Source organism: Geotrypetes seraphini, chromosome 3, assembly GCF_902459505.1.
Source record: "Geotrypetes seraphini chromosome 3, aGeoSer1.1, whole genome shotgun sequence".
Lineage (NCBI taxonomy): Eukaryota > Metazoa > Chordata > Amphibia > Gymnophiona > Dermophiidae > Geotrypetes > Geotrypetes seraphini.
In genome coordinates this window covers 380,342,813-380,580,797 of record NC_047086.1, presented here as the reverse complement: position 1 = coordinate 380,580,797, position 237,985 = coordinate 380,342,813, and the positions used below count along the sequence as shown (strand labels likewise).

Sequence of the window (237,985 nt, the reverse complement as noted above, 5' to 3'; positions counted from 1 at the left end):
TAAGCTGAATTGCTTAAACAGTGTATCGCAAACTGTGTTCTGTGGCACACTAGTGTGCCACGGTGAAATTCAGGGTGTGTTGCGAGAGATAGGTTGTGTATGTGTCTGGCACTGCCGGCACCTCTCCTCTCTGCTTTCCCCCTTGGGAATTTTAGGATTACCCAATGGAGGGATTTCCAAAACTTGGCAGTTTTTTTCCAAGTTTTGGAAGGCCCCCGAGCTCAGGGCCGCGTCTGGAGGTCCTCTGAGTATGCGTGGACGATGACGTCGCAGACATGCATGTGATGTTATTGGTCAACGTCCGAGCATGATTGGATTCCGTCTAGACAGGGCCCCAAGTTTAGTGTGCCACAGTAAAAAAAAAAATAAAATAAAAAAGTTTGCAAGATATTGCACTTAAAAATAGGACTGCTATTTATGAGGCTCGGTTTAAGCAGTTATCTTATGCAGTTAAGGGCTGAATATCGGCACGTAACCGCAGAAATACCGATTCTACCCCCCTCAAAAAAAAAAAACCATCCACAAGTTTGCTGATTTCAGCTCAGGCTCTAACCACAAATATTCAGTAGTAACAGCCAGTTAAATGCCGCTGAACATTTGGGGTTAACCATAGACAAATGATTTAAGTGCTTAAATCATTTTCAATATTGGCTGGAAAGTTCTTTATCTCAGGACAAGCAGGCAGCATATTCTCATGTATGGGTGACATCACCAACGGTGTCGCGGTACGGACCACTTCAAAAGTGCATCGCCACTTTAAGTATATAGAAAGTTCGCGATAACTCGAACCGCGCATACACGAGTGCTTTCCCGTCCAACGTAGAGCGTGCGGTCCCTCAGTTTCTTAGTTTCCGCAGAGCTAAGAAGATATGTTTTTTCAACGGCCGTTGAAACTTTTTCTTCCGCTGTCTTCCCGCTCTCAAGGACTTTTGACTTTTCAGTCATCTTCTTTTTTCTTTTGTATGTTTTCAGTAAAAAAAGAAAAAAGTAACAATTTTCGTTTTTTCCCTTTTGTGGGTTTGACCCAGCGGGGCCTGTTCGACCAACTTAGCCTCGAATTTTGATTTAGCCGAGGCTGTGTTTCATTCGATGTCCCAGCCACAGACGGGCTTCAGAAAGTGTGGATGTTGTGCTCACCCCATCTCTGTGACTGACCTGCATCGCTGGTGTCTCCAGTGTTTAGGGCCCAAGCACCATCCTGACAACTGTTCTGCTGCTTTCTGCAGAAAAGAACCTTAAAGAACCATTTGATTCAACAGCGTCTTAATTTCAGTGTCGCAATGGAAGGAGAATCGACACCACTTTCGAGTCGGTGGCACTGGATAAATCGACCCCGCAACTTTTGACACCGATGGAACCATCTTCGGTGTCGCATCCTTCAATGGGTAAGCTGGCTAAGAAGCCTTCCCCCACCCCCTCTGGGCCTTAGGTCAAAGTAGCAGTGAGCCAAGTCCTGCCGACCTCGAAGAGGCCCAAGAAGCGCTCTGCTCCAATCTCGGTGAGTGCCTCGACAACAGCCCCCTTGTCGCCAGAGCGTAGAGCCACACCGAAGGTACTGGCAAAAAAGCCCACAATACCGGTGCTTACTCTCAAGCAACAGATACACGATTTGCTAAGAGAGGAATTGCATGAGCATTTCCAAATGCTGGTGCTGACCCAACTTTTGCCTACGTCGACACCGACTCCCCAAGTGCCAGTCCGGTCTGAGCCCTTGACACCGGTTACACCTTCAGTGGAGTCTACATCGGTGCCACTGCTTCTTATAAAGGAATCGATACCTACGACTCGCAGGCACCAGTTGTTCTCAACACACACATCACCCGAATTGACGCCGGTGTGGTCTGGTAAGGTATTACGGAAATTGAAACATCTCGAGCCTTCGGCACCAAGTGCTTGGCACTGATCTAGACAGGATTCAGACCTCTGGGGAGATTCTGAACAACATCCTATCCTGTCTGAAGGTGAGCGTTCTTCTCAAGAGGCTCCTATAGTGTCTGAGAAATCTTCTTTCTCCAAGTTTCTTCGGGAGATGTAAGAGACTTTGTCCATCCCTCTGGAAGCTGATTCTAAAAGATCTAAACAGTTCCTGGATGCCTTGGATTACGATCAACCACCCAAGGAACTCCTCAAGCTTCCACTCCATGTTATCTTACAAGAAACTTTTTACAAAAATTTTGAGACGCCACTTACTATTCCTGTGGCCTTTCGTAAGTTTCTTTGTATTCTTTGTATATGGTGGTACCTATTCCTGACTTTGATAAGCCCCAACTTCCACACGAGTCTCTCCTTTTAGAATGTACCTTGAAGAAATCCTCGGGGGCTAGTGTATATGCCCCTATACCTCCTGGTAGCAAGGCCATGGATCGGTTTGGTAAACAACTATACCAAAATGCTATGTTAGCCAACCTGTCTGGCAATTACAATTTTCACTTCTCCTTCTACCTTAAACATTTAGTCAAACAAGTTGCTACTTTCCAGAAATATCTTCCTGAACATAAGTTGACCTTTTCCAACTTCGAAAGTATATGGTTCGTTCCACATACAATACCTTTGAATTCGCTTCACGTACTTCAGCAATGTCAGTGGTCATGAGACGCGTGGCCTGACTTTGGGTCTCTGAGCTAGATGTAAACCAGGGTGTCCAACCTGTGGCCCCGTGAAGTATTTTGTGCGGCCCCAGTCAAGGGCGATGCAGTGTTTTCCTCTGCTTCCCCCGGGTGTTTACCATCTTGCCGGCTCTCTCCTCTGTCTTGCTGCAGCGTTGTGCATTTATGCGGCCCCAGAAACATTTTTTACGGCCAATGCGGCCCAGGGAAGCCAAAAGGTTGGACACCCCTGATGTAAACCATCAAGACAGGCTAGCAAATGCACCTTGTCTAGGAGACGAGCTTTTTGGTCCCTCCATGGACACGGCTACCCAGAAGTTGTCTGCTCATGAGACCAAATGGGACACACTGGTCAAGCCCAAAAAGAAACCTCTACCTTCTCGTCCCTTCAGACCAGCTTCTTCCTATCAGAGAAGGTTTGTTGCTAAACCTGCGCCTCTTGCTCATTCTCATCCCAGAAGACAGAAACAACAGCAACCACATCAGCAACAAAAACCACAGGCTGTCCCCCAAAAGCCTTCACAGTCTTTTTGACGTGTATTTTCAGAGCATAGCCAACATCACCATTCTGCACACTTTGCCTCATCCCATCGGAGGTCATCTTCAACTTTTCATCGCTTGCTAGGAGCTCATATCAGACCTCTAGGTCCTTGCCATCAAACGTCAGGGTTACATTCTCAATTTTCACACCCTGCCACCAGACCATCCTCAAAGAGTCTATTTTGGACCCTGCACAGTCTTCCCTCCTTCTCCAGAAGGTTCAATCCCTTCTCCTGCTGAATGCCATCGAGGAAGTTCATCTTAATCAGCAGGAGCAGGGATTCTACTCCTGTTACTTCTTAGTTCCAAAGAAGACAGGAGGACTGAGACCCATTCTGGATCTCAGAGCTCTCAACAATTTCTAGTCAAGGAGAAATTCCAGATGCTATCCCTCGCCCTGCTTTATCCTCTCCTCAATCAGAATGACTGGCTATGCTCTCTGGATCTCAAGGAAGCCTACATGCATATCCCAATTCATCCGGCTTCCAGGAAGTACCTCCGTTTTCAAATCAATCGATGTCACTACCAGTACAAGGTCCTTCCCTTCGGTCTGGCATTTTCTCCCAGAATCTTCACGAAATGCCTGATTGTAGTAGTAGCTACATCTCTCCGATCACACGGTCTCCAAGTCTTTCCTTATCTGGACGACTGGTTGATCAAGGCTGTATTCTCTCAGGAAGTAGTCCAAGCAACATCTCAGACCATTTATTTTTGTCAGGTTCTAGGATTCGAAGTCAACTTCCCCAAATCACATCTTCTTCCAACTCAACATCTGCAGTTCAATGGGGAAATTCTAGACACAACTCTCATGAGAGCTTTTCTCCCTCCAGATCGCCTTCAGGCTCTCATCCGCCTTTGTCAGTAGCTGCTTCCTCTTCAATCCATCTCGGCAAGGCACATGATGGTTCTTCTTGGACACATGGCTTTCACTGTGCATGTCACTCCACTGGCACGACTACACCTTCACACTCCTCAGTGGACCCTTGCATCTCAGTGGTCTCAAGCGACAGATCATCTTTCACAACATATATCTGTAACATCATCTCTTCTGCAGTCGCTTCAGTGGTGGATGACCTCTTCCAATCTATCCAGAGGTCTCCTTTTTCATTTACCCCCTCATCATAAGGTCATCACGACAGACATGGAATCCACCGAAGGGTTCTGACATCTCCCCAACTGTTCATCTCTTTTGATCCAAACAAGTTGGGGCACCCTGTTTCCAAGAGAACTATTTCTAACTGGTGGCTGCCTGTATCTCGTTCTATTATGCTCAAACTGGACTGGCACTGGAGAGTCGTGTCATAGCCCACAAAATTAGAGCTATGGCAGCTTCTGTTGCTTTCTCAGATCTACTCCCATTGAGGAAATCTGTAAAGCTGCCACCTGGTCCTCAGTTCATACCTTCACTTCTCACTACTATCTGTAGTCTTTCTCTAGACAGTATAGACACTTCGGCCAATCTGTATTACAAAATTTATTTTCCTAACACTCCCACCATCCCATTTCTGTTAGCTTGAAGGTCACCCATACATGAGAATATGCTGCCTGCTTGTCCTGGGATAAAGCACAGTTACTTACCGTAACAGGTGTTATCCAGGGACAGCAGGCAGCTATTCTCACAACCCACCCACCTTCCCGGGTTGGCTTCTTAGCTGGCTTATGTTAACTGAGGGACCACATGCCCTACATTGGACGGGAAGGCACTGGTGCATGCGCGGTTCGGACTATCGCAAACTTACTAAACACTTAAAGCGGCGATGCACTTTTTGAAGTGGTCTGTACTGAGGCTCCGTCGGTGACATCACCCATACATGAGAATATCTGCCTGCTGTCCCTGTATAACACCTGTTACAGTAACTGTGCTTTACTGTTAACTATCCCAATGGAGTCGGGGGGGGGGGGGCAGGATTCTGAGACAAATTTGTGATTTGTCGGTATAATAAAGAAAAATGTTCCTTATTAACACATTGCACCACTGCTGCTGTACGTAATGTTTCAGCTCAGAGGGCTTAGAATAAAAATATAATTTTGAGTGTTTGTGCAAAAAGACTTAAGATTTACAAAACAACTTCATCTTGTTCTCCCTTTCATTTTTTTAAGAATCTTTGGGGGTTTTTTCAGGATAATAATAATTTATTTCTTATATACCGCTATACCGTGAAGTTCGAAGCGGTTTATTAATGGTATATTAAAGGATTCTCTCTCTGAGGATATTTTACCCCTTTGTTCTCCTTATAAATCTCCCCATTTTTGATTTGTAGGTGTTTTGGGGCTGGGCCACACTCTGTTAGGTTTCGCAGTTCGGTGTATTTGCGTACCATTCATTTCTATCATCTCCACTCCAGGGGAGGCTGAAGAGAGACAGCGCTGGAGATTTACTGAGCTGCCAAGTTACCAGCTCCAGGAGGGAGACTTTATAGGCTGTCCTGGTTTTTAGGCTTATGCCCCAAGGAAGAGTGGCATTTGCAGTTTCTGATTCTACCCATGTAAATCAGAGCTGAAGATCCTATAATGCATCAGGATAATGTCAACAGAAATCTAGAACTGGTCTAAAATCTCCCTCCTGGAACTGGGCAGTTTGAAAGCTCTGGATTTACGATGGTGTCTGGCAGCAAACTAATCCCCTCATAGGATGCAATTTACTAATGGTCAGCACGTGTTATCTGCCACAGGGCCCATAAGAATGAAAAGAGCCCTGGGGCTGATTTGGTGCACTGGATTTTAGAAAAGTGCAAGTCCAAAAATCCAGAAGACGGAAATCTGGACTACCCGAGAATCTGGACTCGCCAACCCAAATTTCTTTTCTTTAAATATAGGTGCAACTCTCTCTCTGGCTTCCTTCCCCCATCCAGCATCTCTTGTCTCCCTGCCTCCCTCCTTCTTGTTGCTGTCCTCAGCTTCCTAAGTACAGCTGTAGGGATGCCGACTCTATCGTGTTGCTGCATGCATCGCTCCTAGGACTTCGAATCCCACTTTCTCTGATGCAAGAAGTCTACTTCATAGGGGGTGGGACCGGTAAACCTAGCAGCAAGGCACATGGAGGATCATGATCCCGCACCAGCGTTTTCACAGCTATGCTTAGGAAGCCAATGACAGCAGCAAGAAGAGGGTAAGTGGGAGGCACTGGATGGTGAGAAGGAAGCCACAGTGAGAGAGAGAGATGCTAGGTGGGAAAGCAGAGAGAGAGAAAGACACTGGATGGTGGGAAGGAAGTCACAGAGATGCTGGATGGGGCAAAAGAGACTACAGAGAGACAAGATGGGAAAAAAAGAGAGTCTGGTTATGAATTTTAAAAATACTTCCTGAGAATCCAGAAAATCCGTACTGACAGAATCCTCGAGCAGTCCGGATTTTGGACTTGTTCTGTAAATGAGCTCTGTAGTGGTTTAGCTGTGCTCTTGATTTCTGTCATGATTTTTAGGTATGACGGGGTAAAGGATGCATCTCAAAATATATGTGTGTAGGAGGAAGAAAGTTGTATGTCATATTTTGTTTTTGTTGGGGGGGGAGGGGAGGTTAACAGTACTACATTACTCCTAATCGGTTCTCTAGCATTACAAGATGTATGCATTAGTCTACACAGACACATAACGGGCACTTCCTGCTTGACAGAGCCTTCAATTTATTCTATAATCTAGTTTGTCTATTCTAGACAAAAAAGACAAATAAGGGATTAGGAAGTGATTATAATGTGGGTATTGAGCAGGTGGATAAGGGGTGAAGAATTAAAAGCAGCCTCATAAAAGTGGGCTTTTAGCCTGGATTTGAATAGGGTTAGGGTCAGAATACTCTTTATGGAAGACCTGAATGGTTTCATGTTTTAAGGGAAAGGGATTGGGACTTGTATACCGCCTTTTTGTAGTTTTACAAAGTGGTTTTATATATAGGTACTTCAAGCATTTTCTGATTCGGTGGATCAGAGGAGTAGTTGCGGAGATGCGGATGAGGGCGTGATGGCACAGGGAGGGAGTATCTTAAAGATGGGAGTACCTTGACATGTCACAGAGGGTATGTAGAGACTGGCCTAGGACTATTCATCGTCACCGTTTCATTATGGCCAGGTCAGCGTGATGAATTGTCCAATTTCAGCATTTGGGGGGGGGAGTGATACATCCCCCATAATTTCAACATGTTTGGGGGGCAATACCCCCACAACCCTCCAAATTAAACCCTACCCTTCTCCCTGTTCATGATCTGGTACCTCTGTGGTGGCTGGCAGGGAGCACAGGCCTTGGGAGGAAGAAGCTGCCACCAGAGCTGCTGTGTCGCCATGCCCACCCACTGCCACCAGAGTTGCTGCATCACATCTTTCAAGCCCGGGCTCTGGGGGAGGGGGGGGGGTTAAGCAGCCTCCAGTGCTGCTGCGTCAGTCGCCCTTTGTAGGTACCTTGAAGCCCAGCCTCCCTGTAATGGGGCGATTCGTCACAGCAGTTTCATCGTAGCCACAATGAATCGGCCCTTTCCAGCAGAGACGGAAGCATTACTGCTGCCCACTTAGGGAAGAAGAGGCTCTTCCTCTGTTTCAGCGCTGGATGTTGTTTTCTCTAACTAGTGCCTTGACTTGGATGCAGGGTCTTAACATTTCAGTATTCTCTTGGCATTGAATCATTTTCTGACACAATGCCTGAAGAGCTTTCTTTTTCTATCATTTCTTGCTTCCACCTGGAGATAAGAGAATAAATATTTTCCTCTACCTTATAAGAGTCTCTAAACTTAGGGTTACCATATGGCTCCAGAAATTAATGGAAGTAAAACCTTGATGTCTCAATCCGTTCTCCTCTTTCTGGAGCCAAATGATAACCCTATCCAAACTTAACCAAAAAATCAGATTGCACTTAATACCATAATTGAAAAAAAAATATATAAACACTATCTCGTCAGCCTGTTTCACCACTACTTTATGGAAAAGTCACTGGCTTTAAACATAAGTCTTTCTGCCTAGAACTGTGCATATGCCATGCTGTTTGAGTCTCCATTCTATTTCCATTAATGTTGTTTGGTTCATCTGATAACATTAAAAAAAAAAAAAAAATCTACCGACTGAAAGGTTCTTGATTATAGTTTTATGTTGCCAACAATCTCATTTAATTTTTGTAAATGAGAACATCGTAGCTCTCGCATCCCTGAAAATCTGACTCGTCAATTAGGGTGTTGAAGTGCAAGCTGGCATTGGTGCCTGTTCATATGGCCACTTGTTTGTATCATAAACCTAGTAATACATGGATGATAACATTAAAGTGAATCATTTTTATAATCTGAGAGCCATTGAAGCAAATTTCATCTCCCATCCACCCACAAGGGCAGTGACTTAAGCTGAGTGAAAACAGATAACTTAAATTATGAAAGTTGTGTTCCTTATTGATTCTCACACTGTTAAGCCTGGTTCTAGGATTGGATTATTTTTTTTTTCATATCTTATCCATCCCAGTTTTTCCTCTGCTCTTAATACACTCCATATACAGACTTGGTTAGTGTATGTTTTAAGATAAGTACAGATAAAGGCACATCAAAAGATGGTTAGTTGGATGAAAATATCACCTATTCCCCCTCACTGTCTTCAACATTACCATGCCTTTTGTCCCCATAACTAGCACAATTCCCTAAACTGTAGATGTGATCTTCTATGTATGTGTGTATATATAGACATATATATATTTCTAGTACAGCAGTTGTCATTCTGGACAGAAGGGTAATATCACCTTGTTTGCAAGCTGTGCAGAAGGAATCCACTCCAGCTTTAGAATCCCTCCTCCACTTAAGTTTTTCCTTGTGCACACAAGCCAGAAGGAGTGTTTTTGATCTGCTCTGTATATTTTCTTTATTTTTTGTGGTCTTTTTCACAAATTTTAGATGGCTTTCAGTGCTCGGAGCTTTCCTTGTAGAGGGTTCAGCTCTGCCTGTGTAGAGAAGAATCAGACCACCCTCTGTGGTACCCGTTGGCCAGCCTGCAGAAACGTTTTGGAGCTTGGGGTCCGTTCCCCTTTTAGCATTGTTCACCTACTGCGTTGCAGGGGCTTGGCGCAGGCTGTCAAGCATCCGTAGGGGTGCCAGCTGCGCTTTGCCTTCCCCCCCCTTGCAGGTCCACGGAGGTTTGAGGCTCAGTCAGACACCAGTCCAACTGGCAGCCTGAAGATTCAGCGTTGGAGGAGCATTCCTTATGAGGCAGTGATTTCCAGCTACTTTTGGAGCTGAGGCAGGCTGCAGCACATTTCCATAACATGGCACAGTGAGTAAGGCTATTACAGCCTATGGGAAAAATTGGAGGGGTCTTGAAAACCTTTTTTTTTTCTTTCAGATTTCTGCTCCTTCCCTTAAGTTCCCCCACCTCCAAAATCACCGTTTTTAAAAAAAATGTAATAATATGTAGAAATAAAACAAAAACATAAAGGAAATAAAATACCTTTGTTATTGGACTAACTTAATGTAGTTTATGATTAGCTTTCGAAGGTAACCCCTTCCTCAGATCAGAAAAATATTTAAATTTTAGTCACAGCGTTTTTGAGCCATTTTGTGGTGCTAAAATGTTGCCTTGGTGGCCATCTTGGATTTCCCCAATTTTTTTTCCCCAGAGTTCTCCAGAACCTTTAAATCACCTCATTTTGCCTGAAAACTAGCAGGGATAGAGTCCTCAGCCTCCTTACCCCTAATTCATGCCAGGTTTGCACTCACCCTTGTGCTACTTGCTTCACAGCACATGAAGGGGAGCAGTTAGCTTAGCCTCCCCTTTGCTCTCTAGGGATCAGGAATGGTCAGAATATCCATTGGTTAGGAGTAAATCCCTTCCAGTGCCCCAGAATGATGGTCCTTCCCTGTGCAGGAATGTGGAGACCACGGAACCCAATTGATGCAAGCTGGAGTCTTGACAGGCATGGTCCCTTGGGTGAAAACCCACATGTGGTCTCTCCAGAGTGCATTACTGTTGAGGTGGTCACCTTCAATCAGACTCCCTGCGGATGTCTCTGCTGTGGACTTTGGAGGCCCAGGCCAGTATGAGCTAGTGGCTCCATGCATAGGCATTATCAAGGGGTTTACCTCGCAGAATAGCCTTGTGAGTAATTGTGACAACTGATGCCAGCCTGTTTGGCTGATGGGATCACTGCAATGGATGTTGGTCATCCTCCCAAAAGAAGTGGTCAATCAACAGATTGGTACTTGTGCCATTCGATTGTTGTTGCAGAGGCTAGAGAAGAATCTGGAGGGGCAAGCTATCCGACTCTCTTCAGATAATGGTACTGTGGTGGAGTATGTCAGGAGGCATCAAGAGTGTACAGCTGTGTCTGAAGGCCTGCTTACTGCAGGTGTATGGAGTTTCTTCAGATATTTTCAGTGGCACATGTAGCAGGGACAGTGTCCAGGCTGATTTTCCCCAGCAGAGAGACACTGGTTCTAGGAGAATGGATGCTGTCTAAAGCAGCTTTCCAATCCTTTGTTCGGCACTGGGATTGCCCAGTGTTTGATTTGAGGGTGACAGTAGGAGACAAGAAGGTGGTCCGATTCTTCAGTCAAAGATCCAAGTCCAGAAACGCTGGTCTAGATGCTCTGGTCCATCCATGGCCGAAGAGCGAGCTCTTGTATGTGTTTCCTCTGTGGCCCATAATAGACCGTGACAAGATCTATCCAAACATCAAGAACACTGTTTTTTCTTTATAGCAGACTTGTAAGCGTTTTTTCTTATTAACAATCTTTTTGCATGTATAGTATGATTACCAGGCCCTCTACATCCAATTTTAACAACTTTTAAGGATCTAGTATTACAGGATGTGAATCAATTAGACTCATCGCTTCAAGGAACATCTAAACATTTCAATTTATCACATTCTGAAAGGGTAGCATTGCGAGAACTTCGTTCAGATTCATCTTTGATCATTACCTGTGCTGACAAGGGGGGAACCATTGTTGTGCAAGCCAGACAGGATTATATGGCTGAGGCACACCGCCAACTTGATGAAAATCATTTCTATAAATGATTAGTGGCTGATCCCATTATGGAAATTAAACAAGGAAAAACGTTGACAAAGAAGCAAATTTTCTAAGAACCTCACTTCCTGTAACTCCAAGAATATTTTTTTTTTTGCCCAAGTTACACAAAAAACTTGTTCAACCCCCTGAGGTTGTGCCAATTAAAAATTCTGTACTGGACCTATAGTCAAAATTTCTGGATTTTTTTTACAACAAGAGGTAGTAAACCTTAAATCTCATGTGAAAGATACTACACATATGCTTCAAATGTTATCATTACAGAATGTCAAATCCCATTGGTTATTAGTGACTTTAAATGTGACAGTCCTATATACTATGGGGCTCATAATCGAAAGAGAAAAACATCCAAGAACTGGCCTAAGTCGGCACTTGGACGAACATTTCTCAAAAACGTCCAAGGTCCGAAAATAAAAACGGGTTTTGGACGTATTTCTAAACGACCTAAGCCTTCATAGTGCCGCTCAACGTCCAAAGCTAAACGGGGCGTTTTGATAGGCGTGATGAGGGCAGGAGTTGGGTGGGATGTGGGCTACCTTAGACTTAGTCGTACAGCATGTATAACCGAAAGTTATACAGCCCAGGATCAACGGAACTTGGACGTTATGACTTAGACAATCTAAAACATGGTCTTAAGTCACAAAAACCCACCTAAAGTTACCAGATAAGCACTGCAAACACATAACACAGACCCCCACACACTACCCAAGTGATCACTAACCCCCCCCCCACCTCCATAAAAATTTTATTCACAACTTTATATTTCAGCCTCCAGACCATCATCGCCTGGCATAGGAAAGCCTAGTCATCCAGCCCAGAGGCAGCTTAAGTCGTCTTGGGGGTGGGTTAGGGACCCATAGAGAGGAGGACCCATGCCCATAAGCCCCTGTAATCACTGCATTGATACTGAAACATGTGCACTGCCCTATACACCCCCCAAACCCTTTTGCACTGGCATATAAGTGGCTCCTGCAGCCATAAGGGCTATTGGAGTGGTAGATAAGTGGGTCTAGGGGATTCTGGAGGTGGTTTGGGGGGGCTCCCCGCCACCTATAAGGGAGCTGTAGTGAGGAGAAGCCATGGCACTCTTTTTGTGAAGTTCACAGCAGTGCCCTGTAAAGTATCCCACTATTTAGGTGGCATGTCTGGGTGTGCAGTCCATCACTTTGCAGACCCCTCCCACATCCAACAGGGCTTGTTCTAGACGTTTTGGACTTGGATGGAAAGTTGGACGGAAATGTGGTATAAAGATGGACGATTTAGTGGCTTGGACGATCAGATCGGCAGGACATATAATTAGACAATTTTCGAAAGTAAAAAAAAGTTGGACGTCTCTTTTGAAAATGTGTCTTAGGCACTTTTTAACTTTGGACGACTTGCGAGATGGACGTAAACAGACTGAGACGTCCCTTTCGATTATGCCCCTCCACAATTCCAGCAGACAAAACCCTAAACCTTTTGCAGGGAATATTTGACAAAAAACATGTACAAGAATTGCCACATCATTTTTTATGAAATTAGCCACATCGGTACTAACTAAGAATTACTTTTGGTTTAATGGGGAGTTTTACCAAAAGACACATGGGGATAGCCATGGGAATTCTCTTGCTCCGGCATTAGCAACTTTATACATGGCTAACCTAGAAGAGCAGGAACAGACAATGAACACTCAACAGAGGATCACTGATGTAAAAAGGTCTTGTTTATTCCAATAAAGGACATACACAAACTGTGGACCTGACACAGCACTGTGTTTCGGCGACTAAAAACGCCTGCATCAGAGGTCACTAAACATAAAAAACATAATAAAAACATTAAATCATGCAATATAACTAAATCAATACAAGTAAATGAGAATAAAAATTGATAAAATGGATGAGATACCAGATAGACAAACAAGATAAATAAGTAAAAAACATATAACTAGTTTTTTTGTGCAATTTTGAACCCTTGGGGCTTTTTTGTCCTGTTGGACTTTTGGTGTTTGTCTAACCTTTCTCTAACCAAGCTCAACAAGTGGCTGATATCATCAGGAGGCATTGGCATCTATTGGATTGCCACGCAGCTTTTAAGGATTTACCGTGTATTGCGTTTTCTTGCCCTAGGAACCTGAGAAATTTATTAACATCCTCCACATCTCGGGTGAATGTTCTAGGTAGCCACAAAGCATGTGGCCACTGCCACATATGTAGCAACACATTATCTATCTCATGTTGGCAGCATCCTCAGACACATCGGAGTTGCAAGCTAAGACATCATACAACATGTGAATCCCAATGGGTCATTTATGTCATTATGTGCCCATGTAGGCTGATTTACGTGGACTGCACCAGCAGGAGAATTAGGACAAGACTGTCTGAACATAAGAGCAGGATTCATACTGCTACCAGATCTGCTCCTCTTGTGCCCCATTGTCTGGAGAAGAACTACGATTTTTATGACCTATCGTGCTTTGTTCTTGAACAATTACCGAGAGACTTTAGGGGTGATAAAGTGATATATATTAATCTCAGAGAACATTTTTGGATTTTCCAACTACAGGCAGTACATCCACATGGTTTGAACAACAGTATTGAATGGCACACTATTGTATATCAGTATTATCGCTCCTCCTTTTTTTCCCTTAATTGGTGGCTCTGTGCTTAACGTCACTGATGATGGCTTTTAAGCGTGGTCTGAGCCCCGCTCTGTTAGCTCCGCCCTCTCTCCAGCTGGCTCGGACTCGCGTCAGTGATTCCTTTATTCATGGGTTCCTGAGGAAGGGATGTTGTGTTCCCGAAACCACGCTTGGTTGGACCTGGTATCCAGTGGTGCATCATCGCTTGGTCCCTGTGCTTTCTGGTTGATCTGAAAAGACCTTCAAGCTAAGTCCACTGCCTATTGATTTTTGTTTTTGGGAGTTGGCTGGGGGGGAGAGATTTGCATATAATGGAAGTGACAGGTATGCAAATCTCTCTGAAAGAAACCAACAATAAGGCAGAACTAGTCAAACGGTTCAAAGAGTGGTAACTCAATGATAGAAATCCTATGTAAGCACAACGCAAATATAGCGTAAAGATTATAAAGTAATAATAAATGTGAATGTTTTAGGGTGCCCTCAGTGTGAAGGGACAGCGAAGGGAGCAATGCTCCAGCGCTTCACATTAACAGACAGAGGCAGCTCCCTTCGCTGTCCCTTCACACTGAGGACACCCTAACACATTCACATTTATTATTACTTTATAATCTTTACGCTATATTTGCGTTGTGCTTACAGAGGATTTCTGTCATTGAGTTACCACTCTTTGAACCGTTTGACTAGTTCTGCCTTATTGTTGGTTTCTTTCAGAGAGATTTGCATACCTGTCACTTCCATTATATGCAAATCTCTCTCATGCATATTCATTAGGGATATCTTGAAAACCTGACTGGCTGGGGGGTCCCCCCAGGACAGGGTTGAGAACCACTGGTTTAATGACAACGTTTAACATGTTTATTATGATTTCAGAGCAGAACAGAGTTGTAGTTTGGGGAGTTTCATTGTACCCCTCCTTCACATGTTTCTGTGTTGGGCTATTGCCTGCTTTGGTTCAAACTGAAAGGGGAAGCAGAGCTCTCTAGTGAAGGAGGAGGGATTCAAAAGCTGTAGTGGATTCCTTCTGCACGGCTTGTGAGCATGGAGATATTGCCCATCCATCCAGAATTACACACCTATCTACTGGAAAAGATATTAGCAAGATAAGAACCTAATCTCTTTATATAGTATAAAGATATTGTAATTAAGACATGGTTCAGTTTGTTTTTAGTGACGTGTGTAAGGGGTTAACACAACATAGCCTCTTATGTATTTTATAGCCTGTGTCATTTTGACTATAATTAAGAAATCTAATCTGTGTAAAATAAAGCATATCCCAGTCCATATATGATGGTTTTGCAGGTTGCATCGAATTACTTAGTCATGTGATATTTCTAAATTATTGAATCTGCAATGATCTCAAGTGTTGAATTTTAAAGATTAGGTTGTATGTTTTGCAGGTTTGAGTTGAAAACTGGATAACATGGTTCTCACTCCTGTTACTAATGATGAAGTCCAAATATTTATTGAAAGGGAAAGTATTTAAAATGTTCCATCTGCCATTATTGCATAATGCACATTTACTTGCCAGTGCCATTATCAGAATCTTTTATTATTATTATTATTTTGACCTGAACATTTCTTCAGCCTAAAAGAAATGTTTAAAAACAAAGTATTATGTTGCCATTATATAGTGATAATAAACCATTTGTTATTGCCAATTCCTTGTAATTGTTATTTATTTAAACATTAAGGTGTAAGAATGCTTTCTGGACATAGCTATGTAAACTGTTAAAATATTCTCTCTCGGCTTATGTTTTTTAATATAGATTCAGAAGAGTCCTTAGATTTATTTTGGGTAACTGCCAGTAAAAGTCTAGTAATGTTCCTTTTTCAGGTTTAAAAAAAAAAAGGAAAATTAAAAAAAAAAATCTCCCATTTTGCCCATTTACAAACAGATGTTTAGTTTTTGTATGCTAACTTCTGTTAATTGAAATGTTTATAAAGTTTATTTTTACCAAAGATATGCAATTCTGTATGATAAATATTGCAGAATAAACTGTTTTATAGCATCTGTGATTGTTTGTTTTGTTTGCATATATCCATCAAGTAATCCATGGATCCCATGACAACAAGGAATGGCATCCAGATTTGAACCCTGGTTGGCCTGATGTTGGCCAACTGCTCCAACCACTAGGCTACTCTTCCTAATGCCTAAACCTTTCATAGGGAAACTTGCATTAGAGGTATCATACGTTATTCACTGCTTTTAGTAGATTTACTCTTTGTATTCTCTTAAACAATTGTGTTATAAGGACTGTCGCCCTTTTCTGGTACCACCTGTATAATTTCTAGGAAAAAGAACTACCAATCATGGAGCAGATTTCCAGTGACAAAGGAGTCATCTGCTAATGTCCCATTTTTGGAGATGAGTGGCTAGAATAATAGATTATGAACCAGAAGACCTAGATTCAAATTCTGTTTCAGACTTTGAGTTTAGGAAAGTCATTTTCTCGCCCACTACATCAAGTATCCATTTACATGGTTAGCTAAATGGGACAAAAGCATAGCCATATGTAATTTTTCTGTAATGCACTTTTGGTTTCGTACAGTGCCACAATGAATAGAGAAGGGGGGGGGAGTTGAAATATTCCAGGTCTGTCGCTCTCTTCCCTTCCCTCCCCAAGGTCTATTTCCTCTCTTCTTTCTCCCTTCCAATCTCTCACAGGTCTCTGCACCTCTCATTCCTCTCTCCCTCCCCCCAACCATAGCCAAGTCTCTTTCTCCTCTTCAGGCCCCGACCCTTTGATTTTTCCAACACCACGATTTCCCTTCTCCCCAAGGACCTACCTAGGTACTGGATCCAGAGGGAGGGTCTTCGGGACAGGGGCAGGAGCATGGCCCTCTCATAGCAGCTCAACTCCACAATGCCCCTGCCTCCCTCCACTCTGCCATTTATAGAGGTAGCACCCCCCAGGCCTACTGAGATACCTTGTGGTCCAGTGGGAGTCTTTGTGGCAGGAGCGCTACCCTTTCACTCCTGCCTTCTCACAGCTGCTCTTGGCATTTCCTGTAGTACTGCAAGAGGTTGTGGCAGCCATTTTAGAAGGCAGCTGTGAAGGAGACAGGAGCAAGAGAGTCATGCTCCTGCCCTGAAGACTCCCGCTGGGCCACCAGGTACCTCGGTAGGTACCTGGTATAAATGGGAGCCTATATATAAATGGGAGCCTATATATAGGTGGAAGAAGAGCCGCAGGTTGCTGACCCTTGGTTTAGGACAAGAAGTTCTCAGCCCAGTCCTTGGGATACACCTAGCCAGTTTGGCTTTCAGGATATCTACAATGAATATGCATGAGATATTTGCTTGCATTGTCTCCATTGTCTGCAAATCTATCTCATATATATTTGCTGTGAATATCTTGAAAACCTGACTGTCTGGATGATCCTGAGGACTGAGTTGAGAACCACTGGTTTATGATGGTAAAGAAATACCAAAAATAGCAAGTAATACAAAAAATACAAAAAAAAAATCAAAAAGTCCATTTGAGCCAGCTCAGTGCTAGTACGTGAGACCTGTGTGTGATACTCAAGCTTCAGCCCTTGGTCCAAGCCAGTTTACTAAACAATACTGAAAAATAGAGGAATGAATTACAAATCTTGGCCTCTCAAAGGGAGGCATTCCAACCAATGCACAAATGTTGACAGCTGTAGACAGCTCAGAGATAAGTACACATTGCATTTCTGAGTCTGGGGTAAGTACACACATTGCAAATAGTACTAAAGGAGACAAATTAGCTCAAGCGGGAATATCTCCACAGAGTCACAGTAAACATAAGGTATGGAGGGCTATGTACGTCAATGCCCACAGTTTGGGCAACAAGATTCTGGAACTAGAGGCGGAAATGAGGAACACTGACCTAGATGTGGTAGCGATATCCGAGACATGTTTCACAGACTCCCACGGGTGGGATATGGCTATACTGGGTTACAACTTACTTCGTCAAGACAGAGAAGCAAAATGGGAGGAGGGGTAGCACTATACACTAAAGAGGACATCAAAGTTACCAAAATCGCAGATGTCAAGTACACCGGGGAATCCCTCTGGGTGAATTTGGCCAGGGGGAAGGACAAATGCCTGTATCTTGGCGTAGTATACAGACCTCCAAGACAACAGGATGACCTGGATATAGAATTAGTTGAAGACATAGAGAATATAACTGCGTGGAGACACAGTATTGTTAGGTGACTTCAATATGCCTGATGTGGATTGGAACAAACTTTTCTCTATGACCAGCAGCAGCAGAAAGCTATTAACCTCTATAAAGGACGCAAGACTCAGACAAATGGTATTAAAGCCCACTAGGGATCAGGCGATACTGGACCTGATACTCACCAACGAAGAAAGCGTCACAGAGGTCTCGGTGGGCGATACGTTGGCCTCCAGTGATCACAACATGATATGGTTCAACCTCAGGAAAGGTTTCACTAAATCAAGCACATTAACCAAGGTCCTCAACTTTAAGGGCACAAACTTTGAAAGCATGGGAGACTTCATCAGGCACTGCAAAACCAAGCTGAAACAGATAATGTAGAGATAATGTGGTCAACTCTGAAAACAACCATACACGAAGCAACCAACCGCTATATAAAATCAGTAAGTAAACGGCGAAGAAGCAATAAACCACAGTGGTTCTCTGCGGAGATTTCAGACCTCATAAAAAAGAAGAAAAGAGCATTCATCTCCTACAAACAATCAGGGATGCAGGAATCTAGGGAGGACTATCTGGCTAAGTCAAAAGCAATCAAAACAGCAATCAAAGAGGCCAAATTCCGAATGGAGGAGAATAGCAAAGAACATCAAGAAGGGCGATAAATCCTTCTTCAGGTATATTAGCGACAGAAAAAGAAACAGATGGGATAGTACGCCTTAGGAAACCCGACGGGAACTATGTAGAATCAGACTCCGATAAAGCCAAACTCTTAAATGAATACTTCAGCTCAGTCTTCACTTACGAGGCATCAAGATCCGGCCCTCAGCTGCAGACAAGGGAAAGCTTGGAAGACCCGTTTTGAAATTTCGAGTTTACGCCCAGCAGTGTCTACTATGAGCTATCAAGACTCAAGGTGAACAAAGCTATGGGACCAGACAAACCACACCTCAGGGTGCTCAGGGAGTTAAATGACGTCTTGGCAGAACTGTTATCTGCGCTCTTCAATCTTTCCCTAAGTATAGGAAAAGTTCAGTTGGACTGGAAAATGGCTAACGTCATTCCACTCCACAAAAAAGGATGCAGGACGGAGGCTGCGAATTACAGATCGGTGAGTCTCACATAGATAGTGAGTAAACTTATGGAAACTCTAATCAAACACCAATTAGATATGATCCTGAAAGAGGAGAATCTATGAGATCCCCATCAACATGGATTTACAAAGGGAAGGTCCTGCCAATCCAACCTAATCAGCTTCTTTGACTGGGTAACAAGAAAGCTGGACATAGGGGAGTCCCTGGATGTCATGTACTTGGACTTCAGCAAAGCGTTTGATAGCGTCCCACACCGCAGGTTATTGAGCAAGATGAGTTTGATGGGATTAGGTGAAACATTAACTGCAAGGGTTAAAGACTGGCTTGGAGGTAGACTTCAGAGGGTGGTGGTAAATGGCACCCCCTCCAAAACGACGGAGGTGATCAGCGGAGTGAGCAGGGCTCGGTCTTGGGCCCGATCCTATTCAACATCTTCGTAAGAGACTTGGCTAAGGGGCTTTGAGGCAAAATTACGTTATTCGCCGATGACGCCAAACTATGCAACATAGTAGGCAAAAGCACAATAGATAAAAGCACAGTGCCCGACAAAAGCTCAATGCCCGATAGTATGACGCATGACCTACTCCTACTGGAGCATTGGTCAAAGACTCGGCAACTAAGTTTCAATGCCAAAAAATGCAAGGTCATGCACCTTGGCAGCAAAAATCCATGCAGGACTTACACCCTAAATGGTGAAACCCTAGCAAGGACTGTAGCAGAACGAGACTTGGGGGTGATCATTAGTGAAGACATGAAGACTGCCATTCAAGTGGAGAAAGCTTCATCCAAGGCTAGACAAATCATAGGTTGTATCCGTAGAAGTTTCGTCAGCCGTATGCCTAAGGTCATAATGCCGTTGTACAGATCCATGGTGAGACCCCATCTGGAATATTGTGTACAATTCTGGAGGCCACATTACCAAAAAGATGTGCTGAGAGTTGAATCGGTTCAGCGAATGGCCACCAGGATGGTCTCAGGACTCAAGGATCTCCCGTATGAGTAACGGCTGGATAAGTTGCAGCTATACTCACTCAAGGAATGCAGAGAAAGAAGAGACATGATCGAGACGTTCAAATATGTCATGGGCCATATCAAGGTGGAAGAAAATATATTTTTTCTTAAAGGACCCACGGCAACAAGAGGGCATCCGTTGAAAATCAGGGGTGGGAAATTTCATGGCGACACCAGGAAATATTTCTTCACCGAAAGGGTGGTTGATCGCTGGAATAATCTTCCACTACAGGTAATTGAGGCCAGCAGCGTGCCAGATTTTAAGGAAAAAATGGGATCGGCATGTGGGATCTCTTCACGGAGGAAGTTAGGGGTGGGTCATTAGTGTGGGCAGACTAGATGGGCCGTGGCCCTTTTCTGCCGTCATTTTCTATGTTTCTATACTTGCTGATCAGCCTTGGAGTGAAATATATGCCTCATCCACATCCTGTCACTACAGTGGCTGGACTAGATGGGCAAGGTGGGGAAGTGATGGAATTCATGGCTAGCTGAAGTCTGGTGGATATTGTCATACATTGCTAGCTATCAGCATTTTCAGTTGACCTAACCAATGTCAGCAAAGGCCTATGGGAAATTATATCGGTCATATCTGATCTTGGGGGATGTCAGCACAGATGGACCATCAGCCTCAGAATGCCTAAATTACATGTAAATTAACAAAAGAACTGGTTCTGAAGATGTGCTAAGGTCTAGTGCTTAAGATGGACAGTAGCCCCAGCTGCATGTTCTGGCACAGATAGTTATGGTTAATCAGAAGCCATTGACAGAATGATACTGGAAATTAACAGTAACTCCAGTCTATGAGGGATAATTTCTCTCTCTTCTTTTCCAGTCTCTCATGCCCCACACACCTTATTTACCATTGTTTCAAACAGTTTACAAAAGATAGGCAACAATCTTGGTTAGGTAAATGTATTCAGCAAGCTATGTTATCCTATTGCAGTTTTTGGAAATTAATTAAGACCACTTTGTTCGATAAGTTTATTACTTAGTGAGTTTTATTATTGAAATTCTATTTTACAAATATTTGCATTTTTTACTTTATTATTGTTTTTCGCTGATTGTCCAGCTCTTTTTAGTGTAAACCGCCTAGAAATTTTGGTTATAGCGGTATAAAAGAATAAAGTTATTATTAACAACAATAGATTCTATTTTTTAGAATAAATCTCAAACTTATAAATGTAAGAGATTAAAATCCTTAACATCTCTCTGGAGCCTTGACCACCCTTTCTCTCTCTCTCTCTCTTTTCTGTGGACCCTTGCTCATCACACACACTCTCTTACACTCACACTCACACACACTTGTAAAGCTAATTTCTATCTCTTTCTGTACATTTGTAACCCAGCATATGCTTGCCTTTCTGTAATATTAAGCCTATTTCTGCACAATATACGTATTCTTTATGCAATCACTCTCGGCTGTCATTAATTTCACTTCCTACTGAACCTTCTATGAGGGCATTGAACCCGGGACCTGGTGGATTGTCATATATAGGGGGGTCTTGCCTGCTCCAACATCTTACAGATACCAGTTCTGATTATGGCAAAAGCCCACAGGAAAATATGGCCCCAAAATACATACAATCTAGAACAGCTAATGAAAAAAACATAAGTAAACAGATGAAATAACTTATCAAAGTCCAGTATATGTGCAACAAAATGTCTTGCATATGTAATACATAAATTTCAATTTAACTACTGCTTATGTGTGTGATGCAGCTTTGTAATAAATGTCCATCTACCTTTTCTGTTCTCTCACAAGAGAGAGAGGATAATTCTGTGCCTTCCAATTATTGCCAAAATGTGAGGGATCTCTTCCTCTTATCAAGGACAACAAATTAAATATGTATGTATGGACTTGTCTTCCAGGAAATTATCCAAACCTTTCCTAAAACCAGCTACGCTATCTGCTCTTACCACAACCTCTGGCAATGCGTTCTACATCTTAACTATTAGTTTTAAAAGTATTTCCCTGTAACTTTGAGTGTTCCCTAGTCTTTGTAATTTTTGCTGGAGTGAAAAATCAATCCACTTGTACTCATTATACTCTACTCAGGATTTTGTAGACTTCAATCCTATCTTCCTTCAGCCGTCTCTTTTCCAAGCTGAAGAGCCCTAACCTTTTTAGTCTTTCCTCATACGAGAGGAGTTCCATTCTCTTTATCATCTTGGTCGCTCTTCTTTGAACCTTTTCTAATGCTGCTATATCTTTCTTGAGATGAGAAGACCAGAATTGAACACAATACTCCAGGTGAAGACGCACCATGGAGCGATACAGGGGCATCATAACATTCTTCGTCTTGTTGACATCCCTGTTTTAAATAATTCCTAGCATTCTGTTTGCTTTTTTGGCCACCGCTGCACATTGGGCGGAAGGTTTCATCATATTGTTTACAATGACACCCAGATCCTTTTCTTGGGCGCTAACCCCCAAGGTGGACCCTAGCATCCAGTAACTGTGATTTGGATTATTCTTCCCAATGTGCATCACTTTACACTTGTCCACATTAAATTTCATCTGCTACTTGGATGCCCAGTGTTCCAATTTCCTAAGGTCAGCCTGCAATTTTTCACAATCCATATGTGTTTTAACAATTTTGAACAGTTTAGTGTTATCTGCAAATTTAATCACCTCACTCATTGTTCCAATTTCCAGATCATTTATAAATAAGTTAAATAGCACCGGTCCCAGTACAGATCCTTGTGGCACTCCACTGCTTACTCTCCTCCACTGAGAAAAATAACCATTTAACCCTACCCTCTGTTTTCTATCCGATAACCAATTCCTAATCCACAACTGAACTTTACCACCTATCCCATGCTCTTTAATTTTCTCAGGAGCCTCTCATGAGGAACTTTATCAAAAGCTTTCTGAAAATCTAGATACACTACATCAGTGTTCTTCAACCTTTTTACACCCGTGGACCGGCAGAAATAAAATAATTATTTTGTGGACCGGCAAACTAATAGGACTAAAATTTAAAACCCCCGTTTACGCTCCATCTCCACGAGCTCGGTCCCCGCAAACCATCTGATCCCATCTGCACAAGCCGCTATTATGATTTTATATTGAACGTATTTTATTAAAGTATAAAAAGAAACAATATTCTGAACAATTGTGATTTTATAAATACAAATATACAGAGCACGGACCAACAAAACCCCTGTCTCCCCTCCCCTTCACATATATCCCTCTACTATCAAGAAAACTGAACAAGCCAAGTTCATAGAAATATCATGCTAACAGAATACTGCAGTCCCCAGTTATGTCTCTAGCAGGATATATATTTCAAATCTGATATATTCTAATCACAAAATAGAAATAAAATTATTTGTTTCTACCTTTTGTTGTCTCTGGTTTCTGCTTTCATCTTCTTTTCACTCTCTTCCTTCCAGCATCTGCCCTCTCTGTCTCTTCAATCCAGCATCTGCCCCTTCCATCTACTGTCTGACCTCTTCCCCTTCCATATGGTATTTGTCTTCTTTCTATGCCCTCTTCCCTTTCCATCCAACCTATGCTCCTCTCTCCTTTTTACACGATTCACTCCAGCTTCACTGCTCTCTTCATTTTTATCTCTCCTACACCAGATCTAGCATCTTTGTCCCTCTCAATTTCTCTGCTGACCCCCCTTCCCATCTCATTCCTATCTCTCCCCTTCCCCATTCTCTAATCTCCCTGCAAGCTGTTTCCTTCCTTTTTTCTTCTCCCTTCCCTCCTCCCCCTGTCCAGCAGTAACTCTCTTCCTTTTCCTTTCCCTCCTCCCCTCCCAGCAGCATCTCTCCTTCTCCCTCCCTCCAGGTCCAGTAGCAGCTGTCCCTTTTCCCCCCTTGCCCAGCAGCTTCCCAGACTCCTTTCCCTCCTTCCCTCCCAGCAGCATCTCTCCTCCCTCTCCAGGTCCAGTACCAGCTGTCCCTTTTTCCCCCTTACCCAGCAGCTTCCCAGACTCCTTTCTCTCCCCCCTCCCAGCAGCATCTCTCCTTCTCCCTCTCCAGGTCCAGTAGCAGCTGTCCCTTTTTCCCCCTTACCCAGCAGCTTCCCAGACTCCTTTCCCTCCCCCCTCCCAGCAGCATCTCTCCTTCTCTCTCTCCAGGTCCAGTAGCAGTTGTCCCTATTTTTTTCACCATGCCAGCAGCTTTCTCACCTCCCAGCGCTGCGATTCAGTAAGGCAGCCTCGGGTCCTTTGTTGGGTCGCACCGCCTCTGAGGAAAGCGGAAGTTGCATCATCAGAGGCGGCCTGACTCAGCAAAAACTCCAAGGCTTCCTTCCTGAATCGCTGCGCTTGTAAGGAGAGCCGCTGGGAGGGAAGAATGCACAGTCTGAGGCTCCCCATTATCTCTCCGGCCCTGCGCTCCTCGATCTTGCCGGTCCTGTGCGGACCGGCAGGAAATTGAAGAAGTTGATCTCGCCGGTCCTGCGTGGACCGGCAGGAATTTTCTGCGGACCGGCACCGGTCCGCGGACCGGCGCTTGAAGAACTGTGCACTACATCAACCGTCTCACCTTTATCCACATGTTTATTCGCACCTTCAAAGAAGTCAAGCAAACTGGTGAAGCAAGATCTCCCTCGGCTGAACCCATGCTTTTATATAATTAAATCTCATTAAACCATGGAAAGTAGCTTTGCTCCTTGCCTTTAGAATTGTGTTTACCTAAAATTGACCTTAATGTATGCGAGTATTACACACAGATCAGGTTTTCTCAGAATTTCTCTTTGTATAAGATTCACAGCCCTTAATGAATTGCCTGCAATCTGAAACATTTGGGAAATTAGAAATCAAAGATGGGTCTGAGCTGCCAAGTTACTCTGTGGTATTGGTACAAAGCATTAGAATAGGATTGTGAGCAGAATGCAATATTAGCTAAGAAATCTAGATATCTCAGCAAATTTCACAAAATGTGGAAATCTGTAGAAATTTTTTGTTCTGAAACCAATTAGCTAATTTTGATTAACTGTCAATGATAGGATGTTATATTACTATCGTCTTCAACTTTATATTCTATACAGCAAATCTGATTGCATCAATGTTGGGTATTCACCCCCTGCCAGACAGTTGACCTGCCTATTCCTTCTCTTCACTTTCGGGAGATTAGAATCAGATTTTTAATTGTACAGGATGTTGTTTATTTTCAAAGTAATTATTGTCCATCTAAGTGTATCTGGGTCCCTATGCTTAAAGGTAGAGCCCTCTAGTGGTCCTAATGATTATATAACCTTTTTATGTCACCAGAATTGGTAGGGTTCTCCACAGTAGTAATATGGTAGTAGGGAGACTACCTGAAACTTCAGAGAACATTGAATGGTATAAATATTCAGTTTATGGGCAGGTTCCTGTCTTTGGCTGTCTAAGCCAGCATTCTAATGCTACCTAAGTACATTAAAGGAGTAAGCACGGTTTTAGCAAAGGCAGATCATGTTTGATGAACTTGCTGCACTTATTTGAGGGAGTAAACAGATAGATAGACAAGGGCAACCAGGTCGACATTGTATATATGAATTTTCAGAAGGCGTTTGACAAGGCTCCACATGAACGACTACTTCGGAAAATTGCGAGCCACGGAATCAAGGGTGAAATACTCATGTGGATTAAAAACTGGCTGGAGCATAGGAAACAGAGAGTGGGGGTAAATGGACAATACTCGGACTGGAAGAGCGTCACCAGTGGGGTGCCGCAGGGCTCGGTGCTTGGACCCGTGCTCTTCAACATCTTTATAAACGATCTGGACATTCGTACGACAAGTGAGATGATTAAATTTGCGGACGATACGAAGTTATTCAGAGTAGTGAAGACACAGGGGAATTGCGAAGATCTACACCGTGACATAATCGGGCTTGAGGAATGGGCATCAACATGGCAGATGAGGTTCAACGTGGATAAGTGTAAAGTGATGCATGTAGGCTACAAAAATCTCATGCATGAATACAGGATGTCCGGAGCGGTACTTAAAGAGACCTCCCAGGAAAGAGACTTGGGAGTTATGATTAACAAGTCAATGAAGCCGTCCACGCAATGTGCGGTGGCGGCGAAAAGGGCAAACAGAATGCTAGGAATGATAAAGAAGGGAATCACGAACAGATCGGAGAAGGTTATCATGCCACTGTACCGGGCCATGGTGCACCCTCACCTGGAGTACTGTGTCCAGCACTGGTCGCCGTACATGAAGAAGGACACGGTACTACTCAAAAGGGTCCAGAGAAGAGCGACTAAGATGGTTAAGGGGCTGGAGGAGTTGACGTACAGTGAACGATTAGAGAAACTTTCTCCCTCGAACAGAGGAGATTGAGAGGGGGGCATGATCAAAACATTCAAGGTACTGAAGGGAATAGACTTAGTAGATAAGGATAGGTTGTTCACCCTCTCCAAGGTAGGGGAGAACGAGAGGGCACTCTCTAAAATTGAAAAGGGATAGATTCCGTACGAACATAAGGAAGTTCTTCTTCACCCAGGGAGTGGTAGAAAACTGGAACGCTCTTCCGGAGTATGTCTTAGGGGAAAACACCCTCCAGGGATTCAAGACAGAGTTGGACAAGTTCATAATGGATAAGGACATATGCTGGTAGGACTAGTCTCAGTTAGGGTGCTGGTATTTGACCAGAGGGCCGCCACGTGAGCGGACTGCTGGGCATGATGGACCCCACTGGTCTGACCCAGCAACAGCAATTCTTAAGTTCTTATGTAAGCGATAGAAGGAAACCTCTGAAACAGGGAAAATCAAGGCCTATCACTGATCCTTAGAAAGAAGGCAAGGATTTAGAGGACTATCCAAATCCTTGTTGCCATGTGTGTTTGATGTGTCGAGTAGTTCTTAGATTTCAGCTCTGGTATGAAGAACTAAGGCTAGTAGTGGGCAGACTTGCATGGTCTATGTCCCAAATATGGCAGTTCTGTGTAGGATGAGCTGGAGAGGGCTTTGACGGAAACTCCAGTATTTGGAGTGTGAGGACAGTGCCGGGCAGACTTTTATGGTGTGTTACAGACCCTATAATACCACAAAGGGCAAGATGGGCTTGGACGGCAACTCCTGTAGTTGAAACGTAATGACAGTCTTATGTCCTAGGAATGCCAAAAACAGACAATTTAATCAAAAATTAATAATGAGTGCAATTGTTGGGCATACTGGATGGACAATTCGGGTTGTTATCTGCTTTCTTTTACTATATTACCCTAGCAGCAGGATCAAGGAGGGCCTGTAGCCTGTGACAGTGTTCTATCAAAAATAAAGTAGAAGACAGTGTAAGGAGGAGATGAAAAATTTATTTCCTTTCTATGGAGGTGAATCCCAATAAGTGAAGAAGAGAAGATCTCAACAAAGGATGGAGAAGTAGGAGAAGTGAATTGTCACTTTTACTATTTTACACTCTGCATCTTTATTTACTTTTTTTTGTCTTGACTCTATGTAGACTCGATAAACTTTAAATAATACAGAAGAAAACTTGGACTGGCCTATGAGTTTGTGGACGTGGATATTCTAGTTATTGTCTGTAGAGATCCAGGAGTAATAAGTGGCTAAGGTGCACAGATAGGTTGCCCACAGGGCGTGAACTTGGGTTCAGGGAAAAATAAGAGTGGAGACTTTGGCCTGTAGCAACCACCAACTCTTCAAGCTGAGCTTTCATGCAAGAACTGGGACGGGATCAAGAAGCATCCAATGACAAATAGGATCCATCAAGAATTAGGCACCACTCTGTCTATGAAACAAGCTTGTGACTTGGTATATATAGGAGTTAAGACAGAAACAAGATGGACTCTTGCAGAAAACGGCACCCATGCTGTGAACAGATATGGTCAACCTGCCTGGTGAGACATGCTGACATCAGCTGGCAGGAGTTCAGAAGTTCGCCCTAACAAAATTCTCCCAGGAGCTAAGCCCCCTTTAGGCTGGTGGTGGAACCTCACAGTGAAAGTAAGTGGCAGAATGAATAATCCCAGAGGCTGGTGGCCTCCCAGCATTAGCTGATCCCATCTCAGAGCACTGAAAAGGACAGTGCTGATTCCCATGAAGTAGATACTCAGTCCTACTGAGAATCCACACCCATTGAGAGACCACAAATCACAGGTGCGCCTTCAGTATTTGAAATGCTTTTGTTACCAATATGGAATACAGAATACCGTTTTTTAAAATTACTAGTGAATGTTTATTTCAGGTTTCAAGATAGTAACTGAAGCACTGGCTCAGGTGAAAGCAGGGCTATATATATAATTAATTAGCAATATCTCTCTTAATTGCCTTTCAGTGGAATTACAGAAAAGGGCCATCTTCCCTGTTAAATTACCCAAGGGTATTTTCTTTGTTATGGCTTCAACTATGTTCTTCGTATAGTTGCAGCTTTTGAAAAAAAATGTATTAATTAAAAGCAATTATGCAATTAACACCAGCTGTGGCTGTGGTGCACACTGGCTGTTTACTACAAAAAGAAAACGTTCAACAGATGACTCATCAGTTTCTTATATGGCATAATAGAGCTGAAAGTGACACTACAGTTCAGTCAATTTATGGTAAGTAGCCATTAAAATTTGTGTATGCAATCAAATGTTAACCATATTTCTAAATGCAAAAAGTTGTTTCTCTCCTTTTGTATTGAGAGAAAATTTTTATCAGATCAAGCACCTAGAGTTGAAAAGAGCACACAAATATTGCATTATTTCATGCAAAAGATAGTAGAATATTGATTTTTTGCTCTAAAAGCTTTTAATTAACTTCTGCTATGCAACTTCTCTCCCCAGTATGATTTTCCCATATGACTGTAAGTTTCCAAGTTTATTTAAAATTTGTTATACCGCTTATCATAATTCTAAGTGGTGTACAGACTTCATAACAGAATAGGGTCATACATACAATTGTAATTAGTTGGACATACAAGAGACTAACTAACGTACAGGAAATAAGAGGTTAGGGGGAGAGAACACCATTAAATCAATTTGACAGCAAGACGGTTAGGGATAGAACAGTAGGAAATGGGAACCCTGTCTGAAATAGTCCTTAAGAGAAAAAGTTTCATATTTCAAAGGCGTCTTTGAATAGAAAGGTCTTCCATTTCGACTTGAAGCATTCGAGTAGTGGTTCTTCTCTTTTGTGGATTGGGATAGAATTCCAGAGTGAGGGGGTAGTTACAGAGACTATAGCAGATCGGATATAATCATAATTCATATGGCGTAATGAGGGAATCGCTAAAAGATGTTGGGATTGTGATCAAAGTGATCTTAAAGGAGGGTAAAGGATCAAGTGTCTATTAATTCTGGGGCATTGGTTGTTAAAGACAAAAGTGAGCAGTAATATTTTATAGGTGATGTGGTGAGAATGCTACCAAGTAAAATTAATGAACTGGAAACACAGACAAGCATAGAGGCTATGTTTGTACAAAGCAATTCTTGTCTCCCTATTGAGCAGTGGAAGAGGGACATCTTTAAATGCTATGTTGTTGTCAACATGTATTGTCAGAACTGTGCAATTGTTCTTATGGACTAAACAGATATCTGCACTCAGATTTGGTGATTCTTTCAGATATAGAAATATATTAAAAATAATAAGTACAGATGTTTGTAGTCTAGGTTCAAAAGTAGAAGACCAGAGGGGGGTCAGTGGCTCAACGGCAGTGATTGGATTCCTGAGTTAAGAATGGGAAATGCTTTGGAGGCAGGATCCAGACCTGTGGAGGGCATTTTCAATGTGACATCAAAATCTGAGTTTAGACATTTTACATAAGAACATAAGCATTGCCTCCGCTGGGTCAGACCCGAGGTCCATCGCGCCCAGCAGTCCGCAGAAAGCGTCCAAAAATCAAGTAGGAAAAATGACCATTGTCAAAACGGAAAAACATCTCTCTCTTTTTCTGTAGTCATTTCCTAGACATTTATCTTCATTGTGTGTATATCCTTATTGAACCTTTTTTTTTTTTTTTTTTTGCAACAAAAAATTTTAAAAAGAAAAAACGCACAAAAATTAGCCATTGGGACATAGGAGCCAGCATTTTTAGTAGACTGGCCACACAGACATTCCAGGAGAGCAGCGGGGCACTCTAGGGGGCGCTGCAGTAAACTTTACATCTCACCATAACCCCCCTCCAAAGATCACCCAAAACTTACCGTGCCCATCTGTATACCACTCCCAATAGCCCTTATGCCTGTAGGTATCACCTATGTTTCAGTTAGGTTTTGGATGGATTTTGGAAGGCTTGCATTTTCCACCACAAGTGTATTAGAGTGGGATATGGGCCTGGGTCTCCTTCTCTGCAGTCCACAGCACCGACCACTAGGCTACTCCAGACACCTGCTTGTTGCTCTAATAGGACTGGCCAACTGATCTCCTCCCTGTAGTGTCAGATTGACTAACCTCAGCAATAGTTGCCTGGTTGCAAGTGGCCTGTACCTTACATTCAGTGGGGTGGGGGAGGGGGAGAGTACAATGAGGATGCAGCCACATCTAGTTTTAGTCTCTAGTAGCTGCTTACGCAAAACTGCCCTCTCTAGTCTGATTAACTTCTAAATGTGTACCTTCCCAACTTGCTGACATCAGTGGGTTTTGTTAGTCTTTCTTTTTCCGTGCTGCTGCTCAGATGCATTGATCTCTCTGTCTCTCACTCTCAGCAACTTTTTGAGACTTTACCCCCCTATATGGCCAAAATTATTTGCCCAAAATGGGGGCAGGGTTTGGGACATTCCAGGGTCTGTGCCATGTAGATGTATAATTTAAATTATTTTATTCTTAGCCTTGGCAGTGGGTCGCTGTGGGCCACAGGGGTTTTGACCCCACCAATATGCCCAAAACAGTATCAGCAACTACAGAACTTGGGAGTGGTGCTGAGGATTGGTTTGTTTGGCTTCTCCAACCAAAAAGATGTTCTGCTACCCCTGATTCTTAGACTACCATAAATGGATCTGGGAGGTATCATTCTTAATTGGGTCACTTCTTATTTGAAAAACTGAATATTCCCTGTACTGCAGAATAATAAGTGCTCATCCTGTTATCCCTTGCCTAGCAGACTGCCACAAAGATTGATTTTCATTTCCATCTTTTTTAACATATTTTTAGCTACTTTAATATAGTTGCTAGGCTAGTAGTGTGGTGTGGGGGAAGGGACATCATGACTCCTCCAGGTGCTGCAAGTCCATGAATATTGAAATGGAGGGAACCAGATGGCCCCAGCAGGTCTGTCCCTCCTTCTCTTCCTCCTGCCATGGGTCCTTCAGTTGGCTGGTGGCAACAAAAGTACACTCCTCCCTCCGTATTCGTGGTGGTTACGGGCAGAACATAGCCGTGAATACGGAAAAACCGCAAATAACTTTCTCATGTTATTTGCGATTTTCTGTTAAAAAACCTCAATAAAACCGCAAATAACATGAGAAAGTTATTTGCCTCCTTCCCCTGCCTGCCCGGGTCTCTCCATAACCCTGGCCCCATCTACAGAGCAGGGGAGAGAGAGAAGCCCACCGCCATCTCCCGTCGCTCCAAGCCGCCGCTCTTACCTCCGGGTCCCCCTTGCGCCCAGCCTGTCTCCTCTCCTCAGAGCCATGGACCAAATTCCAGCAGCACTCACGTGAAGGTCTCGGCCAATGGCTGGGCAGCACTCCTGTCTGGGTCATGGCAACAGGAGCTTGAGAAGGGTTGTGGTGGCCGCCGCCAGGCGTACGATGGTCCCAGCGGAGATGAGCGCTGGTTGCATTTGGCTAGGTGGAAATGAGACTTTAGCCCACCCCTTTGCAATGGCAGGTATGCACACCTTTACTTGATTTGGAATAGGTGTTGGTAGCATGGATGATGTAATTTTGGGGGAGGAGCCAGCATGCTAAAAACCGCGAATAGTCAAAACCGCAAATAAGGAGGGAGGAGTGTTGTATAAGCAAAGGCAGTTTTTATAGGAAGCACATGAGTACCAAAGAATGTTGGCATTCCCATACTCTCAAGGGCTGAGCTTCACTCTGCCCCCTCTGATGCATCCTACTTATTACTGTGGGGGCAGAACAAGTATAGGCCTTTGAGAGTGCAGGAGCATAAATGCTTTACAGAACTCATTTTTTTTTCTAGTATTGCTGTCTCTGCTTCTTTTGCTGCTGCAACCTCAACAGTCAAAGTGGAAGGTTAGAATTAAAATCTTGAAATGCAGCAGATGTTGCAGTTGAATCACAAAGGGTTAAGGGAAAAAAAGGGAGGAGATGCTGTACCATAGTGGTGTGTGCAAAAGAGAACAGGGAGATGCTGGACCATGGCACAAAATTGGAGTGAGGGAAGAGGGATTAGAACAGGGAGCTGCTGGACCACAGAGTAGAATGGAAAGAGAGAGTAGAGGGCAATGCTGGACCACAGAGTGGGGCAGGGGTGAGAGAAGATAATGGGAAGATGCTACTTCGCAGGGGATGGACCGTTCAGAAAAGGGAGCCAAAGATGTTCTGCATGGGGCGGGGGGGGGGAGTGCAGAATTGGTAGACATAAGGCAGGTGCTGTACAAGGAAAGAAACAGAGTAGAGAAGGGAATTAATCCTAGAAAATGATGGGGATGGAGGTGGGAGAATAGTCTAGGGAAGGGTGAGTTTGGAAAAGAGGTGAGAGTAGCAGATGGAAAGCTAATATGTGAGTGAATTGTTAAAAGGAGATTGTGAACTGGAGAGTGAAAAGAAGGGGTGAAATTTTGAATTTATAGAGAGACAAAAGAAAGATCATTGTCAGAGATAGATGTAGGGGAGGAATGCCAAGAACACAGGAAGAAAAATGGGCAGAGTATCCTGAAAAATATTAAGAGAAGACTAACCAACGAAAGCAGTAATCAGACTGAGACCAGGAAAATAACATGTCCAGCCAACAAAGGTAGAAAAATGATGTTTATTTTGATTTTAGTTAATTGGAATATGTTTCCTTTTGGAAATGCGTAGCTGATGTCTCTGAGCTTGGTGTAATCAATCCAGCTAAAAGTAAAGGCTGCAAATCTCATAATTGCTTAACTTGAAGAAAAAAATGTGAAAATTTTTAAAATTATTTACACTTTGTATTTTGAAATTTTGTGTGAAATAATTGAACCACCAGGAGAGATGTGGAGAAGGGGGTGTAAATGTACACTGGTCTCTGCCTCCTAGACTCATACTAGATCACTTTTCTGGGCTTTATTTAAACAAATGATTACACAGGTCAACACATCATTTTCATCAGACTTAATGGGTGGGTTTTGTAGTATTTTTCATGCTGATTTCAAATCTGTGTTTAGTTTTCACTAGCACGTCACATTTTTGTAATGAGACTCATTATATATAATTATAAACGTTAATTGGGTGATATATCATGCGTTTATAGGATAAACATTTAAGGAGGGTTAACAACAGTTATCTTTGTTTTTCTATGCTACAGACGGTGATTAATATCAGTCTTTATCATGCCAAGACATTGTACTAATCATCCAGATTGTTTTTGTTATATCTGTGGTTCATTCACGATGAAAGTACAACATCACCCAATTACTGTAGATCTGAAGAAGATATACAAATTGTACTTTGGCTGTCCACTGGGTGACCAGGATAAGTCTTGGGCTCCACATATCATCTGTGCCAGTTGTTCAAACGGACTTCGTGACTGGCTCAATCGACGAAAGGCAGCAATGTCATTTGCAATCCCAATGATATGGAGGGAACCGCGAGACCATATTAAAGATTGCTACTTTTGCCTTGTGAACGAACATAAGTGGATTCTCAGCTAAAACTAAGCACAAAATTATATAGCCTACTCTGGATTCTGTTATTAGGCCTGTTCCTCTTGATGAATTACTGCCTGTCCCTGTACCTCCACAAGATGGACTTGCTTCTGTGGAACATGATGAGGAATGTGATGAAGATGCAGCAGCTGGTGACAATCCAAAATTATCCGATTCTGATTATGTGAATAATGAAGATTCAGAACCAGAGATCTTTACACAAGCTGAGCTCAATGATCTTATTCATGATCTAAATCTTTCAAAAGAAAAAACAGAACTTCTTGCTTTAAGGCTTAAGCAAAAGCATTTGCTTGCAAAAGATGCTAATATAACTCATTACAGAAAAAGGAATCATAACAACATTCTTCACTTTAAATGGCTCGTGCTTTTGCCATTACATCAATGGGCTCTTCAACAGTTTGTCACAAGTGCATTGTCCAGATGAATGGGACAAATGCAAAAAAAAAAATAAAAAAATTGCTCCATTAAATTTAAAGCCAAAAAGAGCCTAATAGAATGCACTAATTAGCGAAAGAAAAAGCTTGTTTATAGGAGAGGTGTACCCATACTCTTCCGCCCTGACATCATCGGCAAAAAACTCTGGAAACTAAAGACTGACTTAGGCTGGTTTTTGGACATATTTTTGTTTTATGAGCCCCATAATTTATAGGATAAATTTGACATAGTTACAGTGCAAGATTTATCAATATAAGTTTTTATCCTAATGTGACACATCAACATACATTAATATTTCTTTGTAATCTATCAGCTTTAGGCAGGGGAGTTAGATGAAGAGGTGTGTTTTTATTGCTTTTCCTTTAAAGCAGTGTTCTCAACCTTTTCAAGCCAAAAAATTTGCTTCATTTAGTGTGCTGGAGCTAAAAAAGTTTGAGACACTGCTCTAATCACATCAAACTGATTCTTACATTTTCACCAATAAAATATTGGACCAGTAGAAGCAGCAAAGAGAGCAGGCATTTGAAGATGTGGTCTCTTCAACGTAAGCACTGGATGAAAATAAAGCAGATTGGGTGAATACATCAGGACAATTAGAGAAAATAAGTACAGGAAAACAATAGATTTTTCTGTCTAGACTATTATTCAGTCCTCCTCCCTCACTTCGTTGCTTTCATGGGCATCAATTCACCACACTTCTACTAACACAGGGAGTTGATCAAACTCTATTCAGTCACACATTCACTCATTACACCCTTCTTACTCAAGCCAGGGATCTATCACTCCTCATTCAGGTTCAAATGTTGTGTGCCAATGCATTTACTTGCAGTCACAAATATCCCAATTTACTCATGGCCATAGTCTTGTGTGCAAATAATTCACATTCATTTATGTTCTTTCGCCCAACAAAAGCTCTTAGCACTGGATTTTGGCCTGTGCCAAGCTAAATTAACAAGAGGTTGACAGTGTTTTTTTCCAGTTATAACAAGAAGGTCATTTTCAGCAGTCTGCTAGTTTCAGCAACCTGCTTATTTACTCCCCTAACATCTAATGGATAAAGTGCAATAGCTAGCAAACACTTCAGGGGCTTTTTGTAAACAGCTGTTTCCGAGATCTGGCTGAGCACAGACAAAGGTTTACAGAATTATAACAATTTCAGTTCTTCCCCCATTTTTCTCTACAGGCCTTAAATGTGAAGCCAGCTATCAGTAAGGTCTGAAAGCCGGATAAAAGGCTCCCTCTAGTGTGGTAAGTGGTCTATCTAATTGAGCAAGAGGAATAAAAGACCTTTTATCAAGATCAGTTTTCTAAGCTCTGTTTTGCCTGAACACTAGGGATCAGTTAGGCAATATTATCCCTATAGCAAGGGCAATTTTTATGTGAAGTTGGGGAAAGAACTGAACTATAGCAAATAAAAAAAAATATATATATATATACTGTATATATATTCTACCATTTTCAGAAATGATGCTATTCGGTGTCTCACACTTTGAGCCACTAGTCTAAAGCAATAAGATAAAGGCCCAATGTTCTAAACTTACCATGCCTTTAATGATCAACGCTAAATCGGTTCTAACTGGTTTAGCATCAAAGTATTTTAGATCCTGATGCACATAATGGCTCTGCATGGTCTCTTCCGTACTTCGTATCATCCTCCAATAATACCATGTACATGTAGTACAACGGTCATTAATATTAAAATGAGCACTCTGGGCGATGTCTAGACATTGCCTGGTGATGCACGAAATGATGTGCTGACCTTTAATGCTCCAAAATTACTAGCAGGTCTGGAGGTGCCAGTAGTGTGTTAAAAGTGTACAATGGCAGGTCGGGATTCCAGAAAGTATGATAAATGAAGATACATTTATCAAACTTGATGGGGGGATGCCATACACATGCATGTTAAAAGTGTGTCATGCATATTTGTTAAAAGTTAAAACCAAAAAATATAGGGTAAGGACACCATGTCCTACTGAAGCTGTGTAGAAAAAAATGCATTTGTATCACTTGCTTGTAGGCAGTTCTCCACCCCTTCCAATGGGATCGAGGGATGCCTATTGCATGCGCCTCAGGTCAGTGAGAACATGAAGACTGCCAATCAAGTGGAGCAAGCTTCATCCAAGGCAAGGCAAATCATAGGTTGCATATGCAGGAGTTTCGTCAGCCGTAAGCCTGAAGTCATTATGCCATTGTATAGATCCATGGTGAGGCCCCACCTGGAGTACTGTGTGCAATTCTGGAGGCCGCTTTACCGTAAGGATGTGCTGAGACTTAAATCGGTCCAGAGAATGGCCACTAGGATGGTCTCAGGACTCAAGGATCTCCCGTACGAGGAACGGCTGGATAAATTAAAGCTATACTCACTCGAGGAACGCAGAGAGAGGGGTGACATGATCGAGACATTCAAGTATCTCACGGGCCGCATCGAGGTGGAAGAAGATATCTTCTTTTTCAAGGGTCCAGCGGCAACAAGGGGGCATCTGTGGAAAATCAGGGGCAGGAAACTGCACGGTGACACCAGGAAATTTTTTTTTCACTGAAAGGGTGGTTGATCGCTGGAATAGTCTTCCACTTCAGGTGATTGAGGCCAGCAGCATGCCTGATTTTAAGGCCAAATGGGACAGACACGTGGGATCTATTCACAGAGAAAGGTAGGGGAGGGTCTTTGGGGTGGGCAGACTAGATGGGCCGTGGCCCTTATCTGCCATCTATTTCTATGTTTCTATGATTCACGCTTATGCATGTTAATTTATATGAATTTTCTTTGTGTACTGGTTTTGTTTTATAGGGTGCCTTAGTATTATTTTGCATACTTTATTTAGCATTCTTTTATTTTCTTTATTAGTAATATTTTTTTAATTATTTAATTCATTTTTAGTTTAACTAACTATGGTCTGATATTGATATTTAATTGATGTTATTTATTTTAACTTTAATTTTGTTTTAGTAAGTTCACAATGCATATGAAACTAAACGAGTCCAAAACAAAACTCCTTTGGCTCGGCCAAAAATTAGACCATCTACCTTCCTCCATCCCATTGTCCACCGGCCCCCCATTACAGCTCGAGTTCTCAAGCAAAGTTCTGGGTGTCACCTTAGACTCTTCTCGATCCTTCAACGAACATCTCCAATCCCTGGTGAAGAAATGCTTCTTCAGCCTTCACATGCTAAGGAAAGTCAGACCCTATTTTCACCAAAAACACTTCGCAGTCCTAGTACAATCCATCATCCTCTCCAGATTGGATTATTGCAATTCTATCTACCTCAGCCTAACCAAGAAAAGCCTCCACAGACTTCAGCGGATTCAGAATGCCGCAGCTAAGCTTGTTTTTGTGAAAAGCAAATTTGATCACGTCTCACCACTCTTGTCTAAGCTCCATTGGCTCCCAGTAATCCCCAGGATCCACTTCAAATGTGCGTGTCTGGCCTACAAGATCCTACATGGCATCCTTCCTGCCGTTATCCCTCTATCCTGGAACTCCCCAACCCCTACTTCCTCCAGATCCTCCCAAATTTTTAAACTATCCTTCCCTTCCATAAAAGGTATTTCCCATGTAGGCAAACTTGGGTCATCCCTCCCCTTTAGAATCACTGAGATCTGGAATAACCTCACCTCCCCTCTCCGAACCTCAAGCTCCCTCCAACTCTTCCGCAAACACCTAAAAACCTGGCTATTCTCAAAACTGTAACACTTCCCCCCTCTTAGGCCTCTCACCTTCCCCCTTTACACCTAACTCTTTAATCTCTCCACTGTAGTTCCTCTCTCATCTTTCTTCCTGTAAACCGTGCCGAGCTCCGCATTCGTGGAGATGGTGCGGTATATAAACCCAAGGTTTAGTTTAGTTTAGTTTATTCTAATTTGCTATTTATGAGGTAGACACTATGGGCTCCTTTTACAAAGGCGCACTAGCAGTTTTACAACGCGCTAAAATGCCACGTGCACTAGCCGTTAAGCAGGCGGTAATTTTTCGGCTAGCGTGCGCTAAAAATGCTAGCGCACTTTAATAAAAGGAGCCCTATATATACCATAGTTAAAGGGAAATTTCTTTTTAGGTTTAGGTATAGTTCATTCCCTCTCTTGCTGCAAAGGGAGTGGATAAAGAAAGAGAGAGGGATCCTCTCTCATCCCCTGGCCCTTGTGCAGTATCTTTGCTCCTCTCCACTAGCCCCATGCTTAACATTTCTCCTCCCAATGCATGCAGTATCTCATTCCCTTCCTTTCCACCCACCCTGAGCCTGTGCAGTCTTACCAGCCTTTCTCTTCAGGCCGACAGCAGTGTTCTTTCGCTCCTCCACGCTATCGGCAGCTGACCCAGAAGCCTTCCCTCTGATGCAAAGGAATGCTGCCATCAGCCTGAAAAGAGCAAATGAGTGTGCCTACATAGGACCTGACACCAGAAGAAGGTTCCATCTCCATGTGATCCCCCGAACAAAGACAACCCATCCCCATGGGATCCCCACAAGTGTGGAGGAGATCCCTGAGGACCTGGAGGGGATCTCCATGGACTCCATGGGATTCCTGTTGCCCCCCGTTCCTATACGGCTCTCTAATGGTTACATAACCACCTTCTGTTTCATAACCTACGTGGAGTAAATGCCGTTTCTCTGTGTCCCCCAACAGTCACAACTGTTCCCAATCAGATTCAGTGTAAAACAGATAAATACTGGTAAGCCTCACTTCGGTTATTGGAAAAATAATGGAAATGTTGCTGAAAGAAAGGATAGTGAAATTCTTAGAATCTAATGGGCTATAAGATCTGAGGCAACATGGGTTTACTAAAGGTAAATCGTGCCGTAAAAAATCTGATTGAATTGATTGCCTGGGTGATCATCTCATGTTTATTTTAAGCAATGCAACTCCACCCAGTTCCCTTTTTGTATCATGTCTAGTCTATTAAGATGTTTAACATGTGTGTCTTTACCCCTTTTTAAAAAAGTTTTATTAGATCTTGTATAGTATAAACTGCTTTGGAAATTAAGGCAGAATATCAAGCCATAATAAAACTTGAAACTTGATCAAAGACATTCACTAGATGTAATTTACTTGGATTTCAGCAAAGCCTTTAACAAACTTCCCCCATAGGTAGCTCTTAAATAAACTTAATGGGCTGAATTAGGGCCCAAAGTCGTGAACTGGATTAGAAACTGGTTGACAGATGCCAAAGGATGGTGGTTAATGAAATTAACTTGGAGGAGGGAACGATGAGTAGTGGAGTTCATCAAAGTTCAGTGTTGGGATCGATTCTGTTCAATATGTTTGTGAGTGGCATTGCCGAAGGGTTAGAAGGTAAGGTTTGCCTTTTGGTGGATGATACCAAGATTTTGTAACAGAGTGGATACCCCAGTGGGAGTGGAAAACATGAAACAGGATCTGCAAAATTTAGAAGAATGGTATAATATCTGGCAACTAAAATTTGATGCGAAGAAATACTGAGTGATGATACATATGGGGGTAGAAATCCAAGGGAACCGTATGTGCTGGGTGAGAAGCTGATATGCACGGAAGGGGAGAGGGACCTTGGGATGATTGTGTCTGAGGATATGAAGGTATCAAAACAGTGTGCCAGAACAATGTTAGGTTGTATAGAAAGAGGAGTAACCAGCAGAAGGGACAGTACCAGGTGGCCTTTACAGTGTGTAGCTCAGAAATATCAAAGAAAAATACAAGATAATCATAAATTTATAATGTCTATAATTAATGGGCAGACCTGGATGGACCGTTCAGGTCTTTATCTGCTGTCATTTACTATGTTACTATGTAAAAATCAAACTAAGCATGAAGACATCCCCTTTTCAGTTCTGTTAGAAACCTGGCGGGTGGTATTCATAAGAACATAAGAATTGCCGCTGCTGGGTCAGACCAGTGATCCATCATGCCCAGCAGAAAGATCACGCGGCAGCCTTTAGGTCAAAGACCAGTGCCCTAACTGAAACTAGCCTTACCTGCATATGTTCTGGTTCAGCAGGAACTTGTCTACATTTGTCTTGAATCCCTAGAGGGTATTTTCCCCTATAACAGACTCCGGAAGAGCGTTCCAGTTCTCTACCACTCTCTGGGTGAAGAAGAACTTCCTTATGTTTGTACAGAATCTATCCCCTTTTAACTTTAGAGAGTGCCCTCTCGTTCTCCCCTACCTTGGAGAGGGTGAACAACCTGTCCTTATCTACTAAGTCTATTCCCTTCAGTACCTTGAATGTTTTGATCATGTCCCCTCTCAATCTCCTCTGTTCGAGGGAGAAAAGTCTCAGTTTCTCTAATCGTTCACTGTACAGCAACTCCTCCAGCCCCTTAACCATCTTAGTCGCTCTTCTCTGTACCCTTTCGAGTAGTACCATGTCCTTCTTCATGTACGGCGACCAGTGCTGGACGCAGTACTCCAGGCGAGGGTGCACCATGGCCCGGTACAGCGGCATGATAACCTTCTCTGATCTGATCTTGATCCCCTTTTTAATCATTCCTAGCATTCTGTTTGCCCTTTTTGCTGCCGTGGCATATTGCGCGGATGACTTCATTGACTTGTCGACCAGTACTCCCAAGTCTCTTTCCTGGGGGGGTCTCTCCAAGTACCGCACCAGACATCCTGTATTCGTGTATAGCATCACCTTACACTTATCCTTGTTAAACCTCATTTGCCATGTCGCGGCCCATTTCTCAAGCATGTTTGTCACGTTGCAGGTCTTCACAATCCTCCTACATCTTCACTACTCTGAATAACTTTGTATCATCTGCAAATTTAATCACCTCACTTGTCGTACCAATTTATAAATATGTTGAAGAGCATGGGTCCAAGCACTGAACCCTGTGGCACGCCACTCGTGATGCTTTTCCAGTCCGAGTATTGTCCATTTACCCCATTTACCAATTATATTTTAGTGACAATAAATCCTAGGCATCCAGATGGTCAAGGGGATGAAGGAAGGTATCATGGAAGAGTAAACTAATCTATAATAATGAATCTATTTTTATGTAATATAATTAATCTATTTTTATGTAACAATCAAAAGATTAATTGACCTGTGGGAACTTTGCCCGCTTCTTTTGGTGTTGTCATCTCTTTAACAAATTCATAGGCAATTAGATTTCTTCATTCAGATTATTTCTGTATCGTTATTACTCTTGTGAACCTCATATATGGTTATATGGTCTAGAAATTGATTTATTTTTAAGATGCCAAATTCCCTATATAAAGGACTGACTCCAGCCCATAATTACCTTTTCTGCCTTTAACACTTGTATGTCCTTATTATTAATGTACTATATTAATAAAAAATTGTTAATTTTGAGCACAGACTATGGAACGCCCTAAGATTTTCGCAGCTCTCTCAAAACCTTCCTGTTCGTCGCTTTCCCTATAGCCAATGTTATGCCCATCTTTAAAAAGGGATCAAGAGGTGACCCAGGAAACTACAGACCGGTGAGTCTGACCTTGGTTCCGGGGAAAATGGTGGAAGCGCTGATAAAAGACAACATCGATGAACATTTTGAAAGAAACAAACTTTTGATAACCAGCCAACATGGATTCTGCAAGGGGAGATCATGCCTAACGAACTTATTACACTTCTTCGAAGGAGTTAACAGACGGATGGACAGAGGAGACCCCATAGACATCATATATCTAGATTTCCAAAAGGCCTTTGACAAGGTACCCCATGAACGCTTACTTCGGAAACTGAATAACCATGGGGTGGAAGGAGACGTACATAGATGGATCAGGAATTGGTTGGCGGGTAGGAGTGAAGGGCCACTACTCAGACTGGAGGAGGGTCACGAGCGGTGTTCCGCAGGGCTCGGTGCTCGGACCGCTGCTATTTAATATATTTATAAATGATCTAGAAACAGGGACGAAGTGCGAGATAATAAAATTCGCAGACGACACCAAACTATTTAGTAGAGCTCAGACTAAAGAGGACTGCGAAGAATTACAAAGGGACTTGAACAAACTGGGGGAATGGGCATCGAGATGGCAGATGAAGTTCAACGTTGAAAAATGTAAAATACTACATGTGGGAAGCAGAAATCTGAGGTACAGCTATACGATGGGAGGGATGTTATTGAATGAGAGTACCCAAGAAAGGGACTTGGGGGGTAATGGTGGACATGACAATGAAGCCGACGGCACAGTGTGCAGCGGCCGCTAAGAGAGCGAATAGAATGCTAGATATAATCAAGAAGGGTATTACAACCAGAACGAAAGAAGTTATCCTGCCTTTGTATTGGGCGATGGTGCGTCCGCATATGGAGTACTGAGTACAATATTAGTCGCCGTACCTTAAGAAGGATATGGCAATACTCGAGAGGGTTCAGAGGAGAGCGACACGTTTGATAAAAGGTATGGAAACCTTTCATACGCTGAGAGATTGGAGAAACTGGGACTCTTTTCCCTGGAGAAGAGGAGACTTAGAGGGGATATGATAGAGACTTACAAGATCATGAAGGGCATAAAGAGAGTAGAGAGGGACAGATTCTTCAAACTTTCAGAAAATAAAAGAACAAGAGGGCATTCAGAAAAGTTGAAAGGGGACAGATTCAAAACGAATGCTAAGAAGTTTTTCTTCACTCAACGTGTGGTGGACACCTGGAATGCGCTTCCAGAGGACGTAATAGGGCAGAGTACGGTATTGGGGTTCAAGAAAGGATTGGACAATTTTCTGTTGGAAAAGGGGATAGAGGGGTATAGATAGAGGATTACTGCACAGGTCCTGGACCTGTTGGGCCCCCACGTGAGCGGACTGCTGGGCACGATGGACCTCAGGTCTGACCCAGCTGAGGCATTGCTTATGTTCTTATGACTCAGCAGTTCCAGCACACTGACATTGGCACCTACCTTATAACTGACCCTTCCCACTTTAGCTATTTTTTCGTATGAACAATGAAGTTCCTTTTCTGCTTATATTCCTCTTTCCATTTTACAACCTCTACTTCTCTTAAACTTTAACCTACCTGATGGGGTGCTGCTATTCTTGTACACCACTTCGATGGCTTTTTTCCCCTTGAGCTGTATATCAAATCTTTAATAAAACTTGGATTTCCTGGTCTGGGTAAAACCAGGATTTCCAAAATCCTTAGGATCTAATGCAGAACACCTTAAGAATGGAATCCTCTTTTATGATTTCCTACTGCTATCCTTCAGAGGGGAATTCCCATGCACTTTCATCCTTCTCTGCAAGGTCCTACCCTCTATCATGCATTTTTTTCTTGGGTAGGTGGGATTGGCAGAGAAGGACCAATAATGTCAGCATGGGGGGGAGGGGAAGAGGAATGACAGCTAGAGGGACTGTCAAAACAGTTGCTGGAAGAGGTGAAGAGTAGAGGGTGATAGTGGAAGCTGCTGTACCGGGTGTGGGGGATTGAAAGAGGCACAAAGTAGGAACAATACTTTTCAGAAAGGAGGAAAAAATTGAAGACAAAGTGGGGTGAAAGGGAGACAGTGGAAGGAGAGAGAGCATGTAGAAAATGGCTATAAGAGAATAGACACATTCTGGCTAGGATCTGTCAGGATCCTGCAATTCTAACCCTAGAAAGGGCTGTATCCACCTGGATTCATCACCCTTCACTACAAATAAGGCAGGAAACATCCGTATCCTGCACTCCTTGCCATCACAGTTGCAGGATCTGCCAGGATCCTGCAATTCTGATCCCAGGAAGGGCTGTATTAGAGAATGACACGGGGAAAAAAATCTGTCCCCATCACCGGACCACCGTCCCCTTCACTGCCCTGTCCCCGCAGCATCCACCCTTCCCTCTCGCCACCTCACTGCCCTTCGGCACCCCTCGCGCGTTCCGTGCATCGCCCTCCCTCCCCCTTGCCTTCTCGGCATGTTTTAAGTTTTCAGAGTACTTGTTGAAAGCCGCTGGAGCCTATGCATCGCTTGCGTGTGTGGGCAGAAGCTTCTCCTCTGATGCAACCAGAAGTTACGTCGGAGGAGAAGCTTCTGCCTACACACGTACGTGATGCACGTAGGCTCCGGTGGCTTTCAACAAGTACTCTGAAACCTTAAAACGTGCCGTAAGGGGGAGGGAGATGGATTCATAGGAAGGAGAGAGAGGGCCGCGCGCGATCGGTGACTGCACACATTCTCTCCCTTAACTGCAGGGACAAGGCCGTTCACCGCTCCACAGGGTGGTGGATGGCCTTGTCCCCGTACTTGCGGTGAGCACCTTTCCCCCCTCCACCGTTTTGGTGGGTTACCCGCGGCTACTCACGGCTAGCTGTGGGTAACATCTACCGTGTCATTCTCTAGGCTGTATCCCCCTGGATTCAACCCCTTTCACCACCTATAAGCGAGGAAACATCCATAACTTGCACACCTTCCCCATCAAAAGCACATGATCTGCCAGGAATGGCAGGATCATGCAATTCTGATCCCAGGAGGGCTGTATCTCACTGGATTCATCACCCTTCACCACCTGTAAGGTTGGAAATACCTATAGCCAGCACTCCTTCCCAAACAAAAGCACAGGATCTACAGGGATCCACTCGGATGTGCTAGGATCCTGCAGACCTTACCCCGAGAAGGGCTGTATCCTTCTATGTTTTCACAGATTTTCCGCTCAGTGGAGCGGTGAATGGCCTTGTCTCCGCAGTTAAGGGAGGGAAAGCATGCAGCCACCAATCATGCACAGCTCCCTCCCTCCTTCCTAACGATCGCTGCCGTCCATCCGGGCATCTCCCTCCCTTCCTCTTACCTTCATGGGGATTTTAAATTTTCTTTCAACAAGCAGCCAGAGCCTTGAAGTCGTGTGTGGCTGCCAGAAAGTTCTCCTTTGATGAAACAGGAAGTTGCATCAGAGGAGAAGTTTCCGGCAGCCACATGCTACTTCAAGGCTCCAGCTGGGAGATGGGGAAGAGAGAGTCTGGAGAAGACGCTGAAGGGAAATGGGGAAGAGAGAGGGGAGAAGATGCTGAAGGAAAGTGGATAGGAGAGAGTGGAGCAGACACTGAAGGGAACTGGATGGAAGGAGGGGATAAAGAAAAAAAGGCACATGCTGCATTGGGGAGACAGATACCAGGTCTGAGGAGAGATGCTAAAAATCACCTGGGGGAGGGAAGGAAAGATGGAAGGGAAGAAGACAGAGAAACCAGACTATTGGGGGGGGGGAAGAGATGGAAGGGAGAGGCACAGTAACAGAGCATATGGAAAAGGCAGAGAGAAGACAGTCAGGCTAAAGTAGTATATTAGTTGTGTTGATAAACATTGATAAACAAAGCCCTGCCAGCTGAAGATCTCTTTCTCTAGGTCGGCAGCCAGAACTTTGATTTATAAAATGACAATTGTACAGAATATTGTTTTTTTATATTTTAATAAAATAAATTCAGTATAAAACTATTTGAGGTTTGGGTGGATGGGATCAGATGGTTTGTAGGGACAGGCATGGGACCAAGCTTGTGGGGAAGGGGAAGGGGCAGGGCCACATTTTTCCCTGTGTTATTCTTCAGTGCTGATCTCTTCCTGATGCAGGTTTAGAAACGGCAGAGGAAGGAGGGAGGCACAGCAGCACTGTTTAGAAAACAGTAACATTCACTTGCCTAGTAATCAGTTTAAATAAGTTTGACCAGTTTACTATAAATCACCTTTGAAAGCCAAAAAGTTGATGAATTATTTTTTTTTTCACTGCTATAGCAAGGATACCAAAACATAAAATTAATTAAATGTTTAATTTATTAATTTCTTTCATTCAATTCATATCCTAAAAACTAACAAAATTTATTTCATCTACATTTTTTTTTACTGCCTGGATAAGCTACACCTTCAATATACACAGTCTGGATATTATTTGAAGAATGTAATCTTATGTTGGTGTACAAGACGCCTCAGCCCCACCACTAAAATAATTTTTATCTCGCGGGAAGCATAGTGTGGTGCTTCATCATTGGCTGTCTTTTCATACTATAGTGGTGTTACTAACATTAGTTTGCTTTAGCCTTTTTTTCCTTTTCCTGCAGTGCCTCAGCTTTCTGCTATATTAGTAGATAGTAATCAAAAGTGCAAATGGTACTTATCTCAGCCAACCAGGGGAGCCAGACCCGACATGTTTCGCACGTGAATCGTGCTTTCTCAAGGGTCTCCCGAGGTCGCCGCCGTCATCCGACTCCAGAAATTTAGTGAGCAAAATTTCTGGAGTCGGATGACGGCGGCGACCTCGGGAGACCCTTGAGAAAGCACGATTCACGTGCGAAACATGTCGGGTCTGGCTCCCCTGGTTGGCTGAGATAAGTACTGCAGAAAAAGGCTAAAGCAAACTAATGTTAGTAACACCACTATAGTATGAAAAGACAGCCAATGATGAAGCACCACACTATGCTTCCCGCGAGATAAAAATTATTTTTGCGGTGGAGTGGTGGGGCTGAGGCGTCTTGTACACCAACATAAGATTACATTCTTCAAATAATATCCAGACTGTGTATATTGAAGGGGAAGCTATTGTTTATTCATGAGGCTGGATTAATATAAGTAATAACAAGTGGTCATCATAGTAGTGGCTTAAAGTGGATAAGCTACACAGCATGTTTTATCTGCCCCTCTGGCTGTCATTGTGCAGGGAGTCCCCGCACTGACGTTTTCTCCTTCTGTGCTGGACCGCCCACACAGGAACAGAAGGGCACATTATTATTGGGGGAGGGGGGGGGGCTGCATGAACATGTCAGCAGGGGACTCCATGTAAACGGCTATCAGCTGTGGCCATAAAAAAAAAAGATGTCAAGGTAGTCCGGGATCCTGGCCAATCCTGCCTTTTTAACCAGGATTTCAATACTGTTAAATGAGAATCCTGGTTTTTTTACAATTCTACACCCCTTAGCAATCCCGTTTTTATTCCTCTCCCTCACTTCGGAGAGGCAACCTTTGCTTTCCACCCACAGCGAAGCCGGATCTGGACAGCCCGCAGACGTTTCTTCCATGGAGAAGAGCCTAAGGCGGAAGACAGTCGATAACTTTTTTTGTTGTTGTTCCTTCCTCAGCCCGTTTTCAACCGCCTCCCCTCGGCGACCAACCCCCCCTCCGCCCGCGAGCCGCCAGCACAGAGCATGCGCAGTGCTCGCGCCCGCGGAACCGGAAACAGGCATTCGGTTTACGAAGCCGCGAGAATGGCGTGCTTGTGCGCATGTGCGGAAGAGTATGCCTCTGCTCTCTCTTCCCTGAGCTGCCGTTCTCCGCTAGTGTAGTCCTGTGAGCTGGATAGAGGTGCAAGAAGAGAAACAGAGGAGGGGAGTTATAGTTCATTGTCGGTGGTAGTGTGGTGAAAAAAAAAATAGTCTTCATTGGGTTGGACGAAAGTTCACATGATAAACGTTGCTGTAGTCTCAGGTAGTTCTGCTGGTCTCATTCTTTAAAATAGTGATTTTTAGCGCGCAGATTATCACTGCCGTGTCTCATCTGCTCAGTGGCCTTTCAGAACCGTGCAGTGGAGAGCGGCGGAAAAGTTAGTCGGGCTAGGGCCCGAGCCTGTCACTCTTTTCCCACGCCTATGTCAAAGCTGAGCTTGCACCGACAATTGGGGACCCAGCCGAGGGAAGGATGGCAGCAGAATTGCAGGGGAAGTACCAGAAACTGGCCCAGGAGTACTCCAAGGTAAGGTCGAGACCATCCCGCACCGTGGAGCCTACTGCCTTGGCTGTGATGATACGTTATTGACAAGCTCCTTATTCAGTCCCAGCTACTAGCCAGACGTGGGGGTATCCGAGAACACAAGACATTGTCACGGTGGCGATACTTTCAATCATTCCTTTAGCCCTTATGATGGTTTATAGTAACCTCAGGCATGGACGTGCATATATGTCTGTTTCACACAAAAGGAGCAACTTTTCAAAGTGGTTGGGGGTGCTAAGCCCAATGGAAATCAGCCCCCCCTAGACACAGTTTGCTCAATATTGGGGGTGCTCAAGCACCCACAGAGCTGCCCCCATGGTTGCACATGCGTATAAGCCACTACATCTTCCGGCAGACTAAAATAACTTAAGAAATTTTATGCTAAGTCAGGCTGGGGGCTGGGCACGCTGTCTCTGATAGTGGTCAATCTCAGTCTGATTCCTTGGGGAAAGTGCCCATTAGATCATAATAGGAAATCTACCTTCCTAAGCCAGATTATGTGGAGCCTTGGCAGTAAGAAGTAGCTGATCGTTCTTGAGGGATCTGTTCTGCAGAAACTAGTACAAATAAACATGGATAGCATAGTACTCGCCTTGATCATATACTTTAGTAAAACATTCTACAGTTTAACTGTGAGTTAATTAGCAGATTTGCTTTTAAAATTATTTTGTTTACAGCTAGTTTCATGGAGCATCCTCTATTTCTAATATTGACCAGGCTAATTAACAGTTCTCTATTTTTTGTGTTTTGTTTTGCACTATTAATGATTTAATAAACTTATATTCCTTTCTTAACTGAAAATGTAATGCGTTATGCATTTTTTTTCCTGAAAAAAAAACACTCCATACCCCTTGTCTGTCAGTTGTCCTCTGTATTTTTCTGGTTCACATTATTTTTTTTTTAAATATGGTGACCAGAACAGCAGGAGTTTCGTCAGCCGTAAGCCTGAAGTCATTATGCCATTGTATAGATCCATGGTGAGGCCCCACCTGGAGTACTGTGTGCAATTCTGGAGGCCGCATTACCGTAAGAATGTGCTGAGACTTGCACTGACATAGAATACTCAATTTGTGGTTTCCATCATGCATTGATTTAATCCAATCTGATCTATATTGAGGCATTATGCCATTCTCAGTTTTATTCTCCATTCATTTCCAAGCAGTTTGTTATGGCATGGCTTAATGGGAATAAATCAGTATAGATTTAACAAAGGAAAGTCTTGGCTTACCATTTTATTCAATTTTTTTAAATAAGCCAGTTGATTTGGTGTATAAAGAAAACATTTGACAAAGTTCTTCGTGAAAGACTCCTCAGAAAATTACAAAATCATGGGATATTAGGTAGTGCCCTTTTGTGGATTGGAAACTAGCTAAAATGATTAGTTTTGCCATTAGAAAAGGATCAGATGGAGTGCCTCCAAAGGATCTGGTTGTTTTTTTAACATATTCAAAAATAATCTGGTGAAAGAAACAGTAGTTGAAGTGATTATATTTGCAGATAACATTATAAAAAAATTGAAGATTTGCAGGATTTTATGAGATTAGGGGACCAGGCATCTAAATGGCAGATGGTGCTTGCCATGAACAAGTGCAAACACGGAAGAATAAGCCCTACTATAAGGCATGATCACTCATAGAAACATCTTTGAGTCAGTTCATTGTGCAGCAGCTGCTAATAAAGCAAGACTGTCCCAGGCCCATCCCCATCATATTAGTACCTTCTTTCACCACCCCCACAGTTTTCTTTCCCATTCCTGTACCCAACTCATATTTAAAAGATCTTGTAAATTCAAGCAAAACACACATTTTAACAAGTTATAGGATGCATTTTAACATAAAACAATAGATATAACTTTGTGAAATATGCAATAAAAAATGATTTATTAATATAGACTGTAATCATTTCAAGCTATATAAGAAGAATAATCTACAGAGCTAGAGTTTAGTTTCATTTTATGTCCCTTGATTGTTTGTCCTGAAACTGAAAAGAACCTTCTGATGATGTTCTAGAAACGAGTTCCAAGCAGGGTGTCATTTTTGGACACGCATAGGACCTCTTTTGCCAGTAGGTAGTGTGAGAAATGGATCAGCAGCATACAAAGAAACTCTGGAAAGTGTTTGGTAAAGTATATGTTTATTTATTTATTTATTTAGGTATTTATATACTGCCTATCAGGTTATCTACGCAGTTTACAATTGGGCATTTTCCCTATCTGACCCGGTGGGCTCACAACTTATCTAATGTACCTGGGGCAGTGGAGGATTGAGTGACTTGCCCAGGGTCACAAGAAGCAGTGTGGGATATGAACCCACAACCTCAGGAGCTGAGGCTCTAGCTCTAACCACTAGACCACTCCTGGCCAGAAAGTGTGTCAGATTTGCACAAAAATGGCAAGGTATGCACACTTAGTTCAGTACATTCATTAGTTTTATAGTTAGTATAAACTTTTCAGTCCCTCCTGCCTGTCTGCTCATTGGTTTGAGCAAGGACAGTTCACTACCTGCCAGATACTTCCTGTGCCTCTTCCAGTCTCTCCACCCCTAATTACTTTTCCCATCACCCTTATTCCTTAGAACTCCTATCATATTTGCAGTTGCTCATATTTGGACACTTACTCCTCCCCTCATGTGCTCACCCCTCATGTAACGTGCTCAGATCAGCTTTTTGAACAATTGCTCTTATGCTGATCCATTAGATTCTGTACTTTCCTTGCCTCTGTCCTTTTAAGCAATAAACCTCACAGAATCCTTAAACGATTCAACACATTCAGACTCACATGCATTAGAAGCACACATTCCATACACCCCCCCTCTGGGACACCGTTGTGACATTGAGTAAAAAAGGGCAAGGAGCACACAGATGGACTCCGCCTTGCTCCAGAATGCCAAACACCCCAAAGTGAACAAGGTGAAATATGTATACTTCAGAACATTGCAATGAAAATGATACAGAACAATACAAGAAGCAATAGATACAGAGGATTGGGTACACGAACTAGCGCCCCCATATTCTCTCAACTGCCAAATTCAGACATTTGGTATTCAAGAACCCCTGTAGATGTTCTGAGAGATGATTTATTATTTGCTCTTCACAATAAAAATACAAATAAAAGTCTGAATTTGTAATACACGTATGATTGTCCTGCTGGACCCTACACAGTCCGTGTTTCAGCGAGACCGCCTTCCTCAGGGGTCCTAAAGGGGATTAGATATAATGAAATAAAAAAAGAAAGATAAATGAAAAGTAAAAACAGCGTGAAGATGACTGTGGTGTTTTTATCTTTGGGGTGTTTTTACTGTGAAACATTGGGTCTTCCTTTTTTGTTTTGTTGTATTCAAGAACCCCTCCCACAGTCCACAATAAGATATCCATATGGTACAGTGATAGCTGGGGAGGTGAGGAGAAGGAATGAGAAGTTAATGTTTTGCATGCAGGAGAAGATTTTAGGGATAGACAGAATTATTGGTCATGTTGAGATTAAGAGGGAGACAGAATTGCAGTTGGAGTGAGAGAGGAACCTGAGGAAGCTGGAGCCTAAGAGGGAAAAAAAATGGGAAGAGATTTCAGGCCTTATGATGAGGGAATTCTATGTAAAACACTACAAATAAACTTTGTAGAATTTTCAAAAATTTTGTGCTGGATTCCGATAGGAGTAAACCTTTGGTAAAACATCTCTTTAATTATATACAGTACTCCCCTGAAATTCACAGGGGTTCCATTCCAGGAGCACCCGTGAATTTCAAAAAACTGCAAATGCGGTTTAGAAGCGGATCAGAGGCATGAGAGGGCTGCAGGGGCAGCGGCAGGTGTGGGATTGTTCTTAGTATTTTCTGACCACCTCTTCCGGGTACTAAAGTCAGGCTACACCAGTCAGGAGCTGCTTTGACACGCTATCTGGCGAGTCAGAGCAGCTCCTGATTGGTGTAGCCTAACTTTAGTTCCCGGAAAAGGCGGTCAGAAAATACCATGAAAGACTTGAGTCTGCGAATCGGACTTTGTGGGGGTATACTGTAGTCGCAACAGAGAGAGGATTTTCTGAGAGTGATTTTCTGAGATTGAGGGGTAGGTAAGAATGATGGGGTGGAATGGTACCGGGGTCTTGCTTTTTGGAGTCATCAAGGGACAGAGATAGTAACATCATGTTTTCAGGTTCCTTATATTCAAGTGCTTTTTTCGTTATGCAAGGAAAGGCTTATTTTTCATATTGTAATGGATGGGGGTGGCAAGGGGGACTTGGAGGCTGGAACAATTAATTCCCTCTTCCTTGTTTTCTGCCTTATCTATAGAGTATTTCTGTTGGTACGCTTTTCATAGATTGAATGATGGTACTGCAAGTGTTAAATAGACAGAAGAGTGGGGATAGGGTTGCTGTCTATCTATAGCAGGGGTCTCAAAGTCCCTCCTTGAGGGCCGCAATCCAGTCGGGTTTTCAGGATTTCCCCAATGAATATGCATGAGATCTATGTGCATGCACTGCTTTCAGTGCATATTCATTGGGGAAATCCTGAAAACCCGACTGGATTGCGGCCCTCAAGGAGGGACTTTGAGATCTCTGATCTGTACTGAGTAGATTGTGATAGGCCATAAGGGCTACATTCTGTAAACTGTGCCAAAATCGGCAGACACCTTGAAAAAAAATGCTGACATGTCAATCATACTTGGGCATATTTTATCCGTGTTATTTACACCAGTCACACTTAGGCGCCATTTACTGAATCGCACCTTATAGCACCTATCACAAAACCTAGGCACCGGTAATGTAGACATAGCAATGCCTGTCTGTTTCCGCACCCCCCCTCCCCCCAAACATGCACATTTAAGCATTAGGTGCCGCTAGGCATCTACCTTTTATAGAATCAGGCAGGCACCTATCGCCAATTAATTTTTTTTTCATTTGATGTTCATTTAGGTAATTAAGATAGATGCCGATTTTAAGTGCCTTGTATCGAATTTGGCCTTCAGAATCTGAGTCTGTCCCACCTGTTTCTAATCGGATGAATGTTAGGTGGAGAGTGTTTTTTGTTATGAGGGGGTCCATGGTAATCTCCTTTGATAAAATCTGTTGTGCTGGGAGGGGGCTTGTGAGGGAGGTAGTTAGAGAGGTAGTTCATTATTCCCCCCCTTTACAAAGCCGTGCGGTTAAAGCTGGTAAAGAAGTTTTGGGAAAAGAGCTATGTGTGACCTATCCTTAATGAGGGAAAAGCGCACCAATTTATAGGTTGCAGGGGGTACCAAAAGCCCTTGCACTGACTCTGGCTGGGGGATCATAATTGAATATTAAATCCTTGTAAGTGCAAAGCTGTGTGGATTTTGAGGAATTCTTGTTCACCATATCAATCTAAAATTCAACTTCAATCAATTGTTATGAGAGATTCCCTTCTATCTTTTGCTTCAAAGCTTTTTATTTTTGGTTCCTGTATTTCAAAAAGAATTAAGGCTTCTTTATTTTATTTAAGGCAAATTTGTTCAGTAAGGCATCTTTTAGAAACTACTGCATTCAAGATTTTGCTTCATAGCCTAGTGATAAATAGACTGGATTACTGTAACTTTGATAATGGAACAACCTTTCCTCCCCTCTTCGGAACCTGAATGCTCTTCAACCCTTCTGTAAACATCTGAAAACCTGGCTTTTCTCAAAAATATAACACTCCCTCCTCATCTGACATCCTAGCCCTCTAACTTCCTTCTCTCCTCCGACCTTCATCTAGCCCTTTCCTGGAGTTCCTTTCTCATTACAATTCCTGTAAACCGTACCGAGCTCCACGACCATGGAGATGGTGCGATATACAAACCTAAGGTTTAGTTTAGTTTAGTTTAGTTTATAATGGGCTATCCAAATTTTTAGTTTGATTACAGTTAATACGAAATACAGCAATCCAATATTTATGTTACTCCCTTGCTGCCAGTGTGCAAAGTTCAGGATATTAGCGCTAGCTCATCAGGCCTATTATACTGGGATTTCACATTACCCTCTCTTATCCCCTCTTTTACAAAACCACGGAAGCAAATATAATTATGGGAGGGGGGTGGTATAAAGACCAAGAGGGCATTCAGAAAAGTTGAACGGGGACAGATTCAATACAAATGCCAGGAAGTTCTTCTTTACCCAACGTGTGGTGGACACCTGGAATGCGCTTCCAGAGGACGTTATAAGGCAGAGTACGGTACTGGGATTTAAGAAAGGATTGGACAATTTCCTGCTGGAAAAGGGAATAGAAGGGTATAAATAGAGGATTACTGCACAGGTCCTGGAACTGTTGGGCCACCGCATGAGCAGACTACTGGGCAAGATGGACCTCAGGCCTGACCCAGCAGAGGCATTGTTTATGTTCTTATGTTCTATAGCAGGGATCTCAAAGTCCCTCCTTGAGGGCCACAATCCAGTCGGGTTTTCTTGATTTCCCCAATGAATATGTGTGAGATCTATTTGCATGCACTGCCTTCAATGCATATTCATTGGGGAAATCCTGAAAACCCGACTGGATTGTGGCCCTCTAGGAGGGACTTTGAGACCCCTGTTCTATAGTTATAATATAGGTTGAATCAATATCTATGAATATAGCACATGTATGTTGCTTTTTTTTTTTATTGCAATATTTGTGAAAAGGGTGGGTGGGGGAGGGAGATAATTTATGTATTTAAGATGACAATAGAAAGAATTTCAAGTAATGTGTTTGATTCAATTGATGTAATATTGTGTACTTGATGGAAGATGAAAAATGAATAAAGAATTGGAAAAAAACCTCAAACCAAACCACGGAAGCAGCCTTTACTGCAGGCTGGTGTGCTGAGTGCTCTGTCAGGAGCAGCGCAGAGCATTTAGGGCTCCTTTTACGAAGGTGCGTTATGGGTTTTACCGCACGCACCGGATTAGCGCGTGCTAGCCAAAAATCTACCGCCTGCTCTAAAGGAGGCGGTAGCGGCTAGCGCACGTGGCATTTTAGCGCGCACTATTCCGCGCGTTAAGGCCCTAGCGCGCCTTTGTAAAAGGAGCCCTTAGTGTACCAGCCTGCGCTAAAAAACACTTGTGGTTTTGTAAAAAGGGGGGAGGGGGCTAGTCTTGATTCCTTATCAACTATCTCAAGGACTTCACTCCGTTCAGGCTATCTTGTTGATTCCTTTGTTTACAAAGTTATGGTTCGATAGATCTCGTCATACTGCTTTTAATTATATTGCTTCTCTGTTCTTTCCTTTCAGTACTTAGATTTGTGGTCTTGAAAATGAAATTTTAAGGTGGGCTTTAAGGGCTCCTTTTACTAAGGTGCGCTAGCGTTTTTAGTGCACGCACAAGATTAGCGTGTGCTAGCCGAAAAATTACCGCCTGCTTAAAAGGAGGCGGTAGCGGCTAGTGCGCGTGGCATTTTTAGCGCACGCTAACCGCGCGCTAAAACCGCTAGCGCGCCTTTGTAGAAGGAGCTTTAAGAGATGACTGCAAGTTTCAGTGTTACGGATTAAAACAGAGAACAGATAATGGACTTAGAACCTGTTTTAGACTCTTTATTTTATATATTTTTAAAATTATAATTTTAAAATAAGATTTATTTTCTTTTTACTTATCCATGTGTGTCCATGGTACTTATTTGATATTTATTGTTGTGCTATTCAAATGTCCCTCATTTGTTTTTGTACTTTAATATTTTGTATATTGAACAGATTGTCTTTCTGAGTTATTTGGATTATTGTAAACCACCTTGATGTTAAATTGAAAAGTGGTAAAACAAATATGACAAATTTGTATGTATGACTGCTTTTAAAATTGCTTACAAAAAGTACATTTTGTTAAATATTTTAAAATTACTCCTTGTGATGAACTAAATTTTTTTACAACTTTTTTTTCCAGCTTCGAGCTCAAAACCAAGTGTTAAAAAAGGCTGTCGTCGATGAACAGACAAATTCTACAGCTTTGAAGGTAGCAGCTAGTCTTTCTTTGGTTGTTTGAATTTTTCTTTTACAGTAACTGACTCAGACTGGTAGACTGCTACTTAATCAAATTGGTTTATCCAGAAGCCTCCGTTACAAACAGAATATTTTAAAGCTGCATCCTTGTTTACTTGTCATATAATAGTCCTATTATAATTCTCTTCACTGGAGACTAGCACGCCAATGAAACCTTAACTGGAGACCTTTGTATTCTTTTAGGTTGGAGAGAATAATACAGTACTCCCCTGTGAATTTGTGATTCAGAGTTCGCGGCCTCAGTCATTCGTAGGGATTTTTTTTTTTCTTATTCCTCCTGCTGCTTTCGATCCACGCCATCACCTCATCCTGTCGATTATTATTAGCGAGGCTGCTACGAGGGAGATTGGGGAGGGGGGAGAGAGAAAGAGATCAGATCAGTGGCAGCTGCAGCAGTAGAGCGCGCACACACGGAGCTTTCCAGCCGCCGGCGGTGACCAATGGCAGCTGAGAATGATATGCTGTCACCATGGCAACGAGAAGCCAAAAACAAGCGGGGAGGTGGGCCCTAAAAGAAATTAGGCATTTTTGTACCACATCCATTTTTTGCGGTTTTCCACAATTCGCGGTCACTCCTGGAACATAACCTCCGTGAATTTGGGGGGAGTACTGTACAGTTAAACCAAGATTGTTGCAGTGTCTGGGTCTTGTTGCATCTGGGTAGGTAGCACTAACATTTCAGCCCTCCTGTGGTTTTCTTCAGGGTAAGCTGTGAGGTCTGCAGTTTCTTTATATATAGTGGGTCCTCAAACTTGATTGGCTGGGGCTTGAGGTGACTGAGGCAGGAAAACCCATTGGTCAGGAGTTTGAATCTTTGTAGGAAATTGCAGACCTCACATCTCACCTTGAAGAAAGCCACAGCATGACGGCTGAAACGTTGGTTCTACCTACCCAGATGCGGCAAGATCTGGACAACTGCAACAATTATGACTTAAACCAAATTTTTAATTACACTTCTGAAAAGCCATTTTATTGGAGAGAGGGAAGGAACTTCCCAGAAGACAAAAGTGTTGACTGAATATTGGCCTTATGAGTGACTGATGGTAGGTGAGCTAATTGGCTCATCTGTTCTACCCAGTTGTTGTCCCCCATATTTTTTTTTTATCCAGTCTCTTAATCTTGGTTATAAATATTTAAATTCTCTTGTAGTGCTTTGCTTATAAGACATTTTTAGGCCTTGTCACTTCCTTTCTGGTTCTTACATGCATAACGGAACATCCAAGTGTTCTCCTTTGCCTTTCCACTAGATTTTGTATGAAGCCAAATAGCCACCAAAAACAGGCTGTTTTCCTAAAACATCAGCCCATCCCATGTTTGCTCATGGTAGTTTTATAACCATGGCCATTCTACGTAGGCTACTTCAGTTATTTTTCAAGGTCTGATGCATAGGTTCTGAAGAAATAAGTATGGATTATGCAAACATTAATTTTTTAGCCTGTTACATTAACAGGTGCTAGAATAGATGTGTAGACATGCATTTATTTATTTATTACTGTCTTTCTGTCTGTCTCTCTCCCAGGACCCCTGTCTGTCTCTCTCCCTGGACCCCCTGTCTGTCTGTCTCTCTCCCTGGACCCACTGTCTGTCTGTCTGTCTGTCTCTCTCCCTGGACCCCCTGTCTGTCTGTCTGTCTGTCTGTCTGTCTCTCTCCCTGGACCCCCTGTCTGTCTGTCTGTCTGTCTCTCTCCCTGGACCCCCTGTCTGTCTGTCTGTCTGTCTCTCTCCCTGGACCCCCTGTCTGTCTGTCTGTCTGTCTCTCTCTCTCCCTGGACCCCCTGTCTGTCTGTCTGTCTGACTCTCTCCCTGACCCCCTGTCTTTCTTTCTGTCTCTCTCCCTGGCCCCTTGTCTGTCTGTCTTTCTTTCTGTCTCTCTCCCTGGCCCCTTGTCTGTCTGTCTGTGTGTCTCTCTCCCTGGCCCCTTGTCTGTCTGTCTGTCTTTCTGTCTCTCTCCCTGGCACCTTGTCTGTCTGTCTGTTCAATTCCTATCTCCACACCCTTTCTAAAATTGGGCTCCACATTTTGTTCTGTTCTTTAGCAACTGTCATGAACAAATTCAAGGTTTGTGGTTAATTAGCACGAAGGAAAATAGATGTTTTGATGCCTCATTCTTCAGAATAAATACCTTTATTTGGATTTTGTTGAGCAGTTTCTTTTTTGGACAAGCAGATATTGAGAGAGGATGCATTTTCTCTTCACCCAGGAACAGCTGAAGATGAAGGACCAGTCTCTGAGGAAACTGCAGCAAGAAATGGACAGCCTGACATTCCGAAATCAGCAGCTTGCAAAGAGGGTAGAGCTACTGCAGGAGGAACTCGCAGCCACGGAAATGCGAGGCAAGAAGAACAAGGTAATAATAATTATTATTTTATTTTTATATACCGCCCTACCACATAGTTCTAGGCGGTTCACATACAATACTAAAAATGTACAATCGATGATTAAAATACAATATTCTAAAAAGTTGAACTAGAATTTTCTTTTCCACGTGAGGATTTTCTCCCTTCTCTCTCGCTTTCTTTAGAGGATATTTTATTCTCACACCCTGTTTTTAGTCTCTATCACCTCATCTCTCCCAGGATCTTTCACTTTTCTACCATCCTTTTTCCTTTCATTCACTTTTAGCACTGAGTCTGAGCATGACTTGTATGTACTTGGCTTCCCGATGCTCCTTTTCTCCCCTGGGCTTTGCAAAAGGAAATGCTTTAAATCACATGTCATTTCTTACTGTGATGGTATGATGTGCAATTAAATATTTCTCCTGCTGAACTGGGGGGAGGGGTGGAAGGAGATGATCTGTAGGACAGGATTGCACTCCATTAGATTGGATGGTAATTTAAGGTATCTTCGGCTTGATTTGTTGCCTAAAACAGGGGTGACAAGCCATATGTTTGGAGGGGAGGGACCTGCTATACAGTGGCAACACTTAGTTCCTAATATGAGTTACAATACTTCTCAATCAAATATCAAACACATTGTTTACTCACCTGATGAACTGTTCTGTTAGAGGAGTGGCGAGTCGTCCTCTCAGATGAGCCAAGAGCAGAAGACTGTCTTTGATGAAGACCTTCAAAAGAAGATAGAAGAAAATGAGCGACTTCATATACAGGTATGTAGATGGCAGTGTTCTGATTTCTCTCTCTCAATCTCGGCCCAGTCCTTGGGATATACCTAGCTGATCAGATTTTCAGGATACCCACAATGAATATGCATGAGATAGAGGAAGGTACTACATGCAAATTTCTTATGAGTATTCATTCTGGGTATCCTGAAAAATGTGACTGGCTAGGTATATCATGATGTCTGATTTCAGATCCATAGCTCTAAATTCAAAACAGATTCATGTTGGGGGGGGGGGGGGATAGGTAGAGAGGGACGAAGAGCAACTCTGAAGATTTGCTGAACAAAACTTTTAATCTCCAGCTTAAGTCTAAAAGGTTCAGCCTGTGACATAAGAACATAAGAATTGCTGCTGCTGGGTCAGACCAGTGGTCCATCGTGTCCAGCAGTCCGCTTCCGCGGTGGCCCTTAGGTCAAAGACCAGTGCCCTAACTGAATCTAGCCTTACCTGCGTACGTTTTGGTTCAGCTGGAACTTGTCTAACTTTGTCTTGAATCCCTGGAAGGTGTTTTCCCCTATAACAGCCTCCGGAAGAGTGTTCCAGTTTTCTACCAGCTACAGCTGTCTTGTGTCTGATAGTTACACACTTTGAGGCTACTAAATGTCAAAAGTCTTCGCAGTAGTAAATTACCTCTGTGCTGGGTTTTTTTTTTTTCTATGCTGGACAACATGAACATGGAACAAACTGTAGCTGCTGCTTTTTTATTTTTTTTAAGCAAAGAAATTTATGTATTTACTTTGTCTTTCTATCTATACTTTCTTTGTGGATTCCCAGACAAGATAGAAACATAGGGCTAGATTCACTAAGCAAACCGATTGTGTACCGATCGGTTGGCAAGCCCTTTGCAACCCGATTTCCCTTCGACTCAATTCACTAACCTCTGTCCTGATCATCCTCCGATCCGTGCATGAAAATGAAGGGGAATGGCATTCAAATGCAGGCAGGAAGCGATTCACTAAAATAAAAAAGCAACACCGATTAGGCTGGCCGATTCAAAATAAGTGACTTCTGAGGTCCTTTCCGACTACCCTGCCTTCTGCTGCCCTGCTCTCTGCCCCGATCTCCTGCTCTGGCCGCCCTGCTCTTGCCCTGACTTGCCACCCTGCTGCCGCCCCGAATCTCTCCTGCAGCACCGACTCTCCTGCACTTCCCCACATTATACTAGAGATACATTGCAATGATCCAATGAGCTATAACGGTCATTGATTGTATTAAATAAGTCAGGTTCCAGTAAGGCCATAACTTTTTACCAGCTTCAACTTAAAATTTACCCAACATAAAACCTCAAGAGGGGCAGATTAGCCTAATGGTTAAAACAGGCTGGTGACCAGAGGAACCAAGTTCAAATCCCATGGTGGCCCCTTGTGGGCCCATCTAGAAACCTATGTTTGAATCTTTTGCACAAATGGTTTAATCCACAAATTGACAGCCAACTATATATAACATGCCACATCTTATAAGCAAGGTTTCCATTTCTGCCATGTGAAAGGCAGCACTGATATAAAAAATACCTTTTTTCTTTATCTCATCCAACACTGCTATCAACATGGATTCAGAACTAGACATCCCCCCTTAAAACCTGCTAATCACATATTAAAAAAATAATGTTCGTCCAAAAGAGAAAATTGATTTGAGCCACTATCTCTTTCTCTAAATATTAAATTAATTTTTACTTATTAAATTGTTTCCCCCAGTTTGTAGAGTGGTTGATGCTGTGTTGTTATTAACAAGTTTTTAAAACATAGTACTTACTGTGTTTAACCAGATATCTGATAAATCCATATCTGCTTTATGATAAATATATAATCTACTCCCATAATAACTGGTTTCATTCATATTCTTTTCTTGTGAATGACACTGTATTAATCTGCCGTCAAGACAGCCAGAGCTTTTGTTCATCTCTATAAAAGTGATCTTGCTGAGCTCCTTTTGAATATTAATAATTACAGTGGTACCTCGGAATCCGAACGCCCCAGAACTTGAACGATTTTGAATCCAAACTTTTTTTTTTTCTTCATTTTTGCCCTGGAATCCGAATGCTGCTTTGGAATCTGAACTGCAAGCAATGCTCAGCCCAAAGCTTCTCCTCTGATGCAGCTTCCTGTTTCTGCCTGGGAGGGAAGCTTTGGGCTGAACACTACTTGCAGCTGCCATTGCCGATCTTGCTGTCTTGCCGCTGGGGATCCCGATCTTGCTGCCTCTGCTGCTGGGGGTCCCGATCTTGCTGTTTCTGCCAGGTAGGCCTGATCTTGCAGAGTTTGTGGGACCAGGGAACGGATTAATCCAGTTTATGTTCTTTTCAATGGGAAAAATTGTCTTGGAACTCAAACGTTTTGGAACTCAAACGAGGTTCTGAAACGGATTAAGTTCAGATTCCAAGGTAACACTGTAGAAGGAAATACTGAAAGTGGGCTAAATATAGTTGAATGCAAAAGCTTTTGTTATTTTTCTCCTGATAGCTATGTCAGAAATATAAGGTTCTGATGCAGTGTGATCTCTGTGATTGTCTTAAAATTATATACAAACTAAAAGCATTGACCTTAAAATTATATACAAAGTAAAAGCATTGTTGATCAATAGTGTTGATCAGTAGGCTGAAAGTGGAATTTTTAGGGCCTTTTTTGTAAAAATTATCAGGAATATACAAACCAAATTTGAAAAAAAAATTTTTCATGATTTTTGTTTAAATATAGTTTTAGTGCTTATTACACTAAAAAATTTTTTTATTAATGTTAACATGGACTAATGCACATGAAAGTGGTTTTATTATAGGTTAAACCATATGGGAGCAACTTTAAACTTTTTCCACATGTAAACCTGTTTTTTTCAAAGGACAAGCAGGGAGTAAAGCCAGAAAGTTGCAATTTGAGAAACTTTACAGTTAACCTTCAACTGCATCGACTATGGCTGGAGACTCTGATGCTAACGCCAAACATTGCTTGATGCTGGCATCGACTTGGGGACTGATGGCTGTGATGATACACTCTACCTCCTCTTCATCAATTCCACTGTCATCAGGGAAGCCTTGTAAGAAAGCTAAGAAGCATAAACATCTCTTCTACTCAGGGCAGGCATCAGAATCTTCTCAAGCATCATCGCCATCGATGCATTCTGAGCATCAACGCACTAATGCCAAATCACCGTCTTTGTGGTTGGTACCTCGACATCGAGGTCCCCAATGCTTCAACACCCAACGCAACCAGTACCTAATGAACACTTGTCAATATCGGTACTAGCGCCATCTCTGCAGGAATAGCTTTGCATGCTGTTGCAGAAGGAGCTTGCTGGGCCACTGCAGATGAACTCTGTGCCATTTCTTGCTTCCACGCTCCCACCTTTAACTCAGTCTGAGCAACACCCAAAAATCCCATCGAGGCATCGAGCATCCAACCTTGACGTTGAGTATCTACATTGAGGCCTGCATCGTCATTGAGAGAGCGTAGTTCACATCTCATTCTTGATGTTTATCTGAACACTCACATCGACGATCATTCCAGCGCTAACCCCGACGGTCCTCATGACAATCTCCTCGATGCAATCCTCAATGTTCCCCTCGTTGATCTCAATCTGGAAGGCCTGTTGTCAAGGGGTATGACTCTGACCTATTTCTACGCTCTCCTAGCTACTATCCAGAGTTGTCAGCAGATGAGTCTTATAGTATACCTTTGGATCCATCTCCCCCACTGCCTCATCAAAGGTCACCCTCCAGAGAAGTCTGTTCTTTACAAAGTTCATTAGGCAGGTGGGGCAAGCACTCCCAATAAATATGGAGTCTGAAACAGAACCTTGAGCAGAACTCATGGATACACTTGACTACAAAAAAGTGGCCTAAAGAGTGCATAAAGAAGTAGGGAGATTGTAGATGCCTTTCAAGAGGCTCTGCTCAGACAAATGGTGACGGAACCCACAAGGGAAAAAGCGATATTGGATCTGATCCTCACAAATGGAGCGAGTATCTCTAATGTTCGAGTGGGTGCTCACCTGGGAAGTAGCGATCATCAAACGGTTTGGTTTGATATAACGACTAAAGTGGAGAGCGGCCGCACGATACTTAAAGTCCTAGATTTCAAATGTACGGACTTTAATGCAATGGGAGAGTACCTGAAGAAAGAGCTGTTAGGATGGGAGGACATAAGAGAAGTGGAAAGACAGTGGTCTAAGCTGAAAGGAGCGCTAAAAATGGCTACGGACCTTTTTGTGAAGAAAATCAATAAAAACAAGAGAAAAAGGAAGCCAATATGGTTCTCCAACATAGTGGCTGAGAAAATAAAGGCGAAAGAGTTGGCGTTCGTGAAATATAAGAAAACCCAAGAAGAGGAGAGCAGAAAGGATTACAGGGTGAAACTGAAAGAAGCCAAGAGAGAGATACGTCTGGCAAAAGCACAGGCGGAAGAACAAATGGCTAAAAATGTAAAAAAGGGAGACAAAAATTTTTTCTGATATATTAGTGAAAGGAGGAAGATGAAAAATGGAATTGCTAGGCTAAAAGATGCTGGGAACCAATATGTGGAGAATGATGAGGAGAAAGCAAATGTGCTAAACAAATACTTCTGTTCTGTGTATATATATCACTGGAGCATCTCCTTTTTTGCCAACATCTAATGAATGATCTCCTAGAGACTAGAAAGTACATGGTACACTGTACATTTAACACTTTTGATGTTAACTTCTCAAACCTCTGCAGTCTCAATTGCTATCTGAAGACAGGCGTGGCTAAGAATCTCAGATCTAGACACCAACATTTAAGACAGTTTTTCTAACATATCTATAGAGGATGATTTGTTCGGAGACCATATAGAAGAGACCACACAGAAAATCAAAAGTCTGCCTTGTCCTCTTCAAAATCTCATCAGTCTCAGCCATCACGGAGATACTTACTCCTCCAAGCACTCCACTTACTACTCAAAACATAGATATCACCAGCCTTCTACATTCACTTGGCCAACGACTCAAAGATGCCCCAGACAACAGAAATCAGGAAACTTCTGCACCGCTTCAGTCCAAACAGCAGTCTTTTTGACTTCCTCCTAGAGAGCATGGCCCGTGTTTCTCAACCTTTGCCTCAGACTCTACCCATAGGAGTTGATTCACCCATTACCATCAACGCTGGTCCCTAATAACATCAGATCATTGGAATATAGATGAGTTACTGAAGTTGTCATTGCTCAAACTTTATGTGCTGGGATACGGCCTTCAAGCTTCAGCCCATTCCAAGCATAGTAAAAAGAGATACAATCTGCCAGCCATGTTGAGATAGTGACAGGAGCTCCAAGTTTGTTTGGATCAAAAGACAGGAACAATTGAGTGGAAATTCTGTGAGATTTGGGTTCTAGAGTGTGTGGTGCAGTGGTTGGAGCTACAGCCTTAGCACTCTGAGGTTGTGGGTTCAAATCCCTTGCTGCTTTTTGTGACCCTAGGCAGGTCACTTAATCCCTTCATTGCCTCATGTACACTAGATAGAGTTTGATCCCACCAGGACAGATAGGGAAATATGATAAAGTACCTGAATGATAAAGCACTTAGGATATAAGTGGTGTGTGTGTGTATATATATAATGTTATCATTCCAGGCAGCTAGGCTGAACACATGGCTTGGAAAGCCCATACTTGAGGCCACTACATACGCAGACTTTAGAAAATCCCTGAAAACTCGACTGTTTAACAAATTCTAAATTCCCATACCAACTCTCCCTCGCCATGACCCTTCCACCTCGCCCCCTAATTCCAAGGCCCGAAACTAATTATACTTTCCACCTTGAATCTCATGTACTGACATAATGTATCTTTATTGTAACCCACCTGCACCCCATGTACTGACAAAACGTATCTTTATTGTAACCCATGTACTGACTAAATGTATCTTTATGGTAACCCACCTGTATCCCTTACACTGACAAAATGCACCTTGATAGTAAACCACTTGTATTGTAACCCACTTGCATCCCATGTACTGACAAAATATATCTTTATTGTAACCCACTTGTATCCCATGTACTGACAAAATGAATCTTTAATGTAAACCACTTGCATCCCATGTACTGACTAAATGTATCTTTATTGTAAACTGTTTCTATCCCATGCACTGTCAAATGTATCTTTATTGTAAACAGCTTTGAACTTCACGCTATAGCGGTATATAAGAAATAAATTATTATATATATATATATAGTTATACACACACACCACTAGATGGGGTTTCTCTTAGTTGATTGCAAATCCCAGCAGCTCCTGTAGATTGTGGCATACTGGGTAGAGCTACAGCCTTAGCACCCTGAAGTTGTGGGTTCAAATCTCACGCTGCTTCTTGTGACCCTGGGCAAGTCATTTAATACTCCCAGGTACATTAAATTGTGAATTCTCTGGGTGAGGACATCTATAAAGCAGCAACCTGGTCCTCAGTTCATACCTTGATATCCCAGTATTGTTTGGAGAATCATTCCAGATGGGATAGTCATTTCGGCCAAGCAGTTCTACAAAATTTATTCTCCACTTAGATGCCAACATCCCTTCAACATATTTGGGTTTTCCAGGCTGATGGTAGTTGTCAATAACCCTCTTCTCAGCGGCATGATCTGCCTGATTGTCCTTGGATAAAACATAGTTACTCACCTGTAGCAGGTATTATCCGAGGACAGCAGGCAAATATTCTCATAACTCTCCCTCCTCCCCTAGGAATAAAAATTGCATGAGCACATAACAGGCATGGAAAGTGAGTGCATAATGTTGCACAATCTGTTTGAAACTGGTTTTTCAGGAGTGCAGTTTGAGCTGTCAGGGTTTTAATATTCATGTGTAGTTTTTTTTTTAATGCTTTAAATATCTTTGTTATTGAAAACAAACAAAAACATACAGTTCAAATGTCACCAATAATATTCTATCCAATAAAATGCTTATGGTTAACGATATAAGCAATGACCAATTTCCTGTAAACCCTCCTGCACAATTTTTAAATACCTTTGTACATGTGCATTTGCTGTACCTTCTTTGGATCAGGTATAAATCTGTACATCAGCATTTGTGTTCCCTGTATCCTGTATCTGGAAGCCTGTTTTATATAGAAACATAGGTGCTAATGTTGCCTTTATAAAATTCTGAGGTTAGAAGAATTATTATGTCACAGGCAAAGTCCACAAAACACCTGACAAAGTCAATTATAAGTAGGAGAGAGTAAATTCACAAATCAACACAACATTCTTACCCCTTTATATGGTAATATTTCCTATTATATCAGACCTTCAGAGGTGCAGCTTAGGTTTAAGCAACTTTCAAAATCTTGCAAATGACATCATCAGTCCAAAATTTTAATAAAAAAATTATTCGGTTTCTTTTTTCAAATTATTTAACATTTAATAAGTTGTACTCGATAAGGCTAGGCGATCCAAGATGGTGGCCGCATAAGCTCGACGAGAGGACACCAGGGAATTTGTCAATAATTTATCTTTGTTACCTTTTCGATGAGAATTATATTTCCTGGGCAGATGCCGAAGAGAAGAGGCAGGAGCGCGACTGGTGCCTCGCGGCGCTCTGGGCCTGCTGCAATCGGCAACATTGACAAACTCCTACAGCGGATGCAGGACATGATGGTGTCGTCGGTAGTTTCCCCACTGGGGCGCGGCAATGAGACGAGATGCAGGCGGTCTCCTTGGGGCTAGAAACAACGCTAAGTCCTGATGCCAGAGCACCGCCCCTACAGCCTCACACCACTAGCTCTCCGTGGGAGGGGGTGTGGCCGGGATACTCTACCCCAGAGGCCAGAGAAATCGATCCGGAGAGCAGAAGTTTGGGCTCTCAATCTTTTCAAGAGAACCTGAACTTGGAGAGTGAAGATTTAACATCAATTGGAGTAAGATCATCCCAGATGGAACAGAGACAGGAAGGAACCAGCAGTTGGTGAGCAGTCTGAATTAAATTTACAACTTTTCTTGCCTCAAAAACCCCATGAAGTCACTTTAGAATCCCTTTGGGACTCGATTTCTAACCTGGGAAAAACCTTTAATTCTCAGTTCCAACAAATAGAAGGGAAAATTAAGAATCATGATAATGAAATTGGGAATTTGAAAAAAGACATGGATGTTTCTAAATCCTTAACAAATAATTTACAAGAAGATACAGGATCATCAAAGAAACTCCAAGAGACATTGATTAAAGATAATATAAGTTTAAGAAGGAAAATTGAATCACTGGAGAACTTCTCTAGGAGCAATAACTTGAGATTGATCAATTTTCCAAAAGTTCCCATGATAACAACTAGAGAAATGCTGAAACGATATCTTCAAGAAATATTGGAAATTCCCGAGTCTTCATTACCACCTTTTACGCAAGTTTACTATTTTCCAACTAGGACTCGAGATACTCAATAAGTAATAAACCAAGAACCTATGAACATTTCAGCTGTATTAGAATTATCAGATAGAGAAATGTCTGTCTCAGCTACTTTATTGTTGACGCTTGCACTTATCCCCGATAAGAGTTGGCTCATGAGGATGTTCTATAAGCATAAGCAAAAAGAATTTCTAGGTTATAAGATACAAATGTTTCCAGATTTAGCAAGGGAGACTCAAAAGCGTAGAGGAGAATTTCTTTTGTTAAAACCCGGTGTTTTGGCTTTAGGGGCAACTTTTTTTCTTAGATTTAGACACCCTTGTAAATGTGTAATTCATTATAAAACTCAGAAGTATGTTTTCTTTGAACCTCTCCAACTGACAACTTTCTTGTCCCTGTCCCGATGGAGAAGGAGAGTGCTTAATAGAATAAATGTCCTTACTCTCTGATAGCTAATGATTTCATAAAGATTATTTTTCTTTGGTTAACTCGCATTTGAATCGCATTTTGGATCTATTTGAGGACTTGAGAAGATTTATGTTAGCTAATCATTGCTTATTTTAGTTTTTGGTGTGATAAGTTAATTTTCCTTATCATGAATCCTCTTTCTGTACAAGTTCATCTTGATTGTATAATTTGAAAACTTATAAATAAATAAGAAAAAAGTTGTACTCATCTTAAACTGTAAAAAGTCATTTTCACTTAGGAGCACTCCTGAAGGCTGTCATCTGATATGAATTCACATTTTCCCCTTAGGCTTTATCAAGGGGTTAGTTTCTTAGGAAACAATATATAAAAAAGCATAAGCAAAATAGATCATTCAAAATCTATAAGAGATTTAAAATTTCTTCCAGATGATTAAAAATAAAAATTATGCCTTTCATAACTCAGTCTCTCAAACCATGTTGCATCATTGTTCATTTACCAAAGCAAATATAATGGCAGTGTAAGTCACGTGATCTGCAAAAAACAATCGTAAAGTTCTGATCATACCAGTCATCCATTCTTTTCATCATTCAAATCATATGGAGTAACAATTCAAAATTTAAACCCAGTATTGCTCCTTTCACCACTAAATACGATGCATACAAGATAAAACAAAAGAAACGACAGTACATCCCAGATCATTATCTCCTGATAAACATATTGCACTGCTTGGACTATGGTAACTCATTGTACCATGGAATTACAAAAAAAGAGATTAGATGTCTTCAGATAATCCAAAATACTGCGGTCAAGATCATATTTAAGGCCAAGAAATTCAACCATGTCACTCCCTTCTTGATCAAAGCCTATTGGCTCCCCATCGCCCACTGTATCACTTATAAAACATTACTGCTGGCATTTAAAACAAGAAAAACCGGACATCCGGAATTTATTAACAAACTTTTGATTCTAAATTCTTCTTCATGTACCCTCTGATCGTCAGATCAAAATTTTAGTAGTTCCATCACTCAGACACCATCAATATGAGGAGAAATTCCATCTTTTCGGTTGTTGTTCCCTCCCTTTGGAATTCAGTGCCTAACCATTTGAGAGAGACAACATCCATGGAGAAATTCAAATCTTTTCTTAAAACATTCCTTTTTAAAGACGCATTCCAAGTTTGATTGTCCTTTTAGTCCACTTAAGTTGGACTGCTATGTGCTACCCTTGCCTTTTGTATTTGCCTCTACCTCTTTCTTTCCTTTATTTATATTGTGGTTCTCCCTTTTTCCATTCATTTCAGTATGCCCTTTTGTCTTATTTGTCCACTATTTTAATTGATGATGTCTTTGTTATTATTTGTCCGCCCCATGATTTTATTGTATAAGCACCTTGAAACTATTGATAAGGCGGTATAGCAAATTTTAAATAAACTTGGAAACTTCATGACTATGCAACTTCTGAATTTTCTTGTTAATTTGAAAAAGTAGGTTATGCAGACGAGGGCATCCTTTTAAATAGCCAGCTTAGCCAGATTCTGAATCATTGAAGCCTCTGGGCCTTTCTGGCAGACAAGAGGCAGCTAATTTCTTCTGAGGTGGATGGAGCCTACAAAATTCCTCTTGCTTTTTTATATGATAGTTAGAAACTTTTGCAGTCTGAAAGATTTAGGGAATGTAGATTGTCAGGAAACAAAAATATCTGATGTCCAGCATTGGTTTTTTGTTTTTTTTGTGTGTGTGTTTAGTTCTTTGAAGCGGATGAGAAACATAAAGAAATAGAAGCAGAGCTAAAAAGTAGATTAGGAATTTTGGAAACCAATGCAGCACAACATCAAGCTGTGGTGGATGGTTTAACCCAGAAGTACGTGGAAACAGTTGAAAAACTACAGAATGACAAAGCAAAGCTAGAAGTAAGTTTTTAAACCCTCTTTTCCTCATGCCTTCTTAGGTTTCTAAGTACTGTGACATGGTTTACAAAATGAATGATGATATGTATATTCAAAATGATTTTGTCTTGTGAATATCATTTGTCTAGACCAGAGTAACATCGCTAAGCAAAATTTTTCAGTTCCAGGAATCTTTTTAATAAAAATAAATTTGTTTACAGAAATTAGATAGCTCTAAGTCTAATAGATGCTGGCACTGTCATCTCGAAGCTGGGACATTAGATCATTTAATATTCTATTGTCCATTGATACTTAGTTTTTGGAAATCCATTTGGGGCCAAGTGAATAATCTACTGGAAAATACGGTGGCATTATCATATGACACTGTGTTATTTGGTACTTCCATGGGAGCTAAGAGTCAAATCTCTTTTAATAATAATAAATTATTGCTCATCATGACAGGCTTGCCATACAGCAAATTATGAAAAATTGGGATCGGCTGAATTATAATTTTGGGTGGAATTCAGTGTGCCAAATCTTTAAAATGGAGCGGGCAATAGCCATACAACAGGGGCATTTTAAGAAATTTAGGGATGTTTGGGAGCCATTAACAAAATACTGTACAGAATGAATATTACTTTTTCCTTTTTTGTTCATACATGTCCAGGGTGGGGAGGGGGGGTGAGAATACTTTATGATTTCTAATGTTTAAGAACAATTGTTGAGTATAAGGGAGGGGGGATATTTGATGTGAGTTAGAATTTGAGGTATATTAAGTGATGTTAAAGTATAAAATGATTGTATCTTATGTTACACTCATTGGAAGTTTTAAAAATGAATAAAGATTTAAAAAAGAATAAATAAAAAGAAACTCATAAGATATCGATCATTTTCCATGAAAAGTCAAAATCTACAGAGGCTTTACTTGCAGTCACTAGTCTTCTGGGCAAGAAGCCATATTTTTTTGAAGTAGTACTTTGACCAATGTATTTCAACTGAGTTTCCAAGGAGCCCTAGAAGGTTTTGCACGGTCACTAAGGCATTCAGAAGATGATAATAATTGCATCTAAAACAAAAAGTCAATAGAAACAGTAGGAACACCTTAGGTATGGTGTTGACAGGGTTGATGAGGGATGTATATTTGCAGTCCATGAGCCATAGCCTATGTAGTCTATAGCTAAAAATTCTTACATTTATATCTGTAATGAAGGGTGAAGGGGGTTAATACAAGTATGCCCAAACTGTCTGTGAGCCAGGTCTTTGGGCTCATTTTAAACTATAAATTAGAGGAATCGGCGTTGTGCTCTGGATGAGTGGCACTCCATAAGGCTGGGGGTAACTGAAGATGGTGCTCTGTGTAAACATAGTCAAAAAGAAGAAGAAGAAGTTATCAGCAAATTAAGTTGAGATAATTTGAGGGAGAGAGGGAAGAGTATGGAATCGGGTCTTTGATCAGCTGTGGACAAAGCTTGTAAAGTCAGAACTAAAATCTAAAACTTGATCACGAACATTATAGGAAGTCGGTGGAGTACTGAGAAGTGTGAGGTGCTCAAATTTCTTTGCCGTTTGTGAATCCCCCCATAGTCTTGTTCCAATGCATCCTACTAGAACAAACCCTGGAACAGCTCTTGTTTTTCAGTTCATTGTGGCTCTTAATGATTTGTGTGGGATTTTGGTTTTGAGTACTTATTTCTGAAACATCCTCTCAAATAGAATAGAATATGTTGTGATTACAAATTTTAAAAAAGTCAATTTGTACAGTTTATAGTCTGCCAGGAAAGTTAGGTACTGATTGTTCACTGTTGTTGGAGAGGTTAGTGAAATTACAGATTGATATGGAAACTCTTTGCATAGTAGGTGACTTCAATGTTCCACTAAGGCAGAACGGGAAGGGGAAGATAAGATTGATTGTGATTTTATTCATAAGTTAGAAGCATGTGCTTTTGATCAGACAGTACAAGCAGCGACTTATAAGGCTGCTCATATCTTGGATTTGGTATTTATACCTACAGGGATGATAGAAAAATGAATAGCGCTCCCAGAACTACAACCTATGACATGATCAGATCACTCATTAGTATGATTCATATTGTAAATATCGGAAAATCCTATATAACCTTTGAAACAAACTGTACAACAGTTAGTATGTCTGAAATTTGATATTGATATTGTTAAAAATAATTTCATTTTGGAACTAGAGCAATTGAATGAAAATGATGACCAACGATTGGTATAGGTTGTTAAGTTTCAAGTTTATTTAAAAATTTGATTAAATCCCTTTTTCGTAGTTCCAAAGCGATGTACAATAAAATGGGGGAAGACAGACAAAATTTTAGTTTTTTGGGGGGGCCATAGCCTGAACACAGGCACTAGTTGATAGTGAAACATAAGGAGAATGGGAAGAGCTACAATCAATATAGGAAAGAGAACCATGAAGGGTTAAACATTTCAGTAAGCGAAAGACACTGGTTGATATTGCTCCTGAACAGATAGTTAAAGTTTCCTCAGATAGTACACCTCATCTATGGCACACAGAAATTTTACAGGAGTTGAGATAAGAAGTAAGAAAGTATGAACGATTGTGGAGGAAAACAAAAGATGTGAATGATTATGATAATTATTTATTTCGATTGATTGAATATCGGGTTTGTTATGATCTAGAACACAGGTGTCAAACACAAGGCCCACAAGCCGAATCTGACCTGCCTGGCCGTTTTATGCAGCCTGTGGTGTGATGCAGCGTTTTCATTTCCACCCCTGGGTGTGTTATCTTCTGGCTGGATCCCTCCTCCTCATTTCCACAGTGTGCACAAAGCTGTGGGCAGCGGCTCCTCATGCATCCTGCACCTCATCTGGAAGAATTCCCTCTGACGTTGCGATGTCAGAGAGAAGGCTTCCGATTCAGGTGCAGGACGCACATAGGAGCTGCCACTCGCAGCTTTGTGCACACTGTGGAAATGAGGAGGAGGGATCCGACCAGAAGATAACACACCCAGGGGCGGCAATGAAAATGTAAGACATCCGCCAGAGGGAGAGGGGCATGTTGGGACTTAAGAAAGAGGGAGCACAAACTTCGGACAAATGATAGAAGGGAGGGAGGAAGGAAGGTGCCATGAACTTGGGACATAGAATGAAGGGAAGGAGAAAGCCATAGAATGGAAGGCGGGAGAGAGTGAGGGAATGAGATGCTGAGGTGAGGGAGGGAATAGAAAGGAAGAATTGGGTGTCTGAGAGAGAGAAAGAGAGATGGTTCACATGAGGAGATGAAGAAAAAGGAGAATTTTGGGCAGAGGGAGGGAGAATTATTGGACATGGTGGTGGGAGAGGAGTGAGGTAGACAGATGCATGGGGAAGAGAGAAATGTCAGACCACTGGAATGGGAAGGAGAGAGAGAGAGAGAGATGCCAGACCACAGAAAGCAGAGGAGAGAAGGAGAGAGATGTTAGACCTCGGGAAGAGGGAGGGAAGGAGAGGAGAGAGATTCCAGGCTATGGGAAGGATAGGAGAAGAATGCCAGACCATATGAGGGTGGAAGGGGAAAGACAGAGTTGTCTGACCATGGGAGAGGCATGAGATTTTGCACAGGAGAGAGACAGAGGGAGGAGATGGTGCACAGCAATGGGTGCGGCAGGGAAGAGATAAGAAGAAATGGTTCTTATGGATAGATGGGAATAGAGGAAAAGAAAGAGGGAGGAGATGGTACACATGGATAGATGGGAAGTGAAGATATGGAAAAGAAGATAGATTGTGAGAAGAAAGTTGAACGTTAAAAGTTAATGCTAAAGATGGATGGAGACCCCTAACCCTTCATAAAGCTAAGTCATTATATCATAACTTATTCATTTCAAAGTGATGTTCGTTTGAAAATATAAGAAAGAAAGAAAGAACCTTCACACAAGTATTTGAAAGACTGTAACAATCTTTATTTATTTATTTTTGTAACCACCCTTGGAGCGTGACCAGCATTGAAACAGTTGCAATGACTGGAAGGCAAACTCTGGTTCATCACTAGGAGGGTGCGGCCCCCCCTTGAAGAGTTTCACGTTTCTGAGTGACTTAGAAATTGTTGGTCATGGTCCATGGTTAGGTTACTATTTTGAATGTGAGGTCAGTTTACTTTTTTGGAAAGATGGATGTACGGCAGAAAGCGGAGAGAAAAACAGCAAATGGATAAGGTGGCCCTGGATACACAGTTAAGACAGAAGGAAGTGCAGCCAGAGACTGGGAAAAGAAGGTTTGAAACCCAAAATCACCAGACAACAAAGGTAGGGGAAATGATTTCATTTTCAATTTAGTGATTGAATTGTGCTGTCTATATTTTGCACTGTTCATGAAGAAATGCATTTGTTTCTTTTTCTCTGGAGTTCTACTGCATGCAGAGTCTTGAATCTTAGGGTTTTGTTTGTAGTACTTTTAGATTTGGGTCTCATATTTGCTTAGGGGTTATCTGTGTTCTGGTAGAAATGAATGTTGAGAAGCATACGATGTGCTTTGTGTGGTTTAATTTTGTGGTTAACCATTATGTTTTGTTAATAAGATTATATTGTGTGTAGATATGAAAAATGAATGGAAAACAATGGTGTTACAATTACTACTATTATGGGGGCGGGGTCTGGCCTGCGACAGTCTGTGTTTTAGATTTTGGTCCCTTAATGTGATTGAGTTTGACACCCCTGTGCTAGAGCCTTGCTAGGTTAACTATACGCCCCAGTAAAAAAAAAAAAAAAGATATAAAGCGACCCCTTGCTGCAGTTTAAACATGTATATGATAGATGCCCATTAGTGCAGAAGGCAATAATAATAATAACAGTTTCTATACCGCAGGACCGTGAAGTTCTATGCGGTTTACAATGATTAAAAGGTATTACAGATTGAGTGGAATAAACAGAGTTCAGAGTTAGTGAATAAGAGTTCAAAGATCATTTGTTGAGGACTAAGATTGTATAGGTCAGTTACCTAAGTACTTTAGGAACAGATGTGTTTTTAGGCGTTTCCTGAATTCTCTCTAAGTAATAGGCACGAGCAGTTGTTCCAGATCTTTAGCCCATATTGCTGCTTGATGTGAGAAAAGATGGTAAAACAAAGCGTGACGATCGGAGTTAAAGCAGATACCAAGTGGGAATATGATCCTTATTTGCCAAATGTGCTCGTTAATTGAGATGTGTTTGTTTACTTATTACTGTGATTGTTTTAGGTAAAATCTCATGCACTGGAAAGAGAAGCCAAAGATTGCAGGCTTTTAATGGAAGAATGGTACGTTTTTACCTACTGTGATAAACACGATACTTTTATCTGTTTGTTAGAAATGTGCAAGAATATTGTCTGAAAGATTGCATTCATATATTTTGCTTTTGGCTTCATTTGTTGCCAAACACAGAATTTAAAAATAAAAAAAACTCATTATTCAAAAGTACATTCCTGGATAAATGCCCTATCCTGACCGGTTCATAGACAACCCCGCGAAAGACAAAGGCGCGCGCCGACAACTGAGCGCAAGATGGAGGCGCGCGCCGAAGAAAATTACAGTTTTTAGGGGCTCCGACGGGGGGCTTTGTTGGGGAGTCCCCCCAGTTTACTTAATAGAGATCGCGCCGGCGTTGTGGGGGGGGTTTGGGGGGGTTGTAACCCTCCACATTTTACTGTAAACTTAACTTTTTCCCTAAAAACAGGGAAAAAGTTAAGTTTTCAGTAAAATGTGGGGGGTTACAACCCGCCAACCCCCCCACAACGCCTCCACAACGCGGCGCAATCTCTATTAAGTAAAGTGGGGGGGTTCCCCCCCACGCCCCCCCCCCCGTCAGAGCCCTAAAAACAGTAATTTTCTGCGGCGCGCGCCTCCACGCTGCGCTCAATTGTCTGCGCGCACCTTTGTCCCGGCGCGCTTTTGACCTGACACCATCCTGACCTATCTGTGAATTTTCAGTGATTTAATACAGGTTGAGCATGGGCATTCTGCCTAACTCTATGGCTAGTCCGCGATATTCCACAACTATTCTGATAGCTATACTGAAAAGATAGGACAGCAAAAAGGGCATTTGTGTATGCTGGCCCCAGTTTATTGAATCAGGTTACCTTTAGAGCAGTGTATCACAAGCTATGTGCTGCGGCAGATCCCAGGAGTGTCCCGATGAGACACCGGTAAGGAGGAGAGGTGCCAGCTGACTGCTTATAGGATGTGCCTCTCGCGGCGAGAGGCATGTCCGGTGCCAATGACTCTCCTCCTCTTCTCACACCTCTCCTTCTCCAGGATCCCCCACCAAAGTGACAGCTTTAGGGTCACAGTCTTAAACTGCGCAGACATCGACGTGATGATGTCACGCTTCTACATCCGCCCACTTCCAGGTGCCTTCTCGCTTGGGCACTGGGTTTACTGTGCTGCTGGACGAAAAATTTGCGGGACACTGCTTTAGAGTAGAGAATGACACGGTGACTATTAGCTGTGGCTAGCCGCGGGTAACCCACTGAAACGGGGATGAAAAAAAACCTGGTCACTGCAGGTAAGGGGACAAGGCCATTCACTGCCCTGTAGAGTGGTGAATGGCCTTGTCCCCGCAGTTAATTGGGGGAATGTGCACAAAATACTTTAAAATTTGATCGTGCGGTCCGAGCATCTCACTCCCTCCCTTGCCTTTATCTTCGTTGGCGATTTTCCTCTTAACAAGCAGCCGGAGCATTTCCTGAAATCGCGTGCAGCTGACTGGCTGGCTGAAACTTCTCTAACGCAACCGGAAACAGGAAGTTGCCTCAGAGCAAAGGAGAAATTTCAGGCAGTCAGCTAGCACGAGACTTCAGGAAATGCTCCGGCTGCTAGTAAATGGACAATACTCGGATTGGCAAAGCGTCACGAGTGGAATGCTGCAGGGTTCGATGCTCAGGCCCGTGCTCTTCAACATATTTATAAATGACCTGGAAATTGGTATGACGAGTGAGGTGATTAAATTTGCAGACGATACAAAGTTATTCAGAATAGTGAGGACACAGAAGGATTGCGAAGACCTACAACGAGACATAAACACATTCGAGGAATGGGCCGTGAAATGGCAAATGAGGTTCAACGTAGATAAGTGCCAGATGATGCATGTCGGTAACAAAAATCATATGCACGAATACAGGATGTCCGGTGCTGTACTCGGAGAGAGCCCACAGGAAAGGGACTTGGGAGTACTTATAGACAAGTCAATGAAGCCGTCCATGCAAGGCGCAGCAGCGCGAAAAGGGCGAACAGAATGCTAGGAAATGATTAAAAAGGGGATCACAAACAGATCTGAGAAGGTTATCATGCTGCTGTACCGGGCCATGGTACGCCCTCACCTGGAATACTGCGTCCAGCACTGGTCGCCGTACATGAAAAAGGACATTGTACTACTCGAAAGGGTCCAGAGAAGAGCGACAAACATGGTTAAGGGACTGGAGGAGTTGCCGTACAATGAGAGGCTAGAGAAACTGGGCCTCTTCTCCCTCGAACAGAGGAGATTGAGAGGGGACATGATCGAAACATTCAAGATACTGAAGGGGATAGACTTAGTAGATAAGGACAGGTTGTTCACCCTCTCCGAGGTAGGGAGAACGAGAGGGCACTCTCTAAAGTTAAAAAGGGACAGGTTCCGTACAAATGTAAGGAAGTTCTTCTTCACCCAGAGAGTGGTAGAAATCTGGAACGCTCTTCCAGAGGCTGTTATAGGGGGAAACACTCTCCAGGGATTCAAGAAAAGGTTAGATAAGTTCCTGCGGAACCAGAACGTATGCAGGTAAGGCTAGACTCAAATAGGGCACTGGTCTTTGACCTAATGGCCACCACGCAAGCGGACTGCTGGGTACGATGGACCACTGGTTTGATCCAGCAGTGGCAATTCTTATGTTAAAAGCAATAGACAATTTCAGCAGTAAAAATATTCAAATTACAATACAGAGTATGGAATAAAACATTTTAATGGACAGCATAGAGGGTGTAAGCAAAGATGGAGAATATAGATAGAGTAACAGGAGTCAGAAAATAAGGGGACTAGTTTTAAAGAAAGTTGCACATTAGGTCAGAAAAATATTTGAATATTATCTCAACTAGAGTAGGAATAGCGGGTAAGCAAGTCATGCTACGGATGCCCCAACTGTTTTGCAGAGGTTTTGCAGTCATCCCATGTTAATTTTGGCAGTAAAAGCCTGGTAACTCTAAACCCTTACATGGCTTGGTAAATAGGCCGCTTAATGTATTACTTTGGTAGGACGTGTAAAATTATGCCAGCAAAGTTATGTGGATCAGGTATCTTGGCATTAGGTCTGTCTGTGATGTGGCATGTTGGTTTCCTTCCTCTGCATTTAATGCACTTCTTTATTATTTTTCCCCAGCCAGCAACAACTAAAAACACTTCATGCAGATCTGAGTGGCAGATTAGATGAATCCCTATGTATAATCAATGAAAAAGTTCCTTTCAATGACACAAGTAAGCAAATTTTTATTTATTCAATTTTCTATACCGTTCTCCTAGGGGAGCTCAGAACGGTTTTCATGAATTTATTCAGGTACTCAAGCATTTTTCTCTGTCTTTCCCAGTGGGCTCACAATCTGTAGCTTTAACCACTGCACCACTCTAGAAATCAAACTGTAATAGAAGTGAGCCAAGTATAGGACAGTGAAGTCACTGTGACATCACTGATGAGGTTGGCTCTTAGGCATTGGTGGAATGAGGCATTATGACGTCACACTACCAGCTCTGGTTATCAGAGGCCAAAACTTTTCACACTATTATTTATTCAGTTTACTATACTGTTCTCCCAGGGGAGCTCAGAACAGTTTACATGAATTTATTCAGGTATTCAAGTCCTTTTCCCTGTCTGTCCCAGTGGGCTCACAATCTATCTAATGTACCTGGGGCAATGGGGGGATTAAGTGACTTGCCCAGGGTCACAAGGAGCAACGTGGGTTTGAACCCACAACCTCAGGGTGCTGAGGCTGTAGCTTTTAACCACTGCACCACATTCTGTTGCACGTGTAGAATGATGTAAAAGCAACCAATATTCCCAATAATTGGCCATTCAAGCAGCGGTGCTTCTTATACTTGGCAAAATGTCGACTTTGCTTCGGGCTGTATGATCATCTTACTGGGTCTCATTCCTCTATGTTCTTTTTTGTGTTTCATAATATTTTGTTGCATGTTTGCATTTTATGAGAGTCCTGGGCTGGGACACCTCCCCCTCTGCCAGCTTGCACCCCTTGTGTACATCAGACATGCACAGGCACCCACATCACTAATACGTTAATCTATTTCAAACATTTTGCTTGTAATACTACTATCACTGAATGTGCACATAAAGGCTATACCTATCATATGTGTGCAGGTCCCCGGGGGGGAGGGGACAATACCTCCACTTATATTTGCTTCGATCCTCAAGCCCGACCCTCCTATCAGTTGTATATGCGTTCCTGTGATAATCATAGACGCATAGGGGGGTTTCGTTGCTGGAATACAAAAACCAGCTCTATAAAACTCCCTTCCCTCAATACCCCTATAGGTTTCTCCATGGATGTTTGCACTGTCATCAACTACCAGAAATTTTCACATCATAACTGTGATAAACTTAATCCTTTTAAATATTTCCCCCTTAGGAAATATCTCTGTCCACAATGGGACTGGTACACCTATGATACTAACGATGGGTATTATTGGTGCAGCTCCTGGTCTCTGGTAATAGCAGACACCCAAAACCCTGCTTTTGGAGGAGATCCTTTAGTAAAAATAACACAAAACTCCTCACTCCCAGATAAACAATGCGTTCGCCACAACAACTGTTCCTTAATCTATTTTCATATCCAGAACCCTAAAGCTTTCCTAACTCCTCAACGATATCAGATAGCTATTGAGATGGGAGGAAGAGCCCCTTATGGGTTCATGGAGATAGGCTTTAGACTCACCCAGCCTGTCTCCTCCCATAAGACCTATCATATTGAAGAAATAGAACATTCAGTTGAATATGGCACCTCCGCAAACAACCTGTTCCTCACCTTAGCTGAAACTATAGCGAGCAGCTTAAATATTACTAACTGTTATGTTTGTGGAGGTACTCATATGGGGGAACACTGGCTGTGGGAAGCACAGGAAGTTGATCTTACTAAAACATCGCCATTTATTGTGAATCTCACTAGGCCTCCCCCGACAATAATAGGCTCCCCTTGGGTTCTAAAATCACTTTTTGTCCCTCGATATTGTCTGGTAAGACCTCAGGCATCCCAGACCGCTGGGGCTTTCCAAGCAGGATGGTCTGCCTGCACCCACACCTATACCTGGAATCATTCCTGATGGGTCACTTGGCCCACTGATACACCACCTTTCACGGATACTTACTATCAGCTATTGCATCATTCCCGTTATTCTAAGCTCCAGAAAGGTCCCCATGCATTAGTTAATTGGCCAGCTCCAGATGGTCTGTATTGGATATGTGAGAACAAAGCATATATTTGGTTGCCCAAGAACTGGGAAGGATCCTGTGCCTTAGGTATAATTCGTCCCAGCTTCTTTCTACTCCCTCTTGCACATGCAGACCACCTAAAATTCCAAGTGTACCAATCCCTCAGCCGATCTAAGCGGGCTGTAGATATTAGTAATAACTTGCAAATTGGTACCTGGACAGATAAAGAATGGCCCCCTGCTCGCATTATCAGTTATTATGGGCCTGCCACGTGGGCAGCTGATGGCATGTGGGGATATCGTACCCCAATTTACATGTTGAATAGGCTTATTCGACTCCAGGCAGTGGTAGAAACCATTACAAATGCTACCTCCCTTGCCCTAAATCTTCTGGCAGCCCATGATGATCAACTCAGAAATGCCATTTACCAAAATCGCTTAGCTCTGGATTATTTACTGGCCACCGAAGGAGGCGTATGTGGTAAATTTAATTTGCCTAATTGCTGTTTGCACATTGATGAAATAGGCCAAGTTGTGAAGGATATTACTGATAGTATGAGGGAGGTCGCGCATGTCCCTGTACAATCATGGAGTGGAGTTGCACCTGATTGGTTCACTTCCTGGTTCCCTGACATAGGTGTCTTACGCCCTATTTTGATCTTCTTAGGTATCCTGTGTCTCTTTTTTTTGCTTGTACCTTGCTGTGTCCCCTGCTGCATCAGCCTTGTACGTAGTACTACCACATCGGTGTCCCAACAAATGCTAGTTGCCCAGATATCCTGCCTCTTAACCCCCTCACGATTGAAGGTGAATACTTGCCTATGTTACCAATACACAATCGTTTTAACGACTGTGCTCGGTTTAATGAATGTGACTCTGCTAATAGTGACGCCCCTCCCTCTGAAACCACATCACCTGAGGTTCTTTCTCAAGAGCCGTTACCTCCTCCTCCTCCTCCGATATCGGCAATTTATGCTGATGTTTCTATCACGGCCTGACAGGTATAAGGCTTTGTAGCATTCAAATGCTTGCATGATTTCTGCTTTGCATAAATATCTGAATTATTAACAGCTTAGCTTATTATTTTATGTAATATGTACACTACGACATGTTATACTGCTCTGTCCTTGATAGCATAGCAAGGGTGGGTACTTGTCTCTTTCCTTTTCCATGGGTGATTCCTAGCACATAGCCCCGGCCCATAATGAACAGTTTCTGATACAAACTAACTCCTCACCGAATGAACAGGGGTCAAAGCCACCTGGAGGGGCTTTGAAGAGGGGATGAGAGAGAATAAAGCATGGAGGCTCTGGTCCCTGTAAGTCCTGACATTAGCAAGCCAGGTGAAGTGGGATACATCCCGGAAAGTCCTGACATTAGCAAGCCAGGTGAAGGGGGATGGGATAAGGACAAAGATCACTTTACTCTTTACAGAAAAACTGCCCTCAACCCCTGCAACTGACATCTACCTTATCTATCTCTGCAGATGATAGAAACAGTAGATTAACTATGGAAAGATATTTCACCATTAACTGAAGAGCATGCAAAGATGGAGAAATACGCTGTTTTATGAGTTCAATTAGCTACTAAAACTAGAGAAAAAGCAACAGGTCCTGAGGCTGTGGGCTAGCTGTGGTTTTACACCAAGGCCCACCCAGCCAGATACCATAAAGAGATAAACAGACCGTGGTCAGAAGACAGAATTCTCAGAAGGAAGAATTCATAAGAAAAATCATCTAATAGAAAGTATCGGAGATGTTTAAAGTTGGGAGGGGGGCATGTGCTTGGAAATACTAATATGGTGGGGAAACAGGCATTTCGGGGAAAAGGTAGGCTTTACGGAAAACAGAGTAAAACATATAACATGACGTAGAGGAGAATAGCCAATAAATGAATGTAGCCAGGCAGTAATGCATAAGTAAATAACCAATAAGGATGTATCATGTGATGTGAACCAACGTGGTGTTGGCCACTAAGAAATGTATAAAAAACAGGCCTTTAGAAGGGAGAGGTCAGAACAGACATCAGAGGACCTCTAGGCCTAGAGGTCACCTTCTGAGCCACCTTCTGTTACGCTATATACTAAATGATTTATTCCTGTAAGCTGTTATTGATTGGATAAATAAATATATACTTATTGAAACCAGTATATAGTGTTCGAGGTCTCATTACCGAGGTAGGCCTAGACAGTGGCCTATCTACCTCACAGGTGAAATTCGTTATGCAGCTCAGCACCAGCTGTCCCTTCCCATACTCTTTTCCTACCACTGTCTTCATGTCTATTCCAAGCATGTCCAAAATCTGTCAAAATGCTGGCCTCTACCACTTTTCAGGCCTTGCACCTTCAGCTTTGGTTCTAACAAACCCATCACGTGAGCAATAATCTGCCTAGCTTCAAAGTTAGAAATTCTTTGTGAACAGGTTTTGGTTTCCCCAAGCTTATTGAAAGTTAGGGTTTTAACTATGGTCTGTTCAATTGGCAGGCGAAGCTGAGCACGAGGAACTTTTAAAGATGCTTATTTCCTTGGGAATGAAATCTAACCGCACTGTTTAGAAATAGTTTGCTGCTGCTGCTGCTGTTTTTTTACCAGATTTTATTGGTTTTGCAGGGTCCTGTGAGCTTAATGCCCTTAATGTCCCATCCCATAATAGGCGACATCAGGTAATTAGTAATGTAATGTAAAAGTCACATTGAAAAAAATGTGTGTTTTGAATAAGTCTTTAAATTTTTATTTTTGAATAAACGTGATTTGGGCTGTTTCTTTTCAATTTTTTTCTGGGGTTTTTTTTTTTCTATTGTTACTTTTTCCCTTTACTGCTTCATTTCTATTGTTCTTAGTGTTCAGTTGTATAAGCAAGAACAGAGGGATTACATATGTTATTTGTACAAAAGAATAAACTGAAAACTTACCATAGTGTGAAGAAGAATTGCCCTACAATGAATCGGGGAAAAAAACGGGAGCTAGAGCACTTAAATGACCAAAAATGCAACATTTCAGAAAAGGTTCTCATTAAACCTGTTTATTGTATACAGTGTATATGAACACCAAATGTACATATGAAAGCACTCTTTTTGGAGCTGGAGAATGACACGGGGACAAAGTTTGTCCCCACCTCTAATCTGTCCCCGCGGATTCTGTCTTTATTTGCACAAACTCGAACACTTATGATTTTATATTTAATTTCAAAAAGTTTTTATTGAGGACAGCACAAAAAACAACAGTAAACAAACTAATACAGACCATTGCTTGTCACTTGTTTTTTGGTTTGCGCCCCAGAACCCCTAGACCACCTCCCAACAGCAAACAATGGCAAATACCCAAAAAGGAAGAAACAAGAGGCCAGCAAGAAAACAAACCCCGTTCAACACCAGAACAGCAAAATGCAGTTATAAGCCGCTCCAGTCTCCCCCTCCTCCTACCGTGTACATATCCAGCATCCCAAATACCTTTGACCAACCCAACCTTCCAAACCAAAATGCCATGACAAGAGATCCCCAATTAAGGAAACAAAAAGAAGGCAAGCAGCAACCCCCAAAATCCCCTCCAGAATCTCCCCTCCCCTTCGATCAATGAACCAAGAAGCAGGGAAGTAAATATAAAAGGCAGAAGAAAAGAGAGGAAAAAAGAAAAGTGGGGAGGATGAGACTCGCCCGTGAACACCCAAAAACAGAAAACCATAAAGGCCCCTCCTACAATCCATTCAAAATAATGATTTTATATTTAAATAAGATAACAATTGCCATACTGGGACAGACTGAAGGTCCATCAAGCCCAATATCCTGTTTCCAACAGTGGCCAACCCAACTACCTAGTACCTAGCTAGATCCCAAGTAGTAAACAGATTTTTATTAAAGTATAAAAAGGGACAATATTCTGTACAAATGTTTTGTAAATCACAAATAGAGCCTTTCATTTTGATTTAGTTTTGGTACAACCTTCCCAAAGATTCAATTGCCTATGTTTCCACACCATCTAGGAAGACAATTTGATTGACTTTCAGACATGGGCGTAGAAGAGAACCTAAACTGTATAATGGATGACCAGGAAAATAATAATAATAATCGAATATAATAAAACCCTAGACGGGCATGCGCACTCTTACCTGCGTGTTCCATGATCTCTGATCCATGATCAGTAGGTCTGTGGCGGCAGGAGTGCACCTACCTACACTCGCCGGCAGGACTGGCTGCCAGCGCTGAACTCCCTGCTCTCCACAAGATTGCGGTGTCGGCTCCTCTCACGAGCCGCACCAGCGTCGGAGAAGGCTTCCGATGCTATTGGGGATCGAGAGGAGCCGCTGCAACACTTTTAAACTTAAAAAAAAAATTCGCCTGGAGCAGGCCAGACTGCGGGGTGGGCAGGGAAGCGCCGCCAAAAAAGACTCCAGCCGCGAACCGCTCAATGAGACCAGGCAGGCAGGCAGCCACGCGAGGGAGGCAACAGAATGAAAAAAAAAAAGGTAACATGCAGGGAGAAGCTGGGCTTGCCTGCCAGGAACGCAATAAGGGAAGAGGGGCCCCTGGAGCAGGCTAGACCGCAGGAAGGAGGAGGGGCCAAAAGGAGCAGGCCACATCGTGGTAAGAGTAGGGAAGGGGGGTGGGGGAAAATACTGCTACTGCTGCACAGGGACCTGGAGGGGAAGGGAAATACCACTGCTGCTGCAGCTGCACGGGGAAGTGGGGGGGGGGAGGGAAATGCTGTTGCTGCTGCACAAGGAAATGCAGGGAAAAAATGACAGACAGCAGGATGGAGGAAGACAGAAAGAAAGGAAGAAAGACACAGGGGCAGGTAGAGGGATAGAGAAAGGGGGCCAGGGAGAGAGAAAGACAGTGGGAGGGAGTGAGACAGAAAGAAAGAAACACAGACAGACATATATTCTAGCACCTGTTAATGTAACGGGCTTCAAGACTAGTTTATTTATAACCCGCTATACCTTAACAGTTCAGAGCAGTTTACAACAAAGAGAATCTGCCAGATGCAGATGAAATACAAATGGAATTATATAACTAATAGCCAAAATTGTCATACGAAAGAGATGTGTGTCTATTAAATGTTGGAAATATTCCTTGATGCCAGCCACGATGGATGAATCTGTTGCCATAACAGATGTTTGAGCAGCTGGACACATGATGGAAGAATGTTGTAGATGGTAGGAGTCTGATCAGCAGACAAGACTCTTGTTGCCACATCAAAGATTTGTTTGGGGTTTTTTTAATCATTGAATTCAGTTACCAGTTGTCTAAGATAGAGCAGCTGTAATCTCCTATATTACCGTATATACTCAAATATAAACCGGGATTTTTAGGCCCAAAAATTGGCCCAAAAATGAGGGTCTCGGTTTATGTTCGGGCCAGCGCCCCCCTCCCAGACTTATTGCAGGCTGCCACCAGGCTCTGCTGATCCCTGGTGGTCCAGAGGTACAGCGGGCAATAGCAAGCGTTCCATGCTCCTGCCCTGCTTCTAACCCGGTCAGTCAGTGGCTGCCTTGAGTTCTGGTTTCTTCAGCCGCTGAGCAGCACCAAGCAGGAGCACGCTTTGGCGCTGCTGTTCAGTGCTGAGCGGCTGCCTGACTGGATTCCGCGAATTCTCCCACTGAATTCTGGTTTTTCCTTTGACAAGTGAACAGTAATTTTAAAAAGCCTACATAATGATTGCTCATTAAAGGTATCTTTCTTTATGTATGTAATGCATATCATATCTTCAATGTCATGATTGAAGGGACAGTAAAATCTTGGTCTCTATTAAAGCTAAAGGTGCGAGACATTGCTGGCCAGGCGTTGGCTTTCGTTCAGGATATTGTTACAGCTCTCCTGAACTTCCATACTTACACGGAGCAGAGAGTCCAGATTTTCCCCATTGATTCGGCCATCGACATCATCTCACCATTAAATCAGAAGGTAAGTTTTATTATGGGGATTAGCTATTCGTCTTAGGGAACCAGTGGCATAGAAAGGGGAGAGGGCGATCCACCCCAGGTGCTCTCTTGGTGAGGGCGCAGGCACCCATCCTCTCCGCGCCCCCCCCCCCCCCCGCGTGCGTGCAGCTTCCCTTCCCCCATACCTCTGTAACGTTCCTAGCGAGCAGCAACATCCAAGCTGCTGTCCTGTCAGCATTAGCTCTTCCTCTAACATCGCTTCCTGGACCCGCGCCTTGGAAGCGACAGCAGCTTGGGGGATTGTTCGTGCCAGGAATGTTACAGAGGTACGGGGGAAGGGAAACGGCGCATGTGCAGCAGGAGGGGGCAGGGAAGGAGCGTTGGGGGGGGAAGGGAGCATCACCGCCCTGGGCACCTCTCTTGCTACGTCACTGGAGGGAACCATTAAGAAAATCTAAACTATTCTGTTAGGCCGTTCTATACCTCTCACTCCGGCGGGGTTTCTGTTAGACAAATATGAGGCTTTTCGCTTTCCCCCAGAGGTAGGTCGGTTATTTTTGAGGAAGGCTGGCTTAGTGGCTAAGAAAATTATTTGGGGGGGACTGGGTTTCGGATCGTGCTCCTTCTTATTGGGCTTGGTGTAACCGTTTGCATACATTGATGTTGCTTGAGAGGAGTCGGGCGTGTCATTCTTTGAGGCAGTTGAAGTTTTTTTTGCAGGTGTGGGGTCCTTATATTTACTCTTTGTCTCCTAAACTGCAGTTTGATTCTTAATACTTTGCCTATTTGATTTCTACTGAGTGGTGAGGGGTTCGCGGCCTTGGGGTGGCCTCTTCCCAGCTTATCTCCCCTTCCTGGGTGGTGGTGGGGGGACTCTGGGGATTGGGGGTATATTTGATGTATGGCTTTTGGTGCACCCTTGTGTTCTCTGTTGTAGTCATTTTCTCTGTTTCTGCTGTGCTCAATAAAAAATTGTTACAAGTAAGAAAATCTAAACTACCGTATTTTTATGCATATAACGCGTGCGTTCTACACGATTTTACAAACCGAGTATAACCCTGCGCGTTATATTCGTGAGCGCGTTGTACACATTTTTTTTACATAGTTCCCCCCCCCCGACGTCCGATTCACCCCGCAGGACCGCTCGCACTTCCATCCCGAAGGACCACTCGCACCCGCATCCCCACCCCGAAGGACTGCTCGCATCCCCACCCCACCCATCATGGAGAAGCTGCCTACCGTTGTCCTGCTGCTTCCTCTGCCGGCGGTCCCGCCCCTTCTCTGAGCCCTTCGTCTGCGCTGCTTCCTCTTCTCTGACGTCAGAGAAAGGGTGGGACCGCCGGAAGAGGAAGCAGCGCAGACGCAGGGCTCAGAGAAAGGGCGGAACCGCCGGCAGAGGAAGCAGCAGGACAACGGTAGGCAGCTTCTCCATGATGGGGGAGGGGTGGGGAGGCTGTGGGGGTGCGAGCGGTCCTTCGGGGTGCGGGTGAGGGTGCGAGTGGTCCTTTGGGGTGGGGGTGCGAGCAGTCCTGCGGGGGGGTGAATCGGACGTTGGGGGGGGCATCAGGCTTTCAGGGTGGGGACAGGACTTCAAGGGGGAGAGGAGAGTCGGGGCGGGCGAAAGGAGAGTCGGGGCGGCCAGAGGAGAGTTGGGGTGGGCGAAAGGAGAGTCGGGCGGCGACGGGAGAGTCGGGGCGGCATGCGCGGTATACGGGTGTGCGCGGTATATAAAAATTTCTTTACATAAATTACAGTTTCCCGCGCACTATACCCGTGTGCGCGTTTTACACGGGTGCGCGGTATATGAGTGAAAATACGGTAGATGTCTTATGCATAGTCAATCTTTTGCTTTTTCATCAAGCATTCTTTACTAAGTAAAGAACAGTAGGGATAAGATAGAATTGTATGGAAGGGAAAAAAGCAAAGTGAGAGACCTCTGTCCCTCAAGATGATCATGGGATAAAATGCCTTTTAGAAGGAAATGCAGATGTAGTATTGTCATACCATTGCAAATAAATATGCTAATTTTCCTTGTACAGAAATAATGTGGAGGAGTGGCCTAGTGGTTAGAGCTGTTACCTCAGCATCCTGAGGTTGCAAGTTTGATCCCAGTCTGCTCCTTGTGACTCTGGATAAGTCTCTTAACCCACCAATACCCCAGGTACCATAGTCGGATTGTGAGCCTGCCAGGACAGATAGAGAAAATACTTAAGAATGCCTGATTACAATTCAATAGATTGTAAACTGTTCTGGGTGAATCTCTTCATGAAAAGGTTAAACTTCAATAAATAAAATGTCCTGGCTTAAAGCTATGTTCGGTCTAAGCTTGAAAACAGGAAAGTTAAGTGATTTGCTGAAAGTCGTATGTTGCTGATATAATTGCAGTCTAAACTGTTGTGTCCTTATCCAGTATATGATACTCAACTTTTGTAAAATGTTAAGGGTTTTATGCTGTAGATTGAAGTGGCTTTTAACCAGTTTCTAATAGGACATTGTTGGGCCTGTTTACTAAGCTGCGTTAGCTATTAAAGTTGTAGGTAATGTGCACTGACAGTTAATGTGACACTTATTAAAGCTCTTATTATTCAGCACTTTCTTTCACTTGGATTCTTCTTCTAGCTTGCTTCAATAAATAACTTCGTCATCAGTCAAACCTCGGTTTGCGAGTAACACTGTTTGCAAGTGTTTTGCAAGTCGAGCAAAACATTCTCGCAAATCTTGTCTCGCAAACCGAGCGTGACTCGATTTGCGAGCATCCCCCCCCCCCCGAGAACCATCATCATCCCCCCCCCACCGTGTGAACCAGCACCCCTCCCCCCAACAGCACTCAGCCTTACCCCATCTGACACCGGTACACGGTGTCAGGTCAAAAGCGCGCCGGGACAAAAGCGTGCCCAGACAATTGAGCGCAGCGCGGAGGCACGCGCCGCTCAAAATTACTGTTTTTAGGGCTCCGACGGGGGGGGGGCGTGGAGGGGGGGATCCCCCCCACTTTACTTAATAGACATCGTGCCGCGTTGTGGGGGCATTGTGGGGGGTTTGGGGGGTTGTAACCCCCCACATTTTACTGAAAACTTCACTTTTTCCCTGTTTTTAGGGAAAAAGTTAAGTTTACAGTAAAATGTGGAGGTTACAACCCCCCAAACCCCCCACAATGCCCCCACAACGCGGCACGATGTCTATTAAGTAAAGTGGGGGGGGGTTCCCCAACAAAACCCCCCGTCGGAGCCCCTAAAAACAGTAATTTTGAGCGGCGCGCACCTCCGCACTGCACTCAATTGTCCAGGCACGCCTTTGTCTTTTGCGCCGTTGTCTATGAACCCCGGTACAAAGCCCACAGGACGTGCCGGTGAAAGAAGTTCCTGCCTGGGCCTTGAGCATCTGCGCATGCTCAAGGCCTTCTGGTTCTCGCTCTCTCTGAGATTCTCGGAGATCTCTGAGAATCTCGGAGATAGCAAGATCCAGAAGGCCTTGAGCATGCGCAAATGCTCAAGGCCCAGGCAAGAAGCAGGAACTTCTTGCACTGGCACATCCTGTGGTTTGCGTGCTGATGCCAGATGGGGTAAGGCTGAGTGCTGTTCAGGCGGAGGGAGCCGGTTCGCACAGGGGGGGGGGGGCGATGCCAGTTCTCAGAGGGGGTGGAGCAGTGCTGCTGGCCTCGGGAAGTGGGGGTTGGTGGGAACGTATCAAGCGAGTTTCCCTTACTTCATATGGGGAAATTCGCTTTGATATACGAGTAATTTGGTTTACGAGCATGCTTCTGGAACGAATTATGCTCATAAACCAAAGTTCCACTGTATTAGAAATATTTCTCACAATCTTCCATTCTTCAATTGACCTCAGGGCTACACTTGGATGATCTATTTCATGTACAATTCAAGTATTTTGTAACAAGCCTCCTCATCGGTCAGACTTAGTCAAGCACTTTATAAGATTAATATTAAGCCGATAGCACTTATCTTAATTAGCAGCAAGGAGGGACTCTGACGTGAATTTGCGTTTCACTATTAGCTGTTTCAAGGAAAGTCCCCATTTAGATCAGACCACCACACTCTCCGTGCTGTTCTAATTAGTAGGCTTGCTACAAAATACTTGAATTGTACATGAAATAGATAATTCAAGTGTAGCCCTGAGGTCAATTAAAGAATGGAAGATTGTGAGAAATATTTCTAATATATGAATGAATGATGAAGTTATTTATTGAAGCAAGCTAGAAGAAGAAGAATACAAGTGAAAGAAAGTGCTGAATAATAAGAGCTTTGACGAGTGTCGCTTTGTTTGGAGTATTTAGTTACTAGCTTCATTCGAAGTTGTCTTTTTATGTAATAGGCTAAGTATTTGGTGACTGACAGTTAATGTCCAAGACTGAGCTGCTCCTCTTTCCTCCTCAACCCTCTGCTCCTCTCCCTCCAATCTCCATCTCTGCAAATAATACTGTCATCCTTCCAGTCTCCTCTGCTTGCAACCTCGGAGTTGTCTTCGATTCCAACCTCTCATTTTCTATTCACATCCAACAAACTGCTGAGGCCTGTCGCTTCTGTCTCTACAACATCACTGAAATTCCCCCATTCCTCTCTGAGCACACTACCCGGACCCTTGTCCACACTCGTAATCTCAGGCTTAGATTACTGCAATCTACTTCTAACTGGTCTCCCACTGTGCTGCCTCTCCCCCCTGCAATCGGTGCAAGACTCCGCTGCACGATTCATCTTCTACCAACCTTGCTACACTCATATCACCCCTCTCCTTAAATCACTTCACTAGCTCCCTATCTACCTTCACATACAGTTCAAGCTCCTATTGCTGACCTACAAGTGTGTTCATTCTTCTGCCCCTCAATATCTCTCCTCTCTCCTTATACCCCTCAATATCTCTCCTCTCTCCTTATACACCTCCAAGAGAACTCCGTTCCTCAGATAAGCCACTCTTAGCTGTACCCTTCTCCTCCATTGACAATTCAAGGCTTCATTCCTTTCATCTAGCTCACCCCTATGCCTAGAGTAAACTACTTGAGCTTGTTCGCTATGCCCCTTCCCTTACCTTGTTTAAAACCAGAATGAAAACCTATCTTGTTGATATAGCCTTCAATCCATAACCCCATTCCTCACTGCCCACTAACCTAACCAGCAATTAACCATTCTCCTTAACTGTATCCATGGCATCCTATTTGTTTGTCTTGTATGTTTAGACTGTAAGCTCATTCGAGCAGGGTCTGCCTTCTTCGTGACTCTGTACAGCGCTGTGTACATATGGTAACGCTATAAAAATAAGTAGTATTACTTAAGTTTCCAAGTAGTGATGTGTTAATGATGGGGTTAACTAGATGGTGGTAGACAGGTAGTCAAGTGGGTAAAAGATAGATATTTTGCCTCTTTAGTTGGATCCGATTGGCGTTTGGGAGGGCTAGAATTCTCTCTTCCACCAACTAGTGGTATGTAGAGGTTCTTTGGTCTTATTCACTATATTGGAGGACAATGATGTACACTTCTCCCTCCGGATTCGCGGGGGATAGGGGCAGAGCTGGACCGCGAATGGCGAAAAACCATGAATATCCGGCTCTGACCCACCCCCGCCTCCCTTCCGCCTTCCCGGCCTTACCTGGTGGTCTAGCAGGCTTTCGGGGCAGGAGTGATCTTCCTACGTTCCTGCCCCATGCAGATCGCCATTAGGAAATGGCTGCTGTGAGTTCCCGTAGTCTCTCGAGACTACGACGGGAACTCCCTACAGCTATTTCCTAATGGCGATCTGCACGGGGCAGGAGCGTAGGAAGATCGCTCCTGCCCCGAAAGCCCGCTAGACCATCAGGTAAGGCCGGGATGCCGGGGGGAAGACTTAAGGATGTTTTTTTTTTTCTTTTTCCCCCTCCCCCCAAAAATCGCGAATATGTGAAATTGCGATTACTGAAACCGTGAATGGGGAGGGGGAAGTGTACTACCTTATTGTTTAAGTAAGAGATCATAGAGCTTTCTATCTGTGCAGTATAACAGATAGCCAGTGTGTCGTTGGCACCAATAATAGTGAAGTGTTAATGATGCAAATACTACCGGTACTGGATCAGAGCTAAAGTTTCTCTGGAATGCCTGCTTCCTGTAAGGTTGACGTTTCTGTAAAGTTGCTTATTCTTCCATGACAAAAGAATATCTATATTTTGTGCTTTTAATCTTGAAAACTGTTTTGGAGTAAACTTTTGTTTTGGTTTCCTGATCCCTCATTGTAAACCAACTAAGATTCTGATCCCTTCTGTTCTGAATTCCTGTTTCTTTGGAGAGCTTTATGCGCAAGAACTATCATCCAAACATGGGAAACTCTCACTTATATCTCCATCTCATGTCCATAATCTTAGGACTCCAGTTGTTATCAAAGTGTATTTAGCTTAAAGAAGACTTCCGTGACAATGGCGGTATTTAGAGATATAGCAAGGCTTATAAAAGGTGATTGATCAAAGAAGAAGTGTATAAGAATAGCCTTACTGGGTCAGACCAGTTGGCCATCAAGCCCAGTAGCCTGTTCTCACTGTGTCCAATCCAGGTACCTAGTACCTGGCCAAAACCCAAGGAGTAGCAACATTCAATTATACCGATCCAGGAAGGTGGTGGAATCTGGCATTGGAAGTTTTAGTTTTATACATGGTGGGTCCTATGTGGAGGCACCCTTTAGATCCTTCACAGGTGTTATGTTTTCTGATTTAAATCTGATTTTTTAGCATGTCATTGAGAGCCTAAGAAATACAAGGCTTCCTTCAGAGGCTGTAGCAGAAGACTGAAGCACTTCAAAAGAGGAACCTTGCAGTTATTAGCCTTTGCTCAGAAATGATTGTATGTAGCTAAGAAGATCATGCGAATCTAGTTGGCATATATGATGAGGTTAAAATGCTAAGTTAAGTATCCTTTGTAATTATTAACTTCAACAAGACTTTTACTGTGTAGTAAAGAACCCTGGGTCAGTTTATTTTAAGGTGTTCTATCCCAAATTTGTTTGCAGACTTCATAAAATGAAGGTTTTTCCCCTATTAAGTTTTCACAGTACCTTCATGAAAATGCTTCATATGTGCGCCCTCTGGAGGAAGGAATGGTTCGCTTGTTTGAAAGCATCACAGAGGACACTGTGACTGTACTAGTAAGTTGACTTCTGGCTTTAATCATTTCTTTCCTAGTCGGGAAAGAAAAATAAATAGTTGTTTACAAGTAGCCCTATCAAATTGGTTCTCTTTCTTTTTTTAGGAAACCGCTGTGCAACTGAAAACATTCTCAGAACATTTATCATCCTATGTATGTTTTCTTGGGAAGATTCTTCCGTACCAGTTAAAAAGGTACTAAAAAAAGAGACGTAGGTGATGGGATTACAAATTTACTTTCCAGTTTAGGGAAAACATATGTCTCTTTTTTTTTTTTTTCTTCTTTTTAAATTTATCACTTTTAAACATACAATATCAAGAATTAATCTTGTACAGAAAAGAAAATATTAGCTAAGAGCAAGTAATACATAATCTATACCCAAAGAAAATACTTAAGCTAATCCATCTCAAATCCACATAATGATTGAAATCCTTGATTACTAGAATGAAGAAAAACAAGCATATAATAATCTAGGAAAACTATTAGGACTCCTTTTACAAAGGCGCGCTAGTGGTTTTAGCGCGCGCACTAGCCGCTACCGCCTCCTCTTGAGCAGGCGGTAGTTTTTCGGGTAGCGTGCGCGCTAAAAACGCTAGCGCACTTTTGTAAAAAGATTTCTAAGTTCCAACATCCTGAACCAGAATCTGATTTCTAAGAGTTCAAAAACTTCAAACCCCTCTGTGGCGCTTTAAGGACAGAAATGCAGTTAAGTGTGAGAGTTCAAAAAAATACGGATTTCAGGGATTTATAAAACATGTCTGTTTTTGGATCCAACGTTCACTCGTTGATGTACACTGTCTTAATATCGGCTTTCTAAAGCTAAATTCTTGGGAAACTCTTATGGGCAAAGAAAAAGTGGAGAGGGACAGATTCTTCACACTTTAGAAAACTACAAGAACGAGAGGGCATTTGGAAAAATTAAGAGGGGACAGATTCAGAACCAATGCTAGGAAATTCTTCTTCACGCAAAGGGTGGTGGATGCCTGGAATGCGCTTCCAGAGGGTGTGATAGGACAGGGTACGGTTTTGGGGTTCAAAAAGGAATTAGATAATTTCCTGAAGGAAAAGGGGATAGAAGGGTATAGATCAGTACAGGTCCTGGACTTGATGGGCCACCGCGTGAGCGGACTGCTGGGCGTGATGGACCTCTGGTCTGACCCAGCAGAGGCACTGCTTATGTTCTTTTAAATTACAATTGCTTAGTACACAAAGGGCTCCTTTTACGAAGGCACGTTAGCGGTTTAACGTGCGCTAAACCACCACTACCGCCTCCTCTTGAGCAGGCAGTAGTTTTCCGGCTAGCGCGGGGGTTAGCGTGTGATGAAAAGTCGGGCGCGTTAAACCCGCTAACACGCCTTCGTAAAAGCAGCCCAAAATGTTCAGATGGGACCAGTCAATACTGTGTTACCGGATACCAGTTGTTAACGGTTCACATAACACCCGATGAAACAAAACACAAATTGGTTAAACCTAATTGTAGATGACTGAGGTAAACGATGCATGGAAAGGCGTGTGGATTGGAGGTTTTTGGTAGAATTGATCATTTTTGCTTAACAGGATCGTGTTTCTGTGATTGAACGTAATACAACTTTTAATTCCCAGAAGTATTAGCAAGCATGGCAAATCATCCATTATGTAACTTTTTTCAGTCTCATGGGGCTATAAGCAATGATAAAGATGTTTTAAAATCCAGAGGTGCTGAAAGCTTTTTGGGGAAATGGACCAGTAGGTAATGGTGATGGGTATTAATTAGTGCACAGTTGGCTTATTAGCATGCCTTAAATTTAATGTTCGCAAATATTTAACCTGTTGATTCACTACTACTAATCATTTCTTTAGCGCTGCTAGACGTACGCAGTACCGTACATTAAAACATTCAAGAGACAGTCCCTGCTCATTAGAGCTTACAATCTAATCAAAAAGGCAAACAGGACAAGTAGGGGGTTAGGTACTTTACAAGTGAGTAGGGGTTAAGAGCTAAAAGCAACCTTGAAAGAGGAGGCTTTTAACCTGGATTTGAATACTGCCAGGGATGGAGCTTGACATACTGATTCAGGCAGTTTATTCCGGGCATATGGTGCAGCAAGAGAGGAGTTTAGGTCCTGATGCTCGAAACTTACCGTGCCTTTAACATTTGTCCCTAAACCAGTTCTAGCATATAAGTGTTCTAGCTTCCAATGCACAAAATGACTCTGCGTGGTCTTTTTTGTGTCTCATAGCAGCCTTCGAGAATAGTATGGGAATAGAGTACAACAAGCTCATTAATATTAAAATGAGCACACCGGGCAATTGCTAGACATTGCTGGGTGATGCGCAAAATGAAAACACTGAACTTTAATGCTCCAAAATTACCGACAGGCCTGGAGGTGCTGATATTGTTGAACTGCAAATGTTAAAAGCATATACTAGCAGGTGTGGAGCTCATGATTACATGGTGTAAGTTAAAATAAAAAAAAAAAATAAATTTGCATGGTTTGCTGGTAGTTCTCTGCCCCCCCCCAGTGACACTTATGACATGCACCTATGATGCGCTACCGTAAAACTTGCCTTATGATCTGCATGTCTACAACGTAGCTTTTCCTGGCACAAGCACACATTTCCGGTAACTATTCTGCGCAAGGGTCAGTTGCTTTCTCCATTGATTGATCAGATGGTATTTCCGAAGACCTCATTTGCATGCAAAGTTTTTGGATCATTTGCCATTGTTTTGAAATCGGAAAATTTACCACCAATACAATGGCTCACAGGATTTTTATGGTGACTTTAGAGCATCGGAACCATAGTCTGGAGTTGGCAGTAGAGAAGAAGGGTACAGATAAGAAAGACTTGCCCAATGAACGGAGTTCCCAGGGAGGAGTATAAGGAGAGATAAGAGAGGAGAGATACTGAGGATCTGCAATGAATACACTTGTAAGTCAATAAGAGGAGTTTGAACTGTATGTTGAAATGGATGGGAGCCAGTGAAGTGACTTGAGGAGAGGGGTGATGTGAATATAGTGACTCTGGAAGAATATAATGTATGCAGCAGAATTGTAAACAGATTGAAGGGGAGAGAGATGGTTACGTGGAAGACCTATGAGAAGCAAGTTGCAGTAGTCGAGGTGATAAGGGTTTTAGTAGTATGTTCACAGAGGAAGAGTTGGATTTTGGTGATATTATAGAGAAAGAAATGACAGGTTTTGGCAGTCGGATTTGTACAGAGAAAAAGAGAGGAGTCCAAGATGATCCTGAGGTTGTGAGCTGACGAGACAGGGAGGATGAGAGTGTTACCCACTGAGATAAAGAGTAGGGGGAGAGAAGAGGTATGTTTAGGTGGAAAGATGATCTACAAATTAACACATGTAAATTGATTAAGATGTTAAAATGTAACAAACATTAAAACTTTTTATTGACACACGTGAAATGAACTGAAAAACTGTTTAATGGGGAAAAATGACCTGATACTGAACCAAACTCCTCTTCATTTACTAGTAGACAAATATTCAAAAAAGCTTACACACCAATACCCATTCTGAATGTTATATTTTATTATGATCCAATATTGACAGCTAATTGGGTGGAGCTACGGAAGTAGGAGACTGGAGGCTTCTAAATGATTTCACATTCATTCCTTAGCTTATAATTGTTATCCTAGGACAAGGTGGCAGACCTACTTACATGTGGGTGGTCGTTTAGTGGAGCCCCAATATGGACGTCCAAAGTACATTTTAAGAGCTCCGGGAATTCCAGTGCTATGCGTGCATCTGTGCTTATGTGTGCCTCTGCTTCACAGTATCTGCAGTTCTTTTCATTCCACAGAGCTAACAAGAACCACCTGCATTTTTTTTTTTACTATTGGATTTTTATTTCCTCTTACCGAGCTATCAGCTGCTCCTTCTTGCCCTGTCAGCCCAGTCTTTCAGCTTGGTGTGGGAAACCTGCTCTTAATGTGGTCTCCCTGGACTTTTCAATTCTACACCTGCAAGTCATAGACTTCTCTAGAGTTCTGTGGCCTGCAGTGGCCCAAATTGGCAGAGATGCCCACACAACTTGTGTATTGCCTACCCGCGTTGCTCTTCACTCTCCACAGAGGCCACTTGCCAGCCAGGAAGTTCTACCTAAACAACAGTCTGACACCTGAAGAGATAATATGCCAGGTGACTCTGTCGCCGTTCCACACCGACACTGTTGACATTGCCCTCCCTCAGGGAGCCTTGGAAGCAGACCAGCAAGCAGAAACATGGCTCGCCCTCCAGGGCATCATCTCCTTCATCCTCTCCTCCTGCACACACTTAAGCACCGGCATGCTGATATCAGATCACCATACTGTCTATCGGATTCATCTCTAAGGCAAGCCTCCTCTGTGGGGACACCTGATGCAATCTGTGCACATGGCACCTGTGCAAGTACTGGTGTCTGTGCCATCTCTGCTGGAACAGCTCCTTATTCTGTTGCAGAATGAGCTTCCTGGGCTCCTGCTTGTGCACGCTGTACTAACTCCTGCCATACAGCCCTCAGCCTCAGCTCAGTCCGAGCGCTGTCTGGACTCTCCATTAAGGCACCCATCTCGGACTTCTGGGAGTCAAACCTTATTGTCTGCATGACATTGGTAAACCCCATGGGCATAGATGCGCATGGATGTCGACCATCATCAGCGTCTGCTACTGACACACATGTAGGCCACTCAGCCTCATGATTAAACCATGTAATCTCATCAACAGAGCACAGCTCCTCTTCTCGTTCCTTCCAACAGTGATCATCTTACCATTCTCTCAGATTATCTGCTAAGTTGATCCCCTCTGCTAGTCAAGTCATTTTGTATCGCCTAATAAATTGATCCAACTATCATCCATTAGTGTTCGTCTCCTTCACTGTGACATTGCTTGACTACTGGATGGAAAGTCGTTGTCTAGGCATCCTTACTTTCCAAATTCATGAAAGGATTGCTCCATACCAGACCGTCAATCAAACCTCCAGCTGTCCCGTAGGATTATAATGTAGTTCTTTCTGCCCTGAAGAAGCACCTTTTTGAGCCTCTTTTGACTTCTCTCAAATACCTTACCTGGAAAGTGTCCTTCCTTATATCTTTTACATCTACAAGATGGGTTAGTAAACTGCAAGCTCGTATGTTGGATCCTCCTTATACGACCTGCTACAATAAAGTCATCCTCTAGACTCATCCAGAATTCCTCCCAAAGATTGTCTCAGACTTCCATCTTAATCAGGCCGTTGTGCTTGCAGTCTTTTTTTTCCTAAGCCTCACTGTTGCCCAGGGGATGTGGCACTTCATACCTAGAACTGCAGACGAGCTCTTGCCTACTATCTAGTTTACACCAAACCTCACAGAACCTCCACTCGGCTGTTCATCTCATTTGACTCAAACAGACTTGGAGCCCTGGTCACCAAAAGGACCATCTTCACATGGCTTGCAGACTGTATCTCCTTTGCCTATGCCTATGCCCAGTCTGGCCTGCCCTTGGAAGGCCTTGTCACAGCACATAAAACTTGGGCCATGGCTGCCATTGTGACTCATCTATGTTCAACCCCCCCATTGAAGACATTTGCAAGGCAGCCACATGGGCCTGAGTCCATACATTGACATTGCATTACTGTTGTCATGCCAACCAAGAAAGTAGATTCAACCAGGCTGTCCATTCTCTATTTAGAAGCCACTCTCCCTCCAGGCCTCTGTGTTTTGCTGGGCTCACGGTGCTTCTCCATCACTCTCAGAGACATGACCCTGGCAGCTAGGGAGTCCCACAAGTGAAAAGGTCTGCCTGCTTGTCCTAGGATAACAGGTGTTAAATAAGAGCAGGCAAATATTCTCATGACCCACCTACCTCCCCTTGGTGACTTCTTTGCTTGGGACTGACCTGAAGATGCTGCGAAGCAAGGGTGAATATGAGCACCAAAGCACACATGGCGCGAGTTGTCCCAGAGTTCTTAAAAATCACTGTGCACTTTGGATCATCTGCATCGGGGCTTCCCTAAATGATGTCACCCACATGTAAGAATAACTGCCTGCTGTCCTCGAATAACGCCTGTTATAGAAAAGCAACTGTGCTTTCTCTGCCCACTCTGATACCTTATTAATCCTTGTTTTGATGCAGAGTTGTACAATTCTGTTCCTCAGGGCTGCAAATTTGCCTGCTTTCCAGCCCAAAAGCATGCAGATATGTTTGATAAATATTCATTCTTTCATTCTGAGCGGTTCTTCAGCTTTTGTTGTGGGGTGTTTTTTTTTAAATTTTTGTATGATAAAATATTCATTGCAGGTATTCTGGAACTAGACCAGTTTGCAACCCACAAGAACTAGCATTGTGTATCTCTTTTCTCGTGCCACCTGCATTTGATCAACATATCTTTTTTTTTTTTAATGCTTTGTTTCCAGCATATTTCCAGTTTTTTTGTGATATTGGCAAAGGAAGAATGCGGCTTGATTCTGTGATCCAAGCTTTTTCATTATGAGTTAAAACGAGCAAACTCCCTGGCCAGAGTTGTTGTGTGTTACACAGGGACACTTTTTATGAGGGTTTCTGTAAAATTAAGAGAAATTAAAACAGGAGAACTCATTCAGTGTATAAACATTTTGTGCCTTTGTTTGGGAAGGCTGACATTTTACACATGCTTTTGACCATTTAGCTTAGAGGAAGAGTGCGCATTCTCACTTTGCACATCTGCCTTGAGAACCAGAAACCTGGAACTCCATAATGATATGAAAAGGATGGCGACTACTTTTGAAAAACTAAGGACCTACATCGAACTTCTTGCCTTACCAAGTAAGCATCCAGGGGGTGGTTTTTCTTTATTCAGTTTTGCATATTACAACAAGTGTATCAGAAAAAGTCATATGATCTTATAAATACACACTTGATTTTCCTTCATGTAACACTTTAAGTATAACATATCATTCTTATATTCATATTCTATAATATCTTGGATATTATGTAATACATCTAATATGTAAAACAATTATAATTAAAATAGAAAACCCTCCCAATCCCTCCCTACCCGTTTCAGAAAATCCAACTGTAAGGTTTGTTAGTGGCCCCCACAATATATGGTTGGTGGGGTCACTTGAGAGGCGCCCTTACACACGCCAGGTCCCAGGTTCAGTTCCCTCACTGAATATTCACCAGGAAGTAGAATCAAAAAGGCACAGCCAGAGATGATTGCATAAAGAATATATTATAGAAATAGGCTTACAGAAAAGCAATATTTATAAGCATTACAATTAAGCATTACAATTAATGAGAGAGCAACGCAGTTTCCCTGCCTTACAGAGTTCAGAGGAAAAGAGAGACATAGAAGCCTGAAGTTCCAGGGAAAGGCAGAGAGAGAGAAAAGGGGGATGGGGTGATGGTCCAAGCTTCGTGTTCTATAGATAAAGAGAAGGATAGACAGAGAAAGAGAGAGCGAGAGCGATAGATAGATTTTTGTGCGTTGCAGAGAGGAGGCTTTTATAGCTTGGAATCTTATTCTGGATATAGAAAACTATTGAGCTTCAATAGAAGTTAAATCTCCCCCTCCTTAGTAAACTTGTGCTAGACAGCCGAAGAATAGGCTATGGTCAAATGTAATTTCCAGTATGCCTCTGACAATAGTTTCTGATTAACTTTAGTTATCTGTGCACCTGGACCCATTGTCCTAAGCACCCTCTTAATCAGACATTAACACCTTTTAGCTAATCATGTTTCAATCAGGGCTACTTAAAACAGTCTTTTTGGGTTATAAGAAACAGTCTACCTACACTCAGGGTCTATCTACATTCACATGCCAAAGTCAGATTGATATCATTTCCCATAGGCCTTTGCTGACATAAGTTATGCCAACTGAAAATGCTGATTGCTAGCGATAGCTATGCTGACACCAACCTAATACATCAAAAATATTAATTAATTCATACATATTATGAGATGAATAAAATAATACCCACGCACATCCCCTCTTAATAAACATTTTATATTTAAATCATTTTTATTAGAAGCAAGACAAAGCAAAGAACAAGATAACATAGAATGAACATCTTATCTCAAACCAACTCCAAACCCACCTCCCCAACCACCCTCCCACCCCCTAATAGCAGCAGCGGCAACCAAAACTAAAATACATAGGCAGACATATTGGGGATAGAAAGAAATGAATAAAGGAACAACTTTAGGAATCCCAAATTTGACGTTGAACATAAGAGGTAAAAGTAAAGCTAAAGGACTGCCAACATTGGCGGAACAACCGTCCCGCTCTAGAAGTCAAATCAACAATGTCTCTCCTCTCCAGCAACATTTGTTGTAGCATCAACTAGACATTTTAATGTTCTTCCAAATCTAGGTAGCAGCCAGTGAAAAAGAATTGTTACTGAATATTTGTATAGAACAAAAGATGCTAAATAAAAGTGTTTGAATTGGTGTTATACCACAAGATCCTCCCACAAATTAAAACTATCCTTCCCCTCGCTAAAAGGCATTTCCCACACAGGAAAGCTAGGGACCTCCCTCCACTTCAAAATCACTGAGCTCTGGAACAACCTTACCTCCCCTCTTCGGAACTTGAGCTCTCTCCAAGTTTTCCGCAAACATCTGAAAACCTGGCTTTTTTCAAAAAATGTAAGTCTCCCTCCAACTTAGGAATCAAGGAAACTCTTATATCTTGGCATCCCAAGTCCTCTAAATTTTCTTCACACTTCTACCTCTAACCCTCTGTTGTAGTTCCTTCCTATTTCTCCTACTGTAAACCGCGTCGAGCTCTACGAACGTGGAGATGATGCGGTATACAAACCTAAGGATTAGATTAGATTATGTAGATAATGCTTGTACATATTCTTCACTGTTCTCTAATTAACGTGCAGCTGTGTGGGCATGGAAGAATGTTCTACAGTATAATGGTGTTTTAGCAATAAATTTAAGCATTTCTATTTTGATTCCCAGATTATGGACAAAATGGCTCAAGAAAATTTCAGCTACATTATGTAAATTTCCCAAACCTAATTCTGGCTTTGTTCCTTCTTATTTGATATCCTTAAAATCTTTGTCGCTCGTAATTATTTTTGTTGAACCGACATAAGATTTGCTTGTTGATGATGGGCTCTGATGTTGACTGAAATGAAGTTTCATCATTTAAAAGAGTAAAATGAGGGCCAAGTGGGTGACGGCTGGCGTAGCAGATTTGCATTTTGCCAGTTAAAACATTATTGGGTATCACTGGACAAATCGCTTTTGGGTGCACACATGGGTGAAACATTGCCCCAGAGGATGGAATTTTTTACTCTTGTCTCTGGTCTCTATAAAGCCCTGAGCGGTTTGCTACCTTGCAAAGATCTTACAGTTTATCACCAACGTTGGGGGGATAATTTAGCCATTGATCTGTCGCAGTGAGATATGCATGCTAATTTGAGGGGGTTCCCTGCCTTGACAAAATGTGCTTGGTTGCATGAATGTTATTATCGGGTGCTTTTGCTGGGATATTATACCCAATGTCAATTACGTTATAGAGGGGGAATTGCTACTGATATCTGTGTGAAGTGTGGGAGGGATCGCAATAGTTTAGAACATGCTTTTTGGAAGTGTCCTTGTATTCGCATTTATTGGAAACGTATTGTGGGATTTATGCGGCGAATTCTCCGTCATCTTATTGAGGCCCCTTATCCACAGTTTTTGTTTTCATCGGTGGATTGTTTTCACTGTGGATCATTGGGTCTCCCCATTTTTCTTTGTTGTGCTGTCCAGAAACATTTGGACATTTGTCTGCTGGTCAGACTCAGTTATGTCGGAAGATGAGTCTGGTGGTGCGTAAGTGCATTTTGCAATACTGGACTTTAAACCCGCGGATTAAAACCACGGACTCACACTGCGGGGAAGGGGAGGCGAGTTGGAGCTGAGCAGGGCAAGATTAGTCGGCAGAGAGCAGGAAAGTTTGTGAGCGACTGGTCCCCACCAGTCGCTTCTTTTTGGATCGGCCAGGCCAATCGGTGTTGCTGAAAAAGTCTAGTGAATTGCGTCCTTCCTGCTTTGCATGCCACTTACCCTCATTTGCATGTGCGGATCGGAATCGGATCGGCCACGAAGTTAGTGAATCGTGTCGGGGTCGCAAACCGATCGGTACACGATCGGTTTGCTTAGTGAATCTAGCCCATAATCTGTGTCCGTGTTTGGATAGTGAGGTGTAAGGGCTGCACTTTTAGTGCATTAGAATGAATAAGACCATTTTGTATTAGGACAGATTAGAAAGAGTTTAAAATAAGTTAACCAAATGCAATAACTACAGTATCAGACTGCAGTTATGGTCTTTCCCCTTTCTTGCTGTAATGCACTCTGTTTCTAGAGACTGACTGACAAGCACCACAGCTATGACGAGGATTTGGTCATTTTCTTTGAATGTTCATTTCTTTTCAGAGATTAATTGCTAGCCTGAATTCATTAATAGAAAATGTTTGGGGAGAAAGTTTATTTCTTTTTTTTTTTTTTTTAATTTCTTTATTCTTTTTCAAACTTACATCAAGTGCACAAAAAGAACAACATGAAATACTATCGTATAACACTTGAACATCATACATTATATTCTTAATATGTAAATTAATTAAAAACCCTCCCCCTCCCATCTTTCTATACAATCATTAAAACTATCATATTCCTTCAAAATTTCAATTTTGCTACATCTTATCTTCCAATCTCCCCACCCCCCTATGTATATTATCAAAGAAAAATGATGCCTATTCACTACAAAAATCAACCATCGGTCTCCATATCTTTAAAAATTTTTTATAACTTCCTTTCAATTTAATTAAGAGTACCATATTACTATTCAGTGTATGGTAAACTGCTTTTGGTGAATTTCTTCATGAAAGAGGTGGTTAATAAATCCCAGTAAATAAATAAATTTAACAACTATTATATTTGTAAACATTTTGGATTATTTAATATTTTTAGCTTATATGTTGCTTTATGGGTATTTTAGGTATAAAACCTGAGGGATTGCTTCGGGCAAATTATGCGACTATACTTAGCCAGATTTCTGCTGCTCTTCAAGGACTTCATGGCATTATGAAAGGTAAGAAGCTAATGGTTAATAGGAAATAATGAATAGTATCCAGTTATATTTCTCAGCTAAACATGTTTCAGACTCAGGATTTCAGCTGAATATTGACCTACGGAGGTATTTTGGGGGGGAGGTATTTTAAATTGCTTATTCTAGATTAGTGTTTTAGGTTTGTATTTCAGAGCATTATTTATTTAAAATTATTTATAATCCACCTATCCACAAATCTAAGTGGGGAAAATGGATGCTGAAGAAACAAGTTTGGCTTATCCTGTGCTACCAATTACTTCTGCATGTTTTTGCTTCAGCAGCGTGCTTATATACTGAAATGTCAGTCATTAGCAATCATGTTGCTGTCCCTTCAATCATAATGGCTTCTTTGATAGGGATATGCATAGGAAAGCCTTTCAGTATTGGCTTTTTTCCTGATTTTTGGGCATTTTTATTTTAGTTCACTTCATAAGAACATTGGGATGACTCAGTATGGCTGTTCTTATGATCCATCTAGCCCAGTATCCTGTTCCACAATGGCCAAAGCAGGTCACAAGTACCTGGCAGAAACCCAGATATAGCAAGATTCTATGTTTCTTATCCCAGGGCAAGCAGTGGCTTCCCCATGTCTGTCTGAATAGCAGACTCTGGACTTTTTCTCCAAGAACTTGCTCATATCTCTTTAGATTCCTGATTGGCTGCCATTGTGAAAACTGACGGCAGCCAATCAGGAAGGGCGCGGGGCGAGGCTTGAGATCGCAAGCGTCGCTCCTGCCCTGCACAGCGTGTTTGGAAGAGGCAGGCGCGGCCATCCAGGAGGTATTTATTGGTGAGGAGGTATTTAAGGGGAGGGAGGATGATGTATTGCTCCATGTATAGACCGCCCCATCTAAGCAAACCGTCCAGGAAGTATTTAAGGGGGGGATGATGTATAGACCACCCCATTGTATAGGCCGATGTAGATTTTAAACCTCTTAGATAAGCTGCAGCTAGTAACATGGGGTGGCTAAGAGTTTTAAAACCTACATCGGCATTTCTTGCGGCCTATACAAAGGGGCGGCCTATACATGGGGAAATATGGTATAGCTCTAAAACATAGTGCTGGGGAAGACTAAGCCAACAACCATCTCCTGAACTCCTTTCAGGCAATGCCTAGATATTTCTGTTTCATTTGTAGTTTGGATTAATTTGTTTTCAGATCAGTTGTTAATAATAATAATAATTTATTTCTTATATACCGCTATACTGTGAAGTTCAAAGCGGTTTACAGTAAAGATACATTTTGACAGTACATGGGATACAAACGGTTAATGATAAAGATACATTTTGTCAGTAAGTGAGATACAAACGGTTAACGATAAAGATACATTTTGTCAGGACATGGGATACAAGGGGAGAGAGGGTAAGGGTTAGTCTCAAATCTAGAGTTGGGGTAGTGGCGAGGTAGAGAGGAGTGCCGTAGCGAGGAAGAGGTGGGTTGGGAGTTTAGAATTTGTTAAACAATCGAGTTTTAATTCACAGGCTTGTTGTTTTCTGACAACTGTACAAGACTAGAATGGATGTAAATCATATGGATTTGTGTGTCGATATGTTTTTTTTGATTTAATGAGAACACTGTTAAGATTATTCACTAGAAATTTAGGAGGAAATGACTAGTTATCTATATTTTCACAAAATTCTTTATTTTGGTAGAAACTACAAACAATAGGCTGGCCATCTGGTTCAGGTGATCTAGATTTGTATCCCATGGCCAGTGAGATAAGTTAATCCTTGGGCGTATCTGAGTTAAAACATTCAGGCTAGGGGGGGAGGGAATATAGCTACCGCTCCATGGGCAGCCCCAGCTTGCCAATCGGTGGAGCTTCTTTTGAGCCAGCAAAGGACTCCCGTCTGCCTAGTCCTGACTCTGGGGGAAGGGCCAGTGCAGCCAAGAACCAAATGCCAAGAGGTAAAATGTAATTTTGGATAAAAGGCAAAAAATCATTACTCCAGCCACATAAAAGTCTTGGACTGAATTCTCATGATATTTGAAAAAGGAGTGTGTCTTAGGGGGGAATTCATTGAGCAGTGTTAAGGGAAGTAATGCATGCTAAATTCTAGGAAGTCCATAGGTATAAAATAGGCTTCTTAGCATTTGTCATGCGTTAAACCCTATCGTTGCTTGATAAATTCTCCCTTTTTCTCCCGGGGACCCTTTTACTAAAGTGTGTTAGATGCTAATGCACGCCAAATGCAGCAAAAAATGGAATATTGCAGGATGCACTACAGCATCGCATGATAATTCTTAGTATGTGCGCTTGCTAACCACACACTGAGAGACTGTTTTGGAGGCATGTAGGGGGCAAAGAGTGGGCATTCCTCCACTAACCAGTTTGCACTCCTATATTTATTGTGCACAGATTAGTTAGCAAACAGATAAAGCAGGAGCTTTTACTGTTTAAAAAATAGGTGGTTTAAAAAATAGTGCTACTGCAATAATTTTGAAAAATAGCCAAGTTTTAGTCGACTTTGATGAATCGCTTATTTAGTTTTACTAAACAAGATTCAAAAATTAATCCTATATAATAAAAGGCTAACTCGCGCATGCACAGTCCTATTTTCGTGTTCCGTGCGCTGTAGGTCTGTGGCCGAAGGAGTGCGCATGCGCACGAATACGTCACCACCCGATCGCCTCCACAAGCCGGACCGCAGCCAGACGACGTTATCCGTTTCTCCTGTCGCCGCCGCCGATCTCCGTTTCTCCTTTGCCGCCCACCCCCTTCTCTTCCCGCGGGTCCGAATGGCGATTCAAGCAGCGTGTACATCAGTCTCCACACGCTGCTTCGGGCCCTTCTACTGCCCTGATTTGCTCTGCCGCGTCTCTGATGATGTCATCAGGGACGTGCCAGAGTAAATCAGGGCAGAAGGGCCCGAAGCAGCGTGTGGAGACTGATAAAAGCGCTGCTGGAATCACCACCTTTGTAGTCCGGCCCGCGGGAAGGGACAGGGGCGGGTAGAGGAAACGCTAATGCTGCTGCACAGGGAACTGGTGGGGGGGGGGAGGGGAAGGGAATGCTGCTTTGGACGGACAGACAGACAGAGAGAGGAAGGGAAACACAAAGAAAATAAGAAATACACAGGGGCAGGTGCTCAGGGAACTGGTGTGGGGGGAGGGAAATGGAGGGGGATGGAATGCTGCTTTGGACAGACAGAAAGAGGAAGGGAAACACAAAGAAAATAAGAAAGACACAGGGGCAGGTGCACAGGGAACTGGTGTGGGGGGAGGGGGATGGAATGCTGCTTTGGACAGACAGACAGAGGGAGGAAGGGAGACAGAAAGGAAAGAAGAAAGACACAGGGTCAGGGAGATACACAGAAAGACAGACAGGCAAAGGGGGCCAGGGACAGAGACAGACAGAAAGGACAGCGGGAGCCGCGTCAGGAGGGGTGTGGGATGCGGCAGTGGGAACTTTTCCAATGGGTGCAACTGGGCAGCTGTCGGGAACCTCTGATCAGGGGCAGAGCAAGGTAAGAGTATCATAGGGATAAGAAGGAGGAGGGAGGATAAAAAAGGAAGGGATGCCTACTGCTGGACAGGGGGAGAAGGAAAGAGATGCTGATGGACAGGGGAGGTGAAGAAAAAATAACGGAGGACTAATGTTGGACAGGGGGAGAAGGAAAGAGGTGCTGCTGGACAGGGGGGAGGTAAAACAAAGGGAGAAGGGCTGCTGCTGCATAAGGAGAGCAGTGAAGGGGTGGTGGTGGACACAGTGGAGGTAAAAGGAAGGGAAAATGGACAGGGGGAGCAGGCAAGGGGTGGTGATGGACAGCCAAGGAAAAAGAAAGGCAGAAAGAAAGAAAGCGGCTAAGGAGAGAGAGAGAAAAAAAGACAGACACACACACATATGTTCTAGCACCCGTTAATCTAACGGGCTTAAAGACTAGTAAAATATAAACATATATTTTTACACATTTAAAATTTAAAATAATGGGGTAGATAATTAGACAAACAGACCAACTAATACAAAAGGGGAGAGGGGATAGAACTACAATTAAGTATTTTTAAAGTTCAGAGGAGAGACATATATGATAAAAACAATAGGACGGGGAATCTAAAAAAAGAAAGAAAAAAAAAAAGTGCAATTAGAAAAGGAATTTTATATAAAAACCGAATGTATTTTAAAGATTAAAAGCATCTTTAAAAAGGAAGCTTTTTAAATTACTTTTAAAATGGGCTATTAATGTAAAAAAAATAAAAAAAAATAAATAAATAATAGAAAATAGCCTTAGGATGTAAGAGAGACCCATGTAAGAGCACACTAAGGAATATTTTTACTGCAGCTTTAGTAAAATGGCCCCTTAACTGAGGGTTGTTTTTTTTGTTTTTGTTTTTTTAACTAAAGCTTAGCACATGCTAAATGCTGCATGTCCTATTTTATACCTATGGGCCATGCGGCATTTAGTGTAGCTTAAGCTTTAATAAAGGGGTCCTTTTGTAAGTAAGTAATTTAAAAAAATATACAATATATAGACAGATAAATACAGTGGTACCTTGGATTACGAGCATAATCCGTTCCAGGAGCATGCTCGTAATCCAAAATGCTTGTTTATCAAAGCGAGTTTCCCCATAGGAAATAATGGAAACTCGCTTTGATACGTTCTCCCCCTCATGAGAACTGGCATTTCTCCCCCCGAAGGCCCCCTCTGCGATCCGGCACCCCTCCGTTGCAATTGGGCACCCCCCTCCCCGCCGCTTCTTATAGTCATCTGGGCACCGGCATGTCCTGAGCTTGGTGCCGGTGCCTGAAGATCAAGGCCCAGAAGAGGAGGATGATCTTCGGGCTCCGGCACCAAGCACAGGACATGCCGGTGCCCAGATGACTGTAAGAAGCGGCGAGGGGGGGGGTGCCCAATCGCGGGGGGAGGATGCCGGATTGGGGGGGTAGGGTGCCAGATCACGGGTGGCGCTCGTAAATCGAGCCATGCTTGGTTTCCGAGGTGCCGATTTTGCAAATGTTTTGCTCGTCTTGCAAAACACTCGCAAACCGGTGCATTCGTAAACCGAGGTACCACTGTATAGATGGATATACAAGTATATAGATATAATTTTAACCTCTGAACTTGTTGAAATTTGTTGTCTTTAGATATTTCCATGCACTACAGTCAGAAGGCTTCCCTTGAACAGGAACTTCCGACAGCCACGGAGAAGCTTAGAACAACTAATGACTGCATCTTGTCCTCTGTAGTTGCCTTAACAAATGGAACAGGCAAGGTAACTTAACATTTGTTGCATATGGTTACAAAACTGACTTGTGCTGTAATGTTAGTGTCTACAGGGGATCATTTTATAAATAATTCCAGTATGGAACGCAGCATTTTATGTGCTCAGGTAAGCATTAATAAAATTGCCCCACTATAAGCACACTTGGTTTGAGGAAAGTATAGCATCTCTGGTTTTTTAATGATATTTGCATAGGCACTGCTAGAACTGGAGAAAAATGAGGCCCGTTCTTATGCACTTAATTTATAACATACATGAATAATGTTGTCAATTCTTACCAACACATCCAGTCAAAGTTTCTCTTGTGCAGGAGCTTTTGGGGAGACAGTTTTATAATGAGACACAGTATGTTGCTTTTATAAAACAGGCTCAATATACGAGTATCCTGTGTAACTTCATAGCCTGGATGTCACATTATAAAATTTACCTTTTGTTTAAATAGAAAGCAGTTCTGATAAAATTGCATGGCTAAATACCTGTGTAAAGTATATATGTTGCCAAGATGGCTATATACTTGTGCATGGTGTGTGGGCATTCCAAGGATAGAAGGAATCAGGGCAAAGGTAGGGGAGGGACATTAAGGTGGGCAGACTAGATGGGCCATGGGCCCTTATCTGCCGTCTATTTCTATGTTTCTATGTTTCTATATATATTTTTTAACAGAATGTACGAGTGTCACTTTAGAGCAGGTGTCAATTTGTGTGTGAGGATTTGTGTGCTATTGGGGATAGTTAAATAAAGGCACATAATTACCCTCTGTAGGTATATTGTATAACTCCTAAAAACTGCATGTGGCTATGGTATATCTCTAGGTCAGCTGTGGTGGTCTGTTGTGGCCTGATTTTCTTTCACAGGAATTGTTTTTTGGCTAAATGGCTGCAGATACTCACAATGTATAGGCACTCGTATATTAATATACAGTACAGGTTGTCAGAACTTGTGACCTTGGCAATGACTTGGAAACCTAATCTCTGTATATGCGCTGCTGCGTCTAAAACTCTTCCAACCGGGTTAATAAAACTTTAATTTTATGGTGAATAGTTAGACTTTTTTTTTTCTCTCTCTTTTTTTGGCCAGCAGTGTTTACTTCTGGAGGCTTCAGTTCAATGGCAGGCAGGTGTGATCAAAAAAATGCAGTAAATGTTTAAATAAAAACATTTTTACAGTAAAAGACACATTGCCATTAGCCCCCCTCGCTTCAAACACACTTATCCCATCGTTGTTGCCACTTTCTGAAGCAGTTCTGGAAGTCCTCTTTCGTGAGTGTCTTTAATTGTGCTGTCGTGGCTGCCTCGATGTCCTGAATCAATTCAAAACGTTTACTTTTCATGGTCATTTTGACTTTGGGGAAGGGCCAGAAGTCATACGGTGGCAGATCCTATGAATAAGGTGGATGGGGACACATCGTAATGTTTTTATTTGACAGAAATTGCTGTACCAAAAGCGATTACAACAATTTTTGGTTGCAAGAGAACAGAAATGAAAAATGAGATTTGTTTCATTTAGCTGAGAATATGAGGAGAAATTAGATTAACAATATCCCAAAGAAATGTTCTGATCCACAGAAATTTCCCTAATAGTCAATTGCCTGGTTCAATCATTTTGCTTATTCTTTCAACATTCTCTTGGGATTTTGATGTTGAAGGACGTCTCCTCGTCTTCAGCCGATTCACAACCGTTATGAAATCGCTTGAACCACTTTCAAACTGTCTTCATGGTCACTGCAGAATCACCATAAACTAATTTTAACATTTCATGTGTTTCTCTAGCATTTTTTTGCAGTTTGAAACAAGATTTCACGTGGTGTTTGATCCATGATTTATGGTGCACTGTAGAACACACCTCCTCTCAACCTTAACTCACAACTGACTGACTGCACTGAACAAGTTGAAACTTGTCACATATTGTTTCTAAGGTTTGATGCGCTGCTTTCCATACTGAAGATCCCTTCCTTTCCTTTGGATGGTGCTTGACAGCAACATTCACCTTTGATCACACCTCACATAGAAGAAGTGGTACCAATTAAGGAGCCCAGCCTCAAAAAGTGATTTCTAACATTTTTAAAGCTAAAAAAAAAAGCCTCCTCCCTTCTTCCCTCAAGTCACTCCTAGCCAAAGTGAGCATGTTGATAAAATGTGTGACTTGGAGCTGGTGGAAATATTTTTTTAAAAGGCACATATTCCCATTATAAAATAGAACCTACATATGTAATCTTTTCAGACTGCCCAAACCACATCCCCTTCATCTGCCCCAAACCACATAGTTGCCAGCTCCCAGTTTAGTCCTGTGGCCTATATAAAGAGCAGATCCAGAAGCTGTAATCCCCCCACCCCCATGTCCACACTCCAATTCTTTTACCAGAGATCCCTTAGTTTCTAGTAAGGGGCAGGAGTGATACCCAGGTATGCCTACCCAGTTAAGCACCCAGATTCAAAATGTTACCTCTGAGCACCTACCTCCCACCCAACATCTGGGCACTCCTGCTCCCACCGGAACCAGGGCAGCTATTGATGATGGCATTGGGGGTGTGGGGGTAAGGAGTGATCTTGTGCTCTGAGGGTTGGGGCAGAGGGTTATCTATCCCATCATTGGGACCCTTTGAATTTTGAAGTCCAGTATCTGGATGCTGCAGCCAGGAACTCACAACATTTCTGGCAATAGCAACCCTCAGCAAAGGGATTGCAGTAAATACACATGCATGTCTTCATCCTTAGACATATTTTGAGAGCTTCTGTGTTTGATAAAGCCTTTTGTAAAATACAGTGGCAAATGAGCATATCTTGACCTTAATGTTTAATTTCCCTTCTCCACAATGTGTATAAAATGGGCTTGACAGTATCACAAGCTCACACCAATTCAACCAGTTTCATGTGTATGTGAGTACTTACCGTATTTTTTGCTCCATAAGATGCACTTTTTCCACCCCCAAAAAGGAGGTGGAAATAAGGGTGCGTCTTATGGAGCGATTACCCTCCATAGGTAGCCCCCCCCCCGTGTACCTTGTTTTAAAGTCCTATTTCCACACTCCTGCCCGTCTCCCTCGCCGGATGGCTCCTCTTCAGTTCGGGCAGAGCGGCGCAGGACCAGGCAGGAACACAGATAGCATGCACCTGCCTTCTGTGCCGCTCTGCCCGAACTGAAGAGGAGCCGTCCAGCGAGGGAGACGGGCAGGAGTGTGGAAAGGGGACTTTTATAAATGGTATCGGGGAGGTAGGTGCCTATGCTGCCTACGGATTTTTCACTCTATAAGACTCTGTTCCGGCCTACCACTAGACCTCCAGAGGCAGGGTGGTGGGAATTTTTTCCTCCTCTATAGGTGGTGCTTCTTATGGTTGGGTGCATCTTATAGAGCGAAAAATACGGTAATTAACAAAGAACTTCTGTATTTGCAGCTTAATCTATTTAGTGGTTAGCATTGTTTCATCTGCAGTAATTATTTATAATTGCATTAATATTTTGATTTTCTGCTAGTTCACAAAATTCTGCTAGCAAAATAGGTATGTACAAGATAATTCTCATAGCATAATCGCTGAATAATATGAGCAAATGAAAAATAAGGCAATTGCATCAAATAACAGCAGAAAATAAACCATATAAGCAAGAGAACCACATTATATACTAGCTTGTTGTCACATAAAGGTACAATATAAAGTGATTTAATGCCATGAAATCTTTTATAATAAAAACACTCTAGTGCAGATCTTATAATTGGCCTTCCTTTTTACTGCTGGTTTTGTTGATCAATGTCCTTTGTATTTGGTTTGGCTTAACACCTTTAGATTGCAACTTTCTTCAGCAACAATCTTGACTACTTCACAGCTTCTTTGAGCTATGGTCCCAAAGGAGGAGCAGGGTTCGTACACCCCCTAACAGCTGCTTGCATGCTCCAGAACAAGAGAAAAGCAGTCACATACATGAAAGCACTGAAGAAGGTACGTAAAACTATGGAAAAAGTATGTGATGAAGAGCTGTTGTAAGGGACTTAGGCCTAGATTCACTAACTGACCGATCGTGTCTCGACCACTTTGCAACCCCGACCCGATTCACTAACCTTCCTCCTGATCTGATCCGCACATGCAAATGAGGGGAAATGGCATGCAAAAGTAGGAAGGCAGCGATTCACTAAACAAATTCCGGAACACCAACTGGGTTGGCCGATCAAAAAAGAAGCGACTGCTGAGGATTGGTTGCTCACGTCCTTTCTGACTGTCCTGCTCTCTGCTGCCATGAAATCCCAGTATTGCAGCCCTGAAATAAAACATCTCCCTTGTGCGAAAACCCTGCTCTCTGCCACCTCTGCTTTCTGCTGCTCTGCTCTCTGTTCCCTGCCTCTCTACGAGCCTTCCCCATCTCTCCTGCCTGCTCCTGCGCTTCCCCGCACTGCGAGCCCGCGGTTAAAAAGCAGGTTAAAAACACGGGCTCGCAGGGCTAAAAGTTATTAAAAAAAAAATGATTGCGGCTCTGACGGGCATGCGCAGACCATCTACAGATGGGGATCACAGAAAAGCAATCCGTGCCGGCAGATGGGGACGTTCCTCTGATCGCCCCATCTGCATATATTTCTTTTCTGAATTCGTAGGACCTGCCCGGATCGGGCCCGATCGGGCAGTTTGGTGAATCTGGCCCAAGGTCAGTTGTATGCATAAATTTATGTAATAATGAGCTGATAATTGGTGTTAAACAATAAGCTTCAATTGGCCTTGGCGCTAATTGTGACTAATTAGCAGTTTTGCACGTAACCACCCTTTAGTTGATATTCTATAAATTATAGGAGATGTGGCCACTTGGGCATGGGCGGGTCAGGGATGTGCCTAGCAGTTACACGCACAGGTTATAGAATTCTAGCACTTGTGTGCCTAACTGGCTACAGTTAGGCATCAGCCTATGGCATGGCACTTAAAGGCCCCCCTGTTTTCAAGCTGTGTAAGGGTCTTTTTATCACAGACCACTTCAGTAAAAGGAATTCTATGAGCGTCGGAGCTTTTACCGCAGCAATCTGCGATTAAAAAAAACCCCGTACCTAGCTTGATAAAAGGGGGTCAAAAAGTTAGGTGCATATATCGGACTTACGCTAGCATTTTATAAAGGCAGTTGTTGTTATACAATCTGCACTTAGTGCACTGTGTCCTGGTGCCCAATGTTGGGCACTTTTTTTTTAAAATTTACCCCCATATGTACAAGGAAAAGAAATTATGCAGGACATCATCTAGTTATTTAGCACCGATCTAAGAGCTGGGAAGGAAACTATCAGGAGCTCACTAGAAAGAGAAGATGCACAGTTCTAGCACAGATACATTTTCCCTTTTTCCATTTGGCCAAAGAGATACCTGGGAACACATTCAGCTTTATAAAGGCTTATCTGGGGGAAGGGGAATTGTTGGGGGGGGGATGGGTAGTTGGATGTTTTGGGATCTTTCATATACCTTGAGCTTGTTTTGCTGTCTTGTGTGCCTATTTTCTGGTTTTTCTATTGAGCTCAATAAAATATATTTGAACATAAAGGCTTTTCTGGTAAGAAGACATGAACATGAACTCAAATGGCTGGAATAAGTTTTGAAAAAAGCTCTGTTGTTTTCCTTATAGCCCTGTCCCGATTCAGTGCCTTATGAAGAGGCCTTGGCACATCAGAGGATTCTTTTAAGTTCTACTGAAAGCAGAGAAGGTCTCGCGCAGCAGGTATGACGAGTTCCTTTCTCTGTAGCACGTCCATCAATTAGCATGCGTTGGGAGCTTGTGAGCCAAAGCCCCAGTAGTCAAGGCCTCAACCCTCTCACAACATTTACAGTTCAACTGACGCCTTGGATAATTGACACTGCTGTTCATATGTTTCAAATGTCTTCTCATTCATTCCATCTGTGTATATGTCACAGTATGTAAAATGCATGGGAAGCGCTGACCTAGAATTTATTTAATTTAGGACTAGTGATTATAGAGTAGGCTTAACTGACCTTTTACTGATGTTGACTGCTGTAAATTGAAGAATGCTAGGCATCATGGTAAATGTAAGAACAGCTGCTGTTCAATTGTTAAATGGCTTATCTTTTTATGTGAATTATGTACTTATTAAAATGGATGAAGAAATACAATATATTTCTGTAATATACTCGTATAAATTTAAATTGTGCATGAATTGGCAGTTGGGGAAAAGGTTACCAAGAAAGTAGCCCTAATTGAAATTGTATCTTAGAGCATTTTCCAGGAAACTGTCAAGTCAAAACTACCCTGAGATGCTAAAACATCCATATCTCCTGATATTTCTACAGTACTCCGAAGGGGCTCCAAAGATCTGTTTTGAGCAGACCCCTTCAGGTATGCCCCTGCAGTTAAGCACAGTTAAAAGTCCTGCTTCACATCAAATCCCATCCCCCCCTTTCCAGGGCTTCCTCTGGTGTTTGTACAGTCCTTCTTTCAAATTTGTTCTCCCAGGACTCTGGAGCTCTACTTGCTGCCAGCACTGACCCAAGTTCACACTCTTGCCCCATTAAAGTTGATATCACATTGTTAGACTTTAATTTCTAGCTTTTTTATTCAATAAATCTTTGCAATTTCTTTGTTCTCCATACGTCTTTTTGTCTTCATCCCTTTTCTTACTTTCCTCAAGATATAATGCAGAATGTGAGGACAAGCAGAATATGAAACCCTCACTGCTGAATAATATTTTTCCATACTGGTTTCATCATGCTGCACCACCCAATTCTTTTTTTTCCCCCTCCTGTCTTATGATATGGCCAAGCCGCACTCTATTCACTTTTTGCCTGATGAGAAACTTTTTCACAATTTTTATTATTTGTCTCAATCATTTTTTCCTGCTTCTAGTTTCCCTAGATGGATTTGAATGGTTCCTAAGTTTTCTCCATTTTTTTTGTATCAGTCAGCACTCCATTCAATTGTATCACTCAGCACTGGTTGAATTTTGAACATAATTTTGCTTTGACCATTTTCCTGGGAATATTCCAGAAAAATGTAGCCCCTCTAGTTTCAAGAATTTGAACAGTGCATCAGGACTATATTAGTTACTGATCCACATTACTGGTGACTGACTTGCCTTAGACTCAGTTGTGATTTCTTAAACGGTTATCTGTGTCAGCGTGTCAACTAGAGGGCTTCATTGTTAAATCTGTTCTGGAGACATCAAAGTACATGGATTCAGTAGTTTTGCTTGGATGCAGGGGATATATTGACATTAAGTAAACATTAGTCAATGTCTAAGTCAAGTGTCAGTAGAAGCCATTATATTGACCACTCTCCAATTTTCAGGTACTATGAATGATTTTAACGGCAGGTTAGGATAAACAATTTTCATGTTTGAATTCTTTCAGTACGCTAAGGTGTATCATCTGGTCCAGGTGATTTATAACTCTTTTTAACTTGTTAATTTGATTCGGTATGTCTTCCGGGTTCACCGAGATTTCTTTCAGTTTCTCCACATTGTCGCCTTTGACACCTCCGCATTATCACCATTTCTGGTATAGTTAGATCTCTTACATCATCTGCCGTAAAAACCAAAGCAAAGAATTCATTCAGTCTCTCTGCTATGGCATTATCTTCCCTAATAGCCCCTTTTGCTCCTTGATGATCCAACAGTCTCACGGATTCCCTCGCAAGCTTTCGACTTCTGTTGAACCTGAAAATATTATTACTATGAGTTTTTGCTTCTGTGGCAAGTTTCTCTTTATATTCTGTCTTAACTGCCTTTATCAATGTTTTGCTACTAACTTGCCAGTGTTTGTTGCTTCTTATTTTCTTCATCCTTTTTCCATTCTTTGAAAGATGTTCTTTTAGCTTTAATAGCCTCTCTCATTTTACCTGGTTGTCATTTGCTCTTTCCAATTTTGTTAATACGTGGAATCCATCTGATCTGGGCTTCCATGATGGTATGTTTTAAACAATGATTTAAAGTCCTAGCCTTTGCAGCCGATCCTTTTAACTTCTTTTTAATCATTTTCCTCATTTTATCATAGTAGCCTTTTTAAAAATTAAATGGTGCTGCAATAAGTTTCCTTAATGACTTCACTTCAGATATTGGCTCAAATTTGATCATGTTATGATCACTGTTTCCCAGTGAACCCACTCATAGTATGCCCTGCATTCCACTATGGACTAAACCTAAAATGGCTGCCCCCTCTTATTGTTGTCCAAATAATGGGGTTGAAAATATGGATATTTTTTGACTGCTGCAGTAGCTGAATATTGACCTGTATGTTTTTAGATGTTTTATATAGCATACTTGATATGAACAGAAATTTTACTGTATTACTGTTAAGGTGAGAGAACCAGAGTGTGGAGCTATTTGAAGGCACATTGGCAAGTTGTAAAATCATTTTGAAGTCGGAGTATTTCCACCTGGGACCACCTTAGTTTTCTGATTTATTAAAGACCATTTTCAGCCTATATTTTTTTTATTTTCTGGTTTATTACACCGTGCACCCTAAACAATTGGATATCCTTATTGGGAGTTTAAAGTCTCTGCCAATTGTTTAAGGTGTAGTTACATAGTAACATAGTAGATGACGGCAGATAAAGACCCGAATGGTCCATCCAGTCTGCCCAACCTGATTCAATTTAAATTTTTAAATTTTTTCTTCTTAGCTTTACCCAGTACTGTGCTTGGGTTCCAACTGCCGAAATCTCTGTTAAGACTTACTCCAGCCCATCTACACCCTCCCAGCCATTGAAGCTCTCCCCAGCCCATCCTCCACCAAACAGCCATATACAGACACAGACCATGCAAGTCTGCCCAGTACTGGCCTTAGTTCAATATTTAATCTTATTTTCTGATTCTAGATCCTTTGTGTTCATCCCACGCTTCTTTGAACTCAGTCAGTTAATTTTCTATTGGTTGGTGTTTTGGTTTTTCACAGCCTTATTACATTTTGAACATAACCAGAGATTCAGAATGAGGCCATCATTGAAAAATATCAGATCCTTCAATCTATTGATCCTTACATAAATTTCAAATGCTAATGAGACATTTAAGATTATAGTTTGGGTTCATTCTTCTTTTAACCAGGCACCAGACTGGGAATAAATGTCAATAGATAACTGACATTCCAGTACAATATTTTTTTTTTTAATTTAATTTGGTAGTGTTATTATTTTTAGAAACTCAAGTTTGACATTTTCATGCTTTTCTATTGTACAAAGAAAGTGTTGGTAAAGATTGACCAAAATGATTAAGCCATAGTTTATTTTGAACTTAAGAATCCTGACCTCTAGGCATGAGCTTGCTGAACCAATCAGTCTGCAGGAGACAGTCAGTCTGGTTTTCAAGATATCCACAATGAAGATGCATGGCATAGAATTGCATACACTGCATTTTTTTGTATTCAGATCGGTTCCATGTGTCTTCATTGTGGATATCTTGAAATCCCAACTGGCTGAGTCTATCCAAGGACTGGGTTGAGAACCCACTCACTGTCTTACCATGTTTCTTTTGATTATTATTTACCAGTAGAGGCCAGAATAATTTTCAAATTTGGTTGCTATGCTTCAAAACACTATTCGGTACTGCACCCACCTACCTTCTGAAACACTTTGTTCTCCAAAACAAACTCTGCCTCTCACGCAGAACACTATTATTCGCCTTTCCGAATCCCAAAGGAGGCCAATTCAAAAGATTCCTTGACAAAACAATTTCCTTCCAAGCAGGAAGATGGAAAAATACTCTTAAGTGACTTACTCCTTGACTCATCGTCATACCAATCATTCAGAAGATCACTGAAAACCCATTTATTTGGTAAATTCGTTTAAACTTCCTAAACGTCTACTTACATGCTCCTGCCTTCTGATATATATAATTATGTTACACGCCAATTTGTTTACTCCTACTTCATGCTCTTGATGTAACTTTGCTGCATTCCTGCAGCCTTTCTCGTTGTAAACAGTCTTGAACTGAAAGGTAAGACAGGATATAAATAAAGCTATTATGATTATTAAGGTTTAATAGCAACATTGTTTGCCTTCCACTTAAAGGTACAACAGAGTTTGGAAAAGATTGCAAAGCTTGAGCAAGAAAAAGAACACTGGATGTTGGAGGCTCAACTGGCCAAGGTTAAGCTGGAAAAAGAAAACCGAAGGATGGCAGATCTGTTGAAGAACTCTGGCAGTGCTCAATTAGTTGAGCTCGCACAGGAAAATGCTTTTTCAAGTCAGCAAGACAAGGAAGGATCTACAGGAGAATGCAAAGAGCCTGTCAACACAAGCTTGGTAAAAGTTTCTTTTGTGCCTGCCATTTGTTACTGTATTTCTTCTAGCGATGTATAATAAACCTGCAGATGGTTCAGAAAGCCGCCGTTGTAGCTTTGAAAATGAATTTGAAAACAGTATCACTGTTGATCAGACTCTTGGGAGCCTACAGGAAAATCCCAGGTTTATCGTTTGACAGGCTCTTGAATATAGCCATGTCAGTTTAATTAATGTTGTTTATCATAAATGATTATTCTAGATCCTTTGCTAAAACTTTTGGGAGATATGAATAGTATGAAAAAAAAATGGGTTTGATCACTGCATCAGTCAGCGAAGTGAGCAGTGGCTCTTGTTTTGCACCTTAGAATGACAGGTGATGATATAGAGAAGGGGTGCCCACACTTTTTGGGCATGCGAGCTACTTTTAAAATGACCAAGTCAAAATGATCTACCAACAATAAAATTTTAAAAAAAACCCACAAAGCACACTGTACGCATAGAAAATGTTAATTATCATTCCTATTCCGGGATTTTTTCAAAGAGGTCAAAGCAGATGACTCTATGCACTGTCACCTCAGTAACAACCATACAAAAACAGACAAATATACCCCCCTCCCTTTTTACTAAACCACGATAGCAGTTTTTAGTGCAGGGAGCTGCGCTGAATGTGCTGCTCTCGAAGCTCATAGGCTCCCTGCACTAAAAACCACTATTGTGGTTTAGTAAAAGGGGACCATAGTGTAAAATATAGACAACAGATATAAATTCAGACACATTTTGATCACTAAATTTAAAATAAAATAATTTTTCCTACCTTTGTTGTCTGGTGATTTCATGAGTCTCTGGTTGGACTTTCTTCTTCTGACTGTGCATCCAATCTTTCTTCCCTTCTTTCAGCCTGTATGCTTCCTCTCCTCCAGACCTCATTCCCTCCCCCAACTTTTTCTTCTTTTCTCCCTGCCTCTCTTTCATTTTTTCTGTTTCTCTTCTTTCCTTCTGTCTCTCTGCCTGCCTTCTTTCTTTCTTTCTCCCTGCCCTCCCCCAAGCCACTGCCACTGCCATCGAGGAACAGGCCCCCAAGCCGCCACTGCCACCGCCCCAAGCTCTCCCTGCTTCCCTGCGTCGGGCCGACCAGCATTCCTCTCCCCGACATCAATTCTGCCGTCGGAGAGGAAGTTCCGGCCCAGCCAGGCAGTGATTGGCTGGCCAGAACTTCCTCTTTGACAGCAGAATTGACTTCGTGGAGAGGAAGGCTGATCGGCCCGGTAGATCGCCAAGACATCGTGAGTCTATCACGGAGCCCGGGATGGGCTCCGCGATCAACTCACTTTGCCTTGGCGATCTACCGGTCGATCGTGATCGACCTATTGGGCACCCCTGATTTAGAGAATGCACATATAGGAACTTAGTAGAAGATGGAAAAAAGCCAGTCATGTTTCTCTATAGCTGGACCATTTATGTGGAATGCATTGTCTGGTACCCTACAGTTTTCTGGAAATCTATTGCAATTTTGAAAGTTGCTTAAGACCCATTTATTTGTTCAAGCTATTTAAAGCTAATATTCTGTTTCTAAGTTAATATTTTACTTTCTGAATATCAATTTTTTTTGCAGGTTATTAGATTTATGCATTTTGATTGAAGTAATGTAGTAAACGAGCGGTTGAGATGTAATTTATAGGTTGAGATGGTATAATCTTATGATTTTTGCTGATGTATGGGATCTTTATGTTGTGCAAACCCTGAAATATGTATGTAATACTGTGAGCTGCCTTGGATAAAGGCGGATTAAAAATGTTTTAAATAAATAAGAGATAATAGATCCCTTGAGCAAGCAGGTTTCTAAATCGTGTTCCTCCTTCTCTTGAATGTATCCATACTGAAATGGTGTTTAGCTTGCATTCTTATTATGTAGCCTAAACAATGAGTGTGTTTACTGCAAACTCACTTACAGTTTATTTCAGTTCTGTTTTAATTGGTCGTTTTTCACACTTTTTTTTTTTTAGATTGGAATTTTGACAGTGAGAGCCGACGACAGGGAGGTACTGTATGGCCTTTTGAATTTTATATTATTTGTTACGTGAAATAAGTACTTATTGTCTGTAGCCCTGGATAGATTTTATTCAATATGTTAAACCCAAGACAAATATTAATGATGAGAACTATAAAAAATGTGTCAACCATGCATCTTGACACCCTGAAGGCTGAACTGGCCAGAGCAAACAGTTTTTTTTCTTTGAGAAGATCCTATGGAGGCCTTATGGAAAATCTAGAAGAAAAAATTTTATATTTTCTACAAAACAGTACCATATTTTTCGCTCCATAAGACGCACCTGACAATAAGACGCACCCTAAATTTAGAGGAGGAAAACAAGAAAAAAAACATTCTGAACCAAATTCTCCCTGCCAGGCTCTGCACCCAACCCCACACTCATTGCCAGGCCCTACACCCTGTCTCCTCTCCCTGCCAGGCTCTGCATCCTGTCCCCCCTCGGTGGTCTAGTGGTAGGCTGGGACAGGGCACAGGGCGGGCAGGGACAGGGCACAGATGTCAAGGCAGATGATTTTTAAAAATATGCAATGTCACCTCAGTAACAATTATAGAAAAATAGACAAATATAGGGCAAAATGTAGACAGCAGATATAAATTCTCCAAACTGACACATTTTGATCACTAAATTGAAAATAAAATAATTTCTCTTACCTTTGTTGTCTGTTGATTTCTTTCTTTCTTTCCTCAGACTCAACAATTGTCCCTTCTTCCCTCCCTCCTATGTTCCCCTCACTGCCTTGGTCATCTTTCCCCCCCCAAACTCAGGCCCAACAATTGTCCCTCCATCCTATGTTCCCCTCACTGTCTTTGTCATATTCCCCCCCCCCAACTCAGGCCCAATTGTCCCTTCCTTCCTCCCTTCTATGTTCCCCTCATTGCCTTGGTCATCTTCCCCCCCCAACTCAGACCCAATTGTCCCTTCCTCCCTCCCTTGGTCATCTTTCCCCCCAAACTCAGGCCCAACAATTGTCCCTCCCTCCTATGTTCCCCTCACTGTCTTTGTCATCTTCCCAACCCCCCAACTCAGACCCAATTGTCCTTTCCTCCCTCCCTTGGTCATCTTTCCCCCCCAAACTCAGGCCCAACAATTGTCCCTCCCTCCTATGTTCCCCTCACTGTCTTTGTCATCTTCCAAACCCCCCAACTCAGGCCCAATTGTCCCTTCCTTCCTCCCTCCTATGTTCCCCTCATTGCCTTGGTCATCTCCCCCCCCCCAACTCAAGCCCAACAATTGTCCCTTCCTTCCTCCCTCCTATGTTCCTCTCACTGCCTTCTAGTCTGTCCTCTTCCGCCCCCAAGCCTGCCCGCCCTTGTGCTGGTTTTAATTGCCTCCTGCTGCTGCCGCTGTGAAAACACATCCACGAAGCAGCAGTGGGGGGACGACTCCTGTGCCAGGCAGGTGCAGGTGCAGCTATTGCATGCCGCTGGCCCAGAAGCCTTACCCCAGTCGTCGACGAAGAAGAAGCAGCAGCAGTGTGTGAGGTGGGACTCCTGGCTCAGCATGGCACCCGGAACGGAAGGAGTTGCTAGGAAGGGCCAGGCAGGTGCAGCGATTTCATGCTGGCCCAGACCTTTTCGCTGACGTCAGAATTGATGTCGAGAGTAAGGCTTCTGGGCTGGCGGCATGCAATTGCTGCACCCGCCTGGCCTTTCCCTTCCTTTACTTTCGTCTGCAGTGAGTAACCAGCAGCGGCGGGTGAGGGGCGAGCAGTGGCAGCACCCTTTTTTGCACCCACTTTTTTGGGTGGAAAAAATGCGTCTTTTAGAGTGATAAATACAGTATTTGTTGTCTATGACCAAAGAGCACATATATTTCTCAACATTATAAAATCTATGCAAAAAACAGCAATTGAAACCTAGAAATTTAGCTTTATTCACTGAATATTGCAGAAAAATACCAACGACGCACTTTTCCCCCAAAAAGTGGGTGGAAATAAAAGTGCATCTTATGGAGCAAATATACCCCCCACCCGGTACCTTTAAATTCTTGTGGTCCAGCGGTATATCAGCAGGAGCGAGTTTTCCACGCTCCTGCCACTTTCGCTGGACGGCTGCTGCCTCATTATGTCAGGGCCAGTGGCGCACAAGGCAAGAGTGAGCTATTCGCGTTGCAGCCTGGCCCCACGCTGCTTCCTGAATGGCTGCCATCAATTCTCACGAGTCCCGTGTGTTATAGTGCGAAAAATACGGTAGCTTACATAAACAATGCAACTGAATAAATCTTAAATTGATAAAGTAAATGAGTTATCACAAACTATCCTATTCTTGTGAAAGAGAACCATTAATTGTTACATAGTGGGTCGAAGTTAATTGATTTGTGTTGGTACTTTCCCCCTCCCCACCACCATCCCCAACAATAAAAAGAAGAATGCAGGAGGAAAACAACGAAAGTGAGAAGCCTGTTGCTCTTCCCTAAGGCAGTAAAGTAGTTGAAGGGAGCATATCTGAATCTATAAAGCACAGACATGGGAGTAAAAATAGTTGAAAGTTATATGAGTGTAGTACCACCTCATCAGGGCCTAATATCCATTTTCAACCTGGACAGTGGCCATCCCAAAAGTTTTAGCATAAGACCATTTCCTTTCCTAGTCCTTGGCTGAAAATGGTCTCCCAAAATCCACTGCCCAGTGTTTCATATACTTTCATACTGCACCACTGTAGGAATTCAGGCATCTATAAATAGCTGAAATAAGCCCTTTCTTCAATGTAGGGTCCAAAAGCTGTTCAAAAGCAGTTTTCCCTTGAAGTAAATCCACCAATATAGCTGAACTAAGCAAATAGTGCTTAACTGGAAGATAAGGAAAAAGAGCCTGTGAAAAGTGAATATTGATTTTGTAGGTCCCCGATCCAATAATTGACCTGTTCATACCATAAGAACATAACCAATGCCTCCGCTGGTCAGACCTGAGGTCCATTGTGCCCAGCAGTCCGCTCACGCGGCGGCCCAACAGGTCCAGGACCTGTGCAGTAATCCTCTATCTATACCCCTCTATCCCCTTTTCCAGCAGAAAATTGTCCAATCCTTTCTTAAACCCCAGTACCGTACTCTGCCTTATTACGTCCTCTGGAAACGCATTCCAGGGTCCACCACATGTTGGGTAAAGAAAAACTTCCTAGCATTCGTTTTGAATCTGTCCCCTTTCAACTTTTCCGAATGCCCTCTTGTTCTTTTATTTTTCGAAAGTATGAAGAATCTGTCCTTCTCCACTCTCTCTATGCCCTTCATGATCGTGTAATTCTCTATCATATCCCCTCTAAGTCTCCTCTTCTCCAGGGAAAACAGACCCAGCTTCTCCAATCTCTCAGCGTTTGAAAGGTTTTCCATACCTTTTATCAGGCGTGTCGCTCTCCTCTGAACCATCTCGAGTAACGCCATATCCTTCTTAAGCTACGGCGACCAATATTGGACGCGGTATTCCAGATGCGGGCGCACCATTGCCCGATACAACGGCAAGATAACTTCTTTCATTCTGGTTGTAATACCCTTCTTGATTATACCTAGCATTCTATTCGCTCTCTTAGCGGTCACTGCGCACTGTGCTGTCAGCTTCATTGTCATGTCCACCATTACCCCCAAATCCCTTTCTTGGATACTCTCATTCAATAATATCCCTCCCATCGTATAGTTGTACCTCGGGTTTCTGTTTCCCTCATGTAATACTTTACATTTCTCAACGTTGAACTTCATCTGTCATCTCATTGCCCATTCCCCTAGTTTGTTCAAGTCCCTTTGCAATTCTTCGCAGTCCTCTTTAGTCCGAGCTCCACTAAATAGTTTGGTGTCGTCCGCAAATTTTATTATCTCACACTTCATCCCTGTTTCTAGATCATTTATGAATATATTAAATAGCAGCGGCCCGAGCACCCAGCCCTGCGGGACACCACTCGTGACCCTCCTCCAGTCTGAGTAATGGCCCTTCATTCCTACCCTCTGTTTCCTACCCTCCAATCAGTTTCTGATCCATCTATGTACGTCTCCTTCCACCCCATGGTTCTTCAATTTCCGGAGTAGATGTTCATGGGGCACCTTGTCAAAGGCTTTTTGGAAATCTAGATATATGATGTCTATGGGGTCTCCTTTGTCCATCCCTTCGAAGAAGTGCAATAAGTTCATTAGGCATGATCTCCCCTTGCAGAAACCATGTTGGCTGGTTATCAGAAGTTAGTTTCTTTCAAAATGTTCATCGATGTTTTCTTTTATCAGTGCTTCTGCCATTTTCCCCGGAACCGAGATCAGGCTAACCGGTCTGTAGTTTCCCGGGTCACCTCTTGATCCCTTTTTAAAGATGGGTGTAACGTTGGCTATCTTCCAATCCTCCGGGATCATGCCTGTTTTCAAGGATAAGTTGCAAATTTGCTGCAGTAGTTCCGCTATCTCCTCCTTTAATTCTTTCAGAACCCTTGGATGTATTCCGTCCGGACCTGATGATTTGTCAGTTTTTAGTTTTTCTATCTGCTTGCGCACATCTTCAAGGCTCACTTCCATGGATGTTAATTTTTCAGCTTGACTTCCATTGAAGAATTGCTCAGGTTCTGGTATGTTGGATGTGTCTTTGTTTGTAAATACAGACGAAAAGAACATGTTAAGCCTTTCTGCCACTTCTTTCTCCTCCTTCACCACTCCCTTCCTGTCTCCGTCGTCCAGCTGTCCCACCTCCTTCCTAGCCGGCTGCTTCCCTTTAACATATCTAAAGAACGGTTTGAAATTTCGTGCTTCCCTGGCTAGCCTCTCTTCATACTCTTTTTTTGGCTTTTCGAACCACAAGGTGACATTCTTTTTGATACTTCCTGTGCTCTTTCCAGTTCCCCTCAGTTTTGTCCTTTTTCCATTTCCTGAATGAATTTTTCTTATTGCCTATCGCTTCCTTCACTATTTTGGTTATCCACGCCGAGTCTTTTGTTCGACTCTTTTTGCACCCCTTTCTGAATCTGGGGATATATAGATTTTGCGCCTTGCTCACTGTGTCCTTGAAAAAAGACCAGGCATGATTTACCGTTTGCCATTTTTTGGAAGTGTTTCTAAGTTTCTTCCTTACCATTTCCCTCATTGCTTCGTAGTTTCCTTTCCTGATGTTAAAAGTTTTCGCTATGGTTCTTTTTCCTTTCGGTACTCCTACCTCAACCTTGAACTTGATCATATTATGATCGCTGTTTCCCAACGGTCCCTCTACTTCCACTTCCTTTGCAGGTCCCCTTAACCCATTTAGGATTAGATCCAGAGTGGCATTTCCTCTTGTCGGTTCTCTAACAAGCTGCTCCATGAAGCAATCTTGTGTAGCCTCCAGGAATTCTGTCTCCCTAGTGTATTTTGAGCTTCCAAGACTCCAGTCTATCCCGGATTAGTTGAAGTCTCCCATAATAACCGTGTTGCCTTTCCCACCGTGCAAATACATTAACCTCCAGTCCCGGTGGAAATTCCCTATTAAGTTGAAGGGGTGTAAACCAGGAATGCTTCCTCCCAGCTAACAGGAAAAAACACTATATCACACCCACATTGCAACTTGCACCGCAATTGGAGCATTAAGTAAACGTAATCTCCCCAGCGCCCAAGGGAGATGCAACAAATGGATAGCAGGAAACTAGCCTGTTCAATATCCACCCATAATTTAGGCTTCTGTGCCTGCCACTCTAACAATGCCCGCAGCTGTGCTATGTGATAGTATTGGAGCAGATTGGGAATCGCCAGCCCACCGTCGCCCTTAGCTGAATAAAGAACCCGCATTCCCAGCCGAGGCCCAAAATAAACACATAAATTTCCCACCCAAACCAGCAACATCTGAAAAAGAACCTCAATTCACCCAAGGCATGAAAACCATAAGCCCTGCCACCTATCCAAATCCTTCTGAATTTGCTGGATCTCAGGAGGATAATTAAGCTCATAAAGTTGTTTGGTTTTTTTTCTCTCTTTTGCAAATTCTGTTGCTTCCTTCTCTGTTATAAATAATAATAATAACTTTATTTTTCTATACCGCCATAATCAAGCAACTTCTAGGCGGTTCACATTGAAAGAAGGCTGGAAAGTCAGCGAATAACAATAAGCCTAAATAGAAAGCTTACATACTAATTGGAGTTCCAGGGGTAAAGAATACATGAAAAGGAGCTTCTTGAGAGAAAGAAAAGGCGTTTACAGAGGGGGATATCCTAGTGAGAGGGAGAGGACTGTTTTAGTCGATGAATTTGTCGAATAGGGCGGTTTAAATTGATTTTCGGAATGCACTGTAAATCAGATTGGGTTCATTTATGCAGTTTCTCAGCCAGACTTGCTGTCTATTCGCTTGGAACATAAAGATTCTATCCAGGAAGGATTTGTATCTGCAGCCCGTGATCTTTGGGTATGCAAAGATGTTTTTGTTTCTGGTTGTTTGTGTGGGGTGGTGTAGAATGAAGTGAGTTTGCAGGTATGAAGGTGCTAGTCCCCAGACTTGTTTGAAACAGATGCAAAAAAATTTGAATAGTATTCACGCTTCTATTGGTAGCCAGTGCAGTTTTTTATAATAGGGGCTAATGTGGTCATTTTTTTCTCAGTCCGAAGATTAGGCGAACGGCGGTGTTTTGAACTAATCTGTTTTTTTACTGTTTTTTTGTGGGATACCCAGGTAGATGATGTTGCAGTAGTCAAGGATGGATAGGATCAGTGATTGCACCAGCAACCTGAAGGATGTTGGGTCGAAGTATTTTTTAATGGTCCTTAGTTTCCACAGCATGAAGAAACATTTTTTCACCAGTAAGTTTGTGTGGTCAGCCATGGTTAGGTGTGTATCTAGAGTGGATATGGCACAGGCTTATGCACAGCTGGTTTCAATACAAGTCATCAGTACTGATACCAGCACCTTGATACCTTCTTGATCATAAGGTTATTATGAAGTATCAATACCTAGATGCTGGATGGCTAACCTGAAAGCATACCATTTAACCAAAGTGATAACTAATAGGCTATGAATAATCTTACTAAATAGATAGTTTAAACTTCATATCAAAAAGAAAAGGTAATTTCTTGTGCAGTCCTGGCAGTGAAGAATGAAAACAATTAAAATGTTGATCTCCCTCCCCCCAAAAAAGATTTTACATGTGCTTGCTTTATGCTGGTGGATTCTTACTCATTCCTTATTCATTGGAATACTTGTCGACGTTTGATTATGGAACCAAATTCTGGCCATTTACTTTGATTTTTCAACACTTTTTATGTGTTTGGGTCTATCTAACAGCACCTCAGGAATGGACCAAAAAAGGTCAAACTGTGCCCGAACCCCCAAGAAATAGAGAATCTTTTTTTTTTTTTATAACACAAACAGGGCAGGGACCTGACTTCAAAATACCATTTGGAAAGTATGAACTCCTTCCCCTCCCCCCTCACAAGTCGATAGTCTTGGCGTACTGTTACTTTGACTCTGCAAATTTAAATAACCTTTAAAAACTGTTTACCACTTATGGCTTTTATGAAATCTCTCTTTGTGTATTGAAGGATGAGTCTGACCACATTGGTCCATGCTATAATAACATCACAACTGGACTACTGTAATGCCCTGTACATTGGTCAAACAAAAACAGTATGCATTAGCTCCAACTAAGTCTGAATATTGCAGCATGACTGATACAGGGCTGCATGACACCCTTCCTGCAGAAACCACCCTGGCTATAGGGCCAAAAAAACCTCTTATCTCTGATTTTCAAGGTCCTTAGATAAAATAGACCAGAGTTCCTAAAGAATAAGCTCACTCTGTAAACACCTTTTGAGGCTTCTGAGTTTCTCTCAAGGAACATCAATGTCTGAACCCTTGTCAAAAGAAATTAAAGTGAAAACCTGGTCCTTCTAAGCCTTTAATACATGGAGTGACTATCACTCACTCCACACCTGGACTAGCTTGCTGCATACCCTGTGTTAGACCAATTCCTCATATACAGCATGTACATATTTGTTTGGTGGGGGAGAGAAGAAAGGTGAATGTGGCATGTTTTTGCATTAACCTTAAATAGCTTATTGTGAGTACTAGGCCTGTCTTCCTTACAGGCACCCTGTAAAAGTTATCTTTGCCTTTTAAGGGCACAACTGCATTAATAGAAATGATTACATAACTTTGGAGAAAAGCTTCAACATAGCTTACCTACAAGTTGCCTCCGACATGCCATTGGAAGCTTTCTGCTTAACATTTTTTCATTAATGCTTTCTAAAACATCATACATCTTTCTTTACAATATCTTTTGCCAACCTTTGAAATTAGAAATATGCTTCATCCTAACAGCTGGGTGAACATATTTATTACAGAAGCGTTTAGTAATTGAAAGGATGAATTAGGGCCAGAGGAAATCAAAATGGCGTTCTAGTCGGATTTGGGCTCCGGAGACAAACTCTTTTCCTGCTACTTCCTTTTGGTTACTCACTTCAAGATGGGCAAAAGAAAAGGGAAAATAGGGACTTTCCCTTCAGAGTCCTCTTCTTTCCCACTTCATCCATTCTCGCTTCATCCATTGAGAGGTTCATGGTCCACTCAGCATTACTCTCCAGAACTGGTGCTGGCTGTGAGGCGGCCTTACTGGAGCTGAATGCAGCTCTCAGCCCAGAGGAAAGACTTCCACCCTCAGATCCTGGCATGGAGAAGCTCCCAGAGCCATCGATGGAGGCAGGCAGCCTAGCGGCTAATACAACATCGATTGAAGGGGGCAACCAGAGCTTGAAGGGGAGCAGTTGGAGGAAGTGACGCAAACACGGGTGAGCGTCCGTTCTCCCCTGGAACTTTGGAAATCCTGGGAGAAATAGATGGACAACAGCTGCTGGATTCTTCTGGTGGGAAACTGAAGAAGCAACATAATGATGGTGAGCCCTCTCTCCCCCCCATGATTAAACCTACCCATGTAATGTTAGAGTTCATCTGGGACACAATTGGATGTTACCTTACAAGACTGTAAAACATGCCTAGTCACTCAGGAGGCAAAGAACTTTGAACTGGAAAGAAAAGTTGAGGAAGTTCAACAGGATCTGAAATTCCTTAGGGCCTGTTTTACAGCACAGTAATGGCCCTGAAGCCCATAGAGATTTAAAGGGCTTCGGGGCTATTGCCACGCGGCAGCCACTAGCGCAGCTTTGTAAAACAGGTTCTTAGTGTTTGGTCAAGGATTTACAGGCCTTAAGAACAAGGTGGAAAAGCTGGAAATTATACACGAAGATTGAGTCTTCATTTTGTTAATTTTCCCCAGTCAAAAAAGGTAGCCCCCTTAGAAATGTTTAAGAAATATATGACGGAGAACTTAGGGGTACCTAAGGAAGCTACTCCTCTTGTTTCCCGTACATATTTCTTGCCCGGGAAAAAGCGACAAGTCTTGAGACAAGAAGAGCTATCTATAGATAGCTTGAATTTAATACAGTTTTTGGAAACATCTGTAGAGGAAGAGTGTGAAAGAACTACTCTTTGAGTCAGATAAAGACTGGGTGATGAGGCTGTATTTTCGTAATCAGTACAAATTGTTTCTGGGAGGAAAGGTTTGGATATTTCCTGATGTCTGTGTTGATACACAGGAGAAGAGGAAGCAATTTTTATTGCTTCGTCCACAGGTATTATCTCTGGATGCACATTTTTTAAAAAAATAATTTTCCCTGTAAATGCTTAATCCTTTTTGAATCAAATAGATACCTTTCCTATGACCCAAAACAACTTAAGGCTTTTCTTGAAAATAAACACTCAATTCAGGTCTCAAGTGTGGATAGGAGGGAAATAAATGAAGGAACTTAGTTTTCTATTCTGTAATAGGGAAGAAATAGAATAATGTAGAAATATCTGTCTAGATACCCTGTACTTAGTTTGAATAATGTTGCTGTGTGTGTTTTTAGCAATGATGACTCTTTTCCTTAAGAGTTCCTCTCTCTTGCTTGTGGGCTTATAGGAAATTCATTTGTTTTGTTATTATGATACAGAATTTTCTGTCAATATTGCCTATGTTAATTATCTTATTGCAAACTGAATTTTATTTCCTGATGCATGTTATATGCTATTTAATTTGAAATTTCAATAAAAAGAATGATAAAAAAAGAAAGGATGAATTAGTGCCACAGTTATCAATTGACAAAGAATACATTCTGCCTTCCAGCATCCCCCAGTTTTCATTGATTAGTAATGAATGCAAATTTGCCTTTAAATTCAGTAGTTTAATTGTCATTTGTATTGACCAGAATTCAGATGCAGAGTCTCGTGAAGATCTAATAAAAAGTCACTACATGACAAGAATAGTGGAACTTACAACACAATTACAACTGGCTGACAGCAAAGCAGTGAATTTTTATGCAGAGGTAAGCAAAGGTACAGAGTTTCTTTTTCCAGTAATTGAGTGCTTTGTATTGTGGATTACCTCAGACATTATTGAGAGCCCTTCAAGAGGCCCAGAATGCTGCTCCCCATGTGATAAGGGAGTGGGGGTAGATCTAGACTGGAACATATTACTCCACAGTTATTGAAACTTCATTGGCTTCCAGTTGTTTAGCAAATTCAGTTTAAAATATTTTAGTTTAAAAATATATTGTCCAACTGGAGCACTGAAATCCCAGGATATATTTTGGGTGGATGTTGCTACTTTCCATCAGGTTTATGTAGAGGAGGCAGTGTATGTTCTTTATTGCAGGACCAACTATAGAGAACAGTCTTCCTTTGGAGTTAAGGCAAATGACTTCTTTCGGGAAATATTTGAAAGTCTGTGTATTTCGGTAAACCTTTGAATTATCTTTATGAAAATTTGTTTTCCTTAATTCTCAGGATGATTGAAAAGCTGTTGGATGATGGTGCTAAGCTGTTTGTTTTTTAAACCAAGGCCTGATTGCTCAAAACTCTGCCATTCAACTGGTTGTAGCCAGTTTTACTTGCAAGGCAGTTCAGCGTTCAATGTTCAAAAGGGTTCTCGGAGGGTAGCAGCTACCGAGAACCCTTTGCAAATGCATTACAAGAAGCTCATTAGTATTTAAAAGAGCCCTCTTTGTATTGCTCAGAAGGGAACGCCCACCTCTTACCAGGCAAAATTTACCAGCAGGTCTGGAGATGTCGGTAGGTGTGTGTGTTGTGTAAGTGTATGGTCCGTACCTCTGCACGCGCACACACAACACACGCACAATAGCTGCACTAAAAAAAAACATGCAGGAATGAGCCACAAGCAGCTGAGCTGGGAAGGGAAGAGGTAGGGCTTGATGCTGAAAAAGCATTTGATCAGGTGAGATGGATATATTCTGTTCAATTCTATTCTGTAAATTTCTATACCATCTCTACCCTCACAAGAGAGTTTAAAATAAGAAATATACAATTGGTAAAAATTAGCACAAAAAATTGCTTAAATAAATAGATTTAAGACTGTGACGAAACAGACTATAAGAATTGAGGGTCCAGATCTCCATTTGGATAGCGTTCCAAACTGAGGCTACTTGAAACGAGAAAGATTGTTCAAGAATTCATTTAAAGTGAATGGACTTAAACGAGGAAAACGTTAAAGTAAGTCTCTGACGTTGTCTTAGTGGAAAATTACTAGAAAAATAAGTTCAGATATGAGACTAGCTCCTCTGGTGCCATCCCATGAAAGACCTAAAAAAAAAAGCCGAACAGGTAATTTTGAAGTGTATCCTACCCTGAAACAAAAGCCAGTGAAGTTCTTTGAATAAAGGGGACGCATGTTCAAAGCTCTTCTTCCTAAATAATGAGAGACGTTGCCATGTTTAGAATTAACTGCAGTCTGTTATACAATGAAGCATTACATCCTATGTATAATGAGTTGCAGTAATCTAAATGAGACAAAATTATATACTAAACTAAAACTGCAAAATGAGATTACAATACAGTGTCTTATATACCGCAATTCTCTACTATGAATCAATGTGGTTTACAATAAGAGTTAGATCAAGTTATATGTTTAAGCCCAATCTTAGGGGGAAGAGGAGAAGGGTAGGAGAATGTTTATAGAGAGAAGAGAGATGTTTTAAGTTTTTTCCCAGAGGGCGCATGAGTAAAGGCGTTGTATATAAATCGTGAGAGACCCCCCCCCAAAAGGAACAAATAGTCCAGGAATCCCAGAAAGAATGAACAATAGTGTTAGGGTCCCGGCCATATTTTAAACAGAGAGGAGAGGAAATACTCCCAATTTTATGTAATTGCACTTAGTTGTAATAAGCCCTATAAAGCACTCTAGCATAACACTCCCGAAATACCGCTCCTGTTATCAACCTAGGGATCCCGCTCAAGGCACCCAGGATGTTCCACTGACTAAGATATTTATGAAGTTCCTGGCCCCACTTTGCTTGTAGCCACTGGAAGTCTTTAGGGCATTCAAATTGATAGAGGGCCTTATGTAACACCGACACTGAGGTGTGAGAGCCCGCCACCCCTGTGAAGAAGACTTGAAGATTCTTCCCAATAGGTTGCGCAATTCTCTCCTGAGGGAATGAAAGAAATGTAGTGTTTGGCCTGACAATAGGCAAAGGTTTCTCCCCAACAGCGGCCCAACTGATTGCTAAACTCCCTGAGAGGTCTCAAAAGGTCCTCAGGAGTCAACAAATATTCCACTGTGTGGATCCCACGACGAGCCATGTCCAAAAAAACGGTTAATGAATCCCGGAGGAAAGGCTAAATTCCCCCTCAATGAGATCTCGTTAGTCACCCTGGGGTCCCCACCCAACTTACAAATGAAACTACCCCACACCGCCCGCATAGATTTCAATAAGATATTCGATCTGAACAGAGCGGGGATATCCTTAACAGGTAAATGCAAAAGACTATGGAAGGTATGAGGGGCATAGAAAGCAAATTCAAAATACAAAGGGGTAAATTGATCTTCTCCCTGTAGCCAGTCCTTCAAATGACGTAATAAACAGGCGTCATTGTAAAGTCCAAAATTGGGAAGTCCAAACTCCTTCTGCCCCCCGGCCTCCTACCAACAAATAAAGGGGTAGCGTTTGGAGAACATATAACCAACGGGGAAAAATGACCATGCGGACCAAAGCTATACATCCCAGCAAGGATAGAGGAAGATCCCCCCCCCACACACACACATTTCTAATTGGAGTTTGGTAACTGAAAGAAGTTTAGAAACATTAATAGTATATACCTAGATATTTAAAGGAACCCGAAGCCCATTGCAGCGGAAAGGGAGCCTCCCATTGGTTTCTGAGATCAAGTGAAGATGGCAAGGCTTCCAATTTTAAAAGATTCAGCTGGAAACTGGCAAAATCCCCGTATTCACCAATGGTGTCTAGCAAAGCGGCGGGAATCCGTAAGATGAGCAAAAAGGTTATCTGCAAAAGCAGCAAGTTTAAAACTATGACCCCCTATCTGAACACCTTTAATATCTGTATTAGCGTAAATATCTCTTATGAGCAGGTCTAAAGTCAGGAAAAACAAGGGCGACAGTGGACACCCTTGCCTCGTTCAGGAGAGTCCTGTTTAAAAGCTTTTTCACTTTGAAAATAGTTAAGCTCTGGAACGCATTGCCAGAGGTTGTGGTAAGAGTGGATAGCATAGCTGGTTTTAAGAAAAGTTTGGACAATTTCCTGGAGGAAAAGTCCATAGTCTGTTACTGAGAAAGACATGCTTGCCCTGAATCGGTAGTGTGGAATGGTGCTACTCCTTGGGTTTTGGCCTGGTACTAGGGACCTGGATTGGCCACCATGAGAACGGGCTACTGGGCTTGATGGACCATTGGTCTGACCCAGTAAGGCTATTCTTATGTTCTTAAGAATTAATTTACATTGAACTTGATAAGCAACAGGGAGCTAGTAATATTGTTTCAGCAATGATGTTACATGAGCTCTGGAACGCGAATGGGTCAGTAAGCGGATAAGTGTATTCTGTAAAGTTTGTAACCTTTTAATAATACAATTATTTACACCAAGTAATACAATATTACAATAGTCAATCCGAGTCATCAGTAATGATAAAAGCAATGTATGAAAAGCACTTACATGTGTAGGTTTGTAAAACAGGGCAGTTACAGTTAGTTGCTGTGAAATTGCCACTTCTACGTAGGTGCCATTGCCTGCTCTTAGAAGCTGCGGGGTCTGGGCCATTCATTTTTGTTAATGTGTATACAGTATTTGTAAAATGGCTGTTCCTGCTGTATATGAATGCCTGAAAGTATTCTTTTAAAAAAGGCTCTATCAGCAGAGCTTTTCCTAAAATACCACCCGAGCAGAGTTTGTTCTGATCTGTAAGTTCTATGTAAAATGGGGGTCTACACCACGGAAGTTTGATGTGTAAACATAGAAACATAGAAAATGACGGCAGAAAAGGGCCAAAGCCCATCAAGTCTGCCCACTCCATTGACCCACCCCTCTGACTTTACCCCCTTAGAGATCCCACATGTAAATTCCATTTACTCTTAAAATCTGGCACACTGTTGGCCTCAATCACCTGCAGTGGAAGTTTATTTCAACGATCAACCACCCTTTTGGTGAAGAAATATTTTCTGGAGTTGCCATGAAATTTCCCTCCCTTGATTTTCAGCGGATGCCCTCTTGTAGTCGAGGGTCCTTTAAGAAAGAAGATATAATCTTCCACCTCGATACAGCCCGTGATATATTTAAACGCCTATTTGTGTTTTTAAAAAAAATCCTGGATTAAATGAATATTTTCTTATTTGATAGTGTCGTGCCCTAGCCAAAAGGTTAACTTTGGCTGACAAGTCTAAGGACACCCTCAAAGAGGAGGTGAAATCAGCTGGCCTGAACATCAGCAGACTACAGGTATGTATCATTATTAAAGTTCATTTATTTTTGGGTGACGGGTCAAAAGTGTGCGAAGACAAAGGCGCGCCGAAAATCGAGCGCAGACAACCGAGCGCAGGGCTTAATTGCGCTGAAGAAAACCCATATTTTAAAGGGCGCTGACAGGGGAACCCCCCCCACTTTACTTAATAGGGATCATGCTGCCATGTTTGGGGGGGTACACCCCCCCACATTATACTGAAAACTTAACTTTTTACCTAAAAAAACAGGGAAAAAGTTCAAGTTTCCAGTATAATGAGGGAGGTTACAAACTCTCCACAGCGCCAGCGTGACCTCTATTAAGTAAAGTGGGGGAGTTCCCCACCAACACCCCCCGCCGAAGCCCTTTAAAATACGTTTTTTCTTCGGCACGATGAAGTCCTGCGCGCCTTTGTCCTTGTGCGCTTTAGACTATGAACCTATTTTTGATATACCACAGAATGGCATGCCTTCTCTCAGTGGTTTACTATTGTTCATGGATAGTATGAAAGAAGTAGAATCGAGTTGAATCCTGAAAAAGTTACTATGGTAAGGAGAAAAAAACGAAAATAGTTAATTATATCATTCAGAACTCCCCACATTTAAGACCCCCCCCAACCTCTCACAGATGAAGGAAACAGGGATCCTCAATTTGTTTCATATAATTGTTTAGATAAAAATGTTTTGAGAGTGTGTTTAAAGTGAGCAAATGTAAGTTCCTGTTTAATGTACATAGGGATAGTATTCCATTATATTGGGCAAACTATGCTAAAGATAAGTGTGTCAAATATTGTCCCACGTAATAATTTTAAATGATGATAGCAGCAGGAGATTCTGATTAAGTGATGCAGATTCCTAGTGGGGAGCATGCAGGATTAGGTAGAAGGCTACAAAAATGTGGTAGGCCTAGATTTTGAAATTTATATACGAAGCACAGAATTTTGAATCGAATCCTGTCAGAGAAGCTTTTGACAAAGTCCCTTATGAGAGTTTCTTAAGAAAATTAGAAAGCCATGAAATTGGAAGCAATGTTCTTTTCTGGAGTTGGAACTGGTTACTAGATAGGAAATAGAGGTTAGGGTTAAATGGTAGCTTCTCTTAATGGAGGAAGATGAATTTATAAATGATTTGGATTTGGGAATGACAAATGAGGTGATTTAAATTGAAGGATGAGACAAAACTGACTTAAAACCTTTCTATTTGTTGATGCATATACTTAACACTTTGATTTTCCACATATTTTCTACTATTCGGGTTCTCTGACGGCTTAGGAGTGGATTATGCGAAAGCTTTAATGTACCCTCATGCCCCCCCACTGTCTTATTTATACATTGTAGTCCTCCCTCCTTACCTCACTATCTTGTCCATCGTATGTAACTGTAAGCACTTTCCTTTTTAACTCCTACCCTGTTTCCCCAAAAATAAGACCTATTCCGAAAGTAAGCCCTAGCATGATTTTTAAAGATGCTCCTAATATAAGCCCTACCCCCAAAAATAAGTCCTAGTTAAGACTGACCCACAAAGCTCCCCCCGAATGTCCCCAATACTCCCTGACTCCATCCTTGACACTAGTGCTGCCTGATTTGCTGAAAAAATCAGACCCGTCGATTCAGCAACCCCCACCCCTGCTGCTTTAGGAGGCCTTGGAGCGGAGGTATGTCAGTCTCTCACAGTGAGAGGGTCGGTGGGGTTCTGCTGCACAGGGGGATAGGAGGGAGGGATAGAAAGATGCTGCACAAAGGGATGGGTGAGAGGGGAGGAAAGATGCTGCACATGGGGGAAGAAAGGAAAGAGGAAGAATTAGGGTGGAGGAGAGGAAGGGAAAGATGATTGTTGTAAATGAAAAAAATAAAACATCCCTGAAAGTAAGCATTTTTTGGGCCCAAAATTAATATAAGACACTGTCTTATTTTCGGGGAAACACAGTAATTAGATTGTATGCTGCTTAGAAGGCATTGTCCAATATGTGGGTTAGAAATCCTAAATAAACTTGAAGCTTGAAATAAATAAACTTGAAACTATTCAAACTGTTTAAAAAGCATGAGAAATGCCAGAAAACAGGATATCCAAATGGCAGATGAAATTTATTGTGGATGACTGCGAAATGATGCACATTGGGAAGAATAATCTAAAGTGTAGTTTACTTGATGGTACGGGTTTCACTTTAGAGGTCACCACCCAAGAAAAAGATCTAGATATTGTTATGGGCAGTACATTGAAATCTTCTGCTCAGTGTGTGGCAGCAGCCTGAAAGATATTGAAGCAGTATGTAATTGAGGTGTAACATTGGACTCTGCATCCCTCCTAAATATATCTAAAGCTTATTATATTTCCTCTACTATTAAGAATAAAACAGGAGATGGGGTGGATGATGATGGGTGTGAACCTGATAGTGATGCTTGAGACATTGGTTCAGGAAATTATTCTTAAAGGAATTTTAGTAGCTACCTTTCTGAGTTGCTCAGAGAGAGATGTAGTTTTCATAACTTCTTTAGGAAGAGGACACTCCACTTTTCATGAATTTCCTATTTTTGTAAATATTGATATTTTTTTTGTGTGTGTGAAAGACTCGGTCTATTCAGAAGGATGTTTAACCCTGGGCATGTTCTTATTTTGAAATTTCACAGACAATGCAAGGTGAAATTTCATAGAAAGGAGTATATTTTTCTAGAATCTTCACTATTGGAAGAGTTGATTCAGGTTCAGGAAGATAGAGCAGGATCAAGAGGTTCTGGAAGAACATTCTTTTGCTTGCACATATTGTGGGACAGGATCCTGGCTAGGCCTAGTTGCTTCGCTGAATCCCAGTCCCAAAGTTTAAATAAAGGTGGTGGAACACAGCCCTCAGTGCCTCCCAAGAATTGCACACTATTTCCTGGTTGATCAAACAAAACACTTTAATGGAAAACAAAACTCCAAACACAATTTCAGAAATGGCACGAGCAGAAAGGACAGGCTTCCATGAATTCAATTCATTCCTTATAGGAAGCAAATAAGTCTCACTTTAGCACAAGCTGTGCTTTCAGAGTCAGTCCAGTCCATCAACAAAAAAGTCCTTAACTTTTTCCTTCTGGCCTTACTCAGGGCCTAACAAAACAGTTCATGCACCAAACACTTGTTCTCTGAAAACGCTCTCTCTGGCTCTGGCTGTGGCCCTGTTGGGTAGAGCCGAATCCCCAACAGGCTGGGAGGAGATGAGCCTGTACACCACAGATGTTGCCACCCTCCCAATAGACAGGCTCAGGTTTTCCTTCTTCAACCCCCAAGCACAAGTCAAAGCAGTGCACAAACTGCTCCAAAAAAAATAAAACACAAACTCAAAACTCCCATGAGGAAAAAGAAAACTGCTTGGCTTAACAGCCTACCCACACTCCATTGCATGTTCTTCCCAGTTAGGCAAAACACAATCCTCCTGGTACTCCATGTCATAGTCCTCAGGCTGGGCTTCTGCGACTGGTTTGGACTGGCTGGCTTCCAGTTCCTCCATCTCCCAATCCTCAGGGAAACTTCCTTGTGCTGGCCATGGGTTCAGCTGGAAAGACTGGCTTCCTTCCCAGCTTCTGTTCAGCTCCTTGTCCCAGCTGTCTCTCCTATCTGACGAGGAAAGCTCAGTAAATGGGAGCCTCGGCCACAAGCCACGCCCCCTCCTAGCAGGGTTAGACAAACTTTTAAAGGGCCCTGCCTTCTCAATATCAGCCTGAGCTCTGGACACTCTTAAAGGGGCAGGCCCCTTCCTAAAGTTGTGCACAGGATTTTTACACTGTTCAGGATGTTTCCTATACCTGGTAACAGAGTTTTTAATGGGGCTTACAGGGGCTTTCTCCCCGTTTCTAGTAGGGCTAGCCAGATCCCTGTCACAATATACATAACTCGACCAGTTAAGGCATGATCTACAAACTACTTTCAAGTTATTTAAAGCCTAAGATCATAGATGTGTTCTATCTCCTACCTTAAAGAAAGCCCTACAGGAAAAATATTTAGAGCCTTTTAAACAAAAGAGCTAAAAAAATATAAAAATGTGACTTACCAATAGCATTTCAGAAAAGCAGCTTTGTTGGAAAATCCACCAAACCACAACATTTAAACAGTTGTAAAAATGCTGCTGAGATTGCATCTCGAGTATTGTATGTAATTCTGGTCACCACATTTCATAAAAGATGAAGTTGAACCAGAGAAAGTTAGGGAATCTAACAACTCTCATATGTGGAAAGGCTAAAGAGATCAGGGGCCTTTCAGCATGGAAAAGAGGTCTATAGAATACTGAATGATGTGGAATGGGTAAACTTGAGTTTATCAAAAAGTTCAAAGACTAAGAGCTCCTTTTACAAAGGCGCATTAGGGCCTTAACACGCGGAATAGCACACGCTAGCCACTACCGCCACCTCTTGAGCAGTGCGAGCGCTAAAAACGCTAGCGTAGCTTCGTAAAAGGGTTACTCTATGAAGTTTCACAGTAACACATTTAAAACAAATAGGAGAAAATAGTTTTTCATTCAGCATATAGATGTGGTACTACTTGACAGAGCAAGCAGTAAAGGCAATTAATGTAGCTGGGTTTAAAAAAGGTTGGACAGATTCCTTGAGTAAAAGTCCATAAACTGTTATTAGACCTGGGGGAAGCTGCAGCTTATCCCCAGATTAAGGTCTAGATGCACTAAACATAAATCGCCAATACTGACTGGATCACTGTTGGCCGATTCTCTGGCCAATTGTGGAAGAGTGATAAATGTAGCAAAAAGATTGCGTGCGAATGATTTGTGCGGAGGTTTGTCATAATCTCTCTCTCGTCCGATTGATTGGTGTGAGAGTGACTCTTACACATGTGCAAAGTCGGCAAAGGGAAGCCCAAGCAGCTGAGAGGCAGGGGAAGCCCCAAAAGCAGCCTCCTGCCACTCAGCTTTTCGAGGCAGGAAACCTTATTTTTTATAAATGGACAGATGTGTGTGTGTGTGTGTGTAGAAAAACAACTGCTTTTACATACAAGCAGCAGCAAGACCTACCGCAACCACCAAGAGCCCACAGACCCGATCCTGCCAGGAGTGTGAACTCCTCCCCCTGCAGTCCATTGGAGAGATCAATCTGCCTGCTTTTAAATATCAGCAGCAGTGGAGATCAACTGCTTTTACACCTAAGCAGCAACGAGATCAGCCACAACCACCGAGAGCACACAGACCCGATCCTACCAAGAGTGAGAACTCTTCCCCCCATGCAATCCGCTAAGAAGATCGACTGTTGGCTCTGGGTGGCTTTCCCGCAGAGGAGAGAATCCTGCATTCACCGTGGGCCTCATCTGGGGTAGCCTCCTTGGAGCGGCTGGGGCACGGGCAGTGTGTCTGGGAGGGAATGCATGGATGGGAGAACATCGCAGGGGAGGAGACATAGGCATCCTGGGCCTGTCTGCCAAGTCTCTTCCCTGAAGAAGCCCTTTCTGGAAACATCAATCGCTCCTCCTAAACTTACTTGCTCCACTTCATCACTGACGCTGAAACCGTGGATTGAAGACAAAGTTTTATTTTATTTTTCTTTCCAGCTTATGATTTATCTTTAATCTTATCTATTGTTTTGCCTTTTGTCTTTGTTTTGTTCTATTTCTATCATTTAAATTTCTCCAGAATTCTACTATTCAACGACTCCCCTTCTGCTTCTATTCCTTTCTCTCCTCTCTTCTACCTTCCAAAGCATTTAGATCAATGCTGTCTTGTTAAAATGTTTATTTTATTTTTATTTTTCCTATAACTCTACTTTTCACTTCTCTATTATCCTCCAGGTACTTTAGTTAGATTGTGAGCCTTCGGGACAGTAAGGGAATTTTTCAAGTACCTTTCTTATTTCTAATCTTAATGTATATTTTCTGTAAACCGCTTAGAACCTAACGGATGTAGCGGTATATAAGAAATAAATTACATTACATTACATTACATTACAATAACTGCCCCATAAAAAAAATAAATAAAAAAGCCCTTTTGGACTTCCCGGCACTGGGGATGTCCTCTCCCTCCTGCCAACGAAGCCCCCCTACCGAACCATCCCCTACCCTTCCCCCTTCCTCACGGAAAAAAAGGCAAGAGGGATGCCCATTCCCTCCTGCCACCAGCCTGATTGGCTTAGACTCATCCTCCCTTATATCCTGGAATACAGAGGGAGGAGCCTAAGGCCCTCATTGGCTCAGATGCCTAAGGCCCCTTACAAGGAGCGGGGCCTCAGGCATCTGAGCCAATCAGTGCCTTAGGCCCCTCCCCATGCATCACATGATGCACAAGGGAGGGAAAGCCCCGCCATTCTGGAGCGGCGAGCCTATGAGCAGGATGGACTGAGCGTGGGAGCCCTGCTCCGCCCCCCTCCCGACACAGAGGAGCCAACTTTAAACGGACTTTTGCCACCGGAGAGCCTGCTTTCTTCTCTGGTCCTCCCTGCATCGAGAGAGGAGCGTGGGAGCCCTGCTCCGCCCCCCTCCCGACACAGAGGAGCTAACTTTAAACGGACTTTTGCCACCGGAGAGCCTGCTTTCTTCTCTGGTCCTCCCTGCATCGAGAGAGGAGCGTGGGAGCCCTGCTCCGCCCCCCTCCCGACACAGAGGAGCCAACTTTAAACGGACTTTTGCCACCGGAGAGCCTGCTTTCTTCTCTGGTCCTCCCTGCATCGAGAGAGGAGCGTGGGAGCCCTGCTCCGCCCCCCTCCCGACACAGAGGAGCCAACTTTAAACGGACTTTTGCCACCGGAGAGCCTGCCTTCTTCTCTGGTCCTCCCTGCATCGAGAGAGGAGCGTGGGAGCCCTGCTCCGCCCCCCTCCCGACACAGAGGAGCCGACTTTGAACAAACTTTTACCACCGGAGAGCCGCCTTCTTTTGCCCGTGCTCAAGGCCGTCAGACCACCGTTCCTGCTCTCACAGCTCTCCCCTGTTTAACCCTCCCAACCCGAACTCCACCCGATTCCAATTTTATTCCTGACTATATTGTAGTTTAGTGCCAAATTTCATTACTATCTATGCTCTTTTTTCTATGCTCTCGTTTAGATGCCAAATTCTATTACTGTTTATGCTTTTGCTTAGTGCCAAACTGTATTATTGCCAAAGGTTTACCAGCAATCACTTCTGTGCCCCACTTCCCCCCCAGCACATCCTTGGACTACATAAAAACCTTGGCTGCGCAATCTTTCCTGTTAGTCATCTATTGCCCAAGCCTCTCCTGACTTAGCTACAACAGCAGGACTTAGCCAGCACTTGATAGGGAGACTCTCCTGAATTCCATCCGACCCAACACCCATTCCCCCTTCCTGTCATGCCCCCAACTCTTCAAGCTACCACCTTCCCCGCCCCCCCTCCCACCACTTTTCAAACCACCCTCCCAGCCACCCCCACTTCCACCACTTCCCCTACACTCCTGACAACACTATACTTCACCATTCCCATAATTACAGGCCAAGGCAGATACGGTGATCTCTCTTCACGACCTAAAAAATGCCGTACCAGAAACCCTACCAACCTCATCCCCATTCTTCCCTCTCAACAAGCCCCCTCCAGCAATACACTCAAAATGGCACTCATCAATGCAAGATCAGTTAGCAACAAATCCTTCCTCCTACACGACCTCATCTGTGACAAGACTTGGGACGCCCTCATGATCACTGAAACCTGGCTCCAAGACAATGATGGGATAACACTAGGCGAACTATGTCCTCCAGGCTACCAGGCCCTAGCCTGTTCACGTACCTCTGGGAAAGGAGGTGGAGTGACTACCATTGTCAAGACCTCCGCCACACCTAAACTGATAAACCCCATCAATATTCCCTCCCTAGAAGCACTTGCGTTCACCATAGGCCACAAACACAAAATTGCCCTCATACTCCTCTACAGAACCCCTAGCTCCCCAGCAGATACCCTAGAGACCCTCCTCGAATTCATCACTGAACTATCCATCTCACACAAACACGTGACCATCCTGGGAGATTTCAATTTCCCAGACTACCCCAACACCTCAGGACAAATTGACAACTTCCTCTCCTCCCTCACCGACCTGGGATTTCATCAGGCTATAACCACCCCCACGCACTCAGCAGGCAACATCCTAGACCTGCTCTTCACCCTTAGTGACCCAACTACAGAACCCCAACAAACAACTTATACCACCACACCAGTCCCATGGTCAGACCACCACCTCATTGAATTCGAACTCCCACTCGAAACTACCCTTGCCCCGCGTAAAGACCCTACCCCTCCCACCCTACGTCAACTCCCTAACTCAGTCAGCCCTCCAGCCATGGCCGCGGGCATTCGCACCCTAAATGATACCTGCACCCAACATCCCCAATCCATTGACCAGGCAGCCTCCGCATGGCACTCCAACATCCAATCCCTCTATAATAGCCTCGCCCAGACAAAAACAACCCAAATAATCACCAACAAAGCACCTGCTCCCTGGTACACCAGTGACCTCCGATCCATAAAACGATCACTGAGGAAAACAGAAAGGATCTGGGTCAAACACCCGAACTCGGAAACCAAAGCCCACTGGAATAACATATCCATCACCTACAAAGCTGCCATCCTAGAAGCAAAAAAGACCTACTACTCTCGCCTCCTGCAACTAGCCCCTTCTAGATCCAAACAATTGTTCACCCTCACAAACCAACTCTTCACCAGCGCCCAAAGAAAAAGTCACAACAACCAAACAGAACTTGATAGCGAGACTCTCTCGGACTTCTTCCAGTCCAAAGTACAAACCATCCGAGATAATCTTGACACCAACACCAAACCCACTCCTATTCAACCCCAACCGATTCCAAATACCCCACCCTCCGCCGCTCTCTCCCAATTTCATATGGCCACTCATGCCGAGGTTCTCGAAACCCTGAGAGAACTCAAACCCTCCAACACCATCCTCGATCCCTGCCCATCCAGCCTCCTGCTGTCCACAGAAGACGCCATGGCAGAATCCATCCTCCCCATCATTAACACCTCTCTAACCACTGGGACTGTGCCCCTCAGCTGGAAGTCAGCTATTATCAAGCCCACTCTCAAAAAACCCACTCTTGATCCTAACGAACCCGGCAACTATCGCCCAGTCTCCAACCTCCCATTTGTCTCCAAACTCCTTGAGCGAATTGTGCTCCACCGACTTCACCCCTTCATTGAAGAACAAGCTGCTCTATCCCCTGCCCAGTCCGGCTTCCGAAAAGGCCACAGCACAGAGTCAGTACTCCTTGACATCATTGATGACAGCTGGGCAATACTCGACAAAGGCAGTGATGCCCTACTAGTCCTACTTGACCTCAGCGCGGCCTTTGACACAGTCGACCACCACCTCCTCACATCCAGACTCTATGACCTCGGAATCAAGGACACAGCCCTCCAATGGATCACCTCCTTCCTCCATCAAAGGACCCAGACCGTCCTACTAGGAACTCACAAATCTCGCCCCAAGCCTATAAAATATGGTGTTCCTCAAGGCGCCCTTCTATCCCCCCTCCTATTCAACCTCTACATCAGGCCTGTCATTGATATAGCGCAGAAATATAGCATTAAAATCCACTCTTATGCAGATGACATCCAGCTGCTCCTCCCACTAGGTGAGAACCGATCGTCCCAAATTACTAACCTCCAACATTGCCTCTCCGATATGAAAACTTGGATGTCAAACAACAAACTTCAACTAAACGCCACTAAAACAGAACTCTTATGGATCAGGAAAAAAAGCACCAAATTCACACATCCTACCCTAGCATGGGACTCCACTCTACTAACAGCAACAGATCAGGTACGCAGCCTAGGAGTAACCTTAGATGGACACCTATCCCTATCCGCCCACATATCCCAAGTAATCTCCACCTCCTTCTACTACCTCCGCCAACTGAAAAAGATCAAACCCTACATCTCCACACCTGACCTCGCCCAACTCCTCTACGCATATGTTCTCTCCAGAATGGATTACTGTAACTCCCTATTTAATGGACTAACCAAAAATAATCTCAAACGCCTCCAACGTGTCCAAAATGCAGCTATCCGCCTCCTACACAACCTCAACTACCATGATCCCGTCTCCCCTGCACTCTGCGCTGAACACTGGCTCCCAATTAGCCAGCGCTGTGCTTTCAAGGCCCTAGCAGTAGCCCACAAGAGAATTTATGCCACCACCCCCTCCTACATAAAATCTAAGCTTCCCATCTACACCCCCACTCGCACCCTCCGCTCAAAATCGGAAATACGCCTATGCATTCCCCCTGGAAGGTCCCTCCTCTCAGAAACTGCCCGCAAACGATCCTACAGCCACTTCATCCCACATCTTTGGAATAAACTCCCCCCCCAACTCAGGCAACAGAACTCTTTATTGACATTCCGTAAAATGGTAAAGACCCTCCTCTTCAACAAAAGATCTCCCTCAGTCTACACCCCCCCTTAAACCCCACCTCTCTCTTCTCTCCTCTATTTAACTTCTCCTAAATTTCAGTATAGACCTCTCTTAGTCTGTACTCTGAGAAATTGTCTGTACTCTGAAAAATTGTCTGTAACCTGATAAATACTGCACAATCTTGTATGTCCAAACATCTAAACCTATTGCACATTTATTTGCCTAACTACTTCTACTATGTATGTTTACTTGTAGACCGTTCTGAGCTACTGGGAGAACGGGATATAAATCTAAATAAATAAATAAATAAATTCTGTCCTTCTCCAACATCTCTGAGAAGGTGCGGGGGACCTCCAGTGGCAGAAGGGGAATGGGCATTCCTCCTGCCTTTTTTTCACGGGGGGGAAGGAAAGGGGGAGGGTAGATAATGGGAGGGCACCTGGCGCAGGAGTGGGCCTTTGGTGGCAGGAGGGAATGGGCATCTGACGCAAAATATCTGACGTTGAAAAAAATGAAAAAATAACCAATTACTGACAGGTATAACCTGCCTGTTTTTTACAACAGCTAAAACCCCTGGGTTTTTGGGGTTTGTTTTTTTTGTTTAGCCAAGCGATGTTAATGCATCAATCGCTTGGCTACTTTGCATGGGGTTTTAGTTAATTTGCATGGCCGGATCGGTAAATGGGCGATCAAGGGGAAAAATATGCAGTGAGCCGTTTTGTGAATCGGGTCAGTAATAGCGATCATTGCTAAAGCTGTGAAAATAGGTTTAGCGACTATCGCTGACTTTAGCGCATCTAGCCCTATGTACACAAATATTCACTGTTACTTAGATCATCATAAATCTATACTTCTCATTTCCTTGGATCTTGCAGCAGCATTCGACACTATTGATCATTAGCTTCTACTTCAAAGATTAGCTTCTATCGGAATTACTCATCAGGTCCTTGAATGGTTTAAATCATATTTCTCTGATAGATTCTCTACTGTCTACTTCATCGGCTCTAGCTCTAAATCGTTTCATACTTAACATGGAATTCCTCAAGGCTTCATACAATCCCCTCTGCTTTTCAACAATTTATCTCGCTCTACTGTTAACACTTTTCCAATCCATTGGGTTTTCAGTATATGCTTACGCTAATGACCGCCAACTTCTTTATACTATCGACCCCTCTAACTCTAATGATATCGCTTCTATCAACTGTAAATTAACTAAAGTTCATGATTGGCTAACCTCAAACATACTCTCGTTAAACATCACAAAAACTAATAACGTTCTTTTTCCTTGGAAGAGGGCCAGCACTTAGTTTCACCAATTTCCATTGATCACACCCCACTTGAATCTACTTCGACAGTAAAAATCTTAGGTATCCTCATTGACAACAATCTTACCTACCGTCCTCAAATTAGTGCTCTGGTTAAAAACTGTTTCTATAAGTTAAGGATGATAAGATCCTTAGTTCTTCTCCTTGACTCTAACTCCCTCAATATCCTAATTCATTCTCTTATAATAAGCAAAATCGACTACTGCAATTCACTATATAAAGGTTTATATCAAAAGGATATTAGATGTCTCCAACTCATACAGAATACAACAATAAAAATTATCACAAATTCAAAAAAATTGATCATGTCACTCCTTTGCTGAAGGATACTCACTGGTTGCCCATTCATCATTGGATCATTTATAAAATCGCCCTTCTTACTTTTAAGACCCGATAGACCAATGCACCAGCATTTATAGACAGAATTCTTATTCCATATGATCCCCCCAGAACTTTAAGGTCCTAATCTCAACACACTTTTAACGTTCCTTCATTAAAAATAATTGGCACTCACCGTGCATACATTTTTTTGGTAAGGGCACCTTCAATTTGGAACTCACTCCCATTATATTTAAGAGCAGAACAAAGTCTGGATAAATTTAAGAGTAGCTTAAAATGCTTTCTTTTTAAAGATGCATATGATTGACTTATCCCATGCCTTTTTAATTTATCTTCACTTTTTACAAATTTTAAATATTTTCCAAATCTTTCCCTGGGTTTGTTTGTTTTTTGGGGGGGTTAAGAATTGTAATTTTTCCTCTTCTATCCTTTTTGCTTTACCCTTCCCCCCCAAGTTATCTGTTTTTGTACTGTTTTTGTTTACTTTAGATTTTTAATATACAATGCTTTGAAATTTTATGTTAAGCGTTTAATCAAATTTTAATAAACTATGAAACTACACTCTAAAGGAAAGGAGAAATAGAGGGAATTTGATACAGACATTTAAATACTTAAAATGTATTAATATGCAAACTAATCTGAGACAGGGAAGTGATAGGACTAGACTAGGTCATGAGTTGAGGTTACAGAGTGGGAGACTTAGGAGCAATGCCAAGACTACTTTTTCACAGAAAGGATGGTGAATACCTGGAATGCCCTTCCTGGGGAGCTTATGAAAACAAAAATGGTAACAGAATTCAAGAAACCAGAGGATCTCTATGTAGAAAAAGGATGGAATCCAAAATTGTTTCCTAGCTACGGTGATCTTTGACAGCAACTTCAGTGGTTGGGAAATAAGACCAATACTGGGTAGACTTCTACAGTCTGGGTCCTATAAATTGCAAAGACATCAGGATCAAGGCTGGAGGGGGCTTAGATGGCAACTGCAGTCAGTGGCGTAGCAAGGGTGAGAGGCGCTCCTCCATCGCCCTCATCCCCGCCCCCTTCCCTTCCTTTGTACCTCTAGTTGAAGTTGTTGCTCACGGCGGTCAACAATGTGTTCTTTGCGACCCCGTCAGCTCTCCCTATGCACGCCACCTGGAAGTGACATCAGCAGGATTGCTGATGGGTAACAAAAATCATGTTGTTGACCGCCATGAACAACAGCTTCAACTAAGAGGTATGGGGGAAGGGAAGGGGGGCGCATGCATGAAAGGGAGGATCATGTTTCCCCACTTCTGTCCAAACTTCACTGGCTCCCAATAATTTCTAGAGTTCATTTCAAATGCGCCTGCCTAGTTTTTAAGATCCTACACGGCATCCTCCCTCCACTAATCCCACTTTCTTGGAACTCCTTGAGCCCTGACACCACCAAGCCCACCCAAAAACTTCAACTATCCTTCCCCTCACTAAAAGGTATCCTCTATGCGGGAAAATGGGTCAAATCTCTCTCTTTCAGAATCACAGAGCTCTGGAATAATCTTACTGCCCCATTACGGAATCTGGGCTCCTTCCAATTATTCCGTAAGCACCTGAAAACTAGGCTCTTCACAAAATTGTAATGTTCTCTTCCCCCCTGGACTCAACATCCAATCCCTCTATGCTACTCCTTTCTTTATTAAACTCTTGTAAACCGTGCCGAGCTCTATAGTTATGAAGAGGATGCGGTATATAAACTTAAGGTTTAGTTTAGTTTAGGATTGGGAAGAGGCAGGGGGCAGAGAGGAGGAGAGGTTCCAGTGCCCCCACCAACATGGCGGCCAGGGCGGACTGACTCCAGCAGATCAGAAGTAGGACTGGTGTCAGGCAGACTTCTACTGCATAATCAACCCCAATTTGGTAGGAAGAGAGAGAGAGAAATTGTGTGCCAGTGTTGAATCATGAAGAAGTGGAACCTGTGCAGAGTTAACAGATACAACTCTGGCCACCTTGTTGAGCAGACTAGATAGACCTTTCAGGTCTTTATCTGCTGACATTTACTATGTTACTATGTTTTCCCACTTCCAAAGGAAAAAAAACAGAAAACAAAACAGACGTGTTTAGAAGCATCAGGTTTTTCACCAGTATGTGGGCTCACAATATTTCCTGCCTCTGAGAATATTCATTCACAGGGCACATTGCTTAATGAGAAGTATAGGAAATGCTAGGTGATTTTGGCCATGTCTGAATAGACTCAGGACTTGTGTGCTCAGTACATCCATGAATCTGTGGCTTTAATGAGCTCAGCAAGGTACATTGCACAGAAATTTGTTTAGGGGTCTCTGTTACAGTGGACTAATGCGGGCCTCTGCCACTTTTTACATGGAAACATGAAGGCAAAGGCCAAATAGCCCATCCAGTCTGCCCATTTGCAGCATCCACTATCTCCTCCTCTCCCTAAGAGATCACACATGCCTTTCCCACACTTTCTTGAATTCAGATAAAGTCATCGTCTCCACCACCTCTACTGGGAGACTATTCCATGCATCTACCACCCTTTCTGTACAAAAGTATTTCCTTAGATTATTCCTGAGCCTATCACCTTTTAACTTCATCCTATGCCCTCTCATTCCAGAACTTCCTTTCAAATGAAAGAGATTCGCCTCATGCGTATTTATGCCATGTAGGTCTCTTATCATATCTCCCCTATCCTGTCTTTCCTCCAAAGTCTATATTTTGAGAAATCTGTCCCCATACACCATATGACAAAGACTACCAACTATTGTAGTAGCCTTCCTCTGGACCAACTCCATCCTGTTTATATCTTTATGACGATGCATTCTCCAGAATTGTATTTTTTAATTTATTTATTCATTCAGTTTTCTATACCGTTCTCCCAGGGTAGCTCAGAATATTCTAAATGAGGTCTCACCAGAGTCTTATACAAGGGAACAATACCTCCTTTTTCCTACTGGCCATACCTCTCCCTATGCATCCTAGCATTCTTTTAGCTTTCACCATCGCCTTTTTAATCTATTTTGACCACCTTAAGATCATCATATACTATCACACTCAAGTCCCATTCCTCCTTCATGCATAAAAGTTCTTCAGCCCCTAAATTGTACGGTTCCCTCGGGTTTTTGCAGCTCAAATGCATGACCTTGCATTTCTTAGCATTCAATTTTAGCTGCCAAATTTCAGACCATTTTCCAAGTTTCACCAGGTCTTTCTTCATGTTATTCATACCATCCGGGGTGTCTATTGCAGATTTTCGTATCATCCGCAAGGAGGCAAATCTTACCCAACAGCCCTTCAGCAATATCTCTTATAAAAATGTTAAAAAGAACAGGCCCAAGAACAGAACCTTGAGGCACACCACTGGTAACATCCCTTTCCTCAGATCATCTCCATTGGCCACTACCCTCTGTTGCCTTCCACTCAACCAGTTCCTGACCCAGCCCATCACTTTGGAGCCCATCCTGAGGACACTCAGTTTATTTATTAGATGCCTGTGTGGAAAACTGTCAAAGGCTAGTTAAAAAAAAAAAAAAAAGTAAAGTTAACTTTACTATTTTTTACTTATCTGGATAGTGTTAAAATATGAGCTAAACTCTGGTTTTAGATCACCTTTGTAATGCTTGATATGTTAGCATCCCATTAGCACTGTTATATATATATATATATATATATATATATATATATATATATACTAGTCTTTAAGCCCGTTACATTAACGGGTGCTAGAACATATGTGTGTGTGTCTGTCTTTATTTCTTTCTCTCTCTCTCCTTAGCTGCTTTTTTTCTTTCTGCCTTTCTTTTTCCTTGGCTGTCCATCACCACCCCTTGCCTGCTCCCCCTGTCCATTTTCCCTTCCTTTTACCTCCCCTGTGTCCACCACCACCCCTTCACTGCTCTCCTTATGCAGCAGCAGCCCTTCTCCCTTTGTTTTACCTCCCCCCTGTCCAGCAGCACCTCTTTCCTTCTCCCCCTGTCCAACATTAGTCCTCCGTTCCTTTTCTTCAACCCCCTGTCCATCAGCATCTCTTTCGTTCTCCCCCTGTCCAACGGGTGCTAGAGTAGACGACTGTTTTTTTTTTTCCTTTCTCTCTCTGTGCTTGGATGCTGTCTGTCTGTCTGTCATTCTTTCTGTCTGTATCTCTGTCTTGCACCCTACCTGCCTGTATTTCTCCATTGCGCCATGCTTGCCTATCTCTCTGTGGCCCCCTTCTCTTCCCCGGCATGATTGGTGTGTGCCCCCAGAACACCCTTCCCCCCAAAGCAGCCCCGTTTCCCAATGCCCCTGCCCCCTTTTGTGCCATGCCTGCCTGCTCCGTGGCCCCCTTCTGTTTCCCCCCTATGATTGCTGTCTGGCCCAGCAAACCCCTCACCCCAAAGCAGCCCCCTTTCCCTCTCCCCTTGTTGAGCCATGCCTGCCTGTTCTGTGATCTCCTGCCCATGACTGCTGTGTGTCCCCAGCACACCCCTACCCCCAAAGCAGCCCCTTTCCCTCTCCCCCTGCTTGCCTGCCATGCCTGTCTGCTCCCTGTACATCAGCATTTCCCTCCCCCTCACCTGTTCCTTCGTAGCAGCATGGAGATAAAACAGCTCCCTTAGTTCTTTGCTGGATTTTTTTTTAAGTTTAAAGATGCCTACGCGGCTCCTCTCACGATCCGGCCTGCGTCAGAAGCCTTCTCTGACACAGGCCGGGATCGTGAGAGGAGCCACGGCGGCAGTTTTAAACTTTAAAAAAAAATGCAGCGAAGAACTAAGGGAGCCATTTTAAAAGCCGCCGCCGCGGCTCCTCTCATGAGCTGCACTTATATTATGTCGGAAGATGAGAGCGGAGCCGCGGCGGCAGCAGATTTGAAATGAAAATAATTTATGCGGCCAGCCGGCTCCCTCGAACCCCTCCTCCCCCCCCTTTCCCTTCCCGCGGTCCGTCTGGCTGCGTTGTTCTCTCCCTCATTCTCAAACCGTCCGTGCCCTACCTTCAAACTTGCAGTTCAGGCCTTGAGGATCATGGCAGGGAGGAAGGCATTGTTTGGCGGCCGCTAGAAGGAGGGGGGAGTGATGAGCCAGCGGTGCATCTGGATTGTGAGCAGCCCTGCCTTCGGTCCTGTCTCGGTCCCACTAAACCGGTTGGCAATAACGAAGGCAGACATCACGGGGGCTTTCCCTCTCGCTAAATCACTATAGGCTCTGCCGGTCTCGATCCCGCCCCTCAGGATCGAGACCGGCAGAGCCTTTAGTAATTTGGCAAAAGGGAAGAACCCATGGCATCTGACTTTGTTATTGCCAGCCGGTTTAACAGGGACAGGACCGAAGGCAGGACTGCTCACAATCCGGATGTGCCACAGGACTCGGCGTTCACTCGCTCTGTGACGGCTCGTCTTCTGCCAGTGACGTACTAAGCGCGCATGCGCAGTCGTGCGGCCACACCACTACAGAAAAGGGATCAGGGAATACGTTTCGCTACTGCGCATGTGCGGGCTAGCATTTTATTATTTAAGATATATATATATATATATATTTTTTTTAACATGAGTAAAGTAAAAATCATGCAAATTTTACATACAGTTTAACTCATTTTATTATACTACTAGTCTTTAAGCCCATTACATTAACGGGTGCTAGAACAAATGTGTGTGTCTGTCTTTCTTTATTTCTTTGTTTGTCTCTCCTTGGACACTGTCTGGCTGTCTTTTTTTCTTTGTCTCTCTCTCTCTCCTTGGACACTGTCTGTCTTTCTTTCTGTCTGTCTCTCATTCCCCTTTCCCTCTCCCCCTGGCCCCTTGTTGTGCTATGCCTGCCTGCTCTGTGGCCCCCTTCTATTCCCCCCCTCCCATAGCAAAGCATGATTGCTGTCTGGCCCCCAGCACACCCCTCCCCCCAAAGCAGCCCCCTTTCTCTCTCCCCCTGGCCCCTGTCTGCCTGTATTGCTCCCTCTTCTGGCCCACCAGCACGAACCGCCACTGCTGCTCCTCTTTAAAGCAGCCTGCTGAGGATCGCTGGCCAGCTGTAATGAACCTCACAGGCCACTCTCCACCTTGGTAGCACGTTCCCTCTGACACATGGTATCGCGTCAGAGGGAACGTGCTACCGAGGTGGAGAGTGGCCTGCGAGGTTCGCTACAGCTGGCCAGCGATCCTCAGCAGGCTGCTTTGAAGAGGAGCAGCAGAGGCAGCAGTTGGTGAGTGAGGGCGGGAGGGGGGAGTTGCCAGCGTGTTCTCCTTGCCTCCTATTCAAAAATCAAATTCAGCATGGAGGCAGACACCACGGTGGCAGGGATCACAAAACTCTAAGTGCCCATGCGCGCTTAGGGTTTTATTATAGAGGATAGTCATAGTGTTTATCAGGGTTAATTCTTTTGCATAAACTAACGGCCTCTTTTACAAAGCCGCACAGCAACAGCCCCCGAAGCCCTTTAAATCTCTATGAGCTTCGGGGCCGTTAGCACAACTTCTAGCGCGGCTTTGTAAAAGAGGCCGTAAGTCTGTGATATGTGAACAGGAGGTATTTCTATGATGATAACTTTATTTGTATTTTAATGCTCAGGATGAATTAACCACTACGAAGAGGAGTTATGAAGATCAGTTAAGTATGATGAGTGACCACCTTTGCAGTATGAATGAAACACTATCTAAACAAAGGGAAGAAATTGATACTTTAAAGATGGCTAGTAAGGTAAGTTGGTAAACGTGGGATTTATACTGCTGAAATACAAGCGTTCTGTAAATAACATAATAGATTTGTAATCAAGATTTCTTCGAGGACATGCAGGCATTATATTCTCACATGTGGGTGATATCATCCATAGAGCCTGGTATGAACATTGTCAAGTGTATTACAGTACTCCCCTCATATTCACGGGGGTTCTGTTCTAGGAACCCCCGCGAATGCTGAAAAACCGCCAATATAGTTTTTAGTGGGGGATATAGGATAGGGCGGCAGGAGAGGGCAGCCAAAGCGCCGGCGAGTGAAGGAAATCGCTCGTGGTATGCTCCGACCACCTCTTTCTGTACTAAAGTTGGGCCTGACCAATCAGGAGTTGCGTGTCAAAGCAGCTCCTGATTGGTGAGGCCTGAATTTAGTACAGGTGGTCGGAGCATACCGCGAGTGATTTCCTTCACTCGCCGGCGCTCTGGCTGCCCTCTCCTGCCCAGTCATTCGCGGTCGGAAAATACTGCGAATGACCGGGACCACGAATTCGTGGGGGAGCACTGTATTACTAAATCTTTGAGGCAGACCCCACCTTATGCAGGTGCCTTCCTGCACTGGACCAGCACTCTTTAGTTTTTGCAGAGCTGAAAAGCTGTATTCTTCAGTCTGTCTCTTCAGCACGTCAAATTTTGATATTTTTGTGCCTTCCTAGTATTTTTTCCTTCATTATTCCTTGGGCTCCTTTTACAAAGGTATACTGGGGCCTTAACACGCGCAATAGCGCGCGTTAAATTCCCAAGCGTTCTAGCCACTACCACCTCCTTTTTAGGAGGTGGTAGATTTTTGGCTGCTGCATGCTTTTTTTGCTTTTTTTTTTTTTTTTTTAATTCTTTATTTATCATTTTAAATTTTTAACAAAATCAAACATTTTGTACAGAAAGATTGTCTGATCATACACAAAGTAAGAAGAAAAATAATTTCCATAATACTAAAAATCTCTAATCATACAATCTCAAGTCCTCAATGAAATGATCCAAGAATTTATGAGTGAACTTTAAGGAAATCAATTAATAAATTCTATACAAGAAAAAAGTATCTAATGACTGGTTTAAGGAGCTTATATTCTATTTAATCAAGTCCATTTGTTGTTACTATTATGTTGTTCCTTCCTTTTCCAAACGTTTCAGCGTCAAGAAAGCTGTAAGTTGAGCCGGTTCAAAAAACACATATTTATTATCTCGATACCTTATTATACATTTACATGGGCAACGTAAAAAGAAAATACCACCCAGCTGTGTAACTCCTGCTTTCATCAGAAGAAATTGACGTCTACGGTTCTGAGTTTCTCTACTAACATCTGGAAACATTTGAATTTTCAAACCCAGAAATTCTTTATTCTTGTTCTTAAAAAACATTTTTAATATCCAATCCTTATCCGGCAACAACGCCACAGATAATAAGAGAGTTGCTGGTTTAGCCAAATCTTTATCTGATGCTTCCAGAATTGCTGTCAAATTTTGTTGAAGGTCTTGTGCTTCCTGTTTCTGGTCCTCCGCTTGCTGATCCATTACTTTGATATACCCAAGTGAGAGTAGGTATTGATTCCTCAGGAATATTTAATATCTCAATAAAATACCTTTTTATCATCTCCCTTGGGTTTATAGATGGAATTTTTGGAAAGTTCAGTAAGCGCAGGTTATTAGTCCAATTATTTTCCATAGTTTCCAATTTTCTTACTGCATGCTATAGCACGCGGTAATTTTGTGCGTGCGCTAAAAACCCTAGTGCACCTTCCTAAAAGGAGCCCTTTGTTTTTCTGAGGAGCCCCAGTTCTTTCCAATCTTTCCTCAAACTTCTAAAAACTTTAATTTTTGCCAAACATTTTGAAAACTAATCTCTTTGAAACTTTTGCTATTACTTTCTTTAGTTTTTATCTAATTGTTGTAAACCGAGTGGAGCTTCCTTAGGTTGACGACCCAGTATATAAAGTTAAGCTTTAGTTTAGTTTTCCTTTTTGCCAGTAGTTTGCTCAAATTTCAACAAATTTTACTAACTTTTTTGACCTTTTCATGCCCAGGTAGCATTCTTGAGCTCCCCAAGCTATCGAGCCCTTTGACTTTGTGTCAACTATTTATCTCTCCATGTTAAAGAGGGTGCAGAATGGCTTTAAGAAATGTGCTCAATGTAATAGGACCGTTTTAGGCTCTGACCTCCATAACTGGTATGTTCAGCATCTGGGACCTGAGCATCAGAGCATTCATAGTGACCTCTGCTTGCAATTGCAAAAACGATCACTTAAAGCCCACAGAATCAAGTGTGATAAACCTTTTGAATCTGTATCAACGTCGAGCATGGTGGGAGACTTGGGACCTGATGCTCAGTCTCTACATTGGCTTCCTTCAGAGACAGTACTCCACATCCTCTTCATCCATTCTTGTGCATTGAGGGATGCTTCACATAAGAAAGTTAGAAAGCACAGATATTCTTCCCCTTCTAGGTGTAGCACAGCATCTTCCCAGGCATCAGCGTTTTCAACACATAGCAAGCATCAATGCATCGAGGAGCACTCGCCATCGCTGCAGATCATGTCTTCTATCAGGTGTGCCTTGACATCAAGATCTTGCATGCCCACACAACTGGTACCACACTACTTCCATTCCAATGTCTCATCAGGTGCCAATGCTGACTCTCCGGGAGGGGATCCAGGCTATGCCCAGACGAGAGCTTGCTGGGCTACTGCAGTTGCAGTCTTCACAGGCTTTAAAGGCTATTACACCTGCCTCAGTCCAGCCCAAGGATACATCGGAGCATTGATCAAGTAGACAGTCACTCACTCCCGTTTGACATCGAGCATAGGGGTCGGCACAGACCCATCTGATGCATGTGTTGTCATCAGTAGAGGACTTATCTCTTGAGTTAACAGATCAACCCCTGCCTTCATGCTCTTCCATACAGAATCAACACTCCTCTCAACGCATGGGATACTGGACTAGATGGCCATTGGTTTGACCCCGTGTAGCTATTCTTATGTTCTTATATACCTGACTTCCCTAGAAGAGGCTACTTGACGAACCTGATTTTTTTTTTTAGCACACTAAGACCAGGAAAGCATGTGCATAGTGGAGGGCTCTGCCTCAAAGATTTAAAGTGGCGTGATTCTCTAAATGGTGCCATCATATGATTGACACCCAATTGGCGGCCACTAATATCAGCACCGTTTAGAAAATTCAGGCCACTGTATGTTCCTAAATATAGGCACATATGTATAACATTGCCCTCGTGTGTGACAAAATGGCTTTTCCTTCATTTACAAACTTACACATGTCTGTTCAGGGAATGGGTTTGAAAAACCATGGTAAAGCACATGTTGTTAGGATGATGGTGGCTTTGTAAGGCATGTGTGTGTCTTTCTGCCTATGAGGACCAGAGGCGTAGCCAGACAGCCAATTTTGTGTGGGCCTGAGCCCAAAATGGGCATTTCGCTTGCCCCTCCCCCGTCAGCCCGTGTAGCCTCTTTCCCTCCCTTCCACCTCCCCCAAGCCCATGCAACATCTTTAGTTCATCAGCAGCAGTTTCTACATTCTGCCGGCGGCTGACGCAGAAGCCTCCTCTCTAATGCAAACACATTAGAGGGAAGACATTTGGGTCATCCCCATGGCTATACTTGGACAGACAGATGAAACCTCCCTAGTGGGTGCTATCACTTGGACAAAATGTGCCTTGAAGGATGCACTGAGCTAAGTACATTGGCTATTCTGTGCAATATCTGAGAAATAAATTGTCTAATTTTGTTTAGTTATGCAGTGCCCAGTGATCACTTGTAGAATTTCTGTTCTCGTCTGTGTTCCCTTTTCTATGTATTTTAGGTTCACATAATCTATTTTTCTTGTACATAATAAATTTCTCATACTTAATATTTGTTAGAAATTGGCAAATGTATACATGACCCCTTGGATAATTTTGTTAATAGAATAAACAGTTTTATAACATCAGATGTATAAGGCTTTAATTATGTTCACAGTTAAAAACACAAATGGGAAATGTTCACAGTTAAAAACACAAAAGGGAAAGGAATGCCAATGCCATATAACAAAAGGAGAGGTCCAGGAAAATAGTATAGTCAAGCTAACAACAACTAGATTTATTAATAGAGAAGTTTGAAGTAAATCAGCATACACCAAGTCCAACTAGATAAGTGGTCTCAAACTCGCAGCCCGGGGACCACATGCGGCCTGCTAGGTACTATTTTGAGGTCCTCGGTATGTTTGTCATAATCACAAAAGTAAAATAAAACACTTTCTTGATCATATGTCTCTCTAGCTATAAATGACAATATTATTATTAAGACTTAGCCAAAAGGAAAGATTTATAAACTATAAAGAGTTTTTACCTCATGCAAAATTGTCATTTCTTTAATAAGATATTAACTATTTTTTCTGAGGCCCTCCAAATACCTACAAATTCCAAAAAGTGGCCCTGCAAAGAGTTTGAGTTGAGACCACTGAACTAGATTAAGACAAGAGGCTGCAACCCCACAATGCTCATTCGTGCAGCCCTGAATTTCCTAAGGAAGGGTCCTGTACATAACGTAGATGAGAGAGTATTCCAGTGCTGATGAGCAATACAATAAAAAACACTTTAATGAATACAGTCAAGTCTTAGTCCTCAAAACTGTGAGGGAGAATCATACGATGAACACGCTCTTAGCAAAAATACGGGGGAGGGGTGATGGGATAGAGTGCTTTTGTGTTGAGAGTATGAGGTTGTGTTATAGTAATGGCTGCTTCCCTAGTGCGCTTACTGCAACTATGTAGAATTCAAGGTAGAGTGTTGTAGACTCTGTGTGGAATTCTCTTAGCAAATATATACGAAGGTTTTTACTGTTTTATTTCTTTTTCATACTAGGGAAATTCCAAAAAGAATAAAAACCGGTGATTCACGGTGGCTTGCCAGTCATTGACCATACTGATTAAATTGCTACATTGCAGAGCAACAGATGCTAATACTTCTGCATCCAACCCTTCAATTAGTCCTTTGCTGGAAGAAGGCATTTCCTAGATCCGCCTAATGAAAAGTGACTTTGAAACCTTAAAAAAAAAAAAGCATATTTCTACCAGGAAGTGCAAACAGAATTTCATATTAGCAGTAACAGAGTAATGCACACCCTAAGCATAATTTACTTATGAATTTCCCAGTTTTTATGGAGCACTTTTAAACTGAATATTAGTTTCATTTCAGAGGTTTTGTATATTTTCAGATCCAACTCTGTGATAACTGTTTGTATTGATAATTGCAACTGATTAAAATGTTGGACATGTCTGTATTCATACATTACTTCTTCACTAGCATTCTAAACCCAGTATCCCTTACTGTAAATGTATTTTGTCCGCCAGCTCTTGAATCTTGTCCTGTATTATTCAGACTGAATGTGTAAGAAAGTGAATGTCAATAAACTTACTATCACGGTGCTTATAGTCAGCTTTATTTAATAGAGAAAATGGAACAAACACCACCAAACTAGCTGATCCATCTAGCTGCTACTGGGTTTCATGTATTGACATAGGGAGCAATGAGTGAGGTGATTTACAAATGATACAAAATTATTTAAACTTGTTGCACAAGCAGACCCTGAGGAATTACTGGACAGTTTTTAGAAAGTGGGGGGGACTGGGCATTGAAACAGCAGATAAAATGAATATAGACAAGTGCAAAGTAATGCACATAGGGAAAAGTAACACTAATTATATAGCAATGCTTCTCAACCCTCTCCTGGATGGAAACCTAGCCAGTCAGATTCTCAGGATTACCACAATAAGAACATAAGAATAACCCAGTATCCCATCCTTATAGTGGCAAAAACCCAAATAGTAGCAACACTCCATGCTACCAATCTAGGACAAGCAGTGGCTTCTCCCATGTCTGTCTCACACAGCAGACTATGGACTTTTCCTCCAGGAACTTGTTCAAACCTTTTTTTCAAACCAGCAATGTTAACCGCTCTTACCATATCCTCTGGCAATGCGTTCCAGAGCTTAACTATTCTCCGAGTGAAAAAATATTTCCTCCTAATGGTTTTAAAAGTATCTCCCTGTAACTTCATCCACTGAGCCAGTTTGCTCAATTCTCTCCCTCGCCATGCACAGGTGACACACAGGGACCAATGAGAACCTGTCCAAAAGGGGTATTGTCGGACACACAGAAGGCTGCTTGTTTGCCTCTCTGGTCAGCCAGCATGTCTCGCCAATATGATAACAGAATAAGACACAGTACATAGCAGCGCCTTCAAAACTCGCTCCTAAGTACCTTCACTATGCAAGAGGAGCCCAGTGCCGTTGGACGACCTTGGCTGTGAACACACACAGCTTGTAAACAAGTCCATAATGCTTCTGGAGAGAAATGATAGTTCATGGCCTGAGCTAGGCCTAAAGCCTCCAAAAGGTAGAGCAGGGATGCCCCTACAATATGTCATGCAGAATGTATATTTTGTTTGATTCAATTCCCTCTTTACATTCAACCCCCTCTCATACAATCCAATTAGCTAGGTGTGCCTCCAGGAAAGGTTGAAAAGCACTGAAGTATGGGGTAAGGACTTCTGCTCTTAGGTGTTTATGTATTGTAAATTAATATTTATTTTCCAGCTTAAAAGGGGATTCTTGGAGAGTACAAAACTTAGGGCTAGATGCTCTATTAAGTTTGGATGCAAATATCATTTGCATGCAAATGTGACCGATCAATCCCTCAGTGAGCGATTGACACAAGCACAGAACCCTAAAAGCAGTGACAGGGGAAGCAGCCTCCTATCACTGCTATTAGAGCTTTTTTTTTTTTAACGGCACAGATGATGTGTGTGTGTTACATATGCATAATCTGTCCCATTTAAAAAAACAACAACCCGCGCCTTGCCCCCCACTCCCCCAGCCAGGCACCCGCCACTGTCCCCACAACCCCCCCAAATGGCAGGAGAAATGCCCACTCCCTCCTGCCATCCCAACTGATCCCCGCTCCCTGTGGCAAAATGGCAGGAGGGATGCCTACTCCCTCCTGCTACGAAGGTCCTCCGGCACCAATCCTCCCCTTGAAAAAAAAGCAGGAGGGATGGCCACTCCCTCTTGTCATGAAGGCCCCCCTGCCAATGGCCCCCCTACTCTCCCCCCCCCAAAAAAAATGTCAGGAGGGATGCCCCCTCAACTCCCCCCTCGTACCTTTTAAGTTGGCAGCAAGAGGGGTGCTCAGTCCCTCTTTCTCCAAGTCTACAATACCAGGCCTTCCCCTCCCTGTGCATCACATGATGCACGGGGAGGGGCCTAAGGCCCTGATTGGCTCAGATGCCTCAGGCCCCAACGCTTGGGACTTCCTTAGGCTCCTTACTCTGTACTCAGTCAAGCCAATCAAGGCCTTAGCCTCCCCCCCCCTTGTATCATTTGGCTATTTTGCATGGGGTTTTTGCTAATTTGTATGGCCAGATTAGAAAACACATGGTGGGCTGTTTTGTGCATCGGATCAGTAACAGCGATCGTCATTAAAGCTGTGAAAACAGGTTTAGTGATGATCACTGACTTTAGTGCATCTAGCCCTTAGGGTTTATCATTGTTTTTGCAGTGTAGATGCCATCTCTGGCTATTTGTTTCAGAAAAATCAACTAAATACATATGTGGAGCTGAAGAGTCAGCACAGAAAAAAAATCATAAAGTTCATTAAGTATGAGTTGGAAGATCCTAGAGACAGGGTGTTGAAAAAGTACTAGAGGAAATTGTGTGTGTGTGTGTTGGGGGGGGGGGGCAGAGGCATTCTGGTTTTCATTCATTAAACATTATTTAACTTATTTTTGTTTAAGAGTGTTTTATTAGTGTTTATCAGTTAAAATCTAAACTCAAAAGTCATAACTATAGGTACACAATGTCAGGTTTCAGATTAGGAGTAACCACCTAAGGAAAGAATCTTGAAGTCTTTGTAAATAATACATTTGAAATTCTCAACTCACCTTGTAGTAGCACTAAAAATCCTCATAGAATATTATGAATTATTCAGAAAGAAATGGAGAATACAAATATTATAGTACTTCTATACTGTGAACCAAAAAAAACCTGTACCAAAATATTTTTTGTTGTATCTTCCACAGAACTCTGCCGATTCTTTTGAAATTTACGGCCTCTTTTACAAAGCCGCACAGAAACAGCCTCGAAGCCCTTTAATTCTCTATGGGCTTCGGGGCCGTTAGCGCAGAGCAGCTGCTAGAGCGGCTTTGTAAAAGAAGCCGTTAGTGTGTTGTGTCCTGAATGAAGTTGATGTAAAATGTAAATATTTCCCACCCCACCACAACACTACCTTGTGAAAATGAATTGTGAACTGAATAAAAACATATCAAAAAATTTTATGGCTTATCTTGCAGAAAAATATAATGTTTCAATTAAGCAGATGTTCAGAGTTTCACTCTCTTTGCACAAAGGCATGCCCTCAGCCTTAGATTACTCCTGAGCCTACCACATCTCAACTTCATCCTGTGCCATCGCATTGCAGAGCTTCCTTTCAAATGGAAGAGACTCAACACATTTATGCCACATAGGTATTTAAACATCTCTATCATATCTCCCCTTGCCCGCCTTTCCTCCAAAGTATACATATTGAGATCTTTGTCTATTCCCTTACTCCTTATCATGAAGGCCAAGCACCATTTTAGTAGCCTTCCTCTAGATTGACTCCATCCTTTTTATATCTTTTTGAAGGTGCGGCCTCCAGAATTGTACACAATATTCTAAATGAGGTCTCACCAGAGTCTTATACAGGGGCATCAATACTTCTTTTTTCCTACTGGCCATACCTCTTCCTATGCACCCTAACATTCTTCTAGCTTTCTCAGTCACCTTTTCAGCTTGTTTGGCTACCTTAAGATCATCGCATACAATCACACCCAAGACCTGCTCTTCTGCCATGCACTTAAGTTCTTTACCTCTTAAACTGTACAGTTCCCTCGGGTTTTTGCAGCCCAAATGCATGACCTTGCATTTTTTAATATTAAAATTTAGCTGACAAATTTCAAAGCATTCTTCAAACTTCACCAGGTCTTTCTTCATGTTATTCACACCATCCGGGATGTCTACTCTGTTGCAGATTTTGATATTGTATGCAAAGAGCATCCCAAGGGCCCTCAGTTTATTTATTAGACATCTGTGTGGAACAATGTCAAAGGCTTTGCTAAAATTTAAATACACCTCATCTAGCACACTCCCTCTATCCAATTCTTTGGTCACCCAGTCAAAGAAATTGATCAGATTTGTCTCACAAGACCTACCTCTAGTGAATCCATGTTACCTTCGGTCCTGTAATCTACATGATTCCAGAAACTTCACCATTCTGTGTTTTAAAAGCATTTCCATTAATTTGCATGCCACAGAAGTCAGACTTACTGGCCTGTAATTCCCTACTTCTTCCTTCCACTTTTGTTTAGAGGGACCACGTCTGCCGTTCTCTGGTACCACTCCTGACTCTAGAAAAGCACTGAAAAGGTCAGCGGAGCCACCAGAACTTCCCTATGTTCCTTCAGCACCCTCGGAAGTATTCCATCCGACCCCATCGCTTTGTCTACCTTTAATTTAGCTAGCTCCTCATGAACACAATCCTCTGAAAATCGATCAGGGTTTACCACTACTCTATTCCTATTTACGTTTGTATTCTGTGGTCCCAAGCAGCAAGCAGGTCTCTGGAATAGCTTGGTAGGCAGTGCAGAGGAAACCCAAGCCTATATGCCACCCTAACTAGTACACTTCTGGTGGAAAGTGTGAGCCCACCACTGTACTGCCATATGTTTATGCTTATTGAGAGTTTCTATACCACTACTAATTACTGGAGAGTCAATTCAGAGTGGTCTATGTGAACTTCTTTAAAGGTGTTACGCTACATGAGCTTCTGTAGAGATGTTACCATACAGAGTTACAAAGAGCTTCTGTGGTTATGTTACAATACAATTATTCGTACTGGCATGATTATGCCATAACCAATTATCCTACTTATGTTACTTGGTGTAATTTTGGACTGAAATTTAACTATGGAAAAGGTTGATTCCATGGTATGTAGGGGTTGCCACACGTTGGTGGAAACTAAGAACCATCAGAGCATACTTCAATATAAATTTGTTTCGATTGCTAGTGCAATCCTTGGTCTTGAGCCAGCTTGATTACTGTAACATCATGCATCTTGCAGGAGCCCCCCCCAAAAAAAAATCTTCAAAGGCTTCATATTATACAGAATGCAGTGGTTCACCTGATCTACAATCTGAAAAACTATGATCATGTTACACCTTTTTATTATCAACTTCATTGGTTACCGATTGAAGCACGGATTAAGTTCAAGTTTGGATGTTTCTGTTTCATGGCATTGGCAGGCTTAATCCCTGAATATCTTTTGAAATCATTTACAATCAATAGCTCCAAGCTCTCCAGGAAATATCATGCACTATTTTCTTTCCCATCCGCCAAGGGATGTAAATTTAAAGGATTTCAACAGCGTTTGCTGTCCTTCCAAGCAGCATTATAGGATAAGGATCTGAATTACCTAATTATGTTGGCTGATGCTTATCAACAATTTCGATGTGCTTTAAAAAATACCTCTTCACAGAATCTTTTGGAAATTAGGTATGTTTTGTTATTCATTTTCATTATTTGTATTTATAATATTTTGTGAACCGCATAGAACTTGGTGGTAAGTGTGGTAGAGAAACTGGCACATTGATCATCCTACTTATGTGCGCATGTTTATATCAAATCAATTGTCCTACGTATATACACATATAATACTAGGTTTACTATTGTAGTTAAATTCACTATATTTACACCCCTCCTGAGGAGGTTGGCCATTTCAACAAATATAATCTATACGCATCCTTGAAAGTTCTAGTTTCCTCTCTCTGTTTACTTCATTAATTTTGGGGAATTTTGGAGGACTCAACATATAATTAGGGGTTATGGTGTGATGTGTTCCTGGCACCCTTAAAGTGACATTCAGAGCAGTGCCCCCTAGAGATGTTGGGATGTCTGTGTGGCCAGTCTATTAAAAATACTGACCCCTTCCTACATGCAAATAGCTTATTTTGGATGTGTGTATCTTTTTTTTCAATAATGGCAAAAAAAATTAGACGTCTAGCTGGACAAAAAAATCTAGCTAGGACTTTTTTTTAAAATTTTTAAATATAGATGTCTTGAGGGTTCGAAAATGGACATTTTCTCCACCCAATTTTTGGACATCTTTCTTAAAACATCCAAAGTCAGACATAGACATCCTGTTGAAAATACCTCTCCGTGCATCTATATGCACACATTTGCAGCTTTGGAACAGTTAGAAATGCACATCTGACTTAAGCACATTGTTGCACAAAATTGCCCTTAATAATACTACAAGAAAAAAGTTCTCTATGTGCCGGATGCGCATGGAGCTCTATTGGAAAGTATGGTCTGGTTATGTTGCTTGATGGACTTCCTCACTCCACACTAGACTAGAATTGGGTTAGGAGGGAGGGGGGCTTTGATGGGGGGGGGGGGTTTGTCCCGATCTGGGGGGGTATTAGTATTGTTCATGGTTTCTTGTTTTGTGGGATGATTTTTGTTCATAGCTGGATGGTACGTGTCTATGAGAGGTGTCATGACTTATGGTTGTATTTGACTTTTGCATTTTTCATTGTGTTTTCAGTTGTCTTTTTGCTTAAAAATTTAATAAACAATTCTTGGAAAAAAAAAAAAAGTTCTACCATTACCATATTTCATTTTGTACACGCATTACCAAACCGGATCACATTTTTCCAGCTTTCTAAGAGGAGCTTAAAAATATTAATCAAGAATTATAAACTTATGCAACACAAGTTAATCACTTGAGCTCATTTATAACTCAATCCAAGATACCAGAACAGCGGCTTTAGTTATGATTGTATTTCTTAGCTCAGTCAAACTTTCTTTGTGTACAAGTTGCAGGCCAATTAATACATCCACTGAAGTTAAAATCACCTAACAAGAAAGACTAACCCCCCCGTCTTTTACATTACATTAGAGATTTCTATTCCGCCATTACCTTGCGGTTCAAGGCGGATTACAAAAGAGTTATAAATGGTGGGTTACAATATAGGATCATTGGTGAATTGAAGAGAAGTTGAGAAGGCGGATTACAAAAGAGATATAAATGGTGGGTTACAGTAGAAGATCATTGGTGAATTCAAGAGAAGTTGAGAAGAACTGGTAGTATCTGTGGGGCGGGGTGAAGGCAGGAGGATGGAAAGTAATTGATATGTTAAGAGTGTTTCAGTGATTTCTTGAAGAGTATTGTTTTTATTTCTTTTCTGAAGATCTTGTATTCGGGGGTGGTTATCAGTAGGTTGGAGACTTGGTTATCCAGTTTTGCTGCTTGTGTTGCTAGGAGGCCGTCATAAGTTTTTTCCATTTGACTTCTTTGATTGGAGGGTGTGTGAAAGGGGTGTGTGTTTTTCTATGTGCTGTGCAGAAGCCCCAAAGCCCTTAAATTCATATGGGCTTTGGGGCAGTTACCGCAGTGGCGGCCACTAGCGTGACTTTGTAAAAGGGAGGTAAGAGTCTAGATCAGCGGCCCTTGTGCCTTTCTGGTCTTTTTTTTCTGCTACTCTGCCCATCTTCCCAGGCTCAGGTCAGAAAAAAAAATAGATGGGGAAAGGAGTGCACACTTGAAGGACAAAGCATTTCTCTGTAGACAAAAAAATGCATTTGGAAGTGCTCATAGCTGTTGAGGGTACGCCCCAATGAAGTTTGAACGGGAGCTGTGCGGATGGATGTTCCATGTGGGAAGATATGTGGCAGCAGTAGCGTAGCAAGGGTGAGTGGCTTCCCTGCCCCCCCCTTGCTGTGCGCACGCCTCCTTCTCTTCCCCCGTACCTTTTAAATTTTCCAGGCAGGAGCAACATCACAAATTTGCTGCCTGCATCGGGTCGGCTATCCCTCTGATGTCACTTCCTAGACAAGGGGCCCGGAAGTGATGTCAGAGAGAGGGGACACCAGTGTGGACAGCAAGTGTGTAATGCAACTCGTGCAAGGAAAATTAAAGAGGTACGAGGGGAGGGAAGGGGCACGCAGCTGGGGGGGCAGAGAGGAAGATGGGTGCTGGCACCCCCTTACTATACCACAGTTTAGCAGCTCTCCTTCAGTTCAGAATTCAAAGTGACTCCGCTTAAAAATGAATGACGACCACTGGTCTAGATGCTTTGTGGATGTTTACAGCAGTCTGAGTTTAGTTGGACTGCAGGACTGTATTTAACTATCAATGGCATCATTTTCATTGACGTTAACTATGTTTTCAGACCACGGAATGTGAATTTTCTTTTCAAGTGGAGCAATCATGAGATGTAAAGTCTTTTCTGGTTACAGGCCAAGTCGGTAAGGTCAACAATACTTCAAGCCAGCTGTATCAGCAAGAAACATTCCCAAAGAATGTGGTGTGAACATATTTCTGCTAATATACTGTACTTTTCCAGCTTGTTCAACCCCTCCTGCTCAAATTACATTGCTTGGAAACTGTATGCTTGAACATTGTAATTGCAGTGTTTGTGTCTAAATAAATAAACGTCTTTCCTGGTTTTCAATTTTATTTTAAATTTACAATTTGTCTTTGTGACGGAAATGTTCCTTAAGATGTTGGTCTGTTGAAATATATTCTCAATGCAAAAAAAAGTGGTTCCTTGTTAAAACATATGGCAGCGCTTCATTTCTTCTTTTGAAAGGGAAGTACATAAAATCGCATGTGGTATTGAACAGTAATAATGCAAGCGGCGTAAGCTCTGCGTGCTGCAGTTTGCCCCTCCCTTGCACCAAAACCCCTCTTTATGGTGATAATGTTATGAATCATGTAAACTATTTTGTCTTTATCATGAAAGAATAAAATGACTAACTAGCCTTTATTGTTTCTGTGTTTCCTCAGGTTTTCAGGATACCTGCAATGCAAACGTATCAGACAGATATGCGTATAACAGAGGCAGCACTAACTTAAATTCAATAATACTATGCAATAATCCCCCCCAAAAAAGAAAATACATTAAAACCTTGGTTTACGAGCATAATTTGTTCTGAAAACATGCTTGTAACCCAAAACACTCGTATATCAAAGCGATTTCCCCATAGGAAATAATGGAAACTCAGATGATTCGTTCCACAACCCAAAAACTTTAATACAAAATACTGTACGTACTTGTATTGCAAGACCTCGCTCATTTAGAGCAGTCACAACACTCCTGCAGCATCAGAGAGAGAACAATCGGCTTATCTGTGATGATGTGATACTTGTATACTGTATGTACACGTATTGCATGACCTCACTCGTTTAGAATAGTCACTACATTCCATCGGCTCAGTTGTAATGATGTGACATGTGTATACTGTATGTATTCATATTGCAGGACCTCACTCATTTAGAACAGTCACTACACTCCCACAGCATCAGAGAGAGAAGAATCATCAGCTCAGTTGTGATGATATGACGCATGTATACTGTATGTACTCGTATTGCAAGACCTTGTTCGTTTAGAACAGTCACTACACTCTTGCAGTGTCAGAGAGAGAAGAACCATCGGCTCAGTTGTGATGATATGACGCGTGTATACTGTATGTACTCATATTGCAAGACTTTGCTTGTTTAGAACAGTCACTACACTCCCGCAGTGTCAGAGAGAGAACCATCGGCTCAGTTGTGAAGATGTGATGCGTGTATACTGTATGTACTCATATTGCAAGACTGCTTGTTTAGAACAGTCACTACACTCCCGCAGTGTCAGAGAGAGAAGAACCATCGGCTCAGTTGTGAAGATGTGACGCGTGTATACTGTACGTACTCGTATTGCAAGACTTTGCTTGTTTAGAACAGTCACTACACTCCCTCAGCGTCAGAGAGAGAAGAATCATCAGCTCAGTTGTGATGATATGACGCATGTATACTGTATGTACTCGTATTGCAAGACCTTGTTCGTTTAGAACAGTCACTACACTCTTGCAGTGTCAGAGAGAGAAGAACCATCGGCTCAGTTGTGATGATATGACGCGTGTATACTGTATGTACTCATATTGCAAGACTTTGCTTGTTTAGAACAGTCACTACACTCCCGCAGTGTCAGAGAGAGAAGAACCATCGGCTCAGTTGTGAAGATGTGACGCGTGTATACTGTATGTACTCATATTGCAAGACTGCTTGTTTAGAACAGTCACTACACTCCCGCAGTGTCAGAGAGAGAAGAACCATCGGCTCAGTTGTGAAGATGTGACGCGTGTATACTGTACGTACTCGTATTGCAAGACTTTGCTTGTTTAGAACAGTCACTACACTCCCTCAGCTTCAGAGAGAGAAGAACCATCGGCTCAGTTGTGATGATATGGCGCGTGTATACTGTATGTACTCATATTGCAAGACTGCTTGTTTAGAACAGTCACTACACTCCTGCAGCGTCAGAGAGAGAAGAACCATCGGCTCAGTTGTGATGATATGGCACGTGTATACTGTATGTACTCGTATTGCAAGACTTTGCTTGTTTAGAACAGTCACTACACTCCCGCAGCGTCAGAGAGAGAAGAACCATCGGCTCAGTTGTGATGTGTGTATACTGTATGTACTTCTATTGCAAGACGTTGCTTGTATATCAAGTTAAAATGTAATAAAATGTTTTTCTTGTCTTGCAAAACACTTGCAAACCAAGTTACTTGCAATCCAAGGTTTTACTGTACTGTGGTATATGTTCATAAATTGACAGATTTATGCACACAAATAGGAGGTCTATATATAGAGGTGCTTGGTGAAACTCACTGCAAAGAGACGCAAACAACAGCCATTTCTGTGGCGGGTCCTCCGAAATGGAAAGCTTTACTGGGATATTTGAGACTATGTAAAGATAAGATGTCCTTTAGGAAGCAGCTAAAAACATATTTGTTTGTGAAAGCTTTTTACTAGGTAGCGATGTTTTAGATTTTGATCATCTGTTTTATTAGCTATGTGCTAGTTTTAGCAACAGTCAGAAGAGTTGGATTAGGTAAAAAAAAAGTTTTATTGTTTGTGTGTGTGTACATGACATTGTAACCCGCTTAGGCTTTAAGCGGTGAATAAATTTTTAAAATAAATAAAACAAAAAACAGATGCTGATCAACAAGAAATCAAGGGAGAAAGATGCAAGCAACTGAGCTGGGGAATGAAGAAGAGACATACTGAAGATCCTAAAGGAGAGAGATGCTGGAAATCATGGGTGGGGAGAAGGAAGGAGATGGAGTTCAGAGAAGCAGAGGAAAAAGAAATGCTGGACATCACGGGGAGGTGAGAGAAGGGTAGGAATGCTAGATATCACATAGAAAGTTTGAGAGACAGGGAACAAGAAAGCAAAGGAATAGCCAGACCTCAAAATTTGGGTGCGGCATTGTGCGAACTGGTTGGGCATGTGTGGTCTCCATATCACCTCCCGGCCAACTCAAAGCATTAAAAATACCTGAGCTGGTGGGGAATCCCCAACACCAAATGCCTGACTCTCCCACTTGCTCCAGCCCACTACTCTGTCCATGCGCTGCCACTGCTCCACCCTTGCAGTGAATGCTGTTTTCACGCATGCACAAAACTGAGCATGAATGGTAGGGGAGATGCAAAGTGGGACTGTGCAACTGGGAGAGGGAGCAGATTTTTGCCAGCTGCGGACCCTTGGAGCTGTTGGAGCTTGAGAATCCCCACCAGCCATAACAAGGGCATGATAATTTTGGGTGGGACAAACCTATCGGTGGCCAAGAGAAATGCTGGATGTATCCAGATGAACCCAGTCCTTCTGGTAGGAATAGGTGTGGATCTACCCAGATGCAGCAGTTATTACATCTAGAAGGGCACTCAGCGCAAAAAGATGTTTGATAACCTTCTGGCGATGCAAGCAGTAAAACTTAATCACTCCATCTCCAACCTGTTGATGGCAACGGGCGACTTCAAAACTTTTCGAAAAGAAATCAAAACCCTACTTTTCAAAAAATGTATCCAGATATCTTAACCCAACCCTTCCCCCTCTTCCTAGATAAATTCTCCCCCAAAACCTCCACTTAAATAATCTCTTCCTCCCCTAAACACCAACCAAGTATTCAGATCCCTGAAATGTAACGTAATCTTATTTGTACTCTAACTGTAATCTATTTGTTATATCACACAGTAACGTACAGTCAATGTAATATCCAATTTGCAAGTTCTTCCAGAATTAATCCAGGTACCTCTCCTCCCTTGTAACCAAAAAACAAACAAACCCAAACTGTTGTAACTTCACTGGAAATGTCCAGTTAGCTCTTGTGTAATCCGCCTTGAACTGCAAGGTATAGGCGGAATGGAAGTCCCTAATGTAATGTAATGTAGAAGGGCTGTATCCACAAAATACAGAATTCAGTCTCACCAGAAAGCAGATACAACCCTTCTTGTGGTAATGTCTGTTTAATCCAAGCATGTCTGGGTGGCTCCTTGAAGATCTTATGATGTTGGTGGGGAAGGAGTGCTGGATATGGGTATTTCCAGCCTTACTGATGTTGAAGGGTGCTGAATCCCTTCCTGGGACAGAATTGCAGGATCCTGGCTTGTCCTGTGCTTTTGATTGGGAAGGAGTGCAGGATATGGATGTTTCCTGGCTTATAGTTGGTGAAGGGTGCTGAATCCAGGGGGATACAGCCTTTTCTGTGGTCAGAATTGCAGGATCCTGGCAGATCCTATACCCATTTTCTAACTTAAAAAAAAAGAAAACCCTCCTAAACTGCTTCTCCCCTGCCTGTTTTAACCTGAGGGGCACCGAAGCCACCATCAGCTGAGCCGATTGCAGCTTTTCTCTTTCTGTGATTTTTCTTTTCTCCCCTGCCAGCTCAGCTGATTATAGGGAAGAGAGAAGAGGGTTCTGGGTTTTTTTTTATTGGGCAGAGAAGGGAATAGAGCTGTGCCTACCTTTACTCTTCTGAGCAAGTGCAAGCGGCAGACACAGTTCTCCCCCCCCCCTTTTATCAGTGCTGTCTGCACAAATAGCAGGCATATAATTTGCATGCTATTGTGCTGAGCATCACCCTATAAATTTAAATCTCTCCCAACACCGTATTTATTATCATGCTGTTGGAACGTTGTGCATCCTGCCCTAACCCTCTATGTTTAGGAAGCCAGGCTGCTCTTACTCACAGGGAGTTCTGACTGTCAACTGATTCTTGATCCTATATAAAGGAGGCCTGGTGGCACTGCTAGAGCCAGAATGAGAGGGGCGGGGTGCACTCAGGTATCCCGAAAAGCCAAACCATGGGCTGGTGTGACTGCAGGCAGAAGGGTATTGCACTTCTTTTACAGGATGCCTGAAGTTAATTCACACTCTGGGTTAGGCTTTTCTGTTAAGGTTGAAAAACTCACCTCCAAGGAACATGGGGAGAAGGCAATAATCTATAGCGCACCTTTGGAGTCCTGTAACCTTTGAGCACAAGCATTTTCTGGCAGAAGACAGATTCCACTTTTTCAACAGTCTCACACATTAGTCCAGCCAGAAGGTGCTGATCTCTCCTCCCCCCTCCCCCCCATAAGCTACAGCCTATTTTGACTGCCCCTCTGGCTGTCATTCTGCAGGGAGTCCCAGCACTGCTTTCTCTCCTTCTCTGCCGGAAGAGCACGTCATAAGGGGCGGGACCGACAGAGGAGAGAAGACAGGCCCCCTACATACTATTTTGAGGCCCTCGGTATGTAAAATAAAACACTTTTTTGATCATATGTCTCTTTAGCCATAAATGACAATATTATTATTAAAAGTTACCAAAAGATTTATAAACTATAAAGAGTTTTACCTCATGCAAAATTGTCATTTCTTTAATAAGACATTAACTATTTTTTCTGAGGCCCTCCAGGTACCTACAAATCTAAAATGTGGCCCTGCAAAGGGTTTGAGTTGGAGACCACTGATGTAAATGAATAAACAGCAGCTGTGGCAATATAACCGAAGTCAAAAAAAGACATTGGTGCAGTTTATTAGCATGCTTTTGCAAGCTAATCGCCCTAAGAGTGAAGCTCTTGTTTGCTTTATTTGATGTTTTTGTGTGCTGGTCTTTGTTAGTTAAGAAATATTGGAGCATACAAACAATTAGCCTAAACGAGAATACTCCAACCCCACTCGGTGCTGTTATGTAAAATTATCTTGTAAACACGTCAAAGAGGAAAAGACTAGATAGATCTGGTGCCTCGAGATGCTCTTCTTCTGAAAGAAGTCACTGGTAGAAAGGGAGGCAGTGTAGCTGTAGAAAATGCTGCTTTTAGGAAGTAATAGCTGAGATTCTATTTATGTCTTTTCTCGCCACACAGTTTGCAAACTGAAGTGGATCAAGCCAAAATGAAGATTTGTTTTCAGTCTTTACAGCCAAGTGTGCGATTGAAATTTTGGTGGACTCCGAGCTGGGACTTGAAGTCTGTCCCAGCTTAATATTGTGGAAGAAGCTGGCTGCCAGCCAGACTATGGTCCCCCCCCCCCCTCTTCTTCCAAGCCTGCGCCTGGTTTTAATCCTATCAGGACTGGCATTATCCGACCCTGAGAAAACTTGAGCTTCCTGCACTGGTTTGCCGCTCACACATTCCAAGCCTTTTTTTTTTTTTTGCTCCTTTTCTTACGCTTCCTTTGTCAGCCCGAAACCTCAAGTCGTCGGAAGGCACGGGCTGAGAATGCCTGCAGCCTCGCGCTCCGATTGGTAGACCCAGGGCTGTGGGTTGTGCGCGAGCGCGAGTAGGCAGCGGCTCTGGTTTGTGAGGTGTTTTTTTTAAACGCGCTGAAGTTTACCAGGATCTCAATACAAGTCAATGAGGATCCTGGAAATCCTGGTTTTACCTTGTTCCTAGCGGCAGTGTGTGCCGCCGCTTTTTCCATCCTTGCCAATTCCTTCTAGCTGCAGCATCCATCAAAGTGTATTTACACTTACTGGACTCCAGCGCACTTGTGGAACAGGATCAGTTGGTTTTGTTTTTTGTTTGTATTTTTTCTTTCACATAATAAGAAAAGGCCCCATTTCCTGCAAATCTGGAGAGGGAGGATGCAAGATACACTTTTTAAAACTTAAACTGAATAATTTCCCGTAAGAGCCGGTGGAGCGCCTCCAAGCCCCGGGGCCAGGAAACTAAACTCATCGGCGTCTCTGTTGAGGTGCGAGCAGGGGGCCGCGCGCTCCCCCCCCCCCTCCCACTAGTGACGCGTCGGTCAACTTTTCTCTCCGCAGTGGCGGTAGCAGCAGCAGGTTTGGACGGGCACTTTCTGCGGGGGCGAGCACGCCTGGAAGGGGAAACATTTTCTCTCCCCCCCCCCCCCACCTCCCCCTTGAACGCGCTTCCAGCAAGTAAGTTCTCAGAGCTAATGCTTGTAACTAACACCGTGGCCGCTTTTTCTTATAGCGGCGGTAACGGGATGCTTAATTTTTTTTTTTTTAACACTCGCGCTTCCAAAAGTCTCGGCTGAAAGGGAAGTATTTTTTTTTGACACAAATAAAGCCAACGCCGAAGACTGCGAAAAGGACCCAGATGTGACTTCCCGGGGCCGCTTTTGTTCTCGTTGCTTCCTGGAGACGCAGCTGTTTCTGCTGAAAGGACAAAAACATCCCTCCTGGAATCTAAAGCAACAAGTGGGGGGGGGGGGGGGGGGGGGGAGTTGGTTAATCGAGGAAACTGCGTTTACGTACCGTCTAATTCCATTCTCGCAGTGGTCATTTGCAGTCCCATCTCGTCCTCAGGGGCTGGCGCTGTGTTTGCTTTTCTAGCTTGGATGGATTTAGAAGTTTTTCCTAGAACCGGGCGAAGTCGTGGGGTTGTCATGTCGGTCAACTTACATACCTAGAAAGAAAGGTCAACACATTGTAAGGCATTGTCTTAACTGAGCAAAATATTGCACGTCTCTATATAAAAGTAAAGAGCAGAACTCAAAAGCTAGTTTATTGTTTATTAAAACCGTCTATAGCGCTACTAATGACCGGAGGTTATAAGCTTCAGTAATGGTGTTATAATATATGAGCCACAGTAATGTTTCAAGTTTTATTACCGTTTGATGAATCGCTTATACAAATTTTCTAAACGATGAACAATTTAAAAAGACACTAGTTAGTGGTCTCACAGATAATTTGGATATAAAAGACAACATACAAATTAAATAAACCGACTAACATTTTTGCAGTCAGATTAAAGATAGACATGATTAAAGGGGGAAAGGGGGGGGGGAAGTTACAAATTCATTTTATATTGGAAATTACATAAAAAGGAAAAAACGAGAGGGAGGGAAGGGGGTTAATATCTATAACAAAATATGAAGGGTCCAAAATAAGACATATTAAATATCAAAAGCGTCTTGAAACAAAAAAAGTTTTCAAAATTTTTTTAAAAGAGGTAATGGTGTTATAATACAATACACGAGCTAGGGTATATAAGCTTTAGTCAGGGTGTACTATAGAGTGTTTCTGTGATGGTTATCTATACATTAGCTTCAGGTGGTGTTCATTAGGGCATCATGGTATGTATGGTGCATTTGCATATCCTTTGCTAGCAGTGCTTAGGTAAGCCAATTTAAAAAACAAAACATCACCTACTGGCTATAGTTTGCTTGTTATTCTTCCCTTTTAGAACTGAATGAAAACCAGAAAAGGTAAATAAACTCTGATGTGCTCTGTTTAAGTACTGGAACATATGATATACATTGGCTGCCTGTGGTGTGCATCCCCAAATGATGTTACCAAGAGAACCAAGTATGTTTATTGGCAATTGCCCAAAGGAGAATTGTTACTAATAACTTCAAATAAAGTCACAAGAACCACTTGAAATATGAGAAGGGTTACACAGCTCAAGCCACAAAAGTTTACTGCTAGTTTGAAGCACTTTTTAATGTTTTCAGGATATTGCTAATTAATGTGCATGAGAAATGTATATATAATGGCGGTAGTAATATTAAATTGTATAATCAAGCTTGTCTTCTGCAACATCTGTTGAACAGAAGTTTGTTTACGGCTGTTGCATTTGAACAAGACTCCACATGAGACTTTTTCCATCCATGCAGTTTCAATTATCTACTCCAGTGTCCTGCAAACTTTTCGGCTGGCGGCACACGAAACCGAGTGCCCCGGCTAGAAGGTACTCGGAAGTGTGCAGACATCAACTTGATGACATCATACACATATGCGGAGGTCCATCTGTGACCCTGAACTTGTCACTTCAGTGAGGGATCCTGGAGGAAGGGAGGTGCGGGGCGAGGAGGAGAGTCGTCTGTGCCAGCTGACTGCCTACAGGACGTGCCTGTCGCTGCGAGAGGCATGTCATATAAACAGCTGGCGCCTCTCCTCCTTACCGGCATCTCATCGGGGCACACCTGGAATCCACTGCAGCATACTAGTGTGTTGCAATACACTGATCTAATCCATGCTTATCTCCCTAGGCTGCCTTTTGGGCTACGTCACCGTCTACTGCTTCATCTCCTTTGGCACACATAGTGAGAAATTCTTCCATATTATATTTTGGGTAATGCAGAGTTTACTCCTGGACAGGATAATAGAACGTTCTCTAGGTGGTAGGCCAGAGGAATCGCTTTAGCAGAACACCTCATTAGAGAAGATGGCAATTACGCATTACACAATTTGCAGCCTTGCAGCAGAGATGGTCATTTGGGCAAGCCGATCACTTCACTTATAGTTACTTCATTATTTCTCCTCGCTGTCTTCACATTGTCCATCATTGGCTGCGGACGGTCACATTAAAGAATTTCTAGAGGGGGATGCTCTGGGATTGGAATCAGTCTCTTGGTTTCATAAAGCTTTACTTTAATTTACAGATTCCTAGGGACTATTTGCCTTTATTTGACTGCTTCGAATACTAATTTGGGCAGGCTCTTACACTTTACTACTACTAATCACTTATATAGTGCTGAAAGGCATATGCAGCGCTGTACATTTTGACATTTATAGACGGTCCCTGCTCTGAAGAGCTTACAATCTAATTTGGACAGGCAGACATGACATATAGGGTTGGGGATGCAGAACCCAAGCTAAGAGGAGTTAGGAGTCAAAAGCACTCTCAAAAAGGTGGGCTTTTAAACGGGCTTTGAATACTGCCAGAGACAGAGCCCGCCGTAGGGATTCAGGCAGCTTGTTCCAAGCATACGGCACAGCAAGGCAGAAGGGATGGAGTCTGGAATTGGTAGTTGAAGAGAAGGGTACAGATAGGAGGGACTTACCAGCTGAGCAGAGCTCAGGGAGGAGGAGGAGGAGGTACACGAGGAGAGTTAAGTGAAAAGAGATAGTGAGGGGCAGCTGAGTGAGTGCATTTGTAGGTCAGTAAGAGGAGTTTGAATTGTATTCGGAAGTGGATGGGAAACCATTTTGCAAGGCATACTTAATAAGCTGCCTCGGATAGTGTTCAGTGCACAGAACTGCAGGAATGCTACCTTTGCACCATGCACAAAGCATAATTTTACAGACTAGCGTTCCTTGCGGCCTGTGTGGATACTACTCAATGTCACAAGTGTATGGCAGCAGACTACATTTGTGAGATGACTGGATTGTAAGAGGGGGGAGAAAAAGGAGGAGATGGCTGAATTGAAAGTGTGGATTAACTGTTTCCCGTAACTGTATCCATGTCATCCTGTTTGTCTTGTCTGTTTAGATCAGTGTATTGTAAACTGTGTGTCGCGGCACACTGGGGAGGAGGAGAAATGCCAGCGCTGGCTGACTGCCTATAGGACACGCCTCTTGCGGTGAGAGGCACGTCCTGTAGGCAATCAGCTGGCACCAGCGCCTTTCCTTCTCTCCAGCCCTCTTCCCTGCTGGCACCGCCCACTGGCGTCTCTAGGCCTGTCTGTAGGGCCTTCGCACTTGTGCGGACGTTGACATGATGAAGTCTGCGCACTTCCAGATGCCCCGAGCTGTGGCCACTACGTTTAGTGTGCGATAAAGTTTGCAGGACACTTGTTAGATTGTAAGCTCCTTCGAGCAGGGACTGTTTTCTTTGTGACTATACAGCACTGCATATGTCTGGTAGTGATATAGGAATAATAATAATAATTATTATTAGTAGTGGTATCTGGCATTGTATCAGGATAAAAGCTTTTTGGTGGGCAATAGTATATTATCCCAGGACAAGCAGGCAGCATATTCTCACTTATGGGGTGACGTAACCAATGGAGCCTCAGTACGGACCACTTTAAAAGTGCATCACCACTTTAAGTCTTTAGAAAGTTTGCAATAGCCCGAACCACACTTGCGTGAGTGCCTTTCCGCCCGATGTGGTTGCGCGGTCCCTTAGTTTCTTAGTTTCCACGGAGCTAAGAAGAGGCGTCTTTTCAATGATCATTGAAATCTTTTTTCCGCTGCCTTCCCGCTCTCGCCTTTTAGTCTCTGACCTTTTAGTCAATTTTTGTTTCTTTGTTTCTTATTTTAAAAAAAAAAAAAGTAAGTAAAAATTTTTACTTTTTCACTTTTGCGGGTTCGGCCCGGCGGGGCCTACTCGTCCACCTTGGCAACGGACATTGATTTTGCCGAGGCTGTGTTCCCATCAATGTCCCATCTGCAAATGGGTTTTAAAAAGTGTGGACGTTGTGCTCGCCCCATTTCAATAACTGATCCACACCGCTGGTGTCTCCAGTGTCTGGGGCCTGAGCACCGTCCAGAGACTTGTTCCCACTGCTCGTCACTTCAGAAGAGGATACTTAAGAATTGTCTCATCCAGCAGAGACTCCTTTTCGTCACCGGCATGGAAGGAGACTCGACATCAGTCTCGGCATCGGTGGCGCTGTCTAAATCAACACCGCAACTCATGACATTGGGAGAGCCATCTTCGGTGTCGCATGCAGTGGGTAAGCTGGCTAAGAAGCCTTCCCCCGCCCCTTCAGATCCTCAGGTCACTGCAACAGTGAGTCAAGTCCTGCCGGCCTCGAGGAGACCAAAAAGCGCTCTGCTCCATTTTCGGTGAGTGCCTTGACATCAGCCTCATCATCATCGGAGCGTAGAGCCGCACAGAAGATACCGGCTAAAACGCCAGTGGTACCGGTGCTTACTCTCAAGCAGCAGATTAGAGAATTGCTACATGAGGAATTAAAGGAGCAATTTCAGCTGCTTATGCCGACTCCCATGTTGACATCGACTCCTCAGGTGCCGGTCTGGTCTGAGCCATCGACACCGGTTGCACCTGCTCAAGAGTCCCCAGTAGCGGTACCACTTCTGGTGTGGGAACTGACACCGATGACTCGTCGACGCTGTTTATCTTCCATACAAATGTCGCCTGAAATGACGTCAGTATGATCTGGAAAGGCTTTACTGAAGTCAAAACATCTAGAGACTTTGGTACCGTCTGTTCGACATCGACCCCGAACTACTAGGGATTCAGATCTCTGGGGGGATTCTGATCAAGAACCTCTGTTCTCTGAAGAGGAAGGTTCCTCAGAAGAAGATTCTACTCGCCATTCTTCTCAAGAGGCTCCTTTATCATCTGAAAAAGCTTCTTTTACCAAATTTCTCAGGGAGATGTCTGAGACATTATCTATCACCTTAAAGACAGATTCTAAAAAATCTAAGCAATTCGTGGAGGCCTTGGACTATGATCAACCATTCAAGGAGTTCCTTAAACTTCCCCTCCATGATATTCTCAGGGAAACTTTTTATAAAAACTTGGAAACCCCGCTTACCATCCCGTTGGCTCCTCGCAAGTCAGACTCACTTTATAGAGTGGTGCCTATTTCAGGTTTTGATACACCCCAACTTCCACATGAGTCTCTTCTAGTAGAATTCACATTAAAGAAATCTTCGGGGGAGAGTGTTTATGCCTCTACCTCCTGGTAGAGAGCGCAAGGCCATGGACCAGTTTGGCAAACGTTTATATCAAAATGCCATGCTAGCCAACCGGTCTGGTAATTACACTTTCCATTTTCCTTCTATATGAAGCATCTGGTAAAAGTGGTCCGTACCGGGGCTCCGTCGGTGATGCCACCCATACATACATCAGAATATCTGTCCCTTGATAACACCTGTTACGGTAAGTAACTGTGCTGTATATGCAGTCTCCCTCTTAGATTTATTATGGAAGGGTCACTGTTTACTGCTGCTGCTCATTTGGGTTCCCATGGCTTAGGGGAGAGGTTATTTCTGGGGAAGGCTTTTATCTTGGAGAAGAAGTGCATATTAAATCATTGGATACAGAAGGAGCCACCCACATTTTGGTACTGGAAGAACAAACTTAATTCATTAATGCTTTGCATGTCTTATGGAGATAGGAGGTTGCACAAACAATATAAACACTTTATGGCCATATGGGGTCCTTATCTACTACAGATATCCCCTATAGTGAGGAGTCAAGTTCTGAATAGATTACAGGGCTCAAAAATTCCTTTCACTGCACTATTAGGGGGAGTTGGGGTTTTGATAAATGAGGTTTAGGTAGGGGGGTTTCTGGACTTGGTTTGGGACCATAAGAAAAATGCACAATTTTACCAGACAGTGTATTCTGGCATTCTCAGGGGTGGGGGGAGGTGATGGTGGGGAGATAGGTGGTTACCACATGACATTGGTTGAGGTTGTTTAACTTGTCTTCTATCCTCTTAGCCAGAAAAGTTGGAAATGTTAAGTTTTGGAGTGTTAAGGGGAGGGTATACATGAGATGTATTGTATAGGCAGAAGACATTATGCTTCTGCGAAATGGTATTATTTGTTTATGAAAAACTAATACAAAGATTTCAAAAAAATAAAGGAGGAAGTAAGCATGGAGGCCATGAACATTTATACAAGTTTCAAGTTTCTTAAAATATTTGTTTGACCGCTTAATCTAATTTCTAAGCAGTTAACATAATAAAATTACATAAAAACAAGTTAAACAGTTACATTGAAACGTATATTAAAACAGGGAAAACAAGTGACTTGCACAGACATACGACAACAAAGGGACGGATGGGGAAGAACTACAATTGATATAGGATAGGCAAAACATAAATGGCTAAAACAATAGGTGAGGTAAAAAATTATTAATAAAAATTAAGATTTAATTATAAACTTGGCCCTTAAAAGGGCATTTTAACCAAAAGCGTCTCGGAATAAAAATGGCAGATGTAAGTGCTTGCATGCTAAGCTAGTGTTCTTTAAAGTTTGTTTTGCACAGGGTACCCTTTGCAAAATATTGGCTTAGCATGGGATCATTCTGGTGTCTAACTTTTAGCGCCGTTTACTGGGGGGAGTCTGAGAATTGCAGAATTGAGAGGCTTGAGCGTATGAAAGGAACAGTGTGACTTGGGGATTCTGGGGTAATAGTGTCTTGTTTTGTGGAAGAGACGACTGAGGGGAGATATGATTGAGGCCTATAGAGTCCTAAGTGGTGTAGAATGGGTAAAAGTGAATTGATTTTTTTTTTTCTCTTTCAAAATGTACAAAGACTAAGGGACACTCAATGAAGTTACATGGAAAACAAATAGGATGAAATATTTTTTTTCACTCAGTGAATAGTTAAGATATGGGGCTCATTGCCAGAGGATGTAGTAATAAAAGTTAGTGTAGCTGGATCTAAAAAAAGGTTTTTGGACAAATTTCTGGAGGAAAAGTCTACTGAGATAAGACGTGAGGGAAGCCACTGCTTACCCTAGGATGGATAGCTTGGAATATTGTTAAGTATTCTAAATGAAGTCTCACCAGAGTCTTATACAGGGGCATCTTAGACACATAGGACCGGATTCTGTATAGGACACCCAGTCTCAGAAGCTGCCTAAGCTGCTTTTGAGAATTGCGTCTGTCCTAAAACCACAATTCTCTAACCGGCGTCCATGTTGCAGATGCCAGTTAGAGAATTGGGTTGCTGCTGAGCTGATCATGGCAAGGGAATTTTCCTGCTGCAATCAATTTAGCAGTTGCGGCAGGGAACCCATGACCCTTGCGAAGACTACCGGCAGGAGGGATGCCCAGTCTCTCCTGCCAGAACCCCTAAAGCCGCCCCCCCCATATGTCTGCAGCAGGAGCAGTGTCCAATTCTTCCTGCCATCACCCACCGACACATCCACTGGCAGGAGGAATGACCAGTCCTTCCTGCCGGATCCACCCCCTCCCAAAGATCATTGGAAGGAGGGATGTCCAGCCCCTCCTGCCGAAACCTCCCCACATCCCCCAAGACATCCTCTGGCACGCCGGACCCCACCAGCACCTTATATAGTTGGCCGGTCAGAGGGATGCTTACTCCCTCCGGCTGGCAGGCCCGCCTCCACTGAATGGCCTTCCACTTCCTAGTGCATTGTGGGATGTACCGGGGAGGGGCCTAAGGCCCTGATTGGCCCAGGTGCTTAAGGCCCCTCCCATAGGAGGGACCTAAGGCACCTGGGCCAACCAGAATCTTAGGCCTCTCCCAGTGCATTCTGGGATGTACTGGGAGTGGCCTAGGACTCTGATTGTCCAGGTCCCTTAGGCTGTAGCATAGATTTTTTTTGTGCTTTGTTATGTTATACATTGATTTTTGGCAGTTACGTTTAAAGTTTAACATTTTTCCAGGCTCTTGACATCATTATGTCTGATGTTTTTGACGTGATAATGCTTGCTAAATGCCGAAGATCGAGAGCTGATTAGCTTGTTAAACGCGGCAGATCTTAGCCAAATCGGTGAGTCGCTTTTGCTGGGATTTTTGCTTGCTTTGGTTGTTTTTTTCATATTTGACTGGATGTAAGAAGATGCCTTGCCCTTGAAATAGCTTTTGCAAAACGCGTTGTCAGGCTGGTAGTATTGAAGAAGTTGAAATGTTGAGGAATGCTCCCTAGAAACCAGTCTGGATTTGAATTTCAGAACTTCCCACGAAACAGCTGTGAAGACAAGTGTATTGACACTTTTTGGTATTTCTGAATGTTATTCGAGCGAAGGTGTTTTTTGTTTTTTTTTGGGGGGGAGGGGGCGGTTGAGACCTGTGATTGTGCTGTATCCCCTGAACAGGACTGTTGGACTGAATCGTTGGGACTAAGTGTTCTGAGGTCTTTTTCTCCACTCTTTTGGACAAGTTTTGGTGTTTATCTGTAGTGGCTGCTCTTTCTTTACAGATGTATGATATTTTCTATATGTATTGTGGTGTGTTTCAGTTAGCCAGCATTGCTGCCGGTGGCTTGGGAAAGCTGTAGTGGTGGCAGAATGTTGCAAGAGGTCCCAGTGCACCAGCTGCATAGTGAAGAAGAATGGCCATGCGGCCTTCTACCAAAAGGTACACAGCCTCATAGTTGCATAGCTTAGAGGAAAAAGTAGTAGAAGTGGGTAAGCTGGTCCTGCTACAATGTGTACAATTGGGTCCAGATTCTATCAATGGCACCTGAAGTTTGGCTAGGTGAGCCAATTTAGGTGCCTAACTTAATTATTCAATTATGCTTAATTGGTGGCGATAATTGAAAAGCACCATTTTAAAAAAACAATCTAAGAAAATTAATTAGCTGGTAGGCACCTAACTCCGTAAGTGTTTACTGAGGCACATACCAGAAAGTAGGCATGGTTTGACTTAGGCGCACTCATTTAGACCAAGAAAATACTGGCATAAATGGGAGTGTGCCTAAGGTTTCAACACCTACTGGTGCTTAGGTGCGATTCTATAAACAGCGCATAGCGGATGATTGACAATTGCATTCAACGGTGCCTGTAAATTAGGCACTTTTTATAAAATTGGGGCCTTGGTGTTAGTCTTTGTGTGTGCGACCAGTAAGTTAATTGCTGCTTCCATCAAAAGCTTGGGAGAAGAGCCAGGCTTTCATCTTGTTCTGGTTGCTGTTTACGTAATACAATACAAATCATCAAACTACAGCTCAGTATTAAGAAAAAGGAGAAAGAAGGTAGCTGCCTCAAACAAAAGTCTTTCAATACTCTTGATTGTTACTGGGCTTTTGGAAAACTCTTGATTCTGTTCTACTATACTTTATTCATTTGGATGTTTTATTTGGACAGGCACTAGATCGGTGTTTCTCAAACTTTTTTTTTTTTTTAAATACTAAACAAAGCAGATGTTTTTTTTGGAACATTATAATTGAAATTATACAATTGCAAAACCAACAAAAAATTAAATTTTAGAGTTATTTATTTAAAGTTATTTAAGCTATTTATGGGTAACTGTAAGAATGGTGAAACTAAAGTAGATAGAATAGAATTAACATAAGAACATGCAATGGATGTGCTTGTTTTTGAGTGCAAATAACTCAAAACGTGGCTCGATAGTCGCCAAGCAAACATGCATTTCATAATCCACCATCTGCAGTCGCTTCTGTAATCCAAGTTCGCAAAGATAAGAAGATCCAAACGGCAACAAAGCCTTGATTGCTTTGTTGCTCAAGTTAGGATTAACTACTGCATATAACTAAAAATAAAACTACTTGCCGTTAGTTTTCAAGGACCAATCACATTTAAGAATGATGCTTGTTTGGGCAGTTGTATCCTTACGCTCTTAACATTGACAGAGAATGAATTAGTATGCTTAGTGCTTTTGGTGCTAGTAAGGATTTAATGGATCATACCTGTTTCCATGCAGATTTGCAAGGGAGGGGGGGGGCCTAACGATGGGAGAGGTTAGTGGCGTTTCATTAAGACTTGCGCATTGTTATAGAATAGTGCAGATCTAAGCCCAACTTGGGCGCCAGGATTTACATCTAATTACATGTAAATCCTCACATCCAAAATTGAATGCAGATCCTGGTGCTAAGTGTTATTCTATAAAGAACAATCCACCCTAGAATGCCGTTCAGTGCTGAATTTTGAGCACCATTTATTGAATCCAGCGCAACAAAGTATTTTTTCAGTGTTGACAAGTATGATGTCCAATTTTATGTGTGTTTTATAGACTCCCCCTGAAATGGGTGGTATTTGAGGTTATCGGTTAAACCTAACAGTCTTTTATGACAATGTCAGAAAATCTTATTGGCCATAAAAGTTAATTAGGGGTGGGGGAGTAGTGGTGCAATGCAGAAGGTTGTAAATGCCCCGGTTGTGAGCATCTACTACAGTCACAAAAAAAATGTTCCCTTCTAAAGCACTCCAAGGGGCTTTAGGACAGCTGGCAGTGCAATTCCAACTTCTGGCCATGAAACAGATAATCTGAGTCATTCTACTCTGTTTCCTCTTACTGTATCATTTCCTACTAACTTACAATGCTCCTTTTTTCAGTGAACCGTGACTTATGAAAATATGAGAAATTGGACTCTAAAAGCTTAAATTTAAGGATATGGCACATCATTTTGTGAAATATCAGGATGTAATTATAGCTCCATGGTCTGTTCTGATAGTATAGCAGTTTCCATTTCATTTGTATACTGAAATGTGACTGTGTTCCCACTGTTGGGGCTTCCCATGGAAACATATAACACCCCCCCCACACACACACTAACAGGCAGAAAAAAAATAATGGGATTGCTGTGCATTTCTCTCACATGAAGCTCCCCTTACCCCCCCTCCCCAAGTGGCTAATTTTGGTGTTTTCTGCTAATAGATTTTTTTGTGCATGTTTATGTTTAAATTCATTATTAATGAGTTGTCACGACAGAAAATCATGCATAGCAACTGATTAATACATTTTTAAATGGTTGGGTCACAGAGGGCCTTATGATGTTTTATAGGTAAAAAAGGTGTCATTACTTTTTCATCAGATTTTCCTATACGTCAATTCATATACAAAGTTTGCTACAGAGCTCATTTGTATTTGTAAGAAACTTTGACAAGAATGGGCTGCTGTTTAGTACATTGGGTGGTTCATTCCTAGAGCAAACATGGTATACCAAAAGAACAGAATCTCTTGAAAAACAAAGTACCAAGTTACTAAACTTTCTGTACTGTTATACACAAGTACCGTATTTCCCCGAAAATAAGCCCTAGCATGACTTTTGGGGTAGGTCTTAATATAAGCCCTACCACAAAAATACGCCCTAGTCCCTGGACTCGCCGGCAGCAGCGCTTCCCCTGCCATGCAACCAAACCCCCGCTGACCCTCCTATCTTTCCGTCTCTCTCTCCTGTCCAAACCCCGCCGACCCACTAACTGCGAGACCTACAAAAAGCAGCGTCGGCAGCATTCTAAACAGACTGTTTTGCAGCCTTCTCCCGCCAGGGCATTCCTTCTGCCGCATCACTGATGTCATCAGCAACGCGGCAGATGGAAGGCTCCGGTGGAAGAAGGCCATGAAGCAGCCTGTTTAGAGTGCTGCCAACACTGCTCTTTGGAGGGAGGTATGTAGGTCTCACGGTTGGCGGGGTTCGGATGGGAGGGAGAGATGAAAGGATGGGGAGGGTCAGCGGAGGGCAGAGGCAGGGGGACGGGGGAAGCGCTGCTGCCAGTGAATCCAGGGACTAAGGCTTATTTTTGGGGTAGGGTCGGCAGATTTTTCAGCGTGATGGCAACATCGGACTGGCACGGGACAGCACACATGCTGGGCTGTGAGGAGAGAGGGTCCAGCGCGGGAGGGAAAACATGCTGGGCTATGAAGAGAGAGGGACCAGAGTGGGAGGGAAGACGTATTGGGCTGTGAAGACAGAGGGACCGGCGCAGGAGGGAAGACATACTGGGCTGTGAGAAGGGGATGTTCAGAAGTACTACTGCGGGCCACATAAAACGGCTAAGTGGGCTGGATTTGGCCCATGGGCCTTGTGTTTGACACATGTGCCCTAGAGTAATCAACAGGGACCTCAAAAAGAAATTGCAAATTGTCTGCATATAAGCAGTACTGAATTCACAAACTCATAAATAACTTTTCTATTGGACCCATAAACAAAGTAAACAGCATGGCTGATAGTGAGGAACCCTGCAGTACCCCACCAGTCAAATCATAGAAGTGCGTACACCAGGGGTGGACTGACCATTGAAACATCCGGGCCCACAGCAGTAGGGAACCTAATCTCCCCTAGCTTCATCTAATTTAGTCACCTTTGATAAGTGGTTAGGGGGCCCATGGCCTGAGTTCCCAGATCATTGTCAATCTAATCCTGACTAACGTCTAACTTCATATGCATGTAGGGCCAGATTCTGTAAAGGATGCCTATGTTAGGTGCCTACGTTAATTACCTAAATGAGGTTTAACAAGCTCACAATTGGAAAAAAAAAAGTAATTGGTCTTATTGACCTGTTATTGTTACAGTTATCACTACTATATAGCACTTGGTCAATAGGCGCCTACCTGACTGTAGAAAAGGTAGGCACCTATCACATGCCACCTGGTAGCGTCTTAATGCCTTAATGGGCATGTTTGGGGGTAAAGACAGAGATGGGTGCAGTTAGGCATGATTCTGAACTCAGGGGCCTGCAATGTAGGCCAGTAAAACCCTGACCCACATTGCCGGTGCCTAAGTTTTGTGATAGGTGCCATACAGTGCAATTCTATAAATGGCGCCTGTGTGTGATTTGACATGTGACAGTGCCTTTTATAGAATCTGGCCCGTAATTCCCAGGTACACTAGTATTCTATAAAGGCAGGTAGGTGCCTACTTTCCTTTATAAAACAGATGCCTATCAGTTGCCCTGTTTAAAAAATTCTCCACCTCCCTCCCTACTGACTAGCTTGTTGTTCATATTAACCAGGTTGTGGAAGAAACAAAGGTTTGTGTCCCCTGCCCTCACCTGATGATAACTATTGCGATGGCTGGACTAAGTTGGGACTGGATAAAATATGGAGGAGGAGGACTCCTAGTTAGCTGCAAGTGAAAGTTCATGGTGTGATTTACATTTAAAAAAAAAACCCCAGAACGATGGCAGATGCTGATCAGATATATTGTCTTATCCATGGCTTAATTTATAGATAAAAAAGAAGTGGAGCTGTGAGAGGCTTGGTTGGGCCAGGATCCAGCAGCAGCAATTCTTATGTTCTTATGATCAACAGAAGAGGGGCTGGATTAGTGACTGTTCTCTGCTTTGCTCCAGGATCACCACTTCCCTTTCTCTTCCTTGCAAGCTGCTTGGAAGGGAGATGATAAAGCAGAATGACCTTGCTGAACCAAGGACCTCTCTCAATTATAAATATAGATGGTAAAATATGTGCTAAATTAATAGCCACTTGTCAGTTGTAGAACTGTGTTCCAGGCCATTCTCCATTAATTAACCCCTGGATTTAACCCCCCCCCCCCCCCCCCGATTCTATATACTGCGACCAAAGTTGCATGTGAAAATGTGTGCACATTGCTGATTTGTGCGTGCAACTAAAATGACATGTGTAAATTCTATGCAGATTTCAAAAGGGGACATGGGCAAGGGAGGGGAATGGGTGGGTCATGGGCATTCTTAAAAGTTAGGCACAGTGGACCAGATTATGTAAACGGTGCCTATATCGTCCATCCCCTAGAAAAATGGCACCAGCCACATGTCGATCACGCTTGGGTTCCGTTAAAAGAATTGTGCCTATGTAAAAACTTAGGTGCTGTAAATGTGAGTGTTTTAATGGCCATTAAATACGTGTTGCCATTTGTGCCCTGTTCAGAATTGGCAGGAGCTGCTGCACTGCTTTGTGAAAGGTCTTGCTGCTATTAAATTCCCTGACGCAGCGGGGGTGGTGTTTTGCCCTGTGAAACGCTGGCCGCGTCAGATGAGTATAACAAGAGGCTAGTACTACGAGCAATGGTCTAAACTTCACTGCTATCTGGAAGAAAAAGGCTAAAAGATATTAAAGTGCTGCTACAGATAAGTACTAAGAAATGATTATGTCTTATAGTTTTTGCTTGCACTAGTCTGCCGATTCTGGGTTCTGAAATAAGATGGATTGTTTTTTTAAATAGCTAAGTTGAAGCTATATGAAGAAGTTATAAATTAGTGATTTGCTTGAACATATACATTTCAATTTTAAAGGTAAAAAAGAATTTTGAAAAAAAAAAATTAATTGTTAAAATAAAGGTTAGTGACAGTAGGGCGGGCTGCAGCCGGTGGCATGAGCAGGAGCTAGTGGATAGTCTCCACTGAAAAACCCTAATAGGATAAAAAATAGCTCCAAATTCTGAGGCTTGCAACCCAGATAACTACAAAAATATTTCCAGGCTCATGTTCATTACTATATAGTGGTTTGGTTATTAATTATTCTTGGTTTTAATGCGTTTCATGTCGGGGAAATTGGCTACATCCGGTTAAGGTCAAATTTTCGGTTTTCAGCTGAGTTTTTCAGTTTTCAGGTAAAGGATCTTGTACCTGATATAAGTTTAGTTTTGTACTGAAATAGGATTTCTCTCCTCAACTTAAATATTGACCTGATTTGTGATGATTTGTTTTCAAATATCAGACTCACAACAGTGTACCAATTCTCTTTGCAAATGTTCTTCTCTACATAAGTTTTCTTCACTAGCTAGTTATATAAATATATTTGTAAGGCACAGTATTCATTTTTGTATTCTTTTCTCAACAGAAAATTCCCAAGTAACATTTTCACAACTATATCAAGGTTCTTTCTACAAAAGATGTATTCAACTAATCCAGCAAATTGGGTAACTTTTGATGAAGAGCTACCTTTTCAGTCATCTCAGAAATCTCAGATTATTCCAGTTGAAAGTCATTCCAAACCAAATGGACTTAAGCTTGCTCTGTCTAATGCCTTCGAATCTTCTAGTGTGTCTTCATCTACAGGCAACACTCCACTTTCTTCTCCTGTAGTTGATTTGTACTTCAGTCCTGGGCCTCCCTGCAATTCTCCTCTTTCTACACCCATCAAAGACTACCCAGGAGGCCTCTTCACTTCTAAATCAGGCATTCATATCCTTCATCCTATTCCTGAGACATCGTCAAAAGCCATCCCTCTTGCTTCACCTGTGACAAGCCTTTCATCGGGTTCTCCCAAACTGAGTAGCACTCCAACATCCTCCATTAGTGATAACCCATCGCCATCTTTATTTTACAAATCTGAAAACCCAACTGAAGTAAGTTCTATGTACAAAAGCTGTAATAATTCAGGACATTCTGAGTTCCATTTCCAGTATTTTCAGAATGACTGTGCTTTCTCAAGTCCATTTTGGAATGAAGGGTGTGCATCAAACATATCTGACACATGTATCACAGATGGCGCAAAAGGGAAAGACAAAAAGTATATTAAAGTTAGTAGTCCCAATGAGAGAGAAACATGCATTAATCAGAAAAGCCTAAATCAATGTTCCTTCAGCTATGTATGTGAAAAGCTGCAACATCTGGCAACTGATACTCTGGATCTTGTAGGAGCCAAGTCTACTCAGTACATGTATTCAGGAGATAATTCTCCATCGTTTGTCCCATATGGTCTTTTTCGAAGCCAGAAGAAAGATGGGTGGCCTTTCATGTTAAGAATTCCTGAAAAAAAGAACATGATGTCATCTCGACAGTGGGGTCCTATCTATCTTAAAATCTTAGTTGGAGGAATCCTACAAATGTACTATGAGAGAGGCATTGAAAAACCATTCCGGGAATTCCAGCTTCACCCATACTGTAAACTCTCTGAACCAAAGCTAGAGAACTTCAGTGTTTCAGGAAAGATCCATACTGTAAAGATTGAGCATGTATCTTATATGGAGAAAAGGAAATACCACCCCAAAGTGGAAGTAGTCCATGAGGCAGAAATTGAACAGATGTTCAAGCTGGGAACCCCAGATTATAATGATTTCATTGACTTTATTATAACAGTTGAAGAAGAACTGTTGATGCTTCCTGTTATCTTTAAACATAAGAAAAACTATGAAGAACAAGAAATGGTATTAGAAATAGTGGACAACTTCTGGGGCAAAATAACAAGAGAGGGAAAATTGATAGAAAATGCAGTGATCACCCAGGTCTATTGTTTATGTTTCGTGAACAGCAACACTGAATGCTTTTTGACTTTAAATGATCTTGAGCTCCAAAAACAAGAGGATAGCCATCTTGAAAAGGAGACATGCAAGAAATGGATTGATATTCTTGATTATTATTTCCATAAATGTGTTAAAGCTCATGAGTTTGAGAAATCAAGGATTATTAAATTTACTCCTCTTGATTCTTGTAGGCTGGAAGTGATGCGTTTCAAGGCTCTATATAATGGAAACCTTCCATTTTCTATTAAAACTGCTGTAATTGTCCAGGGAGCATACATAGAGCTTCAAGCATTCTTAAATATGTCTCCTAGCACTTTACATTCAATGAAGTACTGTGAAAACATTACTATACACTTTCCGGTACCTGCACAGTGGATTAAAGCACTCTGGACAATGAATCTTCATAGGCAAAAGTCTTTAATGGCTAAAATGAACAGAAGAGTGTGTCTTGGTTCTGTGTTTGAAACAGAAACTGAACCAATAATACAAGTCACAATTGGAACAGCAAAGTATGAGAGTGCCTACAGAGCTGTCGTATGGAAGATAGATCGACTTCCGGATAAAAATTCAAGTAAATATTTCACATTGGTTTTTTATCTTCCTTTGAAGGTATTGTAGCCCATGTTCTAAATATTGTAGTACCATATATAAAATTGTTTGAGGGCTAGTTTTGAGTGTAGAATACTTTTATTCATTTGTGTGCTTAAATGCAAATGACATTCTATATCAGGGGTGGGCAACTCCTGTCCTCGAGGGCTGGAATCCAGTTGGGTTTTCAGGATTTCCCCAATGAATATGCAAATAGATCTCACGCATATTCTAAACTAAACTAAACTAAACCTTAGGTTTGTATACCGCGCCATCTCCACAAGCATAGAGCTCGGCACGGTTTACAGGGTTAGGTTGAAAAGGAGCTACAATGAAGGGTTATAGGAAAGGAGCTAGGAAGATTAAGAGGGACAGGGTACCAAAGAGCGGGAGGTGTTAGATTTTTGAAAAGAGCCAAGTTTTCAGGTGTTTGCGGAAGGATTGGAGGGAGCTTGAAATTCTGAGCGAGTATGTGAGGTTGTTCCAGAGTTCTGTGGTTCTAAAGGGGAAGGATGTTCCTAGTTTTCCTACGCGGAATATACCTTTTGCAGAGGGGAATGATAGTTTCAGTTTTTGGGAGGATCTAGTGGAATTAGGGTTAGAGGAGTTCCAGAAGAGTGGGATAACGGGAGGGAGGATGCCATGTAGGATCTTGAAAGCTAAACAGGCACATTTAAAGAGGACTCTGGAGTGAACTGGGAGCCAGTGAAATTTGGACAGGAGTGGGGAGACGTGGTCGAACTTGCCTTTAGCGAAAATAAGCTTGGCCGCGGCGTTCTGGATTAGCTGAAGTCTATGGAGTTTTTTTTTTTTAGTTAGGCTTAAATAGATGGAGTTGCAATAATTCAGTCTAGAGAGGATGGTGGATTGAACAAGGACGACGAAGTGAGAATGATGAAAGTATGATCTCACTTTCCTCAGCATATGAAGACTAAAGAAGCATTTTTTTACCAAGAAGTTGAGGTGGTCATTGAAGGAGAGAGAGGAGTCTATGATGATGCCAAGGACTTTGCTTGAAAACTCAAGCTGAAGAGTGGAGACGGAAGATAATGGGTTGGTGGTGGGTAAATGACCTAATATTGGGCCGAGCCAAAGTAGTTTTGTTTTGGACTTGTTCAATTTCATTTGTACAGAATGTGCCCAGGATTGAAGGTTCATTATACATGCGGATATGTTCTTAGTGAGGTTAGAGTTGGAGGATGAGGATATCGTCAGCATAGGTGTAGAGAGTTTCCAGGGGGGATAGATGAAGGAGTTTCAAAGAAGACATGCAAATATTGAAAAGGATAGGAGAGAGGGGTGAGCCTTGTGGGCTCATATCGGCTTCCAGGGAGGGGATGAGGTACCGTTTATGTTAACGGTGTAGGAGCGTAAGCATAGGAATTTCGAGAACCAGTCTAAGACTGTGGAACTTATGCCTATTTCAGAGAGTTGGAAGATTAGGATATCATGATGGATGACGTCGAAAGCTGCGGAGAGGTCGAATTGTAGAAGTACAGTGAATTTGTTGCGAGAATGAAGTTGTTGTACCTTAGAGATTAGTGAGGCTAATAGGGATTCGGTGCTGAAGTTGGGTCTGAAGCTGAATTGGTGTGGTAGGAGAATAGAGAATCTTTCTAGGTAGGATGAGAGTTGAGTGGATATGATGGATTCTAACATCTTGGTTAGGAGAGGGATATTTGCTATTGGACGGTAATTGGAGGGAATAGAGGGGTCAAGGTCGGTCTTTTTCAGTAGAGGGGTTAGTGCAATATGTCCCATTTCGGAGGAGAAAATTGGGGAAATCCTGAAAACCTGACTGGATTCCAGCCCTCGAGGACTGGAGTTGCCCACCCCTGTTCTATATCAAATATTTAATTTCCTATTCCTGAAGAGGGCCAAAATGATGATGTATTTATTATTATTTTTTTTTACATATTCAAAATGTCAAAGTGCACACATATAGAAAAATGAGGCATTTCTTCTTTACTTTATTCACAAACTAAAGCAAGTCTGTATTGAACTTGGTTGAAACAGCCATGCTAAAGCCTGGCTCAGTAAGGAAGCAGATTATGAGTGGGTGTTTAGACACAGTGGAGGTAATTACATATATAAATTGGCACCTAAAATTATGTGCCACTGGTGCACAGTGAGTACCAATTCTATAACAGTACTTTGGAATCCATAATATGCTACGGAATACTAGTGTAAACCCACTTTGGTGCACCAAAAAATAGGCGTGATCACTTATACCATGTCATTGGCTGGTATAAGTAGGTGCACCTAAGTGCGTCATGGTAATTCGCACAACTGATAATATTCTGTAAGTTGTGTACATTACTTGGTGCCATGCTCATAGTAAACCTCCTTGAGGTTAATATGCCATAGCACTTACATGCTACCTTATAGAATAGCATGCAGTACATTCTGGTACATATCTGGCAACTGGTGCGTGTGGCTAATGCGTGTGCCACCCCCCTTGAGGTTAATGTGCCATGGCACTTATACGCTATCGTATAGAATAACATGTAGTACATTCCTGCACATATCTGGCAACTGGATGCATGCGGCTTAACACGTTTGCCATTCTATTTATAGGATTGCCTCCAGTGTGTGGTGACTGATGGTGTACAGATTCACACAACTCTTACTTCCTGCCCCCCCCACCCCCCCTGCTCACCTTGCTACCTGCTTTTGGGTCTCCCTATGTATATCTTTCCCTCTCCTCTCATGCATGGTTTTCTACTTAACTCCTGTTAACTGCTTCGAACTTCATGATGTATTGCGATATACAAATAAAATTTAATGTTATGTAATATGTGTATGTGAATCAGTATGTTGTGCAGATCTTTTTCCACTGAGAGTGTTTAGTTCTTTATCTATGGAGATTTGAGGGTGGGATATTGAAGCCTGGGAAATGTGCCTTTGCAGTGCGTTGATAGCAAAGTGTGTGCATGTCATGAATGTGTCATGGAATTGTGTGTATGTGGCTGTGGGCATGTAATCTTTACTCTGTGCACTACTTGTTCTGCATTTACTCTCTGTTCTAACCTTATATTATTCCCCCACCCTTCAGTAACCTGCCTTTCTATGTATATTTGCATTAATCTGTTCTGTTTGACATATGCAAGATTTGCTGTTTTATTGCATTGTAGCGATTTCATGGTCTTATGCGATTCATTTGATATATTTTTACTCATTACACATCATGCTTTTTATTTAGCTGTTATAACCTTCAACTTTCGTATTGGGAACAGCTTAGTACAGTGATCTCAAACTCAAATCCTTATCAGGGCCACATTTTGGATTTGTAGGTACTTGGAGGGCCTCCGATAAAATAGTTAATGTCTTATGCAAAATTGTCATTTCTTTAATGAGGTAAAACTCTTTATAGTTTATAAATCTTTCCTTTTGGCTAAGTCTTAATAATAATATTGTAATTTATAGCTAAAGAGGCATATGATCAAGAAACTGTTTTATTTTACTTTTGTGATTATGATAAACATACCGAGGGCCCAAAATAGTACCTGGTGGGCCTCATGTGGTCCTCGGGCCGCAGGTTTGAGACTGGCTTAGTATTATAAGATGTACATTGTGACCCTCAAGGATGGGGGACCAGCTGGTCGGTGTTGCTGTTGGGAAGGTATGGGGGTTTGGGAGGAGGGGTGGGTGTTGTGTTTGCTGGGGTCTTTGGTATGCTGGGGATCTGGGGTATGGGGGGAAGGGGGATCCAGAATCCCTGTGTAGTGTTTGCGTATTAGTTTGTGAGAACTTTTGCTTCCTTTTCTTGTACCACTGGGCTGTGTATTGTGTACATTGGGTTTCATGTCGCTGTTGAGGCTGGGCTCCCAGGGTGTGTTCACTTTCAATTGTGTCTTAGTCTATTTTCCTGGACTGTTGATGGGTATTCTGTTTAGGCTGGTCTCCTGGAATGTGGGGGTATTACATCTCCCATAAAGCGTCAGAAGATCTTAATAGTGTTGCAGCGTACTAAAGCGGACCTTGCATGTCTCCAGGAGACCAGGCTAACTGATGAGGAGCACCTCAAGTTAAAGAGATCATGGATGGGTGAGGTATATTTTTCCTCCCCTACGGGACGGCATGGTAGGGTCGCAGTACTGGTCTGAAAATCTTCTCTTGCTGTGCAAGTCTTGGACAAAGATGCTGTGGGTGATTTTTGCTATCGAGTGTGCAGGTGGGGGACTCGCAATATCTTTTGCTAGTGGTCTATGGGCCTAACTCTGCGAAATTCACCTTCATTCAAAGATTAATTACGCTTCACTCAAAATACCCTGATGACCCTCTACTACTGTTGGGAGATGTAAACTTGGTCATGGATCCTGACCTTGATAAATCCTTGTGCCCGCAGACCCCCTTGAGCCCTAAGGGTCTTTTGCTCCGAAAGTTCTGTTCAACACTTGATTTAATAGATCCCTGGTGGCTCCTTCATCCAGAGGTCAGAGACTATACTCATTTGTCTCGCGCCCACTGAGAAGAGGGAGAGGAAAGTCCTGTAAGCTCAGGTGAAGACCCCCGAGAATCTCCCTGTCACAGCAATAGCAGGCCAAAGTAAGGCCAGTACAGCTAAGACCTAAAATGGCTGCTGAAAAAACAAATGGACTCTCTGACTAGAAATTGTCAGCTCTGAAAGGAGCCCTGAACTCTGAAAGACACTTCTGCTTTTTCCTAGAAACGGAGAGTGTGGTTATAGAGAAAAACAGTTCTGATGAAAAATATAAGCAGGATGATAACTTTATGAAAGTTTTACCAGAAGAAAGACGAACCACGGACAGAAGTGTACAAAAAGGCCAACCACAGAGCTGGAAAACTGTTAGGCCCAGGTGCTCAAAAGAGGAACTTGGTATATTAATGGGACATTTACGGTAAAGTGAGGGAGAAGATTATGAGGAAAGGCGTGGCACAGAATCACTCAATTTATGTTAACCAATCCATAGCTTTAATATATGAGATAATGAATATGATTAACCAATGAAAGTGTGAAATGTAACATGCACCAACGTGGGCCAGAGCTGTCAGAATCATATAAAAGAAAGCTCCCTGAACCATGGTTTCAGAACTCATCGGAAGTTCTCCATCAGTCTGGCCAGTCTGGTGTATGCTCTATCACTCTGTATGCTGTGTGATTTGTTCCTGTAAGCTATTACTATTTGATTATTAAACCTCATATTATTTGTATCAGCATAAAGAGAGTTGAGTGGTCTATTTGTGAAGGCCTAGGGTCTTCACCATGGCTCCTGGTTGCGTCTTGAATATGTCCTCCTATCTTCTTCCTTGTTTTCTCAAGTCACTGCAGTCAGAGTTGATTCGGTTCACATCTTGGATCACGCACTGGTATGGGTCGATATTTGTTTGGATGCCAATTATGCCCGTTCTTGGAGTTTCCCCACGTATTTGAGTCAGGACCCTAAGTTTCAAAAATTTTTGTTGGAACAATGGGAGGACTTTGTTCAGCACAATGCGCAGCACTAGGAGGACCCACTTTTGTTTTGGGAGACTGCCAAATCTGTTCTCTAGGGTCATATTTTAGCTTTTATTTGTACTAGACTTCGGAGGATAAATAAAGGCATAATTACATTGGAACAGGCATTGCAGGTGGCTAAGTGGGCGCATGTGGCTCACCCATCGGCGGCCACTCGGGAACAGTATCTATCTGCGCAGACGGCCTTAAACTCTTTCCTCCACTCAGGACATGTTAGCGTTCCAGCACTGATGGCCTGGCAGTATCTGCAGGTGTTGGGTCTCATGGTGGTAACCATAGATGTGATTCCGTGGGTGAGAGCTTGCCTATGGCCTCTTCAGTTATCCCTTCTGACACGGTGGAATCCCCAAAGAGATGTGCTGGGGTGAAGCTGCCTTGGTTGGCAATGACGTTCAGCAGTATGCTGTGGTGGTTGAACCCGATCACTCTGAACAAAGGGCTCCCTCTGTGGGACTTGGATTGGGTGACTGACTACGGAAGCAAGTCTTTCCAGCTGGGGAGCAGTTTGCATGTCTGTCCAGGTCCAGGGCCACTGGTCGGCGAGGGAGAGCAGATGGTTGATCAATTGACTGGAGTTGCGAGCGATCCAGTTAGCTCTGCTGAGATTTCAAGGGAGTCTTCACCGGAAGACCGTCCATGTGTTCTTGGACAATGCGATGGCTGTTGCCTATGTCAACCATCAAGGGGGCACAAGGAGTCCCTTGCTGGGCTTGGAGGCTCGGATACTCTATGCTTGGGCAGAGCGTCATCTGTTGGCTTTGTCCACAGCTCATGTGGCCAGCACAGACAACGTTCAGGTCCACTGTGGACCATGGAGAATATTCCCTGTCTGGGTTGGCATTCGAAGGCATAGTGCGCCGCTGGGGTTGCCCCATGTTCAATTTGATGGTGTATGTTAGTTGTGCCCCTTTTTTATTTTTAATTGTTAAAACGCTTAGAATTATGATTAGCGTTTCATCAAATTTTAATAAACTTGAAACTTGTCTTCAAAGAACAGGAAGGTGGACAGGTTCTTCAGTCACTGAGGGGAGGTCGGCAGTGAAGGACTCGACGCTCTGGTTCAACCTTGGCCCGAAGGGGAACTTCTGTACGTCTTTCCCTCATGGCCTATTATAAGGCGCGTGCTGTGTCGGGTGTCCTCTCACAGGGATCTGGTGATCCTTGTGGCTCCAGACTGGCCCAGAAGACCTTTGCATGCAGACCTTGTGAGGCTGAGCTCAGAGAGGGATCTGCGTCTTCCTTGAGGTTGTTCACGCAGGGCCCTATTGCACTTCAAGATCCGGACTGCTTTGGTCTTAAGGCCTGGCGCTTGAGTGAATGGCCTTGATGGCCAGGGGTTATTCCTCTGCGGTTATCGTCATGCACGCTCCTTCAGAGCAAGCGGAAAACAACTGTATTGGCCTAAGCGAAAGCCTGGAGGTGCTTTCAGGCTTGGTGTGCGGGGGTTCAGGTGGACCCTTTGGTACTGTCGGTGGCTCATGTTCTGGACTTCCTGCAGGCTGGCCCCAGGAAGGGTATGGCGGTCTCTTCTCTCCGTGTCCAGATTGCAGGACTTTCCTGTTTAGGTCCCTCTTCGTTCAGGGATTCTCTGGTGTCTCATCCGGACATTGTCCGGTTCTTAAGGGGGCAGGGAGGCTGTGGCCTCTTGTGATTGCCTTGCCTGACGTGGAACCTGAATTTGGTCCTACGCTCCCTGACTCATCTGCCTTATGAACCCCTGGATGGGATCTCTCTGAAAGATCTTATTGTTAAGACTGTTTTTCTGGTGGTGGTCACTTTGGCGCGGAGAGTGTCGGAGCTTCAGACTTTGTCGTGCAGAAATCCTTTTCTTCACCTCACGGAGTCTGCGGTGATTTTGAGGACTGTGCCTTCCTTTCTTCCGAAAGTGGTTTCCTCTTTCTACGTCATCCAGGAAGTTCGGCTGCCATCCTTTGTTCCTTTGGGTTCCAAGTCTAAGGACTGTGTTTTGCGGGCTCTGAATGTGCAGCATCTCCTTTTGAGATACCTGGATTTCCGCCTGTCGGACCATCTCTTTGTCCTTGCGGGCCCCATGCACTGGGGTTGGTCTGCGTCCAAGGCTACCATCTTATGTTGGATACGTGCGGCCATTTCCGTGGCCTATGTGGCGGCAGTGAAGAAGCCTCCCCTTGGGAGTGAAGGCTCACTCTATCAGAGGAATGGCTTCCTTGTGGGCTGAATCTCATGCGGTCTCGCATAGTAATGGACTGGCCACATAGACATACTGACAGAGCAATGAGACACTTTAGAGGGCACCATTGTGAACTTCACATAGAGTGTGCCAGCTATATATTTCACCATAACCCCCTTATAATTTAGGGTGATCCCCCACCCAAAACCTACTATATCCTCCTATGCACCACCCCAATAGCACTTATGGCTGCAGGTAGCACCACTATATGGCAGTATAGTAAGGTTTGGGTGGGCTCACACTTTCTACTATAAATGTGGTTAGAGTGGCTTTTGGGCCTGGGTCCTCCTCTCTATGGTTCACTAGCCCACCCACTAGGCTACTTAAGACACCTGTGTGCAGCTGTACTAGGCTTCCCCACACCAGATGCAGCTGTTACAGACAGGTGTGGTGGAAGGGGTCAGTGAGCATTGGGGGAGTGTGGGGGTGTCTTACCTTGATGCATGCAATGATCATCTGATCAGTTTGGGTACCTTTGTGGCACTTAGACCCTTCTAAAACAGGTCTAGTTCCAAACATATAAGTTATGTCCAAGATGTCTTGTAAAATGTTTGATTGTCACTGCAAGACATCTATGTCTAAACTGCCCATGAGACTGCCCAAAGCCCGCCCCTACCATGCTCACCTCATTCATACTCTGGACATACAAAAAGACAGTTTTGATTATTGGTACTTGGACGTCCTGGCGATTAAGATATCCAAGTGCTGATTTAGGATGCTTTTTGGACATCTGTTTTTTATTATAAGCCTGATATTTGTGAAAATAATTTGTGTGAAGATTGAGTGGACTGGAGAAGGGTGGATGTGGTCCCTCTCCACAAAAGTGGAAATAAGGAAGAAGTAGGGAATTACAGGCCGGTAAGTCTGAGTTTTGTGGTAAGCTTGGAAATACTTTTAAAATACTTTTAAAACAGAGAATGGTCAAGTTTATGGAATCTTAGGAAAATTTATAAATCTCAAATTGTTAGCTCGACCATTGTTCTCCAGAGCTTCCACCTTCCTCCTGAGAATTATATTATCTTTAACCAACAAGTCTTGATTTTGTTTTAATGATATTAACTCTTTACTTGTATTTTGTGTCTGCTTTTAGCTGAAACATGTCCTGTTTTATCAGTTTTATTTCTCCTTTCTGTTCTTTTAATTCTTTATCCAAACTTTTTATTTGAGGATTTAAGGAATTCCCCAAATTCACTACCAAGTCCCATAGTGCTTCAAGTGTGACTTTAGGAGGTTTTGTAGGAGAAAAAAGTTGTAATTGTGTAGTGTCAGACTGTTCTGAAATTACTTTTACCTCAGTGAGGTCTTGTACTCCCCTGACCTCAGTTGTCCCGGTCGAAGGTCCTGGCAGAGAGAGCAAGTCACTCTGAGTTGTTCCATTCGGCGAGCCTTCCATAGCACTAGCCTCTGGAGACAAGAAAGCTGCCTCTTCGGGTGCATTCTGGTCCCATGGAGAGCTGGCTGCCTGCGACGTCGGTTGAAGGGGTGGCGTCCTGACGTCGGGGCTAAGGGTGACATCAAGCCCTGAGGATTTCACCACCGCACTACTCTCCGGCGGTGTCCCTAACGGGCTGGCTCCTGACTCTTCCTGCTCCCGCTGTAGACGCCGAAGAAAATCATCGATAGTAACCGATGGGGCTATGGGTCGCCGGGAGGCTCTTCCAGTGTTCTTGCCGCGTCTTTTCGGCATTATTTTTGTAAGTAGATCTTGACGGCGTCCTCACTGCAGCAGAGATGCAGCGGCCATCTTGGATCCCCCTTCATTTTTATTTTAAGGTTCCCTTAGGAAGGCAAAGTTCTGCCAAAACACAGCCCGTGTAGGGTCCAGTTTTAATTATTATTCTTGGTAATATACCTCTACCACTATGTCCTTCCCTTTTGCATATGGAATATATATCCATAAAGATTTAGTTTCCTGCACAATTTTTATCCTTTTTTTTTTTTACTATAAAACAATGAGCTTGAAGTTTAATGTGCTTACCTCTTCCCATAAATCCCTTTGTTTAGTATCCTTATAGTAAAACACCTAAACCCCAGCACCTTTAGTCATCATCTTCCCACCTCCTTCAATCTAAACATCTATCCAATTACTCCTTTCCAATTAAACATGTACCAAATGTATGCTGAACTAAAACCACTTTTATGTATGTTAACTTAAAATGATAAAATCCCATATGTTAAATGAAGATGATCAAATTATATACTAAACTTGATTTTCTCTATGTATGTTAACTTAAGATGATCAAACTGTACTGTACACATATAAATTTATAACCCGTTTGTCTATGCATTATGTATATCAACCTTGTAACCCATTCTGAGCTTGTTGGGGAAGACGAGATATACAATGAACCAAATAAATAAATAACTTAGCTTATTACTTTTATTAATCAAGTAAATAGTAAGTGCAATATATTACTTTTAAAAAGTAGCTTGGGCAACACTGCCATTTTTACACTTTCTCTTATCCCAGGACAAGCAGGCATGATATTCTCACATGTGGGTGACGTCATCTACGGAGCCCCGGCGCGGACAGCTTTTCAAGCAAACTTGATTGAAGTTTCAAGTTTGCACACTGCACCACGCATGTGCATGCCTTCTCGCCCACTAGAGGGCGCATCCCACCTCGTGGTCCTCAGTTCAAATTTTTCCGCGGAGCAAGAAAGCCCTGTGGATCTGAGCTCCAGTGTTTTTGCCTTCTAGCTGCCGCGTTTAGTTTGTTTTTCCTTCGAATTAGTTCGCGGTGCTGTTTTTCTTTTCGGTTCCTTTCAAAAAAAAAAAAAAAAAAAAGTCTTTCGTTTTTCTTCGGACTCCGGGGGCTCCCGGAATCCGTGGCCGCGGGACGTCGGTACGTTCCCGGCCTTCTTCCTTTTCTTCGTGGATGTCCCGTCCTGTTACGGGATTCAAAAAGTGCAGCCGGTGTGAAAGGTTGCTTTCCATCACCGACCCTCACCGGTGGTGCATTGTCTGTCTTGGGCCCGAACATCCGACAGACTCGTGTGATCGCTGTGCTACCTTCCAAAACAGGGCCCTCCGTCGCCGTAAGGCAAGAATGGCCGAATTGTTCGCCGTCGACGCACCTAAGGCCTCGACGTCGTCCTCGGCTTCGGCCCCGGCCTTGACCTCGGCCTCGGCGTCCTTGGGGGCCTCGGCCTCGCCTCGGCCCTCTTCCTCGAAGGCGTCGTCAGTGAAGCAAGCTTCGGGTAAGTCCTCTGTTCCATCCCCTTCAGCAAAGAAGCCATCCTCGAGTCAGGCCAAGGCGGGTGGGTCGACCCCGGCCCCGCATCGGACCTCGACTCCGCACACCCCGAGGGAATACTCGAGACCGAGGTCGCCCTCCAGGGAGTGTGCCCCGGACTCGGAACTCCCCACCTTCGTGGGGATTCCGGCCTTCCAGGATCTCCTCCGAGCTCTGATCTCATCGGAGCTGTCGGGAGCCCTGGAAGTGTTGCAGCGTGCTGCGGTTCCGGCGGCCTCGACCTCGGCCGGGGCGCCTTCGGTCTCGGAGGCCCCGGCCTCGGCTCCCTCGGGAGCCCCGACCTCGGCGACCTCGGTCTCGGGTACGGTGGCCCCGTTCACCTCGGCCTCGGCCCCGCCCCGGACCTCGGGGGAACCCCCTGAGCGGAGTGTAAGGCCCAAGGAAAAGTTGCGCAGAGTGCGCCGTCTTTCCTCCTCTTCCTCCGGGTCTTCCAGACACGCCTCGCCCTCGATGCGACCTCGGACGGGGCGTCGATCGAGGAAGTCTAAGCGACCCCGAGGCTCGCCTCGGCGCGACCGCTCCTCGTCGTTCGGGGGCGAGGCGCTGCAGGTGTCGGAGTTGCGCCTCGACAACCCGAGGCTCCTCCGCTCACCTCATGGGAAATCTTCCCGGGCCGCCTCGCCGAGGAAACGGGAGAGTGTCCCACGAACCCCTGGGTCCTCACCCAAGGGCTCTGCGAGGAGGATAACTTCCCCTTCCCCCTCGAGGGCCCTCGAGAGGGGATCCTGGGATTCGGGATCGGTTAGGGATCCTCATTATTCCCATGAGGCCTCCCCCCTCTCCTCGGTTGGGCGGTCGAGAACCCCGTCTCCCCAGGCTAGGCCGTCCTCATTTTCATCCTTCGTTCAGGACATGGCCCAAGCCCTGGGGATTGACCTGATGGTAGGCTCTCGGTATTCCAAAGAATTTTTGGAGGAACAGGACCTCCCCACTCTTCCTAGGGAGGTGCCTAGACTCCCTCTCAACAGTGTCCTTCTGCAAACCTGGCTGAATAACTTGTCAAACCCTCTTACAGTCACGTCCGTGCCTTCAAAAATGGAATCGAAGTATAGGACGATTCCCCCTAAAGGGTTCGATAAGGCGCAGCTCTCACACCAGTCTCTTCTGGTGGAGTCTGCTCTTAAAAAATCACAGCCCTCACGGGTTTCTGCGGCGGTTCCACCAGGCAGGGAGGGGCGGACCCTAGACAAGTTTGGCCGTCGCCTCTATTCAAATTCCCTGATGGCCACCAGGGTTCTAAATTACGCCTTCACCTTTTCCTCCTATTTGCGTGGTATGGTGAAGGACCTTCCTCAATATCGAAACTCGTTACCGGACTCCCAAAGAGCAGGATTCGATAAGTTTATGTCCAACCTGTCTCAATTGCGGTTGTACCTATTCCACGCAGTGTACGACGCCTTTGAGCTGGTTTCGAGGGTGTCGGCCCTCGCGGTGGCCATGCGCCGCTTGGCCTGGCTTCGCACCCTAGACATGGACCCAAACCTGCAGGAACGCCTGGCAGACTTGCCTTGTGTGGGGTCCGAGTTATTCGACGAGTCATTGGATGCGGCGACCAAACGCTTGTCGGAACAGGAGCGCTCTCTAGCATCCCTGGTCCGCCCCAAACCTAGACCCCCGCCGCAGAAACCCTTTCGGCCTCCGCCGCGCCGATACCCTCAGAAGTCGACCCCAGCTTTCTCGAGACCGCCTCCGAGACGTCCGTCTCAGCGAGGCAGAGGAGGACAAACCCAAGCCCAGGCGCAGGGCCCTTCTAAGCCCGCGCCTTCCTTTTGACGGGCTGAGCGGACGGGGCGGGTTCCCCTCCGCACTTTCACAGGAACCCCTTCCTATCGGGGGCCGTCTCCGGTCCTTCCGGGAGGCATGGACCGGGATTACCTCAGACGCTTGGGTGCTCCGGATCGTCTCCGAGGGCTACTCGCTCAACTTTGTGTCCTCGCCGCCGGACAGTCCCCCAAGTTTAGTCCCCTGCAACCGTTCGCAGCTACCGACCCTTATAACCGAAGCCAAAGCCCTCTTGAAGCTTCGGGCGGTCAAGCCGGTCCCCAAGGACCAGTGGGGTACGGGGTTTTACTCCCGCTACTTTTTGGTCCCAAAAAAGACCGGGGACCTGCGCCCCATACTGGACCTCAGGAAGCTCAACAAATTCCTGGCCCGGGAGAAGTTTCGAATGCTATCTCTCCCGGTTTTGTACCCCCTCTTGGGGGAAGGGGACTGGATGTGCTCCCTCGACCTGAAGGAAGCATACACCCATGTTCCGGTGCACCCCGCCTGTCGAAGATTCTTACGATTCCAGGTGGGGGACCTCCACCTCCAATACAGGGTACTGCCCTTCGGCCTGGCCGCGTCCCCACGAGTATTCACGAAGTGCATGGTGGTGGTTGCAGCAGCCCCCAGGTCACGTGGACTCCAGGTGTTCCCTTACCTGGACGATTGGCTCATCAAAGCCCCGACCAGGGAGGGGGTTATCTCAGCGACCCGACAGTCTATTGCCTTCCTGCAAACTCTCGGGTTCGAGATAAACTTTCCAAAGTCTCAGTTGAGGCCGTCGCAGTCTCTTCAATTCATAGGTGCGGTGCTGGACACGGTGCGCCTACGCTCCTACCTGCCGACCCAGCGGTTGGAAACCTTGGTACGGATGAGCCGCCAGGTCTCCCAACTATCGAGGGTGTCGGCCAAGCGCATGATGAGGCTGCTGGGCCATATGGCATCGACGGTACATGTCACGCCGTTTGCGAGGCTACATCTGAGGATCCCTCAGTGGACCCTCGCGTCCCAGTGGCGTCAGGAGTGCGACCCGGTGTCTCGCCTCATTTCGGTAACTCCGCCCTTGCGGAAATCGCTGCGTTGGTGGACAGACTCTTCAAATCTGTCCATGGGGCTATTGTTTCACACTCCGCATTTTCGCAAGGTCCTGACCACGGACTCCTCGGAGTACGCGTGGGGAGCCCATCTCGACGGTCTTCGCACGCAGGGCCTGTGGTCGACAGAAGACCGTCAGTGTCATATCAACGTGCTAGAGCTGCGAGCCATCTTCCTAGCACTTCGAGCCTTCGTTCACATATTGCAGGACCAGGTGGTCCTCGTCCGCACGGACAATCAGGTGGCAATGTATTATGTGAACAAGCAGGGAGGAACGGGGTCATGGCCCCTCTGCTCCGAAGCTCTTCGCCTCTGGGAGTGGGCGGCCTCCCGGAACATCTTCCTCCGGGCGGTCTACATCCAAGGAGAACGGAATTGCCTGGCGGACAAACTGAGTCGACTTCTGCAACCGCACGAGTGGACTCTACACTCAGCAGTTCTACGCGAGGTTTTCGCTCGCTGGGGAACGCCACAGGTGGATCTGTTTGCCTCTCCGGAGACACACAAACTACCACTATATTGTTCTCGGATGTACTCGCAGGACCGTCTGGAAGCGGATGCCTTCCTACTCGACTGGGAAGGGAGGTTCCTGTATGCATTCCCTCCGTTCCCTCTGATCATGCGAACGTTGGTACACCTAAAATCGTCCACGGCCACGATGATTCTCATAGCACCTCGGTGGCCGCGTCAGCACTGGTTCTCCCTGCTGCTCCAGCTCAGTGCCAGGGAGCCTCTTCCCCTGCCTGTCTCTCCTTCTCTGCTGTCTCAGAGTCAAGGATCCATGTTACATCCCAATCTGCAGTCATTGCACCTGACAGCCTGGTTTCTTATTCCCTGACTCCTCCGGACCTGTCTCAATCGGTGAAGGAGGTGTTGGAAGCCTCCCGCAAGATCTCGACGAGGCTTTGCTATGCGCAGAAATGGACCAGGTTTTCCACCTGGTGCTCGTCTTTTCACCTGGATCCGGTATCAGTTCCGGTATCCTCGGTTTTAGAATATTTGTTTCATTTGTCACGCTCCGGCTTGAAAACCACTTCGGTGCGGGTTCATCTCAGTGCGATTTCTGCTTTCCACCAACCTCTGGAGGGACGCCCTCTGTCACTCCATCCCTTGGTGACACGCTTCATGAAAGGGTTGCTCAGGGTTTGTCCCCCTCTTAAGCCTCCGTCTGTCGTGTGGAATTTGAATGTGGTTCTGGCTCAACTGATGAAACCCCCGTTTGAGCCACTCAACAAGTCCCTCTTGAAATTTCTGACTTGGAAGGCGGTGTTTCTAATTGCCCTCACCTCCGCCAGGCGGATTGGGGAGTTGCAAGCCTTGGTTGCGGACCCTCCTTTCACTGTCTTTCATCACGACAAGGTGGTTCTCCGCACCCATCCTAAGTTTTTACCTAAAGTTGTTTCTGACTTCCACCTCAATCAGTCCATTGTCCTTCCTGTGTTCTTCCCGAAGCCCCACTCCCATCCTGGCGAGACGGCGCTTCACACGCTTGACTGTAAGAGGGCGTTGGCATATTATCTTCAACGCACCAGGTCTCATCGGAAGGTTCCTCAATTGTTTTTGTCCTTCGATCCCAATCGATTAGGGCATCCAGTTTCCAAGCGCACTCTGTCTAACTGGTTGGCCGCTTGCATTTCCTTTTGCTACGCTCAGGCTGGCCTTCCTCCCCCGGGTCGAGTCACGGGGCACAAGGTCCGAGCGATGGCAGCTTCGATAGCTTTCCTCCGATCCACTCCGATGGAGGACATATGTAAGGCTGCCACTTGGTCTTCGGTTCATACATTCACCTCTCATTACTGCCTGGACACTTTATCCAGGAGTGACGGCCGGTTTGGCCAGTCAGTTTTGCAAAATCTGTTTTCCTAAATTGCCATCCTCCCACCTGCCCTTTTTTGGTTAGCTTGGAGGTCACCCACATGTGAGAATATCATGCCTGCTTGTCCTGGGATAAAGCACAGTTACTTACCGTAACAGGTGTTATCCAGGGACAGCAGGCATATATTCTCACAACCCGCCCGCCTCCCCGGGGATGGCTTCCTTGCTAGTTATGGAACTGAGGACCACGAGGTGGGATGCGCCCTCTAGTGGGCGAGAAGGCATGCACATGCGTGGTGCAGTGTGCAAACTTGAAACTTCAATCAAGTTTGCTTGAAAAGCTGTCCGCGCCGGGGCTCCGTAGATGACGTCACCCACATGTGAGAATATATGCCTGCTGTCCCTGGATAACACCTGTTACGGTAAGTAACTGTGCTTTTTCTTCCTCCAACTCCAATGCTTCCCTTATACTCTGCCTCTTTTACCCTTTTCACTTCTCTAAGTCTATCCTCTCCCTTTTCCTCTGCCCCCCTTAACCTTCTTGTTCCCATTTTCTTTCTCAGTGCTTCCTATCTTTGTCAGTGGTAATCAGGGACTCGTACTGGCTCTTCTTTGCTGCTGTTCCTCTTTTTCCTGTGAGTCCCAGGAACTGACACTGACTTTTCACACTGCTGCTTTGGGGGGTGGAGAGAAGACCTATGTATCTGTTGTGCACATTCAAACAAACAGATGTATACATATGGAAGGACAGAGAGACAGATGGAGAAACCATTCCTAGTAGGTACTATTGCTTGAGCAAAATGCACCTCACAGATGCTTGATGATAATTGCAGTGGCTGCAGTGATGCCCCACCAAGAAAATTGTGATAAACTTTTAAATAGATCTAATATAGATTCCGGAACTTGAGGTCAACTGAAATGGTTGGGTGAATTTGAAGCTCCTCATATTCAGGCAGATATTTGGCTAATTTTTCAACTTTGAAGTTTATTTTTCTTCAAAACGCTGGTATACTCTAATAGAAGATGATGGCTTCTGCTAAGCAGACCAAATTGGAGGCAGCTTTTACATCTGGTGGAAAGGGAAAGCGTTTGAAACCTGATCCAGTGACTCCCTCTAAGATTCCATTGCCTGCTGCTGATATTGAAACACTGGACTTATTAGAAGAACTAAAGGCAATTAAACTAATTGTAAAAAGTAATGCGGATCAGCTGGCAGCAGTAAGAGAAGAAGTTTCCAGCTTATTAAGGCAAATGGAAGTAGCCAACAACAGAATGGAGCAGAGAGAAACCAGAGTTGTTAAAATAGAGGAGGATCAGGCACAGTGCAAAAAAGTGCATAAGAGGTTACATGAAATGGGAAATCAGCTGGAAAATTATGAGAACCAGTCACGTAGAAATAATGTACATGCCCTTGGTCTTCCAGAGGAAGTGGAAGGTAAAGATGTTATATCATTTTTACAGAATTTAATTCCCAAATTGCTCCCCCTTTTTTAAAGCCCCTTTTGAGATTGAAAGAGCGCACAGAATTACTTTAAAAAGATCTAATAGTAATTCTGGACCCAGACCTTTGATTTTCAGTGTGTTAAGGCAGTGTTTTTCAACCTTTTTATACCCGTGGACCTGCAGAAATAAAAGAATTATTTTGTGGACCGGCAAACTACTAGGACTAAAATTTAAAAACCCCATTTCCACCCCATCTCTGTGAGCTCAGTCCCCGCAAATCATCTGATCCCATCCACACAAGCCTCAGTTATGATTTTATATTGAATGTATTTTATTAAAGTATAAAAAGAAACAATATTCTGTACAATTGTCATTTTATAAATACAAATAATGCAGAGCAAGGATCAACAAAAACCCTGTCTCCCCTCCCCTTCACATATATCTCCTCTACTATCAAGAAAACTGAACAAGCCAAATTATTACAGAATGCTACACAGAAATACCATGCTAATAGAATACTGCAGTCACACATGACAGGAATAGTGTTAGGGGAGTGCAACTAGGGCAACTGCCCCCTGGTCAGAGAGCACCCTAAGCCAGCTGGAAGCTAAAGAAGCACTGCCTGGGTTTTGCAGTCGCCAGTTATGTCTAACACCAGCTCTAGCAGGATATATATTTCAAATCTGATATATTCTAATCACAAAATAGAAATAAAATTATTTTTTTCTACCTTTTGTCATCTCTGGTTTCTGCTTTCATCTTCTTTTCACTCTCTTCCTTCCAGCGTCTACCCTCTCTGTCTCTTCAATCCAGCATCTGCCCCTTCCATTCACTGTCTGCCCTCTCCCCCTTCCATATGGTATCTGTCTTCTTTCTATGCCCCTCTCCCCTTTCCATCCAGCCTGTGCCCCCTCTCTCCTTTTTACATGATTCATTCCAGCTTCACTGCTCTCTTCATTTTTATCTCTCCTACACCAGATCTATCATCGTTGTCCCTCTCTGCTTATTTCTCTGCTGACCCCTTCCCATCATCAATCTCTCTACTTTCTCATGCCTGTCTCTCCACTTCCCCTCCTCTAATCTCCCTGCCAGCTGTTTCCTTCTCCCTTCCCTCCTCCTCCTGTCCAGCAGTAACTCTCTTCACTTCCTCCCCTCCCAGCAGCATCTCTCCTTCTCCTTCCCTCCAGGTCCAGTAGCAGCTGTCCCTTTTTTTCCCTTGTCCAGAAGCTTCCCAGACTCTCCCAGCAGCATCTCTCCTTATCCTTCCCTCCAGGTCCAATAGCAGCTGTCCCTTTTTTCCTCTTGCCCAGCAGCATCTCTCCTTATCCTTCCCTCCAGGTCCAATAGCAGCTGTCCCTTTTTTCCCCTTGCCCAGCAGCATCTCTCCTTATCCTTCCCTCCAGGTCCAATAGCAGCTGTCCCTTTTTTCCCCTTACCCAGCAGCATCTCTCCTTATCCTTCCCTCCAGGTCTAATAGCAGCTGTCCCATTTTTCCCCTTGCTCAGCAGCTTCCCAGACTCCTTTCCCTCCTCCCCTACCAGCAGCATCTTTCCTTCTCCCTCTCCAGGTCCAGTAGCAGCTGTCCCTTTTTTTCCCTTGCCCAGCAGCTTCCCAGCCTCCAACAGTGGCTTTCTCCCCTCCCAGCAGCTCTCCTTACTTGCCAGCGCAGCGATTCACGAAGGCAGCCTCGGGTCCTTTGTTGGGTCGCACCGCCTCTGAAGAAAGAGGAAGTTGCATCATCAGAGGCGGCTGCTACTCAGCAAAAGCCCCAAGGCTCCCTTCGTGAATCGCTGCGCTGGTAAGAAGAGCTGCAGGGAGGGGAGAAAGCCACTGTCGGAGGCTCCTCATGATCTCTCCGGCCCAGCGCAGACCAGCTGAAATATTTTGTTGATCTTGCCGGCCCTGTGCGGACTGGCAGAAATTTCCTGTGGACCGGCACCGGTCGAAGGACCGGTGGTTGAAGAACAGTGTGTTAAGGTTTCAGCAAGCTTTAGAAATTTTGTGTTTGGCAAAAGAAAATAGAAATCTGAAGTATAAAGAATCAAAATAAATTTTTGTTCCAGACTTTGCTAGGAAAACGGCTGATTGAAGAAGACAATTTTTGATGTTAAGATCTGATTTACAACAGATTGGGGCAAAATATGGTCTTTTATATCCTGCCATAATGAGAATTACACTAGAGAATGACACGGGGACCGTTTACCATGGTAAACCGCAGATCACTGCAGTAAATCCACAGGATTGGAGACATTTGCAACTGGTTTACCGCAGGAATGGGGACAAAACCTTTCACCACCCCGTGGGAGCGGTGAAAAGTCTTACTCCTGTGGTAAAAAAAATTGCGTATGTGTCAGACTCGGCATCTTCTCCCCAGCTCCTCTTGCTCCAATTTTACCTTCCACGATGAAGACAGAAGGAACCTAAAACCAAAGCCTGAAACCAATGTGATTTGAAGAATAAAATTACCAGACAACAAAAAGAAAAAAAAATAAATTTATTTTATATTTTGTGATTAGAATTTCAGATTTGAAATATGTATCCTGCTAGAGCTGGTATTAGACATAACTGGGGACCGCAAAGTCCAGGCTGTGCTTATTTAGCTTCCAGCTGGCTTAGGGCTCTCTCTCTGACCAGGGAACAGTTGCCCTAGTTGCACTCCCCTAACATTATTCTTGCCATGTGTGACTAAAGTATTCTGTTAGCTTGATTTTTCTATGTAGCATTCTCTAGTAATTTGGTTTGTTCAGTTTTCACAATAGTGAAGGGGATATTTTCACAATAGTGAAGGGGAGGGGAGATGGGTTTTATTGAACCTTGCTCTGTTTTATTTGTGTTTATAAAATGACAATTGTCAGAGGATAAGCTTCCACCCACACACACGCGAATGCAGGGTGGCACAAGCAGGCTTTGCCGGCATCAGTTTCTTTTCTAAAGCGTCGCAAAGGTAAGAGGGAGGGAGGGAGGGAGATAAGGGGCTGCGCGTGATCGGTGACCACGCGTCTTCCCTCCCTTAAGTTTCTTTATGCCATGAAGGTAAGAGGGAGATTCTCAGGCCACTGAAGGGCGGTGATGTGGCGAGAGGGAAGGGTGGATGCTGCGGGGACAGGGCGGTGAAGGGGACGGTGGGTTCAGGGATGGGGCGGTGAAGGGGACGATGGTCCGGTGACAGGGACAGATTTTTTCCCCATGTCATTCTCTAAATTACACATGAAAATTGTATAGTTAAATTTGAGGATCCAGCAAAATTAAAGGAATATATTTCTCAACAGGTGCAGCCCATGTCTTAAAGACTGTCAGTGTTTCCTGATTTCAATCAAGGGGATATGGACACTATAATTGTTTTATTTTCATTTATTTTAAACGAAATTTTGATTTATTTATTTACTGAACAACTGTAAACTGAATGGAACATGGATTTTATCTTCAGATATTTGAAAAAGCACTAGATTGCAGCGATCACAATCGGATTCGGTTGGCCAGTTAAAAATGTCAGCAGATTGGAAACTGTCGTTCGAAGGTAGACTGACAGCCTAAGATAAAGAGGAAGTAATAGGGCGGGATCATCAGATTGTATGGTCTGGAAAGGCTGCCTGGAATAGGATAAAAGGAAATAAGGTTTGGTTTCTCTACAGTACCAGACAGATGCATTCTCCTGCACACACACACCCTTTTGAGCTGCCAGTGCTGCCACCCTAGTTGCTGCGTTTGGATTTATACGTCTCCCTTCCTCCCAGACCCAGCACCACTACCGGCAACATACCTTATAACAAACTGCTAGGAGATTCATGAGAGAACTCTGACATCACAGGTACACTTTCTTTTCTCTCCTTGCGACTTGATTTCCAAATGGGAATGGATTATTTGCGATTTCCGTTGGTGTTTGCAAACTGGGAGGAGGCGGAATAAGAGAAGAGGTGCAGGGAGGTTTGCTGCAGAGGGGAGAGGAGTGTGTCCGAGCTCCAGGCCCCTGTGAGCCTTAGAAAATATTACCATCCTGAATGGTGGAGGAACGAACGGGAAGCGGTTTGGTCGAGATAAAAAGGGGGGAAAAACCCCCAGCGCACGCAAGGGTAAAAGAGCGGGAAGCTTGGATCCGGCATGTGCAGACTGACACCGGGAGGTGGAGGAGGAGCAGCAGTGGTGGCAGACGCTTCAGGATGTTCGCCCTGCCTGATTGAGAGCCCTGTCCTGGGGTTTGGTGTGACTGTATTTCTAATGCTTGGAAATGTATTAAAAAGGGAAAAGATGCGTCAGATTGGGCCTGCAAAAAGCAAGAGAACAACCCCACACAAATTGAGGTGAATTTGAACCCGCCTTTGTGTAATTGCAGTGGCAGTACTGGGCCTGAGATGTGGCGAGCAAACAGTGTTCTGAGGAGGGGAGTGGCGAAATGAGAAAGCCTTTATGGGGGGGGGAGAAGACACTCAGCCCATACTGGTTGTTGTTTTTATTATATATTTTGGATTTCTGTCCTTGTTAAACACAGGAGTTATGAGGTCATCTTTTGCGCCTGGACCGAACATGATTACAAAATTGGCAGGGAATCGATGCTTTTATTTAGTGGTAAAGATGATAAAAAGTTGTGACCTAGAGCATCAGGAACCCTGGCAATGCTGACATTGCTTCTTCCTGAGCTTTGCTTAAGGATTATACAAGTTGTTCTGTTGTAGATTGGCAATGTGCATATATTGGTGTGTGGTTGGTAGTGTATGGATGTTTAAGGGGAACCTTTGTAGAGAGTGGGGTGGGGGTTGGGATGAATGGTTTTGTAAGACGGAGGAGCGGGGGGTGGATATGGAATATAATGATTCTTTATAGTCTTTGGATTATCTACTCATTCAATATTAATTTAGTCATTTGGGGTTGGCAGTGCATGTGAATGAAATAGCTTTTTTGAATAAATTTTATTGTTGGTTATTAATTTAAGTTGATGATTTAATTTTGTGAGAGTGATTGGAGTATATGGAAAAGATTGCTTGGTATGTGCGGAACTTGTTTTGGTTGGCTGTGTTTTAATAGATCAAATGCAGGGAATGATATGTATTTTTGTCCATATGGGTTGTTATGTTATAGAGCAGTGTTCTTCAACCACCGGTCCATAGGGCCAGCATGTGCATCAGGCCCAAAACAGTATGATCGATGTGGCATTATCTTCGAGCCAGCTCCCTCTTCCTCACCGATTCAGTGCACAAAGCCACGGGCAGTGGCTCCTACGCACGTCCTGCGCCTGAACCAGAAGCCTTCTCTCTGACGTTGTGTTGTTAATAAGATTATATTGTGTATCTGTGAAAAATGAGTGGAAAAAATAGTGTTATAATTAGTACTATTATGGGGGCGGGGTCTGGGGTGGAGATTGGGTAGAGATGGGTGGGGTCTGGCCCACGACTTAGCCCAGTGTTCTTCAACCGCCGGTCCACAGAATAATTCTTTTATTTCTGCCGGTCCATAGGTGTAAAAAGGTTGAAAAACACTGTTGTAGAGTGATATAGGTAATGTTGCTAATATTAACTGAAAATAATGGGGGTGTATTGGAATGATATTGAGAGGGGAGGAGGTTTTTGTGGCTCTTTTTAAGGTTTGTTATTTATTTATAGAGTTATAGGGCTCCTTTTACGAAGATGCGCTAGGGTTTTTAGCGCACGCACAAAATTACCGCACGCTATAGCCGAAAATCTACCACCTCCTAAAAAGGAGGCAGTAGTGGTTAGCGCATTTAGGGTCAAAGTAAAAGTTAATAGCAGGAAAAGTTACATTAAAATTCAAAAGGTTCACCTGAGCCTTCCAACTGGCTCAGCGTGGTGTCAGGGAGGGGCAGAATGCACTCCCACGCCCGAGGAGTTCCCAATCTGCTCCCGGTCCGAAGATTGAAGAAAGTTGGCAGGGCCAAAGTAAAAGTTAATAGCAGGAAAAGTTAAATTAAATTCAAAAGGTTCCCACTGAGCCTTCCAACTGGCTCAGTGTGGTGTTGTCGGGGAGGGGCGGAGTGCGCTCCCACGCCCGGGGAGTCCTCCAAGCTGCTCCCGGTCTGAAGATTGAGGAAAGTTGGTAGGGCTGAAGTAGAAGTTAGAACAGGTAAAATTAAATTAAATTTAAAATGCTCCCGCTGAGCCTTCCAACTGGCTCAGCGTGGTATACAGTGATTTTTTTTTTCTTTTTTTTCCAGTATTAGTTACCACCAAAGGGGGAGTGCAGCAGAGCCGACTGCGGCCTTCTTCGCCTTTTCGTCTTCCCTTCTCGATTCGTCCTTGATCCGTCTTTCACTTTGAGACTTCTCGGAAATGGCGCTGCAGCTTCTGGTCTGGTTTGTCCCTGCGCGGCAGACAGCTGACTCGACGTCGGGTAAGGAAAGTGACTCCAATCGCTCGCAGCGGCAGAGCCCCGACCCTAGCAATACTTCCATCCCATTCAAGCTCTGGTGTTTTCCTTTCTAGAGATCAATTACCACCATTTCCCTTCAATGCATTTTCTACCACTTTTCTCCATTATCCCCCAGAATCATTTACTTGTCTGTTCATGTGCTAGAATCATTCTATCCCCTTTGTCTATTCTGTTTCTGTGCACCTAAACTTGATGTAGAATTAGTCTTCATTACTCTCTGCGCCATCCTTTACTTGAAAACACCCCAAAATGGTCCACAGCCGAGAGCATGCCAAGGCTTTTTTGTACCTTACTCTTACCGTATATATCCAAGTTTCAAATAAAACTATATTGTTCATTATAGTAACACAGTTTGTATATGGGGATAGTTCATCTCTCATCCACCATTTTAAAATCGTTTTGAGGAGCATTTTCGATAGGACGTCTAAAGTTCCAACTGTGGACATTTCCCACAAGGTCTCCAACGTCGGAGGCTGAAAAACAGCCATTTTTGAAACTGGTGAAACCACTAAACGTCTAATTTTTTATTTTTTTAATCGTCTATTTAGACCTCTTGGCTGTCAGGATGTTTAACTTTTTTGCCCATTTTCGACCACAAAAACATCCAAGTTCAAATCCAGACTATTTGGACATAAGAGGGGGGGGGTCACCATTGTAATGAACTAGCCATACAGACTTGCCAACAGAGCAGTGGGGCACCTTAAAGAGCACTGCTGCCAGATGTACATCTCACTTTAACCCCTTTATAATTTATGCTGAGGCCTCCAAAACTCCCCGAAAGCCAGAGGACTCCATCCCTGGCACTCTGGAAGCAAAACGAGGTGTTTCGGACTCTATTTCTAATTTTTATTTAAGTTTCAAGTTTCAAGTTTATTAGTTTGCTTGTTGAATCGCTTAATCGGATTTCTAAGCGATGTACAATAAAATATACATGTAAGGAAACGAAAACATTACATACAGTTAATTAATTATAACGTAAACAAAAGGTAAGAGGGGTGAAATACATTTTTTATAGTAAAGAAAGAACATACAGGGAAAATACATAAGGAAATTAAAAAAACAAAAGATAGAAAAATAATTCGCTAGAATAACACTTTATAATAAAATTTAATTAATTTGCAAATGCGTCTTTGAACAAAAAGGTTTTTAATTCGCTTTTAAATTTCCCAAACACCTTCTCCTCCCGTAAAAACATGGGAAGCGCATTCCAGATCTGGGGAGCTGTACATGAGAAGATAAATTGTCTTCTTGTGCTAATAACTTTTAACGAAGGAATTGATAAAAGGTTCCGTTCACTAGATCTTAAAGTTCTTTTAACTGAATATGGGATAAGTAGTCTGAATAAAAATGCTGGAGTCTTATTTTCTAATGTTTTAAAGATAATAGTACATAATTTAATGCAGTAAAGAATGAACCAGAAAGGTATCCATACTTTTTGAACTTTCAATAAAGTGTGGAAAGCAAATGCTTCCAATTTATAAATAATGTAATATGTTCAATACAAAAATTTATTTTACATCAATCAAAGTATGTCATACATCCTAACAATACATAAAAATGACTTGAGATAACAAATTAAGACCCCCTTTTATCAAGCTGCATTAGGGCTTTTTATCTCCGGCTGCTGCACTAGAGCTTTTATCACAGTGGCCAGTGATAAAAAGCCCTAACGCGGTTTGATAAAACAGTGCCTAAAATATTCCACTGGTTTCTGGGGTTTCATACAGTAAAATTACTGATGAATGTAAGCCAGTTGACAGTTAGAGGCACTTGTCTCTGGTAATTTGATATGTTCTTCTTGCAACTGAATTTCCGTGAACAAGTGAGGAAAAAAAAATCACACCAGGAATAAAAAGACATGACATATACCTAAAGCAACATCCAAAAGGAAAGATTTCTCCAACAAAATGCCTCTGCTTAGGCATTACAATCTCAGAAGAAAAATCCAAGTTACCTAATGAGAGTACGTCTCTTCAAATGAAAGAATAGTCTCGCCACATATCCACTGGATGAAGACAAAAATAACCCCCAGATCTCATAGTTTCATGTTCTCTTGTTAACATCAATAAGCAACAAATCAGTCCCTTTATTTGAAGCATTTGTGCTCTTCTTAGTCTCTTCTGAGACTTAAATTCAGTGTCTCTCAAACTGTGATTCGAAGAGATTCTGGGTGTGCTAAGAGAGATTCCAGAATTTTACTTTATTTTTAAAAAATTCCCTTCATAAGTATACACTAGAATGGATGACATGTACGTTGCGTACATAAGAGTCTGTCAGTGTTATGAGTGTCTACGTGCATAAGGCTACAACTGCCCAGACAACCATCATTCTTTTGAAGTGACTGGTCCTTGAAAACTAACAGCAAGAAATTTTATTTTTATTTTTTATGCAGTAGTTATTCTAACTTGAGCAACAAAGCAATCAAGGCTTGAACTGCAAGGCATTGGTGGAATAGAAATCTCGTAATGTAATGTAATATATACAGGATAATGTTCATAAAGTTTTTGTAAATGTGGTTGAGTACCACATTTATGTGTTATGACTATTTAGCTGGAATGTTACAATTCTAAATGAATGGATGATTGATAAGTATTTAAACTGAATATTGACCCAATGTTATCTGAACATCTGCATTAAGTTATTTATTACTCTTCAATGACCACCTTAGATCGATCGATCTACCTACTGTGCATAAACCTTTTCCCCACTGCACACCTGGGAACCAAGTTAAGTAAAAGCCAGCTTTTCATGTTTCACAGGAAAGCACTGGTAGTAAATAGAGTAAATAGAGAATAATATCAAAAGATGTAATCACTGTCAGTTATTCATAGCTGAAGAACTGAAGCAGATAGTATTTGAATAGGAAAATAGTTACATATATAAACTGGGTTTTTTGGTGGTTGTTTTTTTACTAAAATACAAATACATGATAGAAAATGACAGAGTTGTACGATAATCATTTTTCTGTGATTACCATATATACTTGACTATAAGCCAAGATTTTTGGACCCCCCAAAAAAGCTCCAAAATTTGGGTCTCAGCTTAAAGTTGACTTTCCCCTGTGCTGTTAGCATCCCTTTCCCTTTTCTCCTGTGGTGACCAGCATTACTGCTGTTAACTTCTCCCGGCTGCCGCAGACAGGAACTGTGCTGGGCCAGGGCCTTAAGAATATAAGAAGTTGCCTCTGCTGGGTCAGACCCGAGGTCCATCGTGCCCAGCAGTCCGCACTCGCGGCGGCCCATCAGGCCCATGACCTGTAATGTAATCCTTCTCTAATCCCTTTTATCCTTCTATCCATACTCTGTCTAAAACCTATCTCTACCTCTATCTGTATCCTTCCATCCCTCTATCGTTCAGGAATTTATCCAATCCTTCCTTGAACCCCCGTAGTGTACTTTGTCCTATCACAACCTCCGGAAGCACATTCCAGGTGTCCACCACCCTCTGCGTAAAAAAGAACTTCCTAGCATTGGTTCTGAAATTGTCCCCTTTCAGCTTCTCTGAGTGCCTCCTTGTGCTTGTGGTTCCCAATAATCTGAAGAATCTGTCCCTTTCCACCCTCTATATGCCCTTCATGATCTTGAAAGTCTCAATCATGTCTCCTCTGAGTCTCCTCTTTTCAAGGGAGAAGAGCCCCAGCCTTCCCAACCTGTCTGCGTATGAAAGGTTTTCCATACCTTTTATCATTTTCGTCGCTTTTCTCTGGACCCTTTCAAGTATCGCCATGTCCTTCTTGAGGTACGGTGACCAATACTGGACACAGTACTCCAGATGCGGGCGAACCATCGCACGATACAGCAGCATGATGACTTCCTTCGTCCTGGTTGTAATGCCCTTCTTAATAATACCCAACATTCTGTTTGCTTTCTTGGAGGCTGCTGCACATTGTGCCGTTGGTTTCATTGTAGTATCTACCAGCACACCCAAGTCTTTTTCAAGGTTACTTTCCCCTAGCACTGACCCCCCCCATTTTGTAGCTGAACATCGGGTTTTTCTTCCCTAAATGCATGACCTTGCATTTCTCTATATTAAAGCGCATTTGCCATTTGCTTGCCCACTCTTCCAGTTTGTTTAGGTCCCTTTGTAGGTCTTCACATTCTTCCGTGGTTCTAACCCTGCTACAGAGTTTGGTGTCATCAGCAAATTTTATAACTTCACACTCCGTCCCCGCTTCTAGGTCGTTTATGAATACATTGAACAGCAGCGGTCCGAGCACCGACCCCTGGGGAACACCGCTTGTGACCTTCCGCCAGTCCGAGTAGTGGCCCTTCACTCCAACCCGTTGCTTTCTGTCTGCCAACCAGTGTTTAATCCATCTGTGTACGTCCCCTTCCACCCCGTGGCTCCACAGCTTCCTAAGAAGTCGCTCATAGGGCACCGTGTCAAAGGCCTTTTGGAAGTCGAGATAGATGATGTCTACGGGTTCTCCTTTATCCATCTGGCTGTTTATCCCTTCAAAGAAGTGCAGTAGGTTTGTTTGGCACGATCTTCCCTTGCAGAAACTATGCTGGCTCGCTTTTAGTTGTCCATTTTTTTCTATGTGTTCACAGATGGTGTTCTTTATCAGTGCCTCCATCATCTTGCCTGGGACTGAAGTCAGGCTTACTGGCCTGTAGTTCCCCGGGTCACCCCTCGATCCCTTTTTAAAGATAGGTGTGATATTTGCTATTTTCCAGTCCTCTGGGATCTTCCCAGTTTTCAAGGACAAGTTGCAAAATTTGTCGGAGAGTTTCCGCTATTTCGTTCCTTAGCTCTTTTAGAACCCTTGGGTGGATTCCGTCCGGGCCCGGTGATTTGTCGCTTTTTAGTCTGTCTATCTGTTTGACGACCTCCTCATGGCTTATCTCTATATGCACCAGTTTTTCTTCTTGATCTCCATTTATGATCTCTTCGGGTTCTGGTACATTCGATGTGTCCTCGCTCGTGAAGACCGACGAGAAGATGCTCAAGGCCCTGGCTCAGCACAGTTCCTGTCAGCAGCAGCTAGGAGAAGTTAACAGTGGCTATGCCAGTTACCATGGGGGAAGATGGAGAGGGATGACATCGGCGCAGGGGTGGGAGGATAGGAAAGTGAGATTATGGCTGTAACCACAGGGAAGGGGAGGGGAGAAATGTCGGTCATTGCAGGAGGGAGGGGGTAGGAGAGGGAGAAAAGTGCTGGTCATGGAGTGAGGGAAGAGGGATGCCATCAGTGTGGGGTGGGGGGGGGTGAATAGGAGGGCAAGATTATAGCTTTAACCACAGGGGAGGGGAGACGTGTTGGTCACTGTGGGGGAGAGAAGAATGCCAGTCACACAGGGGTGGCAAAAGCACACCAGGGGGAAATAAATATTTGAATATAAGACTTTGGCTTATACTTCCGTTAATATTTTTCTCCCCAGAATGAGGGGAAATTTATCTCAGATTATACTCAGGCTTATATTTGAGTATATACGACACTAATGTAACCCTGAGTTTCTACGATTCTAACAGAGACAAATTCTCTTCCTTTTCATAATGAATTTGCATATACTAGTGAAGAAATTATTAATGTTTCAATAGGAAAACATGCTTTTAATGAATCTGTCAAAATAGTCATGAACAGAAGGGGGGGGAAGTGTAATATATTAGAAGAATTAGAAATATAACATAAGAAGTGATGAGCATAACATGTGAGAACTCAGAGCCTATTGTATGTCATTTTTTCTTCTTCAAAGGTCCTGATCAACCACATAGTTTATCCTGCAAATTGGAACTTGGATCAGATCAGGAAATACCATCTGACTGGCATTCGTTTGCTACCATGCAGTTTGACATGCCTGATACCTGTGCCTCAGGAGTGGAAGTTACATCTGTGGGCATTGACAGTGACATTCAGCCCCAGAAACACATCGCTTATAAGACATCATACCAATGCCAGGTATTTCTCATTCCTGCATTTCCTGTGGTTACTGATTAGTACTGAAGAAAGGTCTTCTCCTGCAACAAGTAGAACTGAATTGGGCAGACAAGTGAGTAGTACTGGACAGTGCCAGAACAGGACCGCTGTCCCCAGTATTCCTCCTAAGTGTTCCTGCTAGTGGTGCTGGTGCACCACTACTGTGTTCTTGATCGAGGGCAAATCAAAAATTAAAGGCAATTGTTAAATTACGCGATAACTGCAACAGAGCTAGCGAAATGCAATATATGTACTTGTACATTGCCTGTTGGATAGTTCGTCCATGCACAGTGCGGTGCTTGGCCTTTAGTTATGCTGCAGCCATGAGGTTAGAAACATGGATGCTCCATTGCAAAATTGCACCATCAAAGAGCAATGTGCAGTAGTGCACTTTCTTTGAACAAAGGGAGTAAAACTTGTGGATATTCATCGTTGGATATTGACTCAATATGGACATAGCACTATGAATCAACAAAAGTGGGTAAAAAGGTTTAAAGCGGGAAGAATAGGTGTAACCAATGAAAGTCATTCTGGTTGCCCATCAGCATCACGCACACAAGAGCACATTGACAGGGCAGATGCTTTGATTAGAAAAACTAACATATCTAAATTTGTAGCCAATTGAGACAATTTTATCAGCTATGGATCTGCATTTGCCGTAATGCATGATGACTTGGGATATAGGAAAAAGTCTACCCACGATGGGTTCTCAAACAGCTTACTGATCTGCACAAGCAGCAGCGTGTGGAGGTTGCGACCCAGCTCCTGAAACGGTATGAAAAAGATCCAATATTCTGGAGAGAATTGTCACTGATGACAAGACATGGGTGCATCACTGCGACCCATAGAGCAAAAGACAAAGCATGATAAAGTAAAGGAGGCAGTGGCCACCTGGCTTCAGGAACAGGAACTTCTCTGCAGGAATGCAGAAACTAGTTGAATGATACAACAAATTTGTCATCTTGCATGGGGACTATGTGGAAAAGTGATAACTTCAGCTGCTTACAGTTACTTCTATTAAAGCCGTTAAATGTATTTTGCCTTTACTTTTTCATTTACCTATATATTTATATTTAATAAAAACGCTCAGAAGGTGTTATCATGGCCCTCATTTGACTGTCAACAGATTTGCAAGGAAAAAAATGGCCAACCGATTGGAGAAGATCATTGTTCACACCTATACCAAAGAAAGGTGACGCCAAGGACTGTAACAACTACAGAACAATTGCATTAATTCCACACGCTAGCAAAATATTGCTGAAAATAATACAACAAGGCTCCAATCATACGTTGAGCAAGAACTACACGAAGTTCAGGCTGGTTTCAGAAAAGGTCGAGGAACAAGACATTATTATCAATATTAGATGGATATTGGAGAAGAACAAAGAATACAAAAAAACCCTATACCTTTGTTTCATCGACTACAGGAAAGCTTTTGACTCTGTAGATCACAATAAAATATGGAGAACTCCAGTGCAAATGGGAATACCAAAACACATAACTTAGTTGATAGACAGCCTATATGCAGTGAGAACTGAATATGGCAACACTGATTAGTTTCCAATAAAACCTGGCGTCAGGCAAGGATTCATCTTGTCACCTTATCAGTTCAACCTGTTTCAGAAAAGCAAATTTGGAAGAAGAGTGTCTGTTTCAAAGTTGGTGGCTGAAATATAAACATCCTGTGCTATGCAGATGATACAATGCTCATCACCAGAAGCAAAGAAGACATGCTGAATCTATTGAGAAACATCAAAGCTGAAAGTCATAACATGGGATTAGAACTAACATAAACAAAATGAAGATCATGAACATGGAAAATGATAATTTTGAGCTTGAAGGCGATTGAAATCCTTTACAGCTTCTATTCTATCTTCTGGGCTCTTTTGTAAATAAAGAAGCAACTAGCAGGGAGGAAATAATCCACAGACTAGCAGTTGGGTCGCTCTTCAATGAAGGCTAAACTAAACCTTAAGTTTGTATACCGCATCATCTCCATAAAGATAGAGCTCAGCACGGTTTACAGGTAAATTCAATAAATGAGGAAAGGACATAATAAGAAATTAGAGGTTATGAAGAGGATAGCTAGCTTTAACGTAGGGAAATGCAAGGTCATGCATGTAGGGAAAAAGAACCCGATGTTCAGCTACAAAATGGGGGGATCACTGCTAGGGGTAAGTAACCTTGAAAGAGACCTGGGAGTGATGGTAGACACAACCCTGAAGGCGTTGGCACAGTGCGCCACAGCCTCAAGAAAAGCAAACAAAATGTTGGGTATCATTAAGAAGGGTATCACGACCAGGACGAAGGAGGTCATCCTGCCACTGTATCGTGCAATGGTGCGCCCGCATCTGGAATACTGTGTCCAGGCATGGTCGCCGTACCTCAAGAAGGACATGGCGGTACTTGAGGGAGTCCAGAGAAGGGCAACTAAACTGATTAAGGGTATGGAAAACCTCTCATATACTGACAGATTGAAAAAGCTGGGGCTGTTCTCCCTGGAAAAGCGGAGACTTAGAGGAGACATGATAGAAACCTTCAAGATCCTGAAGGGTATAGAAAGGGTAGACAGGGACAGATTTTTCAGATTATGGGGAACCACAAGTACAAGGGGGCACTCGAAGAAATTAAAAGGAGACAGGTTTAGAACAAATGCCAGAAAGTTCTTTTTCACCCAGAGGGTGGTGGATACATGGAATGCGCTTCCGGAGGCTGTGATAGGCCGGAGCATGTTACAAGGCTTCAAAGAAGGTTTGGATAGGTTCCTAGAGGATAAAGGAATTGAGGGGTACAGATAGGAGTAGAGGTAGTTTTAGGGATAGTCTGGGACCACTGCTCAGGCAATGGGCCTGATGGGCTGCCGCGTGAGCGGACCGCTGGGCGAGATGGACCTCTGGTCTGCCTCAGCGGAGGCAACTTCTTATGTTTTTAATAGTTAGCTTTACGTTTTGGAGAAAAGCCAGGTTTTCAGATGCTTTCGGAATAATTGGAATGAGCCTAGGTTCTGCAGCGGGGCAGGGAGGTTATTTCAAAGCTAAGTGAATTTGAAGAAAAGAGATTTCCCTAATTTACTTGCATACATGATGCCTTTTAACGAGGGGAAAGATAGTTTGAGTTTGTGGGCGGATCTGGTAGTGTCAGGTCTCGAAGAATTCCAGGATAGTGGAATTAGGGAAGGAAGAATGCCATGTAGGATCTTGAATATTAGGCAGGTACATTTAAAGTGAATCCTAGAAATCACCGGAAGCCAGTGAATTTTGACAGAAACGGTGAAACATGGTCAAATTTGCTTTTTGCGAAGTCAACCTAGCCGCAGTTTTCTGAATCCGCTGAAGTCTTTGAAGATTTTTTTTGGTTAGACTTAGATAGATGGAATTACAATAGTCCAGTCTGGAAAGAATGATCGATTGTACAAGGACAGCAAAATGTTGTTGGCAGAAGCAGGATCTCACTTTCCTCAACACGTGAAGACTAAAAAAATATTTTTTTTACCAGAGAGTTGAGATGATCATTAAAGGAAAGTGTAGAGTCAATAATGATGCCCAAAACTTTGCTTGAGAATTCGATCTGCAGTGTGGGACCAGAAGATAGTGGAATGAGCGTGGGTAACTGATCTAATTTTGGGCCAAGCCAGAGTAGTTTTGTTTTGGACTCATTCAGCTTCATTTGTACAGAGAAGGCCCAGGATTGGAGTTTCGTTATGCAAGCTGTTATATTTTCAGTGAGGTTAGTGAGGTTCGAATCTATCTCGAGAAGGGCAAGAATGTCATCTGCATATGTAAATAGAGTTTCAAAGGGAGATAGATGGAAGAATTTCAAAGAAGACATATAAATGTTGAAAAGAATAGGGGACAGAGGTGATCCCTGGGGAACACCACATAGCGGACTCCAAGGAGAAGACATGGTTCCATTCATGTTAACAATGTAAGAGCAGGATCGTAAAAATTTCGAGAACCAGTCTGAGACTGTGGAATCAATGCCTATCTCAGAAAATTGGTAAATTAGGATATCGTGGTGGACAATATCAAAGGCCGCAGATAGATCGAATTGTAGTAGGATAGCAAACTTATTACGAGATTGAAGTTGTTGAATCTTTGAGATTAAAGAGGCCAGCAGGGATTCAGTGCTGAAATTGGGTCTGAAGCCATATTGGCAAATGGAGAATCTCTCTAAGTAAGATGAGAGCTGAGTGGATATAATAACCTCGAGCATTTTGGTCAGGAGAGGAATATTTGATATAGGACGATAGTTGGAAGGGGAGGATGGGTCTAGATCAGCTTTTTTCAGAAGTCGGGTCAGGGCAATGTGTCCCATTTGTACGGAAAATAGGCCAGATAGTAAGGCTGAGTTGATAAGTCTGGTGAGAGATGAAATAGCCTGCACGGGAATTTTCTTGTAAAGGTAGGAAGGGAACAGGTCCAGGGCACATTTGCAGGATCTTAATTTGTGGCACAATTTAGAGACCTGGGCTTCGGATACATGCTCAAAGACTGTCCAGGATCTGTCTACTGAGATAGGGTTAGTGTCGCTGGGCACCAGAGAATTGTAAGTGACTGTTGATGGAAAAGGCTCTCAACAAAGTATTCAAAGGCAAGGAGGTAACACTCCAAATGAAGATTAGACTTGTTCACACACTCATTTTCAAAGTGGTCAGTTGCGGATGTGAAAGCTGGACACTATGGAAACAAGACAGAAAAATCGACTCATGTGAGCTTTGGTACTGGAGAAGGATTTTAGGTGTGCCGTGGACTGCCAGAACTACTAACAAATCGATTCTGGAAGAAATCAAACTGGCTATGTCACTTGAAGCCCAAATGATGAAGTTATGACTGTCTTATTTTGGTCACACCAGCAGAAGAGAGAGGTCACTGGAGAAGGACATCATGTTTGGGAAGATCGAAGGAACCTGGCAAAGAGGGCAACCTGCAATCAGATGGCTGGGCATGTTGAAAACAACCATCGGGATGACGCTGGAGGTCCTTTCCGAACTAGCAAAAAACCGATTTCTTTTTAGATCCGCAGTTCATCAAGTCACTAGGACTTGAGCACGAGTCGATGGCACAGAACAAACAAAATGTAAAATCTTAGCTTTGAAATTCATGGGAACATGTTGCTCATGCACCAATGGCCATATGCTAATTTTGCAATTTGTGCGTGGCCATTAATAAGAAAATGGCACTGTAGGCCATCTTAGAGCTGTGCTAAAAAGAGGCCTCAGTGTGTGGGAAACCCACGCACTAAAAACAGCACTGGGCACTTTTTATAGCAGTTTAGTAAAAGGACCCTTTAAGTAGCTGGAGAAAAGCATTCCAAATTTTAACTGCCTGTAACATAAAAGAAGATTTGAATATATGCTTAAAACAAATATGTTTGATGGAAGGATAATTCAGGCAATATAAGATTGCAAAGCAAGACTGGTTTCTAATCGCAGAATTTTTGAAATAATTTTTATAAAATAATGAGCTTGAGCATATCGTCTTATAAACCATGCATATGATTTTAAACTCAACACATGCCATCAATTGTACTGCATTATATATTTTCATTTGTTACAGTTAATTCTTGTACTTTGACTTTTAAATAATGTGCTTTATCTTTCTCATTATAGATTGAAATTGAAAAGAAATGGATTAAAATTGATGGAGAAGACCCAGAGAAAGCTGGTGCCTGTGTAACACAGTAACAGGGATAGAGAATGCTTCTCAGCTGCCAGCTTGTTACTACCTTTTCCTTAGCTATATCCAACAAAGAAATTACCTTATATAGTAAAGTAGCAATTGATGACAGCTATTTTATGTCCTCTTGAACTGATCTAGAAATAGAGCACAGCATATAAAAGCTAACAGGATTATAATCTAAACTGAATCTAATATTTTCTATGTATAAAAAATATCAATTATTTATGTTATAACAGTCATTAAATAATTTGATTTATGCATATATTAAATTTATTTTTTTGTTGCTAGACTTAACACAGTTGAGCAGAAGATCTGTCAGCTTGCTTTTTTTGTATGTTTATTAGAATGTTGGTGGCTTGAATTTTTTTTTATTTTTTTATAGTTTTTCAGTTCCAAGCTGAAATTGGGATGAATTTTGGCAGGATGGGAATGGTCAGTTATGGGGTTTGCATCTATCTTATGTAATTTTTATTTGGGAGAAAAGTTGAAAAGCACTCCAAATGTGTGTACAATTCTTTTCTCTTGTGAGAAATTATTTTTTGTTGCATAGTTAAACTATAATTCTGGTTTCTAAGAATTTGGTGGTGTCTTGGTTTGAACCTATGGGGCCTGGTAAAAGTAGTTGTAAGGAAAACAGCATTTTTTTTTTGGGGGGGGGGCGGGTAAGGTATGAAATGTAAAAAAAAAAAAAATCCTGTTAATTCCCATCCTATCCTTCCTTTTAGAACATTTTTGGAAGTTGTAGTTTTAAGAAATTATTTAAATCCTCATATGAAAGCCATGCTACAGCATCAGGAAGTAGATGCTGTTGGCAGCAGTGAACCTTTGTCTAGCACCAAAGGTAAAAAGAATAGAACCCGAAAACCCTAATAATAAACTGATTGTAAAAAAATAATTTTGCAGCTACTACGTGATCCTTCAAAGTTTGAGAACATATGGTTCATAATGCTGTAAAGCAGTGGTTCCCAACCCTGTCCTGGAGGACCACCAGCCAGTCAGGTTTTCAGGATAGCCCTAATGAATATGCATGAAAGAGATTTGCATGTAATGAAGATGACAGGAATGCAGATCTACCCCATGCATATTCATTAGGGCTATCCTGAAAACTCGACTGGCTAGTGGCCCTCCAGGACAGGGTTGGGGACCACTGCTGTAAAGTACTTCTGCTCGCCAACACCTGAGTAGTGAGAAAGGAGTGGATTACGTATTTGCAGCTTGCATTGTTTTGGCATGGGATTTATCCTGTGGTGGCCAGCTTAAGAGATATCACTGTACTTTATACTGTGCTTAGGAAGAAGAAAGCAGCCAGTTCTGAATCCTATGTATAGAAGAATGCTCTTAATCACATAACTATGGATGTAAATTCATACCAATTCAAGCTTGTGGTGGCTGACTACATTATTCTTACTGTTCTCTACAATATTCCACAAGGTGCTGACTCCAGGTTAGAAACAGAGAAACATAATGGCAGATAAAAGCCTAATGGCCCATCCAGTCTGCCCTTCTCCACCATCCATTATCTTCTCTTTTCCCTAGGAGATTCCACATGCCTGTCCCATGCTATTTTGAAATCAGATACAGTTTTAGTCTCCACCTCCACTGGGAGACCATTCCATGCATCTTTCTGTAAGGTATTTTTTTACATTACTCTGAGCCTATTCCATGCATCTACCACCCTTTCTGTAAAGTATTTGTTTACATTACTCCTCAGCCTATCACCTCATAACTTCATCCTATGCCTTCTCCTTCCGGAATTTTCCTTCATTTGAAAAAGACTCATCTTCTGTATATTAACACCACGGAGATATTTAAACATCTCTATCATATCCCCTCTCTCCCATCTTTCCTCTAGAATATACATAACTAATCAACTTTGTAGCAGCCCTCTGGACTGACTCCATTCTATTTTTTATCTTTTTGAAGGTACAGTCTCCAAAATTGCACACAGTATTCCAAACGGGGCCTCACCAAAGACTTATACAGTGGCATTATCACCTCCCTTTTCCTACTGGCCATTCCTCTCTTTATGCACCCAAGCATTTTCCTGGCTTTGACCATCACCTTTTCTGTTTTGCCACCTTGAGATCATCAGAAGCATACAAAAGTTCCTCGCCTCTTGTTCTAAACCTTTGTCCTGGATTTTTGTGACATTTTTAAACATTAAATCTTAGTTGCCAGTTGCTTGACCATTCTTCAAGTTTCAGCAGATCCCTCCTCTTGTTATCCACACCCTCCAGGGTGTCTACCCTATTACACAGCTTGGTATCCACAAAAAGGCATACTTTGCCAGACAGTCCTTCTGCAGTGTCACTCACAAAGATGTTAAATAGAGCCGTCCCAGCACTTCACTAACAACCTTTTCCTCCGAGCAGACTCCATTTACCACTACTCTTGTTTCCTTTCATTTAAACCAGATTTTAATTCAGTTTGTCACTTTAGGGTCCATACCGCATGCATTCAGTTTATTTTTTAATCGCCTATTCTAAAGTCCAAGTACACTACATCTAGCGCCCCTCTCATATCTGTTTAGTCACCCTGTCAAAGAAATCAATCAGATTTGTCTGACAAGACCTGTCTCTCGTTAAACCATGCTGCCTCAGGTTCTGCAGTCTGTTCGATTCTAGAAATCTCACTATTCTGAAGAAGCGTTTCCTAACCGGCCTGTAATTCCCAACCTCCTCCTTACTTCCACTCTTATGCAGGGGGACCACATCCACCCTGCTCCAGTCCTCCGGGACCACACCAGTCTCTAATGAAGCATTAAAAAGATAAGACAACCTCAGAACCTTTCTTTTTTTTTTTTTTTGAAAATATTTTTATTGAATGAACCAGTCACGAGAGGTACAATCAGCAACCAAGCCAAAAGATAATAACAGCATAGATACAATAATCAGGTATACAATACAGCTAGGCCAGAGATCAGGCATTCAAACATAGCCTTCTCATGAAAGTTCACAATTTTCATGTTTGAAACAGAACAACAGGAAAACAAACCTCCCTCCCTCCCCCCGCCCCAAATCCCCCCACCCCCCTCCCCTTGCATCCCAAGGAACCGACCCAACTTAGAACGAGTCCCAGCACGCCACATAGGCCACTGATTGCCAGCTAGTGGCATCCTTCTTGCGTTGCCTCTCCCAGACCGCCATCTGGGACATACTAGCTCTCCATTGTTGAAACGTAGGGCACACACTACCCACCCAGTGCTGCAGAATTAGCTTCTTAACGAGCCCTAGGGCCACCAGCACAAAGCGTTGCAAAGGCGCAGAAATACCAGCCTCAGTTAGGGGATCCGTGACACCAAGCAGCAGAGTCTTGTACGACCATTCCAGGGAGCACCCCAAAACATCCTCCACCTCTTGAAGTGCACGTACCCACAGCGGTCCCACCAAAGAGCATTCCAAAAAATGATGCACTAGCGTCCCCTTGAGAGCAGGACACCGGGTACAAAAGGTATCAGGCCACAGGCCCATAGTGTATCCAACGCAGCGGGTTACATACGCCCTATGCACGATCTTAAGATGAATTTCATGTAAAGCAACGTTAGGAGTCGCCCCCGCACCATCCGCAAAGCATTGTGACAACTCATCAACCGTAACCTCTTCACCCAACTCAGAGCTCCAGCCATCTGCCATTCGGGACAGAAAAACCTCAGCAGGCCTCCAATCTCTCCCCAGTTTGTACCAAGCCGATAGCGAGTTAAATTCAAGGGAGAGGGAAAGGAAAGCCCTATCCAGCGGGGAAAAGGAGGGTAACTCCCCGGACGGCAGCCGAAGCGAAGAACAATAACTACGTAGTTGTAGATAGAACAGTACGGACCCTGCATTCCACGCCCAGTGCTCCTGACATGCAAAAAAATCCGGCAGTCGCCCCGAGCCCAGCTCCACAAGCTGGCCAACAAATCGGCACCCGGATCGGCTAGCCCGCACAAAGAAGACATGTGTACCCGCAGGGAAAGCAGGATTAGCCACGAACTCCAAGAAAGGGGAGGGGCCCGACGAGCCCCCCACTTCTCTGCGCCACCAACCCCAAGCGGTCCGCAAAGGTCGCAACAAGGAAGCACAAGTGCCAGCCCCGGGTCTCAAGAGATTGAACACTGATACCGGGTCCGCCAACATGGACCAAAAACCCCGCGGGGCAAACTTAGTCTCACCCGTGTAGATTTCGTGCACCCAACGAAGCAAAGCCGCCACGTTATAGAGACCAAGATCCGGGAGATTTACCCCTCCCTGAGACCGCTCTCTAATAAGCTTTGGGTAACCAATTCGCGCCCGTTTAGAGCGCCATATGAAAGATGAAACAATGCCTTTATATTTCCTAATATCTCTACATGTGACCCACAGAGGCACCATCTGCAAAGGATAGAGCAACTTTGGCAAGAGGACCATCTTAAAAAGAGCAACGCGACCGAGAAAAGAAATCGGAAAGTCCATCCACCGCTTGCAAAGCGCTCCAACCGCATCTAGTTTGTCTAGCACATTTTTTCTATATACCACCCGAGGGTCCGCATGCAAAAACACTCCCAGGTATTTAAGCGTGCCCCCAGACCATTTTAATGGGAAAGAAGGGTCATGGTGAGCCACACAGTGCGAGTGAACCGCCAAAGCTTCCGACTTTTCAAAATTAATACTCAGACCGGAAAACATGCCAAATTGTTGGATAATCTGAATTAGTGCAGGCACTCCCGTAATAACATCCCCCAAAAATATAAGCATATCATCAGCAAACAAATTGATTTTAAATTCTTGCGTCCCCAGATGTATACCCCGCAGTTTTGTAGTGTGCCTGATCTTAATCGCTAGAGGTTCAAGGGCCAATACGAACAGCATAGGAGAGAGCGGACATCCCTGACGCGTGCCTCGAGCTAGGGAAAAGGAGGAGGTGAGCGCCCCATTCACCAAGATCTGTGCAGTCGGCTGCTCATATAGTGAACGAACCCCAGCCAGAAAGCTCCCCATGATACCCATCTGTGGTAAAATCCAGAATAGATAATCCCAGAGAACTTTATCAAATGCCTTTTCCGCATCCAGGCTGACAATAAGGGCATTCTCCTGACCCTGGTGTCTCCGTAGCAGCGCCGGGTTCTGAAGCACAGATAGGGCTCGCAAAACATTAGCAGAAGAATACCGCCCTGGGACAAACCCGGCCTGGTCCGGGTGAACCAGACCGGGCAAGACCTTGCCAAGTCGTGCAGCCATAATGGCCGCGAAGAGCTTAATATCTTGATTCAACAGGGATATAGGCCGATAGGACCCCAGCTGATCTTCCGCCCGTCCAGGTTTCGGTAATACAACAATATGAGCGTGAGTAAGCCGATGTGGAGACAAACCCCCCTCACACATGGCCTGACATAAAGCCTGAAAGGGACCAATAATCCTCTCCCCCAGCAATTTGTAGTATTCGGGGCCCAGTCCATCCGGGCCAGGAGCTTTCGCAAGCTTTAAAGCCCGTATAGCTCTCTGGATCTCAATGCCCTGCACTGGAGCGTTAAGTGCATCTCTCTGATCCTGGGACAGCTCAGGAAGGGGAAGGCCACGAAAAAACTCTGCTCTCTGCTCAGTGTCACAGCTCCCCCGATCATATAGAGCCTGATAAAACTGTACAAAGCTTTGTTGAATAGCCTCGGGCGAAGTTGCCTCAGAGCCATCAGGAGCCCAGATTTTGGGAATATGTTGCCTGCGGGCCCTGTGGTTAACCAAGGAGGCCAACAACTTCCCCGCCTTGTTGCCCCACCTATGCAAACGGTATTTATACATCTGAATATCCCTTAGGGCCCTCTGCGCCAGCAAATCATTAATTTGACGTCGCAGCTCCATGTATTGACTCTTGAGGGCTATGGAACTCCTTCTATGCAGCTCCCCCCGCACCTGGCCCAACTGACGGGACAGATCCAGCAGTGCCTTATCCTGTACCTTCCTCTTATGGGAGGTGTAAGCTATAATCTTACCCCTTAGAACAGCTTTACTCGCCTCCCAGTATACCACCTCGGAAACATCAGAAGAGGAGTTATCGGCTAGATAAGAATCCCATTGGTTTACCAAGAAAGTGCGGAAATCTTTATCCTCATACAAAGTGGGATTCATTCTCCAGCCCGACAAGGTCCTCTGGGGCGCCTGGTGATCAAGAAGCTCCATCCAGACCATGTGATGATCGGAAAGTACTCCATCCTCAATCATCACTCTCCGGACTCCGGACAAAAGGGGTGGGGCAACTAGCAAATAATCCAATCTACTGTGTGCTTTATGCACTGGGGAGTAAAAAGTAAAATCAGATTCGTCTGGATGGAGCGTGCGCCAAAGGTCCACAAGGCCCAACTGCGAAGTAACAAAGTTGATCCCCTTGTGGTCCCCTTGAGGTAAACGAGGCCTGGGAGGCTTACAGTCAATTAGGGGGTCAGCAGTAATATTGAAATCCCCACCGAGCACCAGTTGGTACTCGGAAAAGGGAGCAAGGGCAGCAACTAAAACCGAGAAAAAACGATGAGAATACACATTAGGGGCATATATAGAGCAAAAAACATATTTCGTTCCCTGAAACACCCCTGCCCAGATTACATACCGGCCCTCAGAGTCCGAAATCATTTTGTGCATAGTACAAGTATGTTTCTTATGGAAAAGCACAGCTACACCCCTCTGTCTGTTATTAAAGGAAGCAAAGACAAGCTCACCCACCCAATCCCTGCGGAGCTTAGCATGCTCAGACGCGTTGAGATGTGTCTCTTGAAGAAGCAAAACATCCACCTGTAGTTTCCTACAGTACTGAAGAACCTTACTACGCTTAACAGGAGAGTGCAACCCATCTACATTAAAGCTAGCAATCTTAACCCCAGACATAATAACCAGATATAACCAAAATACACAAAAAAGACCAAAGATCATACGGGACGGCAGCACCAGCCTCCCAGCCGAGCCGGCGCTCCGTCCACTCAAACAAAAAATCAGACTGAGCCAGATTCCTAGGATGCAACCCATACCCCAAACTACCCACCAACTCAACTACCAACTTCTTCAAACAAACCCCCCCCCCCCTACAATCAAAATGACCCACCCCCCTCCCCTCCAGCAACCCCACCGCCTCTTCCCCCATCCACACTGGCGACCACACCCCCATGCCACCAACACCCACCGCAATCAAACACAGATGCTCACACTCCCCCCGCACCCTCCCCCAACCCCCCCCCCCACGCAACCCCAACCACAAGTACCGGTCGCAGCCATGACCAAACTAAAATAAAATAAAACAGTGGAGAACAGAGGACAGGAAAACATCCCAGCCCCTGGACATAAAGGCCAAACACAGAGGGTCACAAAATAGTAGAAGAGATCCAAGACAGCCAGCCCCGCACAACAAAACAAGGCAGCTAGCTCTCCTGGTCAGGTCAAAGAGGGATTCAGAAAATAGTTATCAGATGTCCAATCCTGCTCAAAAGCTGGCTGAAAGGGGTAGGAGCATCCCCTCCCCAAGTATCTTGCCAGCAAACCGCCAAAGGCCCCCCAGCACGTATCCGGTGGCAGCGCAACTATGTCCAAACAAATAGGCTCCATCCAAAGGGCAGCAAAGCAGTCCAAACAGGCAAGAATAGTCCTTGTCCTAGATGAATCCATGAGAAAGCATGGTAGGCCCGAAGGCTCATCCCCAAAGCAAAATTCTCCTAGTCCTCTGGCAGGGATGCCCCCTGAAGAACAAGCTCATTACTGAGCAGGGAGACTCTCAATGAAGCGCTTCAGCTCCTCTGCCTTAGATACCGTAAAGGTGCAGTTCTCATAGGTCAAGCGCACCTTAGCCGGGTAGAGAAAGGCAAATCGAATTCCTCTGGAAACCAGTTGAGAGCAGTAAGGCGTGAAGGTTCTTCTCAGCTCCGCCACTTTAGTAGAGAAATCCTGAAATATCAATAGCTTAGCGCCCTCGTATAGCAGATGTCGCGCCTTCTTAAACAGATCAAGTAAGCGGGCCTTAACAGCATAGTTGTGGAAGCGGGCCAGCACAGCTCGAGGTCTGTTATTACCATCCGAGTCATGTCGGTGCCCCACACGGTGAACACGCTCCACTACCACAGGCCCCTCAACGTCCGGGAAGCCGAGCTCCTTGGGCAGCCAATGTTCAATCAAGTGCTTAAGCTCAGAATCTTGTACAGTCTCTGGTATTCCAATAAATCTAAGATTCTTTCTGCGAGCCCGGTTCTCCTGATCTTCCACTTTCTCCTCCAGCTGGGAAACCCGGGCTTCCAGAGAAGCAAGCCTGCCATCAGCTATTCCAGCCCTGTCTTCTTGAGCCGATAGTCGCTCCTCTACTTGTTGTAGTTGTGCAGCCTGCCCCACCAGGGTATCTTTAAGGTCATCCATAGAGGCATGCAGCTTGGCCAGTTTTTCATCAAGCAGCTGCGAAAGGTGCCTCATGGAGACCTGCATCACCTCGTCAGGGGAGTGGGCCGTAACGGTGTCAGTTTGGGTCTCCGCCATCTTGCTCGCCGGGCTCCCAGAGGACTTTGTCGGCCGCGAAACCTTAGGCGGCATACTCCGCCGCTGGAGAATTCAAGTCGCGGTGGTGCTCAACCCCCGGCCGGTTCCCGGCGCCCAGCAACAACTGCGCCGTTAGGGGTCTGACAAGGTCCGATCAAAAGCACCCCGGGAAGGAAGGAAGTCGGAGAAGTGCAAGGGAGACAGAGCGGATCTTAATTCTGAAGCTCACCAGCCAGCACGTGGTCCCCCGCCATCTTGTGCGCCGGGCTCCCCACTGCCTGTGTCGGCCGTGAAATCGCTGGCGGCATACTCCTCCACGGAGGCGTGCAAGCCGCGTTTTTCAGCCCTCCGCCGGTTCCCTGCGCCTAGCAACGGCTGCGCCGCATGTTTTAAAACTTATACCGGTCAGGAGTGCGCCGGGAGGGGAGGAAGTCAGGGGAAGCAGAGCGGAGCTCGGTGTTCAGACGTCCGCTCAGGAACCAGCCATCACGTGACCCCCCTCAGAACCTTTCTGAGTTCCTTGAGTACCCTGGGAAGTATCCCGACAGGCCCCATCGCCATGTCTATTTTTAATTTAGCTAGATCCTCATGAACACAGTCTTCTGAGAATATTTCTGGATCTTCTACACTTCTACTCCCATTTGCACTCTCCATTCTGCTCGTCTTCCTTGGATAAATGGAGATCTTTGCTTTCCAGACCTGTCTTGAACAGACATTAGACAAGTCATGAGAAATGGATGGAAAAGGTTTAGCATCTTAATCTTAAATCACAGTCACTTTGCCCATCTCTGCCTTGTATTTGGGGGGGGGGGTGGGTGGTGGTAGTAGGTAGGGGCAGACAGAATGCTGTTATTTTTTTTTCTGCTGAAATTATCTATTGCCTGTGCCCATATTGTTCTTGGGTAAATTTCTTCAAAAAGGCAGTGAATAAATATATACGGTGGAGACGCATCAGTAAAAGCAAATGAAATGGTAAGTACAGATTCATACGTATAAACAGAGAAGACAAAATAGATTAGACATCTAATAGCTAATCACAGATCAAAAGAAAACTAGATAGATTAAAGCAAACATAACATTGATTATAGAATATTAGTCAAAAATAATATGAGGTTATTAGTGGATATTAGCTTTTTAGTGTCTTCAAGGAAGAGAGCCAACTAAGGGCTACTTTTACAAAGCTACAGTAGAGATTTCTACTGTTGGCTAGTGAGGTAAATGTTGCAATGCTCATAGGAATTCTAAGAGTTCGAGCATGTACCTCACCGGCCCGTAGTAAAAACCTTTACTGCAACCAGCGTAAATAAGACAAACAAGCTAGTTTCATGACTGTTGGAATGTCAGCAGCTCAGGAACTACACGGTGGTGGTAATAACCTGATACAGATGTTGGATTTATTCATTCAAGCTTAGCTTAGGATTCACTAACATTTTGCTAACCTGCAGTAGTTTCACAAACCAAAACAGCAACAGCTTAGATTTTTTTTCCAGCCACGAGAGAGCAGCAGAAAAGAGGTGAATCCTGAGATATCATCCAGGTAAAGGTGGAAATAAGTATTCATTAAAAATGTTAAAATAGATGGCAAATGAGCTGCTTGGAAATATGTTAGGTGTAATGTTTTATAAAACTCCTAGCAGAAACACGAGGTAATGACCACTGGAGTATCACAAGGAGAGTTTATTCAGTCCAGCAACTGGTAGCAAATACAATAAGACCTGACACAGCTGTGTTTCAGCATACAATTGCTTGCATCAACTTGTGTAGCTTTGCAGAACCAACATATATTGGATGAAGATAATCCAGCAATGGATGTCCTTTACGAAGTCCAGAACTTTCCCAGTCATGCAGAGTAGCTAGACACATGTAGTCAAGGTATACTGGTGATCATTTCGTCTATCCCTGGCCCAGGGGGTATTGCATGCAGAAGAAGAATTTGGAAGCATACAGAATTAGGATCTTGCTGGGAGTCAGTGAAAGAGGGAACTGGGAGAGTCTGGAATCTGAGGAGGGAAAAGTTTGGAGAGGATTTTAGGCCTTATAATGGGGGAATTCTGCACAAAAGCACTAAAATAAACTATGTAGAATTTTTAAATATTGTGTACAGAAAATTTGGCACACAATTCTCCCAAGAGTAGTATATTTGAGATAGTTAGGGGAGACAATTTGTTTTCATACTCAAATGCTGTACACTTACTGTACTTCAGTTTGGCTCACTGAATTGATAGTGACCTGAATGTTAATATAATTTTTACAATACATGCTGGTATGCTTCTAATCTAATCTGAATTTCTGTATCGCACTTATCTAGTACAGGTTCAAGGTGGTTTACAAGTTAAGAGACCTATAACAAAGCATGGGGAATGGTGGATACATCATGTCAATGAGAAAGGATATGCTGTTGCAAGAAGATAGGGAAGCGGGAGAAGGTAACACTGCATAGAAGGGAGGGAAGGCAATTGCAGGATTACAAATGGAGGAAGGGGAGTGTAAACATTGAGTCAGAAGTGGTAACAATTACAGAATGCCATTAGCATTAAAGGGAGACTGAGTAGTAAGGAA

At 43.2% G+C, this 237,985-nt stretch overlaps 2 protein-coding genes across 6 annotated transcripts; both read left to right on the top strand.

The window, feature by feature from the left end:
* The first annotated feature begins 46,977 nt into the window (after window positions 1–46,977).
* Window positions 46,978–160,098, top strand: PPP1R21 (protein phosphatase 1 regulatory subunit 21). Of its 3 annotated transcripts, none has more exons than XM_033937745.1 (22): window positions 46,978–47,423; window positions 55,546–55,614; window positions 57,862–58,008; window positions 58,666–58,767; window positions 69,274–69,438; window positions 74,609–74,667; window positions 77,758–77,852; window positions 82,424–82,476; window positions 85,564–85,713; window positions 92,706–92,807; window positions 92,912–93,000; window positions 99,428–99,564; window positions 103,736–103,828; window positions 108,931–109,058; window positions 112,847–112,999; window positions 114,651–114,743; window positions 119,040–119,273; window positions 121,256–121,291; window positions 131,465–131,581; window positions 135,905–136,003; window positions 154,526–154,654; window positions 159,536–160,098. In XM_033937745.1, the coding sequence occupies exons 3-22, from the start codon at window positions 57,874–57,876 to the stop codon at window positions 159,563–159,565; spliced, it is 2,199 nt and encodes a 732-aa protein (XP_033793636.1). In that variant the 5' UTR covers window positions 46,978–47,423; window positions 55,546–55,614; window positions 57,862–57,873; the 3' UTR covers window positions 159,566–160,098. The 3 variants fall into 3 exon arrangements, with proteins under 3 accessions (XP_033793636.1, XP_033793635.1, XP_033793637.1); XM_033937744.1 differs by having other exon boundaries at window positions 46,978–47,687; XM_033937746.1 differs by lacking the exon at window positions 46,978–47,423 and adding an exon at window positions 49,773–49,825.
* A 14,197-nt stretch (window positions 160,099–174,295) lies between these two features.
* Window positions 174,296–227,259, top strand: STON1 (stonin 1). 3 transcript variants are annotated; one of them, XM_033937750.1, is made up of 4 exons: window positions 174,296–174,960; window positions 189,944–191,919; window positions 221,072–221,274; window positions 226,901–227,259. In XM_033937750.1, exons 2-4 carry the CDS (start codon window positions 189,996–189,998, stop codon window positions 226,973–226,975), a joined length of 2,202 nt encoding a protein of 733 aa, XP_033793641.1. In that variant the 5' UTR covers window positions 174,296–174,960; window positions 189,944–189,995; the 3' UTR covers window positions 226,976–227,259. The 3 variants fall into 3 exon arrangements, with proteins under 3 accessions (XP_033793641.1, XP_033793640.1, XP_033793639.1); XM_033937749.1 differs by lacking the exon at window positions 174,296–174,960 and adding an exon at window positions 175,288–175,473; XM_033937748.1 differs by lacking the exon at window positions 174,296–174,960 and adding an exon at window positions 183,684–183,802.
* Window positions 227,260–237,985: the final 10,726 nt, after the last annotated feature.

Coding starts and splice junctions, on each gene's coding strand:
- PPP1R21 (XM_033937744.1), top strand. CDS start 47,634: ATGGCAGCAGAATTGCAGGGGAAGTACCAGAAACTGGCCCAGGAGTAC. Junction 114,744..119,039: donor GAGAAGGTCTCGCGCAGCAG/GTATGACGAGTT, acceptor TTCCACTTAAAG/GTACAACAGAGTTTGGAAAA. Junction 154,655..159,535: donor CTTTAAAGATGGCTAGTAAG/GTAAGTTGGTAA, acceptor TTTTCATACTAG/GGAAATTCCAAAAAGAATAA.
- STON1 (XM_033937748.1), top strand. CDS start 183,777: ATGGCCATGCGGCCTTCTACCAAAAG. Junction 183,803..189,943: donor ATGCGGCCTTCTACCAAAAG/GTACACAGCCTC, acceptor TTTTCTCAACAG/AAAATTCCCAAGTAACATTT. Junction 191,920..221,071: donor ACTTCCGGATAAAAATTCAA/GTAAATATTTCA, acceptor TCTTCTTCAAAG/GTCCTGATCAACCACATAGT.